The 276238-nt window shown below is 43.6% G+C and overlaps 1 protein-coding gene across 4 annotated transcripts; it reads right to left on the bottom strand.

Annotated features, from left to right (window-relative positions):
• Positions 1–77124: 77124 nt before the first annotated feature.
• Positions 77125–238827, bottom strand: ctif (CBP80/20-dependent translation initiation factor). 4 transcript variants are annotated; one of them, XM_078418996.1, is made up of 14 exons: positions 238674–238827; positions 193113–193185; positions 185041–185237; positions 178196–178276; positions 162370–162443; positions 158083–158190; positions 151773–151848; positions 119088–119164; positions 111475–111952; positions 104166–104219; positions 97016–97315; positions 90186–90341; positions 81865–81918; positions 77125–80308 (listed from the first exon to the last, which is right to left on the bottom strand). In XM_078418996.1, exons 3-14 carry the CDS (start codon positions 185215–185217, stop codon positions 80093–80095), a joined length of 1851 nt encoding a protein of 616 aa, XP_078275122.1. In that variant the 5' UTR covers positions 185218–185237; positions 193113–193185; positions 238674–238827; the 3' UTR covers positions 77125–80092. The 4 variants fall into 4 exon arrangements, with proteins under 4 accessions (XP_078275122.1, XP_078275034.1, XP_078275301.1 ...); XM_078418908.1 differs by lacking the exon at positions 193113–193185; XM_078419175.1 differs by lacking the exons at positions 158083–158190; positions 193113–193185.
• Between the last annotated feature and the right edge of the window lie 37411 nt (positions 238828–276238).

Raw genomic sequence — 276238 nt, 5'->3', positions numbered from 1 at the left:
TATATACACAGATATGCACACATATATATATATGATGGCAGTGGTGAAATGAGTGTGTGGCCAGGATGTTGCGGGTCTCTGATGATGTTGGCTGCCTTTTTGAGGCAGCGGCCTTTTGATGGTGGGGCACGTTGTGGTCTCTTTCTGATGTTGATCGACCTTGAGCCAGTTTGCTTCACTAAGATCTTCCTCCAGTGGATGTATCCTATCAAACAGCCACTAACGAAAGGCAACCTTTTTCTCCCAGCTCTGCAACATTCCTTTAATGATTTTGTTTGGACTTACTGTACTTTTTAATATTGGAACTACATGGGCCTTTCTCCAATCAATGGAAACAATCCAGACCATAACCGAGCAGTTTAATCGTACAAGCAGAATTCAGCCCCATTACCTACCTTTGGAGTGAATGTTAGTAGGGGCAGCTGTTTTGTTCAGTTCAAAAAAATATTTAAGCCAGCATTAACTCCATAAATTATTATTGCCAACTCTATCATCTAATACAAAAGAACTAATTTTAACCTAACCATTTGGAAAACTAACAGGATCAGATGCAACAGGGGTTTCATGTATGCTCCAATGTTACTTTTTACTGTGGTGTTCAGAGATATTTCCTCCTGAAAAGATAAAAGATAAAATCTGCCCACAGCCGATCCCACTTCAAACTTTTAAATCTCTGATATTTCCTTTGATTCTGCCCAAGGGATATTTCAATTGGGTTTGGAATTCTTAAATCGCTACGGGTTTCGAACACAACAGACAATTACTGCAATATATCCTAAGCCTAGATATTGGATCATATGATTCTGCTTCTTAATACGGTGTCACTTGATATTTTACCCAGAGCTAATTGCATTGTGGGCGACACGGTGGCGCAGTGGTAGAGTTGCTGCCTTCCAGTGCCAGAGGCCTGGGTTTGATCCTAACTATAGGTGCTGTCTGCATGGAGTTTGTACGGTCCCATGATCTACGTGGGTTTTCTCTGGGTGCTCCGATTTCCTGCCACACTCCAAAGTCGTACAGGTTAATTGGCTTTGTAAAAAGTTGTAAATTGTCCCTAGTGTGTGTAGGATATTGTTAGTGTGTCGCGATCGCTGGTCGGCGTGGACTCAGTGGGCCGAAGGGCCTGTTTCCGCACTGTATCTCTAAACTAAACTAAAGTAACCTAATGCATTGGATGAGATCGCAGTGAGAGGAAAACTCGACTGAGCGATCAATGTTTTCCTGGCATCGGCAACATACCTGTCACTGGATCAAACCCACGTTGAAATGACATAAAAATGCACTTTGAAGCTCCGCGCAGTTACTGTACCAAGAGCAGCACTTGTAAATGTTTCTGCTTTTAGGTGTATTTGTGATGGTACGTTAATTGGTTGGCAGCTTACTTAACAAATCTTGTGAGGTCTTAAAATAGTTTAGGACATTGCTCCACTGTCCATGTGAAGAGCATGCAGGTCACCTCCTGTTGATGTTAGTGGGTTGCCTTGGGCAATAGACAATAGACAATAGACAATAGACAATAGACAATAGGTGCAGGAGTAGGACTTCTCTCGAGGCATACATATTATTCATTAGGACTTTTGATGCTAAATCCAGGAGCTCTCTCTCGTGGCACTCATAATGTGTGTTACTGGTCTCTCACTGGATCAGGCTGGAGTTCCTATCTGATTGCTACAGAGTACAAATGCTGGCAGCTGCAGTGAATTTAGTCCCAGTTTCAGCAGAATCCTAGCAGGTTGCATTTTGATGTACTAAAGCTGATTTAAACTTGTTTTTGACCAATCTCACTGTCTTTTCAGGGAGGCCTGGATAGAATGGCCCATTCCTGCCTTCTCCGCATACCCCTAGATTCCGCTAGCCCTAAGAGCTCTATCTAACTCTCTTTTGAATGCATCCAGTGAATCGGCCTCCACTGCCTTCTGAGGCAGAGAATTCCACAAATTCACAACTCTCTGTGTGAAAAAGCTTTTCCTCTGTGTGAAAAAGCTTTTCCTACCCCTTATTCTTAAACTGTGGCCCCTGGTTCTGGATTCCCCCAACACCGGGAACATGTTTCCTGCATCTAGCGTGTCCAATCCCTTAATAATTTCATATGTTTCTATAAGATCCCCTCTCATCATTCTAAATTCCAGTGAATACAAGCCCAGTCGCTCCAGATTGAGTTACAATAAATTGAGATACAAGTTACAGCCTTTATCCCCAATTTGCTTCACTCTCTTTTAACAAAGATAGGAGGCAAAAACCTACTCGTTCTCTCCATATCTACTTTCGTAAATCCTATATAAATATCCCTGACTATCTGTTGTACTTTTGGATAGCAATATGCTTAACATGCTCATTTTTCATTCTGTCTGCCCCGAAAATAATTTTCAGAGAGTGAGGCTTGTTCCGCAGCTGACCAGCGATGGCACATTGGCATAGTTTAAAATTAGAGTTTGGATTATTTAGCAGCCAGTAGATTAGGGGTCGCTGCACAATTGTACCAGGTGCTATGAGGGAAATCATCCGCAACCTGTGCAGTGAGGGTGTGCGAATTTAAGTAACAGACAGGAAAAACTAAGCTTGAGGGTAACTATCATGCAATTTGTTATTGAATTCCACGAACAAGAAAATGAATTTCTTCAAATAATTGCATACTGCACAGATTAACATTCCTGTCTTTAATAAGGCCGCCTTTATTCTAATTGACCGTGAGTAGTACCACAAGAGATCTCTTAGATCATGGCAGTCATAAGTATCTGACATTATAAGTTTGCATTCTGTATACTTTACAGAAAGATTCCTCCACCTTTCCATTGGGCTATCCAATACTGACATCCATTAAAATGTCAGTACCCTCCCCAGGCATCCCGCAGTAAGAGTAAGGGCATTCCCCAGTAGGGTGGTCACAGTGGCGCAGCGCTAGAGTTGCTGCCTTACAGCGAATGTAGCGCTGGAGACCCGCATTCGATCCCGAGTACAGTTGCTGCCTGTATGGAGTTTGTACATTCTCCTCGTGACCTGCGTGGGCTTTCTCCGAGATCTTCGGTTTCCTCCCACACTCCAAAGACGTACAAGTTTGTAGGTTAATTGGCTTGGTGTATGTGTAAATTGGGTGTATGTGTAAATTGCCCCTAGTGGGTGTAGGATTGTGTTAATGGGCGGGGATCACTGGTCGGCACGGACCCGGTGGGCCGAAGGGCCTGTTTCCGCAATGCATCTCTAAACATAGAAAACATAGAAAATAGGCGCAGGACTAGGCCATTCGGCCCTTCGAGCCAGCACTGCAATTCAATATGATCATGGCTGATCATTCAAAATCAGTACCCAGTTCCGACTTTTTCTCCACATCCCTTGATTCCCTTAGCCCTAAGAACTAAATCTAACTCTCTCTTGAAAACATCCAGTGAATTGGCCTCCACTGTCTTCTGTGGTATAGAATTCCACAGATTCACAACTCTCTTGGTGAAAAAGTTTTTTCTCATCTCAATTATAAATGACCTACCCCTTATTCTTAAACTGTGACCCCTGGTTCTGGTCTCCCCCAACATCGGGAACATTTTTCATGCATCTACCCTGTCCAATCCTCTAAGAATTTTATATGTTTCTATAAGATCCCCTCTCATCCTTCTAAATTCCAACGAATACAAGCCCAGTCGACCCATTCTTTCATCATATGTCAGTCCCGCTGTCCCGGGAATTAACCTGGTGAACCTACGCTGCACTCCCTCAATAGCAATAATGTCCTTCCTCAAATTAGGAGACGGAAATTGTGCACAATACTCCAGGTGTGATCTCACCAGGGCCCTGTACAACTGCAGTAGGGCCTCCTTGCTCCTAAACATAAATCCTCTCGCAATGAAGGCCAATTGGCTTTCTTCACTACCTGCTGTACCTGCATGCTTACTTTCAGTGACTAAAGTACAAGCACACCCAGATCTCGTTGCACCTCAGCTTCTCCTAAGCTGACACCATTCAGATAATATTCTGCCTTCCTGTTCTTACCACCAAAGTGGATAACCTCACCTTTATCCACATTTTCTGCATCTGCCATGCTTCTGCCCACTCACCCAACATATCCAAGTCACCCTGCACCCTCATAGCATCCTCCTCGCAGCTCACACTGCCACCCAGCTTTGTGTCATCCGCAAACTTTGAGATGTTACATTTAATTCCCTCATCTAAATCGTTAATGTATATTGTAAACAACTGGGGTCCCAGCACCGAGCCTTGCGGCATCCCACTAAACTAAACTAAACTAAAGATGTCCACCCAAACTCAAGCCATTAGCGTTAAGCATGATACTATTTAATTACTTGAAATGTCAGGCATTTGTGCCTTTAGGCCACAGACAGGAGAGGAATCCTGGCCTCACTATGAGTTACTTAAACAAGTCATGTGAAAAATGCAGGGTGGAGCCAGACCTCCAACCTCGCCTAAGGTGACAGAAAATACCTCTCTGATTCAACAGGTGGTGTAGGAAAATAACTGCAGATGCTAGTACAAATCGAAGGTATTTATTCACAAAATGCTGGAGTAACTCAGCAGGTCAGGCAGCATCTCAGGAGAGAAGGAATGGGTGACGTTTCGGGTCGAGACCCTTCTTCAGACTGATGTCAGGGGGGGCGGGACAAAGGAAGGATATAGGTGGAGACAGGAAGATAGAGGGAGATCTGGGAAGGGGGAGGGGAAGAGAGGGACAGAGGAACTATCTAAAGTTGGAGAAGTCAATGTTCATACCGCTGGGCTGCAAGCTGCCCAAGCGAAATATGAGGTGCTGTTCCTCCAATTTCCAGTGGGCCCCACTATGGCACTGGAGGAGGCCCATGACAGAAAGGTCAGACTGGGAGTGGGAGGGGGAGTTGAAGTGCTCAGCCACCGGGAGATTAGGTTGGTTAAGGCAGACTGAACGAAGGTGTTGAGCAAAACGATCGCCGAGCCTGCGCTTGGTTTCGCCGATGTAAAGAAGTGAACATCCAGAGCTGTGGATGCAATAGATGAGGTTGGAGGAGGTGCAGGTGAACCTTTGTCTCACCTGGAAAGACTGTTTGGGTCCTTGGATGGAGTTGAGGGGGGAGGTAAAGGGACAGGTGTTGCATCTCGTGCGGTTGCAGGGGAAAGTGCCCAGGGATGGGGTGGTTTGGGTAGGAAGGGACGAGTGGATCAGGGAGTTACGTTGGGAACAGTCTCTGCGGAATGCAGAAAGGGGAGGGGATGGGAAGATGTGGCCAGTAGTGGGGTCCTGTTGGAGGTGACGGAAATGTTGGAGGATGATTTGTTGGATACGCTGGCTGGTGGGGTGGAAGGTGAGAACGAGGGGGATTCTGTCCTTGTTACGAATGGGGGGAGGGGGAGCAAGAGCGGAGCTGCTGGATATAGAAGAGGCCCTAGTGAGAGCCTCATCTATAATGGAAGAGGGGAAGCCCCGTTTCCTGAAGAATGAGGACATATCTGATGCCCTAGTGTGGAACACCTCATCCCGGGCGCAGATGCGGTATAGACGGACGAATTGGGAGTAGGGGATAGACTTTTTGCAGGAGACAGGGTGGGAAGAAGTGTAGTCCAGATAGCTGTGCGAGTCAGTGGGTTTACAGTAGATGTCAGTCACTAGTCGGTCTCCTGTGATGGAGATGGTGAGGTGCGGGCTCACCAGGGCGCTGTACAACTGGAGTAGGACCTCCTTGCTGCTACACTCAAATCCTCTCGCTATGAAGGCCGACATGCCATTAGCTTTCTTCACTGCCTACTGTACCTGCATGCTTACTTTCAGTGACTGATGTACAAGGACACCCAGGTCTCATTGCACCTCCCCTTTTCCTAATCTGACACCATTCAGATAATAATCTGCCTTCTTGTTCTTGCCACCAAAGTGGAAAACCTCACATTTATCCACATTATACTGCATCTGCCATGCATCTGCCCACTCACTCAACCTATCCAGGTCACACTGCAGCCTCATAGCATTCTCATCGCAGCTCACACTGCCACCCAGCTTTGCGTCATCCGCAAACTTAGAGATGTTAGAAGATGTCTTTATAGTTTATTTTAGTTTAGTTTAGTTTAGTTTAGAGATACAGTGCGAAAATAGGCCCTTTGGCCCACCAAGTCCGCACCCACCAGTGATCCCTGCACATTAATGCTATACTACACACAATAGGAACAATTTTACATTCATATCAAGCCAATTAACATACAACCCTGTACGTCTTTGGAGCGTGGGAGGAAACCAAAGATCGCGGGGAAAACCCACATGGTCACGGGGACAATGTGCACACTCAGTACAGACAAGCACCCTTAGTCGGGATCGAACCCGGGTCTCTGGCACTGTAATGCACTGTATGGCAGCAACACTACCACTGCGCCACCGGGCCACCCATGTATTAAATGGATTTCATGGATACGCAGGGAATGGAAGGATATGGATCATATGCAGACAGATGAGATTAATTTATCTTGGCATCATGTTCAGTACAGACTTTGTAGGCCAAAGGGCCTGTTCCTGTGCATTACCGTTCTATGATCTATGTTCAACATCTCTGGTCAGTGCCCCTTGATCAGAGCTCATCAATGTGTTACCATCCGCAGTGAATGACAATTGAGCAATATTCAAGCTTGGAGTTGGGCCTTCACATGAGGCAACATACGTCCTGCACTGCAGTGAGCAGCTCCAGCACATATGTCTCTGTTGTACCTTGATGGTTCAAGGCTCACTCGTCTTGGCTCAAGGTTCAGGTTAAGTAGCCATTTCTTCCTGTGGGAAAATGTGCTCAGTGTTTGGTGCGTGACATAACATATGGAACTACCATGAGTCATTCACTACTTCGAGGAATGGAAGGAAAGGAAGAAAAAAAATGCCTGGAAAAAACTGTCATGATCAGTGATGCAAGTTGGATAGCAAATAATTTGTACATTTTCTTACTTTTCATTCATTTGGTGTGAATGAAAATGAACAGTAAATTGGTAGATCAAGGATCTGGCCCACAATGCCTTGAATTACATTATGTATGTATGTATACACTGGAATTTAGAAGGATGAGAGGAGATCTTATCGAAACGTATAAGATTATTAAGGGTTTGGACACGTTAGAGGCAGGAAACATGTTCCCAATGTTGGGGCAGTCCAGAACAAGGGGCCACAGTTTAAGAATAAGGGGTAGGCCATTTAGTCAAGTCAAGTCAAGTCAATTTATTTGTATAGCACATTTAAAAACAACCCACGTTGACCAAAGTGCTGCACATCTGACTAGGAAAAAAAAAGAAACATACAGTGGCAGGCAGCCAAACACAACGGCGCGGCCATCTTGAACAAAATGTTAATTCAATCACCCACAGTCCAACAATAAAAGCACTAAACAGGCACCCAAATTACCCAACCCCAAAAACCCCCCCAAAACACAGTCCAACAATAAAAGCATTAAATAGGCATTCAAATCACACACCCCAAAAACCCCCAAAAACACAGTCCAACAATAAAAGCATTAAATAGGCACTCAAACCACCCAACCCCAAAAACACACAACCCCAAAAACACACAAAAAAAAGAAACATCCATCAAAGAAACATCCATCACAGAGTCTCCTCCAGTCCTCTCTCTCTCCTCACTGTGATGGAAGGCCACAATGTCTTTCCCTTCTCCCGCTGTCCTCGCCCGCAGTCAGGTTGTTGTGGTTGCAGGCCGCACCGGACGGTCCGCAGCGGGCCAAGCCCAAGCTCATTTAGAACTGAGATGAGGAAAAACTTTTTCAGTCAGAGAGTTGTGAATCTGTGGAATTCTCTGCCTCAGAAGGCAGTGGAGGCCAATTCTCTGAATGCATTCAAGAGAGAGCTAGATAGAGCTCTTAAGGATAGTGGAGTCAGGGGGTATGGGAAGAAGGCAGGAACGGGGTACTGATTGAGAATGATCAGCCATGATCATATTGAATGGCGGTGCTGGCTCGAAGGGCCGAATGGCCTCCTCCTGCACCTATTGTCTATTGTATATGTGGGTATATGTCAGTATATACACACACTGAATATATTTTTTTCTTGTTTAATATATTGTTTACAGAGTACTATGTTTACATATTCTGCTGTGCTGCTGCAAGTAAGAATTTCATTGTTCTATCTGGGACAAATGTCAATAAAACACTCTTGACTCTTGACATTCAACTGCCATTTTATGTCAAAAAAGGTCAATCCAAATAACGCATGAAACAACTCAAATAATGTGGTCAGGGAATATAAAAGCGTACACATAACAATATTAATGCCTGGTTTTTAAATTTATTTCCAACATGGAGCTGGTCTTAAGATGCTGCTCACTGTCCTGGTTAACAATGCATTACATTTACAGAAGATGACAACAGCTGGGCACAAGAATAAACAGTTTCTGGGGATTATTCATAAACAGCCGTGTATACAAAGGCATGCATTAAACAAAGTCATCGACCACGTCATAAATACAATCACTTAAATAAATGTACCATTCAAAAGACAACAAATATCACCAAATTAGTGTAATTGGAGACATAGTGAAAAAGATGCAGGACTACAGGAAAAGAAATAACATCAAGTTTGTAATCATGCTCATCAGAGTCATTATTTTCAACTAAAGTTTAAAGGTATTTTATTGTCACGTGTACCAAAAGGTACAGTGAAATTCGGTTTCACAATACAGTGAAACTACAGTTTGAAAAGGGTTGTGCATTCTACTAAACTGAATAGTTTCGTAAACATTACTAATTCACAAATTTACAATAACCAAATGTGGTCTTTGAACAACAGTTAATAAGAGATACAGAATGCATGTTGGTTAATTATCCCACTCAATTTTAATGGAGCTATTAGTTAGATTTTGTGTGGGGGTATTTTTCTGGTATTCACTATCTTGGCTCATTTTCAAATACAGCCTATACTTTGTTAGACTTTTTTGGGGATTAAATATGGCTTTGATTTTGCATTTCTTTTAGAACTTAGCCTTATTTGAATCAGGTAATTAATTAAGGGGCAGTGTTTCTACTTTGTTGCATGTTTGGGAAATGGGAATAGCCATGCATCAAAGAGCATAAACAATATAACAGAGCTTTATTTGTCGTTCGGTACCGAAGTACCGAACAAAACCACATAGCAGTCAAGTTACGTGGCGGCGCCTAACGGCAGCGGCTGACTAGCAGTCTGTCCGTCTTTTTTTTGTTGAGTGTCGGTGTTGGGATGATTTTTATATATATTTTTTTGGTTGTGTATGTGTGGGAGGGGGTGGTGGTGTGTGGGGAACTTTTCTCTTCCTCACGGCGCGGGGTGCGGCTCGGCTGCGGGGCCTAACATCCCCCGGTGCGGCTCGGCCGCTGGATTTTACATCCCGGTGCGGCTTGGCCGCTGGACTTACATCGCCCGGTGCAGCTCGGCTGCGGGGCTTAACACCGCCCGGTGCAGCTCGGCTGCGGGGCTTAACACCGCCCGGTGCAGCTCGGCTGCGGGGCTTAACACCGCCCGGTGCGGCTCGGCTGCGGGACTTAACACCGCCCGGTGCAACTCGGCTGCGGGGCTTAACACCGCCCGGTGCAACTCGGCTGCGGGGCTTAACACCGCCCGGTGCGGCTCGGCTGCGGGACTTTTCACCGCTGGTGCGGCTCGGCTGCGGGACTTAGCTGCGCAAGGCTTGGTCGCGGGCCTTTCATCGCCCGGTTCGGCCGCGAGACGTTTCAGCGCCCGGTGCGGGGACTGTGCGGGTCGGTCGGGGACGAGCTGTCTGTCCGTGGGCGTGGGGAAGAGAGGGAAAGTTTTGTTGCCTCCATCACAGTGAGGGGGTGTTTGGAGTCACTGTGATGGACGTTTGTGTTGGGGTCATGTGTCTTGTGTTCTTTTTTGATGGTCTTGCTTCTTCTCAACGTTTCCCCAGCAACTTCTCAAAGTTACATTTTCACCATCATCTGGTACATCTCCCAAGTGGCACATTTTCACGTGACCCCAGGCTGTGAATGTCAATAGCTACTTTCCTGGTGTATTCCTGTTAGGCTGACCCTGTCTTCACCTGGTATATTTTAGCGTCAGAGCAGCAACGGGAGATTTCAAAAGCTGAACAAGACTGAACATAATGCTCCAAATGTCTCTTACTAACAGTTATCTTGTACAACTGTAACATAACATCCCAACCTATATATGCAATATCCTGACTGATGAAGGCCAATGTACCAAAAGCCATCACGACCATGTGGAATTCTTTACCACAGAAGGACAATTCACTGGATGTTTTCAAGAGAGAGTTAGATATAGCTCTTAGGGCTAGCGGAATCAAAGGATATGGGGAGAAAGCAGGAACAGGATACTGACTTTGGATAATCAGCCATGATAATATTGAATGGCGGCGCTGGCTCAAAGGGCCGAATGGCCTACTCCTGCAGCTATATTCTTTATATTCTTTATTTTTTTTTATTTTTGAAAAGCATATGTACAAATCGAAATAAAAATAAAAAACACATTTGTTACAAAGTTCTTACATAGCTTCAATTTTTTAATTTTTGAAGAGAGAAAGTAAAAATAAAAATATAAAACTATAAACTTGGGAAGAGAGAGTAAGAGGGTTAAAAAAAAAAGGATCTAACAATAAAAATTAACGGGAGTAGATCCGGGAGACAAAAACCACAGCTGTACATCCAACCCTCAACTCAAGTTTCAACTTTTTATTTAAATTTTTTTAATTTTATTTTAGTCCTGTGCCAAACCCATTTACTTTTCTAAAAATTCAATAAATGGAGACCATATTTTTAAAAATAACTCAGGTTTGTCGATTAAGGCAAACCTTATTTTTTTCCAAATGCAGGGTCTCTGTCATTTCCATAGTCCACATTTTAATTGTGGGGGTTATTGGTTTTTTCCAAAATTTAAGTATTAGTTTTTTCGCAGTTATTAGACTGTAATCAAGAAAATGTACCTGACTTACTGTAAAATTTGTAGTATGTTCTGATAATCCTAATATAATTAATTTTGGGTCCATATCTAATTTTTTATTAATAACTTTAGAAACTATTTTAAAAATCTCCAACCAGAAGTTTTGCATTTTTATACAAGTTACGAAAATATGAGTTAAATTAGCTTCTTGAAATTGACATTTATCACACATAGGAGAGATACTAGGAAAAATCCTATTTAATTTCGTCTTCGAATAATGTAATCTATGTATTATTTTAAATTGTATTAAGGAATGTCTAGTATTCAATGAACATTGATGTATATGTTGTAAACTTTCATCCCATATATCTTGCATTATAAATTGATTCAATTCGTCCTCCCATGCTCGTCTATAAGATTCTGATTCCTGCAACTATATTCTATGTTTCTATGTATCTGCTTGTGGTGCCAGTTTCAAGGAACTATGTACCTGAACTGCTAGATCCCTCTAGTCTACGTCACTCCCCAGGGACAAGCCATTCAATGTGATCTTACAGAGGTGTACAAAATCATCAGTGGAATAGATAGGGTGAATGCACAGAATCTTTTACCCAGAGCAGGGGAATCAAGAAACAGAGGATATAGGTTTAAGGTGTGTGGGGAAAGATTTAATAAGAATCTGAGGGGCAAATTTTTCACAGAGGAGCTGCCAGAGGAGATAGTTTAACAACATTTAAAAGATATTTGGACAGGGAGATGGATAGAAATGATTTAGAGGGAAATGGGCCTGACGCGGACAAATGGGACTAGTGTAGATGCGGCATCTTGGTCAGCACGGGTAAGTTGGGTCGAAGGGTCAAGAATGCTCTTTTAGCACATCACTGGATTACACAATTGGCATGGTAACCTCAGTAGATTTCCTCATCCTGACTGTAAACCAGTGAGGACAGTATTGCTATCACAGTCCTGGCTGGGTCTATCAAGTCTATGCAGTCCAAGGTTTGAAACTGGGGCCTTACTGATTTTGCCGTGTGTACATAAAAACATGTTCAAGCATTTACAATACACACAGGAGTTTATTTATAGAAAATAAATTGCTTAAATGTCCTGAAAACATTTCAGTCAAACATCTTGAAGTGCATTCTACCCGGCCACAATAATTTGGCTTTGTTTCAGAACTTTCGTTCATTCAGCTTTTTTCATCTTCCCATAGAGGATAAAGTGCATTGAGATTTTTTTTTTCAATCACACTGTGAAATGTATCTGATAACATTCTTAAATGTTTAGTTCTTAAGGATCGTAGGATGGTGAAGAATATATATGGCATGCTTGCCTTTATTGGTTGGGGCATTGAGTGTATGAGTCAGGAAGTCATAATGCAGCTTTATAGGACATTGGTTAGGCTACATTTGGATCATTGCCTGCAGTTCTGTTCCACCTCATTGCAGGAAGGATGCGGAGGCTTTGGAAAGGGTGCAGAGATTTACCAGAATGATGCTTGGATTAGGGGGGCATTAGCGATAAGGAGAGGTTGGACAGACGCGGATTGTTTTCTCAGAAACACTGGAGGGTGAGGGGAGACCTGGTAGAAGTGTATACAATTATGTGATGTAGATTGGGTAAACAGTCGTAAACTTTTACCCAGGATAGAAAAATCAAATACTGGAGGGCACAGGTTAAGGTGAGATGGGCAAAGTTCAGGAGAGATGTGCAGGGCAATGACTTTTTTTCACAGAGGGTGGTGAGTGCCTGGAACTCACTGCAGGGGTGGTGGGGAATGCAGATACAATGGTGGCATTTAAGATTCTTTCGGATAAGCACATGGATACAGAGGGTGTGGAGGGATGCGGATTATTTCGTTTAATTCAGTTTAGTTTATTGCCACGTGCAGTGAAAAGTTTTTGCTACGTGTTGACCAGTCAGCGGAAAGACAATACATGATTACAATCGAGCCATTTACACTGCACAGATGCATGATAAGGGAATAACGTTTAGTGCAAGGTTGTGCGGGTAGATAAGGCTTGGTCTTGGCACCGTGTTCGGTACATTGTGGGCCGGTGGGCCTGTTCCTGTATTGTACTGTCCCTATGTTTTGAGTCACGACAACACCAAATGCAAATAACCCAATTGAACGTTTTTCTTCTTAATTTAGTCTCCTCTCCTGCAGGCACCGACTCATGCTGGGCTAGAAATCCACTCGTGTTGACAGATCTCTGGTACCTCACCTCAGTCAAATGGTCATTTATTACGTGTGAGCTTAGACAGCGAGTGTTGGCAGGCTGTTCAGTCGTGTGTGGCAGAAGGCATTATAGGCAATTCAAACCTGTCCGCACTTAATATTGATCAGGAGCTGGAACATTAGCTCGTTTTTTCCACTCCCAAGCAAAGAAGCATCCAGGCAAATTGTGTATCAGCAGCATTACATTCGTATGAATAGAGAGACACAGAGGTTACAACATGGAAATTATCCAATCCAACTAGTTTGTGTCAGAGTTTATCCTCCACACCATCAGATAGTTTAAAATACATTTCCTAGGCTGTCCCAATTTCTCCACCCGTCACCTCTGGAATTTTGACTGCTGAGATCACTATGAACCCAGAAATGTTTTCCACTTTCACTCACACCTGTATGACATCTGAAAGTCTTTCCACCATCCACACGGCACTAGTCAGGCAAGCGATGGAACGCTCTCCATGTGCCGCCACCAGTCCAGCTTTAACAACACCAGAAGCTTCACATCGTCCAGGAGAGAGCAGTGTGCTTGATTAGCAAAGGAAAAGACACAAAGTGCTGGAGTAACTCAGCGGGTCAGGCAGATTCTCTGGAGAACATGGATAGGTGACGTTCTGGGTCAGGGCCCTTCTTCAGACTCATTGTTGTGTTGGGGCGGGGGGGGGAGGGGAAGGGGAGGAGAGGGGGGGGAGGGGAGAAGAAAGCTGGAACAGGGGCAGGACAAAGCCCGGTTTTAGGTGGATAGAGGGGAGATGAGGGGTTTGTTAGGCAGATAGTTGGACAAAGGTTGGAGATAAAAAGACATGCTGTGCGAGATAAGGATGGAAGAGGAGTGAATTGTGAAGCCAGAGGAGGAAATGTAGGTAGAAGGAAGAAATGGGTGCTAGTCCAGGATGGACGCAGGGAAGGTGGGAGGAAGGGATGGGAGGTGAAGGGGAGAAGGAGGGAAGAAATGCTACCACAAACATTCACTCTCTCCACCAGGGTTCTACCATGGGTGTGGTGTGTGCCATGCACAAAAAGCACTGGACTTGCATGTTGAGATTAATCCGCAGCACTTCCCAAAAGGATCTTCTGACAATCAGTGAACAAAGATGACTACATCTTCGCCACAAACACTGGTGCCCCGATAGTCCCCAACTCCACCCCCGATACACTCACGGCTGTGCAGCCAAACTCAACTCTAACTCCATCTACAACGTTGCAGATTACACAATTTTGCTGGGCCAGAACTAACACAAAAAAAAGAACTTTCGCAAACAATGATAAGACAGAGAACAGGAAGGAGACAGAGAACTAAGATAGAGAAGTTGGTAACATTGTGTCAGGACAATAATCTCTCCCTCAATGTCAGCAAGACAAAGGAGCTAGTTATCGACATCGGGAAGCACGATGGTGCATGTGCCCGATCAGCACCAATGGTGCCGAAGCAGACGTGGTTGAGAACTTCCAAGTAAATATTATCAACAATCTGTTGTGGACCAACCACATTGAAGCAGCAACCAAGAAGTCAGTCACAACAATGTCTCTACTCCCTCACAAGACTGAAGAAATCCAGCATGTCCCCAATGGCTCTTACAAACTTCTTCAGGTGCGCCATTGAAAGCACACTGTTCCATCAGAGTTAAGTTTGGGAAGAGCTCTGCCCAAGACCACAAGAAATTGTAGGGAATTGTGGAGGTAGCTCAGCCTATCTATCGCACAGACTAGACTCCCCACCACTGACTCCATCTACACTTCATGCTGCCTTGGGAAAGCAGACAACATAATCAAATCGCTTTCCCACCCTGGCCATTCCTTCTTCTCCCTGTTCCCATCGTGCAAAAGGTACAGAAGCCTGAACGCATGCACCACCAGACTTGGGAATGGTGGCTTCTTCCCTGTTATCAGGCTTCTGAATGGTGTTTCCATTACCGAGAGTACGGTTTGATCCCATTTACCTCATGGCGGACATTGAATCTTTGTCTCTGGAAGTTTTGTGCTCTAATGCTGATATCCCACCTTCTGCTCTCTATCTTTTCCTTTCCTACCTATTGTGCTCCAGTTGGCTTGATTGTATTTATGTGTGATATTTTCTGATCTGATTGAGTAACAGCAGTTTACTGTACAACACCCATTATCAACATACCCTGGTAATATTTATCTACAGAGCAGAAGAAACAGAAACTCCCCCAAAATGGAGTAATTTTGCCAGATAAAATGTAGATTGACAAGGTTTGGTATGAATGGTTTACAGAAAATTTAGCGCAACTACTTAAGTTTGATTGATATTGCTGGCTATCCTTTGGCAGCCAGAGCAGCCTTTGAACAGGTAATCCTCAAGCTAATAAAGTTGTGAAAATGTGGCAATATTCAGTATGTAGATGATGAGGCCAGGTTTGGGTAGAAATCATGGTTTAGTTTAATTTAGAGATACAGCGCTGAAACAGGTCCTTCGGCCCACCGAGTCCACGCCGACCAGTGATCCCCACACATTCACATTATCCTACACACACTAGGGACAATTTATATTTGTACTAAGCCAATTAGCCTACAGTATGTCTTTGGAGTGTGGGAGGAAGCCGAAGATCTCAGAGAAAACCCACGCAGTCACGGAGAGAAACATACAAACTCCCTACAGACAGCACCCGTATTCGGGATGGAACCCGGGTCTCCAGCGCTGTAAGGCAGCAACTCTACCGCTGCACCACCCTTGGTAACATTACCCTTGTTTTTCCAGAATATTCAAACCAGCTGTGACCATAAATCCCCTTTCAGCCTGAACATTCTCAAAGTTTCTCACCACCTAAACCGCGACCCCCCTTTTCAGGTCAGCACGGATTCGGTGGGCCAAAGGGCCTGTTTCCACGCTGTATCTGTAAAACTAAAATGAAAAACTGACAATCCAATATCCACAGGACTTTGTTGTATCAGACTGCTATTAATATACCAGCACACTTCTTATTCATCTTTTTTATTTATTCCATGGTGGTATAATACATTTTCCAGTGAACCACTTGAGTTTAGGGGAGGGCTGGAGGGTAGGAAGTCAGAAGAAAATCAGGATGTAGAAACGAGGAACTGCAGATGCTGGTTAATACACAAAAGGACACAAAGTGCTGGAGTAACGCAGCTTGTCAGGCAGCATCTCTGGAGAATATGGGTGGGTGACGTCCGGGTTGAGACCCTCCTGAGTCATCAAGATTTCAAAATAATGGAACAGCAGATTAACAGAGTGTCGCTGTATTAGGACCCCCTGATCTATTTGTACCCCACTACAAATTGAAGTCTCAAACCTTTTTTTAAATTAGAATTTGTTTCTTCATTGTTTCAAAGTGGATAATTTTCACATTTCCCCACATTATACTCCGACTGCCAATTTCTTGTCCACTTACTTAAGCTACCTAGATTCCTGTGAAGGCTCTTTGTGCCCCCCTTCAATTTGTTAACAAAATTATCTTTGTAACATCAGCACACTTGGCAATACCATCCCACTTAATCCTTTTTTCCTCCCCTGCCAGCAACTTTTCCCGTTTCGAGCTTCAGGTTCCTGTGATCTTGCCAACATGTCCAGAACGATCAACCAACTTGCCTGATACACTGCATGAGGATATTGGCCATATTGAGGTCTAATCTCCCCATAAAATGGCCCCAATTTCTCAGACACCCAAAGCCCTCCTGCACCAATTCCCCAGCCTTGCATTGCAATTCTCCAGTCTATTGTCCTATCTGTACTCACGAGAACATGGCACTGTCAGTAACCTGGACAGTGTAAACCTTATTCCTTCTGCCCTAAATTCTGGCTGACTAACTATGTTGTTGGTACTGGTATGAACTATGACTGAATGAATGAATGAATGAATTAATTGATTAATTAATTACTACTTTATCATCACATGTAACAAGTGAAATTCTTTGTTTTGCATACCCAAAGTACGCAAACAGTCGCCACATAAAGGACGCCGACAAAGTTACCTCACCATGTTCCGGTGCCATTCAGTGACACCAGACCACATGGTACATTTCCTGGTTCCTATACCATTCAATATCTTGGAGATTTTATATTGGGCAACAAAGAGAAAAGTGACAAATTAAACGGGATATTTTTTTCTTGGCATGTGAATGTCAGGCAAGGACTTGTATAAAATGGAAGATAGACTAGAGCAGCATCCTGACCCGCTGAGTTATTCCAGCACTTTGTGTTTATCTTTGGTATAAATCAGCATCTGCAGTTCCTTTCTACACACTTGCAATGAATAGTTCACCTGCAATGACCTCAATAATTGACCTGACTGTGCCAGGAAATGTAAAACAAACAATTCACATTTCTTGTGTGTGTGTGTGTGTGTGTGTGTGTGTGGATGTGGGTGTGTGCATATGTACATGTTTGTGCTCATGTACACGTGTGTACGCGTGTGTACACACACGTTTTGTGTCATGTCCGTGTGTAAATGTGAGTGGGGCCCGCTGGTTATGATCGGACGAGCCGCTGCTGTGATTCACCTTGAAATCTCTCAACGCTCATTATGAAAGTTCACACATCAAAAATAGTCACTTGATTGTGAGTAAAAATATCTGTGCAGATGCATCCCAGAAATGATCACTGCCAGGGTTTCTGGAAAACCTACAGACGCAAACAGGAACAATTCCAAGGAAATCCCCAGCTATATACAGTCTTTGGAATATTGCAAGGCAACATTTTCTGATCACGCGTGTGTTTGCTGTTCATCCCTTCAGTCTATTTCCCCAGCATCGCCGCCTACAATTGTCAAAGGAGTACATTAGAAAAGCCACTTGTTCCAAAGGGGCAGCTCCATAGGTCTGCAAGCTTAATTAATTCCAGATTGCAAGGGAGAACTAGGGAGGCCAAAAGTATTAGCAATAAAGGATTGCTGCTGGCTAATTATGTGCTATACCCATGAACAAAAGTTTTTTTTTACAAATGGAATGACAGAATAAAACACATATCTATGCCTAACAACACATAATCATAGAAGTCAGAAAGTGTACAGTAATTTAGTTTTGAGATCAGTATTTTCTCAAAATTGTGAGGACGAACACAAAATAATTTACTGGCATTCTCACAAAATCTCTCCATATTCTTACTCCAAAACTGCTTTGTACAGTTTACTATATATCCTTTGCTTCATTTGCTTAGTCCACAACTTTATTTCCGCTCAAATACTCATCTTAGCTCAATAATAGCACTCGTCTTTGTGAAAGACAGCATGGATTCAAATGCTATTTCAGAGCACATCATTCAGAGTAGAACTTAAATTCAGGATCCAGGGAATACTGAATGGCTAGGGTGCTCCTTTAGGGAAGTGCAACTAAACTGAGGCCAACTCTCCTTTCTCAAATAGTGATATCATATATTCCATGTCAATATTCAAGGAAGAATAAAGTTCTCCTTGGAGTCCTGGCTGATTTTATAAAATCTTGTGTATAACTGGGCTGCCATGCTTTCATACAACGTAACAACAGCTACAGTTCAAAGGTACTTCATCAGTTGTAAACTGAGCTTAGTTGAGTTTAGAGTTTAGTTTATTGTCAGGTGTACCAAGGTACAGTGAAAAGCATAACAAGAGGAGTTGAGTATAGGAGCAAAGAGGTCCTTCTGCAGTTGTACAGGGCCCTAGTGAGACCGCACCTGAAGTACTGTGTGCAGTTTTGGTCTCCAAATTTGAGTTAGGATATTCTTGCTATTGAGGGCGTGCAGCGTAGGTTTACTGGGTTAATTCCCGGAATGGCGGGACTGTCATATGTTGAAAGACTGGAGCGACAAGGCTTGTATACACTGGAATGTAGAAGGATGAGAGGGGATCTTATCGAAACATATAAGATTATTAAGGGGTTGGGCACGTTAGAGGCAGGAAACATGTTCCCAATGTTGGGGGAGTCCAGAACCAGGGGCCACAGTTTAAGAATAAGGGGTAGGCCATTTAGAACGGAGATGAGGAAAAACTTTTTCATTCAGAGAGTTGTAAATCTGTGGAATTCTATACCTCAGAAGGCAGTGGAGGCCAGTTCTCTGAATGCATTCAAGAGAGAGCTAGATAGAGCTCTTAATGATAGCGGAGTCAGGGGGTATGGGGAGAAGGCAAGGACGGGGTACTGATTGTGAATGATCAGCCATGATCACATTGAATGGCGGTGCTGGCTCGAAGGGCCGAATGGCCTACTTCCTGCACCTATTGTCTATTGTCTATTGTGTTGTGTGCTAACCAGTCAGCGGAAAGACAATACATGATTACAGTTGATCCATCCACAGTGCACAGATAAAGGGAACAACGTGAATAACGTTTTGTGTAAGATAAAGCTAGTAAAGTCCGATCAAAGATAGTCCGAGGGTTTCCATTGAGATAGATAGTAGTTCAGGACAGCTCTGAAGAAGGGTTCTCATCCCGAAACGTTACTCATTCCTTCTATCCAGAGATGCTGAATATCCTGCTGAATTACTCCAGCATTTTGTGTCCATTTGCTCTCCGAACTACTATTGGACTGCATTAACATATCCTGAGATTGTGAAATGGGAATAAATAAATGTGAGTCTGTATTTCTGGGTAAAAGGTGAGATACTACCACTTCAAATTTTTTATTTGGATAATTAGATATTGATCTTAAAAATAGGAACAAAAAAAACGATTATTTTTTAAGACAAAGGAAAAGTGCTGTTTTTTTGCAGAGATGCAGTAAATTGCACATAATAGCTCCAGTTGGTATAAATGTCAAGAACATTCATAACACAAACATATCTAACTGAAAACATCCCTGTGAGCTCTTCATTTCATTTCTTTGTTCCAGAAAGTTGCCCGTTCAGGATGATCAGCCATGATCATATTGAATGGCGGTGCAGGCTCGAAGGGCCGAATGGCCTACTCCTGCACCTATTTTCTATGTTTCTATGTTCATTCATCTTCTCGAAGGTCTCTAAAAAGCAAACATTCAAGGTGATTGTCCAAATGTATGAAACTTTGTATTTAAAATTCAAGGTTGTTATCTGTTATTTCTGTGCATGAGTGCTTCATTTTAAACCCACACTTGGTTTCACAAGTTATCTGTAGGTCAGATAGAATTTTGGAGAAAGTAGGGGAATTCATGACTGATCCTGGAAATTATTGGATGATAATGCCCTGTGCTCTTTAATCCATTAACTTCTGTCAGAATTCTCACATCATTAAAACATTTGCTTAAATGCAATTTCAATTAAAAAAATATCCTTTTTTTTAAAACTAAATCCAAATTTAAGAAAAAAAGAATAATTAGGGTAAAGGTAATTTTTGGAGCGGTGATGAACACGATGGGTTAAGGGAGAACGAAAAACTTTAAAATAAGACTGAGACCAATGATTGGTGAAACATCCAAGTCCAGCCAGGTATATCCTAGAATTGGCAGGAGAACAGCAAAATAAATCGTTGGGAATGTGGGAACTATATTTCAGGGAACGGTTGAATGTGGGCATCTGCCAGATTTCTGTAGAGGGTAATGTAATACCCATTAAAAAAAAAAGAAATGAGTACAGAATAGTTAGATCAGCATAGGCATATACTGTCATCATGATTAAATTATCACTCTGGTTCAAGAAGGAAATTGAATTCGCCAGCGCAAATGCCAAATCCATAATTCATTCACACCAGTCATTAGACATGGCAGATGAGTGAAAGTTAGTGGATGTTGTGCTGATTCATTATAGAGAGGTTGTTCTGCATATCACCAAGATCATCATCGTAATGATCATTAAGGATGATGAAAGTGTGAGATATGAAGATCTGAGAATAGCAAATTGGATAAAAAACTACCTGGAAACAATAAATATATGCAGGAGTTAAGGCCAAATTTTTATTTACTGCAGTATGTGCAATAATACATCACAAGAATCAACTCTAGTTCCACTTCTGTTTGGTGTATATCAACATAATGGATATGGAGTTGGATGAAATGGATCAAAATTTACAGATGGTGCCTAATTAAAAAGGATGGTCAATTAGTTTGAAGACCAAAAACAGCAAAAGGTAAATTAGAGTCATCGAGTCATACAGCATGGAAACAGGCCCATTGGCCCAACTTGCCTACACCGCCCAACATGTCCCATCTACACTTGTCCCACCTGCCTGCGTTTGGCCTTTATCTCTCTAAACCTATCCTATCCATGTACCTGTCTAAATGTTCCTTAAACTTTGTGATAGTGCCTGCCTCAACTACCTCCTCTGGCAGCTCATTCCATACACCCACCTTCCTCAGGTTCCTATTAAATATTTTCCTCTAACCTTAAACCTATGTCCTCTGGTTCTCGATTCCCGTACTCCGGGCAAGAATCCCTGTGCGTTTACACAATCTATTCCTCCCATGATTTCGTACATCTCTATAAGACCACCTCTCACCTTCCTGCACTCCAAGGAATAGAGTCCTAGCCTGTTCAACCTCTCCCTATAGCTCAGGCCCTCGAGTTGTGGCAACATCCTTGGAAATCTTCTCAGCACATTTTCCAGCTTGACAACATCTTTTCTACAACATGGTACCCAAAACTGAACACAATACTCTAAATGTGGTCTCACCAAAGTTATAATCTGCAACATGACTTCCCAACTTCAATACTCATTACTCTGACTGATGAAGGTCAATGTGTCAAAAGCTTTTTTGACCACCCTACTAAAATTGGGAAATTAACAACAATATTAGTAAGAATTCAATTGTAGTATGTACAAGAGGATAAACTTTGATTACAAAGAGCAACTGCGATAATGATATCCTCAGTGAAAGTAGATGTGGGCTGTTGTGAAGAACAGGGAGAATTTGGGGACATTTTGGACAGCACCTCAGGGCAATGACTAGTCATAAATTGTAAATCTAATTTCATTTCAGATACACCAAAAAGGAAAGCCAAATCGTAGTGATCAACCAATATAGAATCTTTTTACATTCTTGTATTTCTTTACAACATACAAGGAGGCCAATCAGTCCATAGGTTTATGCCTCTTTCAGCCAAGAGTCAAGAGTGTTTAATTGTCATATGTACTGAAAAAAGAACAATAAAATTCTTACTTGCTGCAGGTCTGTAAACATAGTACTCAAAGATAACATAAGAAACAAAACTCCAAAGACGTACAGGTATGTAGGTTAATTGGCTGGGTAAATGTAAAAATTGTCCCTAGTGTGTGTAGGATAGTGTTAATAGTGTTAGTGTGCGGGGATCGCTGGGCGGCGCGGACTTGGTGGGCCGAAAAGGCCTGTTTCCGCGCTGTATATATGAAATGCAAAAACAAAAGTACAATAAATTAAAACCTCCAATGTTAGAGAAAAAAACCTTGTCCTTAAGGCAACAAAGACAGTTTGTAGTTCCTAGTTTAGATAGTGTTTGTAGTGTTTAAGAGCCTGATGGTTGTTGGGAAGAAGCTATTCTTGAACCTGGAGGTCAGGTTTTCAAACTCCGATACCACCTTCCCATTGGCAGCAGTAAAATGGGAGGATAACCAGGGTGGTGTCGTTTCTTGACGATGCTGGCTACCTTTCTGAGGTTTGGGTCTCCTACAGATCACTTTGATCGTGGGGTGGTCAGCATTCATGATGGGCCGGGCAGTGTCCACCACCTTTAGTAATCTTCTTTATTCCTGGACATTCGAGTTGTCGAACCAGGCCGCGATGCATCCAAGCAATATGCTCTCTGTCATACACCTGTAGAAGTTCAAGAGTATTAGTCGGCATACTGAGTCTCCTCAATCTGCTGAGGAAGTGGAGGCATTCATGAGCTTTCTTTATGATTGGATCAGTGTGCTGGGTCCAGGACTGATTTTCAGAGACATGCATGCCCAGGAACTTGAAGTTGTTGATTGTCTCCAGTACTGACCCTTCCATGGAGACAAGTTTGTGGATCCTCGGCCTTCCTCTTCTAAAGTCAACAAACAGCACCTTGGTCTTTGTGATGTTGAGAGCAATGTGAGGTTCTGGCACCATTCAATCGGACGATCGATTTCCCTCCTATACTTTGACTCATCATTACCCGCAATTCGTCCAATAACGGTGGTGTCGTTGGCGAATCTAATGATGGAGTTGGAACAGTGTCCGGCTACACAGTTACAGGTATAGTGTGAGTACAGCAGGGGTCTGAGCACACAGCCTTGAGTACAGCAGGGGTCTGAGCACACAGCCTTGAGTAGAGCAAGGGTCTGAGCACACAGCCTTGAGTAGAGCAAGGGTCTGAGCACACAGCCTTGAGGTGCGCCTGTGCCGATGGCTAGAGGGGAGGAAGCGTTGTTGCCAGTTTCTACTGAATGTGGTCTATTGATGAGGAAGTCAAGGATCCAGTTGCATTGGGATGTGCCAAGACCCAGTTCCCTGAGATTGGTAACAAATTTGGAGGGGATGATGGCGTTGAACGCAGAGCTGCAGTTGATGAATAACAGCTTGATGTATGTGTTCTTATTATCCAAGTGGTCCAGTGCAAGGTGGCGAGCCAGTGTGATCACAAACCCCACCACCCCCACCCCCCACCCACCTCCCCTGTTGATCTATTGTGGCAGTAGGCAAATTGTAGTGGGTTATGTTCCTGCTAGGGTAGGCATTGATATGTGCCATAACCAACCTCTCAAAGCACTTCATCACCATTGTCATTAGTGCCACCAGTTGGTTGTCATTGAGGCACATCACCTTGCACCTTAGAGATTGAAGATGTCTGCAGAAAATCTATCCAGTTGGTCCACGCAGGATTTGAGAATGCGACCAGGTACCCCATCAGTTCCAGACACTTCCTAAAGGTTCACCCTCATGAAGGATCTTCTGACATCAGCCTCGGTGAACCAATGCAATCGGGGTCTTTATGGGCCATGAGTATTCTCCCTTTCGGAGTGTGCATAGAACACATTGAGCTCTCCTGGGAGTGGTGGCTCGCTGTCACTTGAGCTGCCGCTTGGTTTCGCCTTGTACAAAGTGATGGTGTGCAAACCCTGCCAGTGTACCCCGACGTTCGTCTCTTCTAGAGTGAAAGTGTCTCTTAGCCTTCTTGCTGGCCTTATGGGGGTCATATCTGGACTTATCTGGGGTGGAGAGAGCAAGCAGTACCAGGGGGAACATGTGAACGTCATATAGTCTGCACTGAAGGTCACAATGAACCTCGGTCACTGGAGCTGGGAGAACGCTGGATTTCTTGCGGAGTTGCTGTATTCTCGTATTAACTTATTCTGAATGTGTTCGTCATTGGACTCCACACAAAGCGGAGGACATTGAATTTGTAAACAAACTTTGAATTATCCACATGATCATTGAATCTAATTTTAAATGAACTCTACAAACCCCCTCCCCTCCCCTGAACCCTCCTGCACCTATCTCTCTGACCTACCTTACACCTATTTCTCTCCTCCCCTCCCCACCTCCTCCACTCCACTCCTTCCCCTAGGTACACAACTCGCACCTTGTTTATCTTCTAACCACTTTTCGCAACTCTCTAATTCCTTTTGTCTCACCTCTTTGTGTGTTGGTCTCTGACCTTCATCCAGTGGTCACAGCCCTTTCACCTGCATTCACCTATGACCTGCCATGTTTGGTCCTGCCCCTAACTCATCTTGCTTTCTTTCTCCCCACCCCTACAATCAGTCTGAAGAAGGGTCACCTATCCATGTTCTCCATGGATGCTGCCTGACCCGTTGAGTCATTTTGAGTGTAGCCCTAGATAATGAAACTGGTTTGGAACTGAGAGCAGAAGAAAAACATTTTTGAAAATGTCTGGTGAATACTTACTTCATGGAAAACTAAGAACCATCAGGGGCACCCATCTTGTTTTTTATAACTGTTCAACTGCACTCAATAAGCATTAAAATCATAGAATCTCCAAGAGTCTTCATAACAGAAAAGCCAGAAATCTCCAGGACCGGACAATGTTTCCCCCTCTACCCTCAAGCTCTGTGCCGAACAACTGGCACCGATCTACACAGACATTTTCAACCAGTCCCTGCAAACCTGCACTGTCCCTGCCTGCTTCAAGGTCTCCACTATTGTCCCTGTCCCCAAAAACACAAGGATCACTGGTCTTAATGACTACAGGCCTGTCGCACTGACCTCTGTAGTCATGAAGACCTTTGAAAGACTTGTGCTGACCCAGCTGAAAAACATCACAAACCCCCTGCTGGACCCTCTGCAGTTTGCATACAGGGCCAATAGATCGGTGGATGACGCAGTCAACCTAGGCCTGCACTTCATCCTCCAGCACCTAGACCACAAGGGGACCTATGCAAGGATTCTGTTTGTGGACTTTAGCTCTGTATTTAACCCCATTGTGCCAGAGCTACTACACTACAAACTCTCCCAGTTGACTGTGCCTGAACCCCTCTGTCAGTGGATCATCAACTTCCTGACAGACAGGAAGCAGCATGTGAGGCTGGGAAAGCACATCTCGGACCTGCAGACCCTCAGCATAGGAGCACCGCAAGGCTGCGTACTCCCCTCTCCTTTACACCAACGACTGCACCTCCACAGACCCCTCTGTCAAGCTCCTCAAGTTTGCGGATGACACAACCCTGATTGGACTGATCCGGAATGGGGAGGAATCTGCCTACAGACAGGAAGTGACACAGCTGGCATCCTGGTGCCATCGCAACAACCTGGAGCTCAATGCTCTTAAGACAGTGGAACTAATTGTAGACTTTCGAAGAGATCCCCCTCCTCTCCCCCCACTCACCATCAACAACACCACAGTCACATCTGTGGAGTCATTTAAGTTCCTTGGAACCATCATCTCCAGGGACCTTAAATGGGAGGCCACCATTAACTCCACAGTCAAAATGGCCCAACAAAGGATGTACTTCCTGCGGCAACTGAAGAAACACAATCTGCCACAGGCAATGATGGTCCAATTCTATACTGCTATCATTGAGTCCGTCCTCACCTTCTCTATTATGGTCTGGTTTGGCTCAGCCACCAAGCACGACATCCAGATGCTGCAACGGATCGTTCGATCAGCTGAGAAGTTTGTTGGCTGCAACCTTCCCCCCATTGACGAACTGTACGCTGCAAGGGCCAGGAAGCGAGCGGGCAAGATCATCTCTGACCCCACTCATCCTGGCTACAAAATCTTTGAAGCACGTCCCTCTGGAAGGTGACTCCGGACTGTCAAAGCAGCTACAGCCAGACATAAAAACAGTTTTTTTTTCCATGAGCAGTAGTTCTACTCAATAACCAAAGTCTGTAGTCTCTTTTTTGCTCTGGTTTATTTTCATCCACATGTTTAGACCGTAATGTTGTATCCTTATTGTTTATGCTTTACTCTTAATTGTTAACTGTATGTTTGTGTTGTCATTTGTGAGCGGAGCACCAAGGCACATTCCTTGTGTATGCACATACTTGGCCAATAAACTTATTCATTCGTATAAGAAAATAACTGCAGATGCTGGTACACAAAATGCTGGAGTAACTCAGCAGGTCAGGCAGCATCTCGGGAGAGAAGGAATGGGTGACGTTTCGGGTCGAGACCCTTCTTCAGACTGGTGTCGGGGGTGGGACAAAGGAAGGATATAGGTGGAGACAGGAAGATGGAGGGAGATCTGGGAAGTAGGAGGGGAAGGGAGGGACAGAGGAGCTATCTGAAGTTGGAGAAGTCGACGTTCATACCACCGGGCTGCAAACTGCCCAGGCGAAATATGAGCTGCTGCTCCTCCAATTTCCGGCAGGTCTCACTATGGCACTGGAGGAGGCCCATGACAGAGAGGTCAGACTGGGAATGGGAGGGGGAGTTAAAGTGCTGGGCCACCGGGAGATCAGTTGCGTTAATGCGGACCGAGCGTAGGTGTTCAGCGAAGCGATCGCCGAGCCTGTGCTTGGTTTCGCCGATATAAATAAGTTGACATCTAGAGCAGCGGATGCAATAGATGAGGTTGGAGGAGGTGCAGGTGAACCGCTGTCTCACCTGGAAAGACTGTTTGGATCCTTTGATGGAGTTGAGGGGGGAGGTAAAGGGACAGGTGTTGCATCTCGTGCGGTTGCAGGGGAAAGTGCCCGGGGTTAGGGTGGTTTGGGTAGGAAGGGATGAGTGGACCAGGGAGTTACGGAGGGAACGGTCTCTGCGGAACGCAGAGAGGGGAGGGGATGGGAAGATATGGCCAGTGGTGGGGTCCCGTTGTAGGTGACGGAAATGTTGGTGGATGATATGTTGGATCCGCTGGCTGGTGGGGTGGAAGGTGAGAACGAGGGGGATCCTGTCCTTGTTGCGAGTGGGGGGAGGGGGAGCAAGAGCGGAGCTGCGGGATGTAGAAGAGACCCTAGTGAGAGCCTCATCTATAATGGAAGAGGGGAAGCCCCGTTTTCTGAAGAACGAGGACATCTCGGAAGCCCTAGTCTGAAACACCTCATCCCGGGCGCAGGATGGAAATTGGAAATTGGAAATTGGAAATTGGAAATTGGAAATTGGATTTCCATCCTGCCCTTAAATATACCTGGACTATCTCTGACATCTCCCTCCCGTTTCTGGACCTTACCACCTCACCATCTCCATCACAGGAGACAGACTAGTGACGGACATTTACTACAAGCCCACCGACTCGCACAGCTATCTGGACTACACTTCTTCCCACCCGGTCCCTTGCAAAAAGTCTATCCCCTACTCCCAATTCCTCCGTCTACGCCGCATCTGCGCCCGGGATGAGGTGTTTCAGACTAGGGCTTCTGAGATGTCCTCGTTCTTCAGAAAACGGGGCTTCCCCTCCTCCATTATAGATGAGGCTCTCACTAGGGTCTCTTCTACATCCCGCAGCTCTGCTCTTGCTCCCCCTCCCCCCACTCGCAACAAGGACAGGATCCCCCTCGTTCTCACCTTCCACCCCACCAGCCAGCGGATCTAACATATCATCCACCAACATTTCCGTCACCTACAACGGGACCCCACCACTGGCCATATCTTCCCATCCCCTCCCCTCTCTGCGTTCCGCAGAGACCGTTCCCTCCGTAACTCCCTGGTCCACTCGTCCCTTCCTACCCAAACCACCCTAACCCCGGGCACTTTCCCCTGCAACCGCACGAGATGCAACACCTGTCCCTTTACCTCCCCCCTCAACTCCATCAAAGGATCCAAACAGTCTTTCCAGGTGAGACAGCGGTTCACCTGCACCTCCTCCAACCTCATCTATTGCATCCGCTGCTCTAGATGTCAACTTATTTATATCGGCGAAACCAAGCCTAGGCTCGGCGATCGCTTCGCTGAACACCTGCGCTCGGTCCGCATTAACGCAACTGATCTCCCGGTGGCCCAGCACTTTAACTCCCCCTCCCATTCCCAGTCTGACCTCTCTGTCATGGGCCTCCTCCAGTGCCATAGTGAGGCCCGTCGGAAATTGGAGGAGCAGCACCTCATATTTCAACTGGGCAGTTTGCAGCCCGGTGGTATGAACGTCGACTTCTCCAACTTCAGATAGCTCCTCTGTCCCTCCCTTCCCCTCCTCCTTCCCAGATCTCCCTCCATCTTCCTGTCTCCACCTATATCCTTCCTTTGTCCCACCCCCGACACCAGTCTGAAGAAGGGTCTCGACCCGAAACGTCACCCATTCCTTCTCTCCCGAGATGCTGCCTGACCTGCTGAGTTACTCCAGCATTTTGTGAATAAACTTATTCATTCATTCATTCAAGTCAGCATACTGTTGGTTTACATCACAGCTTGGTTTGGGAAAAGCTCTGCACAAGACCGCAAGAAATTGCATTGAGTTGTAGATGTTGCCCAGCCCATCACACAGACCAGACACCCCACTATTGGTTCCATCTACACTTCACGCTGTCTCCGCAAAGCAGCCAGCATCATCGAAGCCCTGTCTCACCCTGGTCATTCCTTCTTCTCCCTACTCCTGTCTGGCAAAAGGTACTGAAGCTTGAAAGCGATACCACCAGACCCAAGAACAGCTTCTTCCCCTCCATTACCTGCCTTCTGAATGGTCCTTCCATAAGCTAGAGAACTGCATGATTCACTTCTACCCCATTGCAAGGGCCAGGTAGATAGAGCTCTTAAGGATAGCGGAGTCAGGGGGTATGGGGAGAAGGCAGGAAAGGGGTACTGATTGAGAATGATCAGCCATGATCACATTGAATGGTGGTGCTGGCTCGAAGGGCCGAATGGCCTACTCCTGCACCTATTGTCTATTGTCTATTGAGAACATTAGACTTTGTCTAATGAACTGATGCACTGCAATGCGCTTCAATGCTGAGAACTATATTCTGCACTCTGCATCTTCCCCATTGCTCTATCTATTGACATTAGTTTGAACTGATGGTATAACTTTTCACTGTACCTCAGCACACGTGACAAAAATAAACCAAACCTAAGTCCCCTGAGACATCTATTTAGTAAATATCAGTTTCCATGGAGTTTTCTACAGTCCTAAAGCAAAGAACACGTAAACCTCTCCAGCATTAATACCGATGTCATTTGTGTGAATTGAGCCTCTATGGACCCATACCTTTATTTCACCACAATGGTAAACAATACATGTATAGGAAGGAACTGCAGACGCTGGTTTAGGAAAGAACTGCAGACGCTGGTTTAAACCGAAGATAGACACAAAAAGCTGGAGTAACTCAGCGGGACAGGCAGCATCTCTGAAGAGAAGGAATGGGTGTCTTTTTGGATCGAGACCCTTCTTCCCGACTGAAGAAGGGTCTCGACCTGAAACGTCACCCATTCCTTCTCTCCAGAAAACAATAGATAACTGGTTTCGGCTTTTGCATAGCCCAGTTTTCTTTCCTGTGGATACTTATGTATTATTCCACATTCTTAAATTAACATTGGCCCTTGCCACCATTTCCTCTCCATGGTGAATTGGAGCAGCGGTGAGTTGGAGTGTCCATTGGATTATGTCCAGTCACTCAGTAATCCAACCTGTGTATTTGTAATCCATTTGGCTGAGTTACAAACCAAGAGCCATCAGGGACTCCCATCTTGGTTTTTATAACTGTTCGACTGCCAAGTTTAAATACCAACATTGCTTCGAGTTTCTTCTAGTTATAAAAGGTCGGTTAATAAATATTCAGTGAGGTATATTTTAACTCCCCTTCCCATTTCAATATGGACCCATCTGGCCTGGGCTTCCTCCACTGCCATCCTGAAGCCCCACATAAACTGGAGGAACAGCACCTCATATTCCACTTGGATCAAAAACAAACTGATCCCAGAAATCAGAATCAGAAACTAAATATTGTGGGGAAAGCAACGGATGTCCCTACAGCTGCAGCATGACATAGAAACATAGAAAATAGGTGCAGGAGTAGGCCATTCGGCCCTTCGAGCCTGCACCGCCATTCAATATGATCATGGCTGATCATCCAACTCAGTATCCCGTACCTGCCTTCTCTCCATACCCCCTGATCCCTTTAGCCACAAGGGCCACATCTAACTCCCTCTTAAATATAGCCAATGAACTGGCCTCAACTACCTTCTGTGGCAGAGAATTCTACAGATTCACCACTCTCTGCGTGAAAAAAAACGTTCTCATCTTGGATGAGATTAACAAGTTCATACCTGAATCTTCCATCCCTTTGTCCTTTTTCAGACAAGAGACAACCGATGAGGAACATCAGTTTAATGTGCGTTTATTCTTGGAGAAAGCTGGAAAAGAGGTGAAGATGGGCAAGTGATAGGTGGATACAGGTGAGGAGGGTTTTGATTTGCAGATTGGTGGATGAAGCCTAGAGATGTAAAGGTGACAAAAGAGTGACAAAAGGCGACAAATTTTCAGCAAAAAGTTTCTTTAGTCTTGTGCTCGGTTTGCTGAGGTCTGCTGGATCTCCAGTTTGCTAATAATTTTAACTCCCCGTCCTATTCCAGTGCTGATGTTTCTGTCCTGGGCCGCCTCCATTGCCAGAGTGAGGCCACATGCAAACTGGAGGAACACCACCTCATAAACGTTGAATTCTCCGATTAAAGATAATACCCCTTCTTTTTTTCCCCCCCAACCCGGTGTACACCCGATTCTCTCACTATCCTGTGTAGTCGAAAAACCTGCAGATGCTGGTTTAAATCGAAGGTAGACACAAAATGCTGGAGTAACTCAGCGGGTCAGGCAGCATCTCGGGAGAGAAGGAATGGGTGACGTTTCGGGTCTCGATTCCTTCTCTCCCGAGATGCTGCCTGCCCCGCTGAGTTACTCCAGCATTTTGTGTCTACCTTCTCTCACTATCCTGCCTGCCTTCCCCTCCCCCCACCCCTTTCCACATTTATCCCTTCCTCTGGCTTTCCATTTCACTCCTCTTCCCTCCATCTGACATCATTTTGTCTCCTTTTCATCTCTAGCCTTTATCCGACCATCTGTCCATCGACTACCTCTTGTCCAGTTTTCTCCCCTTACTATAATCAGTCTGAAATCAGTCTTCACCCCGCTACAATCAGTCTGAAGAAGGGTGCCAACCTGCAGTTGTACAGGGCCCTAGTGAGACCGCACCTGGAGTACTGTGTGCAGTTTTGGTCTCCAAATTTAACGAAGGATATTCTTGCTATTGAGGGCGTGCAGCGTAGGTTTACTAGGTTAATTCCCGGAATGGCGGGACTGTCATATGTTGAAAGACTGGAGCGACTAGGTTTGTATACACTGGAATTTAGAAGGATGAGAGGGGATCTTATCGAAACGTATAAAATTATTAAGGGGTTGTACACGTTAGAGGCAGGAAACATGTTCCCAATGTTGGGGGAGTCCAGAACCAGGGGCCACAGTTTAAGAATAAGGGGTAGGCCATTTAGAACAGAGATGAGGAAAAACTTTTTTAGTCAGAGAGTTGTGAATCTGTGGAATTCTCTGCCTCAGAGGGCAGTGGAGGCCAATTCTCTGAATACATTCAAGAGAGAGCTAGATAGAGCTCTTAAGGATAGCGGAGTCAGGGGGTATGGGGAGAAGGCAGGAACGGGGTACTGATTGAGAATGCAGCCATGATCACATTGAATGGCGGTGCTGGCTCGAAGGGCCGAATGGCCTTCTCCTGCACCTATTGTCTATTGTCTATTGAAACGTTGCCGATTCATGTTCTCCGGAGATGCTGACTGACTCACTGTTAGTCCAGCCCTTTGTGTTCTAATAAATACGTTGGTTAGCAGTGGGAAAGTGTGTTGCAAACAGCAGAGATTGTAGAGAGAAACACTCAATCACATCACAATTTTACGATGTTAGCAGTCTCAAAGTCAGCAGCATCATCTAAACACATTGTTATAATGACCAAATGTTTAGTCTGTACAAAAGTTATTTGTTGTTAAAACTTGCAGCAGTCTAACCCAGCACTATTTAGTTCAACCAATCTCGAGATAATATTTGAAGCGAGCATATTCCCACTCATTAACTTTCTTTAATGCATCCTGTTAGAACGGCGAGATCATTAAGATGTTCTTATTTATAATACTGGGCCAAAAGTGCAGTGGGCACAAAGTTACTGTATTTACACAACATGTGTGGCCATTTAGGACACTGAATAACACTTTGATATTAAACAGATGTGGAATACACAAAATATTCAACATGTGGTTGATATCATCTGGTGGGTACTTTTTTGTTCCTTCAGGCATTGCAGTTAAAGTAGAATGAACTACACACCTGTGTGTTATTTAGTCATCTCCTCTCAGCTCCAACTTGTAAGCAGATCACCCATTCTGCCTCTGGAGTGTCCATGTTTTCCAGAATGCTTCTTCAATGCCTTACTTTCCACGTTGGTCCCTACTAAGCTGTGGGCTTGGCACCAAACACTTTCTTCACTTCCCTCCTTTTAGAGAGATACAGGATTGAACCCGGGTCTCTGGCGCTGTAGGGCAGCAACTTTACCGCTGCGCCACCGGGCTGCGCCGATCTTGGTTCAAGATTATGGAAGCTGCTACTTTTCACTAACTGTGGCGGCTCTTCGTCTGCCCATTTAACTAACAAGATGGTATTTGACCTCACAGGATATTAGAAGTAACCTCATTCCTGCACCGCTTGCAATCTCCGATGTTACAAAACCATGGAATCTGCTTCTGCAGCTCAGTAGCCATTGGGCAAAAGGTATAGAAGTGTGAAAACGCACACCTCCAGATTCAGGGACAGTTTCTTCCCAGCTGTTATCAGGCAACTGAATCATCCTACCACAACTAAAGAACAGTTCTGAACCATTATCTACCTCTTTGGTGACCCTTGGACTATCTTTGATCGGACTTTACTGACTTTACCTTGCACCAAACGTTATTCCCTTATCAGGTATTTATACACTGAAAATGGCTCGATTGTAATCATGTATTGTCTTTCCGCTGACTGGTTGGAAGGCAACAAAAGTGCGGGTGGTACGATAGCGCAGTGGTAGAGTTGCTGTCTTACAGCGCTTGCAGCGTCGGAGACCCGGGTTCTATCCCGACTACGGGTGCTGTCTGCACGGAGTTTGTATGCTCTCCCCGTGACCGCGTGTGTTTTCTCCGAGATCTTCATTTTCCTCCCACATCCCAAAGATGTAGAGGTTTGTAGGTTAATTGGCTTGGTAAAAGTGTAAATTGTCCTGTGTGTTTGTGGGATAATGTTAATGTGCGGGGATCGCTGGTCGGTGCGGACCCGGTGGGCCGAAGGGACTGTTTCCACGCTGTATCTCTCAACTAACTTTAAAAGCTTTTCACTGTACCTCAGTACACGTGACAATAAACTTAACTGAACCGAAAAGTTCAAGAAATATGTCGGGCATGAATTATGACCTATGGAGGTTTATAAAGACATATGACAGGAAAGGGGGAAACCAGGCAACTTGACAATATCTGTCAATATGTTAAAATGGCAGTGGAAGGTACACACATTCAAATACATTTAATTCCTTGTTGTAGGATGATAAATAAATGCAATAGATTGGTGCCAGTAGTATGTCAGAAGAAATCGTTTTTGGTTTAATCCACATTCTGGATACTACATCCAGTCCAAGTTATTGCAATATAAGGGGAATGTGCAGCCTCTGAAAGTAGTTCACTGCACCATGAGATTCTGTGTGCCAATTCAGTTCTCAAGGTAGAGCCAAGAGTGTTTTATTGTCATATGTACCAAACAGAACAATGAAATAGTATTCACTGGAGTTTAGAAGGATGAGAGGGGATCTTATGGAGACGTATAAAATTATAAAAGGACTGGACAAGCTCGATGCAGGAAAAATATTCCCAATGTTGGTCGAGTCCAGAACCAGGGGCCACAATCTAAGAATAAAGGGGAGGCCATTTAATACTGAGGTGAGAAGTAACTTTTTCACCCAGAGAGTTGTGAATTTGTGGAATGCTCTGCCACAGAAGCCAGTGGAGGCCAAATCACTGGATGAATTTAAAAGAGAGTTAGATAGAGCTCTAGGGGCTAGAGGAATCAAGGGATATGGGGAGAAGGCAGGCACAGGTTACTGATTGTTGATGATCAGCCATGATCACGATGAATGGCTGTGCTGGCTCGAAGGGCCAAATGGCCTCCTCCTGCGCCTATTTTCTATGTTTCTATGTTTCTATGTTTCTAACTTCCATCCTCGTAAGAAGCCATTTTAAGCTGAAATGGCTTTGTGACGTCCAACCTCATCTGCCATTGCCTGAACCAATGTTCAGGTTTCATTGGCAACGTGTTACCCCCGCGGTAGCACAAAAATAAAGCAAAGCCCAAACCTGAAAGCCAAAGTCCTTGTGCAACCCAGGCAGCTCCAAGTTCGGAGTTTAGTTGGAGTTCATGGTCTTTAAAGCCTGGGGGTCATTGGAAAGAAGTTGTTCCTGAACCTGGACATTATAGTTTTCAGACTCCTGCATCTTCGTCCCGAAGGCAGGAGTGAAATGAGAGCGTGGCCTCGATGAAGCTGGCTGCATTTTTGAGAATAATTCTCAAGGATGTGTTCTCATCCCATTTCGATACTTCTTATGCACTCACCCTGTGCGCTCAAATTCTGCTCTAACTCCATTTAACAATCTACAGATGATACCTCCGTGTGGGTCGGACCTCAAACAATGTCGAGATAGAGTGCCGGAAGTAAATAGCGCACTTGATAACATATCAGTCATGATTGAATGGCGGAGTAGAGTTGATGGGCCGAATGGCCTAATTCTACTCCTATTCCTTATGACCTTATGACTTCAAGACAACCACCTCCTCCTCAATGTCAGCCCAATAATGGTGCATGTCATTGACGTCAGGAAGCAGGGTGGTGTACACACCACAGTCTGTATTTAGATTTTTTTTAGATTTAGAGATACAGCGCGGAAACAGGCCCTTCGGCCCACAGAGTCCGCGCCGCCCAGCGATCCCCGCACACTAACACTATCCTACACACACTAGGGACAATTTTTAAAAAACATTTTACCCAGTCAATTAACCTACAAACCTGTACGTTTTTGGAGTGTGGGAGGAAACCGAAGATCTCGGAGAAAACCCACGCAGGTCACGGGGAGAACGTAAAAACTCTGCACAGACAGCACCCGCAGTCGGGATCGAACCTAAGTCTCCGGCGCTGCATTCGCTGTGAGGCAGCAACTCTACCGCTGCGCCACCGTGCAGGTATATCAATGGTTCTGATGTGGAGATGGTTGGGTGCTTCAAGTTCCCCAGCGTAAATATCACCAACGATCTATCATGGGTCAACCACATGGAAACGACAGCCAAGAAGGGACACCGGCACCTGGATTGTAATCATTCATTGTCTTTCCGCTGACTGGTTAACATGCAACAAAAGCTTTTCACTGTACCTCGGTGCACGTGACAATAAACTAAACTCCAACATCCTGAGGAGACTGAGGAAATTCAGCATGTCTCCAATAATTCTGACAAACATCTACAAATAAACTATAGAAAGCATACCGTCGGGCTGCATCACAGCTTGGTTTGGGAACAGCTCTGCCAAAACCACAGGAAATTGCAGAGAGTTATGGATGTTTCCCAATCTACCACGCAGACCAGACTTCCCACCATTGACTCCATCTACATTTCCCGCTGCCTCAGGAAAGCAGCCAACACAATCAAAGACTTGCCCCACTCCAGTCAATCCTTCTCCCTGCTCCCATTGGGGCAGAAGATACAAAAGCTTGAAAGGACACACCACTAGACTCAGGAACAGTTTCTTCTCCTCTGTTATCATGCTTCTGAAAGGTTCTTCCATAAGCTAGTGTACTGTCTGATTCTCCTCTACCTCATTGTAAATATTGGACTTTGTCACTGGAACTAGTATGCTATAATGCTGAGAACTATATTCTGCACTCTGTCCCTTTCCCTTCACTCTACCAATGTTACTTCAGTTTGGCTTGATTGTATCCATGTATAACATTATCTGACGATTGGATAGCATGCAAAACAAAGCTTTTCACTGTACCTCGGTAAACGTAACAATAATAAACCTAAACTACTGTTATCAGACGCTTGAATGGAACTCTCACATGCTAAGGCTGAACTCCCAACCTTCTATAACTTGTCACAGCCCTTGCACTGTTTATTTATCTGAACTTTCTCTGTAACTGTAATACTACATTCTACAATCTGTTTATTTTCTCTTTTGCACTACCTGATTCACTTGTGTATAGTCCGAGTTGCATGAATAGCACTCAAAGCTAAGTTTACACTGCACCCAGGTACATGATAATAATAAATGAGTTCCAATGCGATTACATTGCCAGAACTGAAGAGGTCTATGTGTTGGTAATGACAGAATAGAGACACAAGAGACTTGAGCAAAAACAAAAGCACTGGAGGATACTTGCTGGAGTTTAGAAGGTTGAGGGGGGACCTCATTGAAACTTACAGGTTAATCTGTGGAACTCTTTGCCACAGAGGGCTGTGGAGGCCAAGTCAGTGGATATTTTTAAGGCAGAGATAGTCAAATTTTTGATTAGAACGGGTGTCAAGGGTTATGGGGAGAAGGCCAAAAAAATGGGATTAGGAGGCGGAGATCAGCCGATTGAATGGTGGGGTAGACTCTTTGGGCCGAATGGCTTAATTCTACTCCTATAACTTGTGAACTTGTAAACTCAGTGGTTCAGGAAAAATTTGTGGGGGAAAAAGGACAGACGGCAGTTTGGGTTGGCACCCTTCTTCGGACAGAATGACAGGATCGGCTGGGGTGTTTCAAGAAGTTAACCCTAATCTTTTAGAAGTATACACGAAACGAGAGGGTGATAGGAAAATAGCAGGTCCATTCAGAGACCAAATCCACATGTGGAGCCTCAGGATATGAATGGGATACTAAAAGAATACTTCTAATCAGTATTCACCAGGGAGAAGGAAGTGAAGGAGGAATGTTAGGGGAGGGGTACACTGACTTTCTGGAACATATCATTGTCAGGAAGGGGGAAATATTAGAGACATTGACAAACATTACGGTGGATAAATCCCCAGGGCCTGACAGGATCTGTTCCGGGATGCTACGAAAAGGAAGGGAAGAGATTGCTGGGACTATCATGGAGGTTTTTGCAACGAGGTTAGTCAACAGGTTAAGACTGGAGAATAGCTAATGTTGTTCCCTTATTCAAAATGTGCAGGAGGATTAAGTACAAGTGAGTGAGCCTTTCATCAATAGAAGGGAAATTCCTGGAAAAAATTCTAATGGACAGGAATAATGTTCACTTGACGGGCATGAACTGATGAAGAGTCAATCTGTTTTCTGAAGTGGAAATCCTCTCACTAAATTCTGACTAAGTATTTTAAAGGAGGTAACAAAGAAAATTAATGAAGGCAGCGTGCCAGATGCAGGTTACATGGATTTTAGCAAGACTTTTGACAATTTTGTGCATGGTAGGCTGGTCCAGAAGATTAGGGGACATGGGATCTAAGGTGTATTGGCGAACTGGACACATAATTGGCTTGGTGATCGGAGGCAGAGCTTAGTGGTCGACTGCAGGGATCCGTGCTGGGAACAACAATATTTAAAATACATTTTAACAGGTACATAAATTGAAAAGAGGTAGAGGGATATCGGCCAAATGCCAGTAAATGGGACTAACTTAGATGGGGCATCTGGGTCGGCATGGACAAGTTAGGGCCGAAGTACCTGTTTCAATAGACAATAGACAATAGGTGCAGGAGGAGGCCATTCGGCCCTTCGAGCCAGCACCGCTATTCAATGTGATCATGGCTGATCATTCCCAATCAGTACCCCGTTCCTGCCTTCTCCCCATACCCCCTGACTCCGCTATCCTTAAGAGCTCTATCCAGCTCTCTCTTGAATGCATTCAGAGAATTGGCCGCCACTGCCTTCTGAGGCAGAGAATTCCACAGATTCACAACTCTCTGACTGAAAAAGTTTTTCCTTATCTCAGTTCTAAATGGCCTACCCCTTATTCTTAAACTGTGGCCCCTTGTTCTGGACTCCCCCAACATTGGGAACATGTTTCCTGCCTCTAACGTGTCCAACCCCTTAATAATGTTATACGTTTCGATAAGATCTCCTCTCATCCTTCTAAAATGGATGCTATCGAGTGTTAATCGTCAGATATTGGATGAAAATGTAGGTGGATTGATTAATAACTGTGCTGCTGACACAAAATTGGTGGAGGATAGATAGCAAAGAAGGTTTAAGAAAGGATACAGAGGGATGTAGATCTTAGATCAGATGGAAAGTTGGGCAGAGTGGTGGAAAATGGAATTAGAAACATAGAAAATAGGTGCATTCGGCCCTTCGAGCCAGCACCGCCATTCATTGTGATCATGGCTGATCGTCCCCAATCAATACCCTGTGCCTGCCTTCTGTATTCAATTGAATGCAGACACATGAAGCAATGATTTTGGGAAGTCATATACTAACAGGTTATATACAGTAAATATCAGGCATCCCAGCAGTGATGTTCAGGGGACCATGGAATGCAAGTTGATAGCTCCCCAAAAATGTTGACACAGGTGGATAGGGTGGTGAAGGCATTCGGGGTGCTTGCTTGCATAGGCTGAGACATTGTGTATAAGAGTCAGGATATCATGTTGCATCTGTACAAAAGAGTGGTATCAAAGGTTTCAATGGTTTCAAAGGTCTTTTATTGTCACGTGTACCAATTAAGGTACAGTGATATGCGAATTACCATACAGCCATACGAAAAAAAAGCAACAAGACACACAACTACATAAAAGTTAACATAAACATCCACCACAGCGGATTCTCCACATTCTTCACTGTGATGGAAGACAAAAAATTCCAATCTTCTTAATCTATGACTCTCTGACTTTATTCTCCCGTGGTCGGGGCAGTCGAACCATCCAGTCGGCGGTCAAAGCTCCCGCGTTGGGGGCGATCGAAACTCCAGCGTCGGGGCGGTCAAAACACCCGCGGCTTGGAGTTCCCAAAGTTGGTCTCTGACCGGAGATCGCAGGCTCCGTGATGTTATATACGTAAGCACCCACGGTTGGAGCTCCGAAGTCAATCCCTGGCAAAGGGATCACGGGCTCCACGATGTTAAAATCCTGTAGGCACCCGCGATGGAGCTTTCGAAATCCGTCTCCAGCAGCTGTTAGGCTGCAGTGCGGACGGAGATAAGATACAGCAAAAAAATGCATCTCCGTCAAGGTAAGAGAGGGTGCTGCATCAATGCAGGAAAGGCAAACCTAGGGGGGAGTGGGTGGAGAGGGGGAGGAGGGAGAGGGGGGAGGGGGGGAGGGGGGATGGGGGCAAGTGGGGAGGGAGGGGTGGGTGGGGGGGGAGAGAGGAGGGGGGAGTGGGGGAGGAGGGGTGGTTTGGGCCCAACGGGTCCACTTGGTCTAGTATACTATTAAAACACAAAGAAGAAAAGGACAGACAGAGTCCTAGTTGTATGACAAGGTGGTACTTGGAGGTATTGTGCACAGCTCTGGTTACACATGAAAGGAAGGATGTGAACGAGACGGTGGGTGAAAGGAAGGGTGCAGAAGAGATGTACCAGCGTGATGCCTGGAATAAAGGGCAGTGGTTACAAGGAGAGACTGGCCATGATGGGTTTACTCTCACTGGAATGTAAGAGGGAGAGGGATGATTTTGTAGAGGCTTATAAATTTATGAGGGGCATTGACAGAGTAGTTAATCAGAATATTCTTCCTGGAGTCTGGGAGTCAAGAACACAAGGGCACATGTTGATGGTGACGGGATAAATTTAAAGATCTCAGGGATGTTGTTCTCTTGTAGGAGCTGACACACTAATTGGAGGGGGCAGATACAATTACAGTGTTTAAAATAAATTTGGACAGTTACTTGAATAGGGAGGGAATAGAGGCACGGACCTAATGCAAGCAAAAGGATTTGCTTAGGTAGGCATCACCATTGGAATGGATGAGGGGATGATGGGTCTGTTTCTGTGCTGTACAACTCTATGATTCTAAGGGTCTGAAGCAGGATTTCGTCCTGAAATATCACCTATTCCATTTCTCCAGAAATGTTGCCTGACCCGCTGAGTTACTCTGGCATTTTGTGTCTACCCATGGTTCTAAAGGCAGCCATCGGGATTTTTAACAAAACGTAAAGAAAACATATTAATACTGACCCGAGAGGAAAACAAGGATTCATTTCTTTTGCAAAGAGATCAATTATGAGAGATCATAGGTTTAAAGTGGATGAGGTTTAAAGTGATAGATAAGAGGATGAGGGATTTTTTTTTAATCGTGGAAGGAAGAGAGTTGTTGAACTCATGATCTAGGTGATAGGAACAGAAACATGAATCAGATTTAAAAGTACTTGGGTTTTTAATTTCAAATTCTGCATCCTTGAAGGCCGTGGACTGGAGCTGGAAAGTGGGATGAGGCCTGGGTGGAGCTTTCTCATCTGGCTCACAAACTGACGGGCTGAAGGGCCTCATTCTATAATCTTAGGGACATTAGACACTTTGTGTTCAAATGTAGCAAATCCGATCAAATGGCCAATATCCTGGTTGAAGTCTTGATGATTTCATTTTGCAATTATCAGCCGAGCCGCATATAAATTTATTTCAACCACCACAACAAACCAAAAGGTGGTCACTGTGTGTCAAGACTTATCCAATTGAAAATATAGAGCGTGGTTCACAAGGTCACTTCAACGCACAGTTAGGAGTGAAATGCAGTGGAACAGGATTGCGGTCATGCACAAACCAAGCTGGGCACGGAAGGCAAATTTCCCTTCCCAAACAAAAACAATTCCTCCTGGCGATCAAATGGGTGAAGTAGAGTCCTTTGATGGATTAATTTGATCAGTTGGAGGAATAGACTGCATATCACAAAAAGCCTTTTCTCTGTGTGTGTGTGTGTGTGTGTGTGTGTGTGTGTGTGTGTGTGCGTGCGTGCGCGCGTGCGTGTGTGTGTGTGTGTGTGTGTGTGTGTGGAAAAATTATAAATCTACCAACTGCATCTATTCTTAGAATAATGGAAAAAAATTAAAACTGAATCCATAAAATGAAAAATGGATAGAAACAATTTGGTGATAACAAAGCCCAAAGTCTTCTACAGTTAATATTTTTGAACTCAGATAAAGCCCGAGATGTTTGTTTTTCATGTTTAACTTGGTGTAAACCATTGGCACTCGAGCATCACAATGAATGTTAGGGTGGCATGGTGGCGCAGCGGTAGAGTTGCTGCCTTACAGCGCCAAAACCCAGGTTCGATCCTGACCACGGGTGCTGTCTGTAACGGAGTTTGTAACTTCTCTCTGTGACTGTGTAAATTTTCTCTGGGTGCTCCGGTTTCCTCCCACACCCCAAAGACGTACAGGTTTGTAGGTCAATTGACTTCAGTAAAATTATAAATGGACTCTAGTGTGTAGGATAATGCTAGTGTTGGGGGATCGCTGGTTGGAGCTGACTCGGTGGGCTTAAGAGCCTCTTTCTGCGCTGTATCTCTAAAGCTTTTCACACTTGACCATAAACTAAACTAAACTAAACTAAAAAGTCTAAAGAATTAGATTAAAACACAAAAATGGTGAGAATAGTTTGATTTTCATCCTGCATCACTCCTAGGAAATATTCATTTTCATCTTCATACACCACAGGCAAAAACAAAATTGTTCTATTTCGAATAGCATACATTCAAATCTCACCGAATGTACTGACATCAATGCCAACTCTCATTTAACTGAACGACTACCATCAAGAGGCCTGTTAAGGGATGCAGATATTTACTTGTACCTGTTATAAATTAAATGGCTGGTCAGAAGATTGCAACGTAAAAAATCCCATTCGGACTATTGCATGCAGTATTGCGGGCTGTTGTGTGCATACTGTACCAACTGGGGAGATTGTGCTTATGTACAGGAATAATCTTGCTGAGCTGTGTGCAAAAAATGTATTTCACTGCACCTGCTACACGTGACAATAAAGAAACCATTGAGTTCAGGTCGCCCCATTATGTTTAGATGTTTCTATATTACAGGAAAGATGTGGAGGCTTTGGAGAGGGTGCTCTCCGGGTGCTCTCCGGGTGCTCTCCGGGTGCTCCGGTTTCCTCCCATACTCCAAAGATGTACAGGTTTGTAGGTTAATTGGGTTTGGTAAAATTGTAAAATGGCGCTAGTGTGTAGGATAGTGCCAGTGTACGGGGTGATTGTTGGTCGGCATGGAATCGGTGGGCCGAAGGGCCTGTTTCCGCGCTGCATCTTTAAAGTCTAAAGTAAAGGTGTCACCCTTGGCGTGACTACCCTGGAGTATTGGGGTGCTACAATGAGTCCAAGAATGGAGTCAACAGCAGGATCCGGTTTGGGAACTTGACATTGTCTGCAGAAGTGAATTCCAGCACAAGAAAGAAAAAGAATATACATTGGCGGGCAGAGCAGAAATACTAACAGTAGTAGACTAGGTTCACATTTTCCACACACTCATCATTTTAACGGAAAACGTTTGATATCCTAAACACAGCCTTTCTACTGTTGTCTCCTGTATTAATTGAGAATTGCCAGATTGAGAATGGTAATACCTCCTCTGGATTTTACAGTTGTTACTTTCTCATTTTCTCAAAGTCAGAAATAGAACTTTTATAAGAAACTAAAATAGTGCTTTTTCTGCGGGGGTTGGGGGGAGGGGTGGGGGGAGTGTAGTAAAATAAATAAACAGTCCCTCACATAAAAGATACTGCCTCTCTTCATGCAAAAATAATCATATAATAAAAAAAAGAACTGCATTAGCTCTCCATTAGAGTAAAAATAACAATCATCGAGGAATGTAGAAACAAGGAAACATTAAAAACATTTAAAAAAACAAACATTAAATGCCTTCTAAAGGGGATTTGGCCTATCCAAACATTTTTGCTTCTCTTTAAAGTCTTTTTCATTCACTTCATTAAAAGCCAAGTTACAAATCCACCCAGATGGTTGAGAATGTTGCTTTTAACATCCTGTAAGACTGTACTCTGCAGTTCAAAGGGATTGGGCTGGGTCTCTCCCTTTGCCCTGGCTGCCATTAGCATTCCTTCAATGTACTCGGTACAGACAGTTCATTATATCGCGCTGTGGGGATTGATTGTGTCCTTATGAAGTCCCACACTACCACAGGGGGCAAGATTCCCAAAAGTCTCCTAATACATCAAGCCGACTGTGGTTTCTTTTGTTGAGCCTGCCTACCTGGACAAGTGTCACCTAATCTTCAATGACTAATTGACCCCTTTTTTTTAAAGATGGTTAATAACAAAGTTGTTATTATAGTCTCTGCAGTTATATTAACCAATTCATTACCACAATTTGCAAAAGGGAAACCTTGTCGTGTATATCCATTAATACTGGCACTGGCTCCAAAGCACCTAAATAAAAAGGAAGATAAATCAAATTGTGGATGAATTTGCAATTCTCTCTGAAATTGAGTTTTCTTTCCTCCCACCAAATGGGTATTGCTAAACTGCATTTATAGAATAGTCACCTGCAATGCCTCAATGTGCAAACATACTGGTCAGTTAAAGGGAGGAAAGTTTCCAATCTTCTCCTGGTTCCCTTCCAAAGGCTGACTGGATGTGCTTGGGTGTTAGCGTCAGAATGTAAACACCATCATTTAGAAGGCATTGAAAACTATAAATTCCCAAAAGGTCAATTTGCAAGTTGAATCGGTAGCAAGGAGGGCAAATGCAATGTTTGCATTTTTTTTTTCGAGTTTAGAAACAGGGATGTAATGCTGAGGCTTTATAAGGTGCTGGTCAGACCACATTTGGAGTATCGTGAGTAGTTTTGGGCCCCAAATCTGAGGAGGGATGTGCTGACGTTGGCGAGGGTTCAGAGGAAGTTTATGACAATGGTCCCGGGGATGATTGGGTTAACGTACGGTGAGCGTTTAATGGCACAGGGACTGTACTCACTGGAGTTTAGGATGAGGGGGGACCTCATTGAAACTTACCAAATAGTGAAAGGCCTGGAAAGGCGGAGAGAATGTTTCCACTAGCGGGAGAGTCTAGGATCAGAGGGAATAGCCTCAGAATAAAAGGACGCACCTTTAGAAAGAAGATGAGGAGGAATTTTGTTAGTCAGAGGGTGGTGAATCTGTGGAATTCATTGGCACTGATGGCGTCATGGTGTTTTTCTAAGGCGGTGATTGATAAAGGTGTCAAGTGTTATGGGGAGAAGGCGTGAGAATGGGGTTGAGAAGGAATGATAAATCAGCCATGATTAAATGGTGGAGTACCCAACGGGCTGAATGGCCTACTTCTGCTCCTATGACTTATGAACTATAAACCTTGTGTATAAAGAATCCTTACATAATTTTCTTGTGAAGTTTTTAAAATATTATTTTTGCAATTGCTTATTGCTGCACCCAACGAGCTTTGAAACATTCTGAGTAAATATCAAAGTGATACATTGATTACTGTCAACTAACTACACTGACCAGGAATCAAATCTGTCGGGAAAAAAACTGCAGATGCTGGTTTAAAATCGAAGGTAGACACAAAATGTTGGAGTAACTCAGCGGGTCAGGCAGCATCTCGGGAGAGAAGGAATGGGTGACGATTCGGGTCGAGACCCTTCTTCAGACTGATGTCAGGGAAGGGGGCGGGACAAAGATAGGATGTAGTCGGAGACAGGAAAAATGGTGGGAGACTCCCCTCTCTATCCCCTCCCCCTTCCCAGTTCTCCCACCATTCTTCCTGTCTCTGACTACATCCAATCTTTGTCCCGCCCCATCCCCTGACATCAGTCTGAAGAAGGGCTTCGACCTGAAACATCACCCATTCCTTCTATCCAGAGATGCTGCCTGACCCGCTGAATTACTCCAGCATTTTGTGTCTACCTAGGAATCAAATCTAATCCCTTCTGCTCTGTGTGATCCTGAAGGCTAGGTCAATGTAGGAACTTGAACCTTCTACTTTGGGGGGTGGTGGGGGGGGGGGAGGAATAATGTAAGGCTTCTCTTTTGATTTAAAGGAAAGCCATTGGTAGAACAACTATATCCACACGATTCTCACCAGAATGCTGTGATCAGAAGGTTTCTGACTGTGTCCTTGCAACAGGGAGGCAACTTTACAGCAGAAGATTCACACAATTCGGGAACAGAATCTTCTTGCAGCCTCACGGTAGAGCCAAATTGGACTCTCATGTAAGAACCATTTTCTGTTCCAGGTGGTTGCAATGTAGGAGAGTGAATGTAACATTAGCACAAAGCTCAGAATGTTACAGTGCAGTATAAACAGCAAAAGACAACCCTTGAAGTCATGACACGGCAGGCACCAAGTCTCACTTCTGTGCTGAACTTTGCAGCTGCCATAAATTAACATGCAGGGTGGAAACAATTTGAGAGTGAACACATTCTACTGAACTACTCTATAATTTCAATGGTAATAAATAAAGATATCCCTAACACTCATCACTGCCTCTAATCACCTGTCAGTGCCTCGTTCCGTTGTTCAAGCCAAAGGCTAATAGCGCATTAGAAGCAAATGGTTTTTTGTGCTCAATTGTGATTGATTTGAATGCAGGTGCATTTTACTGGTGTGAATAGTGGAATTTATTTGTTTATGTAAACCATTTAATTAACTGGTGGGCGTATGGAACAAGCTGCCAGAGGAAGTGGTTCAGGCTGGAACTATCCCAACATTTAGGAAACAGTTAAACAGACACATGGATAGGACAAGTTTGGAGGGATATGGACCAAGCGCAGGCAGGTGGGACTAGTGTAGCTGGGACATGTTGGCCGGTGTGGGCAAGTTGGGTCGAAGAGCATATTTTCACACTATGGCTCTAACTGATTAAGGTAGGGAATTGGGTATTGGATAAAGAAAGAATGAATATGCTTGATTAACACTGTTAACATAAGAAGTCTGGGAGCTAGCAAAAAGATGAACTCTTAATATTTGGCTGATTGCAGTATACTTTCTTTAAAAACCATGAGATGCCTCGTTATCCAGTTAAAGAAATACATTGTCATATGAACTGTTAAGGGGACTATGAAGGCATGAGAGAGGAGCTGGCCAAGGTCGACTGGAAAAGGATCCTAGCAGGAATGACGGTGGAACAGCAATGGCAGGAATTTCTGTGCATAATCCAGAAGATGCAGGATCATTTCATTCCAAAGAGGAAGAAAGATTCTAATGGGAGTAAGAGACAACCGTGGCTGACAAGGGAATTTAGGGATGGAATAAAACTAAAAGAAAAGGTGTATAACATCGCAAAGAGTAGAGGATTGGGAAACTTTCAAAGGGAAACAGAAGGTAACAAAAAGGGCAAAACGAGGGTAAACTGGCCAAGAATATAAAGAAGGACATCAAAAGCTTCTTTAGGTATGTTAAGAGAAAAAAGATTAGTAAAGACAAAAGTGGGTCCCTTGAAGGCAGAAACAGGTGAAATTATTGTGGGGACCAAGGAAATGGCAGAAGAGTTGCACAGGTACTTTGGATCTGTCTTCACTAAGGAAGACACAAACAATCTCCCAGATGTACTAGAGGACAGAGGATCTAGAGGATCTGAAATAAATTTGCATTAGGTGAGAAATAGTATTGGATAAATTGATGGGACTGAAGGCTGATAAATCCCCAGGAGCCTGATGGTCTCTATCCCAGGGTACTCCAAGGAGGTGGCTCTAGAAATCGTGGACGCATTGGTGATCATTTTCCAATGTTCTATAGATTCAGGATCAGTTCATGTGGATTGGAGGGTAGCCAATGTTATGCCACTTTTCAAGAAAGGAACGAGAGAGAAAACGGGGAATTATAGACCAGTTTGCCTGACATCTGTGGTGGGGCTGGAGTCAATTATTAAAGTAATAATGGCGCATTTGCATAGCAGTAAAAGGATTGGTCCAAGTCAGCATGGATTTATGATGGGGAAATCCTGCTTGACTAATCTTCTGGAATTTTTTTGAGGATGTGACAAGTAAAATGGATGAAGGAGAGCCAGTGGGTGTAGTGTATCTAGACTTTCAGAAGGTCCCACACAGGAGATTAGTGGGCAGAATTAGAGTACATGGTATTGGGGGTAGCGTATTGACATGTACCCATAGCCAGGATCTCTAGCCATGGATAGAGAATTGGTTGGCAGACAGGAAACAAAGATTAGGAATAAACAGGTCCCTGTCAGAATGGCAGGCAGTGGCGAGTGGAGTGCCGCAAGGCTCGGTGCTGGGGCCGCAACTATTTACAATATATATTAATGATTTGGATGAAGGAATTAGAAGTAACACTAACAAGTTTGCGGATGACACAAAGCTGAGTGGCAGTGTGAACTGCAAAGAGGATGCAAGGAGGTTGCAGGGTGACTTTTTGTGCACAACCCGCAGGCATTGCCACTTTCATTTCACTGCACATCGTGTATGTGTATGTGACAAATAAATTTGACTTGACTTGACTTGACTTGGACAGGTTGAGCAATTGGGCAGATGCATGGCAGATGCAGTATAATGTAGATAAATGTGAGGTAATCCACTTTGACGGGAAGAACAAGGAGGCAGATTATTATCTCAATGGTGTCAGATTAGGAAAAAGGGAAGTACAATGAGACCTGGGTGTTCTTGTACACCAGTCACTGAAAGTAAACATGCAGGTACAGCAAGCTGTGAAGAAAGCTAATGGCATGTTGGCCTTCATAATGAGAGGATTTGAGGATTTGAGTGTAGGAGTAAAGAGGTCCTTCTGCAGTTGTACAGAGCCCTGGTGAGACCACATCTGGAGTATTGTGTGCAGTTTTGGTCTCCCAATTTGAGGAAGGACATCCTTGCAATTGAGGCAGTGCAGCATAGGTTCATGAGGTTAATCCCCGAAGACTGGGCTTGTATTCATTGGAATTTAGAAGGATGAGAGGGGATCTTATAGAAAAATATAACATTATATAAGGGCTGGACAAGCTAGATGCAAGAAAAATGTTCTCAATATTGGGGGAGTTTAGAACCAGGGGCCACAGTCTAGGAATAAAGGGGAGGCCATTTAAAACTGAGATGAGAAAAAACATTTTCACCCAGAGAGTTGGGAATTTGTGGAATTCTCTGTCACAGAAGGCAGTAGAGGCCAATTCACTGGATGAATTTAAAAGAGAGTTAGATAGAGCTCTAGGGGCTAGCAGAATCGAGGGATATGGGGAGAAGGCAGGCACGGGTTACTGATTGTGGATGATCAGTCATGATCACAATGAATGGCGATGTTGGCTCGAAGGGCCAAATGGCCTCCTCCTGCACCTATTTTCTATGTTTCTATGTTTCTAAGTATTTACTAATTATATTTAAAAATGAAAAACGGCTTATTTCAAATGACCTTTTTGCAACAAGAAATAGGATTGAAGTCTTCCTCTTGCTACCTATCAATGCAGAGAACAATTCAAGTGACAATTAAATAACGTCAAATTTTACTTAACTAAAAAATACACCTTTTCCACAATTATTTGCCTCTATAGTCCTAAGGATGGTGATGAGTGAAAGGGCATCTTCTGATAACTCTGAAGTCACCATTCCTCACGTCATCACATATGCTGACCATTGGAAGTTGGTTTCAACTCCAGAGAGTCTGGCTGGCTCACCTCTTTCTATCATTGCCTGACAAGCCAATGTACACCTTATGTACTTTGTATCTTTGGAAAATGGAACAGGAAACCCTGCTGAATTTCCCCAAAGAAAATAATCACAGTTGTATCAGTCCAACTGGTCTGCACAGACCAACATCACATAACAAAATAGGGAGCTGAAGCATTACAAATATATATATATTATGGCAAAATCTCAATAACACCTGAGGTGGAAGAAGTATGAAGTTGAAGAGTGTAGGAGCAGTGACGTGGCAGTAGTGTCGCTGCCTTACAGCACCAGAGACCTGGGCTGATCCTGGCTATGGGTACTGTTGTATTTTGTATATTAGTTTGTTACATTGTAACTGCTGTAATCATTATTAGCCATTTAAATTTAACAGCCTAGGCATTCTTTATACTTTAGTACATTGCAACTGTCTGTAACCTTGTTACATTTGGATGAAAGACAATAGTGGCGAGATAAGGAAAGACATAGGCCTTGGGGTGATGGATGGATGTGAGGGATGGACTAGCAGGGAAATAAGGGAGGCGAAGTATGAAGGGATGTGAGCATTGAGATAAGGATATATTACTGAATGGGATTTAATGGTGGCGGGACAGACGGGTGACTGCAAAGAAATGAATGACTGAAGAAAGGAGTGTGAGTATGAGGTAATGTAAAGAAGATAAGGTTTGGAATAATCCTATTAAAAAAAGGCTGCCCGGTGTACTAAGTGGGCAGTCAGGTGGTTGGCTTCCTGATTGTTCCAGCCGTTGTTTGCAAATAAAGGCTTTTAACTTCTCGAAGAATTCTCCGTGTCGCCTGTCTTAATTTTGAGGATCAGGGAACCACAACAGTACTTGTCTGTACGGAGTTTGTACGTTCTCCCTGTGACCATGTTGGTTTTCCCGGGTGCTCCGGTTTTCTCCTACACTTCAAAGATGTACAGGTTTGCAGGTTAATTGGCTTTGGTAAAGATTGTAAAAGGTCCCTAGTGTGTAGGATGGTGCTAGTAAAAAGGAATTGCTGGTCGGTGGAATTGTTGGGCCGAAGGGCCTGTTTCGGTGCTGTATCTGTAACTAAACTAAAAACTAAATTCCTTCATTTGTGTGGGAACCAAGCTCAGGACAACAACTGCTTTTATAAAGCCTTTCCCTATTTCTGGCAATGATTTAAAATTCTGATGGGCATGGTAGCGCAGCGGTAGAGTTGCTGAATGACAGCGCCAGAGACCTGGGTTCTGTGTGGGTTTTCTCTGAGATCTTCAGTTTCCTCCCACATTCCAAAGACGTACAGGTTTGTAGGTTTATTGGCTTGGGATGAATCTAAAAATTATAAATCTCGGTAAAGATTTTCCCAAGTGTTTGTGTAGGAAATGTACACTAATGTACGGGGATCGCTGATCGGTGCGGACTCGGTGGGCCAAAGGGCCTGTTTCTATGCTGCTTCTTTAAAAGCTAACACTACAGACAATAGACAATAGGTGCAGGAGGAGGCCATTCGGCCCTTCAAGCCAGCACCGCCATTCAATGTGATCATAGCTGATCATTCTCAATCAGTACCCCGTTCCTGCCTTCTCCCCATACCCCCTGACTCCACTATCCTTAAGAGCTCTATCCAGCTCTCTCTTGAATGCATTCAGAGAATTGGCCTCCACTGCCTTCTGAGGCAGAGAATTCCACAGATTCACAACTCTCTGACTGAAAAAGTTTTCCCTCATCTCAGTTCTAAATGGCCTACCCCTTATTCTTAAACTGTGGCCCCTTGTTCTGGACTCCCCAAACATTGGGAACATGTTTCCTGCCTCTAACGTGTCCAACCCCTTAATAATCTTATACGTTTCGATAAGATCTCCTCTCATCCTCATACCTCAGCCTCTCCATCATCCGAATGTCATTGTAAACAATAGCATTGATGGAATGCTGCAAATATCACCAATTCTTCCTTCCCTCGAAGCAACATTTTTTTGTTTCAAAGGGCAAGGCTTTCAGCTTCAAGTGTACCTCCTGGTAAATTGATTCATTTTCTTACTCACTCATCCCACTCTTTTAACCTGCGGTTCCAATATTCCTGCCCACCAGGAAATTAGTCACCCAGGCAGGTGATGCAAATCCCATTCTTTTAATATTTATGGCCTCACCGTTGTATGAGGCAACTTTCAAGCAAAATATTTGTTTCAACGACTTGCTACCATAAATAATGGAAATTGATTCCCCAAACTTTTCAAATTTTCTCAGCCTGATTGTGTCCATTTTATGGACCGCAAATCACGCCTGGCTGCACGCTGACAGAGGAGAGGAACAAGGTCACTCTGAGGAAGGGTCTCGACCCGAATTGTCACCCATTCCCCTCTCACCCATTTCCTGTTCCGCTGAGTTACTCCAGCATTTTGTGGAAACCATCACAACGAGTTCAATCTCATACGGAGCCAACATCCACAAATGGACTAACAAATTGCTGGACTAATCCAGCGGGTCGAACACTATCCATGGATGGAAAGGGATGGTCAACGTTTTAGTTTGAAACCTGGTGTCGGGACTGGGAGTTGCGAGGGCAGATTGGCAATGTAGAGAGGAGAGGGGGAGTGGTAAGACAGAAGCAAGAGGTGATGGTGAAAGGGGTGAAGGATGATGTGTATATCAGGGCAGGTAGGGAGGGGTGGAGGTGGGAGGCTGGAGGAGGTTCATGATGGGTGGAGGCCGAAGCAAGGTAACAGGAAAAAAAAGGTGGAGACAGCTGGAGACAGCTACAGATTGGTGATAAGCAGGAACACACGCTGCCAATTCCTGTTATTTTTCTCTACTCTGCCTCTATCTATAATACCCCTGCCTCTGCCTTTGCCTCACAACTCCAGCCCTCCCCCCCCACACCCCCCTCCTTCCCCATCTGCCGACATATACTCCCCGTCCTTTAGTCCTCCGCACGGTGGCGCAGCGGTAGAGTTGCTGCTTTACAGCGAATGCAGCGCCGGAGACTCAGGTTCGATCCTGACTACGGGTGCTGCACTGTAAGGAGTTTGTACGTTCTCCCCGTGACCTGCGTGGGTTTTCTCCGAGATCTTCGGTTTCCTCCCACACTCCAAAGACGTACAGGTATGTAGGTTAATTGGCTGGGTAAATGTAAAAATTGTCCCTAGTGGGTGTAGGATAGTGTTAATGTATGGGGATTGCTGGGTGGCACGGACTTGGTGGGCCGAAAAGGCCTGTTTCCGGCTGTATATATATGATATGATATGATAATAATCAACTCTTTCTTCTGAAGATAGACACAAAATGCTGGAGTAAATCAGCAGGACTGGCAGCATCTCTGGAGAGAAGGAATGGCTGACGTTTCGGGTCCAGACTAGACTTCTCTTGTCTGAAGAAGGGTCTCGACCCGAAACGTAACCCATTCCAGAGATGCTGCCTGTCCCGCTGAGTTACTCCAGCTTTTTGTGTCTATATTCGATTTAAACCAGCATCTGCAGTTCCTTCCGACATAACTCTTTCTTCTGACTGATCACACCCACTTCTCGTCTTTATCACTGGCCATCTTCCCTCTCCATTTCGATGCAGTCCCGATGCAGGTTTCAACCCAAAATGTTCAACATTCCTTCCCACCCACAGATGCTGCTCGAGCCGCTGAGTTCTTCCAGCAGATTGTCTGTTGCTGCAGATCCCTGCATCTGCAGTCTCTAGTGGAGCCACAAATGGACATTTTCCAGCTGGTGCATTAAAAGGTGGTCCACAAAGGGTCAGTAAATAAGCTGTTGTCGGCCTTGTCATTTTCCGAAGAAGGGTGTCCACCTGAAACGCCACCTATTCCTTTTTCTCCAGAGATGCTGCCTGAACCGCAGAGATATGCCATCTTTTTGTGTTGAGCTTGTGGTCGTTTTAAATCCTGTCCTTCACTGCTACAAACACAGTGTCCTCAATGTCTGCAAATAAATATCGTAGGTGACGGAAACATATCGACTCTAGCAAGGCTAGAAAATCCGTAACTCTGAACGAGAGAGAATCTAAAAAAAAAATCTCTTTACAATTTTTGAAAAATGCATTGGGCAGTGAAAAAGATTCCAAAACACTGTTCGAAAGTTAGTTGGTTATGTACTTAAAAAGGGGATTGGCTGGTGGACTTTGTGGAAAGAGTCGGGACATACGACGAATTGAATATCTGTTCCAAGGAGCCAGCATGATCATTATGGACTGAACGAATACTATCACTGCTGTGTCATTCTATGATTGTTTGGGCCTCCGACAGTTTATTCAGTACAGTGACAGTCTATCTGCAATTCTCAGCATAAGCTACACCCTGTCTCCTTGTTCTGCAGATTCAGCTCAGTGCCAAAATTCTGAATTATTTTGTGGGTTTAATTCAATGGTAATTAACAGCAGGCAGATATCATGACCTCTGGGCCATATCAATTAGTTACAGTGTGTATCAGATTTTTTTTGTGTGACTGCATTTCTGGGTTCTCAATTTGAATGATTTGGTCACTTGTGATGTTTGTACATGTCTGACAGAATCGGGTTTATAATTCCAGGGATGGGGAGAATGTGGGCAGTGGTGAGGGAGGGAGGGAGGTTTCCCAAACTGTAGCCATCTGTTAATCAAAGTCTCACTGGCTCCACTGTGCCGTCTGACTTCTCTGGGCTTTTCATGGTCTCGTCTGATAAGACAGTTGGCACCCAGAAGTCGACAAATCTAGGGTGAAAAGGTCAGAGAGCTGAACGGCTTTTGTAAGGGAGGGTGGCGGCCGGGGCTGGGGGATGGTGATGGTGGGCAGCAGAAATGCACAATGCCTCTGAGCTGTAGACATTCAGCTGCCGGAAGATATAATGGACCATCTGGCTGTTAATGTAAAAACACTTTCAACTATAATTCAGTAAGGGGGCATCGAAGGTTCACAAAACATTGAAAGAATATTGGATTACTGCTTTTGTTTTGAATGAAACAGCAGTTGTGGAGCTTCAGGACCAAAACCCCAGTGTGGTCTGCCTCAGGCTCAGACTATCAGTGAGAGAGAGAGAGAGGAGGGGTGGAGAGAGGGGGTGGGGGGGGTGGAGAGAGGGGGGGGGGGGGGGTGGAGGGAGAGAGGGGGGGTGGAGAGAGGGAGGGGGGAGAGAGAGGGGGTGGAGAAAGAGGGGGGGTGGAGAGAGAGAGAGGGGGGTAGAGGGGGGAGAGAGAGGGGGGAAGAGAGAGGAGGGGGAAGAGAGAGGAGGGGGAAAGAGAGAGGAGGAGAAGAGAAAGGGGGGGAGTGAGAGGGGGATGGAGGGGAGAGGGGGACGAGAGAGTCTGCATCTCCCTTATTCATTGAAAAGTACCTTCTGAGGATTTATGTTTATCATATTTGTTCTTTTTAAACCAATACATTGTGAATACTGGATTTGTGAGATTAAAAATACAAATGATTCTGCGTTGCTTTTGAATCAGAGCTGTCATGATGATTGGTTAACTACACGTATTATTAAATGGTCCATCTGAAAATTGTCCTGCTCAAAAATTTTAAAAAATAGGCAATGTGCTTGAGATAAGGGTAATGTACCACAGATTTTGACTTCCACTGATTACATTTTCTTAGTGTTTCTTAGTGTTTATGTCATAAACACTATGATCTATATTTCCAATAATGTTCCAATACTTGTTTTTCATTTTGGAAGGTTTAAAGCAAAGTTACTCTTCATAGTGGAGACACAAGAGACAGCAGATGCTGGAATCTTGAGCAAAACACAAACTGTTGGGGGAACTCAGTGGGTCGGGCAGCATCGGTGGAAGGAATGGCGAGTGTTGTCTTGAGTCAGAACTCTTTTTCAATCCAAAACACCGTCTGTTTGATGCTGTTTTCTATGTTTCTATGTCTGACCCGCTGAGTTCCCCAGCACTTTGTATTTCATTCATTGTACTGCCTGCTTCCCCATCACCATGATGATCTACATAGACAAGTAATAGGCAATATTTACTGGCTATATTTAAGAGGGAGTTAGATGTGACCCTTGTGGCTAAAGGGATCAGAGGGTATGGAGAGAAGGCAGGTACAGGTTGCTGGATGATCAGCCATGATCGTATTGAATGGCGGTGCAGGCTCGAAGGGCTGAATGGCCTACTCCTGCACCTATTTTCTATGTTTCTATGTTTCTATAGCAGTAAGAGGTGGGCAGAACAAGGAAAAAAAGCAGCTTGATTAAGTTTAGTTTAATGTAGAGATACAGAGTGGAAACAGGCCCTTCGGCCCAACGTGTCCGCACCGACCAGTGATCCCCGCACATTAACACTATCCTACACGCACGAGGGACAATTTACACATACACCAAGCCAATTAACCTACGAAGATGTCGGAGAAAACCCATGCGGTCATGGGGAGAACATACAAACTCCATACAAAGAGCACCTGTAGTCGGCATCGAACCTGGATCTCTGGTGCTGCAAGCTCTGCAAGGCAGCAACTCTACCTCTGCGCCATCGTGCCGCACGACGACATTAGATTTCTAACTATGCTAAAATTTATCAGGAGGAGTAGGCCCCTTTGTTCATGCACTGAATTTCTCAAGTGGAATATGGAGAAATATTTAGGGTTTATCTATTTTTTAATTTCTGTAAATTCACAGTATCTAATTCATCCTAATAGAAAATAAGTTACATTTCAATACAGACCTTTCATGTGAACCAAGGATTAAGCCAAAACTACAATCCTTACTTTTTTCCCAAATCTGATTAATTTGAATCCAATAAAGGTTCAAATCTGAAATATAGTAATAGGCTGATTTTTTCCCCAAAGATTACATGGGCTTATTTTCCATGAAATTAGTTGGGAACTTGTATCAACATGGATCAGAGTTTGCACTTATCCATTGTGAAATGATTGCTATGGGTAGTTGAGGCTTACACCTTTTAGACAATAGACAATAGGTGCAGGAGGAGGCCATTCGGCCCTTCGACCTAGCACCGCCATTCAATGTGATCATGGCTGATCATTCTCAACCAGTACCCCGTTCCTGCCTTCTCCCCATACCCCCTGACTCCGCTATCCTTAAGAGCTCTATCTAGCTTGCTCTTGAATGCATTCAGAGAATTGGCCTCCACTGCCTTCTGAGGCAGAGAATCAACACCAGTGTTAATTCTGCTGAGTACAGTACTGCTCACAGAGCAGAAGCTATGGCCCTCTGAGTGTATCTCACAACGTCACTAACTGTCCCATGAGAGTCTGTGCAGCACCAACAGTGAATGCTCCTGGGAAACCATGCCACCACATCAAGGTCACAGATCTTTGAACACATCGTGGCACTTTGTTTATTGGCTTTCAGTCGGATTATCACATTATTTGACAAGGGTAATTGCCTGCCACGGGGCTAGCTGAGTTGATGGTATGTGCTTTAATCAGTAAGAAAAATCCATCAGTGTCCACACTAACAAAAGGGAGGCAGGATACACAATAGTAATGCACTGGAACAGGCCCTTCGGCCCACAAATTCCATGCCAAACCTGATGTCACGTTAAACTGATCTCTGCCTGCACATGATCCACATCCCTTCATTCCCTGCATATCCAAACGCATATGTAAAAAATCTCTGGAATGCCACTATTGTATCTGCCTCCACCACCACCACCACCCAGGGTAGCACTTTCCAGACACCAACCGCTCTCTGCACAAAGAAACATGCCCCGCACAACTCCTTAAAATGTTTTCCCTTCTCACCTTGAATCTGTTTCCTTGCTAGTCTTTGACATTTCCACACTGGGATAAAAGGTTCTGACTATCTAACCTATCCAGGCCGTTTATAATTTTACTTACTAATGTCAGATCTCCCCTCGGTCTCCGAAGCTCCCGAGAAAACAATCCAAGTTTGTCTAACCTTTCCTTATAACTAATACCCTCTAATTCAGCAGCACTCTGTTAAACCTCCTCTAATCCCTCTCCAAAACTTCCACATTCTTACTGCAATGGGGCAACCAGAAATGCATACAATTCTCCAATTGCAGCCTAACCAAAATCCTAGAATGTTGCAACATGACTTCCTAATTCTTATACTCAATGCCCTGACCAATGAAGACAAGTATACCTTTTGTATCAAGCTTTCTTTACCACCCGATCTACTTGTGTTGCCCTTTTGAGGGAACTAGGGGTGCCCTTGGGGTGCCAAGCCCCACTGTATATCATTGCTCTTAAGAATCTTGCCATTTACTTTACCTTTACATTCGACCTAAAGAGCAACACCTCACACTTTTAATCTCCATCTGCCATTCCTCCACCCATTTCTGCAGCTGGGTTGTTGAGTACGTCGACAATGCTGTATACGTTCTACAAGTGAGGGAAAACTGTCAGCGTGTAAAATGGATGAAGGGTAGCCAGTGGGTGTAATGTATCTAGATTTTCAGAAAGCCTTTGATAAGGTCGCACACAGGAGATTAGTGGGCAAAATTAGAGCACATGGTATTGGGGGTAGGGTATTGACATGGATAGAGAATTGGTTGGCAGACAGGAAACAAATAGTAGGAATAAACAGGTCCCTGTCAGAATGGCAGGCAGTGGCGAATGGAGTGCCGCAAGGCTCGTTGCTGGGGCCGCAACTATTTACAATATATATTAATGATTTGGATGATGGAATTAAAAGTAACACTAGCAAATTTGCAGATGACACAAAGTTGGGTGGCAGTGTGAACTGCAAAGAGGATGCTAAGAGGTTGCAGGGTTGCCTTGGACAGGTTGAGTGAGTGGGCAGATGCATGGCAGATGTAGATAAATGTGAGGTTATCCACTTTGGTCAAGTCAAGTCAAGTCAATTTTATTTGTATAGCACATTTAAAAACAACCCACGTTGACCAAAGTGCTGTACATCTGATTAGGTTCCAATGGAAAAAAAAAGAAACATACAGTAGCACGCAAACAGTTCACAGCGCCTCCTCAATGAGCCTCAAACGCTAGGGAGTAGAAATAGGTTTTGAGCCTGGACTTAAAGGAGTCGATGGAGGGGGCAGTTCTGATGGGGAGAGGGATGCTGTTCCACAGTCTAGGAGCTGCAACCGCAAAAGCGCGGTCACCCCTGAGCTTAAGCTTAGACCGCGGGATAGTGAGTAGCCCCAAGTCGGCCGACCTGAGGGACCTGGAGTTAGAGAGGGGGGTTAGAAGATTTTTGATGTAGGGGGGGAGTGTCCATTTAGGGCTTTATACGTGAATAGGAGGAGCTTGAAGTTGATTCTGTACCGCACAGGGAGCCAGTGGAGAGAGGCCAGAATTGGGGTGATGTGGTCCCTTTTACGGGTACCCGTCAGGAGTCTCGCTGCGGCGTTTTGGACCAGTTGCAGGCGGGACAGGGAAGATTGGCTGATCCCAGTGTATAGGGAGTTGCAGTAGTCTAGGCGGGAGGAAATGAAAGCGTGAATGATTTTTTCTGTGTCGTCGAATTGGAGGAAAGGTTTGATTTTAGCTATGGTACGAAGTTGGAAGAAGCTGGCTTTTACCACAGCGTTGACTTGCTTATCAAATTTTAATGCAGAGTCAAATATCATGCCGAGGTTTTTGACATGCGGTTTGACTAGGCAGGATAGACTTCCAAGACTGCCTGTTATCGATTTGATGGAGTCGGGGGGGCCGAATAGGATGACCTCAGACTTGCTCTCATTTAATTGGAGGAAGTTCTGTGCCATCCAACATTTTATGTCCTCAAGGCAGTGTAAGAGGCTGTTTAAATTTGACTGGTTGTTGGGTTTCAGGGGGAGGTAAAGCTGAGTGTCATCGGCATAGCAGTGGAAAGAAATGCCGTGCCTTTGAATGATTTGGCCAAGGGGGAGCATGTATAGAGAGAAGAGAATGGGGCCTAGGGTGGAGCCTTGTGGAACTCCGCAGGAGAGGCTAGCTGGAGCAGAGGAATAGTCAAGTCAAGTCAAGTCAAATTTATTTGTCACATACATACTCGATGTGCAGTGAAATGAAAGTGGCAATGCCTGCGGGTTGTGCACAAAAATAATTACAGTTACAGCATATAAATAAAGTTAATAAGTTACTAAACATAGCACAAAACTGCCTATGTTGATGGCGAAACTCCTATCTTTGAGGTACGAAGCGAACCAGCTCAGCGCAGTGCCATCAATGCCAACCGCGTACTGGAGACGGTCAATAAGGATGGTGTGGTCCACTGTATCGAACGCTGCGCTGAGGTCGAGAAGGAGCAGGATTGCACAGTCGCCGGTGGCAAGAACAAGGAGGCAGATTATTATCTCAATGGTGTCAGATTAGGAAAAAGGGACGTGCAATGAGACCCGAGTGTCCTTGTACACCAGTCACTGAAAGTAAACATGCAGGTAGAACAGGCAGTGAAGAAAGCTAATGGCATGTTGGCTTTCATAATGAGAGGATTTGAGTATAAGAGTAAAGAGGTCCTTCTGCAGTTGTACAAAGCCCTGGTGAGACCACATCTGGAGTATTGTGTGCAGTTTTGGTCTCCTAATTTGAGGAAGGACATCCTTGCTATTGAGGCAGTGCAGCGTAGGTTCATGAGGTTAATCCCTGGGATGGCTGGACAGTCATATGAGGAAAGATTGGAAAGACTGGGTTTATATTCACTGGAATTTAGAAGGATGAGAGGGGATCTTATAGAAATGTATAAAATTATAAAAGGACTGGACAAGCTAGATGCAGGGAAAATGTTCCCAATGTTGGGGGAGTCCAGAACCAGGGGCCACAGTCTAAGAATAAAGGGGAGGCCATTTAAAACTGAGATGAGAAAAAACTTTTTCACGCAGGGTTGTGAATTGGTGGAATTCTCTGCCACAGAAGGCAGTGGAGGCCAATTCACTGGGTGAATTTAAAAGAGAGTTAGATAGAGCTCTAGGGGCTAGCGGAATCAGGGGATGTGGGGAGAAGGCAGGCACGGGTTATTGATTGTGGATGATCAGTCATGATCACAATGAATGGCGGTGCTGGCACCTATTTTCTATGTCATCTATGTTATCCACCAACTTTGGTACTAACCAACATATCTACACTTATGTCTAAATCATTCGTATTTATCCCAAATACAGAGGTCCCAGCACTGATCTCTGTGGATCTGCACTGGTCACAGACCTTCAGCCACAATAATTCCCTTCTACCACAACCCCCTGTCTTCTCAGGGTAAGCCTGTTTTGAATCCAAATGATCAAATCTCCATGGCTCTCAGGCACCGGGATCAGACTACCATGGGGGATTTTATCGAATTGCTTACTAAAATCCACTCAAACCACAACCACTGCCCTACCCTCACCGCTCACCTTCATCACCTCCTGAAAAAAAATCAATCAAGTTGATAAAACATGACCTGCAACCATGCTGACTGCCTCTAATTTTAGCCCATTCTCTTCCAAATGTGAGTAAATCCTATCCTGTAGAATCTTCTCTGACAGCTTATCTACTACTGACTTGAGACTCACCGAGCTATAATTGCCTAGATTGTCTACTTCCCTCTTAAACAAAGGAACAACATTGGCTACTCTCTGGCGCTCCAGGATCTCTCCTGTGGTGAGAGAAGATGCAAAGATCTTTGTCACAGCCACTGCAATCTCCTTTCTTAGTAAGTGTCGCTCTCAGTAAGTTTCTCAACTGCCTCCACTGTGATAAAGTACATTATCATCACCTGAACTGAGGGGAAAGTTGCAAAGGAACTTTTTATCTGCAAAGGCCTTAGGAGTCGGCTGGCTAAATGGTGAAATCAGTCATTCAAAATGGAAACAAGTCAGGTGGCCAATCGAGACCACATTGATCATGATTTATACTAATCCCACAATTATCCAATTTTTCCTCCCCACATTCTCACCTCCTCTGTACAGGTTCTATCACTCACTCCTACACACTGCCAACTTGAACACTTTTGGAGGAACAAGCTTGACATCACAGCTGATCACTCTCCTCAGTAGGGTAATGGACACTTTAGGTTCTACCTCATCATAGTAATTGCTGCGTTAGTGAAACCAAGAGAGACTACTCTTCATTTTACTTTCCTGAAACAAACCTCAGTAAATCCAGTGAGCATCTTATCAGTAGTAGGGGAGGTCAATTCACTGGAAGTTTAAGAGAGAGTTAGATGTGGGTCTTAGGGCTAACAGAAGGAAGCAGGAACGGGGTACTGATTTTGGATGATCAGCCATTGATCATGATCATATTGCTGGCTCAAAGGGCTGAATGGCCTACTCTTGCACCTATTTTCTATGTTTCTATGGTAGGGGAGCTATTGGACAGTATTCTTCTGGATAGTATTTACTCTGATTTGGAAGAGAATGGGTTAATTAGGGACAAGCTTTGTACACGGTAGGCCGTGATTTACTAAGTCGATCAAGTTTTTTTGAGGAGGTGACGAAGTTCATTGATTAGGATAGGGAGGATGTTGTCCAAATGGATTTTAGTAAAGCATTTCATGAAGTTCCCCCATGGTAGGTTGATCCAGAAGATTAAGATTCAAGAGCTTAACAGTGACTTGGTCATATGGATTCAGAACTGGCTTAGGGGTGTGGTGTTAGGAGAATATTCAGGCTGGAAGTCTGTGACCAGTGGAGTTCCACAGGGCTCTGTGCTGGGTCCTCTGCTGTTTGTGATGTTTATAAATGATTTGGACGGAAACGAGGACGGGTTGGTTGGTTAGTTAGTTTGTACATGACACCAAAATTGCAGGTATCTGTAACCTGTGAGGAAGGTTGTCAAAATATACAGCGGTATATAGATCAGATACAGATATGGGTGGAGAAATGGCAGATGGAGTTTAATCTGAACCAATGCGGGGAGTCAACTTTGGGAGGTCAAATGTAAAAGGGAAATATACAATCATTGGCAAGACACTTAACAGCATTGATGTACAGAGGGATCTTGGGATCCAAGTCCATAATTTACTGAAAGTGGCAAAATAAGTGGATAGAGTGGTAAAGAAGGCATATGGTATGTTTGCCTTTATTGGTCGGGGAATTGAGTATAAAGGTCAGGAAGGTATGATACAATTTTACAGGTCTTTGGTTAGGTCTCATTTAGAGAAGTGGGTGCAGTTCTGGTCGCCCCAGTACAGGAGGAATGTGAAGGCTTTGGAAAGGGTGCAGAGGTGGTTTACCAGAATGATGCCTGGATTAAGGGGTATTAGCTACAGGGAGATGTTAGACAGAACTAGACGGGTGTGGACCCGTCCTGCAGGTCCGGCAACCCTCCCACAACTGACGACCCGTGGACCAGTTGCCGGCCGTGGAGTCTCCCCCGGGGCCGTGGGCGGGGGGAGGGGAAAGGGGAGAGGGGGCCACTCACCCCGATCCCCGGGCGGCCAGAGCGAGCCGTGGAATGGTTGGGTGCAAACCTCTCCTGCAGAGGCAGATCAACGGCGATGGCCATCTTCTTTGACCCTCTGCCGCCGCGCTGCACCACGGGAGGAAGGTCAGGCGTGGGGCACGTGGGGACGGGCGCCGGTCCTCCTGGCGGGGGAGCGCATTTATTAAAGTTTATTAAGTTAATTGCTTTTAAAATGTAAGAAAACCTGATCGATCGAGACCGCAGGGGAATGGTGAATAGGGTGGGCCTAAAATTGGTGCGCTATCGTATGCCATTTTGGATGTATTTTGGGTACATACAAACGAACAACAAACAGACAAGATGAGAGTTTTAGTAATGTGTGTTTTCTCTGGAATGTCAGGGAGACCTTCTAGAAGTATATATAATTATGACAGGCATAGATGGGGTAGACACTCAGAACCCTTTTCCCAGGATAGAAATGCTAAATAGTAGAGGGTGCTTTAAGGTGAGATGGTCAAAGTTTAAAGTAGATGTGCGGGGCAAGGGTTTCCCCCTCCCATAGACGGCAATGAGTATCTGGAGTGTGCAGCTGGTTGGGATGATGGAAGCAGACACTTTTAGATTGGCACATGGATGTGTGGGAATGGAGGGATATGGATTATGTGCAGGCAGATAAGAGTTGGTCTTGGAACTAGGATCAGTACAGACATTGTGGGCCAAAGGGCCTGTTGCTGTGCTATACTGTTCTATGTATTCGAATAGTAGAATTTCCGTGACTGCAGAGACAGATTTATTATGGTAGATTGGAGTCAGATTAAATATTGGAAATCCCAGACTCTATCTCAACCTACTACATTTTACAGAGGGTAGGCAGTTTTCGCCCAAGATTTAACTTACAAACTGGATAGCTAATTTTCTCTTTGACTGGTTTGGAAATTTAGATATTGTGACAGGCTGAATCTCATTGCCCCCCACCCCCCCCCCCTCCCGGCCCCCGCCCTTCCCCAATCTTACTGGACCAAAGCTCATCTTTGTTATGTTATACTTCCTCTCCTTTATTTTTATACTGTCCTTGACTTCCCTTGTCAGCCACGGTCGCCTCTGACTCCCCTTAGAATCTTTCTTCCTCTTTGGAATGAACTGATCCTGCACCTTCTGTATTATTCCCAGAAATACCTGCCATTGTTGTTCCACCGTCTTCCCTGCTAGGGTCCCTTTCCAGTCAAATCTGGCCAGCTCCTCTCTCATGCCTCCATAGTCCCCCTTGCTCAACTGCAATACTGACACTTCCGATTTTCCCTTCTCCCTCTCAAATAGTAGATTAAAACTGATCATATTATGATCACTACCTCCTAATGGCTCTTTTACCTTGAGTGGATGTGGAAGGAAATTAGAGTACTCGGAGGAAGCCCTCGGAGTATGGTTGCAAACTCCATATCCCAGTCAAATTTTTTTAGTTTACAGATACAGAGTGGAATCAGGCCCTTCGGCCCGAGTCTGCTCCAACCAGCGATCCCCAGTATACTAGCTCTATCCTACACATACAAGGGACAATTTATAATTTTACCCAGCTAACCTGCAAACCTGTACATCTTTGGAGTGTGGGAAGAAACCAGAACACCCGGAGAAAACCCACGCAGGTCAGGGGGAGAACGTGCACTGTAGAGACAGCACCTGTTGTCTGGATCAAACCTGGGTCTCTGGCGCTGAAAGGCAGCAACACTACCGCTGTGCCACCGTGCGTGCCGCCCCAGTCGAAGCCGATAATTATTTTACACAGCCAAATTTAAGCAATAGATATTAATTCAACCCGAATGGCGAGGCACTGCCTCGTATTACCTCTCTGCAGACTTCTAGAAAGAGATGAGCATTTTAAAGTTGGACGTACTTCTATTCATTTGCTGTCCAAATGTCTTTTTCCAACTTATCACGATTATACGAGGCAGGGCATTTGTTTGGAAATATTACAACCCCTTCCATCTACATTCTGAGATCAGCCTACATTTGAAAATGACTGATAGAAATATCAAGCTATCAGAATTTGGGACATAGTGGACTTCCCGTGGGAAAATTCCTGTGAAGGATTTATTAGTTAATGTATTTTAGACAACCTCCCAGGTTCTCGCTGCTTTATTAGGTTGATGGTGGGGTTTCGCAGAAACTACCTATTGTCATGGTAACATACTGGTTTGGTTAAGCATGCCCGTGTATATCTGGGCTTCATGTCAAAAGAGTCACCAGGTACGGTCATGAATGCAAATAATGAAGGGCAATGATAGTTAATCATCTTAGTCACTCTCCACTTTCCCTGTAGCCACTGCTGGGCGATTTGCTCAGAGGTTAGCATTTGAAGAACAGCATGTCAAACAGGCTTTCTCAGCTGTTCCAGATGAAATGCCACCACGTAAGCTCTAAGTAAATGGAACTTAATGATAAAAGCTGCAATTGGAAAAAAAAGTAACTAAAGGGTGGGAAGCCGTGGCTGGGCTTTGCAGAAACGATGAGGGGCATGTGGGAACAAGGAAAGGAAGCAACGCGATTGTCAGTATTGGCACGCGCACTGGTCCCCAACTTTCACCAATAACTTTCATTTTACTAATGAAATGCTCATTAGTACGTGCATTTTGGCAAAGTATATCAACTGCCTAAGATAAGTCTTACAAGTTCTTGTGCTGAACTGATAAGGTAAAAGATAACCATTAACATTTATGACACAGAAGATGAACGTTCAGCCCTTCATGTGTGCCAGTCCAAAAGGAGTTAACCAGTCTAATCCTGTAGCCTCACAGGTTTTGTCTAGGCGCTGCTTAAAGACAAGGATGATGCCCAAGAGACTGCAGATGCTGGAGTCTTGAGCAAAAAGCTAAGTGCAGGAGGAACACAGTGGGTCAAGCAGCATCTGTGGAGGGAAATGGACAGACGATGTTTTGGATTGTGTCCATTCTTCAGGCTTGGTGAATATAATGAAAGTTTCTGCAACCCTCTGGGTGATAATATTTTCTTCATCTTGTCATAAAATCTACTGTTTAAATTTATGCCCATTGGTTTTTGATCCCTCTGCTGATCCATCGAGTCCTCTCAGAATCTAATACACCAGTTAAGTTTCACATAAGCCTCTGTTCTGAAGGAAGAGGCCCCTGCTTGTCCACAACTTTGTGTATATTTCAGATCTCACAGCATCTTCAGAAATCTCCTCTGTATCTTCTCCCGTGCAATCATATAGTTTCTATACTGACCAGAGCGGCGTGCAGTGACCAGAACAACGTGCAGTGGTCGAGACGTGGCCTTACTAACATTGTGTACAGTTGAAGCAAGGCCTATCTACTCTTGAATTCTACGTTCTGCCTAATAAAGAAAATCCTTCTTATTATTCAGGAAATAATTCCATTATGCAATCAACCCCCACTATTTTGACCTGGGCCATTCTTTATGAATTTATGTGCACACTCCAATGTTCTTCCACACCATTCAACATCTTCCCTATTGCATATGTTCCTATCTTGTGCTTCCTGCTAAAATACATGGACCGACCTTTCTCTGGATTAATGGAGACACAAGAGACTCCAGACCCTGTAATCTGGAACAAAAAAAGGAGCAGCAGGCTGAGCAGATCTGTGGGTAGAGGAACTCTGGGCTGAGCAGCATCTGTGGAGGCAGAGGGAAAATCCTTACGCAGGGTCTTGACCTGAAATATCAACCATCCCCCTACCTCCATAGTTGGTACTCTATAGCTTCTGATGTAAAGCTTTCCTCCTAATTGACAATCAGATGGCGATATTTGTTATCATCTATGAATATATTGCTCCCTACTGTTACATCCAACTCGTTAATCTGTATTACAGAAACTTAGCGACCCAGTACCAAATCCTGTGGAATCCTGTCTGACTTTTCCCTCAGGTAATGTCAGCCCCAGTTAAATGGAGAATACCAATGTTCCAACCAACATCCCACTTCAAGGTATTTGGATCCACAGAGAAGGTGCCTCGCGGCACCATATACTCAGAACCCTGAAGGAGATTCAACAATAAATGTAAGCAGAAGTCCATTAGTGCACCGGATGCTGCCAGTACTCCAATCTGCTCCTGAAAGTAGTTGACAAAAAAAACCAGCAGGGTCCTTCAAGAAAACTTAGAAAATATTTCTTAGTGGAATCAGGAATGCTGGCAAGGAAAAGTCCCACTGATGGATGCAACACAGGTTTACTTTGCTGCCTGGAGGATTCTCACTGTTCCTTGCTAGTTTTGAACCCATTCCCTCGTTAGTGGCCAGCTGCTGTTTTCTATCCAAAGCAGACAAGCAGCTGACCAATGGCATTTAAATGAGGTGCATGAACATCAGGTGAAGACAGATCTGGCTCAGATGCCCCCTAACGGCCACTTAGGTAAAATATCAAAGGGTGCTCAATGCCCATTTTAATACCAGTGGGAAATAGTGGGAGGAGAGAAAAATAATTATACTTTATTATCTAAAGAATGGCTGTTCCGCACAGTCAAGGCTTTATACAAATGGGTGTGTGGCTTTTTACAAACATGATGCCATGTGTGTGTTTTCTGAAACCTTCAAATAAAAGAATGACAGAATGGTACTTTGAACATATATTGTTTTTTTGGACATATATTAAGACAAAACATACATTTAAAAACAAAAATGAGTAAAAACTAAAAATAGTGCAAAACCCAAATTTAAAAAGGAGCAAAACAATACATTTTATCTGAGGTATTAATTCATGCTATATAGTTTAACATTGGAAAAGCAAAATTAAGTCTGAAAAAATGATACAATTACTTTGCTTAAAGGAAATCATATCCAAAAAAAACACATTTTTAATGAATCAATTCTCTCTTTTCCACACATTATTAGCAGTTGCAACATTTCAGACTGTCGTTTATTATTGTAGCATACTTGCATGCAAGCCCCAGATGACAAAAGATACTGCTGATTATACTGCTCAATTAGAGGCAGAGGTGATTCCTTTAACCACTTATGGGAAAAGACATTCTCCTGCCAGTTTCCAACACCATTCTGATTCATCTATTATATGAACCTAATATAATTCAGATCAAAATAGCCAAAATGCTTCAGCAATACTTCAGCAAAATTTGCTCATTTTTTGCAAATCCAATTCAAGGCTAGATAGAGGTGGAGAGCAAAAGATGGGATGATCTTTGAAGCTGATAAAACATCAAAAACCTTAATAGCTAATCCTTCCACAACTATAAGTTTAAAAAAGATACTGTATTTATGCCAAGAAGTTGGGAGGCGGTCCTCTTTTAGTAAGCTAAGTAAGTGCTGCATAATGAATGTTCTTAGATGGCCCAAAAAACCTGTGAAGTTGGGCAAAAGTACATGAAAAATAACACTACGGCATTTTTCACACTGATTCATGCACAAAAATAGGACAGAATGCAGAGCTCATAGCTACATCACCGCCACATAAACCTTAACGTGGTCTGACCGTAAGAACCTCTCTCCAAGCAACCATTAGTCGAGCTGCAGTGAAAGCAGCCATGGTGACAAGGGAAAACGGAGGGGGAGAGGAGACATCAAGTCTTTCCTGTTTCAAAAGTACCAGATGCAAAGGTTAGAGAATATTAATGGATTTGGTTAAGGTAATCCCATGGTTCTTCTACACAATTTTAATTTATCATCATCTTTTATAAATAGAAAGTTACATATCATCCAAACAGAAGTCTCTGTTCCTTAATAATTCATCTGTGAATATTAGTCCTCCGACGAGCAAGGATTGTAGTTATCGTAGGATCAGGAGTAAGTCATTCACCCCCTCAAGTCTGTTTCTCTATTCAATTAAATCATTGCATGATTTCATCTATTCAATGAAATTAAGTTAGAGTGAGGGATCCCTAACAGGCAGAGGTGATTCCTTTACCACTTATTGGAAAAGACATTCTCCTGCCCGTTTCCAACACCATTCTGATTCATCTATTATATAAACCTAATATAATTCAGATCAAAATACTTCAGCAATTCAATGAAATCATTGGATCCTGCCTCCATTGGTTTCATGAGCCTCACTATCTTACCTAACAAAAATACTATTAATGCCAGTCTTGAAATTTATACGCCTTTAAAGAATTGTTCGTATATTCTCAAGCAAAGGCAGCTCTCAGAACTTAATTCATGCGGTTAGATGACAAACATGTTGCAAAGACTCTGATTCTCCAGATTTTACCAAAGTTGCTTTTATACTAACACTCTTTTGTGTTGAAACTTTTAGGACCTTTTTGGAACTCTCAACTTCAACATTGCTAAATTTGATTCTTTATCTTGGCTGCAGAACTATAGATCGAGCTCCTTGTGGATCTTTCATGATCCAACCTAATGGAAACATTTGTAGTAATAGTTACAAAGATACTGCCCTTTCTTTAAAAAGAAGGCTCTTAGTTACATTAATGCCAAGTTACTTTGATAAACGCTGCTGTGCCAAGACTTTGAAGCTTTAGAAATTAGGTGATTTAATTTGCTAGAGCGTGATTGAAATTCTTGCAATAATTATTGATTGGAAGGTGAAGAATCAATGAGGCATACACAGACATTGTGATCACCTCTAATATTTCTCAAAACAATCTAAGTAATTCTTGGCTCACCTTCAAAAACTTCAGAATCAAGAAAGATCTGTATCATTATAATCCAACTCTAATCCATTCAACCCCAACATTTTCGGAACTTCATTGGACAAACCTTTTTTATAATCACAATTTTTTAATAGATAAATGCATGGTTCACAAAACAAAATCATGCGTTATTCTATAAATTCTGGAAATGGTGAGGACTTTGATGAATACAATGTTTTATTCCACCTGCGTCAATGATAGTTTTAGCATTACTGCAGAAAATGGATGAAAACATAGGGCAGTTGCAGTGGTCAACACTCATTGGTACTCATGTCTTGTACAGGTATAATTTATCACTGAACAAAGGATTTTTTCTTCTTCACAGGGTGGTGACTCTGATCAAAAGCCTGTGGAGCTTCAATCATTGATTACATTCAAAATCCAAAATCAATAGGTTTCTGGGTACTGGAGGAATTAAGAGATATGCCTGCAGAGTGGGAAATCTGCTGAGGGAGAAGGGTAGTCATGATCTTGTGACACAGTGAAACTGCCTGTAGGGGCAAAGTAACCTCCTCCTGCTCCTTATGTTCTTATATACACAGCTTATACCGTGTTAATAATCCACTTTTATATACTGCATAATTATATTTAGTGCAGCAACAACACCACAGTTAAATGGACAAATCTGTAAATGGGTAAAGTGACCGAAGATGAAAATTCAATAAATTGGAGATGTTGGATATCCAAAATGCTGGGAGAACAACTCCCACCTAAAACTTGAACGCTATTGATACTTCCGGTGGCGTTATGGAGGGATAGGATGTACGACTAAGTAGCTCTGCACCTTGCCGAACAAATCACGTCAACAAAAGAATAAAAGAACAAAACAGTTCATTTAGCAACGTGTCCACTGGTTAAACAGCTCATTACTGATACGCAATTTTACAAAGAGGAGCGATAAACAGACCACAATGCCACCCAAACAAAGGCTGAAAAAAGACGGAGGGGAAGGCCGCACAGAAGCCCCGAGCTCGCCTGAGAAACAGTCCTGTGAAGAGACAACAAACCAAACACCGGTCTTACAAGCCGAATTCTTCGCCGAGAACTCTCTGCAGTGAAGCAAGAAATATGTGCCAAAATAGTATCCCAAATTTACTATCCATTATAGACCAATTTGGCATCTTCTCTGGCTACAGAATTAATTGGAATAAAAGCGAAATTATGCCAATAAACAAACAAGACATTACCCGGCTCCAACAGTTCCCTTTTAGAATTGTTACCGATAAATTCAGATATCTCGGAGTTTATGTTACCAGGAAATATTCCCTCCTGTTTAAAACAAATTTCCCTCCATTAATTACAAAACTTCATACTTATATTCAATTTTGGAAAACACTGCCTATTTCCCTCCTTGGCAGATTGAATACCTTAAAGAAGATTTTTCTCCCCCAGCTTTTATATTTATTTCAGACAATCTTCCCAAATCTTTCTTTTAAAAAATTTGTTACTAACTTTATATGGGACTACAAAAGTCACCGAATACATAAACGGCACTTGTGCAAATCCAAAGAGAATGGAGGACTAGCTTTATCCAATTTTCTTTCTTACTACTGGGCAACGAATATTAAAACCATAATCTTCTGGTTGGATGATTCATACCAACAGGCCAATTGGCTAAAAATGGAAAGAGAAGATTGTTTGCCTTGTTCCATAGGCATAGACTGTCCTGTCTCCAATAACCCTGAATAAGTCAATGTACGATTATAACCCTATAATTCATGGTACTATTCGTATCTGGAAACAGTTGAAGTTCAGTCTTAAATTGAGAGACATGTCTCTCCTCCTTCCTATTGCAAATAACACCTCTTTTAAACCCTCTACTTTAGACGGTGTCTTCACCCAATGGAAGAACAAAGGAATTAATACTGTGGGAGACCTATATTGGAAGGGGACTTTTTCCTCCTTCCAAGAGTTGCGGGTGAAATACGATTTGAATACGAATAATTTTTTCAGATATCTTCAGGTTAGGAACTACGTGAAAACACATATGCAAAACTACAACACTGCAAGTACAGACAAACTTGACGAATGTTTGAATAGACATGCAGCTACAGAGAAGTTGACATCCTACATTTACAATGTTCTTCAAAACATCAACTCCCCATCATCTGAGGTTTACAGGCGTGCATGGGAAGATGAGATGGGTCAACAAATTACCAATGATACATGGGACGAAAGCTTACAACATATCCATACTTGCTCCTTAAATGCCAGACATTGCCTGATACAGTTCAAAGTGCTGTACAGGCTATACTATTCAAAAACCAAACTGAACAACATTTTCCCCAGTGCTTCTCCTCTTTGCGATAAGTGTCAATTCCAAGAAGCCACTTTAATCCATAGTTTCGTACTATGTACAGAAATAGAAAGTTTTTGGACGGAAATATTCAACGTTTTCTCCAATATACTGAAAATCCCATTAGAGCCAGACTCAGTAACTGATAATACTGGGAATATCACAAGCATGTAGTACATTGACTGTTTTTCAGCGACCCTTTGTCGGCTATGGACTAATATCAGCAAAAAACCTCATACTTAAATTCTGCGAAAGTGTTGAAGTTCCTCCAGTGAAGAATGTGGATTACAGAAATGACGGACACATTACATTTAGAGAGAATTAGGTTTATCTCGAATGACAAACTGAAGCAATTTTTTTAAATATGGTCACCTTTTATTGATTTTCTCAAACAATACAATATTTGAACACAATTCAAAATCACTCGTAGGGCTGGGTGAGCGGGCACATGGGTGGGTTGTCGGGTATATCTCCCCTTTTTCTTTTTTATTTCTCTTTTCCTTCTTTCTCTCTCTTTTTAATTAAATGCCCTTTTTGAAATGTGTTAAAATTGAAGCTGTTCATAAAGCTACAAAATTGTCATTTTTTTTTCCCACAAATGCTTCCAATAAAACAAAAATAATAAAAAACTTGAACGCTATTTTTCTTGATGCCACTTATCTGTTGAGTGGTTTTAATATTTTCTGTTTCAAAGTGATAAAGAATCTGTGGAAGGCATTTAAAAAATCGCCTATCGTTTCCACAGAACTGGTTTAATCCTTCAGGAGCCCGAGTTACCAAAAGAATGAAAATAGATGACTAAAAGAGGTAGTGAAGTCATAAGGATAAAAGGAGAAAATATTAAATATAAGATCCACCATAGATCTTGTTGACTTGGAAAGAACAAAAGGTGACAAAACTGAGAGTAAGAGCTACAAAAAGGAAACATGAAAAGAAAGCTGGAAGAGATAAAGTCAAAATGAAAGCTTTTAACATGAGGAAGAATGCTGTAGTCAAGAGCAAAACAGGCTCATAAAAAATAGCCAGTGATATAAAATAAAAACAAGGATCCAGCAGATTAAGTTATTTGTCTCAGCAAAAGTAAGAAGATAGCCCACTGGACATTTCAAGGAAACTAATATCAAATCAAGTATGGAGGCTCCCCCAACATTAATACTAGCTAAATAATAGCATTGAGCAAAAATAAGGACCCTAAAGGAGGACAAATGGCCTGTTGACTTTAATCCCAACATTTTAATGGAAGTAGGTGAAAGCATTCCTAGTTATAATCAAACTCATGTTTCACGATCCATTCTGTCAGATTAAAAACACTGAGTTACATTATTATTTAGGAAAAAATCAGGGGAAAATGGGCTATTACAGACTGATTAGCACTACCTTTATTGACTGGAAATTTCTGAATATAATTATGGATAGAGCAACAAACGTCTTGAGAATTTTCAGGTATTTGTGGGTTTAAGTCGTGCCTGAAAAACATGGTTGTATTTTATTAAAGAAGGGAGTAAAGTAAGGGAAAAGGATGTTGACAGGCGTTATTCCTGTGATTTCCAAACATCTAAAAGTTGAAGGCCACGGAATTGAAGGCAAATTACTAATCTGATAGGAGGTTAGATGAATGCCAGACATTCCAATTGGAAGGATGCGAAAAGTGGTGTTTTGCAAAGATTTGGGTGGAATTTCAAACATTATATCAATTCACAACTGGTTGATTTATTAGAAAGTCACATATCCAATTTTGACTTTGAAACAAATTCAAGCCAACACCAGAAGCCTAAAATTATGGTGTAAACCTGGTTGCTGGAGGACAATCATCACACCCCAGTGCAAAACTGCAAAGAATCATTTTCAGCTGCTGCACCAACAATCTTCCTTCCATCAAAGCCAGGTGAAGGGATGCTTGTATAATATTCAATTCCATCTGCAACTCCTCAGTAACAGAGGCTGTGTATGCGAAGACAACTTTCAGGTATGGGCTGATAAATGGCAAGTGACTTTTGTGACACAACATTGCCAGACAATGACCATCTCCAAGTAACACTCCTGTCAGTAACACCAACACTGACCAAAAATTCAAATGGACCAGCCACAAATACCATAGCTTCAAGAGCAGGTCAAAGGTTGTGTATCCTATAGTGAGCGATTCATGTCCTGACACCCAGTTGTTTCAATAATCAACAAAGCCTCCTTGTGCTCTGATTATGCAATGGAATACTCTCACTTGCTTGAGTGATTGGAGCTGCAACAACTCTCAAAAGCTCGACACCATTCAGTTCAAAGCAGTGCAACTGATTGGCACCCCAGCAGCACAGCGACTGCAGTGTATGGTATCTGCAAAATGCACTGCAGTTAATCACTGGGGTCCTCCAACAGCACCTCTCCAACCTGTGGCCTCTATCATTAATGAGGACAGGTGCTTCAGATGCATGGGATTTTCTCCTTTTTTCTCTTCTCCCTCTGCCTCCTTTGACCAGAAAGGTTTCTATTGCTTAACCACATGAAATGAAATGAGGCAGAGGTTTGGGTCTTGTTGAGAGGAAAGCGAATAGTGAGAAGTGTATGTTTATACAGCCTTTGCAGTTTATAAATCAAATTGTTTATCAAATGACTGGGTAGTTGGAAGAATACATGTATGACATCTTTAGTCAAGAGTAGTTAATCTGTGGATCTCATTGCCACTGAGGGCTGTGGAAGCCAAGTCAGTGGATATTTTTAAGGCAGAGATAGACAAATTCTTGATTAGAAAGGGTGTAAAGGGTTATAGGGAGAAGGCAGGAAAATGGAATTAGGAGACAGAGATCAGCTGTGATTGAATGGCGGAGTAGACTCAATTTGCCGAATGGCCTAATTCTACTCCTACAATTTGTGACCTCGTGAACCACCACCTGCAGGTTCCCCTCTAAGTTGAACATCAATGCAATTTGGATTTACACAGTCATTGGATCTAAATCCTGGAAAACCCTATCTAACAGTATTGTTAGACTAGCTTCGCTAGCAACGCCGCGGTGGTTCATGGTGGTGGCTTACCACCGATTTCTCAGGGGCAACGGAGATAAACAATAAATACTGCCCGTGCCACCAATATGCACACCATGAAAATCTTTAATAAATAATAAGAGGTAAATTATAAAATTACAAAGCAATGTTAATGGATTGATGTGAATGAACAAAACAGTGACAAACACAGATAGGGCACACATCAGCCATCACCTAAATGACCAGTAGCCTTTGCCTGCTAAATTGCCTCCTCAATTTCCTTTACGGATATACGGCCAAAAATAACACAAATGTAGAATACCATTTGGTATCGTGACATATATTGAGAATGTAACAAATTTTTTGGACACAATGGAAACACCCTGTATCAAAAGGAAAACACAGATATTTAAACTACTGTACCCTTTTTCTGATGAACATCACTCTAAAGAAATCTTAGCTAAAGCTGTTGCAGATGAATTACTCTGCAAAGACCAGGGATAGGGTAAAATAAATGTTATATGGTGCTCTCAATGTTCTATTTCATTAAAAAAAAAAGTCAAAATAAACCTTTCAAATATCGTTGGCTAACTACATAACATACCGGTAAAGTGATAGATAAAGTAGGATTATGGAATTAAAACACTAAAAATATTACACCCGTATAAAGCTAATTATTATTGGCAATGTCTCCAGTAAACATATCTGTATGCATACATTAAAACAGATTTTTACATTCATCTGAGGAAGGAGAAGGGTTCTTGGTTGGTTTCATTTGACAAGACCACACTGAAACTTCAGTTTAGATTGTTATGCTCAAGTCTCTGGAGTGTGACTGCAACATACAATTTATTAATCTTACCTATACCTAAATCAGAGGTGAGGGTGTTGCCAAAGAAGCCACTGCTCCAAATATTGGTGTGTATGATAATTGTTTGTGTACTGGTCCAGCAAATTCAGCAATAGAATTTTGTGGCTACTTTCCGTGGTTTTCAGGATTCACTTTCCTATTTCCAATTACTTTGCATTTTCCTCCTTTTGCTCTTGAAGGCACCAACTTGTGCTGTAGTGCAGGTGGGAACTGCTCTCTGGTGCATCATTATGCTTTAAATGTGATCCTGCATCAAAGCCAACAAATTCATTCCCATAGCATTGACTGAAAAAATGCTGAGCGGTTGAAAATAAATTTAATCCCAAGCAGAATAAAATGGTGCCAATTTTCAGGCCTCCTAGTGCTTGGATAGCCTTTCTGTTAAAGCCATAAAACATAGCTCCAGCACGATATTTTCAAACATTGACGTCAGTAATTGTGTGATCTCCATATTTTGGGTTCCAGTTTGGTTTTCAACCTCCCAGATGCAGAAAGCCCTTATTTATTCTCAGAATAACTAACTCTTACTATCACCTTTTTTTTCCGTCAAAACCATGCTACTTAAAAGGTCAGTCATACTTGAACTACATTCTTTGTCAGACGACAGCACAGCATTCTGCAGCTTCACCGATTACTCTAAGCATTGCTCACATTTAGAACTGAGCCTTCCTTATACCTTCAATTGCAGTTCTGATTTAATAACTTACTTCCTCTGGACATATGTTTATACCTAACACTCCTCTTGCTGTATAATGTAGAAATGAAGTAAAGGTCACAGAGGCACCACAGGCAGCCACTGAGCCTATGCGGCAAGAAAAACAGAAAGGTTCATCGCCAGAAAAATTACATCCATACGATGTTTAGAGATACAGTTGCTTATTTAGACTTCTGAGGAGCCATGTCTGTGGAGGCCACACTTTGGCAAGGTGCTCCACTTCAAGATCTGTGATCTCCTGCGCATTTAGTTCAGAGATACAGCGTGGAAACAGGCTCTTCGGCCCACCGAGTCCATACCGACCCGTTCACACTAGTTCTTTGTCATACCACTTTTACAACACACTAGCGGCAATTTACAGAGGCTAATTAACCTACAAACCCGCATGTCTTTGGGATGTGGGAGGAGACCGGAACACCCAAAGGACACGCACGCACTCACAGGGAGAACGTGCAAACTCCGCACAGACAGCACCCAAGATCGATATTGAACCTGGGTCTCTGTTGCTGCGAGGCATTGCGAGGCATTGCTCCACTTGCTGCGTCACTGTGCTGCCCATGCCTGGACTGTTCTTACAGTTGAAGTCAAGGTTGCTATTACTCTCAACTTCCTTGGCTCACGATAATTCCAAGCCGCCGGCTGCTGATTTATGTCACATCTCACAGTTTGCAGTACAATGCTGCAATAGGAAAGTCACAAGGGAAAAATACATAGAGACTTTCCCTCAGTCCAGAGGTGGCACAAACCACACAAGGACTTGCTTGTATTGCAGCCGTCTCTAAATTAAATGTAGATATAAGAGTTACCCTCGAGCAATTATCCCAAGCAACCTTTCCCCCTTGTTATCAGAGACTGCTTGTAGCCCTGGAGAATGTCTGTGGATTGCTTTGCATACAGTACATCTGTCTTCCTACATATTGTTCAACCAATCTCTTCAATTCTTCTACTTTAGAGGTTGGCATTTTGCACACATCATTCTGTACAGATTGCCACAGTAGTACTTGGGCATTGCATTTACCCCTTTAGATATCAAAGATACAATTGGATGCAGCTCCATGTCATTGCTGTGGTTGGTTTTGATGGCTGCATGGAACCTAGTAAATGACACCATATCATGTCAAATCTGATGACTCTTTTTAACGATGTATGTTGCAAGACACAACCATACCAGTGATTTGTAAACATAAAAGAGCATTGGCATTCTATGTTACACTTAATTATAGAACAGGAGTCAAATGGATAAGAATTCTAGGCCTGGCTTTTAACAGACTGTCAACTAAGGATGAGTGGACATCGATGCATTTCCTCTCAGGCTAATTGTACAGTCCCTATCTGCAATCAGCTCAGTCCAGCACAGAAGTCAAATAGGGGTTCCCTCCTGATCTCTACACACAAGCACTGTGTCACAATGAACATTTATAATGACAGAGTTGTTTTTTTGGACAGCCGCTGTGATAACAGGGGTGCAGCACTTCATTCGGAGAGATCCAAAGAATACATTAGCAGTTAAGTCGTTGCACAGCAATTTACCCATTAAAATTAAGTCCAAACTATCCTTTTTAACAAAAGGTGTTTGTTAGAGTGTTTTGCAGGCTCCCCATGCATTTTGTAAGATGCCAAATAAATTGCAAGTTGTGGATCATACGTTCATTGGCAGCAGGAATATGTTGAATCGTGGACCAACAGACATTTTGTATGAATGCCTGATGCTGCAAGGTCCAAGAGAACAGGTAACAAGGCAAGAGAATTTAAAGTGTAGAGAAAGAAAGGGATTGTGTAGTGTATGCCCACAGATTACTGGAGATTGCAGGAGGTCAAAAAAGTGGTTAAACAACACATGGGTACTGCCTTTATTGGTCGAGGAATAGAATATAAAAGCAGGTAGATTCTATTAGATTAGTACATAATACTAGTTAGACCACAGCTGCAGATGAGGGACATTTCTAGTCTCAAGACTCCTGCATTACAGAGGGTGCAGAAGAGATTCATCTCTCTTTTTTCAGTAACTTAAAATCATTGCCATCTACTTTTTAACCCCTCTGCAAAGGGAAATAGGATCCTCCCATTGATTCTATTCTTTAGCAATCTTATACAGCACAATTTCCCTCTTTTCCAAAGGAAACAGGGCCTTCTAACCCAATCTTTCCCTGTTCTTTTATTTTTCAGTTCTGGCAAGATCCTTACAAGTCTCCTCTGCACCCTCTGGACAATCACATTTTTCCAGTAATATAATGACCAGTAGACAGTAAGCAAACTGTTGTATAAAGTCCATGCATTATCTCCTCGCTCTTAATCTATGCCTTAGCTCAAAGAAATCAATTCTTGGTACTATCTCCATGTTAGTGACTTATCCTGTTTTCTTTATGGATCTATCAATGTTTCATGCAAGCTCCCTGTTCTTCATCACTCAATATCCTTCTATTTACTGCACCTTTCCTTCTCTTGTTGCACCTCCCCAAATACATTACCTCCTATTTCTTTAGATCCACAGTTTTTCTCCTCAAATGCCCCGACCACCCATACCATCCTGCACTCAATAGTCTCCCTCCTCACTGTCAACCACACTGCAACTTCCTTATCTGACACTCTACAATTAAGCCTAAATCATTAACATTACAAAAAGCAAGAGCAAAGAGCCCTGAAGAGCAGAGCGCACCGAGCCCAATGGAACCCCATTGGTAACAAGCTTCCACATAACAACACGTAACAATTATTCCTCTCTCATTGAGCAAATTCTGGTTCTATATTGCCATTTTTTCTTGGATCCCATTGACCAACCTGCCATGTGGACCTTATCAAAAGCCTACCCCCATTGACCCTTCTTGTTACCCAGGTGCACTAGAATTCACTGTCCAAGGTCCTTTCAGTGACTTAATCCGAATTGGAGATTCTCATAGTGTAAAATTGCATACAATTGTTTAACAAACACCAAAGGGAGTAAGCAATTCCAAATTCATAGTTAACTGACCAATTAACAGTTTGACTGAGTTATTATCATGTATACCAACTATTCAGTAATGCATTTGTAGTTACTGTCAACAACATGTAAAATACATAGATGCAATTAGGGAGCAGTTTTCCCCTCTGTTATCTGTCAGCTGGGGTCATACAGGAAAACATTGACTGGAAATTCAACAACAACAAAAAAGTCACGACAAATTCACTGAATTATAATCAAGGTGATTACAATAGCTAGTCAGTGAATAGTATATTTAGCACTTATTGCGCAAGATAATTCAGATAGCATGTCTTACACAAATTACAGAGTATGCAATGTATTGCCTGGGAGCAACATACTGTGGTGTACAAAGTCAAGAACTGAAAATCTGAACTTCCAATATTCCATAATGATGCAAAATATTTTTTTCAGGATGTGTCAAAGCACTTAACAGCCAAAGCAGTCCATATGAAATTTATGAAGTGCTGTATGGTAGGAAAGGCAGAAGCCAATTTGCATACAGTGAGACCAGCAGCAACGTGTTAGTCAAAAAAAAAACCTACATAACACTGCCTCAACTCTCCACAGTGTGATATATTAACTGGAGACAGGTTAATAACCCATCATGTTTCACTTCTCGTTTTGCTAACAGAATCATCGTCATGATAGTTCCTTCATGCACATCATGTGACTGAATAAGAAATGATATGGGGAATTATTTTACCGGTTAATACAGGTGAACTCTTGAGAAAACTGATCAAGAGTTAAATTAAATGTTTTGCAAACTTGCCATCCAAACTGAATACTGTAATTTGTGGGATAATCCTCCCCGCAACAATATATCGGCAGACAGTTTGAGACACAAAACTTTGTTTTAGCTTACATGGTGAAGACATGTCTTTTGTAGCATTTAACCAAATGCAACAATGAAAAATTCAAAACCTGCACTTTCAATCACTATACCAAATGCATAGCTTCAAAATTTGTTTGTAAACACATGGAACTTAAAACGTTCATCTTGTGTTAAAATAATCTGCAGGCAAAGTTCAGCCGCAAATGTACTTTAACTGTTTTTGCCCCTTTTCTAGAATGAGCAATGAAGAAAAAGTGAGTGTAAAAACAAAAACAAAAACGGTAGGTAGGTCAATTTAAACCTAGCCCCGCATGAAATAATTGATTTGGGCCTGGCGTAGAACATGCTTTCTATTGTTCTGCCTGGCCATCTGCTAAATGTCACATTCTGCCAACTGCCTGGCAAGACAACGTCTCAATGGCAGAACAAATAAAACACAAAGCACAAACACATACACACACTCAACACAATACCAGGCCAGCTCCAGCCTTCCGCAAACCATAGGCTTGTGTGTTGTAGATTGATCAACCACAAGCAAAAACACAGGAGGTGGAAAAGGAAGGATTGGCACTTGAATGAAAGAATGCGCTCATAAAATGAGTTGCAGCATGCTGTGACTTATCTTTCTGTTTTATACACAATACATTTCCCATTTCCAATGAAAAGTCTTGTTTTGTTATTTAAAAAAAGACAGCACCTTCCTATATTTTGTTCTTCCACCTTCCTGGTTTCTCTTTTATGTTCCCCCCTGCTTTCTTTTTCTCCAGGCTTTTTAAGCTGTTAGTTTCTGGATGGTTTTGTTGTAGTACTGCGTGATGGTGGGGGTTAGTGGGTTCCAGTTGTTGGCGTGCAGCTCAATGACTTCGAGGAGGAGGGACCTTGTCAGTGCTGATTCTGAGGGGCCCAGCATCTTGTCGCGTGCTGCTGCCAGCAACTCTGTCATCATCTCTGGCAGCTGCTCCTCCAGTAGCTTGCCTGTGCTCTGCAGCTGTCAAATGATTCAAAGGGCAGTAGTCAAAGTTCACGCAAACAAGCAACTTGAATAGGACTGGAAACAATGATCAAGTGGACAATCTTATCTAGGACAATAAGACATTTTTACTCCTTGCTCTTTGGTTACTAATTCCCATCTGGAATACAAATTAAAAAAATCTAACATGCTAGAAATACTCAGAAGATCAAATAGTATCTGCAGAGAAAGAATCATGTCAGCAGACCAGGTAGCATCTGTGAGGACAATGGCCTTTCATCAGCACTGCCCCCTCCCCTTCACCAATACAGTTTATTTCTTCAATTCAGGCAACAAGAATTTAATGGTAACAAAATTACACAATGGGTCAGGCAACATCTCTGGAGAACATGGATAGCTGACGTTTCGGGTCTGGACTGAATAAGGGCACCAATCCAAAATGTCATCTATCCACGCTCTCCAGAGCTGAATCCAGAACTTGCTGAGTTACTCCTGCATTTTGTGTCTTTCTTTGGTAAACCAGCATCTGAATATACCAGCATATATATATATATATATATATATATATATACACACGTGTGTGTGTGTACTTGTACGTGTATATATACACACTGAACTTTTTATTTCTCTCTCGTTTATCATATTGTTTACAATGTACTATGTTTACTTATTCTGTTGTGCTGCAGCAAGTAAGAGTTTCATTGTTCTATCTGGGACATACGACAATAAAACACTCTTGTCTCTACTGAGTTGTGATCATTAAAATAAAACCTCACTGATAGTCCTTCCATCCACCCAGCTTCATTCTCTATAGAGCTAAATCAAGATTCCATCCCTAGGTGGGCTTGATAAATACATTCCAGAAAAGTTCTCTTGAATGCAATTTAGGAATTCTATGCCCTCTTTTCTTTAACACTGACCGTGAGATCAAGTCTCACAGTATAGAAGTGCGAAAACGCACACCACCAGATTCAGAGACAGTTTTCCCCCCCAGCTGTTATCAGGCAACTGAATCATCCTACCACAACCAGGGAGCAGTGCTGAACTATCACTATCTACCACTCTGATGACCCTCAGACTATCCTTGATCCCGATTTGCTGGATTTACCTTGCACTAAATGTTATTCCTTTGACATGAATCTATACACTGTAAATGGATCGAGTGTAATCATGTGTCGTCTTCCTGCTGACTGGTTAGCGCGCAACAAAAGCTTTTTTCACTGTACCTCGGTACAGGTGGCAATAAACTAAACTGAACTTTAGAACAGTACAAAAATCATACAATACTCTCAACAACCAAACTTGGTGCAATTCTGATTTTCCGAACACCACATGGGCCTGAGAACCTCACCTGTTACAGGAACATACCATGCCAAGGCTGCAGCTTTTAATACATCTTTGAATAGTCCAGGACTTTTTCTTAGCAAAGTTCAAAATGAAAAATCACAGGTCTATTTAGATTCAACTGTGAAACATATTCGAAAAGTCATTTTCATATTCTCAGCAGAGCCAAAATGTATGCATTTTTGTGAACCCCCAACTATAAAAACAAAAATCACAAAATGTAAACCCACCTCCATTGAGCAGCACAGAACAGCATCTTCTTTGACGTCATGTGATTGCAACAGCTGAGGCAGAGGAGTCACAGCCAAAGTCGATCATTAAAGGAAGGAAGAGAGAAAATATTGACTGTCAATTCAAAAGGCCCCCAGACTGTATCAATTTATATACAATGTCACGATATTATACAAAGTTCATTGGCACTTCCTCTACAATGTAGTTTCTGCCACATGATGACAAGAAACCAAGAGGTATTTCAGATCATCATATTAGTTTTTCTCAGGTCCTCTCCTTCACCATGCAAATGCAGGAGGGAAAATAACTTGGACTAAACAATCACAGTGTGTTGCTTTGATTTGGTGATATAAAAATGGTATTTCTTCGGGTAACTGCCTCCAGTGTTAAACTCACTGGGGCCAACTCTGTCTATTATTAATCTCTCAGAAGCATTCCTGGTATTAAACCTTCAGGAATTAAGTGCAATCAATGTTAGATTCATAGGAGCACATACTAGCAGTTCACATTTGGGTCAGCAGTTGCAGCTGCCATTATTCTCCCACCCCACCCGTCAGAAATGATTCAGTTAAAATAATTACAGTTTAAAACCCTTATCAGTTCTCCATTTGCTCACTGAAGCAAAGCTGGCTTGGCTCCTTTGACTGCAGCCAACAAATTCCCTTCCCCATCAACATTTTCAATCAATTTTTTTTAAGGGCAAAGAATTGTTACAGCCCTGTCCACCCATCCAGAGGGCAGAGCTTTAAGGTGAGAGAGGCAAAGTTTAAAGGAGGTATGTTTTTTAATACAGAGCGTGGTGAGTACGTGGAGCCAGGCGTGGTGGTTGAGGCCGTTACGATAGTGGCATTTATGAGACTTTTGGACATGGATATGCAGGGAATGGAGGGATATGGATAACAAGCAGGCAGATAAGGGTTGCTCTTGGCAACGTGTTCGCCACAGACATTGTGGGCCGAAGAGCCTGTTCTTGTGCGGTACTGTTCTATGTGTTAGCATCTTCCAGATCAACCTCATCAGTTCCCTGTCCTACCCACAAAATTCTCTTTTGAATATCATAGTTGAGTGCTTCCAGCACCCTTATAGGTAAGGAGCTCCATATTATAACCATTCTTCACATAAAATAATTTTCTCAACTTACCCCTTGTAGCCCAAAATGTCCCTTGGGGCCAAATCATCTGGGAACGAGAATAGGTTGTTGATCTGCACCAGATGTAATGTTGCAAATTCTATGTAATCTCTTCTCAACCTCCTTTGCTCTGAGGAGACCGCAAGAGGTAATACGGTTGAGAGCAGATTAGTTGGAACTTGCAACCAAATTCCCTCCTCCTTGTCATGTTAATGCAATCCCGCATTAAACATCTCCTGAATTTATGTTCTCGTCCTAAGCATATCTAACATGTTAAGCCTAACATGGGTTAACCTTTTTGATTTTTAACCAGAATTTACAAGTTCCCCAGGAATAAACAAACTGCTGGAAGAACTCAGCAGGTCAGGCAGCAAAGTGGACAGGCGATGTTTTGGGTCTAGTCACTTCCTCTGGACTGTGGAGGGAGATAGCTAGAATGAAGAGGTAAGGACGGTAGGGCAAGACTGGCGAGTGATGGGTGGATCCAGTATAGGAGGGGTAGATTGGTGGGTGGAACCAAGTAAGGGAGGGAGGGGTGGAGGTAGCGACAGATCTGGAAGGTGATTTGGTTTTCCAGTGTGAATTAGGAAGACTGAAGAAAAATCTTTAAATGATAAATGGATTACCCCCATTATTACGATGGGACACACATAAGGAAAGGTATTTATCAGTGCCGATGCCTAGACGTAAAATTACAATTTGTTTCATTGTGGAAAAACTGGTAAAAGTACCTTTGTATAATGGCAATTTGCATAGACTACAATGGTGACTGATATTAGCTGACTTGTTGGAGCTGTGCTAGGTGTGATAACCAACCTCAGTGTCAATAGATTATAGAATAATATATCCTGTATCTTTGCAGCATTCACTGTCCAGCCTAAGGTATAATATACATTTAATTGAGACCTTGTCAGATAACTAGTGCACATGGTGCCCCGGCATGATCCACACTTTCAGGAGAGAAAAAAAGGTTGAATTTTAAATTAAAAATATTTTTTTTAACAAAATGAGCATTCCTTAAGGCTGATGAAGATATAAAACAATAAAGCCCACACAACAAATTTGATCTGCTTTACTTTTCAGTGAAAAATAGCAATGAGAGCTTTTATACGTTCAAACCTTGTCAGAAAAGAATGGCAATCGAGCACATACTCTTCAATTCTGCTCCACACCTACTGAGTCATATCACACATTAAATAGGTTCCAAAAGCTAGCAATGTTGATGTCAGCAAAGTTTGCAAACATGACAATTTTAATACTTCAACTACAAGGAACAAACTTAAATATTCAGCATGATTCACTTCTTGGGTATAAAAATTCCTGCTGCACCTTGGTGCATGACAAAAATAATAAACTAAACTTATCAGCTTGTGCACACACTGCTACTCAGCCCAGTCTGATTGAAGATTGGTACCAAAAAGAGATTATTGTGTCATACGATAAAGGTGCTAAAGACAGACTGAACATTTCCTGATATCCACATTTCCTGCAGTTTATAAGCCAAGAATACACTAATTGAAAGCCATAATTTTCAGGACATTTAAACAAAAATACTTAAAGCAAAAAAATGGCAGGATTACAGGGAAAGTGCTGGAGAGTGGGAATGATTTCAGAAGATCTTTCAAGCATCAATGTGATGCCGTAATGGCCTCCTCTTGTGCTATGTCACTCTATGGTTCAATAATCATTTGTTTCCGTTTATTGGGGTGGCACAGTGGCACAGCTGGTAGAGCTGCTGGTTTTACAGTGCCAAAAACTCACGTTCGATCCTGACCTCAGATGCAGTCTTGCATGGATTTTGCACAATCTCCCCGTGATGGAGAGGGTTTCTCTGGGTGCTTCGGTTTTCACCCACATCCCAAAGATATGCGGGTTTTTAAGTTAATTGACCTTTATAATATTGTCCCTAAAGTGTAGGGAGCGGACGAGAGAGTGAACTAACATAGAAGTGCAACGAGACCTTGGTGTCCTTGTACACCAGTCACTGAAAGTAAGCACAGCAGGCAGTGAAGAAAGCTAATGGCATGTTGGCCTTCATAACGAGAGGATTTGAGTACAGGAGCAAAGTCCTTCTGCAGTTTACAGGGCCCTGGTGAGACCATATCTGAAGTATTGTGCGCAGTTTTGGTCTAATTTGAGGAAGGACGTCCTAGCTATTGAGGCAGTGCAGCGTAGGTTCACGAGGTTAATCCCTGGGATGGAGGGACTGTCATATGAGGAAAGATTGGAAAGACTAGGCTTGTACTCACTGGAGTTTTGAAGGATGAGAGGGGTTCTTATAGAGACATATAAAATTATAAAAAGGACTAGACCAGTTAGATGCAGGAAAAATGTTCCCAATGTTGGGGGAGTCCAGAACCAGGGAACACAGTCTAAGAATAAAAGGAAGGCCATTTAGACTGAGGTGAGAAGAAACTTTTTCACCCAGAGAGTTGTGAATTTGAGGAATTCTCTGCCACAGAAGGCAGTGGAAGCCAATTTAATGGATGAATTTAAAAGAGAGTTAGATAGAGCTCTAGGGGCTAGTGGAATCAAGGGATATGGGGAGAAGGCAAGCACGGGTTACTGATTGTGGATGATCAGCCATGATCACAATGAATGGCGGTGCTGGCTCGAAGGGCCAAATGGCCTCCTCCTGCACCTATTTTCTTTGTTTCTATGTTAGAAGCGGCGTGAACGTGTTATCTAAGGTCTGTGTGGACATGGTGGGGCTGAAGGGCCTGTTTCCATCTGCAATTCCAAACTAATTCAAAATTAATTGACATAAATGATCTTTAGAATCTTGCTCAAGAATTATTATGCTTGGAAAGTTCCTTCTCATGCAGTCAGCAATTTGAAAGCCTGAATAATGTTATCTATCAGCTTTCTTCAGAGAATATGTTGTGCAAGGGTGTTGTGCTTTTACCCAAAGATTGCTAAATTAATCTTAATCAGGTTTGACCACATTCAGTGACACCTCTACAAGTCCTAGTACATTGTACAAAAACTCAACACCATGGATGTAACTCCTGTATCTTCAACTTTCTTTCCTGTCTTGAAGACACTACTGCTGAGGTACAGTTCCAATGGAATTCTGCTTCCTTGCTCAAGTGGTTAACAACAAATGAAGGCAAAGGGCCATCCATTAGATTAGATTCGATTATTGCCATGTACACCAAGGAACTTCCTTGTTCGCATGAAGGTCATTGAAAAAGCGATATACATTGTAATGATAAATACTAGTGATGATACAATTATGATTATAAATAAGTCTGAACTTGAGCAAAAAAAAACTAAGTGCAATTACAGAATAACCAAATGAGGTAGCGTAGGAATAGGTGGTAGCACTTCCGGGAAGTGGGTGTGAAAGAGCCAATTGGTTATGGATCGTTAGTAGAGTGGGGAAGAAGCTGTTCTTACGTCTGAAGGTTGGGGCTTTCAAACTCCTGTCTCTATCCACTACAAATAACATCCAATGAAGTACTCAGTGCATGATCATGTGGCACAATCTTAATTAGTTGAAGAGTAGATTAAACTGGCTAAAAAACATACACCCACCCCCAGGTCCGCACTGTACCCACTGAGGCGACAGTTTTGCACCATACTCCTCTAATAGTCAACAGAATTGAGATGCAAGTCATTCACCTCAAAGTACTAAGGCATGATCATTCTGTAACCGGGCTTTTGTATTGCTGGCTAGTTCCGTTTCTGTTTAAAAGCTCCATTAGTGATTCCTTTATAAGACAACTTTTCATAAAAATGCATTGACACATTTCTAAACTTCCCATCAACTTTATGCCAATGTTTCTGTGACAACTTCATTGATAAGGGATTGGACACATTAGAGGCAGGAAACACGTTCCCAGTGTTGGGGGAGTCCAGAACCAGGGACCACAGTTTAAGAATAAGGGGTAGGCCATTTAGAACAGAGATGAGGAAAAACTTTTTCAGTCAGAGAGTTGTAAATCTGTGGAATTCTCTGCCTCAGAAGGCAGTGGAGGCCAATTCCCTGGATGCTTTCAAGAGAGAGCTAGATAGAGCTCTTAAAGATAGCGGTGTCAGAGGGTATGGGGAGAAGGCAGGAACGGGGTACTGATTGTGAATGATCAGCCATGATCACATTGAATGGCGGTGCTGGCTCGAAGGGCTGAATGGCCTCCTCCTGCACCTATTGTCTATATTTACGAGAATGTTGTCAGGACTTGAGGGCCTGACCTATAGGGCAGGTTAGGATTGCATTCCTTGGAGCATAGGAGGATGAGAGGTGATCTTATAGAGGTATATAAGATTATGATGGGTATAGATACAGTAGATACACAGAGCCTTTTACCCAGAGAAGGAGAATCAAGAACAAGAGGACTTGGGTTTAAGATGATAGGGTTATAGAGTGATACGGTGTGGAAACAGGCCCTTCGGCCCAACTTGCCCACACCGGCCAACATGTCCCAGTTGCACTAGTCCCACCTGCCTGCGCTTGGTTCATATCCCTCCAACCCTATCCTATCCATGTACCTGTCTAACTGTTTCTTAAACAATGGGATAGTCCCAGCTTCAACTACCTCATCTGGCAGTTTGTTCCATACACCCACCACCCTTTGTGTGAAAAAGTTTTCCCCTTGGATTCCTATTAAATTTTTTCCCTTCACCTTGAACCTATGTCCTCTGGTCCTGGATTCCCCTATTCTGTCTGTGCAAGAGACTCTGTGCATCCACCCGATCTATTCCTCTCATGATTTGTACACCTCTATAAGATCTCTCATCCTCCTGCGCTCCAAGGAATAGAGACCCAGCCTACTCAACCTCTCCCTATAGCTCACACCCTCTAGTCCTGACAGCATCATCATAAATCTTTTCTGAACCCGTTCAAGCTTGACAATATCTTTGAGAAGGGAAAGATTTAATAGGAATCTGAGGAGCAACCTTTCCCACACAGATGGTGGTGGGTATATGGAATGAGCTGCCAGAGAAGGTAGTAGAGGCAGAAGACATTTGGACAGGTACATGGATAGGAAAGGTTTCGAGAGATCTGGGCCAAATGCAGGCAGGTAGGACGAGTGTCGATTGTGTACCTTGAATGACATGGGCAAGCTGGGCCAAAGGGCTTGTTTCTGCACTGTATGACTCTACAGAGAGAATACAGAATACAGAGCCTTTATTTGTCACTCGGTACCGAGGTACCGAACGAAATTACGTTACCAGCAGTCACTCAAAAAAAAACCCACAAGACACATAACCCCAACACAAACATCCATCACAGTGACTCCAAACACCCCCTCACTGTGATGGAGGCAACAAAACTTCCGCTCTCTTCCTCACGCCAAAGTCCCCGCGGCCGAGCCGCACCGGGCGCTGAAACATCCCGCGGCCGAGCCGAATCTATGATTCTATATGAAATAGGTAAAGACATTAACTTATTTTTGTTTGTTATGTCTAACTTGTGGAGAATGTGATGGTAAGTGACATCCCATTCGTGTACCCAATATGACCTTGAGCACAGCTCCTACCATTTCAAAAAATAATTCAATAGACAATAGGTGCAGGAGTAGGCCATTCGGCCCTTCGAGCCAGCACTGCCATTCAATGTGATCATGGCTGATCATTCTCAATCAGTACCCCGTTCCTGCCTTCTCTCCATACCCCCTGACTCCGCTATCCTTAAGAGCTCTTTCTAGCTCTCTCTTGAATGCATTCCCATTATGGGGAATCTAGTGTACTAATGTAAACTCTCCATTCTTACAACTGTCAACTATGTAACCTACTTGACCCAGACTAGCGGTTTATAGCATGGCTCACTATCACCCTTTTCACCATTAATCCAATAGAACAATGATATTAAAGAATCAAGAACCAATTACGTTCTGACAAATTCAGGTTAATTCGGAGAGAACAGCATCTCTTATTAACTATGATTCAAACTGCAGGCAGAGTGCTAAAAACGCATCTCCTATCCAAAACTCGATACCAGTATCCCTTTAAGGTTGTGTTTTTGAAACTCATACCTTTCAAAGCAAAATTACTACTTCTATAAGGTGGATTTTAATTCTCAAATTACAGGATATTTGCCACCAAAGGTTCCGCTTTTGCTGGTGTTTCTTTCTACCAGTTTTATGTAGGCATGCAAAAATAAATAAATAATAATCGGCCAACACAATGCTTCGGAAGAAGCATCCATCCAAGAAGAACTGGAATGGAATGCAAGCCTAGTGAATTAAATTTTAGGATGACCTGCAATTTATTTGTTGAGCTGAAAGGTGAATACCTGGAACTTACATTCCACTGACGGTCACTTGCAATTCCCAAGAACAAGTTTGGAAGAACCAACATAAAGCTCCCCTCTCGGTCTATCTATAAGTTATTTTCCTTTGCCAATCTGTTGAGGTCAAGGACGACTTGCTGCCACCACAGTGAAAAATAGAACATTCTTGTGAAGGTCTTTCACTCAATATGGCGTGGCCATTGCATGCCAGTTACTACACACTTTTGACAGAGTGAGATCCTCTTTTACCGGAATGGAGATCCAAGATACTTGGGAGACTAGACTCTATTAAATGGACTTAAACAACTGGACATGCACTGATATCGACAGTACGCACTTGCTGAAGAATTCTTAAAGATACACAAATGGGCATTCACATGAAATCATACATACAGATAGGCACAAGCAAATATGCTTAGTAGTAATATAGAAATATAGAAAATAGGTGCAGGTGCAGGAAAATAAGTGCCATTCGACCTTTCGAGCCTGCACCGCCATTCAATATGATCATGGCTGATCATCCAAAATCAGTACCCCGTTCATGCTTTCTCCCCATCTCCCTTGATTCTGTTAGCCCAAAGAGCTAACATATAGATGGGTATTGATAGTTGGCATGGGCATGGTGGGCTGAAGGGCCTATTTCTTGTCCTCTATGGCACAGTTTTAGATCAGCTAACTCAGGGCAAAAGATTGAACAATTTACTTTTCTGGGCTGAGTTTTTTCCTCAGTTTGACATCACCTTTTGCTTGCCCATCAAGGGATGCAAATTTACCGACGAGATATTGACAAAAGGAAAATCCATTAATTTCCATTCCCAACGCAACCAATTCAGCATTCTCATCAAGGAGGGAGCCATCAGTTCTTGCAAGGGGATTAACTCAGAGAATGGGAAAGGCCACATGGACAAGAGCACTGTCCAATCTACTTGTATCAGAGTTCATCCTGACTCACTCACCTCCCGGAGACATGTGTAGATAGGACAAACAAGCACACGGAAGGGCTCTCCTGCGTTGCTTCGCATAATTCCAAATACTTCGCAGAGAAAGGTGATGAATCCAAGCCAGTGCTCCACATCATTTTGCTGTAGCTCGTTTCTCACCGTGAAATCTTTCTGAAACAGGACAAAAAGAATGGAATCTTAAATTATTGATCTACCTCCTTTGTATATTCTCCCTGTTGATGGCTCTCGTCACAATCAATTAAACTGCCCCAAATAAGAATGTTAAATTTGTGCTGGATACTAAACCTTTATCAATTAATGCCTGTGCAGCTGGAACCAGTAATTAGTTATGGGGGTTAGAGAAATATCCACATGTTTTTTGAACATCAAATATTTCATTTCCCTGCTTCACAACGAAGAGAGCTTCAATATCAACCTCATTGGGGACTTCTTCTCTGGAATAATTACACTGTAACGCTGAGAATCTATATTCAGCATACTGGTATTTCTTTTCTTCATTCCTCCTTTTGTACTTGTGTTTGGCTTGATTGTTTTCATGTATAGTATTATCTGATTTTATTGGATAGCACGCTAACCAAAGCTTTTCGCTGTTCCTCCGTACATGTGAAAACAATAAACCGAAACCAATATCCAACCTTAGCCAATCTACTTACGCAGTCATGGACATCATGGCTCCACCTTCTAAAAGGACAACTGTCCAATCTGCCGTGTAGCATCAAGGCTACAAGGGGCAAAACACAGGATAGAGGGTGATGCTTTTGCCCCGGGAGGACTGCTGGATCTAGTTGCGAACCATTTTAACTCACATTCCTATACCGACCCTTCCGTCCTGGACCATCTCCATAGCCAGGGTGAGGCCACATGCAAATTGGAGGAATGGCATTTCATATTCTACTGGGGCAGCTTGCAACCAAACAGTATGAACATTGGATTCTCCAATTTTAGGTGACAAACCTCGAAACAACTCCGCCCTTTCCCTCTCTCTTCCCTCTGCCCCATCTGGATGCGCACCCATTTCACCCTTTACCCATCCTCCCACCATTATTCCTTCCTCTTGCTTCACATTATACTTCTAGAAACATAGAAAAATAGGAGTAGGCCATTTGGCCCTTCGAGCCAGCACCGCCATTCAATATGATCATGGCTGATCATCTAAAATCAGTACCCCGTTCCTGCTTTTTCCCCATATCCCTTGATTCCTTTAGCCCTAAGAGCTACATCAAACTCTCTGTTGAAAACATCCAGTGAATTGGCCTCCACTGGCTTCTGTGGCAGAGAATTCCACAGATTTTTTTTTAACCTCATCTCAGTCCTATATGGCCTACTCCTTATTCTTAAACTGTGACCCCAGGTTCTGGACTCCCCCAAAATCGGAACCATTTTCCCCTGCATCTAGCCTGTCCAATCCTTTAAGAATTTTATATGTTTCTACAAGGTCCCCTCTCATCCTTCTAAGCTCAGTCGGTCCATTCTTTCATCATGTCAGTCCCGCCATCCCGAGGATTAACCTTGTGAACCTACGCTGCACTCCCTCTAATAGCAATAAACTCCTTCCTCAAATTAGGAGACCAAAATTGCACACAATACTCCAAGTGCAGTCTCACCAGGGCCCTGTACAACTGCAGTAAGACCTCCTTGCTCCTAAACTCAAATCCTCTCGCAATGAAGGCCAACATGCCATTGGCTTTCTTCACTGCCTGCTGTACCTCTCCTATCCATTACTCCTTATCTCACATGTTTTGTCTTTTCATCTCTGGCCTTTGTCCAACCATCTGCCATTCAAAATCCCCCTCTTACCTGTATCCACCCTTCACTTGCCATCTTTGTCTCGCATCCCACCTCTCTTCTGGCTTTGTCCCCCACCATAATTAGTCTGAAGGCAGGTTCCGGACCAAAAGGTCGCTTGCCTATGTTCTTCAGAGATACTGCCAGACCCACTGAGTTACTCCAGTACTTGTGTCTTTTAAAAAAAAAAAAAACAGTATCTGCAATTCCTTGTTTCTTTGTTTGCAGCATTTGTAGTTTGCTCTTGATTTACAGCATCTGCCCTTTTCAGTTATGGAGACAGCAGCATGACTTGAGAGGATCAGTTCTGATCACAGCAGAGGATGGGTTTAATTGAGCAAAGATCATTAGGTACATAGTCTTTGTACAGTCGATTTTAATCACAGTGTATGTTTTAAGTCATTTACCTCCTGGAAACATGTGCAGACTAAGCACACGGAGCATCTTCCAGTCCCAAAGCGATTTTTCTATGAGAATCTAAAGTATCATTGTCACCATTACTCAGATGTCATTTTTCTTAAACTGTGACCCCTGATTCTGGCCTCCCCCAATATCAGGAACATCTTTCCTGCATCTAGCCTGTCCAATCCCTTAAGAATTGTATATGTTTCTATAAGATCCCTTCTCATCCTTCTAAATTTCAATGAATACAAGCTCAGTCGACCCATTCTTTCCTCAAATGTCAGTCCCGCCATCCCGGGAATTGACCTGGTGAACCTACGCTGCACTCCCTCAATAATGTCCTTCCTCAAATTAGGAGATCAAAACTGCACACAATATGCCAGGTGTGGTCTCACCAGGGCCTTATACAACTGTAGTTGGAACTCCTTACTCCTTTACACAAATCCTCTTGCAATGAAGGCCAACATGCCATTAGCTTTTTTTCACTGCCTGCTGTACCTGCATGCTTACTTTCAGTGACTGATGTACAAGGCCATCCAGGTCTTGTTGAGCCACCACTTTTCCTAATCTGACACCTTTCAAATAATAATCTGCCTTCCTGTTCTTACCACCAAAGTGGATAACCTCACATTTATCCACATTATACTGCATCTGCCATGCATCTGCCCACACACCCAACCTATCCAAGTCACCCTGCAGCCTCATAGCATCCTCCCACAGCTCACTCTGCCACCCAGCTTTGTGTCATCCGCAAACTTGGAGATGTTACATTTAATTCCCTCGTCTAAATCGTCAATATATATTGTAAATAACTGGGGTCCCAAGCACCGAGCCTTGCGGCACTCCACTGGTCACTGCCTGCCATTCTGAAAAGGTTTAACTCTACTTCAATCACTTATGACCTAATACTTTTGTAACTTTGCCCTATACGTGGCGACTCTTTGCATTCTTTGTGTATTGTATGCAAAACAAAGAATTTCACTGTACCCATGTACACATGACAATAAAGTATCATTCATTCATACCCGCGAGTCAACGGTTGAGAATCCTGACATGGGTCCATTTACTTAATACCTTGCTATTATGTACCATAACCAGGAGATACGATATTTTCAATGGAATGCCAATCCACCTTTGCAAGTGCTGGAGTTGGCCTGCCACATCTAACATAGCTGCCCTGGGCAAGTTCTCCAGATTCCTTTGTAATCGCAAAGTAGATACCAAACATGTCTCAGGGTTGCAATCTTCATCATCTCCGTGTCCTGCACTATTGACATTATGGTTTCCGGCAACGGGTTAGTGCAGCATCGGATTTGTATCATTCTGTCTGATGCTGTAACATTGATTTGCCAAGGTCGAGGATGAGCTGAAAATCTTACACCGCTGGCTCCTCTGATAAGAGATGTTTCAGGAATCAATGCAGTATCCCAATGCAGCAGATAGGATGCCGGCACAACAGCTGTGTCGCTCATGATTAATTTGAAGGTCACAGACTTAGAGCCTTCCTTCTTGTACTGAGAAATGTGTGCAGACAATAGACTAGTTTTTGTTTAATTTCTTTTCATTTTTCCACATCCGAGTGTTGAACCATTACAGTCCTTCTGGTGAGGGAATGCATTCAAGAGAGAGCTAGATAGAGCTCTTAAGGATAGCGAAGTCAGGGGGTATGGGGAGAAGACAGGAACGGGTACTGATTGAGAATGATCAGCCATGATCACATTGAATGGTGGTGCTGGCACAAAGGGCCGAATGGCTACTCCTGCACCTATTATCTATTGAGGGATTACAGATTCACAGGGTTATACAGAATGGAAACAGGCCCTTCAGCTTCACTATGCAAGCAGACTATCAGTCAGTATTACTGCCACAGAAGAGCTGAAGGTCCTAATGAGTATGAAAGTAGACAAATCTCCTGGGCCGGATCAGATATATCCATGGTCACTGTGGGACGCTGGAGAGGAAATTGCAGGTGCCCTGACAGATTCACAAGTCGTCATTAAATACAAGTGAGGTGGTGGAAGATTGGAGGATGGCAAATGTTGTGCCTCTATTAAGAAGGGCTGCAGGGAATAGCCTGAGAACGACAGGCAGTGAGCTTAACATCTGTGGCCAGAAGGTTACTAGAGAGTATTCTGAGGGATAAGATATACATGCATTTAGATGGACAGGGGGTGATTAGTGATAGTCAGCATGGTTTTGTATGTGGGAGGTTGTGTCTCACGAATCTGATTGAGTTTTTTGAAGATGTGACCAAAGGGCAGAGCTGTGGATGTGGGAGATATGGATTTCAGCAAAGCATTCAACCAGGTTGAAGATTGCTTTTCCAACTCTTCATTGCTGTTTGTCATCTGTATCAATGATCGGATGAAAAAGTACATGACATTATTAGCAAGTTTGCAGATGACACAAATGTGGGTGGTATTATAGATACACAACATTTAAAAGGCATTTAGAAAGATACACGGATAGGAAAGGTTAGAGGGATTTAGGCCAAATGCGGGCAGATGGGACTGGCATAGATAGGGCATCTTAGTCTGCATGGGCAAGTTGAGCCAAAGGGCCTGTTTCCATGTTATATGTCTACTTTATAATTCTAACAACATCAAATGTTGCCTTGCTTTGTACCACCTAATAAATAAATAGCAACTGTTTACCTGAAGTATATCTAGCTAATACAGCACAAATTAGGCAGCAGGTCTGTGGAATGTCCGCTTACCTGTTGCCTGATTTGTGCTGCATTGCACATTCCTTGAAGCATTATAAAAAGTTTCCTTCATAGGTAGAAATTCCAAAATTGTGCATTGGGATTCCCAAATGTTTTCTGTGTGTTTTAAGGGTGAGAAAGAGCTAAAGTAACAAATAAGACGGATACACGGACAACACCATGCCACGTGACTTTGCAGTGATCTTGAAAAGACACTAATTAAATCTGCTGGCAATAGCAACAGCATTTGCACAAAATGGGGTTAAGCACAATAAGACAAAGCACCCAGAAAACCACCACAACCACAGAATTCACCAGTTCTTTTCCACTTTGACAAGACTTGACATTCACTAATAGAATCAATCGTCTTGTCCCCACAGTGTGACCTCTCTAGCATCATGCATGTTATTAAATGAGGTGGGAAGGGGAGTGCGTTGGATTTCTTTCTGCAGTCTACAAATTAACTGCCTGCTACCGCTGCTGCTCAGCAGGCATTAACATAGAAAATAGGTGCAGGAGTAGGCCATTCGGCCCTTCGAGCCTGCACCGCCATTCAATATGATCATGGCTGATCATCCAACTCAGTATCCCATACCTGCCTTCTCTCCATACCCCCTGATCCCTTTAGCCACAAGGGCCACATCTAACTCCCTCTTAAATATAGCCAATGAACTGGCCTCAACTACCTTCTGTGGCAGAGAATTCCACAGATTCACCACTCTCTGTGTGAAAAAAAACTTTCTCATCTCGGTCCTAAAAGACTTCCCCCTTATCCTTAAACTGTGACCCCTTGTTCTGGACTTCCCCAACATCGGGAACAATCTTCCTGCATCTAGCCTGTCCAACCCCTTAAGAATTTTGTAAGTTTCCATAAGATCCGCCCTCAATCTTCTAAATTCCAGCGAGTACAAGCCGAGTCTATCCAGTCTTTCTTCATATGAAAGTCCTGCCATTCCAGGAATCAATCTGGTGAACCTTCTCTGTATTCCCTCTATGGCAAGAATGTCTTTCCTCAGATTAGGAGACCAAAACTTTATGCAATACTCCAGGTGTGCTCTCACCAATGCCCTGTACAACTGCAGCAGAACCTCCCTGCTCCTATACTCAAATCCCCTCGCTATGAATGCCAACATACCATTCGCTTTCTTCACTGCCTGCTGCACCTGCATGCCTACTTTCAATGACTGGTGTACCACGACACCCAGGTCTCGTTGCATCTCCCCTTCTCCTAATCGGCCACCATTCAGGTAATAGTCTGCTTTCCTGTTCTTGCCACCAAAGTGGATAACCTCACATTTATCCAAACTTAACTGCATCTGCCATGCATTTGCCCACTCACTTAACCTATCCAAGTCACGTTGCAGCCTCCTAGCATCCTCCTCACAGCTAACACTGCCCCCCAGCTTCGTGTCATCCGCAAACTTGGAGATGTTGCATTCAATTCCCTCGTCCAAATCATTAATATATATTGTAAATAGCTGGGGTCCCAGCACTGAGCCTTGCGGTACCCCACTAGTCACTGCCTGCCATTCTGAAAAGGACCCGTTTACTCCTACTCTTTGCTTCCTGTCTGCCAGCCAGTTCTCTATCCACATTAAGAAAGAGGGGGAAAGCAAGGGATCTTTTGATCACCATTTGATGGGTTTATTGTAAAACTGTAGGAGGAAAAGCAGAATCTGTGCTTTTCTGGCATGTATATAGTTTGCTTCCTTGGTTATAGGAGGTGTTCGTTAAGTAATTATACTCATCATTGAAGTACATCTTGTGTTTTGACTTCCAGGTTTCTATTTATATTTATGAGATAGATAAAACTGTGCTGCCAATCAACCATTGAATTAGGTAGGTTAATGCAATCAGTAACACTGGTCATTTGAAGGATAAACATCAATTCCCCCAGGTTTTACCGTACACAAACCAACAAAACCATTTTTACCTGCAACATATTGAGAAGCAAGCTTCGGAATTTAGTTCCTTCCACCATGAAGAGAGACATTTTATCACACAATCTGGCTGCTGTCGAAGCAAAACTCCTGTCCGTTACGGCCTTGTAGTAAATGGTTTTAACTATCTCGTTCAGCATCTCCTCAGAGTTGGTTGAGTTTTGTGCCTCTTGCATGAATATTGAGAGGTTGAAGTCCACATTGCTACAGTTGTTCCTCATGCTGTTAAGGATTTCTATCAATTTGTCCATTTTGGTTTTCTGAGGGTTAGTCACGCTCAAGGAAATTTCATCCTGCAGCATTCAAAAAAAGAGTTCAACCCAAATTGAAGAGTTATTATCATTGTTTGCCTTTTATTCATTTAAGATTTAGTTAATATATTCTCTCAAGTCAAATGAGATCTAAACTGAACTGAACAAAGAAGGATGCAATTAACATAAAAAGACACATTCTAATCTAGGGACACCATATAATCAAGAGAAAGCTTTTGCCATGCTTAATTTTGTCTTGCCCTATTGAAACAATAGTTCCTGGAAGTAATTCAGATTAATTAAGAATTTAAAAGTTGTTACTGTATACTTATTAGGCAAGAAATGAAACTGATCAATTAGAAAATATCCTAAATGATTTGGGAACCAACATGTATTTTTTTAAATATACTTGTTAGTATTTTTCATAATGTCTACAATTGCAAGTTATGCTCAGTCTTGTAAATAACACAATTGGTCTCTGCAGAGTATCTACTGCAAGTGTTGAAACTGGTCATCTTGTTGTCTAAACCATTCTAGCTGCAAACTGAATTATTAAACTGCACCATGATCATTCATTATACTTCCATTTCACACAATCTAATGTCAAAGATCAAATACTTCAGGAACCATTTTTGTGCAGATTAGCAAATAACTGCAATGAAAATTGGATTGACTGTGACAGTGACATGATCTCCTAAGGCTATGTCCAAAGGCACATGTGCAAGGCTGTATTTGAGGTCTTGTGTCACAGATCTCGGTGGGTACTGCACCTTGGTGAAACCCAATCTGTGTAGATATTACTCCTCAGGGAAATGCAGGTATGACAATGAGTGCCTGTCAGTTCAGAATGGACAAGAGCTGTGAAGAAGTTTCCTACGATAGTTCCTCCCAAGTCACCCTGGTGGCTGCCCGTCATGTCTTTGATGTACAAGGTTCACCTCCATGTCGTCTAGCGTTGTTAGTTGTCGAGAAATCGCCACCGTAAGTCAGTCTGAATGCAGAAATGTTATTGAAATTGCAAGGAACGCTCAGTCTTAAGTGAAATGACATGTGTAAGTGATTCTGCAGAAAGCTGTGGGGCAGCCTACTAAGGAATGCAGTAATAGGGGCAGCCTTGTGATGAAACAGCACAGTTTCAGGATAGAGTTAGTAAAAGCTGGTTCTGGGAGTAAACAATATCTGTCATGTTTTGGACCAGCGAGGTTGAAAATGACATTGGAAACAAATATTGTCTGTTGCAGTAATATTTATATTGTTAGCACAGTTTTAAACTGAAATTATGTTTCTCCAAACCAATGAAAATGCTGCTAGAAAGTTGGAAGTAAAATTTAGATCAGTACGAAGTGAACTGAAAATTGCCACAACTGTGCTCCACTCTTGGTTTCTACAGAATATTTTCAGAATCTATATATGAAAATCATATGCCACAAAATGGCTGTAAAGGTTGTGACAAAAGCAGGTGACTCACAGGTAGTGGCAGTTTAAAAAGAGTGCCAAGTGTTATACTTGCGAGGAGCACAGAGGAAGGCAGGTTAGGAGTGTGTGCAGTGATAGGCTGAGCAATTAAATTAGAAGATTAGTAAATTGGCCAGTTAGTCAATTTAGCAACTGACATAAGCAAGGCTTGCTCAAGGCAGTGTGGTGGTCCTGTTGAGGGAAGTGTCCTGTGAGATAAGCGCGAGTCTCTGACTGTGAGGGTGAGGCGCAAGAAGGCAATGCCAAGCAAGCTGATTCAGTGTGATGCTTGCAGGATGTGGGAGTTCAGGGACACTGCTCGTGCGTCTGGCTGCTGCAAATGTGAGAAGTGTATCCAGGTTCAGCTCCTGAAGGGTCGTTTTGGGGAACTGGAGAAGCAAGTGGATTACCTTGGGTCTGTCCGAGAACCCGAGTCGTTCCTGGACAAGTCCTACAGTGAGATTGTTACACCGAAGGTACTGGAAGAGAGAAGATGGATGATGGTGAGAAAGGGAAGGAAACTTGGAGTGCAAGGGACCCTGGGTGTTGTGCCTCTTGAGAACAGGTTCACCCACTTGGAAGCTGTCGGGGAAGAAGACATTGCCACATTGAGCGGCAGACTGGATTACAAAGCAAAACGTGCTGTTGAGCCAAAACCAAAGAGGCCGACGTCAGGCAACGGTGTGGTAGTAGGAGACTCCATTGTGAGGTACGGACAGAGGTTTCTGTGGCAACAGGCCGGATTCGAGGATGGTGTGCTGCCACCCTGGTGCCAGGACCCAGGATGTCACGGACAGAGGGCAGAAAATCCTCAAAGGGTAAAGGTGAACAGCCGGAAGTGGTAGTGCATGTTGGCACAAACGATGTCGGAAAGAAGGGGATGAATATTCTGCAGCGTGACTTTAGAGAGCTTGGAAAAATGCTGAAAAGCAGGACCTCCAGGGTGGTTATCTCCGGTTTGCTTCCAGTTCCTCGTGCTGGTGAGAGCACGAACAGGGAGATACAGGACCTGAATGTGTGGCTGAGGAGCTGGTGCAAAGGGCAGGGATTTAGATTCTTAGACCACTGGGCTCTGTTTTGGGGTAAGGGTGAATTGTACAAAAGGGACAGGTTGCACCTTAACAGGTGGGGGACCAGCATTCTGGCAGGCAGATTTGCCACTGCTACATGAGCGGGTTTAAACTAAATAAAGGGGGGGGGGGGGGGGGGGTCAAATGGGATAGTCGAGGATGGAGTTAAAGGGAAAGAGAGTAAATGGATAGATAATGACCCCAGAATTAACGGGAACGAAAGCTTACAAAGGGAAAGGAGAGTATGGCTAAGTGTAATAGGAATCGATGGGAAAGGTGAGATGAGTAAGGAATTAAAAGTATTGTATATGAATGCACAAAGTATAAGAAGTAAAGTAGATGAGCTTGCGACTCAGTTAGAGATTGGTAGGTATGACTTTGGGGGAATTACAGAGACGTGACTGCAGGAGGATTGGGCCTGGGAACTTAATATTCAGGGTTATACGTCCTATAGAAAGGACAGGCAGGTGGGCAAAGGAGGTGGGGTAGCTCTGTTGGTGACGGACGAAATTCAGTCCCTTGCGAGGGGTGACATAGGGACTGACGAGGTAGAGTCTGTGGATAGAGTTGAGGAATTGTAAAGGTGAGAAGACACTAATTGGAGTTATCTAAAGACCCCCAAATAGTAGCCCGGATGTAGGGTGTAAGTTGCAGCAGGAGTTGACAACTGGCATGTAACCAAGGTAATGCCACTGTGGTGATGGGGGAATTTCAATATGCAGGTCGACTGGGAAAATCAGGTTGGTTCTGGACCCCAAGAAAGAGTTTGTAGAATGCCTCCGAGGTGGATTCTTAGAGCAACTTGTACTGGAGCCTACCAGAGAAAAGGCAATTCTGGATTTAGTGTTGTCCAATGAACCAGATTTGATAAGGGAACTCAAGGTAAAGGAACCACTTGGAGGTAGTGATCATAATATGATTGGTTTTAATCTGCAATTTGAGAGGGAGAAGGTTAAATTGGAAGTGTCAGTGTTGCAGTTAAACAAAGGGGACTATGAAGGCATGAGAGAGGAGCTGGCCGACTGGAAAGGGATCCTAGCAGGAATGATGGTGGAACAGCAATGGCAGGAATTTCTGGGCATAATCCGGAAGATGCAGGATCATTTCATTCCAAAGAGAAAGGAAGATTCTAAGGTGAGTAGGAGGCAACCATGGCTGCAAAGTTAGGGATGGAATAACACTAAAAGAAAAGATGTATAACACAGCAAAGAGTAGTGGGAAACCAGAGGATTGGGAAACTTTCAAAGGACAAAACGGGCAATACGGGCTGAAAAGATGAAGTACGAGGGGAAGCTGGCCAAGAATATAAAGGTCAGTAAAAGCTTCTTCAGGTATGTTAAGAGAAAAAGAGTAGCAAAGCCAAATGTGGGTCCCTTGAAGGCAGACACGGGTGAAATTATTATGAGTAACAAGGAAATGGCAGAAGAGTTGAACAGGTACTTCGGATCTGTCTTCACTCAGGAAGACAAACAATCTCCCAGATGTACTAGAGGACAGAGGATCTAGGGGGTTAGAGGAACTGAAAGAAATTTGCATTAGGTGAGAAATATTGGGTAGACTGAAGGGACTGAAGGTTGATAAATCCCCAGGGCCTGATGGTCTGCATTCCAGGGTACCCAGGGAGGTGGCTCTAGAAATAGTGGACGCATTGGTGATCATTTTCCAATGTTCAATGGATTCAGGATCAGTTCCTGTGGATTGGAGGATAGCTAATGTTATCCCACTTTTCAAGAAGGGAGGGAGAGAGAAAACGGGGAATTACAGACCAGTTAGCCTGACATCAGTGGTGGGGAAGATGCTGGAGTCAATTATTAAAGAGGTAATAACGGTGCATTTTGATAGCAGTAAAAGGATAAGTCCAAGTCAGCATGGATTTATGATAGGGAAATCATGCTTAACTAATCTTCTGGAATTTTTTGAGGATGTGATAAATAAAATGGATGAAGGGGAGCCAGTGGATGTAGTGTATCTAGACTTTCAGAAAGCCTTTGATAAGGTCCCACATGGGAGATTGGTGAGTAAAATTGGAGCACATGGTATTGAGGGTAGGGTGTTGACATGGATAGAGAATTGGTTGGCAGACAGGAAGCAAAGAGTAGAAGTAAACGGGTCCTTTTCAGAATGGCCGGCAGTGGCGAGTGGAGTACCGCAAGGCTTGGTGTTGGGGCCACAACTGTTTACTATATATATTAATGATTTGGATGAAGGAATTAGAAGTAACACGAGCAAGTTTGCAGATGACACAAAGCTGGGTGGCAGTGTGAACTGCAAAGAGGATGTTAGGAGGTTGCAGGGTGACGTGGACAGGTTGAGTGAGTGGGCAGATGGGTGGCAGATGCAGTATAATATAGATAAATGTGAAGTTATCCACTTTGGCAGCAAAATCAAGGATGCAGATTATTATCTCAATGGTGTCAGGTTAGTAAGGGGAAGTGCAACGAGACCTGGGTGTCCTTGTACACCAGTCACTGAAAGTTGGTGTGCAGGTACAGCAGGCAGTGAAGAAAGCTAATGGCATGTTGGCCTTCATAACAAGATGATTTCAGTATAGGAGTAAAGAGGTTCTTCTGCAGTTGTATAGGCCCTGGTAAGACCACATCTGGAGTATTGTGTACAGTTTTGGTCTCCTAATTTGAGGAAGGACGTCCTTGTAATTGAGGCAGTGCAGCGAAGGTTAACAAGATTGATCCCTGGGATGGTGGGACTGTCGTATGAGGAAAGATTGAAAAGACTAGGCTTGTATTCACTGGAGTTTAGAAGGATGAGAGGAGATCTTGTAGAGACATATAAAATTATAAAAGGACTGGACAAGCTAGATGCAGGAAAAATGTTCCCAATGTTGGGGGGGGGGGGGTCCAGAACCAGGGGCCATGGTCTTAGAATAAAGGGGAAGCCATTTAAAACTGAGATGAGAAGGAACTTTTTCACCCAGAGAGTTGTGAATTTGTGGAATTCTCTGCCACAGAGGGCAGTGGAGGCCAAATCACTGGATGAATATCTGGGGGCTAGTGGAATCAAGGGATATGGGGAGAAGTTGGGGAGAAGTTGGGCACAGGTCACTGATTGTGAATGATCAGCCTTGATCACAATGAATGGCGGTGCTGGCTTGAAGGGCCGAATGGCCTCCTCCTGCACCTGTTTTCTATGTTTCTAAAATATATGGTTTGATTCGCTCGAAGAAAAGATTTCATTAGCATTCTAGAAAACTGGTTGCAAAGTGACCAAGGTTAGAAACTACTTATTCCAGAATAGTTAAATCTTTTGAATAATTAGCCACAATTTTAAAAAAAAGAAAAAAGAATGGGACCTTAATAATAAAGAATGGGATGAAGACAGATTCTGTGCAAAGATGTATAACTAGTTTGGATGTGTGCAATGTGCAAGTGCCTTGGCAGTAATTATGGTGCTGGACAAGATATAAATCAGGAGGTGCATACAGCAAGAGCTAGGCAACAATCACAGGGAACAGTATTGTCCACACAGACTGAGTGAACTAAAGTTGCAGCAACTGTGGAGGTTGAGTAATATTGAGGAAGCAACAATGGGATATGCTTAGATCAGAATTTTGCAACTATATATGGTTTAATAATCATCTTTGAACAAAGGAAATTCCGGGACAAAATGACCTGAACATGATAGAACTCTGTTCTAAGTTGACTTATGATTTAGTGAAGTCTCAGACTTGGGTTTTAAATCAAGTTCTAAAAAGGTACAGAATTGGCTAATGTAAATTGGTAGATTAAAAGATATGACAGTAGATAAGCAATGGCAAATATTTAAATAAATAATTGATAATTTGCAAAGAATGCGCTTTCCCTTAAGAAATAAAAATTACACATGCAAACACAGTCCTGAGGCTAACAGGAGCAATTACAAAATAGAATTAGAAGCTTAAACAAGACAGCTTATTGTGCTGCTAAAAAAGATAACAAGAATGAAAATTGAAAAGATTTGAGAATTCAGCAATGGAAAACCATAAATTAGTGAGAAAGAAAATAGAATGAGATCAGCAAGATATAAAAGCAGATTGTAAAAGCTTCTAATATATGTGAAAAGGGAAGGGGCCAGCAAAAGTTAATGCATTTCCTTACACACAGACAGGCCAAAGTACATTGGGGTACGAGAAAACTGCATAACCATTAAGCAAATACTGGGAAATGTCAGCATTCAGAACAAAATGGGTGTATTACACATTGATAACAAAGGTAACATGCAGGTTCAGCAAGCAATTGGGAAACCAAGTAGTGTTTAGGATTAGAAAATAAGAGTAAAGTCTTACTGCAATTACTATATAGGGTTTTGGTGACATCACACCTAGAGTACAATGTATAGTTCTAGTCTCCTTACCCAAGGAAGGATGTACTTGCCTTAGAAGGAGTGCAATTGTTCGCTAGACTGACTCCTGGGATGAGGGGGTTGTCCTATGAGGAGAGATTGAGTAGGATCAGCCTGTACTGTCTGAAGATTGCGAGCATGAGAGACGAGAGACTTTATTGCAACACATAAAATTCTGACGGGCACTTGCTGTGGGGATGGCACTCCAGCTGTGGAATCTAGAGTTAGAAGTCTCAGTACTAGGGAAGCTTCAGTGTTGGAGAAGGTGCTTCAAAGCAGAAGGGTGGGTGGAGGGCTTGGGCGGGAGCTTTCTGGCAGTGAAGTTCTATTACAACATTCCACGGTATCGTACATTATATTACAGACCCGCACACTGCAGGGAGAGATCTTTCCCCAAATACTGATTTGACAGAGGTGTTGGCAGGTCATAGGAGAGGTGGAATGAAGGAATGGTGATTGAGAATGGCCAGGGATGGGGTAGACAGGGAGAGGATTGGGGGTATCAGGAATGTTGGTGGAACGGAACATCAAACTCTGGGGAATAAAAGGCAAATTGGGATTCGATTGGGTTTCCAAACCGCTTTTGATTGACACTGAAGCAGACTAATATTTTCCAGTCAAGGCCCAATTCTGTGCAGAATAGTTTACACCATTTGTGAGCCTTGAATGCATAAATGGCATAAATGACATCAAAACATGCACTGCATATTGTTTGATGACACTACACATCATGTGCATAGAGAACAATCCATGTCAATTTTGCAGAAGTGCACCACTTGTACATATAATAACCACCTTCATTTTGTGTTTAGGTTATTAAATAAAATTCACCTTGAATAACACAAAAATGTTGCAGTCTACAAGAGCTTACTTTTATTTTGACTGCAAAGGCAAGATTCTTAACTCAAAGGACGAATCTTTGCAATTCTCCACTTCAGAGAGCTGAAGGTGCTTAGTTTAGTAAATTCAAGACAGCAATAGATACTTGGAATGGATAAGGTTACTGAAGATTGTAGGAATAAGTCAGGAAGGTGGGCTTGATATAGAAAGTTGGCCTAACCCCACTAATATTTTGTTGCTGTTAAAAATGTTGCTGTTAACAATTTTATGATAAATATCACTTTATAGGTGGCTATATCTTTATAGCCCTCTAAGGAAATCAAACAAACTGAAATTAGTAATTGTCTACAATATATTTTGTAGGTTCAGTACTCTGTTGGCAACGGTGGAAGTGAAGATGGTGGAGGACATTCAAACTTTATCCTCAATGTATCGTTGATCACTATGGTTACATTTTAATTTACATTTCTTGTTTACATCAATCTAACTTGTAATTAATTGAAATCTTTATAGAGCTGAAAATAAATTAATTTCTTCACAAATCCAAGCTCTTATAATTTGAAGTCAGCTTTTCAATATATTTATATCCTTTATGGAGGTTGTGCAAGCAAGGCATGCATTTCAGAATGCAAATCAATAACATTTGTTTTGACTTTCAGCTCAAACCTCTCCTGTTACAACCCTACTTGTCTTATTAATAACTCTGAGAGCAACTATTTGCTTGTGGAATATTATCAATCTTGTACATTGTTATTGTTACTGCTTCATTAATGCATTACAGTATTATCCACATTCTATTTGTAAATCTACACATGTAAAGTTCTCTAAGGATTATCAATCATCTTATTGGTTACTACCTATCAATTCAGTAATCCCATTATTGATGAAAGTTTATAGCATGAGGCTACACAGCCTTGTATGCTGGTTGATTACATGAAATAGACATGTTTAGCTCCATGCTCACTCTCGTAATCTTGTTCATTTTCTCATCTGTAATAACCTGTCCAAACCCCTTTTAAAGTTAGACACAAACTGCGGGTCAGGTAGTCTGGAGAACATGGATAGGTGATATTTGGGATCGGGACACTTCTTCAGACTGATTGCAGTGGGGGGGAAGGGAAGAGGCGAGAAACCTGGAAGGGAGTTGGGGTCAGGACAAAGCATGGCAGGTGTTAGGTGGATGCAGGCACGGTAGCGCAGCGGTAGAGTTGCTGCTTTACAGCGAATGCAGCGCCGGAGACTCAGGTTCGATCCTGACTACGGGTGCTGCACTGTAAGGAGTTTGTACGTTCTCCCCGTGACCTGCGTGGGTTTTCTCCGAGATCTTCGGTTTCCTCCCACACTCCAAAGACGTACAGGTATGTAGGTTAATTGGCTGGGTAAATGTAAAAATTGTCCCTAGTGGGTGTAGGATAGTGTTAATGTGCGGGGATCGCTGGGCGGCACGGACTTGGTGGGCCGAAAAGGCCTGTTTCCGGCTGTATATATATGATATGATATGATATGATGATAGGTGAGTGGTGTTTGATGGATTGGACAAAGATCAGATGTGAAAAGACAATGTTTTGAGATAAGAAAATAAGGAGAGAAGAGGAGGAAAATGTGAAGCCAGAGAAAGGATTATGGGTGGAAAGGGACAAGAGGACGAGGAAAGGCCGGTGGAATTATGCGAGAAATAGGTGCGTATCCAGGTGGGGCACTGGGAAGGGAAAGTGGGGGAAAAAAAAGTTGGGACAGATGTCGGTTGTTAGTTAACTAAAAATTGGAGAATTCAATATTCATATTATTGGGTTGTAAGCTACCGAAACAGAATACGAGGTGCTGCTCCTCCAGTTTGCCAGTGGACTGCCGTCACCCAATGGAGAAGACCAATGACAGAAAGAAAAGTATGGGGATGGGAAGGGGAGTTAAAATGGTTGGCAATTGGGAGATCCAGTATATGAAACGTTCTCACCTGGAAGGGCTGCTGTATACGAGGGAAGAGGGGCAGATGTTACATCTCCTGCAATATGGGGGGAAAACCACGTTTCCTAAAGAAAGAGTATCTACGATATCCTAGATTGGAAAGCTCCATCTTGGGAGCTGATTGAGAGTAGGGGAGGCAGTGTGAGAGGAGGTGTGTCTAGATAATTGTGAGAGCCTGTGGTTTTATAGTAGATGTCAGTCGATAGTCTGTCCATGTGATGGTGACAGAGAGATGGAGAAAGGGAAGGGAGGTATCATAGATAGTCCAATTGAATTTAAGGGCAATCAGTCCTAAGGGTTCTGATGCAAAATGTTGTCTATCCATGTCTTCCAGAGATTCTGCCTGACCACCTGAATTACTCCAGCACTTTTTGGGTCTGTTTTTGTAAACTAGCATCTGCACTTCATTGTGCTTCCTTTTTAAAGTTAGTTGTGGGAGAATCTTCCACGGCCTTTTCAAGTAGAGCATTATGATTCTTAAACTCTGAGTGGAGATATATTAAGCAAACACTTTGCTGAACGCCATTATTAATGTGGGTGAAAAGCCGCGGCAACAAAACTGAATACTCTCACGTTTCTAGTTATTTCTCCTCAGCGCAGACATAGGTAAAACTGTTTAGTTAATTCATTTAGATTTAAGCTGAACTGTATTGATATCCATTGCAATCAAATCCCATTCATTCTTTTATTTTAAACATGAGCCTTAACCTTCCCAACACATTCATGTAAAAGACTTTGTCAAATACTGTTTGAAAATTTCATTCATTTATGATAGTTACAAAAATAGTTTTAGATCATGATAAGAACAATAAATATTTCAATTCATCTTTATAGCTCAACATTACTTAGTTTCTATTTTTTTTAAATGCTGGCGATAGTCAACAAGCCAGGCAGCATCTGAAGAGAGAAACAGGGTCAACATCTAATGTCAATGACAGAGTGGCAGAACTGGGTAAAGTCAAATAATGGGCAAACTTTAAATTGGAAAGAGGGAATGGCAATGAGAACAAAAGAGATATCAATGATAGGGTGGAGACCAAGAGAAAATCGATTCAACACATTTGTGCCTGCTAAAGGTGAAGGTTTGCTAATGGCAAGAAGCAGCATAAATTAGGAGAGAACAGAGGAAAAATAAATAAAAACATGCTGAAACTGAGTAGAGAACACAACAGTTGGTGGTAATTTGAAGTAAAGGAAAATGCTGGAAAAGCTCAACATGTTGGGCAGCATCTGTGGAGAAAGAAAAGCAGTGTTATATCTGACGAATTGTGTAGGGCGGAACTGCAGATGCTGGTTGAAACAGAGGATGGACAGAAAATGCTGGAGTAACTCAGTGGGACAGGCAGCTTTTGAATGGGTCGAGATCCTTCTTCAGACTGAGAATCGGGGAGAGGGAGGGGGATATACAGAGATAAGGAAGTATAAGATGTGAGAACGAGACAATAAAGGGGGTGGAGATCAAGGAAAATGTAGAATAGATCATTTTGTTAGCAAGGAGACGGTAAAAACAAAGCAAACAGAAAATGTAATCAGGGACAGTCAGACTGGTCAGAGAACTGGGAAGGGGGAGAGAGGGAAAACGAGGGTTACTAGAAGTTAGAAAAGTCAATATTCACACCATTGGGGTGCAAGCTACCCAAGCAAAATGTGAGGTGCTGTTCCTCCAATTTGCGTTTGGCCTCACTCTGACCATGGAGGAGGCCAGGACAGAAAGGTCAGTGTGGGTAGACACAAATGCTGGAGTAACTCAGCGGGACAGGCAGCATCTCTGGAGAGAAGGAATGGATGACGTTTTGGGTTGAGACCCTTCTTCAGACTGATGTCAGGGGAGGGGGCGGGACAAAGATAGAATGTAATCAGCGACAGTAAGACTGGTGGAAGAACTGGGAAAGGGGAGAGGATAGAGAGGGAAAGCAAGAGTTATTTGAAGTTAGAGAAGTCAATGTTCATACTGCTGGGGTGTAAACTACCCAAGCAAAATATGAGGTGCTGTTCCTCCATTTTGCGCTGGGCCTCATTCTGACAATGGAGGAGGCCCAGGACAGAAAGGTCAGATTGGGAATGGGAGGGGGAATTGAAGTGCTGAGGAACCGAGAGGTAGGTAGATTAAGGCGGACTGAGCGGATGTGTAGGTTAAGGCGGACTGAGCGAACGTGTTCAGCGAAACGATCGCCAAGCCTGCGCTTGGTCTCGCCGATGTAGAGAAGTTGACACCTAGAACAGCGGATACAATAGATGAGGTTGGAGGAGGTGTAAGTGAAGCTCTGCTTCACCTGGAAAGACTGTTTGGGTCCTTGGATGGAGTCGAGGGGGGAGGTAAAGGGACAGGTGTTGCATCTCCTGCGGTTGCAGGCAAAAGTACCTGGTGGTTTGGGTGGGAAGGGACGAGTTGTCCAAGGAGTTTCGGAGGGAACAGTCTCTGCGAAAAGCAGAGAGGGGAGGAGATGGGAAGAGGTGCCCAGTAGTGGGATCACGTTGGAGGTGGCAAAAATGTTGGAGGGTTATATGCTGAAGATGGTCAGTGTGGGAATGGGAATATATGGTTTGGCAACCCGGAGATCAGATTGGTCCAGGCGAACTGAGGGAAGGTGTTCAGCGAAACAATTGCCCCGTCTACGTTTGCAGTTTGCAGTTCCAGATCAACATTCTCCATTTAATTTTTTTATTAAGTGAATGATATTTCAAATTAACATAATAGCAAAGTAGAGGTCTCCTCTTGAAATGCGTAGGAACTACAGATGCTGGTTTAAACCGTAGATACAAAAAGCAGGAGTAACTCCATGGGGCAGACAGGTTCTCTGGGGGAAAAGGGACAGGTGTTGTCTCGGGGCGCGACCCTTTTTCAGCCTGTCAGGGGAAAGGGAAACGAGGGACATAGACGGTGATGTAGAGAGATATAGAGCAAATTAATGAAAGATATGCAAAAAAAGTAACAATGATAAAGGAAACCGGCCATTGTTAGCTGTGGGCTAGGTGAAAATGAGTTACAGACAATGAGACTCAACAAGATGACTTTGAAGCAAGTACGGTGACTAGGGTGGCGAAGGAACGTAGAGAGAGGAGATGCAAGGGTTACTTGAAGTTAAGAGAAATCTATATTCATTCCGCCTGTTCCTGTCCCACTGAAATCATTTCCACGTACTCCATCCTATCACCCCTCCCCCAGTCCAATCCCTCCCAACCAACGTCCAAGATACCTCATAGGCCCTTCATCTCTTCAATTACTTCTGTTTACCAGGCCCCCTCCCCTTCATCTTTACTATGGACACTCAGTCACTCTACACAATCATCCCTCACCAGGAAGGCCTTAAATCCCTCAGTTTCTTCCTCAAGCACAGAACCAGTCATTTTTCCTCTAACGCTCCTTCGCGTAGCGGAGCTGGTCCTCAGTCTGAACAACTTCTCTCAACTCCTCCCAGTTCCTCCAAATCTAAATTTTATCCCCCAACTCCTAATTCCTTCGTCTACGCTGCCTCTGCACCCAAGATGAGGTGTTCCTCACCAGGACAGGACATCTATGTCCTCATTCTTTAGGGACCAAGGATTCCCCTCTATCATCATAGATGAGGCCTTCACGAGGGTCTCATCGGTACCCTGCAGCTCTGCCCTTGTTCCCCCTAGTCCTTACATTTCACTCCATCAGCCGTCACCTACAACATCTGACATTTTCGTCACCTCCAATAGGATCCCACCACTAGTCGCATCTCCCCATCTCCACCCTATTTCTGCCTTCTGCAGAGACGGTTCCCTCTACAACTACCTGGTCAACTCATCCCTTCCCATCCAAACCACCTACTCCCCAGGTACCTCCCCCTACAACCGCAGGAGATGCAACACCTGTCCCTATACCTCCTCCCTCAACTGTCCAGGGACCCCAACAAACCTTTCAGGTTAGGCAGAGGTTCATTTGCACCTCCTCCAATCTCATTTACTGTATCCGTTGTTCAAAGTGTGGATTCTTATACATCGGCGAGATCAAATGTAGATTGGGCAATTGTTTTGCTGACCGCCTTTGCTCAGTTTGCCTGGACCAACCTGATCTCCCGGTTGCCAAACACATTAATTCCCCTTCCCACACTGACCTTTCTGTCCTGGCCTCCCCCATAGTCAGAGTGAGGCTAAATGCAAACTGGAGGAACAGCACGTCTTATTTCGCTTGGGCAGTTTACAACCCAGCGGTATATTGATTTCTCTAACGTCAAGTAACCCTTGCATGCCTTCTCTCTCCGTCCCCCCCACCCCCCCCAACTCAAGTCGTTGTACTAGTTTCAAAGTCATCTTGTTGAGTCTCATTGTCTGTAACTCGTTTTCACCTAGCCCACAGCTAACAATGGCCTGCTTTCTTTTTCATCGTTACTTTTTTGCAATGAACTCAACAAGAAGGGTCTCGACCTGAAAAGTCACATATTCCTTTTCTCTGCAGATGCTCTCTGGCCCGCTGTGTTACTCCAGCTTTTTGTGTCTATCTTCGGTCTCCTCTTGAGATTCTTTTGTCAAAGAGGGTATGAGAGATGTCGGAACGAAAGAAAATAGTACCTTCTCTGTGAGCCGTCTTTTCAGCCTATCTTTGGAAGATTCCAATAAATTAACTTTAGGTTGATCCACCTGCCGTTCTGAAATGCTGTCCTTCCGTTTTGTCTCAGAGTTCCGGAGGTTCTGTGTCGTTGGACTGCTGGATGGATCAGCAGGCCTCTGGAGCTCCTCTGTTGTTTGGCCAGAACTTTTTGAGGGATCATCGCCTTGGACGTTATTGCTGTCTTTGGCATTCCTGTTCGACTCTTTGTCGTTGGAAGAATGTTTCTGGTTATGCTGCCATCGGCGCTGCTGGCTGTAGCCGTGGTTCTGCGGGCCCTGCTTTCCTGCTGCGTGTGGCGCCGGAGGCTGGTATTGTCTCGAGTGATCCCGGTTGTGCTTTGGGTTGCCTGGCTGGTGCTCCCCATGTTGCTGCTGTTGCTGCTGCTGCTGCTGCTGCTGCTGCTGAGCCTTGTTTCCTCCTGGAGTCCTCTGTTGTCTCCTACAAATAAAGACAACGTCCGATAACAAGGATGTGTTCACAAGATAGAACAAACTTGTAAGCTTCTGCTGCTCTTCCAGGCCAAGCACAACTTTCCATCCTTACAATGCACAACACTCTTCTTAAAGATGGAGCATCTTGGATAAACTCTGCTAAAAGTGGCAAATTTGTACTTATAACTTTTATTAAGTAGAACATTTAAATGTTTTTTTAAGTGCAGCAACAGAGTAATATATTGGGGGGATGGAACTGATCCACATGGAGCAGTTTTTATATCAAGCCTGTGTTAAATTCATTGAGGTTAAATTGGGGACCTTTGAGGCAATATTCTCAATGAAGCAATAGACTTGTTATAAATAAAAACAGAAAATGGTGGAAAATCAGCGGGGGAGGTGACATTTGTGCAGAAAGAAACAATGTTTTAAGTTGATGGACTTGCATAAAAATTGAGAAAAGTTTGAGATTAAAAATAGTTGAGGTTAGAATCATGGCAGTAAACAGGTTAAGATAGCCTTCTTTATTGTAAACCATATAACCTATTTGGTATTATTTGCAAATTTACTAACCAGTCTAACTATATTGCAATCCAAGTTAACAGAGATGACAACCCAAGTCGCTCTGCGGCACACTACTCCGATCACAGGCCTCCAATCTGATAAACAACCTTCTACCCGCTAACTCCTTCCCCCAGACAGTTTTGTATTCAGCGGCTATCTCACCCTGTATACAATAGACAATAGGTGCAGGAGTAGGCCATTCGGCCCTTCGAGCCAGCACCGCCATTCAATGTGATCATGGCTGATCATCCACAATCAGTACCCCGTTCCTGCCTTCTCCCCATACCCCCGACTCCGCTATCTTTAAGAGCTCTATCTAGCTCTCTCTTGAATGCATTCAGAGAATTGGCCTCCACTGCCTTCTGAGGCAGAGAATTCCACAGATTCCCAACTGAGTGAAAAAGTTTTTCCTTATCTCTGTTCTAAATGGCCTACCCCTTATTCTTAAACCGTGGCCCCTGGTTAATAATCTTATGTTTCAATAAGATCCCCTCTCATCCTTCTAAATTCCAGTGTATACAAGCCCAGTCGTTCCAGTCTTTCAATATACAACAGTCCCGCCATTCCAGGAATTAACCTAGTGAATCTACGCTACACAGCCTCAATAGCAAGAATGTCCTTCCTCAAATTGCAAATGTATTTGAAGGGGGGAGGCAAGGGTGCACCAAAGAATTGTGAGGGAAAGGAACTTTTACCCATATGTGGATGGAGTGGAGGAACAGGGAAATGAACGTTTTCATTGCACATGTAGAGACGAGGCTGAGTGATGTTATCTGAGTAGCAATGGTATGGATAGGGCTGATGAGTGAATAGAGGCCAGGAGGTTGGCTTTGAGGAGTTTGTGGGATTGCAAATTGGGAGGTAAGTTGGGGTGAGAAGGAGGGCTGTAAGTTTAATGCAACATGGGGACCAGGATTTAGGAAAGTATTTAATTTGCCTGTAGGTCTCCTGGGCTAACGCTGTGGTATCGGAACCTAGTTGAAGGGAATAGCCTTGCATTAATCCACGTTACACTGCAGCTGCCCTATAATTCCCCACTCCCTCAACCTGTCCCAATAACCAAGACCTTCTCTGTCTTCTCAAGACTCACCTGTTACTCAGCTTTTTATTGTGATCAATGTGATCATGGCTGATCATTCTCAATCAGTACCCCGTTCCTGCCTTCTCCCCATACTCCCTGACTCCGCTATCCTTAAGAGCTCTATCTAGCTCTCTCTTGAAAGCATTCAGAGAATTGGCCTCCACTGCCTTCTGAGGCAGAGAATTCCACAGATTTACTACTCTGACTGAAAAGGTTTATCCTCATCTCCATTCTAAATGGCCTACCCCTTATTCTTAAACTGTGGCCCCTGGTTCTGGACTCCCCCAACATTGGGAACATGTTTCCTGCCTCTAACGTGTCCAACCCCTTAATAATCTTATATGTTTCGATAAGATCTCCTCTCATCCTTCTAAATACCATGTGATACAACTTTCTGAACTGGCCTACCATGCTGTCCAAGGCCTTGCTATAGACAAAGTTTTCTTCCCTGACCTCATTAATCCTCTTGGTGACCTCTTTTTTAAAAAAAAACACTTAAATTTATAAGACATGATTTCCCATGCACAAAGTTGTGCTGCCTATCCAAATGCTGGTAGATTGGAATACCTTGTATTAAATTGCCTACCACTCACTGGCCTGAGAAATTCCCTAGTTTGTTCTTGCAACCCATCTTTAAATAAATGTACAACATTAGCCACCCTCCAGTCTTTCCCATGGCTAAAGAAAATGCAATACATCTGCCTGGGCCCTAGCAATTTCTTCCCAAGCTTCCCACGATGTCCAAGGACAGTTGCAGAGAACTTTGGAGAGAAGAAAGAGAATGTTTGAGATGGGGTAAAGGCAGAAACTGAATGAAAGTTTGCAATTATGTCATTGACTGATCGAAGGGTTACAAGTTTGTTAATCATTGCTGATCTGTCTGGAGGAGTGAATGAAAACGGGAAGATAGTGAAACAAATCTAGAACCGAGAGATAAAATACTAGTTATTGGAACTCTGAAGTAAAACAAAATACTGGAAATACATAGCAGGTGAAGATGCATCTGTAAAGGGGGGAAAAAAAACAGCTGTTTGAAACAGGGATGCTCAAAGGTTTAATCAGAATTGGCCTGTTTGTAAAAACTGCAAGGCTGGTTATTTGAAATTGATTAATTAATTCATTGTTAAGTGCCAGTTATTGTAATGTGCCAGATTGTAAAGTGAGATGTTGTTGCCTGAGCATCTGCTGGCCTTTGTCAGAGTGGTGCAAGGTCATAGATGGAGATCTAAGGGACGAGGAAATTGAGAATTCAAGTGACCATTCTGGCTAAACCTGACAAAAGATCAGGTGAAAATGTACCGTTTGTCCTCCCACAGATGCAGCAAAACCAGTATTGAAGCTATACTCTGCACTCCGTATCTCCCCCTTTGCTCTATCTATTGTATTTGAATATTACTTAATTGTATTTATGTATCCCACAGATGGGATAGCATGCAAACACAAAGGTTTTCACTGTATCTCAGTACACGTGATAATAAATAAACCCAAATCTAAACCTTTTTTTCAAGCAACCAGTGTATTTCAGTTTTAGAATTGTTGACTTTCTACTTACATTTCATCTAGATAGATGCACTGCAATTGATAAATCTTCATCACCTTCTCTCAGCTGGCATCACCATCATTTGTCATTCAGATCTCTTTGGTCTTCACCCTATCACAAATGAGCCCTTTGTTCTCTCTACTTTCCTTCATAAGTGACAGGAGCAGACTTAGGCAAATTGGCCCACCTCGTCCCCCTCAATCCCGTTCTCCCCATAACTTCTGACACCTGTTACTAATTAAGAATCTATCAGCACGGTGGCACAGCGGTAGAGTTGCTGCCTTACAGCGAATGCAGTGCCGGAGACCCGGGTTCGATCCCGACTACGGGTGTTGTCTGTACAGAGTTTGTACATTCTCCCCGTGACCTGCGTGGGTTTTCTCCGAGATCTTTGGTTTCCTCCCACACTCCAAAGATGTACAGGTTTGTAGGTTAATTGACTAGGTGAATGTAAAAATTGTCCCTAGTAAATGTAAAAACTGTTCCTTCCAGTATAGTCCCTGGTGGACTCTTCGGAAGTGGTGACCACAAGATACAAGATCTATCATGCGTTAAAAAATATTAATTGACTTGGCCTCCACAGCCTTCTGTGGAAACAAATTCCTTGCCTGCTACATCATCATCATCATCATCATATATTTACAGCCGGAAACAGGCCTTTTCGGCCCTCCAAGTCCGTGCCGCCCAGCGATCCCCGCACATTAACACTATCCTACACCCACTAGGGACAATTTTTACATTTACCCAACCAATTAACCAACATACCTTTGTATTTAAACTGAAGACACAAAAGATTGGAACCTGTAGCAAAAGATAAAGTTGCTTTTGAACTCAGTGGGTCAAGTGCCACCTGTCTCAACCTAAAACATAGATTATCCATTTCCCTCCACAGAGGCTGCCTGACTCAATCTTCCAGCAGCACTACTTTTTTGTTTTGTCTTTTAATTTTTCCTCGATACTAGTAAATAACCAGAAATGTAATTGTTTTTCTCTCTTAAAAATCCCACGTGATAAATTATTGTACAACATTGAAGCACTACTTGGGGATTTGGGGCAAAGCGCTGATATTGATCGAGTACTGGTTGGACAACAGGAAACAAGGGTCTTTTTCAAAAGAAGTCTCTTTCAGAGTGTCAGGCATTGAATAATGGGGTACCACAAATGTCAGTGCCAGGACCACAGCTATTCAAGATAAATATATTAATCAATTGAACAGGAAATTAAATGTAATATCTTCAAGTTTGTAGACAATAAAAAGCTGAGTAACAGGTGAGTCTTGAGAAGACAGAGAAGGTCTTGGTTATTGGGACAGGTTGAGGGAGTGGGGAATTATAGGGCAGCTGCAGTGTAACGTGGATTAATGCAAGGCTATTCCCTTCAACTAGGTTCCGATCCCACAGCGTTAGCCCAGGAGACCTACAGGCAAATTAAATACTTTCCTAAATCCTGGTCCCCATATTGCATTAAACTTACAGCCCTCCCCCTCACCCCAACTTACCTCCCAATTTGCAATCCCACAAACTCCTCAAAGCCAACCTCCTGGCCTCTATTCACTCATCAGCCCTATCCATACCATTGCTACTCAGATAACATCACTCAGCCTCGTCTCTACATGTGCAATGAAAACGTTCATTTCCCTGTTCCTCCACTCCATCCACATATGGGTAAAAGTTCCTTTCCCTCACAATTCTTTGGTGCACCCTTGCCTCCCCCCTTCAAATACATTTGCAATTTGAGGAAGGACATTCTTGCTATTGAGGCCGTGTAGCGTAGATTCACTAGGTTAATTCCTGGAATGGCGGGACTGTTGTATATTGAAAGACTGGAACGACTGAGCTTGTATACACTGGAATTTAGAAGGATGAGAGGGGATTTTATTGAAACATATAAGATTATTAACCAGGGGCCACGGTTTAAGAATAAGGGGTAGGCCATTTAGAACAGAGATAAGGAAAAACTTTTTCACTCAGTTGTGAATCTGTGGAATTCTCTGCCTCAGAAGGCAGTGGAGGCCGATTCTCTGAATGCATTCAAGAGAGAACTAGATAGAGCTCTTAGGATAGCGGAGTCAGGGGGTATGGGGAGAAGGCAGGAACGGGGTACTGATTGAGAATGATCAGCCATGATCACATTGAATGGCGGTGCTGGCTCGAAGGGCCGAATGGCCTCCTCCTGCACCTATTGTCTATAATCACATGCATGCTGGTGAAATCCCGATCCTTTCTCTTCACCAATCCCCACCATTTCACAAAGCACAATGCCAACCTGCTTTACAACGCAACTTTGATACGATGGGGCAATGACTATTGTCCTGTTGTGTCCACATCAGGCTAGCACACCCATTAAGAGTAGGTTAGAACGACTAAGCAACCCTGATTTAAGTGACAATGGTAGATTGCTATTTTGTACGGTATAGTATATTGGGGTTAAGTCAACCGCAGGACTTCATTAAAGAACAGACTACGGCAACTTATTTTGTTTGTATCTGTCAGTCACGATCCCTGGCTGCAGATTGCTGACAGAAGCAGATCGGTCTAACGCTAAGTTTTGAAATGAAATGTGGGTACAGGTTGACAGGCAGAAAGGAACACATCAAATCCTACCCCTTGTAATGAAATATTCATTTATGAATCCACCAAACATAAAGTAAAAGTCATCAGTTCATCATAATTAATCTAAGAGTTGGATGTGCTCTTCGACCATAATGTTCAAGATAGAAACTATGCAAACTTGCGTTGCTGCGCCAAAGTAAACACTAAAGTATGAAGTTAGGGAAAGATAACAAGTTATATTTAACAGCACCATGCTACAGTGGTGATACAATTAATACTTTCTGAAAGTTACACCTGGTAACACCCCAGCGTGTTACAGATTGCAATGTTCTGTAACATCAGTCCTTGCAATTTTGATGGTTAAACAGATTACAGAATTGATTCAATTGCAGCTGGATCTCAGGTCTTCAGGAAACTGCAGCATTAAAGGAATGGGGGATGCTTAGCACTGCGCAGGCTCACAAGAATGTTTTAAGGAGCACTTGATTCCATGGGGGTTGATTCACCCCTGGGGACATGTGGCGCCCATGGAAAGACACAGCATGGGGAGGCCAAGGGCACTTCCGATAGAGGAGGAGGAACAAACCAGAGGAAGTCACCCCAAGAACCCTCCCACTCACCTACCAGCTGCTGGTTTCAGACCAATACTGGAAAAGGTGCACAGACTACCCTCTCCATCAATGATGGTGCATTGCAGCAAGATCACTGGATGGGAAAGAAAATAATGGGATAAGTCACAAAATAAAAGTTCTCTTGCCTCGGGCCAGATCTGGGGATGTCTGGAAGGAGGTGATTGCCCCCTTGCTGCCTCCATTTCCTCCTCTTCAGCTGTTGTTGCACCACAGAGCTCCTCGCTCTACTTTGAATTGGGACCCCAAGTGAACCGGTTTAGAAGGTCTGAACCCACTTCTTGAGAATATTGTTGGGAGATTTAACTCGGTGTAATTAGGTGACGGTCAATTTGCCCAACGTTAAAATTAGAAAATTGAGAAAATGCTAAAAAATAAAAACATTAAAAACTCAGGGAGAAGCAATACCTACTGCAATGTTTTTTAGATATTGATGTCAACAGATTATATTTAGTAAAAGGGTGACAATCTTTTCAGTTTAACAGAGTGCGACATTCATTATGTAATTAGGAACAAGATTCAGTGCAAAATTCTTTTGACTGAAAAAGGACTGTGAAAGCTGCAGGTTTGAGTGCTTTAACACATGGGTGGATGGGAGCTGAAGATGAGTGCTTTGATACATGATGAGTGCTTTAATACATGGTGGATGGGAGCTGAAGATGAGTGCTTTAATACATGATGAGTGCTTTAACACATGGGTGGATGGGAGCTGAAGACGAGTGCTTTAATACATGATGAGTGCTTTAATACATGGTGGATGGGAGCTGAAGACTCACCTACGGTCATTCCTTCGCCTCCGGAATAATTTCTTGGTCTGTGCAACTTCAGCTTCATTAGATAATGGCTGATAGACCTGGAAGAAATGAACAGGCTGCTTGTTAAAGAAGCAAAGAGTAGGAATAAACGGGTCCTTTTCGGAATGGCAGGCAGTGACTAGTGGGGTACCGCAAGGCTCAGTGCTGGGATCCCAGTTATTTACAGTGTATATTAATGATTTGGACGAGGGAATTGAATGCAACATCTCTAAGTTTGCGGATGACACGAAGCTGGGGGGCAGTGTTAGCTGCGAGGAGGATGCTAGGAGGCTGCAGAGTGACTTGGATAGATTAGGCGAGTGGGCAAATGCATGGCAGATGCAATATAATGTGGATAAATGTGAGGTTATCCACTTTGGCGGCAAGAACAGGAAAGCAGAGTATTACCTGAATGGTGACCGATTGAGAGAAGGGGAGATGCAACGTGACCTGGGTGTCATGGTGCACCAGTCATTGGAAGCAAGCATGCAGGTGCAGCAGGCAGTGAAGAAAGCGAATGGTATGTTGGCATTCATAGCAAGAGGATTTGAGTTTAGGAGCAGGGAGGTTCTGCTGTAGTTGTACAGGGCCTTGGTGAGACCGCACCTGGAGTATTGTGTGCAGTTTTGGTCTCCTAACCTGAGGAAAGACGTTCTTGCCTTAGAGGGAGTACAGAGAAGGTTTACCAGATTAATCCCTGGGATGGCGGGACTTACATATGAGGAAAGACTGGATAGACTGGGCCTGTACTCGCTGGAATTTAGAAGACTGAGGGGGGATCTTATAGAAACATATAAAATAATTAAGGGGTTGGAGAGGCTAGATGCGGGAAGATTGTTCCCGATGTTGGGGGAGTCCAGAACCAGGGGTCACAGCTTAAGGATAAGGGGGAAGTCTTTTAGGACCGAGATGAGAAAACATTTCTCCACACAGAGAGTGGTGAGTCTGTGGAATTCTCTGCCACAGAAGGTAGTTGAGGCCAGTTCATTGGCTATATTTAAGAGGGAGTTAGATGTGGCCCTTTTTGCTAAAGGGATCAGGGGGTATGGAGAGAAGGCAGGTACAGGCTACTGAGCTGGATGATCAGCCATGATCATATTGAATGGCGGTGCAGGCTCGAAGGGCCGAATGGCCTACTCCTGCACCTATTTTCTATGTTTCTACGAATCGTTCTTGGAGTGTAAACATAATGCAAATGTTTGAAAGCTAGTATAAGAAAATAACTGCAGATGCTGGTACAAATCGATTTATTCACAAAATGCTGGAGTAACTCAGCAGGCCAGGCAGCATCTCGGGAGAGAAGGAATGGGTGACGTTTCGGGTCGAGACCCTTCTTCAGTCTGAAGAAGGGTCTCGACCCGAAACATCACCCATTCATTCTCTCCCGAGATGCTGCCTGACCTGCTGAGTTACTCCAGCATTTTGTGTTTGAAAGCTAGCTTCTGCTGAGCTAAAGATACTCTAGTATTTCTCAAACGCTCCAACATCCTGGGGTAGGGTCTTACGCACAGAGCAACCCTGCAGAATCAAAGAGCCTAATCTTTACAAACAAGACCAGGCAGGTGTGCCACAGGTAAGCCAATACGAAACCCAGTTCACCTTTATCACCCCTCTCAAACCCTACACACACGCAGAATTCAAAGTTCATATGTTCTAGGAGCAGAATTAGGCCATCTGGCCCATCAAGTCTACTCCGCCATTCAATCATGGCTGATCTATCTTTCCCTCTCAACTCCATTCTCCTGGCGTCTCCCCCTAACCCCTGACACCCATACTAATCAATAGTACTAATTGTCAAATTGATTGTTCAATATCCAGGATCGAATGAATAGAAATATTCTCTGATTGAATATTCAGAACTCTGATCTCTTGACCAATCCAGGCTTCAGCTGCTGAAGCCGGAGGGTCTGGAATTCCCTTCTAATTATCTCTACCTCTCTTTCTTCCTTCAAGACACTACTATAAATGTATAACTTTGACCAATCTTTGGGTCATGTCCTCTCTTTTGGCGAGTGTGTGTCAGACTTTGTTTGAGAATGCTTGTGTGTCGTGCATTGCTGTTGTTCTCAACGTCACTAAGAGCAGGATGCCTCTGGTTGAAAGGGCTTTGCAGGAAAGGGAAATCCATTCCAATTTTGCCACCCGGCATCAACAAAGTGCCTTTAGGTAAGGTACAACACAGGTTAGAAGGCAGAGCAGAGCTCTCGTTACTATAACCCCCAGGTCAGAAGGAGTGAAGTTCATTATTCACAACTCAGGAGACACATGCAGAAATTAGAAGATAGCTGAAGATTGTATTTACTGATGCCGCGTTAATTGTGCTATGCTATTGTGCAGTACGGATGCATGCAGAGCTAATGCTATTTCCAATGGATAGCACGCAAACAAAAGCTTTTCACTGAATCGCGGTCCACGTGACAATAATAAACTAAATTATACAAAGGATACAGCACACAGGCATTCAGCTAATCTTGCCTGTGCCAGGAATCCACATACAGTACGGGTCAGATATAGATTAATGATCTGCGTACACTATGATATTGATATACCAAGGTTTGGGTATAGTGTTAATATTTAGGGTAAAATTCCTCTAGGCACGTAACAAAGTCCATGGAAAATCAATATGAAGATACACCTTCCAGCCTAGAACGATTTTAAGATAACAATGTTGAGCAAAGATATTCGTAAGCTACTAAAAGTGAACTTGCATGATCAGAGTCATGCTGCCTACAACATTTCTGACAAACTCTCATCTTCAAAATACTATTTCACCAACTATGTGCTTCAGTTTCAATTCTCACATTATGTTTTGAGTATGAAATGTCTGCTTTTAGCAGCTTTGCACTGTGGATTTCAATCATTGAATCATTCCCAATCTCGTTGTACCCCTGTACAATGACAATAAAGATATATTGTATTGTATTGTATTGTATTGTAATACTCCCTCAGACTTCAGCTTTTAATAACAAGAACTAAGTAATCATCAAAGGTTGCCTCTCAAAGGGTCAGGAAAAAAAAGACCACAGTCCATCCCTGTCCAACATGTGAATGAGCTCATGTGCACTGGAAAACACAGAGCCATTAAATCCGACCCTGTTTGGAAGTAAAGTCGTGATTCCCAAACATCTTCAGACTTGCAGCGTAGATCGCGTTAATATCAAGAGAAACTCTGTGGAGACAATTCACATGCTGCGGAACAACTCAGAACAATTAAAGGAAGTAAGTCTACAAAATATTTCCTTCCGAACACAACCAAGTTAATAATTTTGTGTTGTTCTCGGCGTAGAGTTTTCTTGGAAGGTTCCTTTAAAGAGTCTGTATTGTGAACCATAATTACTTTGAGACCGGGATGTATATTTTGAATGATCTTTTTCCATAAGGGTCCACAGCATAGAAACAAGCCATTTGACCCAATAGTCCAGTCCAATGAAATCCAGTGAGATCACCTCTTCCCAAACTACCTTTCACCTCACCAATTGTCCTTTTACCTTCTCATATTTATCTGTTTTTTCTTTCCAGTTCTAAATTAAAAATTCTCAAGGGAGTAATTACAACAGAGAACAGTTGTTCGATGGTTAAGTTATAGCACTAGAGGCTGGAGTTCTCAATAATGGATCCAGAAACAATTGTTTGAATTCAATCTCGAGAGATGAGGAATTAAATTAAACATTTTTTTTCCCAAAAGCTGGTCATAGTAACCAGACAAATTCCTATTAAAAGCCATTCATCTTTTTAACTTCTTGAAATCAAGTTAACAGAGCACCCACAATTCTAGACCCTTGTTAGAAAGAACTGGAACTTTTCCAGTTTACTAATATGGAGCGTATTGATTGATTCCCAAGATGTTTGGACTGAAAAATAGAGGTTGGAACGATAGCATTTATGTACAGTAGAGTTTAGAAGAACGAATGTTCAAATGTTCAAAATCTTCATGGGACTGCACAGACCAGACACAGAAAGGATGATTGATCCCACTGGCGAGGAAGTCTAGAACAGGCCAAGGACATGAGGTAGGTTAATTATGACTGTGATGAGGAGAAATGTTGACACCCAAAGTGTGGTGGACCAATGAACTCTTACTACAGAAGACACTTGAACCCATATCAATAAATATATTGCAGGAATTCGATATGGTTCTGATGGCTGAAGAGATCTAAGTAGGGAAACAGGATCAAGACGCAGTTGAACCCGAATAATCCACTATCTGATTCAAAATTTTGGAGGAAAGGTCACAAGTACTTGAAGATTACAGAGATAGTTACAGAGAAAGTTTAAAATCAAGGGGCTGTTTCACACAGAGCTAAATAAGGTTTCCAACCACAAGGGAGATGGGTAAAATTGAGTTGGTGTATAGGCAACTGTGTTTTGAACGATGTCAAGTGGAAACATGGAAAATGCGATTCTAGCCAGCAGTATACTAGAGTTGTCAAGTCTTGAGCTAACAATTGATTGATGGTCAGGAAAAAGTCAGACAAATTTATCGAATGACAATTGGTGAGAGAGATCATGCATGCCCACTGCAAATTTTTGACATGTAATATTACTAACCAAGCCGATAATGGGCAACTGGAATTGAATTCTGTGGGCCAGAAAGGAAACCCGATTACTGGAATCTTGTGGTTCCTGCTGGGAGCATCAGGTAAATAGTTGTTGACTGAACTCAGAAGAATGAATCAGCAAAGGTGCTGCTCCGTACATGCATGTTTTGAGCGTGCAGATCAGAATAACCACTCGATCCAAATGAAAATAAACACTTCAGTGACTTGGTGGAGAAGGATGATGGCAAAGCCAAGCCCAGCACGATACGGGTTGCGCATTACTACAATTTTACAGCCCCGCCATCGTTGCTGCCAAGCAACTTCCTAGCATATATTCCTGTTTATACAATGTTTGCTTCCAGATAAACCAACATTGCTGAAGCAACGTTCACATTCGGATACATATTCTAGAGGATTGCGTAGGCACTTGACCTTTTATTGCTTGGGTCAGTCCATCTCACCATCCTCTACAGCAGAAACATTTTGCAATAATTTTTCCAGATACATTGGGCTTAAATACTTTTTCGCCCCACGTTGTGCTGTACACCAGTTTTTATTGATTACAACTTGAAGTGCTACTTTTAATTTATTGGGTCAACCCAAACGCCGACATCCTTCTGCTTTTCCACATCCTCCATTTATTTATTTATTCACGGGATCTGGGCTTCACTGGCGTGGGCAATATTTTGTTCCTGTTCCCCAGGGTGAAAAATTCCCTTCTACAATCAACATTAATTAACCAGTTGATCTTTATGTTCACTCTTACACATGGAAGCTTTTCATTTTGGATTAATTTATTTAACCAAATTTATATTTATCAGCTGTTGTCATGGGACTATTGTCTTTGGGTCATTAGCGTAGGCCTATGAGTCATCAGTAAACACACCATGATGCGACTACATTCTTCCCCAATTTATTCCCAGTCCAAAGTGTGCAAGTTAATTTTCAATGACACTAAACTTTTTGTCTTTACCATGATTTTTTAATAACCTCTGGCAGCTTTCCTTTGATCCTTAAAATTTATTATAGCTCCTCGTAAAGTGAATTTCTATTAAAACGAAAACAAAAACTATCCAAAAATGCCGGGTGAACAATTCGGAGAAAATGGTGAACAGCAATCTGCTGCAATAAAAACAGAAAATGCTGGAAATACTCACCAGGTCAGGCAGCATCTGTGGAGAGAGAAACAAAATTCAAGTTTCAGGACAGTGACCTTTCATTAGAATTGGTAAAGTTAGAGATAAAACAGGTTTTAAGGTAGTGAGAAAAAATGTAATGTGTCGTGGTAGTAGGCAAAAAGGCATAGCTGCGGAACATTTGAGGAAACAAATGAAAGGTCAAAAGATGAAAATGGAAATAAGAGAATCATTATATAAAACTGCAAAAACTCAACACTATCTGAAGGATGAAATATGTCTGGTTTAGACTAGAGGTATAACAGTCTGACTTTACTTTGACTTTAAGTGGAAGTGAGTCAATATTAAATTGACACAAGTGAGCAATTGCGCAAATGTTTTTGTGAGAGTGTGGGCAGACTCTGTGGCGGGAGAGATGAGGGGGAGGGGCGAGGGGAGTGGGGAGAGGCGTGGGGAGGGGGAGAGGCGAGGGGAGGGGGAGAGGCGAGGGGAGGGGAGAGGGGAGAGGGAGAGGCGAGGGGAGGGGGAGAGGCGAGGGGAGGGGGAGAGGCGAGGGGAGAGACGGGGGGAGGGGGAGAGACGAGGGGAGAGGAGAGGGGAGAGGGGAGGGGAGGGGGAGGCAACGGGAGATGGAGGGGGAGGGCAAAGCCAGGAGGGGAGGGGAGGGAGGGGCTTGTGAGAGCTAAGGGAAGAGGAGGATGTGGGGGGGAGGGGGCGAGGGGGGAAGCGAGGGGCGAGGGGAGGGGGAGAGGTGAGGGGGAGAGGCGAGGGGGAGAGGCGAGGGGGAGAGGCGAGGGGGAGAGGCGAGGGGGAGAGGCGAGGGGGAGAGGCGAGGGGGAGAGGCGAGGGGGAGAGGCGAGGGGGAGAGGCGAGGGGGAGAGGCGAGGGGGAGAGGCGAGGGGGAGAGGCGAGGGGGAGAGGCGAGGGGAGAGGGAGAGGCGAGGGGAGAGGGCGAGGCGAGGGGAGGGGGAGAGGCGAGGGGAGGGGGAGTGGCGAGGGGAGGGGAGAGGCGAGGGGAGGGGAAGAGGCGAGGGGAGGGGAGAGGCGAGGGGAGGGGAGAGGCGAGGGGAGGGGAGAGGCGAGGGGAGGGGAGAGGCGAGGGGAGGGGCGAGGGGAGAGGGGAGGGGGAGAGGCGAGGGGAGGGGAGAGGCGAGGGGAGGGGGCGAGGGGAGGGGGAGAGGCGAGGGGAAGGGGAGGGGAGAGGCGAGGGGAAGGGGAGAGGCGAGGGGAGGGGGAGAGGAGAGGCGAGGGGAGGGGCGAGGGGAGAGGGGAGGGGGAGAGGCGAGGGGAGGGGAGAGGCGAGGGGAGGGGGCGAGGGGAGGGGGAGAGGCGAGGGGAGAGGCGAGGGGAAGGGGAGGGGAGAGGCGAGGGGAGAGGCGAGGGGAAGGGGAGAGGCGAGGGGAGGGGGAGAGGAGAGGCGAGGGGAGGGGGAGAGGCGAGGGGAGGGGGAGAGGCGAGGGGGAGAGGAGAGGCGAGGGGAGAGGCGAGGGGAAGGGGAGAGGCGAGGGGAGGGGGAGAGGAGAGGCGAGGGGAGGGGGAGAGGCGAGATACTGGGAGGGGGAGGCAACGGGAGATGGAGTAAAGCCAGGAGGCAGGGGGGGGGGGGAGGGTGAGGAGCTGAGGGAAGAGAAGAGGAGGATGTGGGGGGAGAAAAGGGCAAGTGATGAGAGGGAAATGGCAAAAAAACAAACAAGCAAATAGCAGCAATCAAAACATCAAAGGACTGAGAAAGCTTGAAATGGGATGGCAAGAATGTAAAAGAACACAAAATGCTGGAGTAACCCAGCGGGACAGGCAGCATCGCTAGAGAGAAGGAATGGGTGGTGTTTCAGGTCAGAGTCTGAAGAAGGGCCTCGACCTGAAATGTCACCCATTCCTTCTCTCCAGAGATGCTGCCTGTCCCGCTGAGTTACTCCAGCTTTTTAGGTCTATCTTCAATTTAAATCAGCATCATGAGTTCCTTCCTATACATGTAAAAGAACAATCCTGGAAGAGACTATAGAGTTTAAAAGGATGGAAACAGGCCCTCTGGCTCAACTCGTGCATGCTGACCAAATTGATCATCTGAGATAGTCCCATTTGATTTAGGTTTAGGTTTATTATTGTTATAAAAATTGGTGGACAAATGGCAGAAATAGTATAATTCGAGCAAGTGTCAGAATGCAAGGCCCTGGAAATTTATCGACCTAATATGTTATTAAGGCAGCTAATACCTCTGATTTGGTAATTTGAATATGGGCCAAGCCATCACAACTCAAAAGTCAATGAGGAAGAAAAAGTTAATCTCAGCTCCAGAGATTCCGGACACTTAGTTTTGGGACCAAGGCTCTATATTTAGCTTTGTTTCCTTCTCAGAGGATAGTGCAGAAACACACACACATTATTAAGGAAACACTATTGTCACTGTGAAGGAACTGTTTCTGCAAACAGCCTTCCTTTAACCCTTATGGAAAGTGGGGGGGGTTACTGCCATTGAGATGCATTGAATTCCAAAAACAAACACAAATAAACTCATTGTGTTGCTATTTCTCCGAAACACCACAAATGACTTCCACAATACTGCAAACATCAGGAAATCTGATGAAATGTGAAGGCAACTAAATTGAAAGATTGTTGGAGATGATGACACGATGATCATGTTTGTTATTTCTCTGCATGTATTGCTCACTGAAAGACGGCAGACAGCTAATTGAAGACGAGGTAAAACTAGCAAGGTACGTGGCCATGGTCTTTACATCTTAAGCTACTCAGTCACTTACGAGAGCAGCAAGGAACTTTTCTTACCAAATTTTGCTAACAGGACATCATTCCCCCAGATCCCATTTAGAACGGAGATGAGGAAGAACTTTTTCAGTCAGAGTGGTGAAGGTGTGGAATTCTCTGCCTCAGAAGGCAGTGGAGGCCAGTTTGTTGGATGCTTTCAAGAGAGAGCTGGATAGAGCTCTTAAGGATAGCGGAGTGAGGGGGTATGGGGAGAAGGCAGGAACGGGGTACTGATTGAGAGTGATCAGCCATGATCGCATTGAATGGCGGTGCTGGCTCGAAGGGCTGAATGGCCTACTCCTGCACCTATTGTCTATTGTCTATCAACTGTGGCCCAAGTTTTGCCAGTTCAGGCACAATAAAAATATATTCCTTCTCTCCTGAGATGCTGCCTGACCTGCTGAGTTACTCCAGCATTTTGTGAATAAATACCTTCGATTTGTACCAGCATCTGCAGTTATTTTCTTATAAAAATATATGTGATCATTTTACTTATTTTAATGGGGAATGGTGGTGATACAGCAATAATATATCAGATTGGCATTGCTGTCTGCAAAGTACAAACTAATCCAAGTTATTTCCGTGATGGAGTCAACATTATTTAAAATAGGTCTACTTAAACACCCCCATTCTTTATGGATATCAGGTGAACTTCTCCAGATCTATTAAAGCATCAGGATTGTTGTTATGCTGCACACTGAATGACACTAGGCACCAGCAGATGGCAATGCATCTTCATAAAGACCCACATTCACATTAGAATGAATTTCTATGAAAAAAAGTTAGCAATTTTGTCGTTATAAACCTTCTATTCCTGCTGTTTAAATCACACTCAGCTAACAGCTCCCTTGCTGAATCCTACCAACGTGGGTCAAAGTACCTAATACACAACATAATAATATTCAATAATAAATTCTGGACTGTTAACTTATTTTTCTTTTAATTTTATGATTGTACCGAGTACGGGAAAGAGATAGAGAACTTAGTCACACGTTGTCAGGGCAATAAGTTCTCTCTCAATGTCAGCAAGACGATGGAACTAGTTAGATTTTAGGAAGTGTGGTGGGGTACGTGCCTAACCAGCATCAATGGTTGAGAGCTTCAGGTTCCTTGGAGTCAATATCATCAATGATCTGTCATAGAACAACCACATTGAAGTGACAGCCAACAGCCAGGAGACTGAACAAATACAGCACGTCTCCAATGACTCTTACAAAATTTAAGACAGAGAAATGCGAGGTGTTGCAATTTGGGAAGTCTAACATGGGCAATTTGGGAAGTCTAACACGATGAATGGTAGGGCCCTGGGGAATGTTGTAGAGCAGAGGGATTTAGGAATGCAACAAACAATAGGTGCAGGAGTACGCCATTCGGCCCTTCGAGCCAGCACCGCCATTCACTGTGATCATGGCTGATCATCCACAATTAGTACCCCATTCCTGCCTTCTCCCCATATCCCTTGATTCCATTAGCCCCAAGAGCTCTATCTAACTCTCTCTTGAAAGCATCGAGAATCTGCCTCCACTGCCTTCTTAGGTAGAGAATTCCACAGATTCACAACTCTCTGGCTGAAAAGGTTTTTCCTCATCTCCGTTCTAAATGGCCTAACCCTTATTCTTAAATTGCCCCTGGTTCTGCACTCCCCCAACATCGGGAACATGTTTCCTGCCTCTAGTGGGTCCAATCCCCTAATAATCTGATATGTTTCAATAAGATCCCCTCTCATCCTTCTAAATTCCAGTGTATACAAGCCCAGTCGCTCCCTTCTCTCAACGTATGATAGTCCCGCCATCCGGGGAATTAACCTCGTGAACCTACGCTGCACTCCCTCAATAGCAAGAATGTCCTTCCTCAAATTTGGAGACTAAAACTGCACACAATACTCCAGGTGTAGTCTCACCAGGGCCCTGTACAACTGCAGGACCTCTTTGCACCTAACTCAACTCCTCTTGTTATGAAGACCAACATGCCATTAGCTTTCTTCACTGCCTGCTGTACCTGCATGCTTACTTTCAGTGACTGATGTACAAGGACACCCAGATCTTGTTGTACTTCCCGTTTTCCTAACTTGACACCATTCAGATAATCATCTGTCTTCCTGTTCTTGCCACCAAAGTGAATAACCTCACATAGGTGCATGGTTCCTTGAAGTTTGATAGGGTGGTCAACAAGGCTTTGGGCACATTGGCCTTCATCAGTCAGCGTATTGAGTAAAGAAGTTGGGAGGTCATGTTGCAGTTGTACAAGACGTTCGTGAGGCAGCATTTAGAGTATTGTGTTCAGTTCTGGGCACCATGTAATAGGAAAGATGTTGTCAAGCTGGAAAGGACACAGTGAAGATTTATGAGGATGTTGCCAGGACTAGAGGGTCTGAGCTATAGGGAGAGGTTGAGTAGTCTGGGATTCTCTTCCTTGGAGCACAGGAAGATGAGCGATGATCATCTCGAGGCATATAAAATCATGAGGAATAGATCAGATAGATGCAACCTCTTGCCCAGAATAAGTGAATCGAGGACAAGAGAACATAGGTTTAAGGTGAAGGGGAAAAGATTTAAGAGGAATCTGAGGGGTATCTTTTTCACACAAAGGGCGGTGGGGGCATGGAGCAAGCTGCCAGAGGAGGTAGTTGAGGCAGGGATTATCCCAACATTTAAGAAATAGTTCGACAAGTACATGGATAGTACAGGTTTTGAGGGATATGGGCCAAATGTGAGCAGGTGGGATTAGTGTAGCTGGGACATGTTGGCCAGTGTGGGCAAGTTGGGCCGAAGGGCCTGTTTCCACACTGTATCACTTTATGACTCTATAATTTCTACAGATGCACCTTAGAAGGCATACTATCCGGTTGCATCACAGCTTGGTTTAGGAAAATCTCTGCCCAAGACCACAAGAAATTGCAGAAAGTTGTGATATAGCCCAGTTCATCACACAGACCAGGCTCCCCACCACTTATTCCATCTATATTTAATGCTGCCTCGGTAAAGCAGCCTTCATAATCAAATAAGGTAATTTCTTCTTCTCTCTGTTCCCAACGGACAGAAGACACAGAAGCTAGAAAGTGTGCACCACCAGATTGTATCTATATGTAGTAATATCCGGTTTGATTGGATACGATAGAAAACAAACTCTTTCACTGTACCTTCATGTGACAATAGTAAACCTAAATACAGTAAACCCTCGTTTTAAAGGCCCTCTGTATAATGGATTTTGGTCACACCGGCTGGACCTGCCTATGTCACCTCTGGCTCGCACTACCTCCCCCGCCGCTTACAGTCCCGGCTTCCGACGCCACCCCCAGCATGCTGGGTGCACCAGCAAGCCCATCTTCACGTACTGCATGGCTGTCGTTGCGGCTTACATTGTAGCTCCTGGGCCCCCGCCACCGACAGGACACGCTCGGCCACTTTGGGGCTACCTCCTCTTTCACCAGTTACAGCTTTCTTCAGTTGGACATCGCTTTAGAAACATAGAAACATAGAAAATAGGTGCAGGAGTAGGCCATTCGGCCCTTCGAGCCTGCACCGCCATTCAATATGATCATGGCTGATCATTCAGCTCAGTAGCCTGTACCTGCCTTCTCTCCATACCCCCTGATCCCTTTAGCAAAAAGGGCCACATCTAACTCCCTCTTAAATATAGCCAATGAACTGGCCTCAACTACCTTCTGTGGCAGAGAATTACACAGACTCGCCACTCTGTGTGAAGAAATGTTTTCTCATCTCGGTCCTAAAAGACTTCCCCCTTATCCTTAAGCTGTGACCCCTGGTTCTGGACTCCCCCAACATCGGGAACAATTTTCCCGCATCTAGCCTCTCCAACCCCTTAAGAATTTTATATGTTTCTATAAGATCCCCCCTCAGTCTTCTAAATTCCAGCGAGTACAAGCCCAAGCTATCTAGTCTTTCCTCATATGTAAGTCCCGCCATCCCAGGGATCAATCTGGTGAACCTTCTCTGTACTCCCTCTAAGGCAAGAACGTCTTTCCTCAGGTTAGGAGACCAAAACTGCACACAATACTCCAGGTGCGGTCTCACCAAGGCCCTGTACAACTGCAGCAGAACCTCCCTGCTCCTAAACTCAAATCCTCTTGCTATGTTGAAAGGCTGGAGCGATTGGGCTTGTATACACTGGAATTTAGAAGGATGAGGGGGGATCTTATTGAAACATATAAGATAATTAGGGGATTGGACACATTAGAGGCAGATAACATGTTCCCAATGTTGGGGGAGTCCAGAACAAGGGGCCACAGTTTGAGAATAAGGGGTAGGCCATTTAGAACGGAGATGAGGAAGAACTTTTTCAGTCAGAGGGTGGTGAAGGTGTGGAATTCTCTGCCTCAGAAGGCAGTGGAGGCCAGTTCGTTGGATGCTTTCAAGAGAGAGCTGGATAGAGCTCTTAAGGATAGCGGAGTGAGGGGGTATGGGGAGAAGGCAGGAACGGGGTACTGATTGAGAGTGATCAGCCATGATCGCATTGAATGGCGGTGCTGGCTCGAAGGGCTGAATGGCCTACTCCTGCACCTATTGTCTATTGTCTATTGTCTATTGTCTATGAATGTCCACTCACCACTCCAACGCCACCTCGGAAGATGTTGGTGAGGAGGAGGAGGAGGAGGAGGTAGCAGTGGAGGGGAGAAAGCGATGACTGACAGGAAGAAGCAGCAGCTGATGAGCTGGGAGGGAGCTCCACAGTGATCGCGTGTGCCTTGTCATTGGTAGCAGCCTGAAGGAACAGCTGATGACCAGGGGCTACCACGTGAGCTGCAACAACAGTCGTATCAACCGGACCGCGTGGTACATGGAGACGAACGGATCGCTGGTGCAGACTAACGGCATCAGCGCCTAGTTTTAAGGTGAAACGACACAAAATGCTGGAGTAAATCAGCAGACTGAATCAGTCTGAAGAGTCCCGACGACACCTATCCACATTCTCCAGAGATGCTGCTTGACCTGTTGAGTTACTCCAGCATTTTGTGTCCTTTCGTAGATTAACCAGCATCTGCAGTTCTTTGTTTCAACCACATATTGGTTAATTGTATGTAGATGGTCAATTTACTCACTTTGCGATCTCTGGCTTTGGCCTTTAACACTTCTCAAATGAAGCCCAATGTAAGCTCCAGGAACAATATCTCTTACTCCAACTGGACAAGTTTCAACCCTGCCGTGTCACTGAATTCAGGCAATTTCAGATAACCAGTGAAGCCTGGCCAGTTCTGATGAAAGGACGGTTATCAAGTTGTAATGCCAACTCACTTTTGTTTCTCTCCACAGATGCTGCCTGACACAATACTAGGCATTTCACTTTTATTTGAAGTATCCAGAAACCACAGCGTTTTGCATCACAAAGTTCCAGTGTTTTGTCTCTTCTCCATCCTCATTCATTTCCTTCCCCGGACAGATCAACTGTGACTAACCTCTCTCGCACACCCGGCACCACCTCCATTTGCAGCAGTGTTTATTTTGATGAGATATTCTCTCCACACCATCCCTCACCTTCTCTGAAACTTAAATAATGCCTGATTTATAACTTCTCTTCGTTCTGAGGAAAGGTCATTAACCTGAAACTTTAACTTTTCCTTCCCTCTCCTTGGATGCTGCCTGACATACAGAGTATTGCCGGCATTTTCATCTGGATCTATTGCATAAATTCTTGGAATCAATACAGCAGATTAACATAAGGAGTGACTGAAATAGAGATACAAAGCCATGATTATCTGAAGAGGATAGAAAATATTGGAGTGCCAAGGAGTAAGGCAAAAAGAAAATCTGTGACAGACTTTCATTTTAAGGGATGTTCGCTTTCACTGTGTGGGGAATTGAATTCAAGAGCAGAAGCGTGTCCTGTGCTTTGGTGAGACCATACCATGAACAAAGTGTGCAGTTTTGATCTCAACTGAGGAAGAATATTCTTGCTGTGGAGTGTAGCGAAGGTTACCCAGAATGATTCCCGGAATCAGCACTGATGTATTAAAAAAAAGAGAATTGGACAACTGAGCATATATTTGTTATTTAAGCATATAACACATATATATTTATATATATATTGTATATAAATATATATATATATATATATATGCAAATATATATTTGTTAGATAAGAGTCAAGAGTGAATGGCAACCTCACAAAACTTATGAAATGCTGATACAACTGTTCTCTCTGTGACTGCATGGGTTTCCTCCTACATCCGAGACATGTGGGTTGGTCAGTAATTGGCCGCTCTAAGTTGTTCTTAGTGTGTAGTAGAATCTGGGGAAAGCTAACGAGATAATGGGGAGAATTAATTTGGATTAACAAAGGATTAATCTAAATAGTTGATAATGGGTGTGGGCTTTGTGGGTTGAAGGGCCCGTTTCTCTGCTGTAGCCGTGTATGTTAAGACTATATGCAGGAATGTTGGTTCTGATGGTGGGTACATCACTGTCTAAGCAGAGGATGTAAGCCACCTAGGATTGCCATGAAGCAAAAATTCATCAAAGCTGGTGAATTTGTAGATAAATTGAAATAAAGGACTAAATATTGCTCCGAACTAAAGAAACCAAGGGATAAGGAGATAGAGTAGGAGCTGGTACCAAATTTGGATGCAGCCTTAATCACAATGAATCGCAGAAAAGGGCCAAATGGTCTACTCGTTTAGTTTTTAGAGATACAGTGTGCAAGCAGCCCCTTTGGCCCAACGTCCGCTTCGCCCAGCAATCACCCATACACACTAGTTCTATCCTGCACACTAGGGAAAATTTACAGAAGCCAATTAACCTACAAACCCACACGTCTTTGGAATGTGGGAGGAAACCGGAGCACCCGGAGAAAATCCACGCGGTCCCAGGGAGAGTTCACAAACTCTGTAGACTGCACGGAGATGAGGAAGAACTTTTTCATTAGAACGAAGATGAGGAAGAACTTTTTCATTAGAACGGAGATGAGGAAGAACTTTTTCAGTCAGAGAGTGGTGAAGGTGTGGAATTCTCTGCCTCAGAAGGCAGTGGAGGCCAGTTCGTTGGATGCTTTCAAGAGAGAGCTGAATAGAGCTCTTAAGGATAGCGGAGTGAGGGGGTATGGGGAGAAGGCAGGAACGGGGTACTGATTGAGAGTGATCAGCCATGATCGCATTGAATCGCGGTGCTGCCTCGAAGGGCTGAATGGCCTACTCCTGCACCTATTGTCTATTGTCTATTGGAACCTGGGTCTCTGGCACTGTAAAGCAGCAACTCTACCACTGCGGCATCCAACTCCTGTTAATACCTATATTTTTATGTCAGGAATTTGTGGAATGAAAAAACAAGAGGGAATGAAGTCAGGCTGGTGTTAGGTGAGGAGTATGGATTTAGAGAGATGGAGCAAGAATAAGGTTGTGGAGGGTGGGTGGTGGAAAGGGCAGGTTCACTGAAGAGGTCCTCAGAGAAGCACAAGAATTGTAAAGAGAAATAATGATAAGAATATACAATGGAGAATATGAAAAATCAGCTATGTTTAAGTACAGGCAAGATGTAAAAACCTCAACGGGGTGGCACATCGGTAGAGTTGCTACCTTATTGCACTTGCAGCACTGGAGACCCAGTTTCGATCCTGACTACGGGTGCTGTTTGTACGGAGTTTGTACGTTCTCCCTGTGACCGTGTGGGTTTTCTCCGAGATCTTTGGTTTCCTCCCACACTCCAAAGACGTACAGGTAAGTAGGTTAATTGGCTTGGTGCAAGTGTAAATTGTCCCTTGTGTGGGTAGGATAGTGTTAATGTGCGGGTATCGCTGGTCGGCACGGGCTCAGTGGGCCAAAGGACCTGTTTCCACGCTGTATCTCTAAATTAAAAAATCAAAAAAGATCCTGCCTTTTACAGTTATAGCAGTAAAAATAAGGTGAGGTAGGATCCCCGAGGTATTTCCAATGGAGAACAAGAAGTGCTGGAGTAAAACAAAAAAACTTGTTGGCTGGGGTAATTCAATGAAAGGAATTCTGCTTCTGCAAGAGTTGGTCAAATGTTGAGGATGTGCTCTCGGCGGATATGGAACTTGTTGCGGGCTACTTTAAGACCTAGAGACTAAAACTGAGTGTGGCAAAAACCACCACAACGGCCTTTCACCTGAACAACAAGGAAGCTCAATGCCAGTTAACCGTCACCCTCAATGGGTCACCGCTACGCTACAACCCATTTCCTACGGGGTGAAACTAGATCGGCAGCTGACCTACAAGCAACACCTTGAAGCTCTCTGTGCTAAAGTCTCGGCACGGAACCACCTGTCTTGCTTGGCCGGATCGTCATGGGGCGCCAGGACATCTACTCTTCGAACCAGTGCTCTTGCACTCGTGTACAGCGCCGCTGAGTACGCCGCCCCAGCATGGTGCCGCAGCGCTCATACCAGCAAGGTAGACGCCACCCTCAACGACACCATGCGGTTCATCACTGGCTGCCTACGCCCTACTCCGACAGATCTCCTGCCGGTGCTCGCAGGTATCCCACCCGCCAAGCTTCGCAGAGAGTTCTTCACTCATAGGCTGGTATGCAAGGCCCCATCAGACGCCAAACACCCTTTGCACCACCTCGCCCAGGATTCACAGCAACTGGGACCTCAACGCCTGTCATCTCGTCGCCTTTTCTTCCGTCATGCAGCGAACCTCTGTGGCTCCGGTTTCAACATACTAGGAGCAAGGAGAACCAGCTGGGAACAGACATCGCGACCTCCTCAATTCACTGTCGCACCGAACACCACAGCCCCACCCGGCTCGGACATGCCCCGCAAAGAGTGGGTCGCCCTGAACCGGCTCCGCACAGGGGTCGGCTGTTCAACGCCAACATGCATCGTTGGGGTTTGCGTCCATCAGCAGCCTGCGTGTGTGGAGCAGACCAGCAAACAGCGCAGCACGTCATTTTCGACTGCACTGTCCTCCGTCCCCCTGGTGGAGGGGTAGACCTCACGGCCCTCGACAACAGCACATTGCACTGGCTACAGTGCCTGGAGGGCATTACATAACTTCTGCTGCCTCAAACGCACGAAGAAGACTGAAAGGAATTTTTCTACTTTCATTTAAAAAAAAACATTATATTCAGGATGGAAGTAGACTTGGTATAGTGCAAGACAAAGATCGGGGCTGAGATTCAAGGATTGAAAGGAAAGCTTTTACACTTTTCTATGGAAGAAATTAAATGAATTCTTGGCTTCTACCACCAAATATAAACAGAACAAACAGTAAGTAGGTTAATTGGCTGGGTAAAATGTAAAAATTGTCCGTAGTGGGTGTAGGATAGTGTTAATGTGCGGGGATCGCTGGGCGGCACGGACTTGGAGGGCCGAAAAGGCCTGTTTCCGGCTGTATATATATGATATATGATATGATATAAGACTATCTGTATGATAATACCTCAGGAGTATTGTGTGAAGTACTGAGCTCCACGCTACCGAAGAATATCACCATTTTAGGCAGAGTACAACAATGAATGCTTTGAGGAAATTAAAAAAGCTTGAAAAGGTTAGAACGATCTGGACTAAGGAGATTTAGTGGAGATATTGTGGGCGGCACTGTGGCACAGTAGTAGAGTTGCTGCCTTATAGCACTTGTAGCGCCGGAGACCCGGGTTCGATCCCAACTACGGGTGCTGTCTGTATGGAGTTTATACGTTCTTCCTGTGACCAGGTGGGTTTTCTCCGCGATCTTCGGTTTCCTCACACACTCCAAAGACGTACCGGTATGTAGGTTAAATGGCTTGGTGTATGTGTAAATTGTCCCTAGTGTGTGTCGGATAATGTTAATGTGCGGGGATCACTGGTTGGTGGGCTGAAGGGCCTGTTTCTGCGCTGTATCTCTAAACTTGAACTAAACTATACAACTCCTTATTCACATGAGGGCCAGAATTAAGTGCAATTGCAAAACACTAACTTTGGAGATAAGGGGCCAATATTCCCTAAGTCTGAGAACATAGTAATACTCAGGCTTAAATTCATAAGTTTCTACGAAATAATGGCTCATGCTTTAGGAATTCAGAATTCAAAAGTATGTCACACACTTAGACAATTGCTTTTACAATTGGAAAACTAGAGAGGCTTGAACATTCTCCAGAGATTCGGCTGGGAATTATTTATGTCGCTATCAGATGGACAAACCCAGGCTTGGCTGCAATGCCAACATTCCCTTCTTCCTCATACTTGAAGGATGTCTGAAGGAAACGTACTGACTCGGACCAAATCGTTTGAAAAATGTAGGAGGCATAGCTCCTATTTTAAACACATTTTTAAACAATCCATACAAATGTTCATCATGAATTTTCACATCTTTAACTAACAGGGTCCACTTACGAATATATATATATATATATATATATATATATTTAAAACTTGATATCAAAATAAAATAGAGCGCAAATATGAAGCTTTAATTCAAGCAATCATGATAACCATTGAGAATTGCAAGTTTTGAATAATTGCCAGAAAATAATCTTTCCTATCCAGTGAAAGGCTATTCAATAAAATGTTATGTAGGAGGTACAGAATACCACAAACTGTATTAAATGAATTCTCACAGTGGTGGGTCTCTCATTCTCCACAGATTGAAGCCACCTCTTCAGTAAGGTATATTGATTAGTTTGACGCATATATATATATATTTAATAAAAAACATTCAGAAACCTGCACTTCTTAAAACAAAACATAAAAAATTTTGACCAACAGGACGCACAAAGCAATAATGGAAATTTTCAGACACTGCATTTTAGATAAATTTAAAATAAACATATCATGATAAATCACATGCTCAAGTCATAGAAATCAGTTGTTAATGACCCGAGTAAATCTCAAGGGAATGGCTTGAGCTGAACAAAGTGCAACACCGTCTCTGACCGGTGACCCCAGTGGAGTTCACAAGAGTGGAGCCTGGAGCCGTGACGCGCCTCAGCCACACATCCCTTTCACAATGGAAGGAAGAGGGTGTGGGAGGAGTGCTGCGACGTGCTGACCCTTTATATTGTTACTTGGCAAGAGAATAGTGTGCTTCCAGCCAAGAACTATTTCATTAACAAGTTTTTTTGACTCGCTTAAGTGACCGTGTCATATTGTGTGCAGACAGAAAGTCAGGGAGAGCGGCATCATTTGCAGGTACCTGCGGCGCTGCACGTAGACGCTTATCTGAATCGGATTCTTGAAACCCAAAGATAAACAGTGGATCAGCATATTTGTAAAAAATAGCTTTAAAAAAAAAAAAAAATGAAGAGTTGGAAGATTAACTTAATTTCATGGTAGATATACTATTGTTTGAACACACTGAGGTGTTTTGTTGAGGACTAAAGGTCAATTTTCAATAAAATTATTCACCGAGGAAAACTTTTTTCAGTCAGAGAGTTGTGAATCTGTGGAATTCTCTGCCTCAGAAGGCAGTAGAGGCCAATTCTCTGAATGCATTCAAGAGAGAGCTAGATAGAGCTCTTAAGGATAGCGGAGTCAGGGGGTATGGCGAGAAGGCAGGAACGGGGTACTGATTGAGAATGATCCGGAGACACAGGTTCGATCCTGACTACGGGTGCTGCACTGTAAGGAGTTTGTACGTTCTCCCCGTGACCTGCGTGGGTTTTCTCCGAGATCTTCGGTTTCCTCCCACACTCCAAAGACGTACAGGTATGTAGGTTAATTGGCTGGGTAAATGTAAAAATTGTCCCTAGTGGGTGTAGGATAGTGTTAATGTACGGGGATCACTGGGCGGCACGGACTTGGAGGGCCGAAAAGGCCTGTTTCCGGCTGTAGATATATGATATGATATGATATGATCACATTGAATGGCGGTGCTGGCTCAAAGGGCCTCCTCCTGCACCTATTGTCTATTGATGCTGGAAATGGGTGAGATCTTCGATAAATATATCTTCCCTATGGAGACGCGTGAACTTATGATATGTTAATGGGGATCTTGGGGATGGTCCACATGACAGTAGAGAAGGAGATGGACGTCTTAAAATGAATGAAAATAGATACATTTACATCAGAGAGCAGTGCTGAACTACTATCTACCTCTTTGATGACCCTGGGACTGTCCATTATCGGACTTTGCTGGCTTTACCTTGCACTAAATGTGCACTTTACTTGCACTAAAAGGACGGAAGAGCAGAGGCTGTGGAGGCCAAGTCAATGGATGTTTTTAAGGCAGACTTAGATGGATTCTTGATTACGGGTGTCAGTGGTTATGGGGAGAAGGCAGGAGAATGGGGTTAAGAGGGAAAGACAGATCAGCAATGACTGAATGGCGGAGTAGACTTGTTGGGCCTAATTCTGCTCCTATCACTAATGACGAGGAAGTTGCAAAGGTAATGGTCTCTACAAAATGGTGAAAGGTGAAATCAAAGTCCATTGATGATGGTGGTAAAATTTGCCAAGGATAATCGGTTGAATGCAGAAGATAGAGGAGGAAGACGAGGACCAGAGGAACTCTGTCCTTCCTAAACCTCCACTTGGTCCGGCCCTCGGCAACCTTTCCTCGCCCGGGATCTGTCCCTTGTATCTGTATTTTAGATGGGATGACAGCAACAGGGGATGACAGCAACAGGTGAGTTGTAGGAAAGCAACAATTCATTCAAACTTCATCCAATCTGGTATGCTGTTCTCAGTGTTCACAATGTGATCGCCTCTACATTGGAAAAACAGACTGAGTGGCCATTTTGCAATTTGTCAGTAACTTCTCTATTTGCCAATGCTGTTAAAAGTTCCTTGCAGCATACCTCCGTTTCTCTTTCCATGAATGCTATCTGACCTGCTGTGTGTTTCCAACATTTTCTGTTTTTACATTCTTATTGCAAGACTCGTAATTTTCTATTCATTTTATTCATTTCAAGAGATTGAACTGAAGCTTAAAAGAATCCAGTCACTTCTGAAAAAGAAACTGGCTATTTTTTCTCCCAATTTTTCTTTTAGCTTTAGTAACACTCTGAGAAATGCCTTTCACCCAGATATTTTGGTTCAAAGATATCAATACACAGTGAGATGCACATTAACCAGGCATGCGAGTGAGGTAAAAACAAGAGGAAAAGAGCCGAGCTCTTGCGAGAGGCGTACAGCGGGGGTCAAACAATTGGAAAAGTTTTGAAAATTTATACAGAAAATTACCAGTTTCAAGCCTATTTTAGTGTATTTCAAAGTAAAAACGGACATTACAAAATAATGTGAATATGTCACTGTATACTAATAACATTTTTATTATTTTAATTAATTTAGTTATTTAATCTTGCACTTAAATTTAATATTTACTCATTACAGTTCCACCACTGATTTTCTGGGACTCTTGGTTCCAGAGCTTTGCTGGTTTATCCAGCCAGCCAAGGAAGTCGGCTATGGGGATAGATGTGTTGGCTCCAGCTGGGCTGGAGTTCCAGAGCCCCGGCCGCAGGTTGTAGATTCAACCCACCAATCGGCCGTGGAAGTCCCGATGAGGTCGAGATTGGCTGCCTTGCCCAGCCTAGGTGCTACATTTTCGGGGAGAGTTCCAAGGCGGGGGGATTTCAAGTGGGCTCTCGTAATTTTGTCCGGATTTCAATGATTAGCGGCTATTTCTCACGCCATCTAGCGGAACCCCAGTGTTCCAGGGAACCCCGTTTGAGAAACGCTGTTACACATCGTTTATTTATTTATTTATTTCTTTTTGATCAGATTTCTCCGTTGGTAAACACGATTTTGGCAAAGTGATAAATGCGGAAATCATGCAAAAAGCGCGGAAAATGGATTTTAAAAACGCGGAAAATTCACATGCCTGATTAACCCATTGTGTGAAACTAGTTTATACCTGCAATTAGTTTATGCACCAATCTGACATTTAGTGACACAAGAGACTGCAGATGCGGGAATCTGGAACAAAAACAAACTGCTGGAAGAACTCAGCATCTGTGGAGACAAAGAGATAGTTGACGTTTTGGGTAGTGCACCCTGCATCAGGCTCATCCCCTGCAGCAGGCTCCACCCACACACCCAACCTCATTTTATCCCATTTCCCACCCGAACACCACCCTCTACACTTCCCCCTCTCCTCTGCCCCCTCTCCTTTATCCTGCAAGCCCTCTTCCCCATCATTTGCTCCTGACCCTGCACCTGATCCCAGCACCAACCCCTGCCAGATCTTCACCATCTCCTCTGACTGGGGTCCAGAGGTTCCTACCTGCTTAAAAAAGACACAAACAATACCGGTGCCCATGGCATGAAAGGTGACATGCCTCAATGACTACCGACTGGTGGCACTAACGTCAGTGGTGAAGTGCTTTGAGAGGCATATCAATTCCTGCCTTAGTAAGAACATGGATCTACTCCATTTCACCTACTTGCTGCAATAGGTCAATAGGAAATGCGATCTCACTGGCTCTCCAATCTGTAATGCAACACTTGGACAGGATGTTTTTCATCGACTACAGCTCAGCGTTTAACACCATCATCCCTCCAAATTAATCGTCAAATGCAGAGAACCGGGTCTCTGCTCATCCCTATGTAATTGGATCTTCGACTTTTTCCATCGGCAGACCACAATCGGTATGAATTGTCAGCAACACTTCCCCCTCGATAACAGTGTGCTCAGTGCCCTGCTCTACTCCCTCTATACCCACCACTGTGGCTAGACACAGCTTCACCACCACCTTTAAATTTGCCCACAGTTGGACGAATAATGGGTAACGATGAGTCAGGATACAGGGAGAAGATCAATACTCTGATTGAATCGTGCCAGAACAACAATATTGCTCTTAACATTAGCAAGACCATGAAGCTGATGTTTGACTTCACAAAGGGAAAGCCGGGGATCAATGAACCCATCTTCATTGACAGTACGGCAAAGGAGAGAGTCGACAGCTTCAAGTTCATGGGTGTGCATATCTCTGAAGATTTGACCTGGTCCAGCACATTGATGCAATTACGAAGAAAGCTCATCAATGCCTCTACTGCCTTAGAAGACCAAGGAAATGCCGCCGAGTATTCAAATGGAACTTCCACCTGTGTACAGTTGAGAGGATTTTGACTGGCTGCATCTCGGCCTGGTTAAGTAACTCTAACACCCAGGAATGGAGGAGGATCCAGAGAATGGTGGACATTGCCGGTCCATCATAGGCACTGACCTCTCCACCATTGAAAAGACCTACAGGAAGCATTGCCTCAAAAGGCACCCAATATTATCAAAATATGCACATCACCCCGGCATGTTCTCATTTCACTAATGCTATGGGGAAGAACTACATGAGCATGAAAAACCATGACCACCAAGTCTAAGAACAACTTCCCAGCAACCATCATGCTCTTAAACACTGCACAACACTAACCTTTCTCAGTAAATGGGAAAATTCTATGGACTGTGTTTTAGGTTGCACTATGGACTTCAGTTCTGCATTATTATGGTTATCGAAAAGTACTGTTATTAATTTATTGTATTTTTGATTATTCTATATATTATAACAGAGCTTTATTTGTCGTTCGGTACCGAAGTACCGAACGAAACTACATAGCAGTCATAGAAAAAAAAAAAGAACACAAGACACATAACCCCAACACAAACGTCCATCACAGTGACTCCAAACACCCCCTCACTGTGATGGAGGCAACAAAACTTCCACTCTCTTCCCCACGCCCACGGACAGACAGCTCGTCCCCGACCGACCCGCACAGTCCCCGCACCGGGCGCTGAAACGTCTCGCGGCCGAACCGGGCGATGAAAGGCCCGCGACCAAGCCTTGCGCAGCTAAGTCCCGTGGTCGAGCCGCACCGGGCGATGTCAAGTCCCGCAGCCGAGCCGCACCAGCGGTGAAAAGTCCCGCAGCCGAGCCGCACCGGGCGATGTAAAGCCCCGCGGCCGAGCCGCACTGGGCGATGTTAAGTCCCGCAGCCGAGCCGCACCGGGCGATGTAAAGCCCCGCAGCCGAGCTGCACCGGGCGGTGTTAAGTCCCGCAGCCGAGCTGCACCGGGCGGTGTTAAGCCCCGCAGCCGAGCTGCACCGGGCGGTGTTAAGCCCCGCAGCCGAGCTGCACCGGGCACTGTTAAGTCCAGCGGCCAAGCCGCACCGAGGGATGTAAAGTCCAGCGGCCAAGCTGCACCGGGATGTAAAGTCCAGCGGCCAAGCCGCACCGGGGGATGTTAGGCCCCGCAGCCGAGCCGCACCCCGCGCCGTGAGGAAGAGAAAAGTTCCCCCCCCCCCCCCCCACACCCACCCACACCACCACCCCCTCCCACACATACACAACCAAAAAAAAAATATATAAAAACCATCCCAACACCGACACACAACAAAAAAAGGAAAAAAAAAGACGGACAGACTGCTAGTCAGCCGCTGCCGTTAGGCGCCGCCATCTTATGTATGTGTTATTGTGTAATGAGCCTGTTTCGCTACAGCAAGTAAGAATTCCATTGTTTTGTTGCTGGTACATATGACAATTAAACACGCCTGACTCTCTCGGCTGCAGAGCAGCCCGTTCTCAGCAGAAACCTCACCTTTGAATTCCTCAATGAGTTCTGGGTCTGACAGGATGTTGAGCTTGTCTTCTGTGCTTATTTCTTTGGCAAGTTGTCACTGCAATCCCTTCTCGCATCTTCAACACTTCATTTCCTCGTGGACACCCCATTCTGGCCTCTTATTTCCAACCGCCTTGACCTCAGTGCCCTCACCCACTCCAACCATAGCCCCCTGAACGTTCAGCACTTCAATCCTCCACTAATGTTCTGCACTTCTTCTCCACCATTGTTGTTGCTCGACCCACTGAGTTCCTTCAGCAGTTTGTTTTTGCACTTGATATTTAGTCTTCCACTGGGATAAGGATGTTTTATTCTAAAGTGTAACCATATTCATCTCTCTTCTACATTTTTTTTTAAACTCTAGTTATGGATCTTGCCAAGATTCGATCTATCAATCTGTTATACTGGAGAATTTTGAGGCAGTTAATGGATATGTCTTAGGGACAGTCCAAATTACAGTCACTGGACATCCTAATGTGCGTGAAGGTAGACAAACCTTGCGTGTGTAGGAAGGAACCGCAGATGCTGGTTTACAACGATTATAGGCCGGGTGGTGAGTGTTTTGACATATCACTACAAGGTGTGCGGAAGAGGCCGAGGTTGTGGTTCTTCACATTTTTTCCATGCAATTGGAGACAGATGGCCATGTGCACAGTCAATCTCGACAGTACAACATCGCCACCCAATGGTGAATATATGCACCAAATTATGAATCCACTTGCAGTCAATGCTGCGGGAAAAATAGGAAGGTGAAGGGTGATTGGGGAGGGGGGGGGGGGGGGGGGGTTGCATGGGGCTGGGATATAGGATAGAGATTAAAGATGGGAGTGGAAAGCGAGAGGAACCCAAGAGGTGAGCGAGGTTTACCTGAAACTCGAAAATGCAATATTCATATGGGTCGTAGGTTTCACATATCAAGGCAGAATATGGCAAAGATCCCCTGCAAACATAGGCGATTCAACACACGTTCCTAACCTCCTCCCTCACCATCATCAGAGACCTAAATAGCCCTTCCAGGCGAGGCAAAGATCTTCCAGGTGTACATCTTCTAATCTGCTCTACTGCATTTAATGCTCCTGATGGACTCGAGGGATATGGGGAAAAAGCAGGAACAGGGTACTGATTTTAGATGATCAGCCATAATCAATTGAATGGCGGTGCTGGCTCGAAGGGCCGAATGGCCTACTCCTGCACCTATTTTTCTATGTTTCTATGATGTGGCCTCCTCTACATCGCTGGGACCAAGCGCAGACTAGACAACCAGTTCACAGAGCATCTGTGCTCTGCTGCAGTGGCCATCCGAGCTCCCAGCTGAATTCCCCTTCCCGTTCACACGCTGACCTGAGTGATGCCCAATACAAATTAAAAGAACACTACCATCCACTTGTGTAGTCTGCAACCTAACAAACATCAAATTTGCCAATTTCAGGTAACCCTCCCAATCTCATTTCCTCTAGCTCCTTCCATTCCACTTCCACTTCTCCCATTTTTTGTTCCTCTTTCCTCAACTCCCTCCAGACTTCCATCACCCATTTTCATCCCCACCTCCTCCTACTTCCATCCACTTACTACCCATACCCACTGGATCCTCTCCCCATCTGGTTCCATCTGCCCATCATCTTTCCTTTGATGGTCCCCGTTATGTATAAGATATACTGTTACTTGTTATTTGTAAGATGTTGTCTTACACATCAGATTCCAGGACTTGCAGCATATGTGACCCCACTTCTCAACCTCCAATAACAGTCTCCATCTTCACCCATCCCTCCCCCTAATTTGGCTCCATCTGCCCTTTTCTTCCTTTGTCTGCCTCTACCTAGCATCCATCCCTCTGTCTCCCAACTCCACTTCCCCCACCTATTTTCATCTGCCCATCATCTCTCACCATTCCTCGATCCACCTGATGGCCCCTGCCTTACCCCTCCTCTCCTGTTTATACTGCCTTTCCTCCCTCTCCATTGTCAGTCCTGATGCAGTACCTCAACCCAAAATATGACAATTTAATTTCCCCCTCACAAATGCTGCTCAATCTGCCGAGGTTCCTCCAGCAGTTAGTTTTGTGCTCCAGATCCCAGTATCTGAAGTCTCTTGTTCAGTGTGTTTAGGTGCAATAAAATTTCCTCCATGATCATCTAAAATTACACACAGTGCAGATTGCAAGGAAAACACAAGGAGAAGATCGCAAAGGGTGAAGAAGGATTCATGAGGCAATGGGTCAGAGAATGAGTCAAGATTTCAGTGGGGCCAGTTGAGGATGCGCAAGAGATATTCAAGAGCAGAGAACACAATGAAGATCAAGACTGGCGAAATGTGGTGGTGATCAATGAGGGAATTGATGGGTGCTCGTGAGGAGATTGGATGGCAAGTTAGGGGAGGGGATTGGAATTTGCATGGGTTGGGAACCATGGATGTTGTGGTGGCGAGTGGGAAGCAATCTCTGTGGGGGAAATGGGTAAAGATGATGTGTACACAGAGAAGATAAGTAAGATGAGGGTTATTAATCAACTGCAGACCAGACTCAACCCATGGGTTTTGATCCGCTTCAATATATGGAGCTGGTGCTATTCCCAGGCTTTGTAAAATGGGCTGTGTGAAACAGCACAAAAGCAAATAGTATAGAAAATACTTGGTTTTAAAGAACATTGGAAACGGAAGCTGGAATAGACCACACAGCTTTTTGTGTCTGTTTAGCAAATCAAAAAGGTCATGGTTAACTTTTAATTCAGTGCTACCATCTGTATTTATGTCCATATTAACTTGATTTTCATAATATCTCTCGACATGTTTTTTGAATATATTTAGTGGCTGAACATTACTGACTGAACTGAATATATTTAGTGACTGTTCTCCCAGTGGCTCCATTTGTATATTAATTCTGCTCCGATAACAGAACTTTCCACATAGATACTATTCAGAAGTCTTCATTTTTTTCTCACCAGGGCTTCATATTGTTGACAGAGCCTTCAGTAAAATCACATTTCCAGCACCTCTGTTCTTCCGCTTTTTCCTCCCAATTGGAACAAGAACAGAGTTCTCCAATTCTCACTTTCCAATCCACTGGCTTCTATATTCAATGTTCTGCAATTTCCAACCACACCTTCAAAGACACTCCACCATCAAATCCTTCTTCCCTCTCCTATCCAATATCAGCAATTTCTTTATGACTCTTTGTTATTCCACCTCCACCAGCTATTCTCTTTTTCATTATATCAGAGGAGATGCAACTAAATTTGCTTTTACCCTTTTCCTTCATATAGGAACCCAAACAATATTTCCATGTGAAGCAGCAATTCTTATTGGTTGCATTCTGTGCTCAGTGCGATCTCCTTCATTCTGGAGAAGTTTAGGTGACCGTTTTGCGGAGCATCTTTGTTCAGTCTGTGGGGGTGACCTCAAGCTTCCACTCGCTTGCCATTTTAATTCCCCATCCAATTTCCTACACTCATGACTGCCTGCACTATTCCAACGAGGCATCCAGTATTCCCAATGTGGGTTCCTGTTCATCAGCGAGACCAAACGTAGACCCGGCGACCCGTTTCGATGAACACTTACGTTCAGTCTGCCTCAGCCTATGGGATCTCCTGGTTGTCAGCCATTTCAATTCCCCTGTACATTCCCATACTGACCTTTCTATTCTGGTGCTCCCCCACTGTCAGAGTGAGGTCAACGCAAATTGGAAGAACAGCACCTCATGTTTCGCTTGGGTAGCTTACAATCCAGCAGTATGAATATTGTTTTCTCCAATTTCAATTAACCCTTGCATTCCCTCTCTCATTGAATTTTCAAACTTTAAGTAACTTCATCTCATACTCCCCTCTCCCCCCTCACTCCTTGCCCCCTTCCTCCATTCTTGTCATTTTACCAGTTCCACTGTTCTTCCCATTGTTTCTCTTGAGATCACACCTTCCGTAGGCAACAATGGGTCTACCAGACACCACCCTGCCTGTGGTCATTTATTATCAGGGAAACGAGGGATATAGACGGTGATTTGGAGAGATTACCTCTCCACATCACTATCTATGTCTCTCATTTCCCTTATCCCTAACCAGTCTGAAGAAGGGTCTTGACCCAAAACGTCACCCATTTCATCTCTACAGAGATGCTGCCTGTCCCGCTGAGTTAGTCTATCTTTGGTTTAAATCAGCATCTGTAGTTTCTTCTATAGTAAAAAAAGTTGTTGGTATACTAGCCTTCATCAGTCAGGGTTTTGTATAGAAGTTGGGCATTGAGGCTACTGTATAGCAAACAGCACTAAGATTAGTGAAGGACAAATGTAGGTCCCTTAGTCAGAAACAGGTGAATTTATAAACAAGGAAATGGCAGATGAGTTAAACAAGTACTTTGGTTCTGTTTTCACTAAGGAAGACACAATCTCCCAGAAATACTAGGGAACTGAGGATCTAGATTCTAGCGTGATGGAGGAACTGAAGGAAATTCATATTAGTCATAAAATGGTAGGAAAGAACTGTACTTAGTCATGAAATGGTATTGGGTAAACTGTTGGGACTGAAGGCAGATAAATCCCCAGGGCCTGAAGGTCTGCATCCCAGTGTACTCAAGGAGGTGGCCCTAAAAATCGTGGATGCATTGGTGATCATTTTCCAATGCTTTATAGATCAGCTCCTGTGGACTGGAGGATAGCTAATGGAACCCCATTTTTTAAGAAAGGAGAGAGAAAACAGGGAATTATAGACCAATTAGCCTGATATTGATATTGGTAGTGGGGAAGATGCTGAGTCGATTATTAAAGATGTAATAACAGTGCATTTGACAGGATCGGTCAAAGTCAGCATGGAGTTTTGAAGGGAAAATCATGCTTTACTAATCTGGAATTTTTTGAGGATGTAACAAGTAGAATGGATACGGGAGAGCCAGTGGATGTGGTGTATCTGGACTTTCAAAAAGCCTTCGACAAGTTCCCATACAAGAGATTAGTGTGCATAATTAGAGCACATAGTATTGGAGGTAGGGTATTGATATGGATAGAGAACTGGTTGGCAGACAGGAAGCAAAGACTAGGAATTAATGGGTCATTTTCAGAATGGCAGGCAGTGACTAGTGGGGTGTTGCAAGGCTCAGCGCTGGGACACCAGTTATTTACAATATATATTAACGATTTAGACGAGGGAAATAAATGTAACATCTCAAAGTTTGCAGATGTCACAAAGCTGGGTGGCAATGTGAGCTGCGAGGAGGATGCTATGAAGCTATAGGGTGACTTGGATGAGTGGGCAGATGCATGACAGATGCAGCAATAATGTGGATAAATCTGAGGTTATCCACTTTGGTGGCAAGAACAAGGAGGAGGATTATTATCCTAATGGTGTCAGATTAGGAAAAGTGGAGGTACAACGAGACCTAGGTGTCCTTGTACATTTGTCACTGAAAGTAAGCATGCTAATGGCATGTTGGCCTTCATTGCGAGAGGATTTGAGTTTAGGAGCAAGGAGGTCCTACTGCAGTTGTACAGGACTCTGGTGAGACCACACCTGGAGTATTGTGTGCAGTTTTGGTCTCCTTATTTGAGGAAAGACATTCTTGCTATTGAGGGAGTGCAGCCTGGGTTCACTAGGTTAATTCCCGGGATGGCGGGACTGACATATGATGAAAGAATAGATTGACTGGGCTTATATTCACTGGAATTTAGAAGGATGAGAGGGGATCTTATAGAAACATATAAAATTCTTAAGAGATTGGACAGGCTAGATGCAGGAAAAATGTCCCCATGTCGGGGGAATCCAGAACCAGGGGACACAGTTTAGAAATCAGGGGTAGACCATTTAGGACTGAGATGAGGAAAAACGTTTTCCAACAGAATCTGTGAAATTCTCTGCCACAGAAGGCAGTGGAGGCAAATTCACTGGATTCAAGAGAGTTAGATATAGCTCTTAGGTCTAACGGAATTAAGGGATATGGGGAGAAAGCAGGAACGGGGTACTGATTTTGGATGATCAGCCATGATCATATTGAATTGCAGTGCTAGCTGAAAGGGCCAAGTGGCCTACTCCTGCACCAATTGTCTATGTTTCTAAACATTAGTTATTAACTTTTTTCTTTCATTTCACTAGTTTAAAGAATAGATTCTATTTAAATCTGCCAATGATTTTTCTTATCATTGTCAGCATTTCTCTGCCCTCCCTCATCCTCCTTAAAAACTATTCAACACATTTTTTTTAATATAAAAATATTCCTCATCATATATTTTATTCACATGTCTTATGAAACCAAACTGAACCGTTTTTGAAAAAAAAAACATGCAAGCCCACTGCATTTTCCTCATCTATCATCTCTGGAGTTTCTCCAAGGAAATTCTAAAGGCAAGTCATGCACAGCCCGCCTTTTGTCATTCTGTGCTGACTGACCCTGATGGATTGCATTTCTCAATGTGCCAAATAGCCCTAGCGCACATTATGGACTTGAACAGATTTCTAACAATAGAGCCCACTATTTGAGCAAGAAGTCTGCAACAGACTCCTTGTTCCAAATTTATCCTGTTCCCATTGAAGGGCCAATCTGCCTGAATTAACTTTGTTAACTCCTCCTCAGGAATGTTCAGTAATGCAATTTTTGATCTAATTTTCTTCATGATATTAAGATTCAGTTCATTTTGTGCAGAACTACAAATATAGAACAAAGAACAGTACAGCATGGGAACAGACTCTTCGGTTCACTATGCCTGTGCTGATCATGATGTCAAATTAAACGAATACCATCCGCCTGTATATGGTCCATATCTCTCTATTCCCTGCTTTTTCATGGTGCCTGTTCAAATGCCTCTATCGTATATGCTTCCACCACCACCCCTGGCAGCGCATCCAGGCATTTAATATTCTTGGTGTAAAAAACTTGTCATGTAAATCTCTTAAACTTTCCTCCTCTCACCTTAAAGCTACACCCTCTAATTTTGACATTTTCACCATGGGAGAAAGACTGACTATCTACCCTATTTATGCCTCTCATGTTTTATGCAAAATCCTGATGAAACTCTTCTGCACCCTCAACGAAGGCTCCACATCATTCCTGTAATGTGGCCATTGGAAGTGCACCCAATACTCCAAATGTGGCCAAATGCAAGATTCATACAGCTGCAACATGACTTCCCTACATTTCTATAGTCAATGAAGACCATGCCATAAGAGTTCTTTATCAGCCCCATTGACAGGTGTTACCACTCGTGTTGCCACTTTCAGAGAGCTATGGACTCGCACAAACTTACAAATGAGTTGTACACTAAACAGGACAGACAGATAGCAAAATAGGCCACATACATAACAGCCATTAGAAAATTCAGTGCCAATCCCCCCATTGTTTGACATTTCTGTAAGTATTGCAGTGCAATTGGTTCCTCCACAGAGTTTATATCTGGTCATTATACGAGGACTCAGACCAGATGCACCAGCGTAACATTAAATACATTTCCAGGGTGCTCTGGTCTTCTCAATATGAGCATCCAACTCCTGAAATTGTAGATCCATGGAATGATTACGCCCAAATCATTTACAATTGAAACTGTACAATCTTGTTCCACACCCTGTCCACTGGTTGCTATCAGGTTTGTTGTTTGTGGGAGATGACTACATGAAACTCTGAAGTTACATTTCTTACATTACAATAGTGACCACACATTTAAACTCCTCAGTTGGCTGTACAGTGTTTTGGAATACCAAAGGCAACAAAATGTGCTTTAAAATGTAATTTAAAAAAATAAAAATCAATTTTAACTGGTTCTGAATTAACAGCAAAAGTGGTGAATGCAAAGAGATTTTCTAGTCTGTGATGCAGAACCTACCGTCCTTACAGGAAGCACTTTGTCCAGATCATTCAAAGTAATGTTCCTGTCCTCTTCAAACTTCCCTTTCACCATTCTGCACAAATAAAACATGAGTAACTGCATTAGGAAATACTCACCACACAAAGAAAAGCAATTATTTCAGGAAGAAGATAGAGCATTGACAAGTGCAACTGGTGATTAATAGCCCCCAAAACAAACAACAACAAAAACTCTGAAGAAAGTGGATTAATCAGTTTAGGAAAAATACCACTTGCACACGAGTCTCTATTTCAATTTCACTTTTCATCCCTTCAACTTCTGCAATTTAATTTCCCCAGCCACAGTTCAATTTATTCAGTTCCTTGAGTGCAGTCTGTTAGGTCACTTACTGACACCCAATGAAGTGGAAAAAATAAATTCCCTGTTCAACTCTAGCATGGTTGCCCACTCTCTGCAGAATCTGTACAACAAATTTGAAACTGATTTCAAAATTGGAAGGTGGTCTCTCAGGATACCAATGGAAGTGGTATCAGAGGTGAGTTGCTACAAGATGTTTCTTTAGCAAGTGCAACTTCCCCCTCCAAGCAGGCTCAACCTGTTCACATGGCAACCTATCAAGTCCTCCAGATAATTAAAAAAATAGATTGTACTTGTTCAAGAACCAAAGGATTTTCCAATGTAGTGTATGTGGCCAAAGTATATCAATATCAAAGTATATCTGCTTATGGTTTGAAGATGGTTGTATGGCAGTTGGCCAGTACAGTAAAATGGTGGAAAGCCAGAATGTACTACAGAGAATAGATTAAAATAATGTACTATAGAGAATAGATTAAAATAGAAAAAAATCACATGTGGTTAAAGTGCACATTGTCAGATTTTATTAAAGGGTATTTTTATACATTTTGGTTTCACCATGTAGAAATTACAGCAGTGTTTATACATAGTCCCCCCATTTCAGGGCACCATCATGTTTGGGACACATGGCCTCACAAGTGTTTGTAATTGCTCAGTTTAAATGCCGCCTTAATGCAGGTATAAGAGAGCTCTCAGTACATAGTCTTTCCTCCAGTCTTTCCATCACCTTTGGAAACTTTTATTGCTGTTTATCAACATGAGGACCAAAGTTGTGCCAATGAAAGTCAAAGAAACCATTAGGAGACTGAGAAACAAGAATAAAACTGTTAAGAGACAACAGCCAAACCTTCGATTTACCAAAATCAACTGGTTGGAACGTCATTAAGAAGAAAGAGAGCACTGGTGAGCTTACTAATCATAAAGGGACTGACAGGCCAAGGAAGACCTCCACAGTTGATGACAGAAGAATTATCTCTATAATAAAAAAAAATCCCCAAACACCTGTCTGACAGGTCAGAAACACTGTCAATGTGGATTTGTCAATGACCACTATCCGCAGAAGACTTCATGAACAGAAATACAGAGGCTACACTGCAAGATGTAAACCACTGGTTAGTCGCAAAAATAAGATGGCCAGGTTACAGTTTGCCAAGAAGTACTTAAAAGAGCAACCACAGTACAGTTCTGGAAAAAGGTCTTGTGGACAGATGAGACAAAGATTAACTTGTATCAGAGTGATGGCAAGAGCAAAGTATGGAGGAGAGAAGGAACTGCCCAAGATCCAAAGCATACCAACCTCATCTGTGAAACACAGTGGTGGGGGTGTTATGGCCTGGGCATGTATGGCTGCTGAAGGTACTGGCTCACTTATCTTCATTGATGATACAACTGCTGATGGTAGTCGCATAATGAATTCTGAAGTGCACAGACATATCCTATCTGCTCGAGTTCAAACAAATGCCTCAAAACTCATTGGCTGGCGGTTCATTCTACAGCAAGACAATGATCCCAAACATACTGCTAAAGCAACAAAGGAGTTTTTCAAAGCTAAGAAATTGTCAATTCTTGAGTGGCCACATCAATCACCCGATCTGAACCCAATTGAGCATGCTTTTTATATGCTGAAGAGAAAACTGAAGGGGACTAGCCCCCAAAACAAGCATAAGCTAAAGATGGCTGTAATATAGGCCTGGCAGACCATCACCAGAGAAGAAACCCAGCAACTGGTAATGTCCATGAATAGTAGTCATTGCATGCAAAGGATATGCAACAAAATACTAAATATAACTACTTTCATTTACGTGACATTGCTGTGTCCCAAAAATTATGGTGCACTGACTATGTATAAACCCTGCTGTAATTTCTACATGGTGAGACCAAAATGTTTAAAAATACCCTTTATTAAAATCTGACAAAGTGCACTTTAACCATGTGATTTTTTTTCTATTATAAATCTCAAATTGTGGAGTACAGAGGCAAATAAATAAATGATGGGTCTTTGTCCCAAACATTATGTTGGGCACTATATCCATCTGTTTATGGTTTGAAGATGGTTGTATGGGGGTTGGCGAGTACAGTAACATGGTGTAAAGCCAGAATGTACCACAGGGAATAGATTAGCTTAGTTTAGAGATACAGCGTGGACCGCCGAGCCGAGTCTGCACCGACCAGTGATCCCCATACACCAGAACTATGCTGCACACTTGAGACAATTTTACCGAAGCCAATTGACCTATAAATCTGTATGTTTTTGGAATAAGGGAGGAAACCAAAGAAAACCTAATTGGTCATGGGGAGAATGTAGAAACTCTGTACAGACAGCACCTGTGGTCAGGATCGAACCTGGGTCTCTGGCACTGAATTCTCTGCCTCAGAAGGCAGTGGAGGCCAATTCTCCGATTGCATTCAAGAGAGAGCTGGATAGAGCTCTTAAGGATAGCGGAGTCAGGGGGTATGGGGAGAAGGCAGGAACGGGGTATTGATTGAGAATGATCAGCCATGATCACATTGAATGGCGGTGCTGGCTCGAAGGGCCGAATGGCCTCCTCCTGCACCTATTGTCTATTGTCTATTGAAAAGCAGCAACTCTACCACTCTGCCAACATGCTGCCCTTTTTTAATGACCATCCACAGGTTTTTTTCCTCTTAGTTCTCTACATTTTTCTCTTGGATCAATCAAATGCAGCATTTGCAACAGCCTAAGGCCCAGAGCAGCACAGGCGTACGAGGTAAAGACGTGGTGCCATGGAAAAACAGAGTGGGTCAAGACAATCGATTTCCACTAATAAAGGGAAATATACCTGCATGGTCAGCATGCACCATTAGTTTTATCAACCAATAGATGCTGTATTAATGGGCCACAGAAATAAAGCTATTCATTAAATGGGCTTGGATTATGATAGAACGTGGCTTCCTGCACTGTAAAATTAGACCGTACTGGATGATCATCTTTATAAGGGAGGCAGGAGTGACTGACAAGTTAGGATTATTAGATACACAAAATGCTGGAGTAACTTAGCAGGACAGGCAACATCTCTGGAGAGAAGGAATGAGTGATGTTTCGGGTCGAGACCCTTCTTCAGACTGAGAGCTAGTCCCAAAATGTCACCCATTCCTTCTCTCCAGTGATGCTGCCCGTCCCCGCTGAGTTACACCAGCGGTTTGTATCTATCTTCGACGTAAACCAGCATTTGCAGTTCCTTCCTACACAAGTTAGGACTATTGACTGACAAGTTAGAACCATTATACAAGATGTGACCAAATGTCACAAATTCATTCATATCATATCATATCATATACATACAGCCGGAAACAGGCCTTTTCGGCCCTCCAAGTCCGTGCCGCCCAGTGATCCCCGTACATTAACACTATCCTACACCCACTAGGGACAATTTTTACATTTACCCAGCCAATTAACCTACATACCTGTACGTCTTTGGAGTGTGGGAGGAAACCGAAGATCTCGGAGTAAACCCACGCAGGTCACGGGGAGAACGTACAAACTCCTTACAGTGCAGCACCCGTAGTCAGGATCGAACCTGAGTCTCCGGCGCTGCATTCGCTGTAAAGCAGCAACTCTACCGCTGCGCTACCGTGCCGCCAGTTTGCTTCTACTTTGTTTTCTAAGGTATGTAGGCAGGTGGAAGACAATATTTACAGGGTTGCCATAAGATGGGGTGTGGCAGGCACTGACGGCTTTTGAGAGATTAAATGGAGTGGAGGGCAGATGGGGAAGGAGATGAAGGAGTGAAGAAATTAGGCCAAAATTAGACTTAAAAAGGGAGAGGAAAACAGAAGGAGCAATTGGAGGTGCAAGATTACTAGGAGCTAAGCATGTGAAGGGAACTACATACAATATGACAGCACTCAGACCGGGTTGGGGAACAAGTGATGCAAAATACAGTCGAAGAACACAAGAAAATAGAGTCATATAGCACAGTAGCAGATCTTTCAGCCAATTTTCCGCGCTGACCAAGTTAGTAATCTGGGCCATTCCCATTTGCTGGCATTTGGCCGACATCTTTCTAAACACTTTCTATCCATGTATCTGTCCAAATGTCTTTTAAAAGTCATAATTTTAAGGGATCAGATCCTCAAGGTCTCTCTTAATTTCCTCCTCTCACCTTAAGTTCATGCTGTCTATTTTAGATTTCTCCATCCTGAGAGTGAGGACTGCAAGCATTCACTTTATCCAAGCCCCTCACCAATTTGTACATTTCAATGCAGTCACCCTCAGCCTCCTACTCTTCAAACAAAAAAAGTTCAAGCTTATTCAACTTCTCCCTATAATTCAAGCCTGCATGTCCAGGTAGTAAATCATTTCTGCACCCTTTCCAATTTAATGACATCCTTTCCACAGCTGTGTGACCAGAACAGCTTACACTATTTCAAGTATATTCTCACCAATTATTTGTAATGCTGTATTATAACACCCCAACTTTTGTACTTAATACTTTTCCCAGAAGGCCAGCATGCCAAACGCCTTCTTCACCATCCTGCCCACCTGAACGCCATTTCCAGGGAACTATGTACTTGCACTCTTAGATCACTCTGTTCTACTGCACTCTCCGGGACTCTACAATCTACCGGGCAAGTTCTGCCCTAGTTTGATATAGCAAAGTGAAACACGTCATACTTTTCAGAGTTCAATTCCATTTCCCATTCCTTGGCCCACCTTCCCAACCGATATAGATCCTGTTGAAAACTTAGGTATCCTTCCCCACTGTTCACTACACCACCAATTTTGGTGTCAAATGGGAGGAGTTGGAGGCCACCTGGCCCTTCAAGTCTCACCTTCCATTTAAAATGATCATGGGTGGTCTACAAAGCCACAGTTCCTCTTCCGGATCCAACTATCAATGGATTGCTTTTGTTGCATCCTTCCCCCTCACCTCTTTATACTGGTTATCTCCCATCTTTCAGACAAGATATTGCATAGAATTGTTGACTGCCTATTTCCATCATCAGATGCTGCCTGGTCCACTGGGTTCCTCCAGCAGGACTTTTTCTGTTGTTGATAGTTTGCCTGATAGTAAAAAAGCAACTGCTAGAATGATGTGGGTCCATAAACTGAGAACTTAACTCCTGATCTTACCCAGAGGGTGCTGCTGAAGAAAATGATCATGGCATATTACAGCAGAGGGAGCAAGTAGAGAGATGATCGATTCTGCATTTAGGATGTGCTACATGTGCAGTAATAAACATCAAAAGTGGAGAATTGACCCAACACCAAACATTTTACATTATAGACACGGAGTCATACAATATGGAAACTGGCCATACAATATGGAAACTCACTGTAACCAACAATACTAATCCCATTAACCACCGCTTGGGCCCTGGCTTTTTATACCATGGAATTTCAAAGTTCTTAAATGTTGTGGGCCCACCTGTGTCTATCACCCAGGCAATGCATTCAGGTACCAACCCCCTCTGGGCGAAAAACATTCTTCCTCAGATCCCTTCTCATGCTCTTGCCTCTTATCCTAAACCTATGCTCCACGACAAAAGCAAATAAAAACTGTGCCCACGTTCAGTTTGATTCCACCTCCCACAGATAGGAGCACAGAGATGAAAAAAGGGATACTTCAGCAGCCAACAAAGGTGAATGGCTGTGTTTTCTGCAATCACCCCAGCATCAAACCCTACCAGCCGTTCGTGAGCAACATTCACTCTCACCTTGTCAGGATTGTCTGTAATGGGTAATAAACATTGATCTTGCTAGCTATACTCATTCAAGAGTGAATAAGCATAGGATGCAACTTAACAAGTGGCAGAACTTTCTATTTATGCTGGGCCATTGGGAATTCCTAAGAACAAAGAGAATGGTCCAATATAGCCTGCATGACTGCTCTTGCAGCCATGGATAATAACTTGTGCCTCTTAAGGCTTTTCGAGAAGCAAGCTGAAGGTTCTCCAACCAGAATAAAATGTCAAGAATCCCCCTTTTCACATTCGGAGAAGTGATACTTACCCTTCTTGCTCAATGTGAGGGAGGTACTTTGAAGCGTTTTGTAAATGCTTTCGATGAAACGAGGTGGTGAAATCTAATTTCTCGGGTTGCAGATCCCATGTTGCTCCACTGCAAGAGAAAACCCGCAAACATTATAACCCACTGGGAAACAGGCCAGAGTTAGGCCGTCCTTAAATTGGTCTCTGGATCCAAAGGAACTGGCCTAGACACGAGAAATTCCATCTGGTCTCCAAATCTGAGGAAGGATATTCTTGCTATTGAGGGTGTGCAGTGTAGGTTTACTAGGTTAATTCCCAGAATGGCGGGACTGTCATATGTTGAAAGACTGGAGCGACTAGGCTTGTATACACTGGAATTTAGAAGGATGAGAGGGGATCTTATCGAAACGTAAAAGATTATTAAGGGGTTGGACACATTAGAGGCAGGAAACATGTTCCCAATGTTGGGGGAGTAACAAGGGGCCACAGTTTAAGAATAAGGGGTAGGCTATTTAGAACGGAGATGAGAAAAAACTTTTTCAGTCAGAGAGTTGTGAATCTGTGGAATTCTCTGCCTCAGAAGGCAATGGAGGCCAATTCTCTGAATGCATTCAAGAGAGAGCTAGATAGAGCTCTTAAGGATAGCGGAGTCAGGGGCTAAGGGGAGAAGGCAGGAACGGGGTACTGATTGAGAATGATCAGCCATGATCACATTGAATGGTGGTGCTGGCTCGAAGGGCCGAATGGCCTACTCCTGCACCTAGTGTTTATTGTCTATTGTCCATCATTCACTTTAGTTTTCAGAGGAATGTGTCAGTACCAGATGGCCCCTCCAAAGTGAACTTGCATCCCATAGACTAGGGAGAGGTAGCTGCAGAACATTATAATCAGGAATAAGCAAATGACTAAGATATCAAACAAATATTTTTGCTTCCCTCTTTGTTGTAGAAGTACATACCCTAATTGCAGGCAATCAAGGAACAAATGAGTGTGCAAACATAAAACAATGAGTATTAATGAAGAGAAATGCTGGAGAAAATGGCCTACATCCTAGGGTTCTAAAGAGGCTGAAGAAGCAGATGCTCCAGTGGTAATCTTCCAAAACTTGTTAGCTTCTGGAACACTGCCGATAGAAAGGAAGGCTAGAAGGTTGCAAATGTAACATTACTACTCAAGAAAGGAGATAGACCAGTTAGGTTGATTCAGTTGCCAGGAAAATGCCAGCATTCACTGAAAATATATAGGAAGGGAGCACTTAAAGGAGATCATGGCACGATTAGAGCAAGCAAGGTTTATTAAAAGTGACATTAGATTTGACAAAAGTTGAGGTTTTTGGCGATAGAGCATGCAAAATAGAAAAGGGGCAATCAATGCATAATAGTATTTGATGTGGCCGCAAAAGGCGCTTCAGTGGCACAGCGGTAGAGTTGCTGCCTTACAGCGCCGGGGACCTGGGTTTGATCTTGACTACGAGTGCTGTATGCACATTCTCCCTGTGACCACGTGGGTTTCCTCCAGGTGCTCTGGTTTCCTCCCACATTCCAAAGACGTACAGGTTTGTAGGTTAATTAGCCTCTGTAAATTGTCCTTAGTATGTATGAAAGAACTAGTGTATGGGTAATTGTTGGTCGGCGTGGAGTTGGTGGGCCAAAGGTCCTGTTTCCACGCTGTATCTCTAAACCAAACTGTGCATGAAATTATGCATTGAGCTGGGGCTCATGGAAGCATGGAAAGAGAACTGATCAACTGGCAGAACAAACGTATGTGATTATTGATGAAACTTCTTCTGGCAGGGTGGACAACAAGGAATACTGCTGTGCTACAAATTAGCTACAATCTACGTTAATGACTTAAATAAGAGAATGTAACATCCACCCTTGTCTGGTGAAACAAAGCTCGGCAGGAAAGTGATTGTGAAGAATACAAGAAGTTTGTTATAATTACAAGATTATTTTTAAATGGTAGGAAGGATAGAAAAACAATATGGTAAAAAGGCAGGAAACATTGGCGAACAGAGGGACTCAGAAGTGAGTGTTTGTGAACGCAAAAAAGTATTATTTATGAATGGTAAGCAATTAGGAAAGCAGATGGTAAGATGCCATTATTACAGCAGGTCAAAAATAATTTCCAGCAGTTAAAACCTGCTTGACCCCTCAAACAAATGAGTACTTTGAAGGGCTAATTTGAATTCTGCAAGGAGTTTTTGCTGCAAATGTACAGGGCTCTGAATATGTACCGTGAAATGTGCAGTTTTAGTGCCTGGACTGAAGGTACCAATTCCTGGACGATGAGAACAGAGAATTTATCAGATTGATTCCTGAAATGAGGGAGTTGGCCATTGAAAGGAAATCAAACAAGATGAACTTGTACCTATTGAATTTTAGAAGAAGGTGAGATTATCTCATTAAAGTATGCGGTATTTGGAGAGAAACTGAAAGGTTGGATGCTGAGAGAGTGTTTCCTCTTGCTGATGAGTCCAAAGCGCATAACCATGGGATAAGGGCTACTAGTATGATTGAGGCGATGAGAAATTATTTAAAATCATAGTGTTATGAGTATTTGGAATTCTCCATCAAGGAGGCCTGTGGTCTTCAGTCACAGGGTCACAAGGCTGAAACCGATAAATCTTTGGGCATTAAAGGAACGAAGGGTGAAGAGGTTACAAGGGGGATGTGGATGAGGTCACCAACTATGATCTTGCTGAATAGCAGAGCAAGCATGAGACACTATTGAATATAGAACAGTATAGCACAGGAATAGAGCCTTGGGCCCACAATGTCTGTGCCAAACATAATGCCAAGACCAACTCTTACCTACCTGCACATAATCCTTATCTGTCTATTCCCTGCAAATCCATATATGCCTATCTAAAAGTCTCTTAAAAGTCACTATGGACCATCTATTGCATCTGTTTTCTACGTTTCTGTGTTCCTATATTTGCCATATACGTTTGATTATGTTTTAATCTGCTCATTTTATTGAGGGATCTCATTTTGTCCCTTCAGCAGACTGAAAGGACAGGTGACATGCTCCGAAGGTTGGGCCTCTGCACACCTGCTCTGAGCAAGGCTGGCTACAAGTTTTGTGATATACAATTATGTAACTTTTTCTGAGATGACTATTTCTGCTACCAGATTTATTTGATGAAATATTTAAGGTAAGAGATTCTTAAAAAGATGAAATGGAAGAGGAAAATGAACTGTTCCCAGAAGATCCCAAGGTCACAAGATGAAACCTGTTCTCAGCCTCTTCCACTACCACCTAATTAGCTGGCCACGCCTTCTTGCTATCTTGAAATGTTTGGCACTGACAATAAATAGAACCAAACAGCAGAAGTTAAGAACGAGGATGAATAAAAGCTGCAGTTCGCTGGCAATGTGCCAACTTCAAAATGACACACAAACCTAATAGCTCAGAATGTATTGGCAATGGAAAAGAGAGAAGGGGTGGATGAAAAGATATCCCAAGAGGCTCAAAAAGCCAGAGTCACAAGCACATTTCCTCAAGAGGGAAGCCAATGGATACAGACGAACATTTGTTAGACACTTATTTCTTTTCCCTACTCTTCCAATTAATTGGTTTTATAATACAAGAAACAGAACAGTATTTTTTTAAATAACCGATGCATTTTGACAGCATGATAATAACATTTAATTTATCTCCTACATCACTTATTCTTAAAGGATCAGGGGATTCTATTTCTGTGAGCTGAATTTATTTTAAGAACTGGCTAACCCAGAAAGCCATAGGTTCCCCGGGGATAACAATGTTCCCATGTATTGAGTCCTTTATTTCAAGTAGAATGCAAGAAGTCACAACAATTTTCATATGTTAATTGACAATAGAGTGCTCTGGAAATTTCTTTAAAAGTTAAAACATTTATTCAATTTCGAGAGGTACACAAACAGTTTTGCACATTTAGTTTGTCTTGCTGCATTTATATTATCATTGTAGTGGGCTTCTCGGTACAAGTATTACATAAAGAAAGTATATTTCCACTGCCATAAATATTAATAGATGCCTCCTGCTCATCAGCCTTTAATCTGCAGCGTACATGTCGATCCAAAAGTTCTATTGCATATATCCCTGCAATATATATGTCTATCCCTCAACTAAATAGAGGTCCACACACAAACATCCATTCCTGCCACTAGGCCACACAAGGTTTGGAATGGTTGAAGCAACAACAAGTAAAGAAAGATTAATATTGCCCCTCAATAATCCAAATGAAAGTGGGGCACTGGAAAATTGCAGGGGAAAGTAGTCAGAAATTACCACCTAAAAGTATCCTTAAAAAAAAGGTACATACCTGATATTTTCAAAGGAGTTAACTGCCCAGATATCTGTCCCTAGAATATCGTAAGATGTCTCCTGGTTACAGATCTAGGAAAAGAGAAAAGCATCCACAAATAATAATTAGTACAAACAAGAGACTCTGGTGGCTATGATAAAAATTACATAGAACCTTCAGTTTCTAGGCTTCATGCAATAATGATCAACTCACAGCCAGGAAATCTTGGATTCAAGTTTCACTTCACAGACCTTATCATATAATTCATGCTGAAATAGTGATCAGAAAATGCTGTGAAGGCTATGTTGATCAAAATTTCCAAACTGAAATCTATAGTTTTTAGTCAGGTGTGGTTCTTGAGAGATAAGGCTCCAAAGCAAATGCTTTAAAGCCATATCTCCTAAATCACATTATTCTTAAAGGATCGGGGGATTCTTTGTTGAAACAGTTTTGAGTGGCTGAAGGTATTTTTTTGTGTCATCAGTTGGAAAACAACTTCATTTAAATCTCCGACATAATGTTTAGTGGGGTCTCTCTCATGCATTGCTCCTTGATAATTTTTCCTTACTTGTTAAATCCCCAATTTTTTTTTTGCAATTTCTTTCAAGTGGTTTTTCTACAAACCAAAGTGGGAACGTTTTCCATTCCGGGCTTTGATTTCAGCACTGGGCATTGAACATGGCCAGGCCTAAAATAGATTGATTAGGTGCGGAACAATGCTTCTCTCTATTCCGATTAGACAATACTTTGCCATCCAAACCTCAGAATAGTATCTTCCAGACAGCACCAGCCAGACAGTGGAGGAGATTTATGACAGTGCCTTCAGAGCCAGAAAATTATAGTTGCAAGAAAAAAAGGCTGGATGGGAGGTTGATTTTCTTTCAAGCAAAGGATATTGAGGGAAAATGTAACTGCGATGTATAAAATTAAGAAGCCTAGACTGGATGAACAGGAAGGGCATATATCCCTTAGCAGAGAAGTCAATATTGGGGACACAGATTTAAGTTAATAGGTGGTTGAGGAAATATTTTCTCACTATACATAGTGGGGATCGGGAATTCACCGCTGAAGGGGCAGTGGAAACAAAAATCCTCACCGCATTAAAAAATGACCACATGAAGACTCAGAACTTGCAAGGCTGCAGGCCAAGATTGGGAGAGTTAACAAAGCACATTCTTTGATAGCATGTGCACCATGACCCTTCTGCTCTGTAAATGTTTATGATTTCAATGAATGTACCAAAATAACATTTTTAATTTCTCACCTGCTACCCAATTAGCTTCTAAAGACTAGAGATAGAACCATTTATAGGAAGGAACTGCAGATGCTGGTTTAAACTGAAGATAGACACAAAAAGTTGGAGTAACTCAGCGGGACAGTCAGCACCTCTGGAGAAAAGGAATAGGTAATGTTTCAGGTCGAGACCCTTCTCCAGACTGAGAGTCCGGGGAAAGGGAAACGAAAGATATAGACGGTGATATAGAGACTATGCAGGTTTGATTAAATTAATTCCATCAAGTTCAGATACAGTAAAACCTAAATTTCTCCACACTAACCCATTGTTTCCTCACCACAATTTAAAGAAACGCAATTTCTCACACAAGGACAGCTTACTTAAAGCATTTCCGTTTAAAAAAAATATTGAATCTGACATCCACAAGAGAATGTACGAAATCAAGGAGCAAAAGATCAAGCTTGAAAAAATGCTTGGTCCATAAAGGTGCATTAAAATTCCACCATGAGGCAGTGTGAATCAGTTTAGTGCATGGATACCAAATGGAAAACTTACTTTGTTCTAGCCTACCACATAGTTTTATATTTGTGTGCCCTAGTAGTCCAGAACTTTGGTATTCGTATGTTATTGTCACCTATACTAAGCCACAGTAGAAAACAAAACCTTTGTTTTGCGTGCTATCCAGGTAACAAAACATCTGCACATAATTACAATAAAACCCATTCACGAGCACAGCATGTAATGCAAAGAGAGAAAGGAAACAGAGTGCAGAATATAATGTTACAGCAACAAAGAAAGTGCAGGTTAGAAAAACTGTAACGGCCACAACGAGGTAGATTGGGGAATCGGGAATACATTTTTAGCTCCATTCAAAAGTCTGAGAACAGTGGAGAAGAAACTGTATTTGAACATTTGGAATCAGGGAAAAATGAAGCATTGAAAACTGGGTCTATTGCACTTGTATCCAAATGCCACCCATAATAATAGTCATAAAGCACAGAAACACACCCTTCTGCCCAACACATTCATGCCAACAGAGACGCTTAATCAAAGCTAGTCCATTTTGCCTGCATTTGGCCCATACCCCTCCCCTCCCCCCCCCACCCCCAACCTTTCCTATCCATGTACGTGTCTATGAGTCTTTTAAATGCATTTACAGTATCTCAACTATCTCCTCTGGCCCATACCCTTCACCCTCAGTGGAAAAGGTGAAGTGGCTCCTTAGGATCGTATTAAATCTTACCTCTCTCACTTTAAACTTCTGGTTCGATTCCCCTACCCTAGGATTTAAAAACTCTGTGCATTCACCCTATCTATTGCCCTCATGATTTTATGCACCTCTAAAAGATCACCCCTCAGCCTCTACGTTCCAAGGAAGAAAGTCCCAACCTGCCCACCCTTTTCCTACAGTTCATGCAGTCGAGTCCTGACAACATTGTTGTAAATCTTCTCGGCACTCTTTCCAGCTTAACTACATCCCTCCCTCAGCAGGGTGACCAAAAACTGAACACAATATTCCAAATGTGGCCTTACCAATGTTTTGTAGAACTGTAACATAATGTCCCAATTTCTATACACAATACCCTGATTGTTGGGGAAGTTAAGAGGGGTGGTTGGAACAAACATCAGGGAAAAGTGATTACAATATGAAATTATTCCATAACCAGCTTTGAGGGAAGGGAAATTAGGTCCAAAACTAGAATCTTAAACTCAAAGTCGATTACAAACCCATGAAGATCGAGTGGCTAAAGTACACCAAGAAAATAAATTAAAACAGTAGCAGAGGCAGAAATTTAAGGAAACATATCATAATTCACAACAGAAATGCATTTTATTGCGTTAAAGATCCATCTGTGATGATCTATGTAAGTCATAGAACTATGGAAGTAAAAAACATAAAATCCTGAAGATTTGTAGTAGGGCAGAGATTGGGGAAATATTAGAAACCAGCAAAGGATGACTAAGAATTAACAGAGGTATTGGGACAAAGATGCTATTCCCTATTTCAAATTTCTCTTCTGCAACTGCTCCCAAGACATGGCTTTCCATTCTCGGACATCAGAAATGCCCTCTTTCTTTAGTAAAGATGTTCCCCCTGCTATCATAGATGGATCCCTCACCGCACCTTCTCTGCGTCTCACAGTTCTTCTCTCATTCCCCCTCCCCCCGGACACAACATGGAAAGAGTTCCCCTGGACTTCATCTTTCATCCCATCAGCCACTTTGCGTTTCCAATCACCTCTAACATGATTCCATTTCCTAATACTCATTCAAAGCCTCTTCACTGCTGTTTTTTTAGGTCCCAGTATAAGGAGTTATTGGTGGACTTTAGGAGGAGGGGAACACCCCTGTCCCCTGTCTCCTTCAATGGTGTGGATGTGCAGTTTATCAAGGAGTACAAATACCTTGGAGTTTACCTGGACAGTAAACTGGACTGGTCCAGGAATGCTGAGGCCAGAGGGACAGAGCAGCTGTACTTTTTGAGAAGGCTCCGCTCCTTCAATGTCTGCAGTTAGATGCTGCCGATGCCAATCGGTGATGGCCAGTCCCATCTTCTTCACTGCCATGTGCTGGGGCAGCAGGGCGAAGGCCGCGGACGCCAATAGGATTAACAAGCTTATCAGGCTGGCTGGCTCCGTAGGATTCATGGGAGTTGGTCTTGGAGGGGAGGATGCTCCTCAAACTGCAGAGCATCTTGGATAATACAGCTCACCCCCTCCATGACACACTGTTCAATCTGAGAAGTACCTTCAGGAACAGACTGGTTCCACCAAGATGCAGTACAGAACGCCACAGGAGATCCCTTTTCCCTGTGGCTATCAACTGTACAACTCCTCCCCCATCTGTCATGAGGTAGACTGACTCCACTCCCCACCCCCCCCCTTGAATCTTTGCACATCCCCAATCCTTTCCACTTGTCACTTCATGTTTCATGTATCTTGTGTTTTATGACAGGTGGCATATCAATTTCCCTCCTGGGATAAATAAAATTCTATCATATCGTATATCAATACATTTTGTTTTACAATTTAAATTACATCAAACTCTGCTGCGACATCCATTCCCAATTCCTTTAAGAAGACAATGGTGAACTTCCTCTTTGAGCTGCTGTAGTTTGTCGAGATCATCAGCGCTCAGATGCCAAGAGTTCCATGATTTTGAATAGTGTGGCATATCTACCAGTGATACCAAGCCCCCAATACCCAGAATCCATTCTGTCCCATTTTACCCCACAGCAATTCTTTCAAGTGGTGGTGCTCAGCATGCCAGCATTAGGCAGCACGTTGGCACAGCAGTAGAGTTGCTGCCTTACAGCGCCAGAGATCCGGGTTCAATCTCCCCTTGACCTCGTGGGTTTTCCACGGGTACTCCAGTTTCCTCCCACATCTCCAAAGATGCACAGGTTTGTTGGTTAATTGGCTTCGGTAAAGATTGTAAATTTAAAACAAAATGTGTTAATATACACTGGGACCTAAAAAAAACAGTGAAGAGGCTTTGAAGGAGTTTTAGCAAATGAGTCATAATGTTGTGAGACTATACTTAAAGAATGGAAATGGATGCAGGAGTTGAAAGATAAATAAAATGGACCCTTCAATACAGAATTAAATGTAAAGACTAGACAAGATATTGGCATCAATGCTTCTAACAGTTATAAAGATATGAAATATGTCTTTGAGATTTAGTGATATGGCAGGATGGAGGGTGGTGGACGGAGTGTATGGTGTGTTCCATCTGTATGGAGTTTGTACATTCTTCCCATGAAGGCGTTGGTTTTCCCCAGGTACCCCGGTTTCATCGCACACTCCAAAGACATAAAGGTTAGTAGGTTAATTGGCTTTGGTAAAGATTGCAAATTGTCCCTTGTGTGTAGGATAGTGCTAATGTACGGGGACGCTGGTCGGCTCGGGCTCGTCGGGCTGAAGGGCCTATTTTCGCACTGTTTCTCTAAACTAAACTAAAAACTTCCTCGACCGTAAGCCCTCCGTTTCTTCCTCGACTATAAAGCCCTCCGTTTCTTCCTTGACCGTAAAGCCCTCCGTTTCTTCCTCGACCATAGAACCAGCCAATCTCCATCTACCAACACTCTCCTCCACCTAGCAGAGCTGGTTCTTACCCTCAACAACTTCTCCTTTGACTCCTCCCACTTCCTCCAAACCAGAGGCGTAGCTATGGGCACTCGCATGGGCCCTAGCTACGCCTGCCTCTTTGTCGGGTACGTCGAACAATCCCTGTTCCGGACGTACACCGGCCCCATCCCCGAACTCTACCTCCGCTACATTGACGACTGCATTGGTGCTGCCTCTTGTACCCATGCAGAACTCACTGACTTCATACATTTCACCACCAATTTCCATCCTGCGCTTAAATATACTTGGACTATCTCCGACATCTCCCTCGCGTTTCTGGATCTCACCATCTCCATCACAGGAGACAGACTAGTAACTGATATCTACTACAAACCCACTGACTCCCACAGCTATCTGGACTACACTTCTTCCCACCCTGTCTCCTGCAAAAAGTCTATCCCCTACTGCCAATTCCTCCGTCTACGCCGCATCTGCACCCAGGATGACGTGTTTCACACTAGGGCATCAGAGATGTCCTCATTCTTTAGGAAACGGGGCTTCCCCTCTTCCATTATAGATGAGGCTCTCACTAGGGCCTCTTCTATATCCCGCAGTTCCGCTCTTGCTCCCCCTCCCCCCATTCGTAACAAGGACAGAATCCCCCTCGTTCTCACCTTCCACCCCATCAGCCAACGTATCCAACAAATCATCCTCCAACATTTCCATCACCTCCAACGGGATCCCACTACTGGCCACATCTTCCCATCTCCTCCCCTTTCTGAGTTCCACAGAGACCGTTCCCTCCGTAACTCCTTGGTCCACTGTTCTCTTTCTACCCAAACCACCCCCTCCCCAAGCACTTTCCCTTGCAACCGCAGGAGATGCAACACCTGTCCCTTTACCTCCCCCCTCGATTCCATCCAAGGACCCAAACAGTCTTTCCAGGTGAGGCAGAGGTTCACCTGCACCTCCTCCAACCTCATCTATTGTATCCGCTGTTCCAGATGTCAACTTCTCTACATCGGCGAGACCAAACGCAGGCTCGGCGATCGTTTCGCTAAACACCTTTGCTCAGTCCGCCTTAACCAACCTGATCTCCCAGTGGCTGAGCACTTCAACTCCCCCTCCCACTCCCAGTCTGACCTTTCTGTCATGGGCCTCCTCCAGTGCCATAGCGAGGCCCACCGGAAATTGGAGGAACAGCACCTCATATTTCGCTTGGGCAGTTTACAGCCCGGCGGTATAAACATTGACTTCTCTAACTTTAGATAGTTCCTCTGTCCCGCTCTTCCCCTCCACCTTCCCAGTTCTCCCACTGTCTTCCTGTCTCCAACTACATCCTTTCTTTGTCCCGCCCCCTCCCCTGACATCAGTCTGAAGAAGGGTCTCGACCCGAAAGTTGACCCATTCCTTCTCTCCTAGATGCTGCCTGACCTGCTGAGTTACTCCAGGATTTTGAGATACCCAAACTAAAATACTGATTCACCAGCAGAAGCAGTTGTCGAGTTGACTGGAGCAAATGGTACTTTTATGTCATGTTAGAATCGAGTGCCTTCGTCATTGCCAGCTCTTTGTATCATTTTATTACTTTTTTGTTGTTGGTTGGTACGACAGAATGACTTGTAAAGTTATTTTGGAAGTTTATTTAAGAGCAAACTACATTGTTCAGAGTCTAGAGTGATATTTAGGCCAGATCAGATTAAGGCAACAAATTCTCTTCCTTAAAAGGACATTCATAACTAGAAGGATTTTTGTTTCATTATCACCATCACAAATTCTTACATTTTATTCAAGATTATTTAATTAGCATAAATTGAAATTTTCTGGCTCCCACAATAGGATTTCAATTTATATCAGTAGAACATTAGACGATGCCTCCAAACTATGTCCAGTAACAAAACTGTAATGCTGCCTTCCGTTTAGCTTCCAACAATGTCAAATTATGTATTGTTTCCTCCATTTTTTCAAACACTTGTCATGATTGGAGTACGCCCATTAAGCATAAACCCACTAACTTAATAGACAATAGATGCAGGAGTAGGCCATTCGGCCCTTCGAGTCAGCACCGCCATTCAATGTGATCATGGCTGATCATTCTCAATCAGTACCCCGTTCCTGCTTTCTCCTCATACCCCCTGACTCCGCTATCCTTAAGAGCTCTATCTAGCTCTCTCTTGAATGCATTCAGAGAATTGGCCTCCACTGCCCTCTGAGGCAGAGAATTCCACAGATTCACAACTCTCTGACTGAAAAAGTTTTTCCTCATCTCTGTTCTAAATGGCCTACTCCTTATTGTTAAACTGTGGCCCCTGGTTCTGGACTCCCCCAACAGTGGGAACATGTTTCCTGCCTCTAATGTGTCCAACCCCTTAATAATCTTATACGTTTCGATAAGATCCCCTCTCATCCTTCTAAATTCCAGTGTATACAAGCCTAGTCGCTCCAGTCTTTCAACATATGACAGTCCCGCCATTCCGGGAATTAACCTAGTAAACCTACGATGCACGCCCTCAATAGCAAGAATATCCTTCCTCAAATTTGGAGACCAAAACTGCACACAGTACTCCAGGTGCGGTCTCACTAGGGCCCTGTACAACTGCAGAAGGACCTCTTTGCTCCTATACTCAACTCCTCTTGTTATGAAGGCCAACATTCCATTGGCTTTCTTCACTGCCTGCTGTACCTGCATGCTTCCTTTCAATGACTGATGCACTAGGACACCCAGATCATGTTGTACGTCCCCCTTTCCTAACTTGACACCATTCAGATAATAATCTGCCTTCCTATTCTTACCACCAAAGTGGATAACCTCACACTTATCCACATTAAACTGCATCTGCCAAGCATCCGCCCACTCACACAACTTGTCCAAGTCACCCTGCAACCTCATAGCATCTTCCTCACAGTTCACACTACCACCCAGCTTTGTATCATCTGCAAATTTACTAATGGTACTTTTAATCCCTTCATCCAAGTCATTGATGTATATTGTAAATAGCTGCGGTCCCGACACCGAGCATTGCGGTACCCCACTAGTCACTGCCTGCCATTCTGAATAGGACCCATTTATCCCCACTGTTTGCTTTCTGTCTGTCAACCAACTTTCTATCCATGTCAGTACCCAACCTCCAATACCATGTGCTCTAATTTTGCCGACCATTCTCCTATGTGGGACCTTGTCGAAGGCTTTCTGAAAGTCGAGGTACACCACATCCACCGGTTCTCCCCTGTCAATTTTCCTTGTTACATCCTCAAAAAATTCCAGTAGATTAGTCAAGCATGATTTCCCCTTCGTAAATCCATGCTGACTTGGAACGATCCTGTTACTGCTATCCAAATGCTCCACAATTTCGTCTTTTATAATTGACTCCAGCATCTTCCCCACCACTGATGTCAGACTAACTGGTCTATAATTTCCCGTTTTCTCTCTCCCTCCTTTCTTGAAAAGTGGGATAACATTAGCTACCCTCCAATCCACAGGAACTGACCCGGAATCTATAGAACATTGGAAAATAATCACTAATGCGTCCACAATTTCTAGAGCCACCTCCTTAAGCACCCTGGGATGCAGACCATCAGGCCCTGGGGATTTATCAGCCTTGAGTCCCATCAGTCTACCCAAAACTTTTTCCTGCCTAATGTGGATTTCCTCCAGTTCCTCTGTCACCCTTGGATCTCTGGCCACTAGAACATCTGGGAGATTGTTTGTATCCTCCTTAGTGAAGACAGATCCAAAGTACCGGTTCAACTCGTCTGCCATTTCCTTGTTCCCCATAATAAATTCCCCTGCTTCTGTCTTCAAGGGACCCACATTTGCCTTGACTATTTTTTTCCTCTTTAAATACCTAAAAAAGCTTTTACTATCCTCCTTTATATTATTAGCTAGTTTACCCTCGTACCTCAGCTTTTCTCCCCGTATTGCCTTTTTAGTTATCTTCTGTTGCTCTTTAAAAGAGTACCAATCCTCTGGCTTCCCACTCTGCTTTCCTATGTTAAACTTCTTCCCTTTTATTTTGATGCTGCCCTTGACTTCCCTTGTCAGCCACGGGTGCCTCTTACTCCCCTTAGAATCTTTCCTCCTCTTTGGGATAAATTGATCCTGCAACTTCTGCATTATTCCCAGGAATACCTGCCATTGCTGTTCCACAGTCTTCCCTGCTAGGGCCTCCTTCCAGTCAATTTTGGCCAGCTCCTGCCTCATGCCTCTGTAATCCCCTTTGCTATACTGTAATACCGACACCTCCGATTTTCCTTTCTCCCTCTCAATTTCTAGAGTAAAACTTATCATATTGTGGTCACTGCCTCCTAATGGCTCATTTACCTTGATGTCACTAAAAGCCAGATCCCAATTTCTTTTAATTTCTTCACGTTGTCTCAGAACATGGAAGAGTTGCTTGGAGACTAAACTTTCAACTTGTTGTTCAATCTGTACATTTAACTGGTTTCAGCACCAGAATATTTAATCTGCAGATATCAGATGTCCACATCCTAGTTCACATATATATCAAAAATATTTCCTATTTATTATTTTAAAATAATGACATATTACTGTACATATAATGCTGTGAAGAATGTCATTTTAGAGTTCTGGTTATATTCCTGATACATTTGATTTGTGTGCCACAGTAATCTTCAGGTTTTATGAGATGAAATTGAAACTAAAACAACTATTCTTGGAGTTTTTAAAATGTACTTGTGGGGTGTGGAAAATGCCAATAAGGTTAGCCTTAATTACTTAAACCATGCTGCCAAACTGAAGTAGTGGGCATTCCCAAATAGCAGCTGTTTTGTTTAATTGGTGTTAGTTTATTATTGCCATGTTTACCGAATATGGTGAATAGCTGCATACCAATGACTCAAATCATAGCATTCTAGAGTATAATCAAGTCATACCCAAAGTAGTGCAAACTGGAAGGAAACAAACAGCAGAGCACAGTATTACAGCCGCAGAGACAGTACAGGTAAAAGGAAGGTACAAGGGTCACAATGAGGTAAGATTGTAACACTGTTGCTCCACAAGGATGCATTCACAGCTACTTTATTTATTCCTTACACACCTATCACTGTGCAGCAAAACACAAATCCAACCCAATTTACAAGTTTATGGACGTCACTACCGTAGTGGACCCTATGTTGTGTCAGAGGTTATGGGGAGAAGGCAAGAGAATGGGGTTAGGAGGGAGAGATAGATCAGCCATGATTGAATGGCGGAGTAGACTAGATGGGACGAATGGCCTAATTCTGCTCCTGTCACTTATGATCTTATATCAAATAAGGACGAGACCGAGTACGGGAAGGAGATGGAGCAAAAGCAAAATAGAAAAAGCAAAATAGAAAAAACAAAAACAAACAATATTTTCTTTGTTCTAAAAAGTATTTCTGTTCAATAACCTTTCTTTAAAAGTAGAATATAACTTTTCAGCCAAAAAAAAGTACGCACGCCAAATGCGCGTACGAGTTGCGCTACATTCACGTGCGAAAAATGACTATTATTTCCAACAGTGTAGTTCTTGGACTACATGTACAATGTCAGGCCTAACACGAGTATATTCTACTATTAAAGAAAGGTTATTGAACAGAAATACTTTTTACAACAAAGAAAATATTGTTTGGTTTTGTTTTTTCTATTTTGCTCCCTCTCAGAAACACTAAGAAGCTGTTTTTGTTTAAATTTTCATTGCTAATCTAAATCTGTTGGCTAGAGACAGATGTAATCCCAAGACGGCTATGGAACTAGTTTTAGTTGTGTAAGAGAGATAAAGGGGTGGGGATGTGGAAAAGAAGGAAGGGGGGGGGGGGGCGGGGAGGGAAGGGAGGTGTTTGTAGAAGGAAATATCCTCCCTGCATCAACCTGTTGAGCACTATTATAATTTAGTAAGTTCCAATAAACTCACTTTCCATTTTCCTAAAATCTGGTATATACAGGCCTAGTCCAATCAATATTTGGTAGAGTTGCTGCTTTACAGCGAATGCAGCGCCGGAGACTCAGGTTCGATCCTGACTACGGGTGCTGTACTGTAAGGAGTTTGTACGTTCTCCCCGTGACCTGCGTGGGTTTTCTCCGAGATCTTCGGTTTCCTCCCACACTCCAAAGACGTACAGGTATGTAGGTTAATTGACTGGGTAAATGTAAAAATTGTCCCTAGTGTGTGTAGGATAGTGTTAGTGTGCGGGGATCACTGGGCGGTGCGGACTTGGTGGGCCGAAAAGGCCTGTTTCCGCACTGTATCTGAAATATGAAAAAGAAAAAAAATCCTCATATACAAACCTGCCAAATCAGTCGAGTGAATCTCCGGTTCACTCCCTCTATATCCTACTTCAGGTAAAGAGATCAAACTGCATACAGTATTCTCGATGCAGAGCAAGACTTCATTATTGTACTTAAATCCTGTCATAATAAAAGCCAGCATATCAGCTGCCTTCTTAATCATGCTTTTAACCAGTCAGCAGAGGTGCACTTGGTAGAGCTGCAGCCTCACAGTACCAGAGATTCGGGTTCGATCCAGACCTCGGGAGCGGTGGTAGTGGAGTTTGCACATTCTGCTTGTGACGTGTGGGTTTCCTCCAGCTGTGCTGGTTTCCTCACACATCCCATAGATCCCCAAGTTGTAGGTGAATTGGCCTCTGTAAATATTGACCCTAATATGTAGGGAATGTGGTAGTATAGAACCAGTGTGAATGGGGAATCGATGGTCAGCATGAATTCAGAGGGCTAAAGGGCTGTATCTCTAAGTACAAACACACCTAGGACCCTAGCACCTTACTTAGAAGTTCATGATAAATTAGACCGAGAGTACTTAGAAGTTCATGACAAAATAGGCTGCAGTCAGCATGATTTTGTGAAGGGGAAATCTTGCCTGACATATCTGATGGAATTCTTTGAGGAAGCAAATAGCAGGACAGACAAAGGAGCATCTGTCAATGTTGTTTACCTAGATTTTCAGAAAGCCTAGATAAGGTGCCACACGTGAGGTTGCTAAGGAAGACGAAAGCCCACGGTATCAAAGGGCAGATACTAGCATGGATAGCAGGTTGGCTGGATGGCAGAAGGCAAAGAGTGGCAATAAAGGGGGACCAGCTCTTTCCTCACCTGCTCAGCCTTAATGGTCAGGTGCAACAAAGAAATGGCAGAGGAAGTGGACTAGGGGGATTGTCAGGGACTGAGTCTGTTGGGGAGCAGGGGCGAGGGTGGGCAGAGGCCCCACCATCAAATATATTAAAAAACAGGTTTAGCTCATTGGCCCGTTGGCTCATTGTTTGGGGGTTACAAGTTTCCCTGATAACTTTCAAGAAAAAAACCCCACACAATTTCTATATTAACATGCAGAGACTTTCTTGCCTGGTTGCTCTCCTCAGCTTCATATCAAATACCAAACATTTTTGAGATCTGAGATTATAAAGCTTATTCCATATCCATTAGGTTACACGAAGAATTCAAACCATTTGTCCCCTCCCTCATCTCTCAACACTACCTATAGTCGGGACAACAGCCTCAAATTTCTGGCATCTACTTTCAGATGGAGTTAAATTCCACAGCTGCTTGGCATCAAATTGGATTCCAAGCATATCTGCTTCTGTTGCACTATTCTTATAGGGCTTTAATTGTTGATGTACGAAGAGAAAGACAAAGTAGTTTTATTCCCCCCTCATGTTACTTCCCTTCTCCCCCCCCTAAGGTATGGTTTCATGGATGCCAACCCTAAAGTTGGGCAGCAAGACTCTAAAGGTAACTTATCAGAATTATACAGCATGGAACATGGCTCTTTGGCCCAATTTGTCCATGCCAACAAAGATAGACAATAGACAATAGGTGCAGGAGTAGGCCATTCGGCCCTTCGAGCCAGCACCACCATTCAATGTGATCATGTCTGATCATTCACAATCAGTACCCCGTTCCTGCCGTCTCCCCAAATTTCCTTAAACTGGACGAGTCCCATTTGACTGTCTTTGGCCAACATCCTTCTAAACCTTAGCTAATAGGAGATACATTTCCTATCCCTAAACCTTTCCTATCCATGTACCTAACTAATCAGTCTGAAGAAGGGTCACGACCCGAAACATCACCCATTCCTTCTCTCCTGAGATGCTGCCTGACCCGCTGAGTTACTCCAGCATTTTGTGTCCACCTAACTAAATGTCTTTTGAACATTGTAATTGTACTTGCCTTTACTAGTTAATCTGGCAGTTCATTCTATATATTCATCACCCTTTGTGTGAAAAAACTTGTCTTTGGTTCCCTTTAAATTGACACTAAACCTATGCCCTCATGTGAACGTATTCGCACAACGTTTTTGTTAGGGGGTTTCAGGATTTAGAATAAATGACAATATGTTTTCTTGTTAGGAGCCAGCGCTGCCCTCGCAGCTGCGGCTTGCCTGCAGTCCGTTTGTCTTTTGTGTTTTTTGTTATTTTTGTCTGAATTGTAGTTTAATATGGTGTAGTGTTTGTATGTTATTGGGGGGGTGGGGGGGGGGGGGTGGGAGGGAGGGAACGGGAACTGTAACATTGTCTCTCCCGAACGGAGACGCGACCTTTGTTTCTGTGTCGTGTCTCCGTTCCCGCTGCGGCCTACCATCGCCATGCACCTGGGACCACCTGGGGCTCTGGTTCACAGAGCCCGCGGCCCGGACTCACCACCTGCGGTGCTGGCTGCCTTCGGATGCTGCGGGAGCGGCTGCGACTCGTCTCCGGAGGCTCCGGCTCCAGGGTGGGGGCCGACATCGGGACCTCCGGCAGCGTCTTCGCCCGCCCGGAATCGTGGGGTTTGGGTCGGCCCGACCTTTCACCGTCCGGCGCGGCCTGGAATAGGCCGCGGGATTTTCTCCACCCGGCGGGGGCTTCAATGTCGGGAGCCCCGACCGCCCCGACGTGGCAACTCCAACAGCCTGACCGCGGGAGAAGACGGCAGGGGAAGAGAAAAATACATTCTGGCCTTCCATCACAGTGAGGAGGGGACAGGAGGAGACTCACTGTGATGGATGTTTCTTTTGTTTGGTGTTAGTTTATGATTGTATGTGTTATTGCATTTTTATTGATTATTCTTATTGGTCTTATTGTTGAACTGCGGGTAATGATTCATTTCACTACACATTTATGTGTATGTGACAAATAAACGACTATTGATTGATGATGTGCAACTTGGAGGGAAACCTGGTCTCATTCAACTGCTGCTCTTCTTCTTGGTATTAGTGTTGGGAGTTTGAGAGGTACTGTTGGAGTGGACAGGGTGAGTAAATGAAGTGTGTTTTGTAGATGGTACACACTGCAGCCATAATGCTCTGGTGGCAGATAAAATGAACGTTTAGGGTGCCAACCTAGTGGATTACTTTGTCCCAATTGGGTGTTGAGTTCCTTGCAGTCTTAGGATTACTAATGCAAGAAAACAACAGGTTACAGTGAAGGCAAAGGAATTAAACAACATTCCATTTGTGGTACTGAAGGCCTGCACCTGTAGCTCCAACGGCTCTGAAAAAGCTCAATACAATCTGAGACAAAGCAGACTCCTTCGTTGGTACCCTACTCAACAGACCAAAACACCAAGTCCTTCCTTCTTCTGCACATCATGGCTGATGTGTACACCAATTAACCTCGGCTACTTGAACAGCATCGCCCAAGCTTGCGACCTCTACCTCCAAAAAAGGAAAAGGCCATCCAATGCATGGAAATACTGTGACCTGCATGTCCTGCACAATCATGGTTCGGAAATATAGCGCTGTCCTTTCTTCGCCGTGGGGGTCTAAATAATGGAACTCGCTGCTCAACAGCAGACTGGGAGCAGTTCAAAGCTCACTGCCACCTTCTCAAGGGCAATGACAGATGAGCAATAATAGCTGGCCTTCTCAGCAACACCCAGATCGTAACAAAACGAGCTGAACAAAAAAACAATTATTTTGCCTGTGCGGAATGAGTTGCCGCCACCTTTGCTTTGTCCCAACTGGTATCAACTAAGTCAGTAGAAGAAACACGACTGTATCCTGGAACATTCTTGGTACATTGGGTTCATTACCCAAGTACAATATGTCCTTATCCTATGAACCATCAGAACAGCCACACAATTTGCTCCTAACAAAAAGGCATCAGGATTTCCATTCATACAAATCTGATCTCATTGCTGCGTCACCTTTTCGTACTTTGTGTATTTTTTTAAAAAACTTGCCATGTCCAATTTGCTGAACATTGCTGAATTTTATTTTACAAACTTGCTATTGCACTTCAAAATCAAAATGTAGCTGCCACTTCATTTACACACAAAACATTTGCATTGATGCATGTGAACATAAATAAATGCATACAGCAGGATCTTTACCTGATTAGAGAGATAAGAGACTGCCGATGCCAACATTTTGAGCAAAAGACAGCGTTTGAGGAACTCAGTAGGTCAGGCAACAAGGGAAACAGTGAAGAGAAACAGACAGACGATGCTTCAGATTGGGACCTTCTTCAGACTCAGGACATTTGCTTAGTCTGGAGAAGAGTCCAATTCCCACCACAGATGCTGCCTGACCCACAGAGTTCCTCCAGCACTTTGTTTTATGTTCTTTACCTGATTAATTTGTTTGCAGGAATTCTTTTCTTTTGGGGATGACCAGTTTACATCTAGCGTGTCTGTGAAATCTTCATTCCACTGCAAATAAAACACAGGAAAGTACAACATAATACCTAGTGCAGATAAATGTTCTCCCCCCACTGGCCAAGTGAGCAAAGTCCTGCATAGAAAAGGGAGGCAAGCTCTTGTGCGGTGGCCATTTTGAGAAGGACTACTTCGAAGTGAAAGTGCTGTGCTTGAGTTCTAAGTTCAGAAGCTATTTACAAGTTTTAGCAGCAAAGGCGAGTCTTGACAGGGTCCCTTTTCTTTCAAGTCAAGCATCTCTGTCAACTACATTTGTAGAAAGTGTGCCCAGCTGCAGCATCTCTCAAATCACATGCGTTGCTTGCAGCACCAGTTGGATCATTAAGGGTCACACACGAGGCACAAAGCGTTATAGATAGGAGCTTCAGGGGAGATGGTCACAGCATAGGCTCAGCCAGATAGATTGGTGACCACCAGGTGCTCCTGGCAGCTTATGCAGGGTTCGCTTGTGCCAGTTCCCAGTTCTAGCTAATATTCTCTTATCCAGGCAACATCCTATTAAACCTCTTCTGCACCCTTGCCATCCTTGCCATCCTCCCCATAATGTGGTGACCAAAACTGCACACAATAGTCCAAATATAAATTGGCCACATTTTTAAAACAACTGCACCATGACGTCAATGTTTATAGTCAATGCCCTGACTGATGAAGGGATTCACCTTCTTTACCACCCTAGCCACATGTTCCTACTTTCAGGAAGCTATGGGCTTGCACCCCAAGATCCTTTGTACATCAACGTACCCAAGGGTTCTGCCATTTACTGTCTGGGGTCGTAATAATAAATATTTTTAACTTCGCTAATATTGACTAATAACTGCCTGTGTGCCAAAGGATTTGATGGGGCGGAATTTGTTAAGTGTATCCAAGAAAGTTTTCTCAAACAACGAGTAGATGGCCCGACTCGAGAAGGGACAAAACCTAACCTTCTCGTTGGAAATGAGTCTGGGCAATGGATGTTGAAGTGTCAGAGGGGAAGCACTTTGGAACAAGTGACCAGAATTCTATTAGTTTTAAGACAGAATCGGTCAAAGTCAGCATGGATTTATGAAGGGGAAATCATGCTTGACTAATCATCTAGAATTTTTTGAAGATGTAACAAGTGGAGTGGAGAGCCAGTAGATGTGGTGTATCTGGACTTTCAAAAAGCCTTTGACAAGGTCCCACACAAGAGATTAGTGTGCAAAATTAGAGCACATGGTATTGGTAGTAGGGTAATGACACGGATAGAGAACTGGTTGGCAGACAGGAAGCAAAGAGTAGGAATTAACAGGTCCTTTTCAGAATGTCAGGCAGTGACTAGTGGGGTGCTGCAAGGCTCAGTGCTGGGACCCGTTATTTACAATATATATTAACGATTTAGACGAGGGAATTAAATGTGACATCTCCAAGTTTGCAGATGACACAAAGCTGGGTGGCAGTGTGAGCTGCGATGAGGATGCTATGAGGCTGCAGGGTGACTTGGAGGTTGGGTGAGTGGGTACATGTATGGCAGGTGCAATATAATGTGGATAAATGTGAGGTTATCCACTTTGGTGGCAAGAACAGGAAGGCAGATTATTATCTGAATGGTAGACACAAAATGCTGGAGTAATACATCGGGACAGGTAGACAGGTAGCGGGACATTATCTGAATCATGTCAGATTAGGAAAAGGGGAGGTAAAACGAGATCTGGGTGTACATCAGTCACTGAAAGTAGGCATGCAGGTGCAGCAGGCAGTGAAGAAAGCTAATGGCATGTTGGCCTTCATAAGGCATGTTGGCCTTTAAGTTTAAGAGCAAGGAGGTCCTATTGCAGTTGTTCAGGGCCCTGGTAAGACCGTACCTGGAGTATTGTGCGCAATTTTGGTCTCCTAATTTGAGGAAGGACATTATTGCTATTGAGGGAGTGCAGCGTAGGTTTACCAGTTTAATTCCCGGGTTGGCAGGACTGACATACGATGAAAGAATGGGTCGACTGGGCTTGTATTCACTGGAATTTGGAAGGATGAGAGGGGATCTTACAGAAACATATAAAATTCTTAAAGGATTAGATAGGCTAGATGCAGGAAAAATGGTCCTGATGTTGGGGGAATCCAGAACCAGGGGTCACAGTTTAAGAATAAGGGGTCGACCATTTAGGGCTGAGATGAGGAAAAACTTCTTCACCCAGAGAGTTGTGAATCTGTGGAATTCTCTGCCAAAGAAGGCAGTAAAGGCCAATTCATTGGATGTTTTCACGAGAGAGTTAGATTTAGCTCTGGGCCAAAGGAATTAAGGGATATGGGGAAAAAGGAGGAACGGGGTACTGATTTTAGATGATCAGCCATGATCATATATAATGGTGGTGCTGGCTCAATGGGCCAAATGACTTACTCCTGCTCCTATTTTCCTATTTTTCTATGTTTCCAAGACAGTCATGCACTGGTTCTTAAGTTAAAGTTTTTAATTTGGTCAAGGCTAATTTCGATGGCATCAGACAGGAACTCTCAAAAGTCCATTTGGGGAGTGTTTTTAGGTAAAGGGATTTCTGGCAAGTGGGAGGCGAGACAAGAGTGAAGGGCAAGCATTTCCTTGTGAGAGCGAATGCCAAAACTGCCAATGTTTACTGTGGAAAAGGATGTGAAAGCTATAAGGGGGGGATGGGGATATTCTGGAGCTTAACAACATTACAAAAGAGGGGTTGGAAGTCCTGAAACACAAAGGTGGATAAGTCCTCAGGGGATGACCAGGGTGTACCCATGGAAGTTATGGGAATGAAGGGAGGAGATTACTGGCAAATGTTTTTGCAACTTTGATAGTCACCGGTGAGGATAGCAAATGTTATTACTTTACTCAAGGGTAGCAGGGAATGACAGTCTAATGATGGGAAAGTTATTGGAAGGGATTTTGAGAGATAAGATTTGTGGTTGAAAAGGCAAGGACTGATTGGAGATAAATAGCATGGCTTTGTGCAAGAGAAATTCTGCCTCGTGAATTTGATTGAGTTTTATTTTCGTAGGGTTCACCAAGAGGATTGACAAGGTCAGGATATGGACTTAAGCCAGGCCTTTGACAAGGTCCCCCACAATACATTGGTCCAAATGAAAAGAAGATATGGGATCCAGGGAGAGATAGCTAATATAATCTAAACAAATTTGATCTGGGCAATTAGGGATTGATGGTGAAGGATTTTTCAGACTGGAGGCCTGTGAGCATTGCGGTGCAGATCATTTAATGATTTGGAAGAGAATATAGCTGGCATCATTGACAAGTTTGCAGATGATACCAAAAATGGTGAATAGGTGAACAGTGAAGAAGTTAGTTCAAGGTTACAATAGGATATTGATAAACTAGACAAAAGTAGACAAATGAATAAAAGAGGGAATTTAACTCTGACAAGTGAAAAATGTGTTTAGGTTTATTATTGTCATGTGTACCAAGGTACAGAAAAAGCTTTGTTTTCCACACTGTCCAAACAGATATGGTATACATAAATACAATCAAGTCAAACTCACGTATAATAGATAGAACAAAGGGGAAGATACAGAGTGCAGCATATAGTTCTCAGGATTACAGTTTATCAATTTCATAGACAAAGTTCAATTGACATAATGGGGAAGAGGTGAATCGAACACGATTATGGAAGGACCATTCAGAATCCTGATAAGAGGGGAAGAAGCTTTTCCCGAGAATGGTGGTGCATGCTGTTAAACTTCTGAACCTTCTGCCAAATGGGGTAAGGGAGAAAGAATGGCCGGGTGTGACGTCTTTGATTATGTTGGCTGTTTTTCTGAGATAGCGTGATGTATAAATACAGTCAATGGTGGGTGCAGAATAGATTCACAAGGATGTTGCCCAGATTGGAGGACTCGAGTTAAAAGGAGAGATTGAATAGTCTAGGTCTGTTTTCCCAGCAACATGAGACAAGACATGATAGAGGAATATAAAATTATGAGAGGCATAGATTGAGCAGATAAAGAGTCCAAAAGTGTTTTATTGCCATATATGTCCCAAAACAGAACAATGAAATTCTCACTTGCAGCAGTACAACAGACATGCAAACATAATACTTAGTCAACACCATAAAAAAAAGAAGTTCCATAGATAAAAACAAATAGAATAGTGAAGATAAGCACAAAATGCTGGAGCAATTCAGCAGGTCTGGCAGCATATCTGGAGAAAATAGATAGGCGACATTTTGCAAGCTGGATTTCAAAAAGGCACCAAGGCATCTTCAATAGAACTTCCAAATTCAGTGACTTCTACTGCCTATGGAAGTTGAGGAGGGCAGCAGCCACTTGGAACTGCCAGTACCTGCGCACTCCCTCCAAGGCACACACTCTCCCTACTTATTATTACTTTGTCGCTCGGTGAAAAACAGAAACAGCATTTAATACCATAATCACAAAGCACATAAACTTCCCTTTTCCTTGACTTTAAGCTTTTGTATGTGTTGTCTTGGTTTTGATTTTTTTTCTCTGTTCCTTAAAGATGATCAAAAATTATTTTAAATGTATTGTACTACAAACTCAGCTCTGTGTGGAGCCACAGGATTATGGGCAAGGTCCTCAACGAATATTTCTCCTCTGTTTTTACTGTGGAGAAAGACAGGAGAATGGGGGATCTTGACGTAGTCACTGGAAGTGTCTTGAGAGCAGTCTGTATTACAGACGCAGAGGTGCTGAAGGTTCTGACACATATAGAAACATAGGAAATACGTGCATGAGTAGGCCATTCGGCCCTTCGAGCCAGCACCGCCATTCAATATGATCATGGCTGATCATCCAAAATCAGTACCCAGTTCCTGCTTTCTCCCCATATCCCTTGATTCCGTTAGCCCTAAGAGCTATATCTAACTCTCTCTTGAATACATCCAGTGAATTGGCCTCCATACATAGACAAATCTCCAGGCCCTGATCAGATATATTCAAGGACACTGTGGGAATCTAGAAAGGAAATTGCAGGAGCCCTTGCAGAGATTTATGAGTCGTTGTTAAATACAGGCGAAGTGCTGGAAGACTGGAGGGAGGCAAATGTTGTGCCTCTATTCAAGAAGGGCTGCAGGGAAAAGGCTGAGAACTACAGGCCAGTGAGCTTAACGTCTGTGGTGGGAAAGTTACCAGAGAGCATTCTGAAGGATAGAATATACATGCACTAACATGGACAGGGGCTGATTTGGGATAGACAACAAGGTTTTGTACGTAGGAGGTCATGTCTCACAAATCTGATTGGGTTTTTCAGAGGATGTGACCAAAAAGGCAGATGAAGGCAGAGCTGTAGATGTTGTATACCTGGATTTTAGTAAGACATTTGACAAGGTTCTGCATGGTAGGTTGCTCTGGAAGATTAGATCCCATTGGGATCCAAGAAATAGCTGAATGAATAGAAAATTGGCTTCATGGAAGGAAGCAGAAGGTGATGGTGGAAGGTTGCTTCTCAGACTGGAACCCTGTGACCAGTGGTGTGCCTCAGGGTTCACTGCTGGGCCCATTGCCGTAGTTATCTATATCAACGATTTGGATGAGAACGTACATGGCATGGTTAGCAAGTTCGCAAATGACACAAAAGTGGGTGGTTTTGTAGATAGTGAAGATGGTTGTCAAAAATTGCAGAAGGATCTTGTTCGGTTGGGCAGTTGGGCTCATGGAACATGATACAGAGAAATGTGAGGCGTTGCATTTTGGGAGCACTCTCATGGGCAGAACCTACACAGTAAACGGTCGGGCTCAGGGGAATGTTGTAGAGCAGAGGGATCAAGGAGTACTTGTACATAGTTCGTTGAAAGTGGTATCTCAGGTACAAAGGGTGGACAAAAAGGCCTTTGGCACATAGGCCTACATCAGTCAGAATACGGAGTACAGAAGTTGGAAGGTTATGTTGCAGTTGTACAAGAAGCTGGTGTGGCCTCATTTAGAGTATTGTGTTCCATTTTGGACACTATGTTATAGGAAAGATGTTGTCAAGCAGGAAAGGGTGCACAGAAGATTTACAAGAATGCTGCCAGGACTCGAGGGCCTGAATTATAGAGGGAGATTGAGCAGGTTAGGCCTCTATTCCTTGGAGAGCAGGATGATGAGAGGTGATCTTATAGACGTGCACAAAATCATGAGAGGAATACATCGGGTAGATGCAGTCTCTTGCCGATAGTAGGAGAATAGAGAACTAGAGGACATAGGTTTAAGGTGAGGGGGGTAAGATTTAATAGCAACCTGAGGGGTAACTTATTCATGCAAAGGGTGGTAGGTGTATGGAACGAGCTGCCAGAGCAGGTAGTTGAGGCAGGTGCTATCACAACATTTAAGAAACATTTAGGCAGGTGTGTGAATAGGGGAGGTTTAGAGCGATATGGGCCAAATGCAGGCAGGTGGGACTAGTGCAAATGGGACCAGTGCAGATAGGACCTGCTGGCCAGTGTGGGCAGCTTGGGCTAAAGGGTCTGTTTCCACGCTGTAAGACTTTATGACCCATTCCTTAAGAAACTTGAGTTGATCCCAAGTTTCGTTTTTGCTCAGCTTTATTCATTCTTTCCTAAAACCTCAAAATCCACCAAGGTCTTCTCACCGAGTTACTCCTTTAATTCTAAAAAGTTTCGGTACCATTCGTCCATTGTTACCTTACCTAGTTTCCTTTCAACTTTGGTAGCTTCCTGCATTATGAATCCATGGGATTTTAGCCAGCTACTCAGAGTACAAACAGACCAGAACTGAAACATGCAAAAGCCTGCTGAAATAGAACCACAAGATACTTCTTGCTCACTTGGTACATAATCGACATAATAAAGTCTGGAACCACCACATACCTGCAAGTTTGGCAGTGTCTTTTCAGTCTCCACGTCATTTTCTGGTTTGTCTGTAAGCAACCCCTGAACCTGGTATTCTAGGACGTAACTATCAATGAATCTTTCCAGTTCTTCTATCTCTTGAGAGCGGTTGCTTCCAGCTTCTGAGGAAGCAGAGGCTACGGATGAATTTTCCATGTCTGCTTTCAGTAAGGTACCTGAGGAAAGGACAAATTGATCATTTAAACCACATTCACATATCCTGCCATGGCAGCTGTGGAGTTTAACAATCTGGAATTTTAAAAAGAGGTAATTATAATCACAAACCATCAAATTATTGAAAAAAAAACAAAGATCAAATGGTATTTTTCAGCAGTGAAATAATCTGCCATCCTTACCCAGTCTGACCTACATGCGTCTCCAGACTTTCAGCATGATAATTTGTTAAAGTGAGTTGCGGAAGGACAATAAATGCTGGTTCAAGTGATGAATAATACAAACTAGTTAAAAATTCATCCTCTGTTGCAAGTGCTAAAACATAATGTACATTCATTGAACTACAGTTTTGAAAATGAATTACATTAACTTCAATGCAACCAAATGAATACAAGATTGGATTTTTCTACCCTCTCACAAGCAAGAATATCTTTGTTCCGTTTCAGTACCAATGACAATTAAACACTCTTGATATATACTATTGCAAGTCAGGTCCTTTACGTACGGTATATGCAAGCCAAATGAAGAACAGTAGGGGGAGTGCTATCACACAAAATGCAGGGAAATTAAAGTATATGACAGCCAATGATATATATATATCAATCATATAAACGTTCTGTTTTACGTATTGTCTATTTGAATATCAATCATTGTTAGTGTGAACTACATGACAACCATTTCCAGGACTTCCACATTATTTGTGAGGAAATTGGACCCAATCTTCCCAAGAATGACCATTGCCGAGTACTTTTGCAAAAACTAGGCCTTCACAATGCAACAGGGAATTGGATTATATGTCAGTAGGTCCTAGGCCTTAATTACCTTTCATTATCCTGCGAACCATCCATTTTGGCAACATGCCCTTACACCATAATGACTTAAATATGGATGTGGGAGGTATGATGGGCGATACAATGATACAGCTGGTAGAACCTCTGCCTTAAAGCGCCAGACCCAGGTTCAATCCTGACATCAAGTACTGTCTATGTGGAGTTTGCATGTTCTCTCTGTGACCTTGTGGGTTTCTCCTGGGTGTTCCAGTTTCCTCCCACAAACCAGACATGCGGTTTCGTACTGTTTTGTATGTTAATTGGCCACTGTAAATTGCCCCGTGGGTGTAGGGAGTGGATGAGAAAGTGGGATAACATAGAACTAATGTGAACAGGTGGTTGGCATGGACTCAGTAAGCTGATGGGCCAGTTTCCATCTGTATTTGTACTAGAGGTCCAGCTGTATCTTTCCATCAACCAATGATTAAGTTTGCCAATTACATGAAAAATAGTGTTGTTGGTGTCAAGAGAGGAAAGTAGTCTTAAAGTGGTAAAATGGACAGGTTAATGGCAGTTGGAATTTAATCCTGGTAAGTGTGAGGTGATGCATTTAAGGAGAGGGGCCTGCCTGTAAGGGCAGGACATATACCATATAAATAATAGGGCTTTAGGGAATATACGGCATTGTGTATGACAAGGGACCATTGTGCAGAAGTCCAAAGATCCCTGAAGATGACAGCACAGATAGATATGAAAGCAAAGAATGAATGCAGGAGACCTGCTTTCACTAATGGCCTCCTCCTGCACCTAGTTTCTATGTTTAAGAAGAGAATATTCTTAATAACAAAGATGCTAACTCATGCTAACTCATTTAATTGAAGATAAATAATTAGGCAGGCAGTGCAGAGCTACTAAATAAACAGTATTAAAAGCCACGCCTATAAATATTTCTGGGTAAAACTGCACCAATGGTTGGTGTGATTTTACCCAGAATTATTTCTTGTCAGATACATTTAAGGCTGAGAGTAAAATATCCCGAAATATTCAGGAAAAGATTGAGGTAGAGTGCAAGTCACTGAGATAAATCGTCCCATGGGCTACCACCAGTTCAACTGTCCTCTTTCCTCTGTTGTTACAGGGACCGTCACTCCAACGCCAAGCTCTCTATGGGACACGTGTCCCATAGAATCTTCCGGTCCTTCATCAGCCGATGGCCTCCACTGAGTGAAAATGACCAGTAAAAGAACCACACTAACATGAAAAACAATTAACAAAAAAAAAAAATGCTGCAGTTAGGCTGGGTAAAGTATTTAAAGCGGGAAGAAAGGAAATCAGGAAATTACAACCTCAGTAAAGTATTTAAAGCGGGAAGAAAGGAAATCAGGAAATTATAACCAGTAACTTAATATCCACTGTCAGGAAACTACCAGAACCTATGGATTAGGTGCATGTTTTGAGCTGATGGTAGGTAGGTCATACCCGATTAATCTGAGTGCAGGAGAATTCTAATGGATGTTAAGTACTTGCAGATGGCACATGATAAAGTCCCTCAAACCTTGCTTTTAACTAAAAGTTAAAGTTTATGGAACCAGAGAAAGTTGGCAGAATGCAAGAGAAAGGGAAAAAAGGATTTTAAAAAACGCCCGTTTAAATAGGCAGGATGTGTGGAGTGCTATACCACTAGGACATGTGCTTGGTTGGGCCTCAGCCAAGAATGCCAAAGACAAAAAGGCACCGCAATAAACAATGTAATTAGAATTAAATCAGAGAAATTAGGAGACTAAATGAGCAAAACCGTGACAAATTCATTTAAAACATGGTTAAACAGCAGAGAAGTGCTGCATCTTCTTCTAAATATTGTTCCTTATGTGTGGTGACATGATTATAGAGAGGGCACAGAAGAGGTTTAAGAGAATAGTCTCAAGGGGAAAGGATTTCAGGTGCAAGATTAGACTGGACCTGTTGTCCTTGAAGCAGAGAAGATAAGAAATTTGATGGGTTTATACAGTAAATAGAGAGCAGCTGTGCTAATTAGTAGTTGGTGCAAAAACAGGTAATTCAGTCATGCCCAAAGATACTAGAGGAACAAGTTGGACCACTCCGTTGAAATCGCCAATACTGAAGTGTAGTACGCAAAGGAGCCATTTTAGTAAGCAAAACCTGCCGTTCGCTATGCCTCTCGCTATGCCTCTCGCAGTGTAATCAGTGTTTGGGGGGAACAGTACGTGTGATGAGGGTCAGGGGGTATGGGGAGAAGGCAGGAACGGGGTACTGATTGAGAATGATCAGCCATGATCACATTGAATGGCGGTGCTGGCTCGAAGGGCCGAATGGCCTACTCCTGCACCTATTGTCTATGATGGCATTAAAATGCAGAATATATCTCATCTATCAATTCACAGATTTTTGTTATTTTTCTTTTTAAATGTTTCTGCAAGTTTCTGCCTACTAAAATGGCGTCATGACATACTACGGTTTTTAGGGTGGAGTGGTCTATCTTGTTCCTCTAGTATCTTTGGCCACGCCCAACTGAGCAGTGGGAACCTATTAGTCCCATCTTCCAGCATTTGGATAATGGTCATCTGTTCGTTTATTTATTTACTTATTTATCTATTTATTCATTTCCCTATGTTCTCTAAATCTCTGTAAAGCGTCTTTGAGTATATGAAAAGCGCTATATAAATAAAATACATTATTATTATTATTATTATTATCTATGCCGAGGTAATTCAAGTACCCGTCTACACATTTCTTAACTGCTGCCATTCCAGGTACCTGTTACTCTCTGGGTGCAAAAATGGTCCCCTTGGATCCCTTCTAAATATCTTGCACTTTAGTCTATTGCCATGTAATGTTATCTATCTCTGATATGGGGATTATTATTATCTATATACTAAAACTCTAGTTTGTTTGCTTGTTTGGGGGAGGAGGGAGGAGGGGTCCCTTTGGTGCTAATGAAAAAAGTTTCATTGAAATCGGAGTTATATTTTTAAAGTTATTCACATTTTAAAGTTTAAATCTATCTCCTGGGGAGGGAGGGAGGGAGGGAGGGAGGGAGGGAGGGAGGGAGGGAGGGAGGGAGGGAGGAGGGAGGATAATACAATACGATAATACTTTATTGTCAGGTCAAGTCTAAATTTTTTCTTGCATCTCAGCAGCTCCACTTGCAACATTAACAAAGACAAAGAATGTAAGACAAGAAGCGAGGATACATTTATACACCATAACATTACAATCACAAATGACGACACATTCACGACCCTTCAACGTACATTTGATCTGGGATTAAGTTCTATATTTAGTTTCAGGATTGACTGGTGCACAAAAGAGTGCTTCAGTCTAACCTTATTAAATCTTGGTACCCTGTACCTCCGATTTGATGGTAACAATTCGTATTCACTGTTCGGGGTCAGACACAATGTTGTTGGCCAACCTTAGCATGTTATTGTGGTCGGCTGATTCATGGAGTTTCTCAAGGGGTTGACAAACGATCTTTGAGCAGATTTTCATTTGGTGGAGCAGTTATGACTTTAAAGTGGTGGACAAACACTTGTACCATGTAGTATTACAAAACTGAAGAACACTCACAGAAGTTAATCTCGTTGTACTTGTACAATGACAATAAAGATATTGTATTGTATTGTATTGTATTGTAAGGAACAAAAGAAGAATTTGTCTACTCGCCCCAAAGGACCTAAGGCGTCGGAGAAAATAAATTCTTTGTTTTGTCCTTTTGCAGACTGATTCAATGTGGTCTTTCCAGGATAGCAGATAATAGACAATAGACAATAGGTGCAGGAGTAGGCCATTCGGCCCTTCGAGCCAGCACCACCATTCAATGTGATCATGGCTGATCATTCTCAATCAGTACCCCGTTCCTGCCTTCTCCCCATACCCCCTGACCCCGTTATCCTTAAGAGCTCTATCGAGCTCTCTCTTGAATGCATTCAGAGAATTGGCCTCCACTGCCTTCTGAGGCAGTGAATTCCACTGTATACAAGCCTAGCCGCTCCAGTCTTTCAACACATGACAGTCCCGCCATTCCGGGAATTAACCTAGTAAACCTACTACGCTGCACGCCCTCAATAACAAGAATACCCTTCCTCAAATTTGCAGACCAAAACTGCACACAGTACTCCAGGTACGGTCTCACTAGGGCCCTATACAACTGCAGAAGGACCTCTTTGCTCCTAAACTCCTCTTGTTATGAAGGCCAACATTCCATTGGCTTTCTTCACTGCCTGCTGTACCTGCATGCTTCCTTTCAGTGACTGATGCACTAGGGCACCCAGATCTCGTTGTACGTCCCCTTTTCCTAACTGTGTAAGAAAATAACTGCAGATGCTGGTACAAATCGAAAGTATTTATTCACAAATTGCTGGAGTAACTCAGCAGGTCAGGCAGCATCTCAGGAGAGAAGGAATGGGCGACGTTTCGGGTCGAGACCCTTCTTCAGACTGAAGAAGGGTCTCGACCCGAAACGTCGCCCATTCCTTCTCTCCTGAGATGCTGCCTGACCTGCTGAGTTACTCCAGCATTTTGTGAATAAATACCCTTTTCCGAACTTGACACCATTCAGATAATAATCTGCCTTCTTATACTTACCACCAAAGTGGATAACCTCACACTTATTCACATTAAACTGCATCTGCCATGCATCCGCCCACTCACACAACCTGTCCAAGTCACCCTGCAACCTCATAGCATCTTCCTCACAGCTCACACTACCACCCAGCTTTGTACCATCTGCAAATTTGCTAATGGTACTTTTAATCCCTTCATCCAAGTCATTAATGTATATTGTAAATAGCTGCCCCCCCCCCGAGCCTTGCAGTACCCCACTAGTCACTGCCTGCCATTCTGAAAGGGACCCATTTATCCCCGCTCTTTGCTTTCTGTCTGTCAACCAATTTTCTATCCATGTCAGTATCCTACCCCCAATACCACGTGCTCTAATTTTGCCTACTAATCTCCTATGTGGAACCATGTCGAAGGCTTTCTGAAAGTCCAGGTACACCACACCCACCGGCTCTCCCCTGACAATTTTCCTAGTTAAATCCTCAAAAAAGTCCAGAAGATTAGTCAAGCACGATTTCCCCTTTATAAATCCATGCTGACTCAGAACGATCCTGTTACTGCTATCCAAATGGTCCGCAATTTCGTCTTTTATAATTGACTCCAGCATCTTCCCCACCACTGATGTCAGACTAACTGGTCTATAATTTCCCGTTTTCTCTCTCCCTCCTTTCTTAAAAAGTGGGATAACATTAGCTACACTCCAATCCACAGGAACTGATCCTGAATCTATAGAACATTGGAAAATGATCACCAATGCGTCCACAATTTCTAGAGCCACCTCCTTAAGTACCCTGGGATGCAGACCATCAGGCCCTGGGGATTTATCAGCCTTCAGTCCCATCAGTCTACCCAACACCATTTCCTGCCTAATGTGAATCTCCTTCAGTTCCTCCGTCACCCTAGGATCTCTGGCCACTAGAACATCTGGGAGATTGTTTGTATCTTCCTTAGTGAAGACAGATCCAAAGTACCGGTTCAACTCGTCTGCCATTTCCTTGTTCCCCATAATAAATTCCCCTGCTTCTGTCTTCAAGGGACCCACATTTGCCTTGACTATTTTTTTCCTCTTCACATACCTAAAAATGCTTTTACTGTCCTCCTTTATATTATTGGCTAGCTTACCCTCGTACCTCATCTTTTCTCCCCGTATTGCCTTTTTAGTTATCTTCTGTTCCTCTTTAAAAGATTCCCAATCCTCTGGCTTCCCACTCTTCTTTGCTATGATATACTTCTTCCCTTTTATTTTTATGCTGTCCTTGACTTCCCTCGTCAGCCACGGGTGCCTCTTACTCCCCTTGGAATCTTTCCTTCTCTTTGGGATAAATTGATCCTGCAACTTCTGCATTGTTCCCAGGAATACCTGCCATTGCTGTTCCACCGTCTTCCCTGCTAGGGCCTCCTTCCAGTCAAATCTGGCCAGCTCCTGCCTCATGCCTCTGTAATCCCCTTTGCTATACTGTAATACTGACACTTCCGATTTTCCCTTCTCCCTCTCAATTTGTAGAGTAAAACTTATCATATTGTGATCACTGCATCCTAATGGCTCTTTTACCTCGAGTCCCCTTATCAGATCAGGTTCATTACACAACACTAAATCCAGAATTGCCTTCTCCCTGGTAGGCTCCAGGACAAGCTGTTTTAAGAATCCATCTCGGAGGCACTCCACAAACTCTCTTTTCTGAGGTCCATTTCCAACCTGATTTTCCCAGTCTACCTGCATGTTGAAATCTCCCATAGCCACCGTAGCATTACATTTGCGACATGCCAATTTCAGCTCTTGATTCAACTTGCACCCTATGTCGAGGCTACTGTTTGGGGGCCTGTAGATAACTCCCATTAGGGTCTTTTTACCCTTACAATTCCTCATTTCTATCCATACTGATTCTACATCTGATTCTCCTGATTCTATGTCACCCCTTGCAAGGGATTGAATATCATTCCTTACCAACAAAGCGACCCCACCCCCTCTGCCCACCTGTCTGTCTTTTCTATACGTTGTGTACCCCTGAATATTCAGTTCCCAGACCTGGTCCTCTTGTAGCCATGTTTCTGTGATTCCCACAACGTCATACTTGCCAATGTCTAACTGAGCCTCAAGCTCATCCACTTTATTTTTCATACTTTGTACATTTAAGGTATTCATTCCCCTCCCCTCTCACACCGGTCACAATTGGCCCTGACCTTACTCTCTTATCCCTTCTAGAATTGTCCTTCACAATGGATGGTCCATCATCACACCCAAGTATTTAAATGAACACACCTGCTTGATATTTCCATTATGGATAACAGGAACTATATGAGAGTCAGATGGTGAACCAAATACTATTTCTTCTGTTTTCTTTGTATTAATCTCAAGAGCATTATTATCACTCCACTCGACCACTTCGTTCACGCCATGTTGGTGCAGCTCAGGGTTGTCTGATTTACTCAACAGAGATATTAAAACTGTATCATCACATTACTTTAGAATGTATTAATTTGGTTTATCTGTACGACAATGTAAAAAATAAAAAGCAAATCTGAACTCACACAACCCTGTGGAGCCCCAACATTGGTCGTGATGGCAGACGAAAGTGTTTTGTTCACCTTTACGAGCTGGAATCTGTTAGTGAGGAAAGAGGCATACCAGTGATTCAATTCCGGCCGGACCATGTTTGACACAAAAAAGTCTGCTTGTATTGTGTTGAAAGCTGATAAAAAATCTAGAAAGAGGGCTCTTGCATAGGTGTTAGGTTTGTCTACATGTTTATAGATGATATGAATCAGAGTGGCAACAGCGTCTTCTGTACCACAACCCTGCTTATACGCAAATTGGTAAGGGTCAAGTTTGTATTTTGTTGTACTGACAAGATATTGGAGCAGAATTCTTTCTGGAGATTAGGTAAGGGCTATCGGTCTAAAATCCTTATATTCTTTTGGACATGGAATTTTTGGTAATAGTTTTATATGCAGACCTCACCTCTTCCCTTATCACCCTGAGAATAATCTCAACCAGAGTCTGAGAATGTATCCATCTTTAAGCCCGCTAAGGCATGGAGCATTGGGGCATGAGGCATGGATATTTTTAAGGCAGAGACTGACAGATTCTTGATTAGTATGGGTGTTGGTTATGGGGAGGAGGCAGGAGGGTTGAGAGGGAAAAATAGATCACCCATGATTGAATGGCAGAGTAGATTTGATGGGCCAAATGGCCCAATTCTGCTCCTGTAACTTATGGACATGCGTACCTCCCCTTTCTCGCATGGAGACTTTCACTATAACTCCATCTTCCCCCTGCAGAGTTCTTCATCTACAAGATCTGTTCCCCTTGTGAATACTGATGAAAACTATTCATTCAGAACCTGAACTATAACTTCTGGCTCAATGCAATTAGTGCTATTCTTTCCCTGGCTGTTTTATTGCCCTTCCAATACTAACAAAATGCCTTTGGATTTACCTTAATTCTGGCAGTGATATTTGCCACGGTTTCCTCAGTTTCCAAATTTCCTTTGTACATGCCTCCCGAAGCATTTTATACTTTTGACAGGTCTGACTTAATGCTCTACACCTGCCACATGCTTTCTTTTTTTCTCTTTAATGAACCTTTGATATTCCTCCGAGGGGAACTGTCTTAGCATTTTAGGGGAAATAATTTTAAGGAACTGACCAGAATGCTGCACCAAGGTGCAACAGTGGAAGTCTCAGTCCTTTCTAATTGCTCTCAAAGTGTTTTGCTTTATCATTTCAGAGAAAATTGAAGACTCAATCTTCTGTCAATTATCTCGATAAGACAAACACAGTAAACAATAGACAATAAACTTACACTTTCGTGAACAAGATGGAGTCAACGGCAACGGCCATTACTATAGTTTCATTTTAGATTCACTTAAATCATTCGAATTTATATTTTCCATATGCTGCCATGATATTCAAACTTATTTCCCAAGATCAAAGACACAAAATACCAGAGAAATATCTATACTTCTGAAATACATGTGTACCTACAGATTTATGTACATTGACCTTTAATAAGTCATGGAAAGAGGTGGATAACACTCAAAGGCTAAAGGAATGCTGCTCTCTGAATATTTACACGTGGCAGAGATTGCAGAACAAGTACAAAGTCCTTTAAGACCACATCCAGGCTGCAAGGCTCAAATTGTAAAGAAAGGTTATATAAACCAATCTAATCAAAGTTTACAAAATATTATAAGTGGAAAGATAATGGTGTTAGGTAACAAAGCAGCAACATTGGTGTTAGATTCCAAGATTCTAAGTGGCCCAGGTTCAATCCTGACCTGTCTGTTTGGAGTTTGAATGTTGAGAAGAGTTTGTATGGGGAGAAGGCAGGAACGGGGTACTGATTGAGAATGATCAGCCATGATCACATTGAATGGCGGTGCTGGCTCGAAGGGCCGAATGGCCTCCTCCTGCACCTATTGTCTATTGAGCCTGCAACTACATAGTTTCCTTGTGCAGAAAGGAATTGCAGATGCAGGTTTATGCCAAAGATGGACAAAAAATGCTGGGGTAACTCTAGGGGTCAGGTGGCATATCTTGAGAGAAAAGATGGGTGACATTTCGGGTCGGGACCTTTCTTTGGACGCCTGACAAAGTAGTGTCCTTCCTGCTTTGGCTTCTTCTCTTGTTTTGTAAGCCTAGGCTGATAGGTCATTTGGCTGCTCAAAATTGCTCCTCATGTACGTGGATGGTGGCGGTAGAAATGAGATGCAGAAATCTGAAACAATAGACAATAGATGCAGGAGTACCCCGTTCCTGCCCTCTCCCCATACCCCCTGACTCCGCCATCATTAAGAACTCTATCTAACTCTCTCTTGAAAGCATCCAGAGAATTGGCCTCCACTGCCTTCTGAGGCAGAGAATTCCACAGATTTACAACTCTGAGTGAAAAGGTTTTTCCTCATCTCCGTTCTAAATGGCCTACTCCTTATTCTTAAACTGTGGCCCCTGGTTCTGGACTCCCCCAACATTGGGAACATGTTTCCTGCCTCTAGCATGTCCAATCCCTTAATAATCTTAAATGTTTCAATAAGATCCCCTCTCATCCTTCTAAATTCCAGTGTATACAAGCCAAGTCGCTCCAGTCTTTCAACATATGACAGTCCTGCCATTCCGGGAATTGACCTAGTGAACCTACACTGCACTCCCTCAATAGCAAGAATGTCCTTCCTCAAATTTGGAGACCAAAACTGCACACAGTACTCCAGGTGCGGTCTCACTAGGGCCCTGTACAACTGCAGAAGGACCTCTTCGCTCCCATACTCAACTATTCTTCTCATAAAGGCCAAAATGCCATTAGCTTTCTTCACTGCCTGCTGTACCTGTATGCTTACTTTAAGTGACTGATGAACAAGGACACCCAGATCTCTTTGTACTTCCCCATTTCCAAACTTGACACCATTCAGATAATAATCTGCCTTCCTGTTCTTACCACCAAAGTGGATAACCTCACATTTATCCACATTAAACTGCATCTGCCATGCATCTGTCCACTCACACAACCTGTCCAAGTCACCCTGCATCCTCACAGCATCTTCCTCACAGTTCACACTGCACCCCAGCTTTGTGTCATCTGCAAATTTGCTAATGTTACTTTTAATCCCTTCATCCAAGTCATTAATGTATATTGTAATTAGCTGCGGTCCCAGCATCGAGTCTTGCGGTACCCCACTAGTACCTCCACTGCCTGCCATTCTGAAAGGGACCCGTTAATCCCTACTCTTTGTTTCCTGTCTGCCAACCAATTTTCTATCCATGTCAGCACCCTACCCCCATACCATGTGCTCTAAATTTGCCCACTAATCTCCTATGTGGGACCTTATCAAAGGCTTTCTGAAAGTCCAGGTACACTACATCCACTGGCTCTCCCTTGTCCATTTTCCTAGTTACATCCTCAAAAAATTCCAGAAGATTAGTCAAGTACGATTTCCCCTTCGCAAATCCATGCTGACTCGGAACGATCCTGTTACTGCTATCCAAATGTTTCGCAATTTCTTATTTTATAATTGACTCCAGCATCTTCCCCACCACTGATGTCAGGCTAACTAGTCTATAATTTCCTGTTTTCTCTCTTCCTCCTTTCTTAAAAAGTGGGATAACATTAGCTACCCTCCAATCCATGGGAACTGATCCTGAATCTATAGAACATTGGAAAATGATCACCAATGCGTCCACGATTTATAGAGCCACTTCGTTAAGAACCCTGGGATGCAGACCATCAGGCCCTGGGGATTTATCAGCCTTCAGTCCCATCAGTCTACCCAACATCAACACCAAGTGAATTTCCTTCAGTTCCTCCGTCACCCTAGGACCTCTGTCCACTAGTACATCTGGGAGATTGTTTGTGTCTTCCTTAATGAAGACAGATCCAAAGTAACTGTTCAACTCGTCTGCCATTTCCTTGTTCCCCATAATAAATTCACCTGCTTCTATCTTGAATCATTTGTCTTAACTATTTTTTTCCTCTTCACGTACCTAAAGAAGCTTTTACTATCCTCCTTTATATTCTTGGCTAGCTTACCTTCGTACCTTATCTTTTCTCCCCGTATTGCCTTTTTAGTTGCCTTTTTAGTTGTCTTCTGTTGCTCTTTAAAAGAGTCCCAATCCACTGGCTTCCCGCTCATCTTTGCTATGTTATACTTCTTCTCTTTTTTTTATATACTGTCCTTGACTTCCCTTGTCAGCCACGGTCGCCTCTTACTCCCCTTAGAATCTTTCTGCATCTTTGGCATGAACTGATCCTGCACCTTCTGTATTATTCCCAGAAATACCTGCCATTGTTGTTCCACCGTCTTCCCTGCTAGGGTCTCTTTCCAGTCAACTCTGGCCAGCTCCTCTCTCATGCCTCCATAGTCCCCCTTGCTCAACTGCAATACTGACACTTCCGATTTTCCGTTCTCCCTCTCAAATTGTAGATTAAAACTTATCATATTATGATCACTACCTCCTAATGGCTCTTTAACCTTGAGAAACAAAAACTGAAATGCTGAAAATAACTCAGCCAGTCAAGCAGCATTTGCGAAAAGAGAAACCAGTCAATGTTTCAGGTCAGTGCCCTTTTTTCAGAGTGGAGGAGAGAGTGAAGGGTTTACAGTTTTCACAGCAGAGACAAAGGTCTATAAGGTTAAAAAACAGCAGGTAATAAGTAGATGGACACAGAGTGCTGAACCAACTCAGTGGGTCAGGCAGCAACTCAGGGGGGAACTGGATGTAGGAAAAGGTCAGGACAAATCAGGCTGGCAAGAGATGACCAAGGAAATGTGGAGTCCATAATGGCCCATTGTAACAAAACAGGGCTTGCAACAGATGTCTTTACCATTAGCAAGATATTTTAAAGAAATGTAATGCCACCGTGGGCAACACAGTGGCACAGTAGTAGAATTGCTGCCTTACAGCTCCAGAGATCCAGGTTCGATCCTGACCATGGGTGCTGTCTGTAGGAGTTTGTCCCTGTGACCACGTGGGTTTTCTCCGGGTGCTCCAATTTCCTCCAACATCCCAAAGATGTGCAGGTAAATTGTCTTCTGCAAATTGTCCCTGGTGTGTAGGACAGAGCTAGTGTACGGGTGTTTGATTGCTGAAAGGCCAGCTTCCACCCTGCACCTCTAAATTAAACTAAAGAAAATGTGGCAAGAAAAGGAATTACCCAAAGTTCCCCAATTACCCAAAGTTGGACAAGTTAATGTCACTGATGAGTCAAAGGTTTTCCATGTCAGAAGTACGAGGAATATCCCTATGTTAAATGCTTACTTACAATGTTTACTGCTATTTTTGCTGCCTACTATTAGCATCTCCTCAGCTTCAAAACACTTTAAAAGAAACATACAAATAGCCACGATAACACAACAGTAGGTTATTAGACTATATAAATTCCGAACACACTAGTTCAAATGCAGACTTGAGAATTTGAATTTATGATGAAAAATTGGGAAATAAATAGCTCATAATCTTGTACAGATTTGCTCAGCACTGAAGAAATAAAGCAAAGGATTGTCATTTGTTAATTTTTAATAGTCAATGCATTATCCCTTTTCCAACATTACGAGAGTCCACTTTAACAAGCGACTTGTGAAGTAGGCAGAGATCTTCTTGAAATGATCCTGGCAAACTCGGCACATCCAAACAAAAGGAGAGGCCCTTCTGGAAAGAGTGGCTTTTGTTTCTCTTTCTACATTGAAGCCACTTCCTTGTGCTTGCAAAGCTCCGGCTAATCCCACCAGTTACAGCCATTCAAGAGAGAGTGAGCCAACGACAAACTGAATTAGCTCATACATCACTTTGCACACGAGGGCAGTAGTGGAGAGTCACGTGACTGCACAACAGTAAGGTAAACACAACTAAATCCTCATTGAATTGTTATGGTTGCTATGTTGGCAAAGATCTGCCGAGCCTTTTCCGAGTAACTCCAACTGTTTACAGGAAAATAGCCGCAGATGCTGGTACAAATCGAAGGTATCACAAAATGCTGGAGCAATTCAGCGGGTCAGGCAGCATCTCCGGAAAGAGGGAATGGGTGACGGGGCTGATGTCAGGGGCGGGGGTGGGACAAAGAAAGGATGTAGTTGGAGACAGGAAGACAGTGGGAGAACTGGGAAGGGGGACAGTTAAAGAGAGGGACAGAGGAGTTATCCAAAGTTAGCAAAAACAATGTTCATACCGCTGGGGTATAAGCTGTCCAAGCGAAATATGAGGTCCTGTTCCTCCAATTTGCAGTGGGCCTCACTATGACAATGGAGGAGGCCCATGGCAGAAAGGTCAGACTGGGAGTGGGAGGGGGAGTTGAAGTGCTCAGCCACTGGGAGATCAGGTTGGTTAAGGTGGACTGAGCGAAGATGCTGAACGAAACGATTGCCGAGCCTGCGTTTGGTCTCGCCAATGTAGAGAAGTTGACATCTGGAACAGCGGATACAATAGATGAGGTTGGAGGAGGTGCAGGTGAACCTCTGCCTCACCTGGAAAGACTGTTTGGGTCCTTGGATGGAGTCGAGGGGAGAGGTAAAGGTGTTGCATCTCCTGCGGTTGCAGGGGAAAGTACCTGGAGAGGGGGGTGGTTTGGGTGGGAAGGGACGAGTGGACCAGGGAGTTACGGAAGGAACGGTCTCTGCGGAAAGCAGAAAGGGGAGGAGATGCAACATCACCTGCACCTCCTCCAAGCTCATCTACTGTATCCGCCGTTCCAGATGACAACTTCTCTACATCGGCGAGACCAAACGCAGGCTCGGAGCTTGTTTTGCTTAAAACCTTTGCTCAGTCCACCTTAACCAACCTGATCTCCCGGTGGCCCAGCACTTCAACTCCCCCTTCTACTCCCAGTCTGACCTTTCTGTCATGGGCCTCCTCCATTGTCATAGTGAGGCCCACCGCAAATTGGAGGAACAGCACCTCATATTTCGCTTGGGCAGCTTACACCCCAGCGGTATGAACATTGATTTCTTTAACTTTAGATTACTCCTCTGTCCCTCTCTTTCCCCTCCTCCTTCCCAGTTTTCCCACTGTCTTCCCGTCTCCAACCACATAATTTCTTTGTCCTGCCCCCTCCTCTGACATCAGTCTGAAGAAGGGTCTCGACCCGAAACGTCACCCATTCCTTCTCTCCGGAGATGCTGCCTGACCCGCTGAGTTACTCCAGCATTTTATGATACCAACTGTTTACAGGTGGCTACTGCCAGCAGATTTATCGATGGGTCAGAATGATGGCCCAATAGAAAGGCTGAAATAGGGCGAGTGATCCAGAAAGATAAAGTTTGAACCACAGCAACGGAAATTAGGTTCATAAGTGATAGAAGCAGAATTATGCCATTCAGCCCATCATGTCTACTCCACCATTCAATCATGGCTGATCTATCTTTCCCTCTTAACCCCATTCTCCTGCCTTTTCCCCACAACCCCTGACACCCGTGCTAATCAATTTCAGGTTGGAGCTGTATAGGGTAGATAGAACTTCAAACAATACAGCACAGGAACAGGCCATCCAGCCCACAATGTCTGTGCCACTCATGATGCCAAGACCAGCTCTTATCTGCCTGTACATAATCCATATCCCACCATTTCCACAAGCTTGTCCCAAAGCCTCTTAAATGCCTCTATCACATCTGTCTCCACCTGCACTCTTGACAGCACATGCCTGGCACTCACCTCTGGGCAAAAAGAATTGCCCCATCACATCCCCTTTAATCTTTGCCTGACACCTTAAAGCTATGCCCTCTAGTCTTTGAAATGTATATCCTGGGGAAAAGGTTTCTGACTGACCACCTTATCTATGCCTTTCATAATTTCACATACTTCTATCAGATCTTCCCACAACCTCCAGCATTCCAGAGAAAACAATTCAAGTCTGTCCAACCTCTCCCCTACTGTGTATTATTCAGATAAACGTCCTGTGTTAATCGCTGCTATTGTACCTACCTAAACTTTTTCCTCTTTCCAGATACATATCACCTTCTATATGGGGAAAAAAACGCCACTCAGGTTCCAATTCCTTTCCCCTCTCATCTTAAACCTATGCCCTCTAGCTCTTCATCCTCCTATCTTGAGCAAAGGACGATGGGTATTCACCCCATTTTTGCCCCTCACAATATTATAGGCCTCTATAATACACCTACACACACACCTATACCCTTATTCGTTATAGTGCAGAAGGCAAAGGGGTGATGTCACCTTTGCACTCACAACTATGCAGCTAATTTCTGCTCAAACTTGATTGTCAAGTTTGCAGATTACACCACAGTAATGGACCGGATCTCAAAAATGGCAAGACATAGTACAGGATGGAGATAACGTTTAATAGGATGATGTCAAGACAACAATCAATGTCATCACAAAGGGGCTGTCATCGACTTCAGTAAGTGGTGTGGAATACAAGCCCCAGGCTGCAACAATGGTGCCGAGGTGGAAGCAGCCAATATAATCAAGGACCATCTCCGGTTAGGCAGAAGATACAAATGCTTTAAAGCATATACCATCAGATTCAAGGACAGCTTCTTCCACAGTTACCAGGCTCTTTAGTGGAACTCTCATATGCTGGGGATATATTTCCCAATCTTCCAATCTACCCAGTAGGGGTTCTTGCACTTAAAAAAAAAAGTACCTTGTCTGTAGCTGTAACACTGTATTCTCAACCTTGTATGATGGTATGATTTACCTGGATAACATGCAAAAAAAAGTTGTTCACTTTATCTACGCATCTGTAACAGTAATAAACTAATACCAATGGATCGGAGATCTGCGGCTGCTTTCCTTAGAATGGAAATTGAAAAAGGGGAACTGATGACACAGATTTAATATCATAAATGGTCTGGACAAGAGCAGAGCAACTGTTCCACCAAAAGAAAGGTCAAGAACTAGAGGATGCAGATCAAATTCTCAAAATAAAGAGTCACAATCTCAAGAGAAGGGACTATTCATTTGTGGCAGTCACGAAAACATTTCTTCACCCAGAGGATAGTCAACAAAGACATGGAGGCATATTTGCTTAGTACAGTAAAAGCTGAAATTAATACATTTATAGATATTACGGGAATCAAGATATTTGGAATTAGTGCAGGAAAATATGTAACAGAAGGAGCACAATAGGTTACTGCTTACATTATTTCCAAAATGCTGGAGTAACTCAGCAGGTCAGGCAGCATCTCAGGAGAGAAGGAATGGGTGACGTTTCAGGTCGAGACCCTTCTTCAGACTGATATCAGGGGGGCGGAACATAGTTCTTATGAAGGTGATTGGCAAAACAAACCAGTAAAGTGACAAAACAGAAAACATATAATGTTGCTGAGTAGTTAAGGCCTAGTATGCATAGCCACAAGGGCAACAGAGCAGGGATATTAGACTACGCTGTTCTTTATGATAGCGGAGTCAGGGGGTATGGGGAGAGGGCAGGAACGGGGTACTGATTGTAGATGATCAGCCATGATCACGGTGAACGGTGGTGCTGGCTCAAAGGGCCGAATGGCCTACTCCTGCACCTATTGTCTATTGTCTAAAAGGGAACTGAAATACTACTTAAATCGAAAGCAGTGCTATCGGGAAAGGACATGGCGAGTGAGTTAGTCTTACAGAGTGCTGGAACATGTTCGATGGGCCAATTTGTCTCCATTTTGTCACCTTTGTGATTACAGTTAAATGTTGAATCAGTTTTCAATACCCTTTTATTCGAGGCCCCAGGGGGATTAATTTCTCACTGCAACTGTATTTTAAAAAATATATAAACAGAAAGAGATACCACTCCCATTCCTCATACAAACCAAATCTTGCAAACTATTCTCAATTTAACAGTTCCAGTCTTGGCCCTCCAAGCTTTGGAATTCTCTCCAAACAACCTGCCAGCTTTCAGAAAACAAAATCTCCTATCTACGGAGATCAATTAGGACTGGACGATAAATTTCACATCCAGATTTGTCACATAGGAACTCGGATGTCACAAATTATATGAAACCATAAAAGATTCTGATAAATAAAGACAACTCTACAGCTTAAGCATAAACCCAATGGACAATAACCGGGTTTAATCTTGGTACTGGTTTTTCACTGCCACAAGTACAACAGATAGTGTAAAGAGACACATGAAGAATATAGAGTACAACTCCAGAGAAGGTGCAGGCAAAAATTGCAAGTGCCGCAGCGAGGTAGATTGTAGGGTGGAAAGGAGTCGGGAATGCATCCTTTGCTTACGAGAGGTCTGTTCAAAAGTCTGGTTACAGCAGAGAAGAATCTGTCATTGGAATCTAGTGCTGTATGCTTTCAAGCTTTTGTATCTTCCAATGGGATAGGGAAGAGGTTTTAGACTTTAGAGATACAGCGTGCAAACAGGCTGTTCGGCCTGCTGAGTTCGTGCTGACCAGCAACCCTCCTGTACGCTAACATTATCCTACACACTCGGGATAATTTAACAAAAGCCAATTAACCTATAAACATGTACATCCTTGGAGTGTGGGTGGGAAAATGGAGCACCCAGAGAAAACCCACGCGGTTGCAGTGAGAACGTACAAAGTTTTGTACAGACAGCCCCCAAAGTCAGGATAAAACTCGGGTCTCCGACGCTGTAAGGCAGCAACTACCACTGCGGCAACTACCACTGCAGTAACTGCGCCGCCCCAGGTTGGATTGACTAGGGCGTGACTGATCCCTGTTTATGAACTTGGGTGTGCGATCCTTGATTATGTCGGCTGCTTTCCCGAGGTGAAGAATGTTGTGCCATTTTATGCTATGTGCACTCATGACCCTAAATCTGACTCCTATCATAATTGAAGATACGATACAACTTTATTTATCCCAGGAGGGAAACTGGTCTGCTAACAATCATAAAACATAACAAGAAACATGAAATTAAAGTGACGAGTGGAAAGTCCAGGATTGGGGATGTGCAAAGATTCGGGGGGGGGGGCGGGTGGAAAGAAGGGAGTCAGTCTACCCCACGACAGAAGGGGGTGAAGTTGTACAGTTTGATAGCCACAAGGAAAAAGGATCTCCAGTGACATTCTGTGCTGCATCTTGGTGAAACCAGTCTGTTGATGAAGGTGCTCCTCAGGTTGACCAGTGTGACATGGAGGGGGTGAGCTGTATCTCCTATCCCCCCACATCCGGACCAAACTCAGATCCTGGGGGGACAGGGCTTTCTCCATCGCTGCTCCCACCCTATGGAACTCACTACCCCAAACCGTCAGAGACTCCTCCACACTCACCACATTCAAAACATGACTGAAGTCTCACCTGTTCAGTACTGCCTTCAACCACTGAAGGTCACCTCACCTTCTGTCTCCTTTCTCTGTTCGTTTACTTATTTATCTATTTATTCACTTCCCTGTGTTCTCTAAATCCCTGTAAAGCGTCTTTGAGTATATGAAAAGCGCTATATAAATGTAATGCATTATTATTATTATTATTATTGTCCAAGGTGCTCTGCAGTTTGAGCACTTTCATTTTCTGGAAGGTTACAATGATGATATGCCAAGGAAATGATCATATCTGAGAATCCATGCGTTGGATTCACTGGAGATGGTCTTGGAGACCATCTCCAGTGAATCCAACTCATGGATTCTCAGATATGATCATTTCCTTGGCATATCATCATTGTAACCTTCCAGAAATCCTGAAAGAGAAAGTGCTCCGACTTTAGTTTATTGTTATTGTCATTTGTACTGAGGTGCGGTGAAAAGCTTTTTTTTGTTGCATGCTATCCAGTCAGCGAAAAGACTATACATGGTTACAATCAAGTCATTCACAGTGTACAGGTACAGGATAAAGAGAATAAGAGGTAAAGTCTGATAAAAGATAAACCGAGGGTCTCCAATGAGATAGATATCCAAAGTAGCAATCCCTTTAAAAATGTTCAAGCTTAGTCATGGGCACTCCTGCACAAATAAATACCGATTCTTTAATCACCTCACATTGTTCACAGTCTCTGACAGCTAAACTGACAGGGCACATAAATGACAATTGTGGCACTGGCAATTTCCAAAATGAACATTAAATTAGAGCCCTTTGGAAAAATAATTATTTTTTCTGCAGAATCCTTGGAACGTCACTACTGTCTTTTACTACTTACGTTAATAACTGTGTAGGTAACATACTACCGCATTTTCCTCTTTGCTCACATAGTCGTCATTATTTGTGCCGAAATGCTGGGTGCAATACTTGAGGGAGGGGCTGTATGCAACAAAGGCATTTGAGGAAAATGCCTGGAGTTACAGAAATGTCTTTAGCTTTCCAATGGAATGACAATTTTCACACAAAGCACCAGCAATCACAGCATGAGTCGCACTTCAGGCTCATTGAAATTCTGTACAACATTTTCAGCTCCCCGAAATACACTTGTGACAAGCCAGGGAGAGAGAACCCCCTTCTGAAATGGAAAAATCAAATGGTGCTGAAAAAATATTATTAACATCAATATTTGCTGTGTGTTATACTCTTTGATAGCTGGGCCATTGTTTAAATAAAAGCCATTCAGCTGAAGGTCCTTTGGTTCTTTTGTTAAGATAGCCGTATGAAATTTTGTGTTATGGGGTGCTGTCATCAGGGAGAATTGATTCGTAGGAATGTGACGCAAGTGAAAATGGACATTTTAGTTGAAACATTGATTGTTCACTTGATCAACCATTCTTAGTTGGTTGTTATTGATTTGAAATAAAGCACAAATATTCAAGCATTTGAAGGTCGTGATTGTTTATTGTTTGTGGAAATGGTAACAGGGTGGTATGAAGAGGTTACTTAAATGCTTCAATTTGGACATATTTGTTACTTTACCCTTCTTCTGGGAATTGGTCAAGATTCCCCCCCCCCTCCTCTTTTTCTGTGACTACTTTAAAAACTATAAATTCAGGAAAACTGAAATAACATCAGGTTGAAATAAACCAAAATGCTGGAAATACTCAATGATATGTCCATATCCATGCTATGAAAATGGATGAACAATTCATGTCTTTACAATGATGAATTAATCAAAATCACAACAAAAAAAACTGTATTTGACTAATTGCAAATACGGTTAACCCAAAAATAACAAAAATAGCCCACAAAAAAATAAATCACTGACTCAGATCCACTCTGAAGTCCTGTAGCAAGAGCAGTAATTTGCACATATTTCTAGGAGTGGCAGTTAAAGTGCACATAGTGTGACCACTTCTATTGTGTCCTCATTTTGTTCTTATAACTGGAAAGGATTATTGCTGCAAAGGAGTTGATAACTTTCCTATACCTATTTATTTACATTGGGGTTTGTATTAAAATATTCAGGGCAAGGTAGAAAACAAGGATATGAATATATTTCTATGTAGAAAGCTCATTCCTGATTGATAGCTACAGCTGTTTATCCAGAAGGATTATTCGGCAATTTACCCTCTCTTTATCCAAGCTACTTTTTTAATATCCAGATTCTTATTCTTACAGTTAGTCATTCCTATTAATCAGCTCTAGAAGTTTTCTATATTTTTGATGCAACTTTAAAATAAATTCCAACAAAGGAACAAAGGAATGGCAACAATCTATCAAACGGGAAATCAAAATATTTTAAAATCTGAAATAAGAGCAAAACAAATGTTGGAAATACTTGGCAGTCCAGGCAAAGCAAAATGCAGAGACAAGTCAGGATGATGACTTTACTTCAAAACTGTTAAAATATTTTGAACAAAAAAGGATGCAAGAACAAAGGAGAGGTGATGCAGGGGAGGCTAAAGATGACGCAGAAAAAAATCTGCTGGAAGGCCTGAGATACAGAATGCAGCTTTAAAGTCAGAGCCACTATCTGAGTGAAGAGACATCACGACAGCTTGCACGAGGCTATTATCAACCAAAAAAATCACAAACCGAGAGCACAAGGTCAAGTTTCAGCCTTCTACAGGTGGAAATGGCAATGGATGATGTGTAGTGAATGAGAACTATAACAATGATTTCAGCTGAGCCACTTGTCAAATTATCAAACCAGTAATTTGTTTATAAGGAGCAACTTTATTTCATGATAAGGTGATTTGTAGCTTAACCAAAACAAAAAGGATTACCATACAGCCAGAGCACTGAAAGAGGCATTGTCCTTAGAGTCCATTCAGACTCACTGCAGAAATCCAGTCAATCCTATTACTCTGCTCTATCCCTATAGCTCTGCATGTGTATTTTTATAAATGGCGTCCATCAAAATTCTTAATAAATTACTGATAGTGTTCACCATCACCACAATTAGTACTCATTGATTTCTGCTCATGGCACAATAAAGCCCAGCCTTCCATCCGTGTCCCTTAGTCCTCGAAGTATCAGCTAATAGGAACAGCTTTTCTTTGTCTGCCTTGCTAAATCGTATATCAATGTTTCACATCTCCATCAAATCTCTGATCAAGGAGGACACCATGTTTAATTATAGAGAGAGTGTGACAGCGACCCTCGCTTGGATGCCATTCTGATCCCTTCACTGGCTAACTGACCAGGAAAGACCAATACCCAGTATTATTGGTAACAGCTACGTCCAATTAACTGATATTGGTTGGCCACTTGAACCATATCAGCCTACTCCCTAACAAACCCAGCCATTTCTCCCAGAGGGGAGAAAAGAAGCAGGAGAGAAAGAGTAAGAAACAAGAGAGAGGACGGGTCAGAAGGTGGGATGACTCCCAGCAATTCGTGATCCCCTGCCGCAGGTTCGAGGAAGACGGAGCCACTGGGACAAACCCAATACCACCAGCGCACCATGTGGTCAAGACTGGAGTGCCGGAAAGAAACCCTAAACAGCCAGTGCCTCCACCCAAGGCCAAGATTGAGTGGCTGGGGCAAGCCTGAGACATAGTGCCACTTCCTACCTGCAGACAACAAGGGACTGCACCCACATACAGAGGCAAAGACTGGGCTGCCAGGATAATCCAGAGACCACCAGTGCCATCTCTTCAAGCCAGGATAAACGGGAGATCGCCATGACGGAGAAAGAGAATACAATCATTCTTCACTACTGCCCTAATTCAAAAGAGTTTGTGCTAGAATGGAACATTTTGTTTGTCCTTAATTTTCCTTAATGTGCCTCTCTATATTGCAGGAAAGTCAAATTGAGTTGTGATCAATCTGTGGCACCCCAATCCTCTACATGATGAAGAAATGATGCCAAAAATGATCTCAAATTAATTATCTGATCAATTACCTTCACAAGACTAAATCAAATGTTGCACTACCCCAAAGGAATATTCAAAAGAGGGAATCATTCCCCAGAGTTAGAATCTAATTACCTTGATTTAAAAAATATTTTCAAAAGCTTCCCATCTCAAAGAGTAAACAATATTAAAAATAGTTTTCCCTGCAGATCAAGCTGTTGTTCAATTAACAATAACACTAAATAATCACACCTATCTGCGTGATTTAATCCATGACTATCCCATTCTTTAAAACAGTTTAAATGCCAAATCACCAACCATAAGGAAGATGCCAGTGCTACCAAGATACAGACACTTGGGACAATGCGGATTGGCAATTTGTCCACGTTTATAGGCTCATGGGGCTGACAAGCCTACCCTTGCTTCTTTGCAATTAAATGGGAATCATTGGCCATTACACTTCACAAAACTGGCGTGGAATTCATTTCAGTCATCGCTGATCGGCGTTTCAACTATTCTTTTGGACAGGTACATGGACAGGACAAGCTTAGATGGATATGGGTCTTACTAGTGTAGGTGGGACTAGTGTAGATGGGGCATCTTGGTTGGCAAGTTGGCCGTAGGGCATGTTTCCATGACTCTAAACTAGGAAATAATCAGCTGGAGGAACTCAGTGGGCTGAGTAGCATCTGTGGGTTGGGGGGAATTGTCAATGTTTGAGTTTGAGACCCAGCATCAAGTAGAAGCAGGATTAGGCTGGTCCTTTGCTTCCGTTCTCCCCTTTCAGACTCTGTGCATCCTCCTCAAAGGTCATATTCCCATCAAGCTTCAAATTACCAGCAGATGCGGCCAAATGGACAAGATCAAATTTTTCTGTAGTTATAATACAAATTATTAATAGCTACTGGGCAACTGTAACACCCATTCGTAACAATAACCTTTGATTAGTGTTCCTTGATGGACACCAAATAAAAATGTTTTGGCAGGTAATGTGATTCCACATCTCAACCAACGGAAATGCATCCAATCGAAACTTGGTTTAATCCTTTGATCTCCAATGTTTTGTTGGGGACTGGCATCCTGAGCTGGAGTGATTTTCAGTTCAGAATTGTTTTCTAAAAACTTGTCATCCCATAAAGGCAACACTATGGAGCTAATCAATTTCAGGGAACCTCGGGTAAATTCCATTCACAATGATGTTGGAAGATTATTATAATTTTATTCTTGAGCATACCCTTGCAATCTTGCTTTTTAAACAAATTGTTTTGTTTATTATTGAGTACTATGTTTACAAACTTATTGTGCTGCTGCCAGAAAGAATTTAATTGTTCCGTTTCATTACATAAGACCATAAAACACTCTTGACTAGACATTTAAAGTATGGAAGATACATAATTTGCCCATTACTTATGTATTGTGTTCTTTGTCAGAGCACCTCAAAAGTTCAAAAAGGCACTTGCAATTCTCTGCAAATGCATGTAGAGTTTATGGATCCTCACAGGGGCATACTCAGTAAAATGTCGCTGAAAGCCAAAAGGAATAAGGCTTATTGCCAAGAGAAATAGGGAAATTGCTGGAAGCTATTACTAAGGAATGGCTCACAGAATGATAAGAAAATAACAATAAGTTTGCGTGGAGCGGACATGGATTTATGAAAGTACAAAATCACTTCTGATGGAGCGGTCAGTCTTTCTTGAGATTGTTACTGGCAAATAATAGGGGAAAATAGTGGACGTGGCATATATGAACTTTGAACAGGACTCTGACAATAAGGTACTACACAAGGGCGGCAGTGGTAGAATTGCTACTCTTACAGTGCCACAGACCCGGGTTTGATCCTGACTACGGGTGCTGTCTGTACAGAGTTTGTACGTTCTCCCCGTGTTTGTATGTTCTCCCCGTGACCCGAGTGTTTTTTTTCCCCGTGAGCACCGGTTTCCTCCCACACTTCAAAGATGTAGAGGTTTGTAGGCTAATTGACTTGGGAAATTGTAAATTGCCCCTAGTGTACGTGGGTAGGATGGTGTTGGTTTGCAGCGATCGCAGGCTCGGTGGGGCAAAGGGCCTGTTTCGCGCTGTATCTCGAAACTAAACTAGAGAACATCAGACATAAATTAAAGCAATTAATAATCAAGAGAACGGGCTAGATTGGAGAAACATTAAACTTGGGTCATGGTACTAGAGATTAAAGGTATGCCATACTAGAATTTAAAAACAAGTATGGGAAATAAAATGTGACAGGACCAGTCTTGGCAAAGAATGTGCAGGATTTGATTGAAGCTCAGATATGAGCAAAATAATTTTGAATGAGATCAAGACTCTGGAGGTGGAAGGCAGGAAGCAAGACAGAAAATGACTGGAATATTCAACAGGAACAGAGTTTAGGTAGCAGATGAGATGCCCACTTATTTTATTATCTCAGTGTCACTGTTTCTGAAGCACATTTTGCTTCAAGATTGGATGCACCCTTCACACTTTTTACAAACTCCATATAATCAAAGGTCTTAAACTCAACAGCTAGGATTTTCTATTTGGAGTTATGAGCAATGTTAAAATAATATTTATTATACACTGGAATTTAGAAGGATGAGAGGGGATCTTATTGAAACATATAAGATTATTAAGGGGTTGGACATGTTAGAGGCAGGAAACATGTTCCCAATGTTGGGGGAGTCCAGAACCAGGGGCCACAGTTTAAGAATAAGGGGTAGGCCATTTAGAACGAAGATGAGGAAAAGCTTTTTCAGTCAGAGAGTTGTAAATTTGTGGAATTCTCTGCCTCAGAAGGCAGTGGAGGCCAATTCCCTGAATGCTTTCAAGAGAGAGCTAGATAGAGCTCTTACGGATAGCGGAGTCAGGGGATATGGAGAGAAGGCAGGAACGGGGTACTAATTGAGGATGATCAGCCATGATCATATTGAATGGTGGTGCTGGCTCGAAGGGCCGAATGGCCTACTCCTGCACATATTGTCTATAAAATAACGGTGATCTGAAAAGTTAGGTTGAGTTCATTTACCCCCCCCCCCCCCCCCACCCCAAATTCATATCACTCTCTCTGGCATGCTAATGTTATCTCAATTGCAAACCCCCTGGGCATGGTCCACATGTGAATCATCAGAAACAGTATACCCTGGCGCTTATCCTCCAATTCTCAGAATGAATCGATCAGCTTTCCTGCTTTTCCCACTTTCAATGAAATCTAATCTCAGAGTCCATTTTATGCCAGCTTTATGTAGTTCTCCTTCAAAAATGACTTAATCTCACAATTTCTTTTCTCGCTTCTCCAAGCCTCCATAAAACTTGTCCATTCAATCTGATCTTATACCTACCAACACATTTATTTTTCCCACCCATCCAAACCGTGTCTGTGTGAAATACTTGGAAGGTGGTCTACGTACCAAGGATTTATAAATGCAAGATATAATCAATCACATCACATCAGCAGCCAATTGCACTGTCAAGTAAATTATCTTTCTTTCTATCACAGAATTTAACCGCTCCCGCACAAATTAAGGACATAATGGGATATTTTTTAATGCAAGCGAGTGCATTGAAGTGTTGGAAGATTCATGTGGACAAGATAGAAACAAGTCTTCACCCCAAAAAAGCCAAAACATAAAAAAGGGCAAAACAGTACCGATACTGTTTATTTTATTGATACTGCTTCCAACAGAGTAAATTAAAACAGTAAAACAAGCAGATATTAATGGAAAACGAGTGGATAGAGGTGGTTTTCAAGAAGGAATAGGATAAAGCACCTGAGGAGGAAATAATTGAGAGGTTTTCGAGTTCCAAAGTGATTTTATTTTAGATGGAGAAGGCAAGCAATTTAGGAAAAATAAGAGGGTAAATGTTAAGAATACGCTCAGGACTGACAATGGGGCATTGTACCACATGCAGACTAGTCAACAAGCTAAAGAAGTTGATTGAACACTGAAGTGAAGATCCATTGTTGCAATGGAGTTGTGTATTGGGTTTTGAAAGTGGTGCATCCATTTTTAGATGAGTGCATATATTTACACCAAATGGTCCTCCTCATTCACAATTTCTTTGTAATGCACACATTAACCATAATCCCTTTGGTCCACTTGTAGACTAACAAGTGCAGCATTATTAATTTCCTGCATTAAACTCTGCTCTGCCTCTTAACGAGGAAGAAATCTGCAAGGGAAAGAGAGCCACTTCTCTTAAAAACTGAGGGGACAAAAAAAACAAAACAAGGTTGGTATAATCATGTATAATCAGTCAAAACTCAAACAGAACCTCAGCTCTCTCAAAAGGTACCATAGCAAGAAGAAAACAGATTTGCACATCAGTTTAGGATTTCTCCTAACTGAACAGCTGGTGCAGAAAAAAAAGCAGTTTCTCAGAACACATTCTTTGATCTAAATACCCTGGTATTGTTATGGCTGACAGACAAAACAAATTATGTTGTCTCCATGCTTTACTGGAGGCAACAGAGAATATATCGTCAGTATAGATTAAAGGGGTACAAGCCCAATACTGGCATGTAAATTTGTTCTCCCTTTCAAATTAAAATATCTAGGATTTCATACTTGAAACACAAAACATTATACTTTAACAAATTCTGCATATGCATATGAAGAACCATCAAATTTGCGAGTCAATATTTTTTTCACACAAAGGGTGGTTGGTGTATGGAACAAGCTGCCAGAGGAGGTAGTTGAGGCTGGGACTATCCCAACATTTAAGAAACAGTTAGACAGGTACATGGACAGGACAGGTTTGGAGGGATATGGTCCATAGACGGGCAGGACATGTTGGCCGGTGTGGGAAAGTTGGGCCGAAGGGCCTCTTTCCACACTGTATCACTCTATGACTATGACTAATTCTTACGGCACATTTCACAACGTCTAAATTATACAAGGAACTACAAGCTTTAAAAAGTTCCCAGTACAACTAAGTCTGGTAGTTTCTATTCTCCCCTTTCCAGCTCTAACCAACAAAATCATGAGGACATAGTCCATTGGCCAACTGCATTTAGAAACAGTATTCGGCCACGGTTAAAGTGATGTATATGGTTTCTGCTTAAAAGGTAAATTTTAAATCTACTTCTGTTGACATGTACACAGGCCGCTGGACACCACAGATAAAGCACCGGGTGCAAGCCAAGTTTTTTAGAAAAGCACATATGTACCTCATGGCAGCAAAGGCGGCAGAGGAAATGGAAAGAGCACCTTGATACATACAGTGCAATTTTGAAATACTAACTAGACTCAGAGTCATACAGTATGGAAATAAGCCCTTTAGACCAACTTTCCCATGCCGTCTAAGATGCCCCATCTACACTAGTCCCACCTACCTGCGTTTGGCCCATATCCCTCTAAGCTTGTGCTATCCATGTACCTGTCCAAAAGAGTAGTTATACACCTCCATAAGATCATCTCTCATCCTCCTGTGTTTGGCCAAGATCCATGTATATGCCTCTCATGATCTTATACACCTCCATAAGATCATCTCTCATCCTCTTGCAGACCTCCCAAAATTTGATTTCACAAATTCATAACTTTGATGTCCAAAATTCAAAATTTTACATCAAAATTCATATGGCACGTAATGCAACTTTTCAGCAAAAAAAAAGTATGCACGACAAATGCGCATACGTGTTGCGCTACATTCATGTGTGAAAAACGACTATTATTTCCAACAATCTATAGTTCTTGGACTACATGTACAATGTCAGGCCTATCATGAGTATATTCTGCTATTTATAGAAAGGTTATTGAACAGAGATGCATTTTGCAACACACAGAAAAAATTGTTTAGTTTTGTTTTTTCTATTTTGCTTTTTTCTTACACATCCCAATTCTCTTAGTATTGAATAAAAGAACAATGGTCCTAAAATGTATGAGTAAGTTATGAAGAAAGAGTTGATATATGCGACTCGACTAAGCATACAGAGTACTTGAAGTAAATTCGCACATTAATTGATAATCAGCCCAAAAAGGTGGTAATTGGCTTTTCTGCTGTGTTTTATATTTTAACCCCGTCTTAATGTAGTTATATAATCTTGCACTTAAATTTAATATTTACTCATTACAGTTCCACCACTGATTTTCTGGCTCCCTTGGTTCCAGAGTTTTGCTGGTTTAACCAGCCGGCCAAGGAAGTCGGCTATGGGGATAGATGTGCTGGCTCCAGCTGGGCTGGCGTTCCAGAGTCCCAGCCGCAGGTTGCAAATTCAACCCATTGATAGGCCATGGAAGTCCCGATGAGGTCGAAATTGGCTGTCTTGCCCAGCCTAGGTGCCACATTTTTTGGGAGACTTCCAGGGTGCGGGGGATTTCTCGTGGAATCCTCTAGCAACCAAATTGACAAATTGCAATTACCGACTGTTTTGCGGAAAAATGAGAGGCGAAATCGGAATGGCGGAAATGAAATAAGAAAGCGGAAACTTTCCGCCAAATTCGGATGGGTTGGGAGGGGTGCTCTTGCACTCCAAGGAATAAAATTCTAGACTGCTCAAACTCCAATTGAGGCCCTTAAATCTGACAGCATCCTCAAATCTTACACTCTTTCCAGCTTAACAACATCCATCCTATAGCAGGGTGACCAAAACTGAATACAATACTCCAAATGAGGCCTCACCAATATCTTGTACATCTACAACTTCTATATTCAATACGCTGACTGATGAAGTCCAATGTACCAACAGGCTTCTTGACCACCCTATCTACTTGTGGTGCCACGTTCAAGGAATCATGCATCTGCACTCCAAGACTCCTCAGGGCCTTGCCATTCGCTGGGAAGATTCTGTCCTGGTGTGGGTTCCCAAAATGCAACAGCTTGCATTTATCTGCATTAAACTCCATTTACTATTTCTCAGCCCGCTTGCCCAACTGATCAAGGTCGTGCTGTAATTTTTAGTAACCATCTTCTCTATATCTATGATACCACCCACCTTAGTGTCATCTGCCTACTTACTAATCATACCTTCTACCTCATACCTTTCACAACCGGGCTGTCAATAAAACATTTAATCTAATTTTTAAACACAGTATGTAGACCAGTATGACACAGGCTCAAATGAAACTAGAGGGTTAAATTCAAAATAATGAAATGGCATAACAAAATTTAAAAAATAATAATTTTCCTCAAGGTAAGGCAGCATTTTCTCTTCCTGTTGCAACATCACTAAAATATGTATGACTTATAGGATTATTTTACAGATGCAGTCCTCAGAGAGCAAGCAACAGGAGAACTAAATTTTCTGCTCTCTTACTTCTTGCCACTGGATAATACTTTGGTAAATGTACTTTTTTTTTTAAAGCATGAAAACAGCCCAGATTCTTTAGAGTTTTGGTCACAAAGGAGCATGAAGAATTATGTTCTTGATGAGGAAGACAAATAAAGTGCAGTTAAACAGATTTTGCTATTAAGGACCTTATCTGAGAGTTCAATGAAACAGCAATCCTGTTACTGAAATTAATTTAAAACGACTTCCCCATGTTCTGATAAGCCATTTTAACACCAGGTCCTGCATTTTTCAAGGGATAAATCAATATCATTCACTTTTTCAAGCCAAACTAGTTGAGACTTCACAGATCAGGATGCAACTAATCAGGGAGACTGGCACTGCAGCACTCAGAGAGGACAAACTGGAAAGTTCATCCGCTCAGGCAAATGGGTAGAGCTTAGAAGTTACAAAGGTGCGTGTACTCTAATGGGTTTGTACTACAGTCTCCCAATAACAGCGGGATACAGAGGAACAGATATGTAGACATATTACCTAAAGATGTCATAGCAACTGGGTGATGACTTACTGGGCGAGTTTAACTTCTCCAATATTGACTGGGACTTGCTCAATGCCAAAAGCTCAAACATGGCAAAATTTGTGATGCATTTCAGGCAGAAATGTCAGGGAGTGGGCTCAACTGGGGAGATCTCGAAAGAACCGCCAACAACCGAGTGAGGTGGAGGACATTTGTCAATGGCCTATGCTCCCGAGAGGAGCAAAGGGCTTAAGAAGAAGTTCCAACATGGTTTCTTGAAACAGTATGTGGATAGTCCAACCCTAGAAGGAAACACACTGGTGTTGGGAAATATGCCTGGTCTAGTGGCTGGTGTTTCAGTGGAGGAGCATTTTGGAGATGGTGATAAATTTTAAGATTGTTTTGAATAGGGAGAAGGCTGAACCTTGGCAGAAGGTAGGAAATTGGAGTAAAGCAAACGGCAACATCATTAGGCAGGAGCATGGGAGCAATTGTAATTAGTTAAGTCCACATTTGACTTGTAGAAGTTGTTTAAAGAACTGTTGATCGAAGTTCAGAACTTCCATATTCCGGTGAGGAGGACAGATAAGGGTGGAAAGTAAGGGAATACTATACTGTATGATCAGAAGCTGTACATTTGGTCAAAAGAAAAAAAAGGAAGCGTTTAAGAGGACGGAATCAGACAGGGCCTTTGAATATAAAGAAAGGACAAAAGAATTCAAGCAGTCGATTAGAAGGGCCAAAAGGGACCACAAAATAGCTTTGGTGAGTAGAATTAAAAATACCAAACTTTTTATGTCCATATTAAAAACAAGAGGGTAACCAGGGAGAAACTAGGACTGTGCAAGGATAAAGGAGGCAATTTGTGTTGGTCTGGGGATGTAGGCGAGGTACTAAACAAGTACTTTGCATCCATTTTCACCAGGGAGACGGACATGGAGGTGGTGAGATCCACAGAGACAATGTTAATACGCAAGGCAGTTTGAGATTAAGAAGGTGGTGGTACTGGGGCTCTTGAGGAGCACCAAGGTAGATAAATCCCCAGGACCTAATGGGATGAACTAATGTTCTTTATGGAAGGAATTCTGGTATACCAACTCAAACCAGCCAATGCACACTTCTAGGCATACAGTTCAGGAGCTAATTAGCGATGTCTACAACATCAAACAAATAAAACAAAAATAGCTCAAAGAGCATTGGGCAAAGAGACATCAACAGTAATCCAACCAAAAGTCAGGAATCTGAACTTAAATGAATCTTCTCTTACCGATTATGATTTCTCCAAATTAAAAGTGTGGTTTACAGAACCATATTTGTAGACTTTGCAGATTATAATTGGTACTCCAGAGAGATAGTATCCATAAATAAAGTGTGACTGAAATGTTGATAGCCCTGCTAATAATCACTGGGCAGATGTTTAAAGCAGAATAGAGATTTATCAAAACGTATGAAGATGAGCGATTTAGCTTTATTTATAGCATGGATCATTTGTATCACTGGGATCCTTCATAATTTTATTTGGTGTTAATGCTAACTACAGATACAAACATTTTAAAAGTCCCTTACTAACTTAGTTATTTGGATAGCCTTATTGCTAGTGCTCTTACATTTCTTGAAAGGAGAAAACTACTGAAGATCTGAACATCACATCACATTATTTCATTAAAAGATCATGATTTTACACGCCAGAGTCCTGCCAAATAAATGCAGATTAGCAAGCACGACAGTAGTTCCTCCAAGTGGGCATTTTTCATGCGTAAACAGAAACACTGAGTGTTGACAAACCTTCTGATAATCATCCATGCCACTGTGAAACTGACCTCCTGCTTCTGTGGTAACCACTCCAGCAGATACTAGGCCTAACAGTGATCTTTAAAGATGAGGAAACTCGACGTTTGATCCAATCAAACAGGTAAACATTAAATAGAAGAGTAAAAAAACAGAAAGACATCATGTACGCATTGAATGTGCTCCAGAAGAACTGTGCAATTTGTCATATCTCCTCATTTCCTGCAGGGTTCCCGCCTCCCGCTCTTTCAAGTTTTTTACAGCAATACCTCAATGAAAGCTTCACTCATCCTAATTTCTTTTTCCATTTTTCTGAATTTCTGAAAGAGCATCAAATTGTACCTTGATTAGCATTAGATGATGCATCACTGTTGACATCACATAAATTAAGCAACCATTAAGATAGTTCGATTGTCCTCTTCATATACATAGCACTGTCAGCTATGTGTAAGAACATCCGAGATGTCCTCATTCTTTAGGAAATGGGGGTTCCCTTCTCTCATCATAGATGAGGCCCTCACTCGTGTCTCCTCAGTACCCCACAGCTCCGCCCTTGCTCCCCCTCCTCGCAACAAAGTCCCCCTAGTCCTCACCTTCCACCCCATCAGCCATTGCATACAACATATAATCCTCCAAAATTTCCGCCACCTCCAATGGAATCCCATGTGGTAGCCACATTTTCCTATCTCCACCCCTTTCCGCCTTCTGCAGAGACCATTCCCTCCACAGCTCCCTAGTTAACTCATCCCTTCACACCCAAACCACCCCCTCCCCAGGTACCTTCCCCTGAAACTGCAAAAGATGCAACACCTGTTGCTATACCTCCTCTTTCGACTCTGTCCACGGACCCAGACAGTCCTTTCAGGTTAGGCAGAGGTTCACGCACCTTCTCCAACCTCATCGACTGTATCCATTGTTCAAGATGTGGACTCTTATACATCGGCAAGACCATACGCAGACTGGGCGATCGTTTTGCAGAAGACCTTCACTCAGCCCGTATGAACCAACCTGATCTACTGGTTGTTGGACACTTTAATTCTCCATCCCATTCCTACACAGACCTTTCTGTCCTCAGTATCCTCCATGTCAGAGTGAGGCTAAATGCAAATTGGAGGAACAGCATCTCATATTTCGCTTGGGCAGCTTACAGCCCAGTGGTATGAAAATTGATTTCTCTCACTTCAGGTAGCCCCGGCATTCCCTCTCTCTACCCCTCCCCCACCCAAGTCACACTGGCTTCTCATTTTCACCCTACAAACAGCTTACAATGGCCTATTTCCTTTATCATCATTACTTTTTTTGCATATCTTTCATTCATTGTTCTTTATCTCTCCACATCACCGTCTATATCTCTCATTTCCCTAACCAGTCTCAAGAAGGATCTTGGCCCCAAACGTCACCCATTCCTTCTCTCCAGAGATGCTGCCTGTCCCGCTGAGTTACTCCAGCTTTTTGTGTCTACTGTCAGCTATGTAATGGATGGTTACAGCATTGAACCAGAGTCTACAAAGGTCCATACATACAATAGTAACGAGCATCAAAACAAAATAAAATGTGTATTGTTACTGCACCTTTAATGAGATTTACCAAGAATACTTTTTGGGATCATTAACAAACAAAGCCACTTTAAAAAGGAAGTTGATCAGAAGCCGAGCCTGTGAAGTACTTCCGAGGACGTAAAATGGATGGGAAGGTCAATAGTGTCGCATCTCCGTCTCAGATGTGTAATAATGAAGCAGACACAATCCGTGGGAATTACATTACTTAGTCTCTATGTTTATTTCTTCTACTGACTGCCACTTTTCAGGCCTTGCATCATCCAGCATACCCAGCAAGCACACTCCCCCGCTCTCCGGTCACCTGATACACACGATATTTGCATATCAACATCATGACTCATCATCATGACATCCCTCCTTTACCAGAATTAAACTTTAAATTACAATTACTGTGTTCTTTCCCCCCCAATTAAACAATTCTTTACTCATGTTATTTTTTCCCCTTAATACAAATAATAACTTGAATTTCCTTTGCCTCTAAACAAATATCATATAATTACTAAACAAACTATAACTATAGTCTATAACACAAAATCGTCGTATCTTTTGGGAACTCTCCATTCACGTTGTGGTCTACCAGCTGGATAAGAACATCAGAGTCTGTTGAATCTGCTAAGGAGTTGTCCTCCAGACACTGTCTCTGCTCACCACCTGCATCGCAGCATGCTGCCTCTGGAACTCTGGTCACTACCTCAGGAATGCTGGTTGGCTCGGAAACACTGGTCCTCACCTCAGGGATGTCTTCTGGTCCCTCTGAACCGGTAACTCTCGGTGGACTTTGGCCCTCGATTCGAGTGCCTCTCGACATGTACTTTTTTACATTCGATATATTCCTCTTGTACATAACACCTTCTGGAGACTTGACTGTCACTCTGCTACCGCTCCTCGATACAACGTTGTGCGGCTGGCAATGGTAAGGAGTGTCCATCTTACCACCATCATCTCGCCTCACAAGTACGTCATCACCGGGCATTATTTCTGAGTACATGGCTCCTTGTTTCAAGTCAGCATACCATTTTGCCACTCCTTTCTTTTCGGCATCACGGTCTCTCAGCTCCTGGTCTTCCGTGATCTCTCGTACTTCTGGCATTTTAGTGCGAATTTTCCTTCCAAACAAGGCTTCTGCTGGGCTTTTCCCTGTTGTTGAGTGAGTGATCGCCCGATATACAGCTACGTATGCTAGCAGCGCCTCCTTCCAATTTTTCCCTTCGGCATGGGCGATTCGTATCCTCTTCTCTATGGACTGATTTTGTCTCTCTACTTCTCCGTTAGCTTGTGGCCATTTAGGAGTCACTTTATGACGATGAATGCCTGTGGTCCTCATGTACTCAGCAAACGTCTCGGACACAAACTGTGGTCCATTGTCGGAGTACAATGTAACAGGCAACCCATGTCTGGCGAAAATCTCTGCTAATGCCTGTACAGTCTTTTCTGCCGTAGTTGACTTCATCACCGCATATTCATAGTATCTGCTGTAGTAGTCTACCACTACCATAATTGATTCACCTGTTGGAAGTGGTCCTAGAAAGTCAACAGCTACGTCGACCCATGGTCCTGTTGGCAACTTTGTACTTCTAATTGGTTCTGGTGGGTTGCTCCTGCTTGTGATTTGCCATCCGTGGCAAGTCCTGACAAAGTTTTCGGCATCTCTGTCACAACCTGGCCACCACACTTTGCTCCGCAAATTTTGTTTGGTACCAACGATGCCTAAATGTCCCTCATGAGCTAATGACACGATCCTTGCTCGTAGTGCCTGTGGAATCACCAATCTGCTACCTCTAAGCACACACTGACCAATCACACAAAATTCATCTTTTATGGGAACATATGCTTTGTAAGGGCATTGGTCTCATTGCCCACTATAAATACGCTTTCAGATATCTTTAAGTTCAGGATCATGTTCTGATTCCCTTTCGACTTCCCTCGTTGTCATGGCTCTTGGCGTTGACTGAATTGCAACAAAGCGCACAAAGTTTTCTGCTTCCATCCCTAGCGTGGATGTTACTCTCAGCTGTTCATCCTTCAACAGTCTCGACAGCGGGTCCGCAATGTTTGCTTTTCCAGCAATGTGGACTACTTTGTGCTTGTACTGTTGGAGTCTCAGCACCCAGCGTTCTATTCTGGCAGTGCTTGGACCTTGTTGAATAGATCACTTCCAGCGGCTTGTGATCTGTAACAAGTTCAAATTCAATGCCGTACAAGTAAGCATGGAACCTTTCACAGGCCCACACTGGTCCCAGTGCTTCTTTCTCCGTTTGAGAATACCTTCTTTCCACGCTGGTTAAAGATCGACTGGCATATGCTATGATTCTGGGTCCATCAGCATGTGTCTGTACCAACACAGCCCCCAAACCAACTGGACTAGCATATGCTATGACTTTTGTTGGTGCAGCTGGATCATAATATCCAAGGGTTTCTGCACTCATTAGGCTCTGTTTCAGGGTATTGAAAGCATGTCTCTGTTCATTTCCAAAATGGAACGGTATGTCTTTCCTGGTCAACTTTCTCAGCGGATCTGCCAGTGTAGCAAAATTTGGGATAAACTTTGCACAGTAATTGACCAGTCCTAGAAAGCTCCTCATCTCGGTTGCATTCTGAGGTTCGCGTGCATCTGCAACATCTTTCACTTTAGCCTTTGCCGGGTTCAGCCCTTCACTGTGTCCCATGAAATCCATCTCGGAGACGGCAAACTTGCACTTGTCTTCATTCACAGTGAGACCTGCTTTTTGAAGTCTAGTCAACACTACCTTCAATCTCCTGTCATGCTCTTCACGAATTGATGCATGGACGATGATGTCATCTGATATGTTTGCTACTCCAGGTACCCCTTGAATCACTCTGTGGATTTCATACTGATAGATCTCAGGGGCAGCATTGATTCTAAACATCAGTCTTTTGTACCGGTACAATCCGCAGTGAGTGACAAATGTTGTCACCTCTCTTGACTCTGGATGTAATTCCAATTGATGATATCCCCACTTGAGATTAATTTTGGAGAACACTTTACTGGTTGATACCTCTTGTAGAACTTCCTTGATCGTCGGAATTGGGTGTCTTTCTCCGATTATTGCTTCATTGGCTCTCCTCATGTCCACGCACAGACTGATATCATTATTGGGTTTCGGCACTGTCACTACTGGACTCACCCATGGTGTTGAATGTTCAACTGGCTCTATAATGTCCTGATCAATCAACTCCTTGATTTTAGCTTCTACTTTTCCACGAAGTCCAAATGGCGTTCTCTGCACTGGTTGTGCTATTGGCTTAACAGTTACATCAATGGCTAACTTCACTTGCCGGCCTTTCAATTTTCCAACTCCTTGGAATACTGAGTGAAATTCCTACTTCATGTCATCATATGACTGCACTGAATTAACATGCACTCCGATGTGAAGCACTCCCAGCTCCCGAGCTGTAATTCTGCTGAGCAGGGGTTCTCCTTTCTCCTCTATCACCACGAATTCTGCAACAGCTTTTCTATCTCCGACTTCTACGTTAGCCGTGAAACATCCAATGGTCTGCAACGGTTCAGTTGGTGTATGGATATAACTTCCTACTACACCTCCTTGACGTGCACTTGAATTTCTGCTGTTTCAAGCATTCCCACAGTTAATTATGTTGCTGTCACTATCAGAATCTACAATCACTGGCACTATACCTCCGAAGGTCACTACAACTTTCCCCAGATGGCTATCATTCAATGCAAACTGATAATCCCTTTTAATAGCATGCTCACCGTCCTCATCACTTCCGAAATCATCTTCTACGTGACGGACGTGACTCTTCTTTTTCTGCCACGGTCTGTCTATCTTGTCACTGGACTTCACTTTCTCCCTTGCCTTGGAAGATTCACTTTTGCAATCCCTTGTATTGTCCCTGGCCTTACTTTTACATTTCTTTGCAAAATGATCTTTGCCTCCACATTTCCTACACGTTCTACCTTTTGCTGGACAACATGCATCTTTCCGTACTTGACCCATGTTGCCACACCTGTAACACTCAGTCCCACGTTCAGGCTTACTTCTTTGTCTCCCGTGGGACAACCAATTAACTTGCCCAGTCTTGGAATCTTTCAATTTCATGCTGTGAAACTGTCCCTCAACAGCTTCCAGTGCTGCCGCAGTCGACAAAGCATCATTTAGGTTTAACTCACCGCCTTTTTCTAGCAGCCTTCTCCCGAGCTTGTCTGACCTGCAGTGCTGGGCAACCTGATCCAATATCTGGTTTTCCACATCAGCAGCCACATATTTGCATCCTACAGACACCTGTCTGAGTCTCGTGACAAATTGAGCAACAGTTTTGCCCTCTTCCTGTGTTGTAGCATTCGGTACCGCCACATAATGACTGTTCAATGCATCAACGGCTTTCTTATAGTCATCCTTCATTCCGGTGTCAGGGAGTGTTTTAAACATTTCTCGAACTGCTGGTCCCGCAGTGAAGAGAAGCAACGCTCTCCGCTGTGCCTTCTGCACCGGCGTACTCTCATCTAGAAAGAGCCCGCGACTGTCGGCGTAGGCCTTGAATTCCTCCAGCCAAGCTTTCCATTTCACGCTGACAGTACTCGTATCACCCGTCGGATCAAAGTGTGGAACTCCGCGAAGTGCTAAGAAATCAGCTCCAGCGACTGCCATGACGACCTTATTCTAACTTTTTTTTTCCCCAGCAAGTTGTCTCGGAATATCCTCGTTGCCAATGACACATCTCCGTCTCAGATGTGTAATAATGAAGCAGACACAATCCGTGGGAATTACATTACTTAGTCTCTATGTTTATTTCTTCTACTGACTGCCCCTTTTCAGGCCTTGCATCATCCAGCATACACAGCAAGCACACTCCCCCGCTCTCTGGTCACCTGCTATGGAGGGCGTGCAGCGTAGATTCACTAGGTTAATTCCCGGAATGGCGGGACTGTCGTATGTTGAAAGGCTGGAGCGATTGGGCTTGTATACACTGGAATTTAGAAGGATGAGGGGGGATCTTATTGAAACATATAAGATAATTAGGGGATTGGACACATTAGAGGCAAGAAACATGTTCCCAATGTTGGGGGAGTCCAGAACAAGGGGCCACAGTTTAAGAATAAGGGGTAGGCCATTTAGAACGGAGATGAGGAAGAACTTTTTCAGTCAGAGAGTGGTGAAGGTGTGGAATTCTCTGCCTCAGAAGGCAGTGGAGGCCAGTTCGTTGGATGCTTTCAAGAGAGAGCTGGATAGAGCTCTTAAGGATAGCGGAGTGAGGGGGTATGGGGAGAAGGCAGGAACGGGGTACTGATTGAGAGTGATCAGCCATGATCGCATTGAATGGCGGTGCTGGCCCGAAGGGCTGAATGGCCTACTCCTGCACCTATTGTCTATTGTCTATTGATACACACGTCACGATATTTGCATATCAACATCATGACTCATCATGACAAATAGGTTAGTATTTTCATATGTTCATAAGTTCTAGGAGCAGCATTAGGCCATTCGTACCATCATGTCTACTCCGCCATTCAATCATGGTTGATCATCTATCCCTCTCAACCTCATTCTCTAGCCTTCTCCCCATAACCCCTGACATATGTACAAATTAAGAATCTATCAATTTCTGCCTTAACATATCAATTTCCTCATCATCCACCGGCTTCTGTGGCAATGAATTTCACAGACTCACCACCTCTGACTAAAGAAATTCTTCCTCATCATCATCCTAAATCACTTTTATTCCAAGGCTATGGTCTCTGGTCCTCGACTCTTCCACAAGTGGAAACATCCTCTCCACTTTTGGTAGCCAAGGCAATGATGTAGCAATTAAAAATCAGGAGATACTGGAGAAGCCAAAATTAGAAAAGTGTGGGTGTCTGAAGGTTTTAAGGAATGGTGGGAATTACATAGCATGGGTGGAGAACTACTGGAGAAAGATTTGGAAACAGGGCAGAGCCTTAAAACTGAAGTGCTGTTTAACTGCAAGCCAAAATAGACAAGTGAACACCGGATGATGGATAAATGAGATAAGATACTTGTGGCAAACCTTTTGGATGAAAATTTAAAAATTAGAGAGAAGGGTGGCTGGAGCATATTTGTAAGAGTCATGATCGTTTCATTATCATATGTACCAGCAACGGTGCAATGAAATTCTTATTTGTTGCAGCTTTACATGTATATTAATTAATGCAATAACACCAAATATACAATAATCAATAATAAATTAATAATCAGCAATACCAGGTAACCGAGGGAAGTCAAGGACAGCATAAAAATTGTACTTAAATGCGCGTAGTATAAAAAATAAAGTGGATGAGCTTGAGGCTCAGTTAGTCATGGGCAAGTATGATGTTGTAGGGATCACTGAGACATGGCTACAAGAGGACCAGGGCTGGGAACTGAATATTCAGGGGTACACAACGTATAGAAAAGACAGACAGGTGGGCAGAGGGGGTGGGGTTGCTCTGCTGGTAAGGAATGATATTCATTCCCTTGCAAGGGGTGACATAGAATCAGGAGATGTTGAATCAGTATGGATAGAAATGAGGAATTGTAAGGGTAAAAAGACCCTAATGGGAGTTATCTATAGGCCCCCAAACAGTAGCCTAGACATAGGGTGCAAGTTGAATCAGGAGATAAAATTGGCGTGTCACAAATGTAATGCTACGGTGGTTATGGGAGATTTCAACATGCAGGTAGACTGGGAAAATCAGGTTGGAAGTGGACCCCAGGAAAGAGAGTTTGTAGAGTGCGTTCGAGATGGATTCTTAGAACAGCTTGTACTGGAGCCTACCAGGGAGAAGGCAATTCTGGATTTAGTGTTGTGTAATGATCCTGATCTGATAAGGGGACTAGAGGTAAAAGAGCCATTAGGAGGCAGTGATCACAACATGATAAGTTTTACTCTGCAAATGGAAAGGCAGAAGGGAAAATCGGAAGTGTCAGTATGACAGTATAGCAAAGGGGATTACAGAGGCATGAGGCGGGAGCTGGCCAAAATTGCCTGGAAGGAGGCCCTAGCAGGGAACAGCAATGGCAGGTATTCCTGGGAATAATGCAGAGGTTGCAGGATCAATTTATCCCAAAGAGGCGGAAAGACTCTAAGGGGAGTAAGAGACACCTGTGGCTGACGAGGGAAGTCAAGGACAGCATAAAAATTAAGGAGAGGAAGTATAACATAGCAAAGAAGAGTGGGAAGACAGAGGATTGGGACTCTTTTAAAGAGCAACAAAAGTTAACTAAAAAGGCAATACGGGGAGAAAAGATGAGGTACGAGGGTAAACTAGCCAATAATATAAAGGAGGATAGCAAAAGTTTTTTTAGGTACGTGAAGAGGAAAAAAATAGTCAAGGCAAATGTGGGTCCCTTGAAGACAGAAACAGGGGAATTTATTATGGGGAACAAAGAAATGGCAGACGAGTTAAACCGTTACTTTGGATCTGTCTTCACTGAGGAAGATACACACAATCTCCCAAATGTTCTAGGGGCCGGAGAACCTAGGGTGATGGAGGAACTGAAGGAAATCCACATTAGGCAGGAAATGGTTTTGGGTAGACTGATGGGACTGAAGGCTGATAAATCCCCAGGGCCTGATGGTCTGCATCCCAGGGTACTTAAGGAGGTGGCTCTAGAAATAGTGGAAGCATTGGAGATCATTTTTCAATGTTCCATAGATTCAGGATCAGTTCCTGTGGATTGGAGGATAGCAAATGTTATCCCACTTTTTAAGAAAGGAGGGAGAGAGAAAACGGGTAATTATAGACCAGTTAGTCTGACATCAGTGGTGGGGAAGATGCTGGAGTCAATTATAAAAGACAAAATTGCTGAGCATTTGGATAGCGGTAACAGGATCATTCCGAGTCAGCATGGATTTACGAAGGGGAAATCATGCTTGACAAATCTACTGGAATTTTTTGAGGATGTAACTAGGAAAATTGACAGGGGAGAGTCGGTGGATGTGGTCTACCTCGACTTTCAGAAAGCCTTCGACAAGGTCCCACATAGGAGATTAGTGGGAAAAATTAGAGCACATGGTATTGGGGGTAGGGTACTGACATGGATAGAAAATTGGTTGACAGACAGAAAGCAAAGAGTGGGGATAAATGGGTCCCTTTCGGAATGGCAGGCAGTGACCAGTGGGGTACCGCAAGGTTCGGTGCTGGGACCCCAGCTATTTACGATATACATTAATGACTTAGATGAAGGGATTAAAAGTACCATTACCAAATTTGCAGATGATACTAAGCTGGGGGGTAGTGTGAATTGTGAGGAAGATGCAATAAGGCTGCAGGGTGACTTGGACAGGTTGAGTGAGTGGGCGGATACATGGCAGATGCAGTTTAATGTAGATAAGTGTGAGGTTATTCACTTTGGAAGTAAGAATAGAAAGGCAGATTATTATCTGAATGGTGTCAAGTTAGGAAGAGGGGATGTTCAACGAGATCTGGGTGTCCTAGTGCATCAGTCACTGAAAGGAAGCATGCAGGTACAACAGGCAGTGAAGAAAGCCAATGGAATGTTGGCCTTCATAACAAAAGGAGTTGAGTATAGGAGCAAAGAGGTCCTTCTACAGTTGTACCGGGCCCTGGTGAGACCGCACCTGGAGTACTGTGTGCAATTTTGGTCTCCAAATTTGAGGAAGGATATTCTTGCTATTGAGGGCGTGCAGCGTAGGTTCACTAGGTTAATTCCAGGAATGGCGGGACTGTCGTATGTTGAAAGGCTGGAGCAATTAGGCTTGTATACACTGGAATTTAGAAGGATGAGGGGGATCTTATTGAAACATATAAGATAATTAGGGGATTGGACACATTAGAGGCAGGAAACATGTTCCCAATGTTGGGGGAGTCCAGAACAAGGGGCCACAGTTTAAGAATAAGGGGTAGGCCATTTAGAACAGAGATGAGGAAGAACTTTTTCAGTCAGAGAGTGGTGAAGGTGTGGAATTCTCTGCCTCAGAAGGCAGTGGAGGCCAGTTCGTTGGATGCTTTCAAGAGAGAGCTGGATAGACCTCTTAAGGATAGCGGAGTGAGGGGGTATGGGGAGAAGGCAGGAACGGGGTACTGATTGAGAGTGATCAGCCATGATCGCATTGAATGGCGGTGCTGGCTCGAAGGGCTGAATGGCCTACTCCTGCATCTATTGTCTATTGTAACCAAAGCATAATAGTGCAAAACAAAAGTCATAGTGCAACCAAAACAAAACTCATTGCAGATTACAGTTGCTGATAGGGTTGTCGTTAGCTGTGCAAAGTTCAAGAGCCCGATACTTGTTAGGATGAAGCTGTTGTTGAATCTGAAGGTCATGTTTTTCGGGCTCCTGTACCATCTTCCTGATGGTCGTAGTGAGATGAGAGCTAAGTCAGGGGGGTCGTGTGGGTCTTTGATATGAACTGCCTTTCTGAGGCAGGGCCTCCTCTAGATCCCTTTGATGATGGGAAGGAGAGTACTCATGATGGTAACGTCAACCACTCTTTGCAGCCGGATTCGTTCCTGGATGTGCCAGTTACCAAATCAGGCTGCGATGTGGCCAGTCAGTATGCTCTCTACTGTATACCTGTAGAGTATTTGATGACATGCAGAGTCTTCCCAATCTTCCAATGAAGTAGAGGTGTAGAAGTGTAGATGAGCTATCTTTGCACTTTCAACAAAGTGCTGGGCCCAGGACAGCTCTTCAGAGGTATGCCCAGGAACTTGCTGTCCCTTTACCACCACTGTCCTGATGAAGATGGGTTCATGAATCCCCAGCTTTCCTTTTCGGAAGTGAACAAACAATCAGCTCCTTAAACTTGCTAATGTTGAGAGCAAGATTGATTCAGCTCACTGATGCAAACACACAGAATCGTCATCAATACCTCTACCTCCTTAGAAGATTAAGAATATCAGGCATGTAGCCGAATACTCTCCTGAACTTCTACAGATGTACGGTTGACAGCATACTGACAGGTTGGATTACAGCCTGGTTCGGTAACTCAAACGCCAAAGGATGAGGAGGCTGCAGAAAGTGGTAAACATTGCATGGCCCAGGACAGATATTTATTTACCTCCCCATCATTGGATCTACAGGAAGCACTGCCTCAAAAAGGCAACCAATATCAAAGAGACACACCACCTTGGCCATACTCGCATCTCACTGGTGCCATTGAGAAGGTGGTACCGGAGAATCATGATCTCCATGTTAAAGAACCGCTTCTTCACAGCACCATCAGGTTCCTGGGCACTTCACAATGCTAACCACAAACCTACCTCAGCAACAATCTACTATGGACTTTGTGTAGGAAGGAACTGCCAATGCTGGTTTACAACAAAGATTGACAAAACGCAGGACTAACTCAGCAAGACAGGCAGCATCTCTGGAGAGAAGGTATGGGTGACGTTTCGGGCCGAGACCCTTCTTCAGACTGATGAAGGAACTCGACCCAAAACGTCACCCATTCCTTCTCTCCTGAGATGCTGCCTGTCCCGCTGAGCTACTCCAGCATTTTGTGTCTGTCCTACTATGGACTTTGCATTGGTTGCTCTAAGTGCTTTGATTTGCACTATTATGGTATGGTTGCCGAATACAACTGATAAATATATAAAATTAATAATACATGAAATTAGTTCTTATGTGTGCAACTCGGCTGCGGGGCTTAACACCGCCCGGTGCAACTCGGCTGCGGGACTTTTCACCGCTGGTGCGGCTCGGCTGCGGGACTTAACACCGCCGGTGCGGCTCGGCTGCGGGACTTTTCACCGCTGGTGCGGCTCGGCTGCGGGACTTAGCTGCGCAAGGCTTGGTCGCGGGCCTTTCATCGCCCGGTTCGGCCGCGAGACGTTTCAGCGCCCGGTGCGGGGACTGTGCGGGTCAGTCGGGGACGAGCTGTCTGTCCGTGGGCGTGGGGAAGAGAGGGGAAGTTTTGTTGCCTCCATCACAGTGAGGGGGTGTTTGGAGTCACTGTGATGGACGTTTGTGTTGGGGTTATGTGTCTTGTGTTCTTTTTTTTTTCTATGACTGCTATGTAGTTTCGTTCGGTACTTCGGTACCGAACGACAAATAAAGCTCTGTTATACCTGTTAAAGCTGCAGCAAATAAAATGTTCTTTGTCCTGTTCCCTGCACATTACAATTAAACAGGTTTGACTGTTGAATCAATTAAAACTGGACATGATGAATACACAATGAGATAAATGTAGGCATCTCTTACAAATTCTAATGAGTAACAATGTATATCTGACCAGGCTCCTATCTTTGTTAAAAAATGACAAATTCAATAAATAAGCAAAATAAAGTCACAGAATCAATCTTCCTTCATCATGAGGTATGTAGGTTAATTGGCTGGGTAAATGTAAAAATTGTCCCTAGTGGGTGTAGGATAGTGTTAATGTACGGGGATCGCTGGGCGGCACGGACTTGGTGGGCCGAAAAGGCCTGTTTCCGGCTGTATATATATGATATGATATGATATGAGTTAGCTGTCCTAATGTATAACTACAATATGGTAAGCTTGGGCTATACATACAATCTAATCTATTGCTTGTGAGAAATCAATTAGCTTTGTATGTACATGCAAAACAGCGTATTGTAGAATTCTGTGTGACAGCATCATCTCTTTTTTTTTTTTTTTTAAGTACCTTTGGTACAGCTCTTTTATACTCCTTACTGAATAAAAGGATCTCTATCTTGATAGTAATGATAGAGTGAAGAATACGATAGGACATGTCATTAGAGTAGATCTCAATTCTGCAATATGAAATCTCTAATGTTGTCTCCATGAGGACTATGTGGCGATTACTTCTATTAATACAGTCGTGGATAACTTCATCAGCGATATAGATTGGTGAGGATTGGTCCAAAGCCAATGAAAAAAACATACCCTTACTTCTAGTTGGGAATACCCTGAAAAAGTAACAGAAGAATTTGTGACAGTGGATGAAAAATGAAATGTTATGCATATCACTTTCCAATGGATAACTAGTCAATGGACTAGTCAGCTCTGATCAGAAAGGGGATTCTTAGACATAGAAACATAGGAAACAAGCCATTCGGCCTTTCGAGCCAGCAGTGCCATTCAATAAATCTAAAATCAGTACCCCATTCCAGCTTTTTCCCCATATCACTTGATTCCTTTAGCCCTTAAAGCGAAATTTAACTCTCTCTTGAAAACATCCAGTGAATTGGCCTCCACTGCCTTCTGTGGCAGAGAATTCCACGGATTCACAACTCTCTGGGTGAAAAGGTTTTTCCTCATTTCAGTCCAAAATGGCCTACCCCTTATTCTTAAAATGTGACCCCCGGTTCCGGACTCCCTCAACATCAGGCACATTTTTCCTGCATCTAGCCAGTCCAATCCTTTAAGAATTTTATGTTTCTATAAGATTCCCTCTCATCCTTCTAAATTCCAGCAAATACAAGCCCTCTGGACCCATTATGTCATCATATGTCAGTCCCACCATCCCGGGAATTAACCTGGTGAACCGACGCTGCACTCCCTAAATAGCAGTAATGTCCTTTCTCAAATTAGACCAAAATTACACACAATACTCCAGGTGCGGTCTCACCAGGGCCCTATACAACTGCAGTAGGACCTCCTTGCTCCTAAACTCAAATCCCCTCACAATGAAGGTCAACATGCCATAGGCTTTCTTCACTGCCTGCTGTACCTGCATGCTTACTTTCAGTGACTGATGTACAAGCACATCCAGGTCTCGTTGCACCTCCCCTTATCCTAATCTGATACCATTCAGATAATAATCTGCCTTCCCGTTCTTGCCACCAAAGTGGATAACCTCACATTTATCCACATTATACTGCATCTACCATGCTTCTGCCCACTCACCCAACCTATCCAAGTCACCCTGCAGCCTCATAGCATCCTCCTCGCAGCTCACACTGCCACCCAGCTTTGTGTCATCTGCAAATTTAGAGATGTTACATTTAATTCCCTTGACTAAATCGTTTATATATATTGTAAACAACTGAGGTCCCAGCACCGAACCTTGCGGCACCCCACTAGTCACTGCCTGCCATTCTGAAAAGGACCCGTTAATTCCTACTCTTTGCTTCCTGTCTCCCAAACAGTTCACTATTCATGTCATTACCCTACCACCATACCATGTGCTCTAATTTTGCACTCTTGTGTGGGACTTTGTCAAAGGGTTTTTGAAAGTCCAGATACACCACATTCACTGGCTCTCCCTTATCCATTCTACTTGTTACATACCTCAAAAAGTTAAAAAAAGATTAGTCAAGCATAATTTCCCCTTCATAAATCCATGCTGACTTTGACTGATCCCGTCACTGTTTGCCAATTGCACTGCTAACCTCTTTAATAATCGACTCCAGCATCTTCCCCACTATAGACAATAGACAATAGACAATAGACAATAGGTGCAGGAGTAGGCCATTCAGCCCTTCGAGCCAGCACCGCCATTCAATGCGATCATGGCTGATCACTATCAATCAGTACCCCGTTCCTGCCTTCTCCCCATACCCCCTCACTCCGCTATCCTTAAGAGCTCTATCCAGCTCTCTCTTGAAAGCATCCAACGAACTGGCCTCCACTGCCTTCTGAGGCAGAGAATTCCACACCTTCACCACCCTCTGACTGAAAAAGTTCTTCCTCATCTCCGTTCTAAATGGCCTACCCCTTATTCTCAAACTGTGGCCCCTTGTTCTGGACTCCCCCAACATTGGGAACATGTTATCTGCCTCTAATGTGTCCAATCCCCTAATTATCTTATATGTTTCAATAAGATCCCCCCTCATCCTTCTAAATTCCAGTGTATACAAGCCCAATCGCTCCAGCCTTTCAACATACGACAGTCCCGCCATTCCGGGAATTAATCTAGTGAACCTACGCTGCACGCCCTCCATAGCAAGAATATCCTTCCTCAAATTTGGAGACCAAAACTGCACACAGTACTCCAGGTGCGGTCTCACCAGGGCCCGGTACAACTGTAGAAGGACCTCTTTGCTCCTATACTCAACTCCTCTTGTTACGAAGGCCAACATTCCATTGGCTTTCTTCACTGCCTGCTGAACCTGCATGCTTCCTTTCATTGACTGATGCACTAGGACACCCAGATCTCGTTGAACTCCCCCTCCTCCTAACTTGACACCATTCAGATAATAATCTGCCTTTCTATTCTTACTTCCAAAGTGAATAACCTCACACTTATCTACATTAAACTGCATCTGCCATGTATCCGCCCACTCACACAACCTGTCCAGGTCACCCTGCAGCCTTATTGCATCTTCCTCACAATTCACACTACCCCCCAACTTAGTATCAACTTAGATGGCCTATAATTCCCCATTTTCTCTCTCCCTCCTTTCATTAAAAAGTGGAGTTACATTGGATTAGATCCTGTGGTCTGGAGGGTAGCCAGAGTCGAGAGAACATTGGAAAATGATCACCAATGCATCCACGATTTCTAGGGGCTCCTCCTTGAGTACTCTGGGATGTTGACCATCTGGCCCTGGGGATTTATCTGCCTTCAGTCCCAACATTTTACCTAACACCATTTTCTGACTAATATGGATTCCCTTCAGTTCCTCCCTCCCACTAGATCCTCGGTCCCTTAGTATTTGCAGGAGATTGGTTCTGCCTTCACCAAGGAAGACACAAAGTACTTGTTTAACTGTTCTGCCATTTCCTTGTTTTCCATTATAAATTTAAGGAACCTACATTCGTCTTCACTAATCTTTTCCTTTTTACATACCTATAGAAACTTTTACAGTCAGTTTTTATATTTCCCGCACGCTTTCTTTCATGCTCTTTATCCCCCTCTTAATTAACCCCTTTAATTAATCCCTTTAAAGAGGGGGATTCTTGAAGAGTGAATTAGGGTTTATTTTGTTTTGTCAAATTCCCTGCACAGCTTGATGCTGGATATTCCACATAATTACTTTTCAAATGGTTTATAACACTTGGAAGATTTCAGTCTATTTCATACGACTGTCAAAACAGAACCACATTGCTCTAGTCTTATCCATGCATAGTCTGGGTCATCAGATTTGTTTGCGTTTCAAAAGTTATTATGCAAGTGAATCAGGTTGGTTTCTACAAAAGGTCCAGTAGTCAAGTGACCATAAATCACCACTGAACCATTGTTTCAAGAACAAACCATTTATTCCAGATTTATTTAATGAGTTAAAAAATATTTTTTTTTGCTACAAAAATACAATTTTAACTTTGGTCCAGGTTGCTGAATTATGACCATGTTCTGACCCAGGCTCACTACCACAGCCACATGTGCAAGTCTGAAGAAGGGTCCTGATCCAAAACATCATCTATCAATGTTATCCAGGGATGCTGCCTAACCTACTGAGTTACTCCAGCACTGTCTTTCTTTGTAAGCCAAGATCTGCAGTTCCTTGTTTCTACATTGCAGGTTTACTTGTCCAGTAATAGGTTTATTAGTCATAGGAGCAGGATTAGGCTATTCAGTTCATCTGCCATTCAATCGTGACCGATCTCTTTGCCTCACAACCCCATTCTCCTGCCTCCTCCCCATAACCCTTGACACCCTTACTATTCAAGAAAGGATACTGATCCGATGTTTCCTTATACCTCTATCATCTCTGCAGGTGCTTAATAATGGCATGAAAATAGTCAGACTCATCTGCAATTCTCCCAATTTTCACATTGGCATTTAAGAATTGGCATAGAAACATAGAAACAAGGTGCAGGAGTAGGCCATTCTGCCTTTCGAGTCTGCACCGCCATTCAATATGATCATGGCTGATCATCCAGCTCAGTAGCCTGTACCTGCCTTCTCTCCATACCCCCTGATCCCTTTAGCAAAAAGGGCCACATCTAACTCCCTCTTAAATATAGCCAATGAACTGGCCTCAACTACCTTCTGTGGCAGAGAATTCCACAGATTCACCACTCTGTGTGAAAAAAAACGTTCTCATCTCGGTCCTAAAAGACTTCCCCCTTATCCTTAAACTGTGACCCCTTGTTCTGGACTTCCCCAACATCGGGAACAATCTTCCTGCATCTAGCCTGTCCAACCCCTTAAGAATTTTGTAAGTTTCTATAAGATCCCCCCTCAATCTTCTAAATTCCAGCGAGTACAAGCCGAGTCTATCCAGTCTTTCTTCATATGAAAGTCCTGCCATCCCAGGAATCAATCTGGTGGACCTTCTCTATACTCCCTCTATGGCAAGAATGTCTTTCCTCAGATTAGGAGACCAAAACTGTACGCAATACTCCAGGTGTGGTCTCACCAATGCCCTGTACAACTGCAGCAGAACTTCCCTGCACCTATACTCAAATCCCCTCGCTATGAATGCCAACATACCATTCGCTTTCTTCACTGCCTGCTGCACCTGCATACCTACTTTCAATGACTGGCGTACCACGACACCCAGGTCTCGTTGCATCTCCCCTTCTCCTAATCGGCCACCATTCAGATAATAGTCTGCTTTCCTGTTCTTGCCACCAAAGTGGATAACCTCACATTTATCCACATTATACTGCATCTGCCATGCCTTTGCCCACTCACCTAACCTATCCAAGTCACGTTGCAGCCTCCTAGCATCCTCCTCACAGCTACCACTGCCCCCCAGCTTCGTGTCATCCGCAAACCTGGAGATGTTGCATTCAATTCCCTCGTCCAAATCATTAATATATATTGTAAATAGCTGGGGTCCCAGCACTGAGCCTTGCGGTACCCCACTAGTCACTGCCTGCCATTCTGAAAAGGACCCATTTATTCCTACTCTTTGCTTCCTGTCTGCCAGCCAGTTCTCTATCCACATCAATACTGAACCCACAATACCGTGTGCTTTAAGTTTGCATACTAATCTCTTACGTGGGACCTTGTCGAAAGCTTTCTGGAAGTCCAGATATAACACATCCACTGGTTCTCCCTTATCCACTCTACTAGTTACATCCTCGAAAAATTCTATAAGATTCATCAGACATGATTTACCTTTCATAAATCCATGCTGACTTTGTCCAATGATTTCACCACTTTCCAAATGTGCTGCTATCCCATCTTTAATAACTGACTCTAGCATTTTCCCCACTACCGATGTTAGACTAACTGGTCTGTCATTCCCCGTTTTCTCTCTCCCTCCCTTTTTGAAAAGTGGGGTTACATTAGCTACCCTCCAATCCTCAGGAACTACTCCAGAATCCAAAGAGTTTTGAAAAATTATCACTAATGCATCCACTATTTCTGGGGCTACCTCCTTAAGCACTCTGGGATGCAGCCTATCTGGCCCTGGGGATTTATCGGCCTTTAATTCATTCAATTTACCTAACACCACTTCCCGACTAACCTGGATTTCACTCAGTTCCTCCATCTCATTTGACCCCCGGTCCCCTGCAATTTCCGGCAGATTATTTATGTCTTCCTTAGTGAAGACAGAACCAAAGTAGTTATTCAATTGGTCTGCCATGTCCTTGTTCCCCATGATCAATTCACCTGTTTCTGACTGCAAGGGACTTACATTTGTTTTAACTAATCTTTTTTTCTTCACACATCTAGCCTAGCATGTGAAGCCATGCAATATATTAAGATCACTCTGATGATTTTATCAGCAAGAAAATGAGGGCTAATTTAAATTATGCTCTGTAAAAGGTTATTGAGCAAGTGATTGGCATATCTCAACCAATCCAGCGTATTTATTCACAAAATGCTGGAGTAACTCAGCAGGTCAGGCAGCATCTCAGGAGAGAAGGAATGGGCGATGTTTTGGGTCGAGACCCTTCTTCAGACTGATGTCAGGGGGACAGGACAAAGGAAGGATATAGGTGGAGACAGGAAGACAGTGGGAGATCTGGGAAGGGGAAGGGGGAGGGGAAGAGAGGGACAGAGGAACTATCTAAAGTTGGGGAAGTCAATGTTCATACCGCTGGGCTGCAAGCTGCCCAGGCGAAATATGAGGTGCCGTTCCTCCAATCTCCGGTGGGACTCACTATGGCACTGGAGGAGGCCCATGACAGAAAGGTCAGACTGGGAATGGGAGGGGGAGGAATGTCTCAACCAATCCAGCTATCGGATAAGCAACACCATACTTCATGAGATGGTACTTCAAGGAGATAAGGAGGAATTTCTTTAGTCAGGGGGTGGTGAATCTGTGGAATTCATTGCCACAGAAGGCTGTGGAGGCCAAGTCAATGGATATTTCTAAGGCAGAGATAGATAAATTCTTGAATGGTATGGGTGTCAGTGGTTATGGGGAGAAGGCAGGAGTATGGGGTTGAGCGGGGAAGATAGACTTGATGGGCCGAATGGCCCAATTCTGCTTCTATCTGAAGAAGGGTCTCGACCCGAAACGTCACCCATTCCTTCTCTCCCGAGATGCTGCCTGACCTGCTGAGTTACTCCAGCATTTTGTGAATAAATCTGCTTCTATCACTTATGACTTGTGGGGTTGAAGGCATTTGGGTTTTGTTGCTGCAGACCCTTGTAGGAAGGAAGGAGCCTGGTTGTTGGGATCTGAGTCTGAATCACGTGGCAGCAGTTGGTGTAAGGAGGCAGCCGAGAGCCTCTTTGATCTGCAAAGCTGCCGAACAGAGAAGAGTTCGTCCTTCCCCCCAGCCTCAGCTGTCCACAGTCGGACGCCTCAACCGGCTTCTCCCCAGGCTTAGCCGGGCCGGTCGGCCGCAAAAAGCAAAATAAAAGCGCAGAGGAAATCCATGTCTGACTCATCTTTGGGGGATGGGGAGGGGGATGAAGAGAGGTGGGTGGACCGGGGGAAAAAAAGACAGCCGCGCCCAATCCTTTTAAGGGTGGGTTTGTCATTGTAGATCGTAAGTGTTAAATATAAACCACTACAAAGAGATAAACACCATCAGAGCTCACCAGCAAGCCTTCGTTCCCAAATGACCAATGTGTGGAGCAATCTTTATGGAAATGCAAATGTTAGGAATACAATATGTCCACAGTTACGTGCATTTAAAGGGAAAACTGCTGTTTGTCGTCTTTCCTGAAGATTTCTATGTTAGAAATCGAAATAACCAGTATTTATAGTTGACTTTTCTGCCTCCCCGTTGTACAATTACAACCAGATCGGCTCCCTTTGTCGTAGCAGGTCCCTCAGACCATTATAACTGAACATCAACGCACGCAGACAAAACAAGAGATTTTACACAACAAATTACAGAGACAATGTGGCATTAGTACTCAGGAATTGCAACTGCAGCTGTGCTACAAATGTACACACAGAAGAATCACTGCAATACGCAAGGTACAGATATTTATTGTTGCGTTTCATCAGCCAACCCGTCCCAGTTATTGTGGCGATTTGACAACGTACCGCGGATTGGCACGGCCACGGCTGGCCGCTCGCAACTCCCAACAACGAAATCAATTGTAGCCCCTTTCAGACAACGCATATATATATATATATATATATATATATATATATATCAATAAATCTAGCGCAACTTTTGCAACAAATTAATGTTAACAAATTGGAAAAAACGGTATTCCTCCAGTCACAATGCAACACACTCCAATGTAAGGCACATAAAATCATTATCGAACCTTTGCAATATCTCCGAGGCTGCTTTGGAAGGAGTCCTGACTCTCTGTCCTTGAGCTGAACGCTTTTATTTGACCACCCCCTCCCCTTCCAGGGAATCTATCGCCCTCCTGATGCCCGGGCTGAGGGGGTTTATGACCGAGATCCTGGTGCCACAAAATACACGCAATGATGCGGGAATGTGACGCAGACCCGGCACCCTCTTCTGGACATGAACATTGCTGCATTCAGGCATTGTGGGAGGTGTAGTCCAACATGACAATCCCATTTGTCCAACATTGAAACACCCAATTAATGTTTTACTGCAGCGTGTTGCATGAGCGAGCCGTCCAGACTCTAAGCTCAGGAACTAAATCTCTCACATTGGTTTGCAACAGTTTAAAATCGTTTTCAACAGAGAGTGGTTAAAAAAGGGAAAAAATATATGTTGGCCTTTGTTGAAAGAGGATTTGAGCATGACTGAAAATGCCTTACTTCAATTCTTTTGAGTTCTGGTGAGACACCACCTGGAAAGCTGTATATCAATGTAATCTTCCTGTCAAAGGAGTGATACATTTTCTCTAGAGGAAATTAAACTAAGATATAGCAGTCCAACTTTTGTGGGACAGGGCAGAAGTTTGCTCCATGTGGGGAGATTAAACATACCAACCAAAGAGTCAAGAGATTATTTAAAAAAATTAATATGATTTCATTAAAATATACCAAAGTCTGCCAGAGATTCACAAAGTAGATGCAACTTTGATGTGTTCAATAGCGAGACTGACTGGGAAACAGATGTCAGTGTCTTAAAATTGGGCATGGCCATTTAAGGCACAGATCAGAAGAGGCTTCTTTAACCAGGTGGTAATAAATGTTTAGAATTCTGTATTCAAGAAAGCTGTAGAGGCACAGCTATACAATATATTTAAGACAGAGAGCAATAGATCTTTGGATATTATGAAAAACAGAGGATATGGGGTTAGTCTACGAAAACGGCCAGTCTACGAAAATCTACCAGTTTCGTTTGGTTTTATAGAACATAGAACAGTACAGCACAGGAACTGGCCTTTCAGCCCACAATGTTTGTGCTAAGTGTCAAGTTAGGAACAGGGGATGTACAACGAGATCTGGGTGTCCTAGTGCATCAGTCACTGAAAGGAAGCATGCAGGTACAGCAGGCAGTGAAGAAAGCCAATGGAATGTTGGCCTTCATAACAAGAGGAGTTGAGTCTAGCAGCAAAGAGGTCCTTCTGCAGTTGTACAGGGCCCTAGTGAGACCGCACCTGGAGTACTGTGTGCAGTTTTGGTCTCCAAATTTGAGGAAGGATATTCTTGCTATTGAGGGCGTGCAGCGTAGGTTTACTAGGTTAATTCCCGGAATGGCGGGACTGTCATATATTGAAAGACTGGAGCGACGAGGCTTGTATACACTGGAATTTAGAAGGATGAGAGGAGATCTTATCGAAACGTATAAGATTATTAGGGGGTTGGACACGTTAGAGGCAGGAAACATGTTCCCAATGTTGGGGGAATCCAGAACAAGGGGCCACAGTTTAAGAAGAAGGGGTAGGCCATTTAGAACTGAGATGAGGAAAAACTTTTTCAGTCAGAGAGTTGCGAATCTGTGGAATTCTCTGCCTCAGAAGGCAGTGGAGGCCAATTCTCTGAATGCATTCAAGAGAGAGCTGGATAGAGCTCTTAAGAATAGCGGAGTCAGGGGGTATGGGCAGAAAGCAGGAACGGCGTACTGATTGAGAATGATCAGCCATGATCACATTGAATGGCGGTGCTGGCTCGAAGGGCCGAATGGCCTCCTCCTGCACCTATTGTCTATTGTCTATTGTCTAAACATAATGCCTAGCTGAACTGATCACATCTGTCTGCATATGATCCATATCCCTCTATTCCCTGTATTTTCATGTGCCTATACAAAAGCCTCTTAAACACCATTGCCATATCTGCCTTAAACACCATTCCTGGCAATGCATCCCAGGCCCCCAACCACCTCTGTTTAAAAAACTTGCCCCACATATCTCCATTAGACTTTTCCCCTCTCACCTTATAGCCATGCCCTCTAGTGTTGGACATTTCCACCCTGGGGAAAAAAAGTTCCCTATCTAGGTCTCTCATCATTTTATTTACTTTTATTAAGTCTCCCCTCAACCTCCGACGTTCCAGAGAAAACAATCCAAGTCTATCCAACCTCTCCCTGTAACTGAAACACTTTTAGTTTAGAAATACACAATGGAAAGGTCCCTTGGCCCACCAAGTCCATGCCAACGATCGATCACCCTTACACTAGTTCTATGTTCTCCCACTTTCACGTCCTCCACACTAGGGGGCAATTTACAGAGCCAATTAACCTACACACCTGCATGTGTTTGGAAGATGTGAGTAAACCAGAGCTCCTGGAGAAAACCCATTTGGTCACAGGGAGAACACAAAACTCTGCACAGACAGCACCCAGGATTGAACCCAGGTCTCTGGCACTGTGAGAGCAGCTTTATCACTCTGCCATTATGCTGCCCACATAATCTTGGATTGTTGGAACAGGCGCACAGGTCTAAATGGCTCAACCCTGCTCTTATTTCTTGCAGTCTTGCCCAAACAACAAAGTTTAATTATGTGGCACCCTGAACTTAGTAAAAATCAAAGCGGTCAGATAAAATTTGATACCAAGAAGCAAATAAAAAGATTCAGATTTAGATTTATTTATTGTCATATACACCAAGGTGCAATGAAATTCCTTATTCACATAAAGCTCACAGAGTAAACAGTATAAATATATATATACATTGTAGCCCATTGCAACGCATCAGTTCCATAGACAAAGTCTCAAACCAAGCTGTGACACACACACACACACAAAACAAAATGCTGGAATAACTCAGCAGGTCAGGCAGCATCTCAGGAGAGAAGCAATGGGTGACGTTTCTGTCTGAAGAAGGGTCTCGACCGAAACGTCACCCATTCCTTCTCTCCTGAGATGATGGCCTGACCTGCTGAGTTACTCCAGCATTTTGTGAATAAATACCTTCGATTTGTACCAGCATCTGCAGTTATTTTCTTACACTATATATATATATACATATATATATATATATATATATAAAATGATAAATACAACTATAAATATAATAACAAAGGCAAAGCTGCAGAATAGTGGGAGTGCAGTGCAAAATCCAAGTTGTGCAAATGAATAACCAAACGATAGAGTTAATAGGAAGAGTACCTGGCAGCACCTCTGGGAATGGGGCATGAAAAAGGTGATTACTTAATTGGCAATTGGATAGCATTGGAGAAGCAGCTGTTCTTAAGCCTGGACATTCATGCTTTCAAGCTCATGTATCTTCTCCCAGAAGGTAGGAGAAAAGAGAATGACCAGGTGGCAAATTCTTGACAATACCTCCAGCTTTCCTGACGCAACATGAAAGTGGACTTGATGGAAGGAAGTGATAAGCCAGTGATGGACTGGGCTGAATTCACCACTCTCTGTAGGTTCAAGTGGTCAAGAGCAGAGCAGTTGCCATACCAGTGGTCAGAGCAGTTGAGATGCTTCCCTTCAGAATACTTATGGAAATCCTCATGGAAATGCCAAATCTTCTCAGAACCTAAGAAAGTAACTATATTTAGGTTTAAGTTTAAGTCTAGGTTATTATTAGCAAATTTGCAGATGACACAAAGCTGGGTGGCAGTATGAACTGTGAGGAAGATGCTATGAGGTTGCAGGGTGACTTGGACAGGTTGTGTGAGTGGGCGGATGCATGGCAGATGCAGTTTAATGTGGATAAGTGTGAGATTATCCACTTTCGTGGTAAGAATAAGAAAGGCAGATTATTATCTGAATGGTGTCAAGTTAGGAAAAGGGGGCGTACAACGAGATCTGGGTGTCCTGGTGCATCAGTCACTGAAAGGAAGCATGCAGGTGCAGCAGGCAGTGAAGAAAGCCAATGGCATGTTGGCCTTCATAACAAGAGGAATTGAGTATAGGAGCAAAGAGGTCCTTCTGCAGTTGTACAGGGCCCTAGTGAGACCTGGAGTACTGTGTGCAGTTTTGGTCTCCAAATTTGAGGAAAGATATTCTTGCTATTGAGGGCCTGCAGCGTAGGTTTAGTAGGTTAATTCCTGGAATAGCGGGACTGTCATATGTTGAAAGACTGGAGCGACTAGGCTTGTATACACTGGAATTTAGAAGGATGAGAGGGGATCTTATTGAAACATATAAGATTATTAAGGGGTTGGACACGTTAGAGGCAGGAAACATGCTCCTAATGTTGGAGTCCAGAACCAGGGGCCACAGTTTAAGAATAAGGGGTAGGCCATTTAGAATGGAGATGAGGAAAAACCTTTTCAGTCAGAGAGTTGTAAATCTGTGGAATTCTCTGCCTCAGAAGGCAGTGGAGGCCAATTCTCTGATACAGCCTGTAAACAGATACAGCCTGACCCATTGAGTTACTCACAAAATGCTGGAGTAACTCAGCAGGTCAGGCAGCATCTCAGGAGAGAAGGAATGGGTGACGTTTCGGGTTCTGCAGTTATTTTCTTACACTACCAGCATCTGCAGTTATTTTCTTACACTACCCAGCATCTGCAGTTATTTTCTTACATTGAGTTACTCCAACTCTTTGTGTTTTGCTCATGATTCCAGCAATTGCAGTTCCTTGTGCGTTCATTCATGCTGGTTCATAAGGATTAAGTTGTGTTAACTCTGGAAACTCGGCTAACTATTCGGTAGCTCAGCGGGACAGGCAGCATCACTGGAGAGAAGGAATAGGTGACGCTGCGGGTCGAGACCCTTCTTCAGCCTATCCCGCTGAGTTAGTCCAGCATTTTGTGTCTATCTTCCGTTTAAACCAGCATCTGCAGTTCCTTCCTAACTATTCAGTAGACTGGCATCTGCGATAAGATCATAAGATCGAGTCGACTGCACATTTGATTGTGGCTGATATATTTGGCCTCTCAACCCCACTCTCCACCCCGAAACCTTTGATGCTCTTTCGAATCAAGAACCTATCAGTCTCTGTTTTAAAAATATGCAATCATTTGGTCTTCACAGTTGCCTGGAGCAATGCATTCCACAGATTCACCAACTGCTGGGTAAAGAAATACCCCCTCATCTCCATTCTAAAGGTCCGTTCTTTTAATCTGAGGATGTGCCCTCTGTTCCCATACTCTCCCACTACTGGAAATCTCCATATCCACTCTATCTAGGCCTTTCATTATTCGGTGGGTTTGAATGAGAACCCTTTCATTGTTCGAAACTCCATCTCTTTAATAGATCTATATTCTGCACTCTGTATCTTTCCCTTTGCTCTACCATTGTACTTGAGTTTAGTTTGATTGCATTTATGTATAACTAGACCAAGTGGACCCGTTGGGCCCAAACCTCTCCTGCATTGGTGCAGCACCCTCTCCTCCCCCCCCCCTCCCTCCCCTCCCTCCCCTTCCTCTCTTCCCCCACTCCACCCCCTCCCCCCAATCCACCCCCCTCAACCCCACTTATCCTACCCCCTCCCTCCCTAGGAGATAGATTTAAACCTTAAAGTGTGAATAACTTTAAAAATATATCACTGATTTCAATGAAACTTCTTCCATTAGCACCAAAGGGACGACGGTGAGTAAAGTGGACCTAAAATTGTTGCACTATCGTGTATCATTTTGGCTGTAGTTCAGGAACAAACAACCAAACAAACAAGAGTTTTAGTATATAGATATCTGATTTGATTGGATAGCATGCAAAAGAAAGCTTTTAAATGCCCCTTGCACATATGACAATAATAAGCCTAAACCTAAATTTAGTTTTGATGTATAGCTCAAAATATTAGCAGCTCTTGCCTTCATGTAGTTTCCTGAATTGTTGCAATTATCGAGTACATGACGAAAGATAGGGTGCATGATGTTGTCTGACAAAAAACAGAATGGTAGCAAAGTTGCTAAAATGTAATTGGCAGAAATGATTCTGATAAAATATAGAATTCTTTGTCCTACAAGAATCAGGACTGGGACAATAGCTATTGGTAAATTTGTGATATTTATGTTAAGGTTTATTTGAATTTTGACAGGCATGATTACCATCTTCTTCAGTGTTGCCATACACTCTCACTGTTAGCTCTGTTGGGACAAGGGGGAGAAAGAGATGCAGTTTTACTTCACCTATAGCTTCTAACCACCAGGCTTCATCTTCTAAGGAGTAGTTGCTTTGTGGATGTAATTAGTAGCGGACAAAATGTGTAGGAAAGAACTGCAGATGCTGGTTTAAATCGAAGGAAGGCACAAAATGCTGAAGTAACTCAGCGGGACAGGCAGCATCTCTGGAGAGAAGGAATGGGTAGCGGAAGTCATTACAGAGATCTTAGTTGTTTGCTGATAGCTATGCTGAACAGATGTGAACACGTCCGACCATCTAACACCTGTGATCCCTGAATTCTTGGTTAACATCTTGTTCATCATTTTCAGAATAGAACTCAATGGGAATGACAATCAGTTAGTACAGGTTGGTGTCTTAAATATAATGCATGAATTTCATGTATGCCTGTTCCAGGTCAGATGGGGAAATGCAACCCCAGCATGTATTTTCTAATGCTGAACAAGTTAGCCTCCCCAGTCTCCATAACACAGAAGTACTAAAGAAAAGTGCAAAGAAGATTTACAAGGATGATGCCAGAACTGAGGGATTATAGCACTGAAGGATGAAAAAGTCAGAGTTTTCGTTCTTCAGCAAAGAAAAAACTCAGAAGTAACCAAGAAAATGATTAAAAATTATGAATGGCTTGGATGAGTTAGATATGAAGAAATGTTTCCACAGGCTGGAATGAATGAATGAATGACCGAATAAATGAATAAGTTGATTGGCCAAGTATGTACACATACAAGGAATGTGCCTTGGTGTTCTGCTCGCAAGTAACAACACGAACATACAGTGAACAATTAAGAATAAAGCATAAAACATTAAGAATACAAAATTAAACATGTGAGTGAAATAAACCACAGCAAAAAGAGACTGCAGACTTTTGTTTATTAAATAGAGCTACTACTCACGGAAAAATCACTGTTTTTATGTCTGGCTGTGGCGGCTTTGACAGTCCGGAGTCGCCTTCCAGAGGGAAGTGCTTCAAAGAGTTTGTAGCCAGGGTGAGAGGGGTCAGAGATGATCTTGCCCGCTCACTTCCTGGCCCTTGCAGTTCGTCAATGGGGGAAGGTTGCAGCCAACAACCTTCTCAGCTGATTGAACGATTCGTTGCAGCCTCTGGATGTTGTGCTTGGTGGCTGAGTCAAACCAGATCATGTTGGAGAAGGTGAGGACGGACTCTACGATGGCTGTATAGAATTGGACCATCAATGCCTGTGGCAGATCGTGTTTCCTCAGCTGCCGCAGGAAGTACATCCTCTGTTGGGCCTTTTTGACTGTGGAGTCGATGGTGGCCCCCCATTTAAGGTCCTTGGAGATGATGGTGCCAAGAAACTTAAATGACTCCACAGATGTGACTGTGGTGTTGTTGATTGTGAGTGTGGGGAGGGGAGGGGGAGCTCTCCTAATGTCTACAATCGGTTTCACTGTCTTATGAGCATTGAGCTCCAGGTTGTTGCAATGGCACCAGGACTGTTCCAGATGCTACGGTCAGGCAAGCGCCTCCGCTGTCACGCTGTGAAAACGGAGAGGATGAGACGGAGTTTCTTCCCACAGGCCATCAGGACTGTCAACTTTTATAACTCCAGAGACTAAATTTTGTCTACACTATAGTAACTTTATTAACTTTATTTATATGCTGTAACTGTAATTCTTTTTTGTGCACAATCCGCAGGCATTGCCACTTTCATTTCACTGCACATCGTGTATGTGTATGTGACAAATAAACTTGACTTGACTTGAGGACGCCAGCTGTGTCATTCCCTGTCTGTAGGCAGATTCCTCCCCATCCTGGATCAGTCTCAATCAGGGTTGTGTCATCTGCAAACTTGAGAAGCTTGACAGAGGAGTCTGTGGAGGTCCAGTTGTTGGTGTAGAGAGAGCAAAGGAAAGGGGAGAGTGTAACATTAGGGGCTGTAAATATGAGATTGTAGCGACCATAGAGAGTCGTCCTGGTCGTCGAACCCTCAGATTGGCCGGAAAGGTCACGTGTGGGCGCGACCATAGGGATTGGTCCAGAGAGCAACATCACTGATTGGACAGCGATGTCATGTGCGCTTTTGGCGCCCGAAAAGAGTAGTTCAGAGAAGTCTTCGAAGAAGACAGTGAGTTTTTGATGGTTGTCCGTTACCTTGTTGTTTAACCTTTGTATTCGAATATTGCTTTCGCAATAAACTTCTTCTACAACAAACAAGTTTCCGGACTCGCCATATTGGTGACCCCGACGTGATCTGGACGATCACCGACCATGCAGGAACACAACGCCCCGTTGTTGGATGCTGCGCCTGGCACACCGGAGTTAAGCGCAGTAAGCATTCACCTTCCGTCGTTTTGGACACATCAACCGCAATCTTGGTTTGTCCACACCGAAGCCCAGTTTCATTTAAGAAACATATCGGCCGACGCGACGAAGTATTACTATCTCGTCAGCGCTCTATCACCGGAGACGACCACACGCGTGATGCGGTTCATCGTTAATCCGCCTGTGGAAAGCAAGTACGAGGCAATGAAGACATTGTTACTACGAACCTTCGGGTTCCATAGGCACGATCGCGCTAAAAAACTTCTGCACCTACCGGATCTCGGAGATCGACTGCCGTCCGTTCTCATGGCCGAGATGATGATGCTAGCCGGTGAGCATACGGATTGCCTCATGTTTGAGCAGGCATTCCAAGAGAAGCTTCCCGAAGATGTCAGACTCCTGCTCACGGATTGTTCTTTTAAGGACCCCGAAGCATATGCAGAAAAAGCGGATGCGCTCATAGCGGCCAAATCGAAGGGAAGCAGTTCGATCAACAAGGTCTCGACATCAGTGACCACGCCACAGCGACATCAAGATGGCGCCGCGTCTCCCGCCAGTTCTCCAAAAGCCCGCCAAAAAGATCCGCACAAGCGCGGCTGGTGCTATTATCACCTACGTTGTACTTTCGCGGGAAATGCCTCGGCCGATCGTACATAGAGGCAGTTGCGATTGGCCAGAACCGACGCCTCTACATCCGAGATCGATTCACGGACACAGAATTTTTGGTGGACACGGGAGCCATTGTCAGTATAGTGCCACCAACCGACCTCGAGACCAGATCGGGTAAGACAGGTCCCACCCTCATCGCGGTTAATGGCAGCCCCATTCGCACGTTCGGTACGCGGAAGATGTCCCTTGTGTTAGGCCTCCGCACGTACGAATGGCCATTCATCGTAGCAGACGTCAGACAAGCGATCCTAGGCGCAGATTTTCTCTGGGCCTTTTCACTGGTCCCTGATGTCCGCGGTAACGGCCTCCGACCCTCCGCCAGCGAGGAGCCCGTCGCTCCGACAATCGCCTCCCCGCTCAGCCCTACTGTCCAGGCCGTTGTCGCGGCCCCTGACTCGTATGCTGAGGTCCTGGCGGAGTTTCCAGAGCTGCTCATCCAGCGTTTTGACGCCCTTTCGGCCAAGCATGGTGTGGTCCACCACATTCGCACCGAGGGGCCTCCCGTTTTCGTTCGGGCCAGGAGACTACCGCCAGACAAACTGGTGGTGGCGCGGGCGGAATTCAGGAAAATGGAGGAAATGGGCATTGTCTGTCAGTCCGACAGCCCGTGGGCCTCGCCGTTGCATATGGTCTCCAAAGCATCTGGGGGGTGGAGACCATGTGGCGATTATTGGCGTCTCAATGCTGTCACCACGGCTGATCGCTACCCCATACCGCACCTGCAGGACTTTTCGTCTGGGCTGGAAGGGGCGGTGGTTTTCTCCAAGATCGATTTGGTGCGAGGATACCACCAAATTCCTGTGCGGCCGGAGGACATACAAAAAACTGCCACGATCACTCCGTTCGGGTTGTTCGAATGGTTGCGCATGCCTTTCGGTTTAAAGAACGCGGCACAGGCTTTCCAGCGACTAATGGACCGTGTGGGTCGGGGTTTACCCTTTGTGTTTATTTATTTGGACGACATCCTGGTCGCCAGCCCCTCAGTACAGGAACACCAGATCCACTTGCGGACTGTGTTCCAGAGGCTCCAAGACCACGGGCTCATTATCCAACCCTCCAAGTGCCAATTCGGCCTTCCTTCTCTCGATTTTTTAGGGCACAGAATCACCCCTGCCGGCGCCACCCCTTTGCCCGTGAAGGTGGAGGCTATCCGGGCATTTCCCAGGCCCACCACAGTGAAAGGCCTGCAGGAGTTCGTAGGTATGGTTAACTTCTACCATAGGTTCGTTCCAGCAGCTGCGCAGGTCATGCGCCCGCTCTTCCAGTGCCTTGCGGGTAAACCGGTAGAGTTGATATGGTCCCCGGCCGCAGAGTCGGCTTTTACAGCAGCTAAGGCAGCCTTGGCAGACGCCACCATGCTGGTCCACCCGAGCCCCACCGCCCCCACGGCCCTGACGTTTGATGCGTCTGACGTGGCGGTGGGTGGGGTTTTGGAGCAGCAGGTCGGTGGCCTTTGGCAGCCTTTGGCGTTTTTCAGCCGGCAACTGAATTCGGCTGAGCTAAAGTATAGCGCATTTGACCGAGAGCTTCTGGCCCTCTATTTAGCTGTTCGTCATTTCAGGTATTTCCTTGAAGGCCGCCCATTTGTGGCCTTTACGGACCATAAACCATTAACATTTGCATTTTTCAAATTGTCTGACCCATGGTCGGCCCGCCAGCAGCGGCACCTGACTGCCATCTCCGAATTTACCACCGATGTCCGTCATGTCGCGGGTAAGCTTAATGCCGTTGCTGACGCCCTGTCTAGGCCTGCTTGTTCCCCCATTTCGGCGGTGGACTGCGAGGTGGATCCCCAGGAGCTTGCGGAAGCACAGCTTCTGGCGGATACCGCTTCGGCATACCAGTACACCACTTCGGGGTTGAAGTTGGCTCAGTTAGCCTGCGGGTCGGAAGGCACAAAAGTCTGGTGCGATGTTTCCCTTCCCCGTCCCAGGCCAGTGGTGCCGCCCTCCCTTCAGCGCCGGGTTTTCGATGCCATTCACGGGCTGGCGCACCCGTCCATACGCTCCACCTCTGCGTTAGTAGCCGCTCGGTTTGTCTGGCATGGCCTGCGCAAACAGGTAGCTGGTTGGGCCCGTTCCTGCGTTCCCTGCCAGACCGCTAAAGTCCAGCGACATGTCCAGCCCCCCGTACAGGAGTTCGAGGTCCCAGCAGTTCGTTTTTTCCACATCCACGTGGATTTAGTCGGGCCCTTGCCTTCCTCCCGGGGCTACACCCATCTCCTCACGGTGGTGGATCGGTTCACCCGGTGGCCAGAGGCTTTCCCATTGTCTGATATCTCGACAGCCTCTTGTGCCAGGACTTTGGCGCTCCATTGGGTAGCACGTTTCGGGGTCCCGGCAGTTATTACCACTGACAGGGGGCCGCAGTTCACTTCGTCCCTCTGGGCCGCGCTCGCAGAGCTGTACGGTTCCAAGTTACAACCCACTACTGCATACCACCCCCAGGCAAATGGACTTGTAGAGAGGTTCCACCGTCAACTTAAAGCGTCCCTCAGTGCAAGGCTTGAAGGCCCGGACTGGGTGGACCAACTCCCCTGGGTCCTTCTGGGCATCCGGACTGCTCCTAAGCAAGATCTCGGTACTTCGTCCGCGGAGCTAGTATATGGCTCGCCACTTAGAATACCCGGGGATTTGCTTCCGGACCCCCCCCGACCAGCTGCCTCCAGTCCCATCAGTTTTAGCTTCGCTCCTGGCACGGGTAGGTTCCCTGGCCCCAGTTCCGACTTCACGTCATGGGTGTCCCATGGTACACGAACCACCTTCACTGAAGGAATGTGAGTTTGTGTTTTTGCGAAAAGATTCCCATCGTGCCCCGCTGCAGAAGGTCTACGAAGGGCCGTTCCGGGTTTTGCGTAAGGGGACGGCTACCTTCACCTTAGACGTGGGCGGCAGGAGTGAGCTCGTCTCGGTGTCCAGGCTGAAACCTGCACACTTGGATCCGGACCAACCAGTCCTGGTCGGCCAACCACCTAGGAGAGGCCGGCCTCCAACAGTCCCGATCAGTCCAGAACCCCCCGCTCAGGCTGTTCCACCAAGCACGGAATCCCAGGCTCCTGTGGTTCAGGCTGCTCCTCTCCTTACTCGTTCTGGTCGCGAAATCCGGCTCCCTACTAGGTTCCGTACCTTGGGTTCTGGGGGGGGGTCATGTAGCGACCATAGAGAGTGGTCCTGGTCGTCGAACCCTCAGATTGGCCGGAAAGGTCACGTGTGGGCGCGACCATAGGGATTGGTCCAGAGAGCGAAATCGCTGATTGGACAGCGATGTCATGTGCGCTTTTGGCGCCCGAAAAGAGTAGTTCAGAGGTCTTCGAAGAAGACAGTGAGTTTTTGATGGTTGTCCGTTACCTTGTTGTTTAACCTTTGTATTCGAATATTGCTTTCGCAATAAACTTCTTCTACAACAAACAAGTTTCCGGACTCGCCATAAGATGATTATAAATGTCCATACTTCCAACCTTTGGATTGAGACATGAGGTGATGATGCTGAGAATTGCTGAGGAATTAGTTAGAAGGTTTAAATTGATGTTGGTAGATGAACTACTGGGGTAGGTAGCTAGTAGCAGAAACAGGGGGTAGGAGGGAAGTGTCAAAGCATTACGATACGATACAATAAAACTTTATTCATCCCCGGAGGGAAATTGGTCTGCCAACAGTCACAACAGGCAACAAGGTACACGAAAACTTGAAATTAAAATTAAATTAAATGTTTTTAAAAGACAAGCAACTGGTGGCTGGCTGCCATGTGCACAGCGCCTTAACCGGAACGAATGAACGAACAAACAAACAACACAGACTTATCCCCTGGGCAGAGGATTCTAAAACTCGAGTCCCCCCCCCACGGGTCCACCTTTGTTCTCCCACAATCCCTCACGGCGGTTCCCCCAAGCCGGGTCCCCATTATCTTCCCTCGCCCTCATCGACTGTAGATCGATTGCGAGGCCGCACTAGCGCTGAGGCTCCCGCTGCCGCCAAGACTCCTGTTGCCGCCGAGGCTCACAATGCCGCCAAGGCCCCACCGTCGCCTACGTCGAGGCTCCCGCTGCCGCCAAGACTCCTGTTGCCGCCGAGGCTCACGATGCCGCCAAGGCCCCACCGTCGCTTACGTCGAGGCTCCCGCTACCGCCGCCGAGGCTCCCATCGCCACCACCGCTGAGGCTCCTTCGGCCCAGACAGGCCTCGCCGCCTGGCTTCTCCGCAGTCCCCTGGGATACCTGTGCGGTGAGTCAGTCCTGCGTTCCGGTCGATGCACGGTTGTTCGGCGGGTGGATCGGGCCCGCGTGGTTCCCCTGGACACTCCCGCCTTGCGCGCAGCTCCCCGGGACATGGGAAATGGGCATATGAGAGAAAATAGGTTATGGAGAAATGCATGGGGAAAGGAATGGATGAGATCGGCAGGAAGCATAGACTCAATAGGCCAATGTGACAAATAGTTTTAGACAGAGTTTTGCAGCTGTCTGCTGAGTGCAAGGTTTCAGCAATGTTAATGCATGGAAGCTTTCAGACTTGCTGTAGTCAAGTCAACAATATACATGCAGTGAAACTCCAATAATCCCAAAATCAACTTGTTTAAAAATCCTGATGGTTTTGCATCTGGTTTACTCATTAATCTGTAATGTGAGCCAGGGGTCCAGAATACAAGCGGTGTGCATGACTTTAGACTAACAGCGCGGAAACAGCCCTTTTGGCCCACCGAATCCGCGCTGACCATTGATCACCCTGTACAATAACACTATCCTACACAATTGTGGAAAATCCACAATTTTATCAAAGCTAATTAACCTACAAACCTGTACCCCTATGGAGTGTAGGAGGAAACCAGAGCACGCGGAGAAAACCCACGCGGTCACAGGGATAATATATAAACTCCATACAGACAGCACCCAAACTCAGGATTGAACCCGGGTCTCTGGGTGCTGCAAGGCAGCAACACGACCGCTGTGCCACCGTTGCCTCCTGTGTGGCCTGAGGTAGTCTCTGGAATGCATCAGGGGCCAGGATCCAGAATATGAGAAGGATGAAACATTCTTAGGTATGTAGGTGGAGCCGGGTTTCGGAGTGTCCGTGTATTTTCTGCTCCGTTTAAACTCTCAGTATTATTATACAATTGTGTGACATGATAAAATTGTGTTTGGGAATTATGCAAAAGTCTGGAAAATTCACTGGATCCACTGCGCAACAAAACATCCACGAGTATCATATTATCAGAGACTTACTGGCATCTGCACTTCAAAAATGACCAATTAAATTAATTTACCTCAGGAATCTAGTGTGGAACTCCCTCTGCTGGTGAATGGTTAAACCTGCGAGAATGATCATAACATGAGGATGGTGAAATTGCATTTCAAGGAGATTTAGGCCCATTGGTTCTTATTGAGAATCCCACAATGCGGACAAGGTTATTTCATGGAAGATAAAGTAAACCCAGTGTTTAAAGGAATTCCATATTAGTAAAATGTTTAAAAGATAACCATCCTGACAGCATCTTTACTTTGCAGTTTCATAGCTAGAGCAGCCAGACTATCAGACGTTTGATGTTACGAAGCAGGTGAGGATGCTGGTTCTCAAGTGAAAATGTTATATTGGATGATGGTGAGCAGGAAGTGGACACAGCGACAAAGAGAAAAAATGGAGGCCACCAATATCACTGCCAAAATTCAGAGATTTGAGAGCACATTAATCCTCAAAATAAATATCAATTAACTTGTCCCCTCACTCAGTTCTGTGACACCTGCACAGTGGCGGAGCAGTAGAGTTGCTGCCTTACAGCGCCAGAGACCCGGGTTTGACCCTGACTATGGGTGTTGTCTGTATGGCGTTTGTAACCGTGACCTCCGTGAGCTCGGGTTTCCTCCCACACTCTAAAGACGTACAGGTTTCTAACGGCACATTTGGATATCAGTAAAAGAATTGGTCAAAGTCCAAGTCAGCATGGATTTATGAAGGGGAAATCCTGCTTAACTAATCTTCTGGAATTTTTTGAGGTTGTAACAGGTAAAATGGATGAAGGAGAGCCAGTGGATGTAATGTATCTAGGCTTTCAGAAAGCCTTTGATAAGGTCCCACACAGGAGATGAATGGGCAAAATTAGAGCACATGGTATTGGGGGTAGGGTATTGACATGGATAGAGAATTGGTTGGCAGACAGGAAGCAAAGAGTAGGAATAAATGGGTCCTTTTCAGAATGGCAGGCAGTGGCGAGTGGAGTGTCGCAAGGCTCGGTGCTGGGGCCGTAACTATTTACAATATATATTAATGATTTGGATGAGGGAATTAAAAGTAACACTATCAAATTTGCAGATGATACAAAGCTGGGTGGCAGTGTGAACTACGAAGACGATGTTAGGAGGTTGCAGGGTGACTTGGACAGGTTGAGTGAGTGGGCAGATGCAGTATCGAGTAGGTAAATGTGAGGTTATCCACTTTGGCGGCAAAAACAAGGAGGCAGATTATTATCTCAATGGTGTCAGATCAGGTAAAAGGGAAGTGCAATGAGATCTGGGTGTCCTTATACACCAGTCACTGAAAGTAAACATGCAGGTACAGCAGGCAGTGAAGAAAGCTAATGGCATGTTGGCCTTCATAAGGAGAGGAGTTGAGTACAGAAGCAAAGAGGTCCTTCTGCAGTTGTACAGGGCCCTGGTGAGAACACACCTGGAGTATTGTGTGCAGTTTTGGTCTCCTAATTTGAGGAAGGACATTCTTGTTATTGAGGGAGTGCAGCGTAGGTTCACTAAGGTTAATTCCCGGGATGCCCGGTATAGGAGTAAAGTCATAGTCATAGAGTGTAACAGTGTGGAAACAGGCCCTTCTGCCCAACTTGCCCACACCGACCATCAACATCCCAGCTACACTAGTCCCACTTGCCAGCGCTTGGTCCATTTCCCTCCAAACTTGTCCCACCCATGTACCTGTCTAACTGTTTCTTAAATGATGGGATAGTCGCAGCCTCAACTATCTCCTCTGGCAGCTTGTTGCATACACCCACCACCTTTTATGTGAAAAAGTTACCCCTCAGATTCCTATTAAATATTTTCCCCTTCACCTTGAACCGGAGGTCCTCTGGTCCTCAATTCCCCTACTCTGGGCAAGTGATTATGTGCATCTACCCTGTCTATTCCTCTCATGATTTTGTACACCTCTATAAAATCACCCCTCATCCTCCTGCGCTCCATGGAGTAGAGACCCAGCCTACTCAACCTCTCCCTATAGCTCACACAGTCTAGTCCTGGCAACATCCTTGTAAATCTTTTCTGAACCCTTTCAAGCTTGACAATATCTTTCCTATAACATGGTGCCCAGAACTGAACACAATATTCTAAATGACGTCTCACCAACGTTTTATACGACTGCAACTTGACCTCCCAACTTTTATACTTAATACTCTGACTGATGAAGGCCAAATTGTCAAAAGAATTTTTGACCACCTTATCTACCTGCTCCTCGACTTTAAAGGAACCATGTGCCTGTACTCCTTGATCCCTCTGCTCTCCAACACTACCCAGAGGCCTACCATTTAGAGATACAGCGCGGAAACAGGCCCTTCGGCCCACCGGGTCCGTGCCGCCCTGCGATCCCTGCACATTAACACTATCCTACACACACTAGGGACAATTTTTACATTTACCCAGTCAATGTAAAAAATTGTGACACTTGACTGTGAATGATGGAGAAAGTGACACTTGCAAAGCTCGTTTAAAGCAAGGATAAAATTCCCCTGGTCCTCGTTTTCCACTCCACCAGCCTCCACATTCAGCAGATTACCTTCTGCAATTTCTGCCACCTTCAAGGGGATTCCCTGTGCACCTCTTTCCCTCCGCTCCCCTTTCAGCATTTTTAAGTGGCCTTCCATTTCGTGGCACCCTGGACCAATCTTCCATCTTCACCCACCATTGCCCATTCGGCACCACTTTCTCAAGTAACCATCGGAGATGCAGCATTGGGCATTTGACCTTCTCCTTTCCCACCAAACAGAAATTCAGAAAGACCTTTTGGCTGGTGATGATTCTCTTGTGCCTGTTCCGTTCCAAGGTAGCACAGCGGTAGAGTTGCTGCTTTACAGCGAATGCAGCGCCGGAGACTCAGGTTCGATCCTGACTGCGGGTGCTGCACTGTAAGGAGTTTGTACGTTCTCCCCGTGGGTTTTCTCCGAGATCTTCGGTTTCCTCCCACACTCCAAGGAGGTACAGGTATGTGGGTTAATTGGCTGGGTAAATGTTTAAAGGAGTTGTCCCCAGTGGGTGTAGGATAGTGTTAATGTACGGGGATCGCTGGGCGGCACGGACTTGGTGGGCCGAGGGGGCCTGTTTCCGGCTGTATATATATGATATATGATATATGATATAATTAACCTACATACCTGTACGTCTTTGGAGTGTGGGAGGAAACCGAAGATCTCGGAGAAAACCCATGCAGGTCACGGGGAGAACGTACAAACTCCATACAGACGGCACGCGTAGTCAGGATCGAACCTGAGTCTCCGGCGCTGCATTCGCTGTAAGGCAGCAACTCTACTGCTGCGCCACCGTGCCGACATTTACTGTGCAGGTCCTGCCCTTGTTCGACGTCTCACACTTTTCTGTATTAAATACATCACCTCACACTTTTCTGTATTAAATTCCATCAATCATTCCTCCGCCCACCTGGCCAGTCGATCCAGATCCTGCTGCAATCTTTCACAACACTCATCACTATCTGCAAAACCACTAACTTTTGTATCATCAGCAAACTTGCTAATCTTGCCATGTATGTTCTCATCCAAATCATTGATGTAGATGACAAACAAAACACCGAACCCTGAGGCAAACCACTTGTCTCAGTCCTCCAGTCCAAGAAGCAACCTTCCACCATCACCCTCTGCTTCCTCCCATGGAGCCAATTTGCTATGCATTCAGCCATCTCTCCTTGAATCCCATGCGATCTAACCTTCCAGAGCAGCCTACCATGCGGAATCTTGTCGAACGCCTTACTGAAATCCATGTACACAACATCTACAGCTCTGCCCTCTTCGACCTTTTTGGTCACGTCTTCAAAAAAATCGATCAGATTTATGAGACACCACCGCCCACGTACAAAGCCATGCCGACTAATGACTTCGATGAAGGGATTAAAAGTACCATTAGCAAATTTGCAGATGATACAAAGCTGGGTGGTAGTGTGAACTGTGAGGAAGATGCTATGAGGTTGCAGGGTGACTTGAACAGGTTGTGTGAGTGGGCGGATGCATGGCAGATGCAGTTTAATGTGGATAAGTGTGAGGTTATCCACTTTGGTGGTAAGAATAGGAAGGCAGAGTATTATCTGAATGGTGTCAAGTTAGGAACAGGGGACGTACAACGTGATCTGGGTGTCCTAAGGCATCAGTCACTGAAAGGAAGCATGCAGGTACAGCAGGCAATGAAGAAAGCCAATGGAATGTTGGCCTTCATAACAAGAGGAGTTGAGTATAGGAGCAAAGAGGTCCTTCTGCAGTTGTACAGGCCCCTAGTGAGACCGCACTTGGAATACTGTGTGCAGTTTTGGTCTCCAAATTTGAGGAAAGATATTCTTGCTATTGAGGGCGTGCAGCATAGGTTTACTAGGTTAATTCCCGGAATGGCGGGACTATCATATGTTGAAAGACTGGAGCGACTAGGCTTGTATACACTGGAATTAAGAAGGATGAGAGGAGATCTTATCGAAACGTATAAGATTATTAAGGGGTTGGACACGTTAGAGGCAGGAAACATGTTCCCAATGTTGGGGGAGTTCAGAACAAGGGGCCACAGTTTAAGAAGAAGGGGTAGGCCATTTAGAACTGAGATGAGGAAAAACATTTTCAGTCAGAGAGTTGTGAATCTGTGGAATTCTCTGCCTCAGAAGGCAGTGGAGGCCAATTCTCTGAATGCATTAAAGAGAGAGCTGGATAGAGCTCTAAAGGATAGCAGAGTCAGGGGGTATGGGGAGAAGGCAGGAACGGGGTACTGATTGAGATTGATCAGCCATGATCACATTAATGGCGGTGCTGGCTCGAAGGGCCGAATGGCCTCCTCCTGCACCTATTGTCTATTGTCTATTGACTATCCCTAATCAGCCCTTGCCCATCTAAATGCCTGTATAACTTACCCCTCAGAGTACTCTCTAGTAACTTTCCAACTACAGATGTTCTCACCAGCCTACAGTATAGTTCCCAGCAATTTCCCTGCAGCCCTTCATGAAAAGAGGCACATTTGCCACCCTCCAGTCTTCCGGCACCTCTCCTGTATTTAAGCATCTTCCCACTCCTCCGCACGCTCATCTACCATCCCCAAGTCGTACATTTCTATTCACACTTCTTTCATCTCCCCTGATATGCCTGTTTCCGGTTTTAGATTTCAGTCCCCCTCTTCGTTTCTTATCTGACGCCCTTTTGCCTTTTCTCTTCCAGCGTTTGACAATCAATCCCTTCTAACCTGCATCCACCTATCACGCTTTGTGCTACACTCACCTGTTTTCCAGCTTTATCACTCTGCTCTCGTCTGAAGAAGGGTCCCTTCTTTCCATTTCCATTTCGTTCCACCATTTTGTTTTCGCCAAACAATACTGGATTTTTCTTTCAGCAGATATCCTTTCACAGCTGTGTTTGATCATTCAAATCTAACCAGGCACTGGTCAGGCCGCATTTGGATTACAATGAGCAAATTTGTGTCGCATATCTGAGGAATGTAAGTGCTGGCTCTGGAGAGGGTCCAGAGGAGGTTTAAGGGCCTGTCCCACAGGGGATTTTAAGGCGACTGCCGGCGACCAGGCTGTTGCTGAACGTTCGCCGGGGTGTCGCGGGCATGATCGTGAGGAGTCTTCAATGAATTGTAGCGGATCTCGGCGCGTCGCAGAAAAAAATTCCTGATAGAAATTTCTCAGCGACAGCTGGCTTATCGCCAGCTATCGTAGCTTATTGCGGGCGCTGTCGCATGCTGTCCCCGGGTTTGCTAGGTTGTCACAGATGCATTTAGAAGCACGTAATATTAAATTAAGAAAAGGCATTTGAAGATACCAGAAGATAGTTTTGTTTAACCAATTTATTTACTGTCAGGACGTTTGACAGGTAGATTGGAGGCGACAGTTTGACGGACAAGCGTGGGAATTTCACGATGTTTCCGAAGACGGTAATCTCTTAGCCAGGAGCTAGTTTCACAAAAAAAGTAACTTGTATCGACCTGACTCGGCATTGTCGTGGTCATTGTAGTAGGGTAAAAGAAAATTTCGGCGATCTGCTACGACTTTAACAGTTGCCGGCGGTGGAACTCGTTGCCACAGGGTGCTGTGGAGGCTGTCAGTGGCTAGTTTTAAGGAAGAGGTAGACAAAGTCATGATTAGAACGGGTCATTGAGTCATAAAGAACGAGTCATAGAGTCATAAAGAACGGGCCATAGAGTCATAAAGAACGGGTCATAGGTCCTTCTGCAGTTATATAGGGCCCTGGTGAGACCACATCTGGAGTATTGTGTGCAGGAATTTGAGGAAGGACGTCCTTCCTATTGAGGCAGTGTAACGTAGGTTCACGAGGTTAATCTCCAGGATGGCGGAACTGTCATATGACGAAAGATTGGAAAGACTGAACTTGTAGTCATTGGAATTTAGATGAGAGGGGATCTTATAGAAACGTATAAAATTATAAAAGGACTGGACAAGCTAGATGCAGGAAAAATGTTCCCAATGTTGGGGGAGTCCAGAACCAGGGTCCACAGTCTAAGAATAAAGGGGAGGCCATTTAAAACTGAGGTGATAAAAAACCTTTTCACCCAGAGAGTTGTGAATTTGTGGAATTTTCTGCCACAGAAGGCAGTGGAGGCCAATTCACTGGATGAATTTAAAAGTTAGATAGAGCTCTGGGGGCTAGGGGAATAAAGGGATATGGGGAGAAGGCAGGCTGATTGTGGATGATCAGCCATAATCACAATGAATGGCGGTTCTGGCTCGAAGGGACAAATGGCCTCCTCTTGCACCTATTTTCTATGTTTCTATGTTTCTATGAATGCGGTCTCACCAGTGCCTTATAAAGTCTCAGCATTACATCCCTGTTTTTGTATTGTAGCCGTCTCGAGATAAATACAATACAATACAGAACTTTATTGTCATTTGGTACCGAATTGCCAGGTACCGAATCTAAGTGCCACTTCTCAGCCCACTTTCCCAACTTGTCCAAGTCCTTCTGCAGAGTCCTTGCTTTGTCTACACTACCTACAATATACAATTAATATACAACGTAAAGAGTAGCGGCTCCAGCAAACTTTAGCATATTATGATCCCTTTTAGATAAATGTTCACACACATGTTATACTGTTAACTCTATCTGACTCATTCATTATTACTATACCTAAATGGTCTGTCATCTTGTTTGTTCTGGAGGATCCTCCACATCTATAATCATCATTATAGACAATAGATAATAGGTGCAGGAGTAGGCCATTCGGCCCTTTGAGCCAGCACCGCCATTCAATGTGATCATGGCTGATCATTCACAATCAGTACCCCGTTCCTGCCCTCTTCCCATACCCCCTGACTCCGTTATCATTAATATGTGTATCATATATTAATATCATATATACACTCCAACCACTGTTCTGCTAAACCCAGATCCATTATGAACTGTCAGTAACAAGATTCCAAACATCGTCCTGAATTTACTGCAGACGCAAAACTGCCATGGTTCTCTTTGATATGAAACGCAGAATATTACAGCTTAGTTTAGTTTAGAAATACAGCGCGGAAACAGGCCCTTCGACCCACTGAATCCGTGCCGACCAGCGATCCCCGCACACCTACACTATCCTACACTCACTAGTGACAATTTACAATTATCCCATGCCAATTAATCTACAAACCTGTACATCTTTGGAGTGTGGGAAGAAACTGGAGATCCCAGAGAAAACCCAGGCAGGTCACGGGGAGAACGTACAAACTCCGTACAGCCAGCACCCGCAGTCAGGATCGAACCCAGGTCTCTGGCGCTGTAAGGCAGCGACTTGACCACTGCACCACCGTGCCACCATTGACCTGATTGAATCATCATCTTCATTCCTGGGTGTTCGAGTTACCGAACCGGGCCATGATGCAACCAATACATCTGCAGAAGTTCAATAGAGTATACGTTGACATACCAAATCTCTTACATTTTCTGAGGAAGTAATAGAGACCTTGACGATATTTCTTTGTGATTGCATTGAAGTGTTGGGCTGAGGACAGATCTACACATCAACATAGCTGCACAGTCATAGGTGTTGAGAGAGTAGAGTGCTGCAAGTAGAACAAATCTTGTAAGCATGTAGGAAGGAAGGGATCACTTCTGTCTGGTGGATTGTGAGTTTTCTTCCAGTCAAGCATTCATCTGGCGTCTTAGGAACTGTCGGCAAAAGAAATTAGCTCTCCACAGCTGAGTATAAGCTAAATGCCCACACGGTGGCACTGATTAACTGTACCAATTCAATAAAAGATCACATAATTTATTTTGGATTTTTCCTTGGCTGGGTCGTTACTTATTTAGTTGAGTTTCTGCATGCTGTTGCTGAATGTATATTTTTGAATGATTTGTATTGCCATATTCCATGCATTGAACTGAAGGTCTGTGTCTAGATTGGTGCTGGGGCCATTGCTGTTTGTCATCTGTATCAAAGATTTGGATGAGAGTGTACAAGGCATGATTAGTAGGTTTGCAGATGACACTACAAATAGGAGGTATGTGAAGATGGTTATCACGAATTACAGCGGGATCTTGATTAATAGGGCAAGTGGGCCGAGAAATGACCGATGGGGTTTAATTCAGATAAATGCGAGATGTTTTTTGGGAAGTCAAACCTTCAGAGTGAACAGTAGGGTCCTATATAGTGTTGTAGAGCAGAGGGATCTAGGAGCACAGGTACATAGCTCCCTGGAAGACAGGATGGTGAAGAAGGCTTTTGGCATTTTGGCCTACATCATTCAGGGAATTCAGCATAGATGTTGGGACATTATGTTACAAGACGTTGGTGATACTACACGGAGTATTACATTGGACACGAGGGGCTCAGTTGTAGGGAGAGGATGAGCAGGCTAGGATGTTATTCCTTGAAGTGCAGGAGTCTGAGGGGTAATCTTATAGAGGTGTATGAAATATTGAGGGGAATAGATTGGGTGAATGCACAGTCTTTTACCCTGGGTGGAGCATAATTTTAAGATGAGAGGTGAAAAATCTAATAGGAATCTGAGAGGCAACATTTTTACTCGGAGGTGGTAGGTATATGGAATAAGCTGCCAGATGAAGTATTTGAGGCATGTACAATAACTACATTTAAAAATCATTTGGACAGATACATGGATAGGAAAGCTTTAGAGAGTTATAAATGCAGGTAAGTGGGAATAGTTTAAATGGAGCATCTTGGTCAACATGAACGAATTGGGTTGATGGGCCTGTTTTTGTGCTGTCTGATTCCATGTTACTTTATTGAGGTATGTGTGCCTATGAAACATTTTTAAAAATAATCTCTGCAGGCCAGAAATTGAAAGGAAAGTTATTCCTTGGACTCCCAAATAATCTTAAATATTACAATGCATTTTCTCTTATTAATACCTTGTGTTTACCCTTTTCTTTCACCCAAAGGTGAAAGTAGTGTTTTATTTCCACTTCTTGAAATAGCTCATTGGAGTGGGAATGGATGACCACTTTGACCATAGGAGCCAGAAAAACAAATTGTATGAAGACTTCGAAGAGCATATATGCCAGGAGATTGCAGGCAGGGGCAGCTGATCCGAGGAAGATATACCTGCACAGTCGAATGTGACCGGATTTTATGCATCGGTTTGGTTCTCCATGCTGATTATGATTATTGATGGAGTATATTGCCGTTTAGAATTGTTGTACGGCGACAATGATTTAAGTTGCATTGGGTACTTTTATTTTCCAGGCTTGCTATGAAAATTGTCTTTCAAATAGGGAGTCCATTATATCCCACGCAGCCAATGTCTCCTCTACGTAGCTGGGAGATAAGGCTTTGGATGCTGAGAGGGGGCACACCCCTGCGGGACACCACCCTCAACCATTCTCCCTTTCTCATGGTCCTCTGGCTCCTGATGCTCATCAGGGTCCACCTCATGGTCCCTCAGCTTCAGGGCTCTTCCTGCTCTCACTCTGAAAGGGACTGCTCTCTTTGATTGGACCCATCCGGTAATGGTACAGTCTCCACATCTCTTTGGCACATCCTTTGTAAAATGTAACCAGGCTAATTTAAGTAACACCATTCTAACTTCCCCAAACATCCTAGCTTTTTGCTGGCCTGGGTTGCATCTGCTTTCAGCTAGCATTGGTAATAAGGGAACTGAGAGAAGTAAACCAGGGAAGTAGAGCGTAACTGTTGTTGCCCCAGGCTCCATCCATCTGGACAGCACCAGCTACTGCAATCATCTGACTGTCGAGTCCCACTCATTATGATGGAGTGATATGTGCTTTCCAGAAATATGGCACAGACCATGAGGAAATGCATCTGATGATCCAGTATGACCTACATTTTAAGCGTGTGTAAACCTTTCACGTTCTTAAAGTGGTCCTGATTGTTATAGAGACCCGTTATGGACTCACAAGTGTAATCAATGACTGTCTGCATTATTGGGAAGCCAACAAGGCTGACAAATACTTCTGCCCGAAATGCCATCTGATTCTTACTGTAATCAAAGAAGATAAAATGATTCCTTCAGTAATCAGGAACCTGGGCAAAAAGCAAATTGGGATGGCAAATTGTAGGTCTCGTCGGTCACGGTTGGCCTGAGGGGAAAACAATGGGAGCATTATTAGTATGAGAAGCAATACCTGCGGGTTTGGGCTTGTTCACGGTTAGGCCCAGAGGACCAGTCGTGAGGTCAGCAGCTCTGGGGGGGAGGGGGCAACAGTGGAGTTGGTTGGAGACTCTGTAAGGTCAGTAGACTGCAGGTCTTGATGGTCACGGTAGGCCTTGCTGGTCGGGTCCAAATGGTGCAAAGAATCGTTCCGTTAGTTCTTTTGGCCCCAGAGTGCGGGTTTGATCCTAACTACGGGTGCTGTCTGTAAGGAGTTTGTTTGTTCTCCAGGTTCTCTGGTTTCCTCCCACACTCCAAAGACGTACAGGTTTGTCGGTTAATTGGCGTGGTGAAATTGTAAATTGTCCCTAGCGCGTAGGATAGTGTACAGGGTGATCGCCAGTCATCGCGGACTCGGTGGAGCAGGTCAAGGGTGGAACACTGAGTCAGAGCCCCAGTTTGAGTTACCGATTGTTCTGGTAATAAATGTTATTCCCATTTACACAATACCTTTCGCTTTTTAAATTATGTCATGACCATCCTCGTTTCTCTTGTATCAGCAGCCTTTTTCACATTTAATCTCTACCATTGCAGACTTTCCCCTTTGTTCTGTTCCCATCTCACTGCACTATGCTCGCTCAATTCAATTTTATTTCCCACAATATTCAGTTCTTTTACCTAAAACATTGATTGTGTTTCTCTTTGCACTTAGGCTTCCTGTTATGCTTTTATTTTTTATTTCCAAAATCTGACATATACTCTTTTTTCCCAGAAACTACTTATGGACTCATATGGATAGGAGGTTTGGATGGATCTGGGCCAAACGCAGGCAGATGGGACTAGTGTAGCTGGGACATGTTGGCCGGTGTGGGCAAGTTAGACTGAAGGGCCTGTTTCCACATTGTATGACTCTATGCCTTACCCGGTGCCGAGGTTATTCCATTGTCACACAATGTGTAGTCTTTATTACTAGGGGCATAGGGTCAAGAAGTCGTGATGCAGCTCGAAGACTTTGGTTAGGCAGCATTTAGAGTATTGCATGACTGGTCACCCCATTGCAGGAAAGACGTGGAGGCTTTGGAGAGGGTGCAGAAGAGGTTTACCAGAATGCTGCCTGGTTTAGAGGGATTTGGCTACAAGGAGAGAGGTTGGATAAGCTTGGTTTGTTTTGTCTAGAATGTCGGAGGTTGAGGAGAGACTTGATAGAACCTATTCCTTGGGTGGAAATGTCCACCCTAGGGCGCATAGCTAAAAGACGAGAGGAGGAAAGCTTAATGAAGATTTGCGGTTCAACTTTTGTTTTTACTCAGAGTGGTGGGGGCCTGGAACGCATTGCCAAGGGTGGTGGAGGAGACAAACACGATAGTGGCATTAAGAAGCTTTTAAATAGGCACATAGAAGTGAAAGGAATAGAGGAATATGGATCATATACATGGCAAATGAAATACTTGGCATTGTGTTCAGCTCAAACATTGTGGGCAGAGGGGCCTGTTCCTATCCTGTACTGTTCTATTTTCCATGTGTGCATTCATAATTTTGCAAAATCAATGCTGATTTGTAAGGGGTTGGTAATTGCCCAGACTTGAGGTTAAATTAGCCAGGATTACAGAAACAAATTGGAAACATACTTCATGGGTAATCAATAATCATATCCGTTGGCTTCCAGAGAAATGTGAGCTACCAAACTTGTGTTTTTATAATATCTCATTGATTCTTCTTTGCCAAGGGGAATTGTAAGGGGTTATGGGGAGAACACAGGAGAGTGGGGTCATGAGGGAAAGATAGATCAGCCATGATTGAATGGCAGAGTAGACGATGGGCCAAATGGCCTTATTTTGCTCATTGAACTTATGAACCATTAACCAAAACTGTCAAAAAAGGAGAAAGAGAGTGTGCTTTTTATATAGTTAGATAGATCAAATACTGGTAATCACAAGTGAACTGAAGTAAACCATTGCCAGAACTAATTTCATTATGGTTGCGATTATGGTTACACAAGGCTGCTGTGGGTGGAAGTTGATGAAATATGGCGCCACCATCTGGCTAGGCAATTGCAATATTGGAACACAGCTGTATATGATGAAAGAATGGGTCGACTGGGCTGGTATTCACTGGAATTTCGAAGGATGAGAGGGGATCTTATAGAAACATATAAAATTCTTAAAGGATTTGACAGGGGCGATGCAGGAAAAATGTTCCTGATCATAAAAGCACCTCAGAGCAGCATAATGGTACAAATAGCAGAGCTGCTGTCGCACGCCTCCAACGACTTGGGTTCAGCCATGATATCTGGTGTTGTCTGGAATTTACATTTTCTCCCTGTGGCAGCATGGGTTTCCTCCCTGCGCTCTGGTTCCCTTGAATAATCCAAATTTGTGCAGGTTGGTAGGTTATGATCATTTTAAATGGCCCTTAGTATGTACATGAGTGGGCGAAAAGAAGAGGTGGTAAGGCAGGAATGGTTGTTGAGAGTGGCATTGTTGGGATTGTGGGAAGAATAACCTGGGTTAGAGTAGGATTAGTGTAGACACGGATTCTTGATGGTAGCTGTGTTTCGGTTAATTTAAAGGTACACACAAAATGCTGGAGTAACTCAGCGGGTCAGGCAGCATCTCGGGAGAAGGAATGGGTGAGGTTTCTGGTCGAGACCCTTCTTCAGACTGATGTCAGGGGAGGGGGCAGGACAAAGATAGTTTAGTTTAGTTTTGAGATAGAGCGCGGAAAGGCCCTTTGGCTCACCAGGTCCGCGTCAACCAGCGATCCCCGCAACTTTAACACTATCCTACACACACTCGGGACAAATTTTACATTTACCAAGCCAATTAACCTACAAACCTGTACGTCTTTGGAGTGTGGGAGGAAACCGAAGATCTCTGAGACAACTCACGCAAGTCACAGGGAGAATGTACAAACTCGTACAGACAGCACCAGTAGTCGGGATCGAACCCGGGTCTCCGGCGCTGTTCTTAATGGGTTGAACAGCTTTTTGTCTGGGCTGCATATTTGACTCTACATTTAGTGAGATTTACTGTTTTCAAACTCTTCACGTTTTTAAACTCTTCACCATCTGTAAAGAAAAATTCACTCTATTACATTACTTTGCTGATGTCTACAAAATAAATGATTATTCTTTAGCCTCCCAGATATTGTGAAATACAGGGCCACAGATCAGGATCTTTTTTTTGGAAAATTCCCTCAGGATTGAAGAGCTGAAAAATATGATCGATCAGGATAGGGCAGTGGATGTTGTCGTCTAAAAGCATTTTACTAAGCCATAAGTGATAGAAGCAGAATTAGGCCATTCGGTCCATCAAGTCCACTCCGCCATTCAATCATGGCTGATCTATCTCTCCCTCCTGACTCCATTCTCCTGCCTTCTCCCCATAATCCCTGACACACTTGATAAAGTCGCTCATGGTCAGCTGACCCAGAGGATTACGAAGCACAGCAACCTCAATGACTTGAACGTATGGAGTCCGACTTGGCTTACTAAAGAAGGACAGAGGGTTGTGGTGCAAGGGCATCGTTATTCAGGTTGGACATCTATGAACAGTGAAGTTCCACAGTGACATCTGTTGTTTGTGATATATATAAATGACTTGGATGGAAATGTAGGTGGATTGGTAAGTAAGTTTACAGATGACATCATGATTGCTTGATTTGCAAACTTTAAGGAAGGCTGTCAAAGTATACAGCACGATAGAAATCAGTTTCAGAAATGGGTGGAGAAATGGCAGATGGAGTTTAATCTGAAGAAATGTGAGGTCTTGCACTTTGGAAGGTCGAATGTAGGGGGAAAGTATATAAACCAGCAAGACCCTGAACAGCATTGATGTACAGAGGGATTTTGGGGTCCAAGTCCATAGCTCCCAGAAAATGGCAACACAAGTACATAAAGTGGTTAAGAAGGCATATGTTATGCTTACCTTCATTGCTCGGTGCATTGAGTAGAAGATTCACGAGGCATGGGGCAGCCTTATTGGCCTTTGGTTAGGCTGCAGTTGAAGTAAGCCGTGCAGTTCTGGTCACATCATTAGAGGAAGAACGTGGAGGTTTTGGAGAGGGTGCAGAAGTGGTTAATCAGAACGCTGCCTGGATTAGAGGGTATTACCTCTAAGGAGAGGGTGTACAGACTGGGATTGTTAACAATGGATCGCCAGAGGTTGAGGAGAAAACTGACAGAAGTATATAAAATTATGAGAGACATAGATAGGGTAGGGAGTCAGAAACTTTTTCCCCAGGGTGGAAATGTCAAAGGCTAGGGGGTATAACTTGAAAGTGAAAATGGAAAATGTTAAAGAAGATATGCAGAGCAAGTTTATTTACACAGAGAGAGGTGGGTGCCTGGAATATACTGCTAGGAGTGGTGGAAAAGCAGTCACAACAGTGGTGTTTAAGAGGCTTTTATATAGGCACATGGATATGCAGGGATTGTTGGCATGTGAAATATGTGCAAGCAGATGAGATTAGTTTATCTAGGCATCATGTTCAGCACAGACATTGCAGGCTGAAAGGTCCTGTTCCTATGTTGTACTTTTCTATATTCTACGACCTATTTGCATTCACTCGGGTTTGGTGTGTTCCAAGATGTCTGATGAAGCTGATGTAGGAACCAGTATCTTCTATGGTTGGGATATTTTGTGCATCATGGGTGTAGCTTGTGGGTAGTGTGCTGCATCTGTCACTTACGTTGGTCTTCTCAAAGTCACGGACTGATACAGCATACAGCTGTACACAAAGCCGACCACCAAGTACTCATCTGTACGAATCCCATTTATCAGCCCTTGGGCAGTGGTTGGCCTTCTATGTAGTGGTGATTCAAGTGTCCATCCAGATAATTTGTAAATATTGTGTGAAACCTGCCTCCAGCTACTTCTCAGGCTATGCATACCATGTTGCAACCAAAACTCCCGAGATTTTTTAATCCTCTTAAATCCTCCCCTATGCTGTCTCCATTACAAGAAGAGTTTTGCACGATCCACTCTAAGCCTCTCATTATGGTTAAATAGGGTGGATCCTCATCTTGGCTTTGTAGTTGTCCTGCAGTTCTGCAATTGCAAATGTTCCCAATGTTGTGGGAGTCCAGAACCCGGGGACACAAGCTAAGAATAAAGGGGAGACCATTTAAAACTGAGGTGAGAAGAAACTAGATTTGTGAATTTGTGGAATTCTCTGCCACAGAAGGCAGTGGAGGCCAATTCACTGGATGAATTTAAAAGAGAGTCAGAAAGAGCAATAGGGGCTAGTGCAATCAAGGGACATGGGGAGAAGGCAGGCACAGGTTACTGATTGTAGATGATCAGCCATGATCAGACTGGCTGAGAAGCTGCTGGAACTGGGGCTTAGCACCCCTCTGTGTGCCTGGGTCCTGGACTTTCTCACCGCCAGGCCCCAAGTGGTCAGGATGGGGGAACACACATCTAGCTCCCTCACCCTGAACATAGGATCCCCCCAGGGTTACGTCCTTAGCCCCCTACTGTACTCCCTGTACACACATGACTGTGTGGCCAGGTTCAGCTCAAACTCCATCATCAAATTTGCTGATGACACTGTGGTGGTGGGCCGGATCTCCGACAACGATGAGAAGGCCTACAGGGAGGAGGTGGCTGATCTGGCACTCTGGTGTCAGGACAATAGCCTCCTCTTGAATGTCACTAAAACTAAGGAGCTGATTGTGGACTTTAGAAGGGCTCAACATCCAAGGACGTACATGCCACTGGAGATAAATGGGTCTACTGTGGATAGGGTGAGCAGTTTTAAATACTTGGGAGTCCACATCACAGAGGATCTGACATGGGCAACGCACATTGCCGCACTGGTGGGTAAGGCTAAGCAGCGCCTTTACCACCTTAGACAGCTGAGGAAATTCAGAGTGTCTCTGAGGATCCTTCATTGCTTCTACTCTGGGGCTGTAGAGAGCATCCTGTCCGGCAACATCACAGTCTGGTTTGGGAACAGCTCTGCCCAGGACAGGATGGCCCTGCAGAGAGTAGTGCGTTCGGTAGAACGCACCATGGGAACTACACTCGCCCCCCTGCAGGACCTATACATCAGGAGGTGCAGATCCAGAGCAAGCAAGATTATGAGGGACCCCTGCCACCCCAGCAACGGACTGTTCCAGATGCTACGGTCAGGCAAATGCCTCCACTGTCACGCTGTGAAAACGGAGAGGATGAGACGGAGTTTCTTCCCACAGGCCATCAGGACTGTTAACTTTTATAACTCCAGGGATTAAATTTTGTCTTCTCTATATTAACTTTATTAACTTTATTTATATGCTGTAACTGTAATTATTTTTTGTGCACAATCCTCAGGCATTGCCACTTTCATTTCACTGCACATCGTGTATGTGTATGTGACAAATAAACTTGACTTGACTTGACACAATGGCAGTGCTGGCTCAAAGGGCCAAATGGCCTCCTCCTGCACCTATTTTCTATGTTTCTAATAAAATGCTATTTTCTGTGGTTATCTGCTCCTACACTATTTAGTTTCCGATTGTTCAAGAAATAAGTGACTTCCCTATTCATTTCATGAAAACGTAACCCGATTTCTTTTTTTTGTCAATCATATTTTCTCTTTTCATTGAAATGATAAAAGTAAAGCAGCATGCTGTTAACCATTGGGGTTAAACTGTACTTTTAATAATTCCCAATGTCAATCTACAGGAAACTAGAGACATTCAGGAATTCAAAGCAATGCAGCCAAGAATCAAGAGGGCATTTATTATTTTAAAAGTCAAAAGCATCAAGTTCTTTTCTCCCCCAGTAATTGATGCCCGACAGAGGATTATTTTAGCGGCATTTAAAATTGTTAATGCTATTAAAAAAAACTCTAACCTGAGAGGGAAACCATACGGCACAGATCCAGATGATTTTCATTATACATAATTATATTATACATAATTATATTATGAATTTGTGAATAGCATTTTTTCAGAGACCCAAGTTGATGGAGAGCTCAAATGCTGACAGCTGGATATTTATGGCAAAGGAGACAGGGAGGTAACTAGGGATGACCCGCTGGAGAAATTTCGAGATCACGTGTGGTGTGAAGGTCGTGGATTTTTGATAAAACATGCATTGTTGTGAATCTACTCTTATTATTTTTTTAATTGTGCATCATTATAGCACCCTAAGCCGAACTCATACTAAAAAGGTGAAAAGCTTTTTGCTTTTGACATTTGCCCTTGACATTTCACACGAAAGAATGCTGCAAGTTAACATGAGCTATGTGAACTCATAATCCATGCCTCATTGCCCAGTAAATATTGGATGCTCCAGCCCAAGGATATAATAATGAAGGTTATAGCAGTTATTTAAATTCAGGGAAATGTTTGTTACTGTTATCATAAAATAACAGATTGTTAGAAGCTTTATTAAGATTTGCTCTACTGGTCTGGAATTATTGGGCAGCAGCTGCCACTTCACAACAGGAAAAAATATGACAATTACACAAACATTGGTAAGCCTCACTGGCATTATGGTAACAGTAGGATGTGCAGGATTCTTCATTCAAAGACTATTCATTTATTGATACAGTCCACAAGAAGACTGAAAATCAGGACGTCTAGGGTGGTTATCTCTGGATTGCTTCCTGAACCTCGTGCTGGTAAAGGCAGGAACAGGGAGATAGGGAATATGAATGTATGGCTGAGGGGCTGGTGCAGGGAGCAGGGATTTAGATTTATAGATCATTGGGACCTCTGCTGGGGTAGGGGTGACCTGTACAAAAGGGATGGGTTACACCTTAACTGGAGGGGGCCAATGTTCCGGCAGGCAGGTTTGCTAGTGCTACACGTGTGGGTTTAAACTAAATAGTGGGGGGGAGGGGTTGACAAATTGGGAATATAAAGATGGAGTTAAAGGGGAAGTGAATACAGGGGAATAAAGGGGAATACAGGAATAAAGGGGAAGTGAATACAAATTAATGGGAAGGAAAGTTCGAGAAGGGATAAGAGAGTAAGGTCAGGGCCAATAGTGACCGGTGTGAGAGGGGAGGTGAATACCGAAGTTAAAGTGTTGTATTTGAATGCGTAAAGTACAAAAAATAAAGTGGATGAGCTTGAGGCTCAGTTAGATATTGGGAAGTATGATGTGGCAATTACAGAGACATGGCTACAAGAGGACCAGGGCTTGGAGCTGAATATTCAGGGGTATACATCCTATCGAAAAGACAGACAGGTGGGCAGAGGGGGTGGAGTCGCTCTGTTGGTAAGGAATGATATTCAGTCCCTTGCTAGGGGTGACATAGAATCAGGAGATGTAGAGTCAGTATGGACAGAACTGAGGAATTGTAATGGTAAAAAGACCCTAATGGGAGCTATCTACAGTCCACCAAACAGTAGCTTAGACATAGGGTGCAAGTTGAATCAAGAGTGAAAATTGGCATGTCGCAAAGGTAATGGGAGATTATGGTGGTTATGGGAGATTTCAACATGCAGGTAGACTGGGAAAATCAGGTTGGTACTGGACCCCAAGAAAGGGAGTTTGTGGAGTGCCTCCAAGATGGATTCTTAGAGCAGCTTGTACTGGAGCCTACCAGGGAGAAGGCAATTCTGGATTTAGTGTTGTGTAATGAGCCGGATTTGATAAGGAAACTTAAGGTAAAAGAGCCATTAGGAGGTAGTGACCATAATATGATAAGTTTTAATCTACAATTTGAGAGGGAGAAGGGAAAATTGGAAGTGTCAGTATTGCAGTTGAGCAAGGGGGACTATGGAGGCATGAGGGAGGAGCTGGCCAGAGTTGACTGGAACGAGACCCGAGCAGGGAAGACGGTGGAACAACAATGGCAGGTATTTCTGAGAATAATACAGAAGGTGCAGGATCAGTTCATTCCAATGAGGAAGAAAGATTCTAAGGGGAGTAAGAGGCGACCGTGGCTGACAAGGGAAGTCAAGGACAGTATAAAAATAAAAGAGAAGAAATATAACATAGCAAAGATTAGCGGGAAGCCAGAGGATTGGGAGTCTTTCAAAGAGCATCAGAAGAAAACTAAAAAGGCAATACGGGAAGAAAAGATGAGGTACGCAGGTAAGCTAGCCAAGAATATAAAGGAGGATAGTAAACGTTTCTTTAGGTACGTGAAGAAGAAAAAAATAGTTAAGACAAATGTGGGTCCCTTGAAGACAGAAGCATGTGAATTTACTATGGGGAACAAGGAAATGGCAGAGGAGTTAAACAGGTACTTTGGATTTGTCTTCACTAAGGAAGACACAAACAATCTCCCAGAGGTTCTAGTGGCCAGAGATCCTTGGGTGACGAAGGAACTGAAGGAAATTCACATTAGGCAGGCAATGGTGTTGGGTAGACTGATGGGACTGAAGGTTGATAAATCCCCAGGGCCTGATGGTCTGCATCCCAGGGTACTTAAGGAAGTAGCTCAAGAAATCGTGGACGCATTGGTGATCATTTTCCAATGTTCTATAGATTCAGGATCAGGTCCTGTGGATTGGAGGGTAGCTAATGTGTTATCCCACATTTTAAGAAAGGAGGGAGAGAGAAAACAGGAAATTATCGACTAGTTAGCCTGACATCGGTGGCGGGGAAGATGCTGGAGTCAATTATAAAAGAAGAAATTGCAGAGCATTTGGATAGCATTAATAAGATTGTTCCGAGTCAGCATGGATTTATGAAGGGGAAATCATGCTTGACTAATCTTCTGGAATTTTTTGAGGATGTAACTAGGAAAATGGACAAGGGAGAGCCAGTGGATGGACCTGGACTTTCAGAAAGCCTTAGATAAGGTCCCACACAGGAGATTAGTGGGCAAGATTAGAGCACATGGTGCTGACATGGATAGAAAATTGGTTGGCAGACAGGAAACAAAGAGTAGGGATAAATGGATCCCTTTCAGAATGGCAGACAGTCACTAGTGGGGTATCGCAAGGCTCGGTGCTGGGACTGCAGCTATTTACAATATACATTAATGACTTAGATGAAGGGATTAAAAGTAACATTGGAAAATTTGAGATGACACAAAGCTGGGTGGCTGTGTGAAGTGTAAGGAGGATGCTATGAGGATGCAGGGTGACTTGGACAGGTTGTGTGAGTGGGCAGATGCATGGCAGATGCAGTTTAATGTAGATAAATGTGAGGTTATCCAGTTTAGTGGTAAGAACAGGAAGGCAGATTATTATCTGAATGGTGTCAAGTTAGGAAAAGGGGAAGTACAACGAGATCTGGGTGTCCTAGTTCATCAGTCACTGAAAGTAAGCATGCAGGTACAGCAGGCAGTGAAGAAAGCTAATGGAATGTTGGCCTTCATAACAAGACGAGTTGAGTATAGGAGCAAAGAGGTCCTTTTGCAGTTAAACTCGTAAACTTGGGAATTAAACTCGTAAACCTATGCTGCATTCCCTCAATAGCAAGAATGTCCTTCCTCAAATTTGGAGACTCAAAACTGCGCACAATACTCCAAGTGTGGAGGCCCTAGTGAGACCACACTTGGAGTATTGTGCGCAGTTTTGAGTCTCCAAATTTGAGGAAGGACATTCTTGCTATTGAGGGAATGCAGCCTAGGTTTACGAGTTTAATTCCCAGAATGGCAGGACTGTTGTATGTTGAAAGACTGGAGTGACTGAGCTTGTATATTCTGGAATTTAGAAGGATGAGAGGGGATCTTATTGAAACAAGTAAGATTATCAAGGGATTGGAGGGGTGGGAGCTGCTTTACATCCTCGTAGTCCACCCTGGGTAGTTCTACGGAACTGGCAAAATTTGCAGCAAAGAGTCAACTACAGTACTCTGAAGCACCAATTGCCACTTTTGATTGTTGTAGTTGACATACGAAAGAAGAAGAAGAAGAAGAAGGGATTGGACACGCTAGAAGCAGGAAACATGTTCCCGATGTTGGGGGAGTCCCGAACCACGGGCCACAGTATAAGAATAAGGGGTAGGCCATTTAGAACAGAGATGAAGAAAAACGTTTTCACTCAGACTTGTGAAGCTGTGGAACTCTATCCCTCAGAAGGCAGTGGAGGCCAATTCCCTGGATGCTTTTAAGAGAGTTAGATAGAGCTCTTAATGATAGCGGAATCAAGGGATATGGGGAGAAGGCAGGAATGGGGTACTGATTGTGGATGATCAGCCATGATCACGATGAATGGCGGTGCTGGCTCGAAGGGCCGCATGGCCTACTCCTGCAACTATTGTCTATTGTCATAATGCAACAACAGAGCTTTTTTTCCCCACGGTAGAGGAATCAAGAATGAGAGGGCATACGTTTAAGGTGAGAAGGGAAAGATTTTGTTGGAACCTGAGGTACAACCTTTTCACATACAGGGTGGCGGGTATATGGAGCAAGCTGCCAGAGGAAGCAGTTGAAGCAGGTACAATAACAATATTTAAAAGATATTTGGACAGGTACATAGATCGGTAAGGCTTAAACAGATATAGATTAAAAGCGAACAAATGGGACGTTTAGTTGGAGCACGTTAGTCGGCAAGGACGAGTTAGGCCGAAGGGCCTCTTTCTGTGCTATATGACTCTATGACCTTCATCGGATGAAGACATCTAATTATTTTCTATTGCTAATGCCCTTGACTGAAGGAGTTGCATAACATTTAACAATTTAGCACAATCTTTTGGATCTAAAGTTACATTGAGGGGAAACTGTGTAAGAATGGCAGATTCCCTTTAGACTAGGGATATAGCTCGGAAACAGGCCCTTTGGCCCACCGAGACCGCGCTGTCCAGCGATCACCCCGTACACTAACACAATCCTACACACTAGGGACAATTTTTACTGAAGTCAATTAAGCTACAAGCCTGAACGTCTTTGGAGTGTGGGAGGAAACTGACGTACCCGGAGAAAACCCACGCGGTCACAGGAAGAACATAAAAACTCCGTACATACAGCATCCACAGTCAGAATCAAACCCGGGTCTCTGGCACTGGAAGACAGCAATTCTACCGCTGCGCCACTGTGCCGTTTTGTGAATCACATAGGGTTTTACAGAAAGAAAACAGTTTTTGAATTCAAACTAGTTTTGTTTTTTAATTATTCTAGATTTATTGAAATTCCCCACCTGCCATATCATGCTTACAGTTCATCACTACAGGTTTCTGGTTTACTAGTCCAGTACCTCCCATGCCATTATAATTCCCTGGTATGTTTATCATAGATAGGAAATCTTATTATCTTGATTTTAAAAGTACTCAGTGTGAAAATTGCATCCATTCTCTTTATTCCCATTGAACTGCTGACCACACATCTTTTTCCTGCCTCCATACATATTGTTAATAGTTCTCTCTTTCCAAATACTGTACCATTCTCCTTCAAATCTGCATCACCATTATCCTCAAAAGACCTAAACCATTCCATGCTCACACATTATTGCCCACTCAATCTTTTGCTCCTCTCCAATGTATTTGAATGTACTGCAAGCTCCCAAATTTGCTTCAATTATTTCCTGAAAACTCATTGTTTAAATCTTTCCAATCTTTCTGTTACTGTTGTAATACATAAAACAAAACAATAGTTAATGACCCCAGAATTAACGGGAAAGAAAGCTCACAAAGGGATAGGAGAGTATGGCCAAGTGTAATAGGAATCAATGTGAAAGGTGAGATGAGTAAGGAATTAAAAGTATTGTATATGTATCCTCGAAGTATAAGAAGTAAAGTAGATGAGCCTACGGCTCAGTTAGAGATTAGTAGATATAGACAATAGGTGCAGGAGTCGGCCATTCGGCCCTTCGAGCCAGCACCACCATTCAATGTGATC

This window comes from Rhinoraja longicauda, chromosome 1, assembly GCF_053455715.1.
Source record: "Rhinoraja longicauda isolate Sanriku21f chromosome 1, sRhiLon1.1, whole genome shotgun sequence".
NCBI classification, from domain to species: domain Eukaryota; kingdom Metazoa; phylum Chordata; class Chondrichthyes; order Rajiformes; family Arhynchobatidae; genus Rhinoraja; species Rhinoraja longicauda.
Note: the sequence above shows the minus strand (reverse complement) of the source record. Positions and strands in the feature narration are given on the sequence as shown.

What these genes read in the sequence shown, in the direction of transcription:
- ctif (XM_078418996.1), bottom strand. Translation starts at nt 185,217, where the DNA reads ATGGAAAATTCATCCGTAGCCTCTGCTTCCTCAGAAGCTGGAAGCAAC. An exon ending in CCTGCAAACAAATTAATCAG is followed by an intron (nt 162,444 to 178,195) that starts GTAAAGAACATA and finishes CTCTTTTCCTAG; the next exon opens with ATCTGTAACCAGGAGACATC. An exon ending in TGCTTCTCAATATGTTGCAG is followed by an intron (nt 90,342 to 97,015) that starts GTAAAAATGGTT and finishes GTCCTGTTTCAG; the next exon opens with AAAGATTTCACGGTGAGAAA.